Source organism: Geotrypetes seraphini, chromosome 1, assembly GCF_902459505.1.
Source record: "Geotrypetes seraphini chromosome 1, aGeoSer1.1, whole genome shotgun sequence".
Lineage (NCBI taxonomy): Eukaryota > Metazoa > Chordata > Amphibia > Gymnophiona > Dermophiidae > Geotrypetes > Geotrypetes seraphini.
In genome coordinates this window covers 373,638,164-373,926,521 of record NC_047084.1, presented here as the reverse complement: position 1 = coordinate 373,926,521, position 288,358 = coordinate 373,638,164, and the positions used below count along the sequence as shown (strand labels likewise).

General features: G+C 44.2%; 1 protein-coding gene across 2 annotated transcripts; it reads right to left on the bottom strand.

The window, feature by feature from the left end:
* Positions 1-47,149: 47,149 nt before the first annotated feature.
* KCMF1 (potassium channel modulatory factor 1) lies at positions 47,150-229,633 on the bottom strand. 2 transcript variants are annotated; one of them, XM_033915495.1, is made up of 7 exons: positions 229,132-229,633; positions 124,473-124,640; positions 100,625-100,764; positions 94,343-94,444; positions 80,424-80,601; positions 65,540-65,822; positions 47,150-49,708 (listed from the first exon to the last, which is right to left on the bottom strand). In XM_033915495.1, the coding sequence occupies exons 1-7, from the start codon at positions 229,145-229,147 to the stop codon at positions 49,447-49,449; spliced, it is 1,149 nt and encodes a 382-aa protein (XP_033771386.1). In that variant the 5' UTR covers positions 229,148-229,633; the 3' UTR covers positions 47,150-49,446. The 2 variants fall into 2 exon arrangements, with proteins under 2 accessions (XP_033771386.1, XP_033771394.1); XM_033915503.1 differs by having other exon boundaries at positions 80,424-80,598; positions 229,132-229,631.
* Positions 229,634-288,358: the final 58,725 nt, after the last annotated feature.

The window sequence follows — 288,358 nt, the reverse complement described above, 5'->3', positions numbered from 1 at the left end:
GTACAGAAGGTTTGTCAGGCACGACCTTCCCTTACAGAATCCATGCTGGCTTGTCCGCAGTAGGCCATTTTTCTCGATGTGCTCGCAAATGCTGTCCTTGATCATTGCTTCCACCATCTTCCCTATAACTGAAGTCAGGCTCACCGGCCTGTAGTTCCCGGGGTCACCTCTCGATCCCTTCTTAAAGATAGGTGTGACATTCGCCAGTTTCCAGTCCTCTGGTACCTCTCCAGTTTTCAAGGATAGGTTGCAAACATGCTGGATTGCGCCCGCTATTTCCTGACTTAGTTCCTTTAGAACCCTTGGGTGGATCCCGTCCGGTCCCGGTGATTTGCCGCTTTTCAGTCTGTCAATCTGCTTGAGGACATCCTCCCGACTTACCTCTATATGCACCAATCTTTTGGCCTGCTCCCCACTCATGAGCTCCTCTGAGTCCGGTATATTGGACGTGTCCTCGCTCGTGAAGACCGACGAGAAGAACGTGTTCAACCTCTCAGCTACCTCTTTATTCTCCTTAATCACTCCCTTCCTATCCCCATCGTCCAATGGCCCCACCTCCTCTCTCACTGGTTGCTTCCCCTTTACGTAACTGAAGAATGCCTTGAAGTTTTTCGCCTCCCTGGCCAGCCCCTCCTCGTATTTCCCTTTTGCTTTTCTAATCTCTCGGTGGCATTCCTTTTGGCATTTCCTGTGCTCCTGGTGATTTTCCTCCGTTGGATCCCTTTTCCATTTCCGGAAGGACACTTTCTTGTCACTGATTACCCTCTTTACTTCAGGTGTCATCCAAACCGGGTCTTTTGACCGCTTGTTCTTGCGGCCTTTCCTGAAACTGGGGATGTACAGTTTTTGCGCTTCCTGCAGTGTGTCCCTGAGAAGGGTCCAGGCGCTCCCTACAGTCTCCATCCTAAAGCCGTTCCTGAGCTTCCTCCCCACCATTTTCCTCATAGCAACATAGTTCCCTTTCCTGAAGTTGAGCGCAGTCGTTGCGGTCCTCCCCACTATGGGTGACCCCCTTTCTAATGTGAATCTGATCACGTTGTGATCACTGTTGCCTAGTGTTCCTCCCACTTCTACCCCTCTTGCAGGCCCCCCTAATCCGTTAAGGATGAGGTCAAGAGTAGCATCCCCTCGCGTCGGTTCCTTGACTAGTTGCTCCATGAAGCAGTCCCTCACAGCTTCTACGAATCCTGCTTCCCTCGTGGAGTTGGAGTGTCCCATACTCCAGTCTATCCCCGGGTAGTTGAAGTCCCCCATCACTGTTACACTTCCAGTCCTGCATTCCTGTCTCAGTTCTTCTTCCAAGTCTTGTCCTATTGTTTCTGACGCACCAGGCGGGCGATAATACAGCCCCAGCTTTATGTCTGCACTCTTCTTTCCCTGCAATTTGACCCATAGCGATTCTAGCTCCTCTGCCTTTGTTGCCGTATCGATCCCAATCGGGTAGATATAGTCCTTTATATACAGCGCTATGCCTCCCCCCTTCTTGTGGGTCCTGTCCCTCCTGTAGAGCTTGTACCCTGGCAACGCCACATCCCATTGATTTTCCTCTGTCCACCAGGTTTCTGTAATTCCTATTATATCCAGGTCCTCCCCCTTGGCCATGACTTCCAGTTCACCCATCTTAACCATGAGGCTTCTTGCATTTGCGTATAAGCACTGTAGGTCCCGGTGTTTGTCCTCCACCTCTGCCTTTACCTGGGCCACCTTCCCTTGGGTCTCGGGCCGTTTTCCCGCTCCCGGTGCCTCTGCTGTGCCCTCCGCCTTTACCCTCGCAACTCTCTTCCTCCCCATGTCCCCTCCACCCCACCTCCCCGCTTTTCCCCGGGGAGTACCAGCCCCCTCCTGTGCTATCGTCCCCTGGGCCTTGGTTTGTTCCCCCTTGCCCTGTGGCTCCACCTTATTGCCTTCTGTTTGCACCCTGGTGCCATCTTGTCCTCCTGAATCCCCTGTTTTCCCCTTCCCCTTAGACTTCTCCCAGCAAGTTGCTGTTACCTGGTGTTTCCCTCGCTGTCTGATCGCGAGTTCCATAGGACCCCCGTCCTCCTCCCTGCAGTCAGCCCATTCAGCATCTTTTCTTGATACTGCTGTCCGAAGCGTCATCAGGTCAGCTGTCGGCTTTCCCCCTCTCTGTAGTTTAAAGCCCTCTCGATCTCCTTCTTTACGTTGGCTGCTAGTATTCTTGTTCCCGCCGTGCTCAGGTGCAGGCCATCCCGCCTGTAGAGCTTGCTCTTTCCCCAGAAGGACGACCAGTTCCTCACAAAGTGGAAGCCCTCCTCCTTGCACCACCTCCTCAGCCACGCATTCACCTCCTGGAGCTCGGCCTGCCTACTTGCATCTGCCCTCGGGACCGGCAGGATCTCCGAGAATGCTATCCTCTGTGACCTCCGTTTCAGCTTCCTTCCCAGGACCCTGAACTGGTCTGTTAGCGCAGGCATGCTGAAATTCCTCCGGCTCACATCATTTGTTCCGACGTGGACAATTACTGCTGTCTCCTCCGTTTCGGCTCCATCCAAGATCCTCTCGATTCTGTCGGCAATGTCCAAAGCTCTATTTTTACCCCCGAAGAAGCCCGTTGGAGCGAAACGGATGGGACCTCCATCGGGTCACTAAGATAAGTGCTTGACATTTAAAAGAAATGTGTTTTTTCAAACATTGAATTTTACTTAGAGCTGCTGGTCCTTTAAGCTCAATCATAAATAAGAGAGATGTTTTGATAAAAAAAATTTTGGGTAATTCAAATACAAAAAAATATTATAAAAAAATATTGATAAGAATAAATTCAATATCACATAAAAAATATTGGGTAATTCAAATACAAAAAATATTATAAATATAATTATAATATAATATAATATATATATTATTATATATATTATATTATATTATATATATATATTATATTATATATATATTATATTATATATATATATTATAATATATATATTATATTATATATATATTATAATATATATAATATAATATAATATAATTATAATATAATTATAAATATAATATAAATATAATAATATTATAATTATAAAAATATAATTCAAATACAAAAAAATATTATAAAAAAATATTGATAAGAATAAATTCAATATCACATAAAAAATACAAAAACTACACAGGGGTTTTTTGACCAGTGATGAAAACCAACCCCAATTGGCTATGGTCTGTTTGATCGTATTCCAGGGGTTTTTTGAGGTCTTTTTTCCTCTGTTTTAAATTTACATTATATGTAGAAATTGGGTGATCCATTTTGTTTGTTGATCTACATATGCTAGGTATGCCACTGACTACCAGTAGTATGAATTATTGCACCATGCTATCGCTATATCCTCCATTTGTGTGTGGGGGTATTTTTTTTTGACAGGCCTTCCTGTCTTTTATTAATTTTTTTATATGGGGCAGATATTTTGCGTGTGCAACACACGCAAAATATCTGTGCCATGGAAAAATATGTGCCAAGGAAAAATATCTGTGCCATGGGAAAAAAAAAAATGAACAAAAAAGACAGGCAGGCCTGTCAAAAAACCTGCAGATCTGACGGTAACTCAGTTACTGAAAAACAATCCTAAATACTGCAACTAGCTAGCAGTGCACTTTAGTGTTAATAGCCCTGAAGGTTGAAGGGGCTATGGCCTCAGAATCGGAGCCTACGCATCGCAATAGCAGTCACAGGCTAAGAATAGTCTGCGTAGTATACTCGCTCCTGCTCCAATCATCGGCCAACACCAATGCAAATTTTTTAAAGAATTTTCAAAAGCATATAAATCTACCACCCCATATGTTTATATGAGATAAGTGCAAGCCATAATGTAAAGAAACAAAGACCAAAAAAGCAACTTTGCTTTATAGCTGATTTGTCTTTACAGGAAGTAACAGTCACTAGTGTTCGTATGCCGACGCGGCCAGCGTTTCGCGGAGTTTTATTGTTTTAAGTCATCCGCTGCGTCAGGGCCACTAGGACATTCAAAAAGTCAAGGCTCCACAGAAGGCAGTAAGATAGAGCTCCTAAACTTCAGTTCCCTGTTCTGTGAGGAACGTCCTTCCCTCCAGGTTCCCGATTGCTTGTGGGTGTTCTCAGCTGGCTTTGATTTATTTGATTTGAATAAATCAAAGCCAGCTGAGAACACCCACAAGCAATCGGGAACCTGGAGGGAAGGACGTTCCTCACAGAACAGGGAACTGAAGTTTAGGAGCTCTATCTTACTGCCTTCTGTGAAGCCTTGACTTTTTGAATGTCCTAGTGGCCCTGACGCAGCGGATGAATTAAAACAATAAAACTCCACGAAACGCTGGCCGCGTCAGCATACGAACACTAGTGACTGTTACTTCCTGTAAAGACAAATCAGCTATAAAGCTAAGTTGCTTTTTTGGTCTTTGTTTCTTTACATTATGGCTTGCACTTATCTCATATAAACATATGGGGTGGTAGATTTATATGCTTTTGAAAATTCTTTTAAAAATTTGCATTGGTGTTGGCCAATGATTGGAGCAGGAGCGAGTATACTACGCAGACTATTCTTAGCCTGTGACTGTTATTGCGATGCGTAGGCTCCGATTCTGAGGCCATAGCCCCTTCAACCTTCAGGGCTATTAACACTAAAGTGCACTGCTAGCTAGTTGCAGTATTTAGGATTGTTTTTCATTATATATTTATATACTGCTGGGTAATTAGTTTTAGGTAACTCAGTTACTGACAGGTCTGCAGCAATCGGGTTTGCTAATAGTAAAACCCGATTCAAAATAGCCACGCAATTGTTAGTGAATCAATCGCTTGGCTATTTTGCATGAGGGTTTTGCTAATTTGCATGGGAGGATTGCTACAGGCATTAGTGAATGGGGTTGAAGGGAAATTTGGTTGCAAAGGGCTCGCAAACCGATCGGTACATGATTGGTTTGCTTAGTGAATCTAGGCCTATGTGTTCCTGTGTAGCTCCAACTGGCAGAGTAGGAAGCATCAGGTGAGATGCACCGGTTGCCAATTGCTCCTGCCAAGTGCAGAATGCTCGACGGGAAGTGGGGAGGATAGACAAAGTGTTCAAAACACTCTATCCTTTCAAGCTCATTGAAGCTAAATGCTAATAAAGTTCTGAGTCAACATCACATGCTGAGGATTAGCCATGCAAGTCAGAGAGGGCAGAGCAGTTCATGTACAGAGAGCCTCTCCCAGAGACAAAATGCCGTAGCTCAACGGAATGCTAATGCATTCCCTCTTTTATCGCTCAGGGACAGGCCAGGCAGGTAGGCTGCTTCTGCTTAGCCTAGCACAAGGTCTAGTGACCAGTTGGCCCGGAATCATAGTTAATATTTATTTACCCAATGCTAAGCCAAAGTTCTGAGCTAGGAGATCATGCATTTTATGCAGACCCACACTGGAAGGGGAATTGCTTTAAAGCAGTAGAGGATGGGAATTTGGATGTACTATAAATCACGGCTTTTCAGTAGTTGCCGTTACATTTAGACACGGTACATATGAGGGGGTGCTGAAAAGTTCTCAGTCCAACCAACCAACTTCCTCAATTCTGTAGCTGAAAAGAGTGTTATTTCATTAAATGCCAATTTGCAGAAACAAACCCCCTCTTCTACAAAGCCACCCTAGCAGCTGCCGCTCGGCAACAGCCCCAAAGCCCTTTGTAGAAGAGGGGGAAAATGTTACGCTTTCACATCGTTACAGATCATTGTTTGAACCATACCCGTAGCATTCTTTTCTAGGTTGGACTGAGAAGATTTATAAATCTAGCCCCCTCAATATTCGGCCAGGTGGTCTTTATTTGATTTTTCTATATCTGGATATTAGTGACGGAATCTGGATACCCTCAAGCACTAAATATTGAGCCACTGACACGTATCCAGGTACCAGCGATCTTCACACTGGAACCCAAATAAAGTTAAGACAACCTTCTGTCCAGGCAGTTACCTGGTTGGTGGACTGAATATTGCAACATGGTAGGTGGAACTTCTATTCCCAAACTGCACTAGGGAAATAAAGTCGCTGAAAACTCGAGTGTGGACTCAGTGAGTGGGACTTATCTATGTAGGGGCTGCTTTTAAATAGATAAATCTAATTGAATATTGACCCCTAAGTTTGTACCTGAAACAATGGAGGGTTAAGGGCTTATTTTACTCAGGTGCGCCAGCATTTTTAGCGCATGCAGGATATTACCACGTGCTACGTGGCTAGAACTAACGCCAGCTCAACATCAGTGGGATTTTTATCCTCATTTCCCTGGTTCTCAGCCCACTGCTTTAACTATTAGGGCTAATCATCTGCCATTCAGTGAATTTTGCTTTGCTATTGAGCGACTGTCCCAGTCCAATCCATATCAACGCTTATGTCAATCGAAGTGATAACACTAATTTAATCTGATTTATTCACTTATATGTCATAAGCATAGCTGAAAAGAAAGTTTTGCTCAAAGTGGGTTGCAATTAATTCATGAGAGAGAGAAGCAAGTTCATACATTTTATAAAACAATAGTGAAAAGCTGTATTAAGGTAGAATTAATTTTCTTAGAAAAAAAAACCACACAATAAAATCAAGCATCCTAAACTCAAATAATAATTACTCAGAATGAAACAAGCAGAAGCATAAGTAATTTAAAAAAGAAAAACTCATCAGGTCAACAAATTTGAAGTTACGAGGGGCTGTTGAAAAGTTCTCAGCCCAACCAAGAAGAGAATGATGTGGAACCCGTGAAACTTACCCTATCGTTAAAATGAAAAGTGTCAAGAAAAGTGTGAAATAACTTGTTTGTTTCATGGCTCCACATCATTCTCTTCTTGATTAGGCTGAGAACTTTTCAGCAGACCCTCATGTCTCAAAATCAGCAACGTCACTGAGGGGAATCTTCACCGAAATTAATTCATGTTTCACGGATCACTGTTTTAAGGTAAGCTCTATGCAAAAAATGAAAACAAGAAGAATTGATATCTGAAATAATAAAATTCACCTTAGAGAAGACTCCTCTTCTAGTACAAACCTGTTATTTCAATTATCGTCATGCTTATAAGTGAAATTAGAAACCACATGAAGCAGTGAAAAGTCTAATGGACTCTCAGAGCGACTCACTCGGTCTACAGCACTAAATATTAAATCCAAAATATGATATAATATGTGAAGAAGAGGTCCTCAGTGTGAAGGATAAGCGAGGGGAGAAAATTCTCCAGTGCTTTATACACAGTGGTGAAGATATAATAACCTCTACCTGCACACCATCACTGGACCCCTCCGGCGTGCTCAAATTAATCACACAACAGTGAATGAACTAATTAAGTGATAAAATAATCACAACACTACAGTGCTAAAGTAAGGACAGAGTGAGACGCTCTGGGAGTCCCCCAGCCAATAAATTGCAGCTATATTCACTCGAAGAACGTAGAGAGAGAGGAGACATGATAGAGACGTTTAAATATATCACCGGCCGCATTGAGGTGGAGGATGATATCTTCTTTTTTAAAGGTCCCTCTGCCACAAGAGGCCATCCGCTGAAAATCAGGGGTGGGAAATTTCATGGTGACACCAGGAAGTTCTTCTTCACCGAAAGGGTGGTCGATCGTTGGAATGAAATTCCACCTCAGGTGATTCAGGCCAGCAGCGTGAAGGATTTTAAAAGGAAATGGGATACACATGTGGGATCTCTAGGGGGGTAAATTCAAGGGGGTAGGGTTGTTGGAGTGGGCAGACTTGATGGGCTGTGGCCCTTTTCTGCCGTCATCTTCTATGTTTCTATGTTTCTAGGTGAAAAACAGAAGACTTAGCTTGATGGCATGGTCCGGGAAGCTGGAATCAGCGGCGGGGCAAAAAGAAAGTGAAATTAAACATGATCGCAACATCTTTTAATTCATCACGATGTCACAGTCCTGTGATTGGCTGCAGCCAATCACATAATGGATCAGACGAGCATCATCTACTCCAGTGTTCTTCAACTGCTAGACCGTAGACTGGTGCCAGTCCGTAGAAATTTTCTGCCGGTCCACAGGGCCGGCACCTCCATCGGGCCCAAGACAGTGTTCTTCAGCCGCCGGTCCATGGTGCAATCAATGCGGCATCTTCAGGCCAGTTCCCTGAGTGCTGCAGTGCACAAAGCCATGGGAAAAGGCTCCTACATGCATCCTGTGCCTGAACCGCAAGCCTTCTCTCCGGCGTTGCAACATCAGAGGGAAGGCTTCCAGATGATGTGCAGGATGCGCGCGAGGAGCCGCTACCCACAGCTTTGTGCACTGCTGCACAAAGACACCGCGTTGATCGCACTATGGACCAACCCAAAGATAACACCGGGGGGCAGGCCAGAAGGCAAAGCACAGCATGGAGGGAGAAAGACAACGGTAGGGGGAATGCTTTTATTTTTTTATTTAGTAATTTATTTACATCTGCTGTCTGTTCAGGAAGAAATGCATTTGTTTCTTTTCCTCTGGGGTTGTACTGCTTGCAAAGTCTTGCATCTTAGGGTTTGTTTGTAAATATTAGTACTTGAAGCTGCTGAAGCAAAACGAATGAAAACAGAAGAGTCTGGAAGATTCAACGTGACCAATGATACTTTGTCTGCCATAGCGAAGCCTGTGTATTTTTGGCATCTGTGAAGAACAGTTAGTTGTGCTTTTTCTTTAGCAAGCGGTATGGATACTCACATGCAGGACAATCCTTAGTGGGTGGGATGACCACTGTGGGACTAATAGTCATGTTTATGTTTATTAAAATAATGGATATCCTGCCATTTCTGAAAGACAGGCCACAGCGGCTCACAATAAAATACCAACTAAAATTAATAAAATTTGAAGAGAATAGGTATGCCCCCTACAACCAGTCACAGACTCTGTGAAAAGACAGCATTGCAAATATTGTGCCAGTCCATAAACACGCTACTTGTTAAACAAAAGAAAATAAGCCAGAATACTACAGGAACTATTTGCTTGCAAAATACCTCCCTCTGCTCAAATTTACAGAACATGGATAGCATCCTTTGTCCTCTCCATGGTCACTCCAGCTCTTTTGTATGTACAGGAAATAAAAACCGAAATGTAGTAATTAGCATGTGCCCTGTGGAAATGTAGTGCTCTAGTGCCACCTTGAGTACACCAGCAGAACTGCAAAAACAACTAACCAACATTGGATTTAAATATCGTTCCTGAGCTTATTTGTAACATAGTAACATAGTAAATGACAGCATTTGTGTTGAATGATTAGATTACATTGCTAATTTACTATACGATCTTCTGAATCCAAACAACAAAAGTGGTAAACTGTGTATAAAGAAGAGAGGTGGCATCTTTAACAAAGAAAGCACCATGGTGAATAAAAAGCAGAGGAAGGATTACATCCAGCTGACAGATTCATTAAACTGAACCAAGAGTGGAGCAGAGAAGCTAAAGTCATAACAGAAGTTATAGACCTATCAGCCTCTTTTACGAAGCCACACTAGCGGCTGCCGCATGGCAACAGCCCCAAAGCCCTTTAAGGGCTCCTTTTACAAAGGTGTGCTAGCGTTTTTAGCGCATGCACCAGATTATCTTACACTACCTGAAAAACTACCACCTGCTCAAGAGGAGGTGGTAGCAGCTAGCGCGCCTTTGTAAAAGGAGCCCTAAATCTCTATGGGTGTCAGAGCCATTAGCACAGGGCATAATCAAAAGAAACATCTAAGTCCCATTTTGGCCTAAGTCCCTAGGCACAGAAAGTAGGCAGCAGGGAAATGCCCATTCTCCAAAAAAAAAAAAAAAAAACCCATCCAATTTAATCCCGACCAAAAATCACCCGTCCCAATTAAATCTTTCCCAGTGCCATGCAGTGCCGGATTAAGCTTGATATGCCCTGACACAGCTACAGTGAAACGCTGGCTGGCCATCATCTGTTTTGGCTTGATTGCTGAACAAACACGGCGCTGGAAGAATTAATTCAGAAGCATTGAGCATATTCGACGTAAAGATAAGTTTTCAGTCTGATATGAATGCAAGAAGTTAATAGACTATTTGAATAAAGCAGTACAGATGGAAAAGATTTAATAGATTGAAAAATCAAATCACTGAATAGTGTGCAACACACAAGACTTGTGAGGAGGAGGGATTTTTATGTCAATGAGGTATCTCTTGAGTTTATGCCTATTTGCAATAAAACAGTGGCTGCAGGAGGCTTGAGTCTGAGGCTTTTTGCTCCCTCTTGACAAATCTTGCAGTAGAACAGTAGCCATAATTTTTTGGTTTGCAATCTCTCCTAACTACCAATCAGCAGTTCTTCTGAAGGGAATTGGATGGATGTTGATTATTTTGTATGTTTTCACTTGGTTAAATAGTGGGGTTCCCCAGGGGTTTGTGCTGGAACCGCTGCTTTTTAACATATTTTTCAATGATCTAGAGATGGCAATAACTAGTGAGGCAATTATATTTGCTGATGACACAGTTATTCAAAGTTGTTAAATCGCAAGAGGATTGTGAAAAATTGCAATTGTGAAACTGGGAGAGAGGGCATCAAAATGGCAGATGACGTTTAATGTGAGCAAGTGCAAAGTGATGGATGTGGAAAAGAGGAACCCGAACTATAACTACAAGATTCTATGTTAGAAGTCACTGCCCAGGAAAAGGGTGTAGGTGTCATTGTTGAGTATATGTTAAAATCCTCAACTCAATGTGCGGCGGTGGCTAAGAAAGCAAATAGAATGCTAGTCTTAAAAGCATGCATTAATCTTTAGCGCCTTAATAAAAGGACCTCAAAGTGTATCCTGAATAGTCCATTGCTAAGTGATTGACATCTTTTCCCTCACAACTCTCCTATTTGGATAATTTCATAAAAGAGAAGTCCATATTCCATTATTGAGATGGTTTGGGGAAATCCACTGCTTATTCTTAGGATAAGCAGCATAAAATGTTTTAGTACTTGAGATCTTGTTACTGCTTGGGATCTTGCTAGGTACTTGGGACCTGGATTGACCACTGTTGGAAACAGGATGCTGGGTTTGATGGACCTTCAGTCTGTCCCAGTATGACAATTCTTATGTTCTTATGTTAATATAGTTAAACAAGGTACTGTATAAGGAACTGAATTAATTAGTGTGTGTGGCAGTGGTCTCAAACATGTGGCCCGCCAGGTACTATTTTGAGGCCCTGGGTATTATAAAGAATGATTCTTTATAGAAAACTTGTGCCTTAAGTGTCCGGCGGTCGATGTAACATCAAGCAAGCACTTTCCTGAGTCTGTACGCAATTGTGAGGTGGACTGGAGAGGACAATCGTGTTCAGATGCAGGAAAGTGCTTGCTTGAGGTTACAGCAGTGAGGCGGGCAATGTTCAAGAACGTAAAGTAACTATTGGAGGCAGTGCAACTTGTGTGTGTGTGTCCGATGCTGGAGGAGGAGAGAGCTGAAGACGGTTGTGGACGTGACCGCCGGACACTTAAGGCACAAGTTTTCCCATAAAGAATCATTCTTTACAACACCGAGGGCCTCAAAATAGTTAGTCCAAAATAGTTGGCTCCTGTAAGGAAGCCGCTCAGCGCCGAGAAGCAGCAACAAATCGCGCTGCTGCTCATGCCGCTGAGATGGACTAAGTGGATCCATGCAGCCGGTTAGCAGCAGGATAGGAGTTCAGAAAGCTTGCTCCTGCCCACTACACCTCCACCAATGATCAGCAGAGGTAGGAAGATAGGGCAGGGAGGAGGAGGGGGGCAGAGCCTGGCCGCTGCGGCCTTAAAAAATTCTGGGAAGGAGCATTGACCCGAATATAAACCGGGACCCCCATTTTTGGGCCAATTTTTTGACCCAAAAGTCCCGGTTTATAGAGTATATACGGTAATCCTGGTGCAGAATAAGTGTATAGTCAATCACACAATACATTAAAGACTTGGGTGAAGAGCCAGACTTTCACCTGCTTCCTGAAGTAGAGGTCTGGAGTTAGACGTAGCCCCTCTTGGAGTAAATTCCAGAATTTCACACATTATTCGAGATGTAGCCATACCATTAACTTGTCTTGAGTTTAGCTTTCCATCTTTTTATCTCAACACACTGTGTACCACCCATCTTGTCCCCATCTAATAACTATATTTGATCCCTCAGCTATAGGATAAGTTGTATTATAGAAAAGCATTAGCGTCATATGTAGTATGTTATTTGAATGTTCTGATTGGTGCTTAGATGCTGCCTAAGTATTATGTTTCCCTTTTGTGTGTATTATATCTCTCTCATTTGAATTTCAGTGCTGTTAAGTATATTTTGAAACTGTTCCATGGTAGTCCTGTTAAGAAGTTTCAATGTACTGATTTTAACTTTGCCTCATTCATTGTATCTATGTATATATTTGGCCTTTATACTACCATTATGCTGTTAACAAAAGTTTTATGTTGAATTATACCTGCTGTATACCACCTTGGATGAATCTCTTCATAAACACAGTTAATAAATCCCAATAAATAGATATTCATTCCATTGTGAAAAACACATTATTTATTTATTTATTGTTCTATTGTCCATTTATTATGGATTTTTGGAAATCAATTTGGGGCCAAATTAATAGTTTATTAGAAAATCATGTGGCATTATCGTATGATACAGTATTATTTGGCATGTCTATGAGGGCTAAGAACCAAATATCTTCCAAAAATAATAAACTCTTACTTATTTTAACAGGAGTTGCCATACAACAAATAACATGCAATTGGAAAAATTGGAATAGATTAAACTACAGTTTTTGGTGGAATTCAGTGTGTCATATTTATAAAATGGAAAGAACATTAGCTATTCAGAAAGGAAATTTTAATAACTTTCAAGATGAGTGGGGGCCATTAACAAATTATTGCAATGAATAAGTATTATTTCCCCTGATTTGTACAAATGTAAGAATGGGGTGGGGGGAGGGTTTTTTTATCATATGGTATAAGCGATATGAGATGTTGAAAGGATGGGAGGGAAAGGGATAATTCTATTTAATATGAAGAATTGTAGAATTTCAAGTGATATATTTAAGTTAAAATGGTTGATACCTTTTGATGCACTTAATGTAAGTTATAAAAATTAATAAAGAATTACAAAAAAAATGGAAAAACACATAGGTGTCCTTTTACTAAGGCGTGCTAGCCATATTAGCACGCACTAAACGCTGACGCGTCCATTATATTCTAAGGACCTGCTAGTATTTAGCATGCGCTAATATGGCTAGCGCGCCTTAGTAAAAGAGGGGGGATAGTTAATCAATACAAGATGTTGTAATCCATACTTGTACAAGTTTAGCACTTTAGCTAATTTGATTAAACCTTATGTTCCTTCTCGTACACTATGGGACCTTTTGCTACGCTGCGTTAGTGGTTTTAGCGCGTGCTTAGCATGCACTTCAATGCCATGCGCACTAGACGCTAATGCCGCCATTGAGCTGGCATGTTTTTCCGCATAGCGCAGGGGTTAGCATGAGCTAATCTTCAGCACACGCTAAAAACGCTACCGCAGCTTAGTAAGGCCTCTTTGCTTCAGGCCTCTATGCTCGTCAGGCCTCTTTGCTTCAGGTGCCAGTGGTGAAAGAGGCTCATCGGACTGGTCCTCGCAATTTGACCTTTTATTATTTAGCTCCAACTTTATGAAAGTCTTCCCCAGGAGTTAAGAGAAGAACTATCTGTAGTTCAGTTTAGAAAACATTTGAAAGCTTATTATTTTCGGTTGGCTTTTAGGGATGACGTGAGATAGATGGTTGGTGTGATGAATGGTGATATCCGTGCAAGCAAAGCATTTACATTTTGGAAAATTTTAGGGTATGTATCCATGAGGTGGCCTTGGGCTTTTATTTAGGTAGTTCCTTTCTGGGGTTTTGTTTGTAAACTATATCTGTCTTTGGTATCATATTTTATGTAATTTAACCTTTTCTTTCTCATGAAATGACTGCTGTATCTTAATATCTGCCATTGCAATCAGGCATTGCACACCCTTTTTTATAATTATTATTATTTCTTACCATGTTTTTTTATCTGATTTTATTTCATATAATATATAGATACAAAAGGGAAAATTTTACATACAATAGTGATTATCTAAATGCCTGCTACTAAGAACATTTGAATTAGATTTGCTTTGAGATAAGGAACAAGGCACGTTTCAAAGAGTATTTGATTTTAAAGTGCTGTATCTGGTATACAAAGCTCTATACAGAGACCATCCTATGTATCTTTCTAGAAAATTATTCACATATTCTCTGTGGGCATTACACTCCTCACAAAACAGACTTCTTCATTTGCCTGGCTTTGGCGTCATCAAGCTCTTGGCAGTTTTTTCAGATGTTGAACCTTTTCTTAAGGAATTCCTGGTTGGAAAGTTTCATGAAATGTCTTATTTTATTTTTCAAAAACTGTTTCAACATTATATTTAATGGAGGGCTTACATGATGGATATGTTACGTAATAGATTGCTGAAAGTTTGGTGGAACACATTATACATATGTAACAAGTGTGTAAACCACTTTTGACACTAAAAAGAGATTAGGCTCTTACCTTGCTAATATCTTTTCTAGTAGATAGGTGTGTCATTCTGGACAAGCCGGTTATATCCCAGTGCCCATGAGCCTAACAGTAGGAATTCACTCTTGTTTATGGAATCCTCCTACTTCAGAGGGCTCTGCTGCCCCCTACAGTTAGTTCCAAAGCAGGCAATAGCCAATTCTAGAAACAGATGGGAAGTAGGGGTACATGGTAATATAGTAAATGATGGCAGATAAAGACCTGAATGGTCCATCCCTGGGACCTCAAAGTCCCTCCTTGAAGGCCGCAATCCAGTCAGGTTTTCAGGATTTCCCCAATGAATATGCATTGAAAGCAGTGCATGCACATAGATCTCATGCATATTCATTGGGGAAATCCTGAAAACCCGACTGGATTGCAGACCTCATGGAGGGACTTTGAGGCCCCTGATCCTGTCTATTAGTTCTTCTCATTAAAAATACATGATTAAATTGTCTTGTTTTTAATTTTTCTGGGCCACAGACTATAGTCCACCTGGTATTGTCCTAGGTTCTAGCTACTGAAGTTGCCATCTATGCTTACTTATCGACCTTAGTTCTTTAATTTATATGATTTGTTTTCTTAGCGATCCTCTGTTTATTCCATGGTTTTTTGAATTCCATCACCATTTTCCTTTCCACCACCTTCCTTGGGAGGGCAATCCAGGCATTCACCACCCTCTCTGTGAAAAAAAAATTCCTAACATTACTTCTAAGTCTTCTCTGCAACCTCATGTTTTACCATTTTCCCTTCTCTGGAAAAGATTTGGCTCTATATTAATACCTTTAAAGTATTTAAATGTCTGTATCAAATCTCCCCTGTCCCTCATCTCCTCTGGAGTATACATATTTAGGTCTTCCAGTCTCTTCTCATACTTTGGTTCAAACCCCTTACCATTTTCGTTGCTCTCCTCTGGACCGCTTCAAGTCTTTTTATATCCTTTGCCAGATACGGCCTCCAAAACTGAACACAATACTCCAAGTGTGGCCTATACAGGGGCATCAACACCTCCCTTCTTCTGCTGGTTATTCCTCTTTCTATACAGCCTATTATCTTTCTGGCTATAGCCACCATCTTATCACTCCCAGAAGAACAAGTCTGTTCTGCTCTGAAATTATAACAAACATGTTAAACATTGAACAATCAAAACAGCAAAATACAGAGTTGTGTGGGGACAGAAATCAAACATGTCCCGCCCACCCCCATTGGAAATCAAATCCATCCCCACAAGTAATCTCTTCCATCCTTGCCCATCTCCATAAACTTCAGATGTTATTTCATTTAACTATGCTACTGATTTAAAGCCTCTGGTAGAGATCCTTTTACAAACATGCAAAGACAATTTATTAATTTGGAAATATTAATTGGGAAGAATACATACTTTGTAAATGGCATAGTGAGCAGTTTAACTACAGCCGAGCACAATCAATTGATCGGCAGGAGGAAAATAAGAACTTTTCCAAGCTATAAATAAGTGGTTTGTTGAATTTCAATCACTGAAATTATTTATGATACAAATGTTTTTTCACCATATATTTTTTTGATGTGACATAATTTGAAATATATATAAAATCAAAAAGAAAAACATTAAAAAATGAAAAGTGAAAATTTTTAATATAAATGTTTAAATAAAGTTTGCTTAAAGATTGCACAATTGAATTTTACTGAAGGTTTTTGGATCGATGAATGAAACCCCCATCCACATTGAAGCCTACAAGAGATTTCATGATCTTTTGGCATGGATTTCTGACATCCTTTTCCTTTATTGAAGCACTTTATCTATTTTTGATACACCTCCTTTGGATATCTAGTAGTTTTTAGTGGTTTTTCCAATTTTTGTTGTACTTGGCTTTTCAAAATCTCTTTTACCAAGCTTGGTAGGCAGCAGCAACATCCCTAAGCCACAGATGCTGGCACCTCAGTGGCTCATGTATGCTGCCAGTGACTGCTACGCTTTGTAGAAGGGAGTTCTGGCTACCTTTGGAGGAGGAAGTCAGCCAGCAGAGTTTGAAGATCCCCCCTCCAGCTACAGCAAAAGTCAGCAAAAACTTTTTTAGGTATATTAAAAGCAAGAAGCCAGGAAGAGGATCAGTTGGACCTCTAGACGACCGAGGGATAAAAGGGGCTCTCAGGGAAGACAAGGACATAGTGGAGGGATTAAATTAATTCTTTGCCTTGGTATTCACTGAGGAAGATGTGGGGAAGATACCGGGTGCCAGAAATTGTATTCAATTCTGATGAATCAGAGAAACTCGTACAAATCTCTGTAACACAAGATGATGTAATGGGTCAATTTGACAAAATGAACAGTAGCAAACCACCTGGACCAGATGGTATACATCCCAGAGTGTTGATATAATTGAAAAAAGAACTTGCAGAGTTATTGTTAGTAATCTGGAATTTTTCTTTAAAAACCAGCATAGTACTGGAAGACTGGAGGGTGGCCGTGATGCCAATTTTTAAAAAGGGTTCCAGAGGTGATCTGGCATATTACAGACTGGTGAGTCTGATGTGCCAGGCAAAATGGTGGAGACTATTATAAAGAATAAGATGACAACACATATACAGAAACATGGATTAATGAGAGAAAGCCAACATGGTTTTAGTCAAGGGAAATCTTGCCTTACCAATCTACATTTCTTTGAAGAAGTGAATAAACATGTGGATTGTGTATTTGGATTTTCAAAAGGCATTTGACAATGTACCTCACGAAAGACTTCTAAGGAAATTAGAAAGTCATGGGATGAGGTAATGTATTTTTATGGATTGAGAACTGGTTGAAAGACATAAAACGGAGAGCGGGTTTTATTTCTGTGATTAATATTCTCTATGGAGAAGGGTAAATAGTGGTAAATGATCTAGAGATGGGAGTAACTAGTGAGATAATTAAATTTGCTGATGACACAAAGTTGTTTAAAGTTATTAAATCGCAAGAGGATTGTGAAAAATTGCAAGAGGACCTTGTGAGACTGGCGTCAAAATGGCAGATTATATTTAATGTGAGCAAGTGCAAAAGTAGGAAAGAGGAGCCTGAACTATAGCTATGTGATGCTGGGTTCTGTGTTAGGAGCCATTGCCCATGTAAAGGATCTAGGTGTCATTGTTGAGGATATGTTAAAAAACCTCAGCTCAAAGTGTGGAAGCTGCTAAGAAAGGAAATAGAATGTTAGGAATTTTCAGGAAAGGAATGGGAAACAAAGATGAAAATGTTATAATGCCCTTGCATCACTCTATGGTACAGCCACAACTCGAATACTGTGTGCAGTTCTGGTCACCGTATCTCTAAAAAAGATATAGCGGAATTAGAAAAGGTACAGAGGGTGACAAAAATGATAAAAAGGATGGGATGACTTCCATATGAGAGGCTAAAGTGGCTAGGGCTTTTCAGCTTGGAGAAGAGACGGCTCAGGGGTGATATGATAAAGGTCTGTAAAATAATGAGTGGAATGGAAAGGGTAGATGTGAATCACTTGCTCACCCTTTCCAAAATACTAGGACTAGGGGGCATGCAATGAAGCTACTAAGTAGATTTAAAACAAACTGGAGAAAATATTTCTTCACACAATGTGTAAATTCTGGAATTCATTGCTGGAGAATGTGGTGAAATCAGTTAGCTTAGTGGGGTTTAACAAAGATTTGGATAATTTCCTAAAAGAGAAGTCCATAGGCCATTATTGAGATGTCTTGGGGCAATCCACTGCTTATTCCTAGGATAAGCAGCATAGAATTAGTTTTCCTACTTGGGATCTAACTAGTTACTTGGGACCTGGGTTGGCCACTGTTGAAAACACGATACTGGGATTGATGGACCTTCGGTCTGTCCCAATATGGTAATTCTTATGGTTCTTAAGTACTCCAACACTGGAGAAATAAAACCACAAATGCATTTCTTTTTCTATTGAACACAATACAAAGACATCTACTATATACATTTCTCAAAGCTAACATACTAGTATTTCAGTCAATAATTCCTTTTTTTTTTTTTTTTACCTTTGTCTGGGGATTTATTTTTCCATCAAGTTGGTTTATTTCCCTTTCTTCTGCTTTCCTGTCTTCTGCAAATTCTTCAAGCGGTTGCTGTCAATTTGTTCCTCCTACCATAGTCCAGCATTTCTCTCTTCCCTCTCTCCCATTGTACAGCTACCTCTCTCCCTTCTAGCCTAGATCATTCTCCCTTTTTCCCTTCACACTCCTGCACAGCATTTCTTCCTCTCTCCTCCACCCCCATATTCAACGTCTCCCTCTCACTTTCCATCACCTCTTTCTCTCATTCCCTCCCTTGCTGGAAAGGGAGTGGGGGGAAGAGGGATCCAGGATGCATCTCTCCCACCCTCTCTTCTACCAGATCCAATATTTCAACCTCTCTCATCCCCTGGACCATGTGCATCTTTTGCCCCTGCCCACCAGCCCCATACCCATTTCTTCTTCTATTACCCGTCTCCAGCACCATGCCCATCTCTCCCGCCATCACTATGTCCAACATTCCTCCCTCTTGCATCCCTTTCAATCTGTCCCACTGCTCCCTCTCCACATCCAATATTTCTCCCTCATCTTTCTTTTCCCCATGTATTTCTATCTCAATCGTCTTCCACCAGCATGCCCAATTCTCTCCCTCCCTATGCTCAATTCTCCCTTTCTATTCCCTCCCCCACTTCAGCATCTCTTTCACTCCCTCCATCCTATATCCCAAGTTCATGCCTCCTTCCTCCTTTGTGTCCGTTCATGCTCTCTCCCTCCTTCCAGCCTTTGTCCCAAGTTTGTGCCCCTCCCATGTCCCAATGCACTCCCTCCCATGTTCATGCCCCCTCTCCCTTCCTTGTCCCAACACACGCATGAGCGCTTGCTCCCGCTTTCCCTTTTGTGGCCCATATTTGTATCCCCCTCCCATGGGTGTGTACCAGAGCCATCCAAATAGACCTCCTTCCTGCTTTCCAGCGACACTTGTTTTTTTTCACAAAGTAATGGGCAGCGATTCCTACATGCTGCACATGGCTGACCCATAAGCCTTCCCTCCGACTTCAGTTTTGACATCTGAGGCAAGGCTTCCACGTCAGCTACAGGCAGCATATGCAGGAAACACTGCACATGGCTTTGTGAAGAAGCAAGTGTGTCTGGAACGCCGAAAGGAGGAGGCACTGCTTGAACAAGTGAGGTAATACATCAGCGGGAGCCCCTCAAGATGTGCCTCCATCCTGCGACCCTGAAGGGGTGTGGGATCTCCATGGACCCAGGGGAGAACCCCCATGGGATCTCCACAGATTCTGTGGGATTCCCATTGGCACCATTCACATGCAGCTCTCTACAGCAAAACAATCATGCTAAACAGAAACATTAATGGAGTCCAAATAATATCCCAAAGTGACCTAGTAATAGACTCTTCATACTCTTTAAGATCCGACTGGCCTCCCACTGACAGGTTTGGATATGAACATTCTGAGTGAGACAGTAGGTAGCTGTAGAAAACAAATGACAGGGTGGGGATCCAGAATGACATACCTTTCTAGTAGAAGATATTAGAAAGGTAAGAACCTAATCTTTTTTCTAGTGCATGAGGTGTGTCATTCTAGACAAGCAGGATGTACAAAAGCAGTCCCAGAAATCTAGGGTGGGACCACTGTGCTGGCTCATAACACTGAGGACCCAAAGGCGGAGTCCGCCCTTGCCGCCACATTCACTATATAAAATTTGGAAAAGTATGCAGAGTGGACCAAGTCACTGCCCTATAAATCTTGGGAGAGACCTCCACGATCAAGCCATGTTTCTAGTCAAATAAGCCTTTATGGAAACAGGGGACTGTTTACCACAAACAATATAAGCTGACAAAATATCTGAATATCAAATAATCTGAATATCATGGCCTTGGAAGCAGGTGCACCGCATCTAGCTGGAATTTTAAGCACGAAAAGATGGTCAGATAGCCTGACCTAATTGGAGAAGCACTCTTTAACATACAACTTCTTCAGAATCCAGTCCTTTTTCTTGGAACACGTGGACTGGGACACCAACAATCTGACTTCTTGACTAATATGGAAAACCAAAACAACCTTTGGCAAAAAAGGATGGAACAGTGCACAAAGAGACTCCAGCCTCAGTAAATTTGAAAAAAGGCTCTCTACAGGAAAGGGCCTGCAACTCTGAGACCCTTCTCGCTGAGGTAATATCCACCAGAAAAACCATTCTAAGCATCAGATCCATCAAGGATGCTTCCTTCAGTGGCTCAAATGGAGCCTGGCTGAGACCCTGCATAAATTGTGTTAAGATCCCAAGAAAGGAATGGAGGTCTTACCGGGGACCTGATATGTAGGGCTCCCTTTAGGAATCTGGCTATGTCTGGATAAGACATTAGATTAGTCCTTCGGTCTCAAGCACGAAAACAAGAGAGTCCCGCTACTTGGACACTAAGGGATGCCACCATGAGCCCTTTGTCAAAGCCAGCCTGGAGGAAGGCTAACACCACAGAGACCACAGCAGAGAAAGGCTCCTCCTTTTCCTTGATGCACCAGTGCTAGAAAGTTTTCCAAGCCTTAGCATAAGCAAAGACCGTGGTCAGCAATTTAGACTTGAGCAGAGTAGCAATGACTACCTCTTGAGTATCCCTTGCATGCTAATGCTTCTCGCTCAAGAGCCATGCTGTAAGAGCAAAGCGATCAGGATCTTCTATGACCCCTGATCCCTGAGAAAGGAGATCTGGTTGCACTTGTAGCCTGGACTGCATCTGTCTGAAGATGCACCAGATCTGCATACTTTGGTCTGTGTGGTCAATCTGTTGCCACAAAAATGACCTTTCCCTGATGGCTTGTGATCCTGTGGCGGATCCTATCATAGGCCATGGAGGGAACACATACAACAGCTTGCTCTGTGGACATGGCTGGACTATAACATATAGACCCGAGCTTCACGAGTTAGATCTTCAACTGAAGGATCGGACTGCCTTCTTTTATCATAAGAACATAAGAATTGCCGTTGCTGGGTCAGACCAGTGGTCCATCGTGCCCAGCAGTCCGCTCACACGGCAGCCCTCTGGTCAAAGACCAGTGCCCTGACATTAGCCCTACGTGCGTACATTCTGGTTCAGCAGGAACTTGTTGAGATTGGTCTTGAATCCCTGGAGGGTGTTTTCCCCTATGACAGACTCCGGAAGAGCATTTTTTTGTGTGATGTTGCTATGACATCGAATGTCAAGCAACCCCAGAGACCAACAATGGTGGTTTGGAAGGCCAACACAGACAACATCTACTTGCCCAGATCCAAGGTCTTCTGAGGTAACTAACTTGCACACTGTGCACTCCCGCTACGTGTGCCGCTGAGAGTGCCTGAAGATAAAGGTCCCCCGATTTGAACAGCTGGGAACTCTTGGTACCTCCCTAGAGACTGACATAGGCTACTGCAGTAGCACTATCTGAGAAGACTTATACTGCTTGTCCTTCCAGAGCCTTCTGCAGTTTCTGTAAGGCCAACCGAATGGCTCGAAGTTCCAGCCTGTTGATCGACCACTTTCTCTAGGTGTTCAGCCAATGTCCCTGAATCGGACAACAGGTGCAGTGAGCTCCCCAGCCGAAGAGGCTACATCTGTTGGCACTATCACCCAGGAAGCTATATGGAGGGGTATGCCCCTGGCTAGTGACTGAGAGCGGAGCCACCAGTTCATACTGGAATCCAAGGCAGCAGCATCTGCAGAGAGTCTGTTTGAGGGGACCAATGCAATAACAATACATTTTGGAGAGAACGCATGTGAGCTTTCGTTCAGGGAATCACATCTATTATGGCCGCCATGGAACCTAGCACTTGGAGATAGTGCCATGCTGATGGAGTTAGCTTGGTTAGCAAGCTCGTTATCTGAGTGCAGTGTTTCTTTTTGCAGGCCTCTGGAAGATAGACACAGCCATCTACCATGTTGAAGAAGACACCCAGATAGTCTATGGACTGTGCCAGAGTCAGATGGCTCTAAGCACATAAGCATTGCTTCTGCCGAGTCAGACCATAGGTCCATCATGCCCAGCAGTCCGCTCCCTCGGCGGCCCCCCAGGTCAATGACCTGTAGTGATCTATTACTCAAGAGCATTTTGTCTTGTATAGTAATCCTCTAATTGTACCCCTGGATTCCCTTACCCTTTAGGAACTCGTCCAATCCCTTTTTGAAACCCAAAACTGTACTCTGCTCAACTACCCCCTCTGGAAGCGCATTCCAGGTGTCCACCACCCTCTGGGTGAAGAAGAACTTCCTAGCATTTGTTCTGAACCTATCTCCCTTCAATTTTTTTTGAGTGTCCTCTAGTTTTTGTTGCCCCCGCCAGTCTGAATAATCTGTCTCTATCTACCTTCACTATACCCTTCATGATCTTATAAGTTTCTATCATATCCCCTCTAAGTTTCCGCTTTTCCAGGGAAAAGAGCCCCAACTTCTCCAGCCTCTCAGCATACAAGAGGTTTTCCATGCCTTTTATCATTTTTGTCGCTCTTCTCTGGACCCTCTCGAGTATTGCCATATCTTTCTTTAGGTACGGCGGCCAGTACTGGACGCAGTACTCCAGATGCGGTCGCACCATTGCCCTATACAGCGGGAGGATAACTTCCTTGGTTCTGGTAGTGATACCTTTTTTGATAATGCCCAACATTCTGTTCGCCTTTTTTGAGGCCGCTGCGCATTGTGCTGCCGGTTTCATTGTTTTATCCACCAAAACCCCCAAGTCCTTTTCTAGGTTGCCTTTTCCCAATGTCATCCCCCCCATCGTGTAGTTGTACATCGGGTTCCCTTTCCCTATATGCATAACTTTACATTTCTCCACATTAAAACTCATCTGCCATTTATCTGCCCACTCACTCAGTTTGTCCAGGTCCCTTTGGAGTTTTTTACATTCCTCTACAGATCTAACCTTACCGGAGAGTTTTGTGTCATCCGCAAATTTTATAACTTCACACTTTGTCCCTGTTTCCATGTCATTAATAAATATATTGAATAGCAGCGGTCCCAGCACTGACCCTTGTGGGACGCCACTTGTGACCCCTTTCCAGTCAGAATAGTGTCCCTTTACTCCTACCCTCTGTTTCCTGTTTGCCAGCCAGTTTTTGATCCATCTGTGTATGTCCCCTTCCACCCCGTGGTTCCACAGTTTCCTTAGAAGGCACTCATGAGGTACCTTGTCGAAGGCTTTCTGGAAGTCTAGGTATACTATATCTATGGGGTCACCTTTGTCCAAATGTCCGCTTATCCCCTCAAAGAAGTGCAGTAGGTTTGTTTGGCAAGATCTTCCAGTACAGAAACCATGCTGGCTTGTTCTCATCAGCTTATTTTTTTCTATGTGCTCACTGATACTGTTCTTGATCAATGATTCGGTCATCTTCCCCGGAACTGATGTCAAGCTGACCGGTCTATAATTCACTATCCAACCCAGGTTTTGCAGAACTTAGACCACCTGAGATACCATTTGCTCTCCTCTGGAGAACAACAGAGCTCTGAGCAACCAGTCATTTAGGTATGGATGAACTTGTAAGCCCATCTTGTGTATGTGGGCAGCCACTACTACCATCACCTTCCAAAGGGAAGAGCTGAGAACTGGTAATGATTTTACAGAACACAAAACCTTAGAAAGTTTCTGTGGTCTGGAAAAATGGGAATATACAAATAGGCCTCTTTCAAATCCAGTGAGACTAAGAAATCCCATGGAGCAACTGCCACTATAACAGAAGAACAAGTGGGGAGTGGGATAGACCACATCAACCTTGGGATAGACAATCTTTATTTGTATCAATAAATTCACAATGATAATACATATAAATTCACTTCAAAGATATGGTTTTACATTTTTATATATCTGTACTGTCATTCATAAGCTCTTGATTTGATCCTCTTTGAGTGTATTTTTCTTGTATGCATTCTTGTCCTTCTTCAACATATTCAATGTATCTTTCTAGACTACACCCCTAAGGCAGGCCTCCATTTGGAGGCTGAAACACAGACCGTGTCAGGTCACATCAGTCTATACCAGGACTTTAATACATTTGGACATTTTTATGTGAACTTTGAAATGGATTTATATGTATTATCATTGTGAATTTATTGATACACATAAAGATTGTCTATCCCAAGGTTGATGTGGTCTATCCCACTCCCCACTTGTTCTTCTGTTGTTTGATTTTACATGGGGTTTCTACGTGGGGTTTCTGTTCCTTTTTTTGTTCTGCAACTGCCACTATGACAGATCGAATTGGTTCCAGGCAAACGCGCAAGTTTGAATGGTGCATTGACGTAAAAGCCATAATTGGTATCCACTCATCTGAGCCTTTCTTTGGCATGATGAAATATATTATCTGCCCAAGCCTGAATCCTCAAACGGCACAGGCTTCATGGCCTGAATATCCAACAATCTCCCTACTGTGGCCTCCACCCTGACAGCTTTTTCTGGATTCTCCGCTGGGGAGTCTATGAACCAGTCTATTAAAGGTTGAGCGAATTCCAACTTGTAACCTCCTTACATGATTTACAGTACCCAGCGGTCTGACAATATCTGTGCCTAGGCTAGCCCAAAGTTGAGAGCTGCCCCCAATCTTGAGGGGAACCACTCCAGACCTGGCATTGTTGTGTCTTTTTGAAGGTGGAAGCATGACGGGAACTGGAGGCCTGGCTTTACTTGGGCCCTAAGAACCTTGTCTGGATCTTTGGATCTCTGAGAGGAGGTTCCTCCTGAGAACTGTTGAGAGCACCTAGAGCTACAAAAATTAGAGCATCATGAGCCCCTAGAGGTTCTGGGTCTGCTGTTAGGCAAAGATTTTGGATGATGATCTGCTACACTGGCCATGAGATCGTCCACTCCCGTTACTGACCAACATTTGTCCCTTGAAAGGAAGTCTGCTGAGAGTAACCTTGGAGGTGCAGTCACCAGCCCACTGCCTGATCCAGAGAATTCTGTGGACTGAGAACGAATAAGCCAAAACTTTGCTCATGAACCTGTTATACAGGGCATCTGCCACATAATCCACCCTGCTAATAAGAGCTGGGGGTAAAGACATCACTCACCCACTCAAGACTCTTCAACCTGGAATGACAAGCACAGGTCATAAAGGAGCCCATTGTGGCCGTTTTGATGCCTAAAGCCAAAGCCTCAAACTGTCTTTTGAGAACTACATCCACTCTGCAATCCTACATATCCTTTGGCACCATGCTTCCCACCGCTTGGTAGGGAGGTGCGCTTGGTAACCTGCACCACCAAGAAATCTACCTTGGGCTTAGCAAACAGCTGATGACACTCCTGTGCCATTGGATACAGTCAAGCCATAGTCCTGGCAATTTTAAGGGACCCTTCAGGAGCATCCTAATGCTCTGTGACCTGGTACATTCCCTGATACATTGATATCAGTGTACCAGGGAAATGTAGACGACTGGGCTCTCACTCCACTCATAATAGAGGAGGGAGCTGAGGGGACCTGCTGGGAGTCCAAGTTTAATTCCCATAGAGAATCAGAAAGTAGACCCAACAGAGCAGAGGGTTGGAATAGATGGTGGACCGTGGGATTATCCCCCTGATCGAGGGCCACCATGGGGTCTAACATATGCACCTATCTGTGACTCTGCTTCCCCTGACAGGGAGGATGTGCCCTGAGACAGCAAGAATATAGTAAGAGACCCTTCATCCTCTGAAACTCCCTTGGAAAGATCCCCAAGATCCTGGGTAGCTGCAGCCAGAGAGATAGATGCACCATGGGAGCCCTTGCACTCTCGTGTACAGTCGAAGTGCTGCCAGACTTTGCCTTGAAAGGTCAGCTGTCCGGAAAGGATCTCCACATCAAATTAACAAATTCTGGAGAAAATGTCTGACTGGGACCAGTAGAGAATTTCAGTCTCCGTCCCTTTGGCTCCGCAGCCTCCACCTAGGACAACTACTATTCTGGGGCTCCGAAAGGGATATAGCCCCAATGGACTTCCAGTCCATTCTTCAGCCCTAGAGATCAAAGGGGAGGCTAAGCCAACCACTCACACCCCTTCACATGCTGCGCAGCACATGGCGCAAGAGCGTTCTTTGGGCACTCATCCAGCACAAACCTGGCATGAATTAGGGTCAAAAGAGCCTGAGGACTCCTTCCCTGCCAGTTTTGAGGCATAATGAGGCAATCTGAAGCTTCTGGAGAACGATTAAAAAATCAGAAATCTAAGATGACTGCCACAGCAGCATTTTGGTGCCAAAAAATAGCTCAAAACACTAATAAAATGAACAAAAAATTAGCGATAGTTAAGATATTAGAGGTGGGAGAACATCAGGGAACAGGCAGAAACCTTAAAAACATTTACAGACCCACCTCCCCCCAATGTTCCTCACAGGCTCTAACAGCCTTACTGTGACCTGTGCTGGCAATGTGCTGCAGCCTGCCTCAGCTCCTAAAGTACCTTGATCTGGGAGAAGAATTCACTGCCTCACTAAGGAACATCCTTCCAGTGCTGAATTTTTGGGCTGCCAGTCTGATTGGTGTCTGAGCCTCCAACCCCCACAGATCCATGGATACATAAAATGTGGGAGGCGAAATGTAGCCTGCACCCTGCAAGACCCTAAGCCCCCTATGGATACCTAACAGCCTATGCTCAAGCCCCTGTACCACAAGGGATTTGCCTGTCAGCTACGGACCTCAGTCTGCTTCTTCTCCACGCAGGCAGAGCTGGACCCTCAACCAGTGGAGCTCTCAGTACCAAGAGGAAAAATACAGAAGGAAAATAAGCAGAGCAGATCAGAAACACTCCTTCTGACTCACATTCAGAAGGAAAAGAAAAACTGTAGAGGGCAGCACAACCCTCTGTGAAGTAGGAATCCAAAAACCAGAGTGGAAGGCTCGCAGGAATATAACCCGCTTGTCCAGAATGACTTACCGATTGCACTAGAATGTAAATAAAAGTATATCAATCCAATCCAAGGCCCAAACAGCAGCTGGTTTGCAAAGAGATAGACCACTAATAACCCATTAACTAAATTTAGGTACCCTAAACATTAAACAAAATAAGCTTTCACATTCCATTTGCCATACAGATTACATTTAGTCATCTTTACCCTCCTTTATACATATAGGTCCTGATTCTATAGTCCACCTACAGTTAGATGCCGATATCGGTGCCTAACTTGAGTAATCAAGTTAATCAGCGCTGTTAGCACCCAACACCTCACAATCAACTTTAATTAGATTTAATTGAAAGTTAGGTGCCTAGCTTGAAAATCTCAATTCTATAAAAAGTACAGGCCTAGCCCAAAGTGCCTGCACTAAAAATGGGGCAGATCATGGGTGTACTTATGAGTTAGGCATCTCTTTGTGTATTAGGTGCTAGCTCCAATATCAGTGCCTGACTTTAGGTGAAGAAAACCCTAGCATAGATGTTGGGGACACTAAACGGCTCATTTTCTAAAAAGATAGATATCTTTAACAGAGCATAAACCAGCACATGGATGTCTTACTAGTGAAAATGTCTAAGTGGGCATTTTCAAAACGGACTTTTCAGACATCTTTCTGGTTTTGTTCCAGTGCATCTAAATCTTAAGAGGTGTGTTTTGCGTGGGCTTAGGACTTAAACATTTTGCAGGGATAATCAAACCTTTAACAAATTGTCCAGGGCATTTTTTTAGATGTTTAGAGCTAGACCTCTTTTAAAAATGAATAAGGGTCAAAAAGGTGCCCAAACTGACCAGATGACCACTGTAGAGATGACTCTCCCTTACTCCCCAAGTGGTCGCTGACCCCCCCCCCCCCCACACACACACACACACCAGCCAAGGATGTGAAAAAAACGGTATATTCTAGCCTGTATTACAAGGGGGTGCTGAAAAGTTCTCAGCCCAACCAATCAACATCCTAAATACTGGCCATTATTTTGCCACTGTAGCTGAAGTGTTATCTTATTTCAGTAAGTGCCAATTTGCAGAAACAAAATTCTGTTTTTTGACATTGTTTCAGATTGATTGAACCATATAAACCTGGCCAGAGGGAAAGAAAAATGCCTTTACCTCTGTGTGGTATACAGGCCTCAGAGACAACAGGAAGACAAAGACAAAGAATTGATTGAGGACATAGAGAACATCACTTTGCGCGGTGACACAGTACTGTTAGGCGACTTCAACATGCCAGATGCAGACTGGAACACCCTCTCAGCAACTACGAGTGGTAGCAGAAGAGTATTAACCTCCATTAAGGGTGCACAACTCAAACAAATGGTATTAGAGCCCACCAGGGAAAAAGCAATACTAGACCTGGTACTCACAAATGGAGACAGTGTCTCGGAAGTATCAGTGGGAGACACGCTGGCCTCCAGTGACCACAACATGGTATGGCTTAACCTCAGGAAAGGCTTCTCTAAATCAAACACAGCAACGAGGGTCTTCAACTTTAAGGGTGCAGATTTCGACCACATGAGAGACTTTGTCCATCAGGAGCTGCAAAACCATGCAGAAACTGACAATCCGGAAACTATGTGGTCAAATCTAAAATCCATCCTGAACGAAGCATCTAGCCACTACATAAATAAGGTAAGCAAACGCCGGAGAAACAAAAAACCACAATGGTTCAACAAGGAAATTTCGGACCTCATTAAAAAGAAAAAAGAAGCATTTATCACCTACAAACATCTTGGGAAAAAGGAGGTAAAAGAAGAATATCTGGCCAGATCTAAGGCTGTCAAACAGGCAGTCAGGGAAGCCAAACTTCGAACAGAGGAAGATCTAGCACGGAACATTAAAAAAGGGGACAAATCCTTTTTCAGGTACATTAGCGACAGGAAGAGAAACAAAAATGGGATAGAACGCCTTAGGCTATCAGATGGAAACTACGCAGATTCTGATACTACCAAGGCAGAACTGCTAAACGAATACTTCTGCTCAGTATTCACCTGTGAAGCACCGGGAGCTGGTCCACAACTACAGATAAGAGACAGCCAAAATGACCTGTTTCATGATTACGAGTTTACACCCAGTAGCGTCTACCATGAACTTTCAAGACTCAAAGTGGACAAAGCCATGGGACCAGACAATCTACACCCCAGGGTACTCAGAGAGCTGAGTGAAGTTCTGGCTGAACCACTATCCGTGCTCTTCAATCTTTCCATGCGCACAGGAAAAGTACCACTAGACTGGAAAACAGCGAACGTAATTCCACTCCACAAAAAGGGCTGCAGAACAGAGACAGAAAATTACAGACCGGTGAGTCTTACATCCATAGTGTGCAAACTCATGGAAACACTGATCAAACAGAATCTTGACAAAATTCTAGACGAAGAAAATTTACGTGATCCACACCAACACGGATTTACCAGGGGAAGGTCCTGCCAAACTAATCTGATTGACTTCTTTGACTGGGTGACCAGTCATCTGGATGCCGGGGAGTCCCTGGACGTGATATATTTGGACTTCAGCAAAGCTTTTGATAGCGTCCCACACCGTAGGCTGTTGAATAAACTGAAATCAATGGGATTAGGGGATACTTTCACTAAATGGGTAAGGGATTGGCTAGATGGTAGGCTTCAGAGGGTGATGGTGAATGGTATCCCCTCCAAAACGTCAGCAATGACGAGTGGAGTACCTCAGGGCTCCGTCTTAGGGCCAATTCTATTCAATTTATTCATAGGAGATTTGACCCAAGGGCTTAGAGGAAAGGTATCACTGTTTGCCGACGCCGCCAAACTATGCAACATAGTAGACAAAAGCAGTGTGCCTGACTTTATGACGCAGGACCTACGGCAGCTAGAACAGTGGTCATCAACTTGGCAGTTAGGCTTCAATGCTAAAAAATGTAAAGTAATGCACCTAGGCAAAAAAAATCCACACAGAACATACACACTAAATGGTGAAACCTTGTCCAGGACCACGGTGGAACGAGATTTAGGAGTGATCATTAGCAATGATATGAAGGCTTCGTCCAAGGCAAGACAAATGATGGGCTGCATCCGTAGGGGTTTTGTCAGCAGAAAACCTGAAGTTATAATGCCACTGTACAGATCCATGGTGAGACCTCATCTCGAGTATTGTGTTCAATTCTGGAGACCACACTACCGGAAAGATGTGTTGAGAGTTGAGTCGGTTCAACGAATGGCTACCAGGATGGTCTTGGGGCTCAGGGATCTCACGTATGAAGAAAGGTTAAAAAAACTGCGGATGTACTCACTGGAGGAGCGAAGAGAGAGGGGGGACATGATTGAGACCTTTAAATATATCACGGGGCGTATAGAGGTGAAAGATGATATCTTCAGTCTTACAGGGCCCACGGTAACCAGAGGACACTCGCTGAAAATCAGGGGAGGGAAATTTCAAGGTGATGCTAGGAAGTACTTCTTCACCGAAAGGGTGGTTGATCATTGGAACGAGCTGCCTCAGCAGGTGATTGAGGCCAACAGCATGTCAGATTTTAAGAGAAAATGGGATATTCATGTGGGATCTATAGGAGAGTAAGAATCAGGGAGTGGGTCATTGGTATGGGCAGACTCGATGGGCTATGGCCGTTTTCTGCCGTCAATTTCTATGTTTCTATCCACGGACATAAACAGAAGAAAAAAGAAAACAACCTAATATCTATTCTGATTCATCAATCCGCATGTCAGTCCTTGTGGCTGAACTCCAAGATTCAAATTGGCAAGTCTAAGATCCTCTGGAGGCATTGGCTGCAGACAGGTAGGTATATGCACGTTAGATGATATGATATCAAATGGGAAAATGCTTGATTTTTCATGACTGCAACAATCATTCAGTATTTCAGTCTCAAGCATATAAGTGGTTGCAGTTGAAGCAGGCCATTCAGAAGGGGTTCCCAGATTGGCATAATTTAAAAAATCAGTATAGCTTGCCAGGCCTATGCTTCCAGACAGATTTGCTAGGGCATCAGGCAGCCAAGTGGTATAAATTAATCTGAACATTTGAACAAGAAACCAAAAACTAGTCTAAGAGACATTTGGAGCACTGAGACTAAGCAACAGATTTCTGCTACTGAATGGCCACGGATTAGGTCTTGGAGGATGAGATGTGTAATGTCAGCATCTATGAGACAGACTTGGTTTTTTCTGTTATATAGAATTTTTTGGACCCCTGTTCATTTACAGAAGTTAGATAGTTCTAAATCTAATAGATGCTGGCACTGTCATCTTGATATAGGGACACTGGACCATCTACTGTTCTATTGTCCCTTGATAGTTAAATTTTGGAGATCTATATGGGGTCAAATCACTATGACATTGGAAGTCCCATTATCTTTGTTGTATGATGTAGTGTTGTTTGGAACATTATTAATGTCCAACAGCCCAATAACTGCACATAATAGATTACTGCTCATCATGACAGAAGTTGCCATGCAGCTTATTATGAAAAACTGGAAAAATTGGGACAGGTTAAACTATACCTCTTGGTGGGAATCCTTATGCCAAACTTATGTTTGAACGTATAAATTCGTTACAATTGGGACACTATAAAAAATTCAAAGAAACTTGGGATCCATTAACAAAATTTTGTTTGACTTGATCATTAGTACAGTATTACCCTTTGTTCTCTGTAGGAGCATTTTTACAATCAAGGTGGGGAGGTGGACGGGAGGGTATGGGGGAGATATGTACTTATTATTATCATTTGATTGTTCAGAGTGCTGTTTACTGTGTTAATTGTTTGATAATCTGTTGCACTTTATATTGGCTTTTAAAATGAATAAAGAATTTTTTAAAAAAGAAGAAAACAGAAGAGATAAAAAGAAAAATATCCTCCGCAAAACACAAGAACACAGCGCAGGAGATGTCAGCCAGTCAAATAAAATGGAAACACTTTTTTAAATATCACAAGGTGACTCAATACGAGTCGTGTTTTGGCTGGAGGCCTGCATCAGGAGTCCAAAGCTTGCAAACACTGGAAGATGTTCCAAGTTGTTTTAATTCCACATGTCAACTGGTAAATAGTCTGACACGAGTTGTGTTTTGGTCAGAGGCCTGCATCAGGAGTCTAAAATCAAAGTGAAAAATATAAAATTATAATAACTGGATTTAACAAATTAAAATAATTGTCAAATAGAAATCAGGAAAATGATGTAATAAATGTTTGAACATATTCATTCATTAAAACAAGCAAACAAACTTTAATAATAATAACTTTTATTCTTCTATACCGCCCTACCATAAGTTCTAAGTGGTTTACATTCAAGAAGACTGTACATTCAGTGAAATATACATAAACATTTCAAAGGGAATACATCCATTCTCATTCTATCAATTTATCAAATAAGTAGGTTTTAAAAAACTTCCTAAAGGAATACTAGGATTGGGCTTGTGGTATAAGAGTACTTAACCAGGCATTCATTTTCCCAGCTTGAAATGAAAAAAGTTTTCTCAAAAAATCTCTTAAATCTCTTAAATCTTTGAAGGTTGACTACATAAACATATGAATATTTTAGGTTTTCTTATTGAATTTATGCAAGTGTAGCTGAGAAGATAAATATTCTGGAGCCAATCCAAACAACGCTTTAAAGCAAATACATCCAAATTTAAACATAACTCGACTCAAATGTTAACCAGTGAAAAGACGTTGATAATATGGGCTCACATGATCATACTTCTTGAGCCCAAATATCAAGCGGACTGCTGCATTTTGGATTATTTGAAATCTTCATAGTGTTCTTTTATGAGAACCCAAATAATTAATATAAAATGCAAATATACAAGAAAATACACAAAACAATGATAATAATAAAAGAAACATATATTGAAAATGTGAAAGAGTAATATTACCCCAAAACTTGTGCATACTGGAAGATGCTCCAAGTTATTTTAATTCCAGATGTCAACTGGTATATGCTAAATAAAAAATGCATCTCAAAGTATAAATCTGATGGGTTTTTATGAAGTAATATTGACAACAGAGGATCATATAACATAACAGAAAAAATAGAAAGGATAATAAATAGTAAACATGTTAACCAAAAATGATCCTCTGGTGTCATTATTTCATTAAAAACTGCATCCAATTTATACTGTGATACACATTTTTTATTTAGTATATACCAGTTGACATCTGCAATTAAAACAACTTGGAACATCTTTCAGTATTTCGCAAGCTCTGAGTAATGTTCCTCTTTCACATTTTAAATATATGTTCCTTTTATTAGTACGTATCATTGTTTTGTGTATTTTCTTATATATTTGCATTTTATATTAATCATTTAAGGTTTGTTTGCTTGTTTTTATCAATGTATATATTTGAAAAATATTTCATTATTTTCCAAATTTCTATTTGACAATTTATTTGTTAGGTCGTTATAATTTTATATTTTGCACTTTTAGACTCCTGATGCAGGCCTCCAGCCAAAACACAACTCATGTCAGACTATATATCAGTTGACATCTGGAATTAAAACAACTTGGAACATCTTCTAGTATTCACAAGATTTGGATTCCCGATGCAGGCCTCCGGCCAAAACAAGACTTGTGTCAAGTCACCTTGAGATATTTAATAGTGTTCCATTTCATTTGACTGGCTGACATCTTCTGCGCTGTTTTCTTGTGTGCTTGAACCATATCTACGTCATTCTCTTTAGTTAGACTGAGAACTTTTTCAGCACCCCCTCTAACAGCTTCAGATAGCCAGACAGCTGAGCCCAGCAGAAGAGCACTGGTACTGCAGTAGAATGTCACATTTAAAAGTCCCAGGTACACATATCACTATAACCTGCTTATAATGTATAGTGAGCCTTCTAAAACCCTTCCAGAACCCGCTGTACCTATATATGCCTGCAGGCATAAGGACTATTGTTTTGGTGTACAGGTGGGTACAGTAAGTTTTGGGTGGGTTTTGGAGGACTCACCATATAATGTAAGCAAGTTATAGAGATGTGTATATGGGACTTTTAAAATGCGATTCACTGGAGTATTCTCTAGAGCAGTGGTCCCCAAACCTGTCATGGAGGACTACTAGGCCAATCGGGTTTTCAGGCTAACCCTAATGAATATGCATGAGAGAGATTTGCATATAAAGGAAGTGAAAGGCATACAAATCTACTCCATGCATATTCATTAGGGTTAGCCTGAAAACCCGATTGGCCTAGTAGTCCTCCAGGACAGGGTTGGGGACCACTGCTCTAAAGTACCCCCTCTACTCTGTTCAGATGTCTGTATGGCCAGTTTGCTAAGAATGCTGGCAGCTTGAATGTCTGAAAAGCTTGCTTTTGTGAGATTTTCATGTGGATGTCTTTATATTCGAGAATGGCCAAAAAAGATAAAAGTACTAAGGACCAAAACGTCTACATAGGTCATTTTCAAAAAAAGATATTGAGAATGGACATTTTCTTTACTGGATTTCCAGATCTCTTTCCCAAACCATCCATGCATGATTGTATGATGGGTGCCTATGCTTTTTAGAAATCGGTGCCGATATCAGCGTCTAACTTTAGGCCAATTTTATAGAATCAGGGCCACAGTGCCTTATAAAAGTCTTTACCTCCTTGTAGGTTTTCCAGCTCTGGCTGACAAAAAAAAAGTTAAAATATGTTTCAATAATCTGCACAACAAAACTTTCAGCATGAAAAAAGAGAGTAATTATAGAAATATTTTTTAAAAAAATCTAATTTGAGAATGAAGAAATCAAAGCATTCTGATTACATATGTCTTCACGTTCTCACAGTTATGAGCAATTTAGAATGTATTTCTCAAGTGTATCTTATTTTAAAGTTATGCATGCTTTAGTTGCAATTTTTTTGTGAAAAAATTATCATCATAAGTCTGTTCCTCCTCCCCCAAATCTTCTCTTCCCAGCAATACCACTTTCCAAATTCCAACCTCTTCTGAACCTAGCCTGGACTCTTCTTTAGATCTCCCTTGCCTGCTCTAAGCTTAATCCCCCAGCTTTCTCTGGTGATCACTCTTTGTCCCCTATTTCTTTTTCCACCCCACCTCCAGTCTCTCTCTCTCTCTATACTCTCCAAGCTTAGTTTCTCCTTGCTCCCCACTAATCCCAAGGAAATCTTCAGCTCACTCCATCACACAGCTCCTCTGTGCCCTCTGCAGTATTCTTCCCATCCCAGTCTTATTTTTAAAAAATTTATTCCATTTTTAACCAAAGCGGATTACAATAAACCATACATATTAAAATGAAACAAATATACACACACACACAATTAGTGCCTGAGAATCAATTAAAACCTATTTCTACATATCTTCATTAAATGTCTGCTCAAACTCTTTTACTGATTAATAAAAAGATTTAAGAAAAAGATGAGTCAATTTCTTTAAATTCATCTTATTGCTACACAGCCATAAAATCCCTGGCAAAGAGTTCCACATCGGTAGTCCTGCTATTGAAATTGCGGATGCCCAGGTTTTCATATAACGCGCTCCACTTACTATTGCTGCTTCCAATTTCATTGCTCCCTGTGATCATAAAACACATTCTGGTCTATAATTCTCTAATTTCTGAGACAAATACCATGGTGCTTCCCCATAAATTACATGGTGAATAATCATCAAAATTTTATAATCAATACAGTACAGTGTAGTTGTTTTAGTACAGGAGAAATATGTTCATATTGTGCCACACCTGCTATTAACCTTGCTGCAGTATTCTGAATAGACTGTAACGCCCATATTCTTGTCTTACTCACCCCTAATATCAGAGAGGTAAAGAAGTCAATCTTAGTAATCAGCAGGTTTTGTACAATTGTCCGGAAATCCGGGCCAGATAATATTTTTTATATCCATGTCAATAGCTGTAGTTAGAAAAAGGTTCCCTTAATGACTTGAAGTACATGTTCTTATATTGTAAGGCATGCACCTAAATCAATCCTAAATCTCCAAATCCCAGAAAGAACTCTGCCCACAAATCTCATTGAGCTGTCCCCCCTCTCCCCCAGCTGCATATTGCGCTGCATCAGCTTCTGTTGCCCTGCTTCCACCTACTATGGTGTCTTATGCGAACCATTCTGGTTCAGGCCGCCAGTAAATGCAATGCACATCCACTTCCTTCTTCCACCTTTGTGATCAATAGACAGGGAAGGGCAAATTAGAGGAACTCATGTGAACTACTGTTAGTTCCTTCTGTCTCTTGGCTCCTGCCCAGAATTCTGTGGCAAATGTAGACTTCTGCACAAATTCTGCATGGCACAAAATTGCCTGGAATAGTAAGTGCCTACCAGCTTTGCATAACAGGGATACTACAGAACTTGCTCATATTTCCAGGCAGAATAGCTGTAAAGTTGACTAGAGCTCATCTGTGGACTGAAGTCTTTTAAGTGTTGGACTCAGGTTTAAGCTTTGACTTGGGCACCTGAGGACATTTACCAGTCAATTTTCAAAGTGATTTAAATTAGGCAGGCAAGTCCTGCCTAGCCATCAATATTCAGACAGTGCCACTGAATATCAGCATTAATTGCCCCTATATGATCTGGTTAGTGCTAGGGCAATCCTCGAGCAGAACTGGTACTTAACCAGTTAGCAATCATATTCAGACCACCAGCTGGTTAAGCAGCTACAATTAAGACAGTAAAAAGACTTAACTTCAGCCACAAAGTTGATTGGGCACTAGTATGAATATTGATATCTAGGTACCACCAGCAGGGTTTCTGGTGTTCATCCCTTGGTCCTGGATTCCCCTCCCCCCAAGTTCCATCCCAAGCCCCCATCATTATAGAACCAGCCCCCAGGCCTATCTCCATCATCCCTGGTTGTCTAGGAAGTCCTATAGGCAGAAGTGATGTTCACTTCCTCCTGCCTGTTGTATCTCCTTTCTCAAAATGGGCACCTTGACCTCTATTGGCAGATTCATACTATATAACAGTGGTCTCAAACTCAAACCCTTTGCAGGGCCACATTTTGGATTTGTAGGTACTTGGAGGGCCGCAGAAAAAATAGTTAATGTCTTATTAAAGAAATGACAATTTTGCATGAGGTAAAACTCTTTATAGCTTATAAAACTTTCCTTTAACAGTTAAAAGGAAAGATATATAAACTATAAAGTTTTACCTCATGCAAAATTGTCATTTCTTTAATAAGACATTAACTATTTTTTCTGCGGCCCTCCAAGTACTCTATTTTTTTCTGCAGCACTCACATTTAAAGTTCAATATCTTTTCTTTCTCAAAACTGGCACATTTCAATCACTAAATTGAAAATAAAATCATTTTCCTACCTTTGTTTGGTAATTTCGTCAGTCTCTGGTTGCACTTTATTCTTCTGACTGTGCATCCAATACTTTTTCCCTTCTTTCAGCCTCCTGTATGCTTCCTCTCCTCCAGACCTCATTCCCTCCCCCAACTTTTTCTTTCTTTCTCTTTGTCTGTCTTTCTCTGATTCCGTGCCCCATTTTTTGCTTTTTTTTTCTGGCTCCCTGTCCCCACCCCACCTTCTTTCTTTCTTTCTTCATGCCCTCCCTCATGCCACCACCACCACAGAATAGGCTGCTGCCGCTGTCGGGAACAGGCTGAGATCTCCCTGCTTCTCTTCTGCACGGGGCCAACCAACTCTCGCTTCCCGATGTCAATTCTAATGTCGGAAAGGACGTTCCGGGCAGCCAGGCAGCGATTGGCTAGCCAGAACGTCCTCTCGACGTCAGAATTGACGTCGGGCCGCGAGAGTTGGTCGGCCCCGGAGGGAGAGCAGGGAGATCAAAGAACACGATGCCGGCCTGATCCCCGATGGCAGCAGTGAGAAGGGAAGGAAAGCAGGTTGGCCACCACTTCTCTAGATGAGCCGCACTCTAGGGAGAACAGTGGCCCCCCCCCCCCCCCTTGGTACGCCACTGGAGCAGCAGCATGTCTGGCTGGCTCGTTCTTTCAAAGCTGCGGGTGGCGGCTCCTTGTGAGATCCGTGCCTGTGTCTGAAGCCTCTCTGATGTTGTGACATCAGAGAGGCTTCTGATGCAGGAGTGGATAGCGCAAGGAGCCGCCAACCCGCGGCTTTGAACGAACGAGCCGGCTGCTGCTCCAAAAGTAAGAGAATGATCGCCTCCAGACCGCGGGCCGCAAATAAAACCTGGAGAGCCACATGCGGCCCGCGGGCCGTGTGTTTGAGACCACTGCTATATAAGAACCTTGAGGCTGCCAATAGAAGCCAAAATGGCCATTTTTAAAAAAAAAAAAGGACCTGCAATGAGATGACCAAAGAAAGCCCCAGGTGGGGGCAGGGTCTTCAGGTTGAGGATTAGGTCCTGGACTCCCATTGCCTTCAGAACAGGAGAGAGGGACTCAGGACCAATGATCATTGTCTTCAGATGATGTTGGGGGTGTGAACTGGAGGGGCTGAGAGAACCTGATTACTTAAACTCTGGCAGCCAGCAAATGCTGAATTAGGCCTGGATACTCAGTACCAATGCCTGGCCATGGCCCAGCCTTGAAAATCTGGGACTAATTATATGCCTAGGTGGTCCACATTTTAAAAAACACCAACCACGGCAGGCTGAATATTCCCACAGTACATCATTAATGCTTTTGCCTAGGACCCTGTCCTTCTGAACCATGAATTATCTTCTCAGCTTCATTGCTGTGGCACATTGGACCTTCTTCCAAAATGCACCCATATTTTGTACTATTCTTCATTCCCTCAGTATTCATAAACAGTGCCTCTGTGGCTGAAAAGCATCCCCACAGTGTAATGCTGACAACATAATATTTTAGTGTAAAAATAATAGAAATATCCCCCAAATATTTAAGAATAAGGAAAATATGTTGTTTTTTATGGCACATATACTGCTTAGCACTGACACCAAAAAGTTCCACTTTGGTCTCATCAAAGCAAAAAACTTTGAGCTTGGGGACAGAGTCCCAGTTTGTCTGCAACTGCTATATAACACAGCACATGACTTTTCTCAAGCAGTTTATTTTTTTGCTAGCTCCCATATTGGTTATGTGAAGTAATCTTGAAATTGACCAGTCAACATTTTCCCTAGTCTCAGCCAGAGATGTCTAAGATTCATTTATTCTTAGGCCTCACAGTGACCATCCTCAGCTGTTTCCTTAACTCACAGGCTGTATCTGGGTGTGGTACCCAACTGTTTCCACTTTGCAATGATAAAACTGCTTGAACCCCAAGGCATATTAAAAAACAAATATTACCTTAGAGTATTCCACTATTCTGAACCTTTAAATAACTTAAATTTTATACAGGCAGTTAAAGTTTGTTGGACATTACCACCAAAGCAGTGATTCAGGTGAATATCAAACAAAATATAGCAACTAAAACATAGTTAGAATGGTACAGGACAAATTCACACTAATTTTTTTTTTTTACAAAACCAAAATTTTCAAAGGCCACTAAAAACCCCTGTAAGATGATAACCATCTCACATCTGATTAAAAAGTTTAGCTTTTGGAATTCTTTCCAATATTGGCTTATTCTCATTTCTCCTAACCAGAATGATTTTACTACTGGCAATTTTATCATGGAATTTTCACCCGTTCTCTATTTGGCATGCTTAGAGCTCTGTTTCAAATTCACTTCAAACAGAAATAGCTTCATTCTTCATCCAAAATGTTTGGCTCAGTTCATCTAGCTGAGCCAAACATTTTGAGACACAAGTGAGCTCTATATTTAAAATGTATTATGGATCCTACTCAGGCAATTTTTTGAACCTGTGCTAATTGTGGTTGCTCTAAAAAAGGATGTGAAGACGTCTGCAATCAGAACTTTCAGGGAGGGTTTTTGACTTAACATATCAAAGAATTATAGAAATGATTTAAAAAGTACAGAATTTATTATATAGATCAGTGAAAAAAATTCTTATATTAATGCATTTTGAATGTATTTATTTAGACAGCAAAATGAAAAACTCACAAGGATGTGAAGACTTTGTACGAGGCATGGTACATAAGGTTAGGGATCTGACAACTAATTTGTATCAAACCACTGCTCATATAAGTTTCTTCTGGATTCCTAACAGTTTAAAGGTAGAACTGTTATATATAGATATAAATTGTACATGTCAATCGGATAAAAAAACCTGATAAAACCTTTTTTCTAATTCTACAGGCACCTGGTATTTATAATAGTAAATCTATAGCTTATAAAAATCAAATCATTGAGCCAGAAGTAAATATCTCACTTGTTTTTAGTTTATAGCTAACAATATACTATGAAATCAACTATGTTGTCTTTTCACCACAAATTAGATCAGCAGTTTAGTCAAAGGAATCATACCTTTCAAAATGAGTTTTAATGGTAGCATTCAAGCAAAGGAATTCCTAACTCCTAAATTTATATGATTACCACTCCTGACAGAAAATACAATACTTAGTCCAACACTCACAAATCTTTCTGTGGCCTTGACCCCAATTTACATGGCCACAGAAGGAAAGATTAGGTTCTTCTCAGTAATCTTTCTAGTAGACAGACACATTATTCCTGAACCTTCGGGTAGTCAACCTAATTCTTGTGAGAATTTTTGTAGAGAGCCTCATTAGCATTCTTTTGCTCCGCCTCCCATCCCTCTGAGCTGTTCTCCAATTCCTCAGTTCATACCCAAGCAGATGGACAGCCCTAGAAAGGGAACAGAATAGGGAGTACAGGGACACTCCGAGAGAAAACATATACAGTGGAACCTTGGTTTACGAGCATAATTCGTTCCTGAAGCATGCTCGTAAACCAAGTTACTCGTATATCAAAGCGAGTTTCCCCATAGGAATGAATGGAAACCCGCCTTGATTCGTACTACCTCCTCTTCCCCCCCCCCCCCGAGGCTACCAGCGCTGCTCCATCACCTCCTCCCCCCCCCCACACTCTAACCGGCATCGCAACCCCCAAACCGGCATCGCAACCCCCCCTCCCCCCGCGAACGTTCCCCTGCGAGAACCACATCACACCCCCGTGCTGGAAGTGGCATCCGCCCGCCCTCCCAAACATGCTCCTTACCCCATCTGCTGCTTGTGCGAGTGAAAGAAAGCTCCCGCCTCTTGCCTGGGCTGGGCCTTGAGCATCTGCGCATGCTCAAGGCCTTCTGGCTTTCGTTCTCTCAGAGGCTCTGCAGGCTTCCAGGAGGAACACCTTGTTTTCCCCTTTGTGCTGAACCATTTTCCCAGATGCTCCCAAGATCTACGTCCGTTCCAGGTGGCTTATCCAAAAGTTGACCACCCAGCTCAGCTTCTGCAGCAGCTTGATCACTCTTTGCACAGCCATTCTGCCTTCGGATTCAGCCTGGGCTCTTATCAGCCAATCATCCAGATATGAATGTACTTGTATTCCCACTCTGCATAGGTGTGCTGCAACTACAACCTCACCTTGAAGATGCATGGCACTATGGCCAGCCCGAAGGGTAAGGCCGCAAACTGGAAGTGTTACTCCAGCACATGGAAATGCAAGAACTTCCGGTACTCCAGGAAAATGGGAATGTGCAGATAGGTCTCCATCAAATTCAATGAGACAAGAAATTCCCCAGGTGCCACCAAAGTAACTATCAACCTCACTATCCAGAAACGTGGTATCTCAAGGGCTGCTTTTACCGTCTTGAGGTCTAGAATTGTCCTTCAGCCTTCTGAGCCTCTCTTGGGCACTATGAAGTATACTGAATATCTGCTGGAGTGCAAATCTTCCTCTGGTATGGGCTCTATGGCTTCCAGATTCACAAGCCTTTATACCGTTGCTCAGACTCAGACTGCTTTTTCTGGCTTCCCATCCAGAGAGTCCAGAAAGAGATCCAGGAGGGGATGAAAGACCTCAAGTTTGTGCCCCTTCTGTATAATGTCTAGCACTGAGCGGTCTGTAGTAGTCTCTGTCCATGCTTCCCAAAAGGCTGATAACCTCCCTCCAATGTGTAGAGGCTCAGCCAACTGCTTGGTGTCATAATTGCTTCTTGGGAGCTGTTACAGAGCAGGATCCTTTACAATGACTCGAGCTTTGTAATGATCTCTGGCCTGAAGGCCCTCCTGAGAACTAGCAATATTGTCTTGAGGCCAGAAAATTACTGTGCCCTGACCCCCTAGGGATTTGAGGTCTGTGGTCCGGTAAGATCTTCAGCTTGCAATCCTGCACACTGGACATAAGATCATCCAGACCATTCCAAAAGAGTAAATGTACTGTAAATGGTAATTCACTCAGAGGTCACCTTGGAGGAGAAGTACTCCCCTTCCTCCCCACTGTCTGATCCATAGCATCCTGCAGGCAGAAACTGAATAAGCAGACATTTTGCTCACAACTCTGAAAAGATCATACAGAACATCAGCTACATAATCTACTCTCGACAATAGAAACTGGTGATCTCTCCCAGCCATTGCCTCTAGATCACGGCGCAACTTGAACAGGCAAGTATGGACGACAAGACACCACTGCAGCTGCTTTTAAACCTGAAGCCGTGAATTTGAAAAGTTTCTTATGAATAAAATCCAGTCTGCAGTCCTGGACATCCTTTATACCACACCGCCCTCACTGGGAAGGGAGGTAGTTTTGGTAACATGCTGTACCATCAGGGAATCTACTTTCAGTGGAAGAGCTGGTTAAATTCAGCATCCATTGGATAGAATTTTGCCATGGCTTTGGCCACCCAAAAGGGCCCCTCTGGGACCTCCTAATGGTCTGTTAGCATTTTTTTGTAATGTCTTGATGAGAGAATAAGCATATGGTCTGTGCTTTTGTGCTGCTCATAAGCTAGCTCTGTGTGGCAGAGAACTGTGAACATAAGAATTTGCTGCTGCTGGGTCAGACCAATGGTCCATCCTGCCCAGCATTCCACTCACGCGACGGCCCCAAGGTCAAGATCAGTGCTCCAAATGAGTCCAGTCTCACCAGTTTAGCATGAACTTGTCCAACTTTGTCTTGAAACCCTGGAGGGTGTTTTCCCCTATAACAGACTCCGGAAGAGTATTCCAGTTTTCTACCACTCTCTGGGTGAAGAAGAATTTCCTTACGTTTGTACGGAATCTATCCCCTTTCAACTTTAGAGAGTGTCCTCTCGTTCTCCCTACCTTGGAGAGGGTGAACAGTCTGTCTTTCTCTACTAAGTCTATTCCCTTCAGTATTTTGAATGTTTCGATCATGTCCCTTCGCAGTCTCCTCTTTTCAAGGGAGAAGAGGCCCAGTTTCTCTAATCTCTCGCTGTACGGCATTTCCTCTAGCCCCTTAACTATTTTAGTCACCCTTCTCTGGACCCTTTCGAGTAGTACCGTATCCTTCTTCAGTGCTGGACGCAGTACTCCAGGTGAGGGCACACCATGGCCCGATACAGCGGCATGATAACCTTCTCGGATCTGTTCATGATCCCCTTCTTGATCATTCCTAGCATTCTGTTTGCCCTTTTCACCGCCGTAGCACATTGTGCAGATGGCTTCATGGACTTGTCGATCAGAACTCCCAAGTGCCTTTCCTGGGAGGTTTCTCCAAGTACCGCCTCGGACATCCTGTATTTCGTGCATGAGATTTTTGTTCCTGACATGCATCACTTTGCACTTATCCACATTGAACCTCATTTGCCATGTCGATACCCATTTCTCGAGCTTGATTATGTCCCGTTGCAGATCTTCGTAATCCCCCTGTGTCTTCACTACTCTATATAACTTCATATTGTCCGCAAATTTAATCACCTCGCTCGTCGTACCAATGTCCAGATTGTTTATAAAGATGTTGAAGAGCACAGGTCCAAGCACTGAGCCCTGCGGCACCCCGCTGGTGATGCTCTTCCAGTCTGAGAATTGTCCATTTACCCCCCACTCTCTGTTTCCTATGCTAAAGCCAGTTTTTAATCCACGTGAGTATTTCACCCTCGATTCCATGGCATGCAATTTTCCGAAGTAGTCGTTCATGTGGAACCTGGACTTCAGTAAAGCTTTTGACAGTGTCCCACACCGCAGGCTGCTAAACAAGATGGAATCGATGGGGTTAGGAGAGACACTAACTGCATGGGTCAATGATTGGTTGAGTGGCAGACTTCAGAGGGTGGTGGTTAATGGTACCCTCTCTAAAACATCGGAGGTGACCAGTGGAGTGCCACAGGGCTCGGTCCTGGGTCCACTCCTTTTCAACATATTCATAGGGGATCTGACTCAAGGGCTTCAAGGTAAAATAACACTATTCGCTGATGACGCCAAACTATGTAATATAGTAAGTGAATGCAGTTTACAGAATTATATGGCACAGGACCTGCTTACATTGGAAAGTTGGTCCTCAACCTGGCAGCTAGGCTTCAATCTAAGAAATATAAGGTCATGCACCTCGGAAGCGGAAATCCATGCAGGACGTACTTCTTGAACTAAGAAACTTTAACTAGGACTTCAGCAGAACGAGATTTAGGAGTAATCATCAGTGCAGACATGAAAACTGCCAATCAAGTGGAGAAGGCTTCATCTAAGGCAAGGCAGATATTGGGTTGTATCAATAGAAGTTTCGTCAGCCGAAAGCCTGAAGTCATAATGCTGTTGTACAGGGCCATGGTGAGACCTCATCTGGAGTACTGTGTGCAATTCTGGAGGCCACATTACAGTAAAGATGTGCGCAGAATTGAATCGGTTCAGCGGACAGCCACCAGGATGATCTCGGGACTCAAGGGTCTCTCGTACGAAGAGAGAATGAACAAATTGCAGCTCTACACTCTCGAGGAACGTAGGGAGAGGGGAGACATGATCGAAACATTTAAGTACCTCATGGGACGTGTCGAAGTGGAAGATGATATTTTCTTTCTCAAGGGACCCTCGGCCACAAGAGGGCACCCGCTCAAACTTAGGGGCGGAAAATTTCATGGCGACACCAGAAAGTATTTCTTCACAGAGAGAGTGGTTGATCATTGGAACACGCTTCCAGTGCAGGTGATCGAGGCAGACAGCGTGCCAGACTTTAAGAATAAATGGGATACTCATGTGGGATCCCTACGAGGGTCAAGATAAGGATATTGTGTCATTAGGGCATAGACAGCGGGTGGGTAAGCAGAGTGGGCAGACTGGATGGGCTGTAGCCCTTTTCTGCCGTCATCTTCTATGTTTCTATTAACTTTGTCAAACGCCTTCTGAAAATCCAGATATACAATGTCAACTTGGTCACCCTTGTCTATCTGCCTATTTACTCCCTCGAAGAAGTGCAAGTTCGTCAGGAAAGATCTGCCTTTACTGAAACTGTGAAGTCACCATCTTTAATTCCTCCAAAAGCGCTGAAGGATTAAACAGCCTGTGCACAGTTGGGTCCTTTCTGAGATCAAAGGCCTCCACCAGATCCATCCCCCCTAGAGATGAAAACATACTACAAAGAACCTCAACTGGGATAGTAAAGGCATTGAATTAGATCCCATTCATCCCAGTCTTCCTCAGACTGGACCTCCCCATCTTACTGTTAGCGAATAACGCTTTTAGGGGAGAGCCCTCGGCACCAGCATAGCATGATCCCTGAGGGGTCAATATGGCCCTTGTTAATCATGTAAGCTTCAAACATCATATTGATGAATTCAGGGGGAAGCTTCTGTCCAGGACATTCAAACAGCCCCTGCTGATGCTCACAAGCTCCTTTCTGGGGTTTTGCAGCAGTAACATAGCTGTGCTTCGCTGGGGACAGACTTGCACTGCTCCGCAGCTCGAACCAGGACATCCTCCTCACTCTCACCCCATCTGGGCAATATCACTCCCTAACAGACTAGAGGAAGCTAAGCCATTGGCTCCCACCCCTATTACGCGCCGCATGGCACCTGGGACACAGATGATCCTTAGATGGTCATCCAGTGAAAATCAGGCATGATTCCAATGTATCTTGGCATGAGGTGCTATGAAGCAGATAGAGGCATTTAATGTCAAATTGGGAAATCCAAGATGGCTGCTGCAGCAGCATTTTGGCACCAGTAACGGCTTGGGGGAGTTACACTGGGATCCAAAATCTACCAATTTGGGGATTTTGGAGGTAAGGGACCCTAGCTCTAACCCCCAAACACAACTCCCTCCCCTAAACTTTTAAAGAGCCCCCTCCCCATGATTCTGTCATCCTGTTACTCACTGTGATATGCTATGTGCTGGGAGATGCTGGTCAGGAAGCTGCAGAGAGCTTACAGGGAGAACTTCTGCTTCACACAAGCCTGGTATCTTGACTATCTCTTCAGACTATCTCTCGGGCCCCAACGAACCGGTCGGAGACATCAACCACCACTGGAACCTTGCACTCACAGATGGAGGGAGGAAAGCAATAGGCCTTGATCCTGGAAAAACTGTCACGGAGCCACTCTGTGCTCAAGCCCATTGCAGACAAAACCTGGGGCAAGCCTTGCTCCCAAGGGATCGGTCTCTGAGCCCCCAATTGTTAATTGTTAGTGCAGACTGTCCAAGTGGGTGCACAGCAAAGCAGTCTGCCCCTTGGAAGCAGATCTCTGACCTTAGAGTCTGTGCTCTCCTGCAGCCAAAGATGCCCCAAGCTTGGGATCTTCTGCAGCACTGAAAAAGCCTTGCAAACGGTAAACACAAATTTAATGGAAAACTAAACAAGAGCAGAAAAGACAAGCTCCTACTATCTCGCTTGTAGAGAGACAACTGAGGAACTGGAGGACAGCCCAGAGGGATGGGAGGCAGATTTAAAAAACTGTTAATGAGGCACTCTACAAAAATTATTGTGGGAACAGGTTGACTATCCAAAAGTTCAGGAATAATGTGTCTGTCGCACTAGAAAGTGCATGACTCCTGGGTGATGCAGGATGTTGTCCTATGGAGCACCCAACTAGATCACAACCCCAATTTCAGATCGCTACCCACAGTTTGGTATCCTGACATAGTCTTATCAGTAACACACAATTTGAATGAACAGTGACTAAGGTGCACATTTCCTCATAGTCAACTTTTTCTTTAATAAATGAAAAACAAAACGGGGGTATGAGAGTAAAATTTCATTCATTTTGTCCATTCGCAGTCACCAAAAGTAACATATTTAATGCGTTCTCTATTTACGAGGAGAAAGATGGTCTTACAAAAATAAGGTTTGAAAAATGAAACTACCCCCAAGTGAGCATTTGAAATTGGAGATACATGATAATATACACCAATAAAGAGTTTGTTTTAATCAATACTTTGTGATAAAGTTTCCTCCATACCTGTGTAATACGCAGTTGCTTCTAAAAGGTGTCTAATGTAAGATACAACATAAATAGGTCAATCTTTTATGGCCTTTGCACAATCCATACTCTTAAAATACTGTTTTTTTAAATAATGCATTGTCATAAAGATTTAAAACTCCAAAACTGGCAGCCAATCCAGGGTTAAAACAAATATACTATGGAATATCTGGACAATTTACTGACACTAAAGAAATTCAACTGAACAACAGTCTTTAAAATGCTTTATTTAACTGTGTGTTGTACTGTAATGTGCAGATGTGTTTTGAAAAGGCTACAGCTTAAAAATCCTCAACAACCAAATTTAAATTTTAAAAAACTTACTGGGTAACTGCTAGGATAACCAGAAGACTGGCATAAAATTTCATTTAAAACATATTTGTTGCAGAGACTAAATAAAACAAAGCTAATTGTATATGGATATGTAGATCAGGGAAATGGGAATGAAACTAGAACACTGTAGTAGGCCAGATGGGTTTTTTTATGATTTTCTTTTTTTTTTTGGTTATAAGATTAGTTTACATTGTCACAGTTCTTTTGAGACACCACCATTTGATGCAGAAATTTGTAATTTAAATTCTAAGATGTTTATAACATCGTTGAAATGGAAGAAAAAAGAGCTATAAAGGGGAGTGAGGTGGAAAAAAATGAAAGACATGATTATGGCAAGCCTAGTTTTAAATTCATCAGAAGCTTGTGTGTATTTTTATTTATTGTATTTATATTCTAACTTTACATTCCAAAAAAATCCTGCTGTTCCTACCTTGGGGCTATTATGAAAGTCTTTGAACAAAATACCCCACTGTACATCTCATTTTTTATACACAGATTATAGTATAGGCATGTAGGTGGCATGATTCAATCAAAGGCTTTACTTTTTTAAGCCAAAATGAATAATCATTAAAACAAACAATTGTTGCTAGTGTTAGCATTAAGAATTCATTTGTAATAGACTGGCAAAATCTGGGAACTCAAAATCCTTAAGCTCTCCTAGTCTGGACAAGACTCTGCAAACTATGAAACAAAAACTTAAATAAGGACTCAAAAATATGATTGAGAATGGGAAGGCTTTTAAAACTAAGACAACATAATCCAGGTTTTTTGTTGCTTTTTTTTTAAACAATGAATAAATGAATCAATTTACACCCGAATAAAACACGCTTAACAGTCTGAAAAATTTTTAAACATCCTTAGGAAAGAAAAACCTTTAAACAAAGATGAACAGGATTGATTTCTGGGCACACCAACAGCCCATTTTTAGGAGTTTCTGACAGAGGCGTCACTGTTCTGTCATTATACAGTATTAAAAAAGCAAGTCTGAATACCACATGAAAGTGGATGAACTAACAGGACAATGCTATAGTCACAGACAGCAAAATGGTACCCCCCTGCAAATAATATGGTTATGCCACTGCAGAGCTTGCTATATGTGCTCTGAGCACATAAGTGTTTTAGTTAAACATTATTCAAAAGCTACTTAATGGTTGTGAGCTGACAGTAAAGATTGTTTCTGCTTTTGTGTAACCTTTGAATAATGTCTAGGAAAGCCTTGGGATTTATAGTACTATTCCTTGTATTTAATATTTTATTGTTTTTAATGACAAAGTCACTAAAACTCATGCACGCTGCAAAAAACCTCATGCAGTAGTTAAGGTAAACCATCCAAGCAGTTTTTATTCATTAATATTCATAAATACACACAGCAGCTTCATTAGGATTTTTCATTGCTTTTCCTCTTCAGTTTGAATGTGGAATATTAGGAGAGCCGTTTGTATGTCAAGAAACAGGAAGCAGAGGCTGCCTCTGGCACTGCTACCTACATTTACCTGCTAGAAGTAAAAATGAGTTAAGTGGAATTGATTATCATATTTCTCTCTCTCTTTTGAATGTACACAATGTAACAAGAGTGACAGACCTGAAATTACAATCACCAAAACAAACCCAAAGATAGTTGTTGTCCACTTTCATTGGCAGTTACAGCACAGAGGACATTGTCTGCAAAGTGGGACGTCATCAAAGAGGAGGTGGTGGAGGCTCATTTCCTTTATTACTCTCTTTTAAATTTAGGTTTTCTAATGCAACATCTAAAGGCATAATATCTACACAGCCCATAGCACCAAAATCTGCAATTTCCCCCCGGTCATCCTCATCAGAGGATGAGCTTTCTTCCCGCATCAACGTGGACAGTAGAAGCTCCTGGACAAACAGACTACGATCCGCCCGCTCACTTTCCATTGACTGACGCTCTGCCTCTGACATTTTAGGATCATTTAACCTATGCAAAAAGGGAAAAGAAAAATAAAAGTAAAAAGCAATTTGTGAAATCTCACAATGAGGATCAGGAAGGGCCTAGTTATATTCAAGCAAAGAGCCAGAAGCCAAAGGTTAACAGGCCAAAGCCAAAGAAGCACTATTAGAAGTAGCAAGCAAAATGTAAATAGAAACAGTGCATTGTCAGTTTACATGCAAGAACATCTGATCAGAAGAAAGCATTTTGCAAGATTCAGACAGAGTTGGGGATTTTAGCATCTTCTAAATACAAAAGAATTAAACAGTGAACTGTTCAATATGTGGAGGAAAACATTAAAAATCCAAGAAAGGAATATTATAACAAAGACATTTCAGACAGACACTGAATGATTAATTTATTTGCGAGTCCCAAACAAGCAGCCTCCTTCCTGCCTCCAAAGCTTACCTTTAAAGCCCTAGTGGTGTAGCAGTGAAGCAGGGCAGTAGCAATCTTCCTATGTTCCTGCCCCGTGCAGACCCAGTATCAAAAATGGCTGCCTCAAGTTCCCGCAGCCAACTAGGGGAGGTGGGCAGGTTGTAAGAATATATGCCAGCTGTCCTTGGAGCACACCTGCTATAGGTAGGTAAGTACCTTTGCTTTCTCTGAGGACAAGCAAGCATTATATTCTCACATGTGGGACTCCCAAACTGCTAGAATCATGTCTATGGACAAGGATAATGGATATGTCAATATGATCCCGGAGAAACCCAGTAGGGTTGATGGGAATGTTGGTGCTCAGGAATTAAAAAGATTTTGCCTTCTTGTTCAAATTGACTCTCCCTCCTGGAGTTTTGCTCTAAACAGTAGTAAGAGGTGAACGTATAGATCGAGGAACTTGTAGTTGCTTTGCAGATGTCCACAATAGAAGCGGAGCAAAAATGAGCTACAAAGCAGCCATAGCTTGGACATTGTGGGCTGTTACACAACCTTGTAACATGAGCCCAACCTGAGTATATGTGACGAAATACAGTCCGCAAGGCAAGTAGAAATGGCGCCCTTCGTAACAGGAACTCCAAGTCTGTTAGGATCAAAAGCCACAGAGAGTTGGGAGAATCCTCTATGAGGGTTAGTGTAGTTTAGGTAGTATGCCAGAGCACATTTATAGTCCAATGTGTGAAGAGCTACTTCTCCAGGATGGGAATGTGGTTTTGAAAAGAAAACAGGCAGTACTATGGAATGGTTGAGGTGAAACTCCCAAGACAACTTTAGGGAGGTATTTTAGATAATGGGTAAGAGGATGGGACATGATATACCACTTTTTCTGTGTGATTTACATAATCAAAGCTGTTTACATATTTTAGATAGGTACTTATTTTATATATAGTGACTTGCCCAGAGTCAAAAGGAGTTGCAGTGGGAATCAAAATCACAACCTTAGGGTGCTAAGGCAGCTGTTCTAACCATTTGGCCACTGAGTTTGAAACACTACTCTGTCATGGTAAATTCTTGTATAGGGAGAATCAGACACAAGTGCTTGAAGTTCATTCACTTGGTGTGCAGATATGAAGGCAATGAGGAAAACAACTTTCCAAGTGAGATGTATGAGCAAGTTCTGAGTGTCTCAAAGGGAAATGTCATAAGAGAAGACATAACTATGTTAAGACCCTAGTCAACAGGCAGAGGCTTCATAGGTGGCTTAGATAAAGTCCTTTCATGAATCTGGAAACTAAGGGATGAAAGATAGAGATTTCTTGTTCAAAGGAGAGTGGAATGCACTGATAGCACTAAGATGTACCCAAACCAAATTGGTTTGGAGACCAGAATCTGAGAGGCGAAGAAGGTACTTGAGAATAGTGAAAGTGAAACATGACTGGGTCAAAAAAAAGATTTATTTTAAAAAAAATTTATATTCCATCCTATCAACATTTCTAGGCAGATTTCAACAAACATAAAAAAGTTTGAGACAATTATCATCCAATCAGTTACTAATCTTATCCAAAGAAAAATAAAAAAATCTAATGTTTCAGCATGACTTGGCAAAATCTTAAATACAAACTGAATATCGTTAGCATAAAGACGATATTCAACTCCCAGAGATTTCAACATGTGCAAAGAGGTATAAGAAAAATATTTAATAATGTTGCAGAAAGAGATGAACCCTGAGGAACACCATGTTTCATTAACAAATACTCAGATTATGTTCTTACCTTGATAATACCTTTTTCAGTATATAGGGATGTTTTGCTGAACCACAGAGTTGTCCATCTATGTTCGCGAGCATACTGCAGAAGATGTCAATCACATCTTTTCAACTCCTCCTCCTTCTCCATCGTCTCTGCTGCCTCTTCAATTCATACCAAAGTTGGCGACAGCCATACAGAAGAAGAGAAGAGAAGGAGGGGTATGGGGAACTCCCTGAAACAAGGGTCTGATCTGCTCAGATGAATTTAAACAGTAACATGCCTCTGAGAGGAACAATGACTGTAAGAAAATTTAAGGAAAGCGAGAAACAACCAGCCCAAACATTTATGGAGCTTAACTAAACTAAACTAAACCTTAAGTTTATATACCGCATCATCTCCACGGATGTTGTGGAGCTCGGCACGGTTTACAAGAACTTAAAATATAGGAAGAGAAGGAAAAAAAAGGTTAACCATTCCCTCCCTTGTAATCCTATATACAAACTCTTCAGAAGCCAATAGTCTGACAGTAAAATCTTAGCTATGGAGCTGACCATTAAGCTTGAGTCAGAAAGCAGGCACATCAGATAAATTGCTGAGCGTGAGGTTCAGCATACCATCCCTAACTACTAGAAAAGATATTATCAAGATAAGAACCTAATTTTTTTTCCAGTGCAACAGGGATAATATGCTGAACCACAGGGACGTACCTAAGCAGTCCCCAAAGTCTAGGTTGGGAGAGATGAGCCTGAACGTAGTACTGAAGACTCAAAAATGGCATCCTACTGTGCTGCAACATCCATCCTGTAGAATTTGGTGAAAGTATGAAGGGAGGACCAGGTCACTGATCTACAACTCTTTTCACCCAAGAGGAGGCTACTCCTTGTCAAATGCACCTTCAACAAGATAGGCTGTTGTTTGCCACAATGTATGTATGCAGAGGATATCGCTTTACAAATCCATCTAGAGAAGGTGGCCTTGGAAGCGAGTCTGCCATGCCTGATTAACACAAAAAAATGATCTGAGAGTTGAAACTCATTGGTCATCTCCAAGTAGCACAATAGGATTCTCCTGATATCCAAAACCTTTAAGACCCTGTCTTTCTTCTTAGACCATGTGGGGTGAAATGCTGGCAACCTAAGCTCTTGGTTGACATGAAATGTCGAATCAACCTTCAGGGAACCATATGCAAGATCACTCTCACTACTGTGGTCCTGCGGAACAGCTCTTTGCATGACAGAGCCTGCAATTCTGAGACTCTCCTGGCAGAAGTAATTGTCACCAAGAAGACCACTTTGACCAAAAGATCCATGAAGGAGGCTTCCTGTAAGGGCTCATACTGAGCTCTGCTGAATCCCTCAAACTATAACGAGTCTCAAATTAGGAGTCATAATCTCAAGGCACCTTTCAAAAACCTATGTCCAGCAGGGCCGCTAGCGAAGCTCTCTTCTCTTGGCCCCGAAAGCATGAGAGCCCTGTTACTTGACCTTTAAGGGATGCCACTGCTAATCCCTTGTCAAGGCCCTCTGGGAGGAACGCCAGTACCGAAGAGATGGGGGCATTGCCCAGCTCTAACTTTTCTCCCATGCCTTAACATACGCTGAAACAATCATTGGCTTTTTGGCACCAAGAAGAATAGCAATAACTACTTCCAAATATCCTTTTTGGACTAGTATAGCACGCTCAAGAGCCATACTGTAAGACCAAAGCGTCCTGGATCTTTTAGGGCAATTGCCCCCTGTGAGAGCAAGTCTGGATGCACCTGGAGTCTGAGACTTTGCTCCTTTTGTAGTTGTACGAGATTTGCATACCACAGGTGTCTGGGCCAATCTGGTGCTACAAGGACTACTGTTCCTATGTGATGTGTTATTTGGCAGATCACCCAGCCTATCATGGATTGGGGGTGGTGGAGGAATACTTACAGTCTCTAGCCATGGTCAAACCAGGCCATCTAGCCCTGCACTTCTGGGCATCTTTGGCTGAAGAAGCAATTTGCCTTTTTACTCTTTGCAATCACCATGAGGTCAAACATCAGACAACCCATCTTCTCACAATGGCCTGGAATGCTTTCAGAGATAATGACCTATCTCTCGCATCTAATGTCTTTTTTCTGAGATAATCTGCTTGATTGTCCATTCTGGCCACATGTGCTGCAGAGATCATCTGCAGGCGAGTTTCTATCCAACAGAATAATGCTTTTGCCTCCTGCCGAAGTGGAGCACTCTTGGTGCCTTCCTGTTTGTTGACATAGGACACTGAAGTGGCATTTTTGGAGAAGACTCTGACTGCTTTGCCCCTCCAGCAACGACTACAAGTAGTGCAGCACCAGACAAATCGCTCGTAGCTCCAGGCTGTTGACAGACCACTTCCACTGTGATGGAGTCCATTAACCTTGACCTGGTGTTTATGCTTATTAAACTTTTTAACTGCACTTCATTTTAGCATCAGCACAGTTTATAAAAATTAAAAAGAAAGGAATGCCATTAAAAACAAAAAAAACAAAAGAAAATTAAATAAAAATAATCTAATAGTTGCCTCAGAAAAGATTCCACTGCAATGACTTCCCCAACTGAATGAGCTGACATCAGTCGTCAAAACAACCCATGAATCAACCCAAAACAGGATCCTCTTCACTAGAGACGGTGGGTGGAGCCATAAGCTCATGCTGCATTTGGCTGTCTCTCTCCAGGGGAGCAGAATTTGCAGGGAATCTCTCTGAGGTGACCAGCGAGACAATAAGGCAACCTGGAGGAGGCACATGTACACCTTTGACCAGGGCACCACTTCTATTGTGGACACCACTGACTTAAGGATTTGAAGGTAATGTCATGCAGTACTACTACTACTACTTATTTCTATAGCGCAGCTAGACATACACAGCGTTGTACATTTGGCTTGGCCAACAGGTCTGTGATCTGACCATGAAACTTCTGTTTGCATGCTTCTGGAAAAAAGACTCAGCCTTCTGTCATGCTGAATAAGACTTCCAGTTATTCCAGGGACTGTGTTAAAACCAGGTGGCTCTTTTGAAAGTTCACAATCCAACACAAGCTCTGCAACGCCTTCACAACTGCCGCTACTGTCTTTTCTCCTTCCACTCGGGATGGTGCTTTGATGGTGCTCTGTTATGCCTCTCACTCAGCGCTGAGTGAGAGGCATACAGCGATTGAGATAAGTAAAATAACTGTAAATTTTCTCTAAGTAAAGGAGAAGTGCATTTTAAATGTTTTTTGCTTGCTTGGGATAGTAATTTGAACAAGTTTTGGTAAAGAAATAAAGAAGCTTGTATATTAAGAAGATATTTAACAGATAAGATAAAAACTAAAAAATGTGAATAAAGCATTCAGGTTTTTGTGGCCGATGACTGGAGCTTGGAGCAGTATAAACTACGCGGATCATCTCGGTCTATGATAAGACTGTGCGTAGGCTCCTTTTCTGAGGCCTTTTCCTGAATTAGGGGAAGAAATTGTAGTAAGATGCACTGATCTGATTAAGTGAATCTACTATAAGGGGTGTTATATTGTATATTTTGATCACTTGGGTTGAGATTTTTCTTTAGTTGAATATCTAGCAACCTTTGCAAAGTTGCTTGGACTCTTTTTGCCTTCTCTGGCCAGCCTGCCGGCAAATTCATGAACCAGTTGGAAAGAGGACATGTAAACTCTATCTTGTAACCTTCTCTGATAATCTCCAGGACCCAGCTGTTGATTATCTGTCCCCAGGTCTCCAGATAGTCAGAGCCGACCTCCAATCTTCAGGGGGCAACGTGAGGGTTGGCGTCATTGTGGCTGGCACTGTGGAGTGGGAACCTGAACCTTGGATCCTCCTGTTCCTGGAGAATTTGTCTGGAACCTTGAAAGACTCTCTGGGCACAGGCTCCTGTGTAGTACTGGTGAGAGCGTCAAGACCCTTGAAAGGACCCCTAGCTCTGGCCTCTGGCTGCTTGGAATCTGCTGTCTGGTAAAGATCATGGTTGGCAATCTTGCACACTGGCCATAAGATCATCTAAGCCTTTCTAAACAGCATCTGTCCCCTGAACGGGAGCCTGCTCAGCATTGCTTTAGAGGTTGAATGACCCACCCATTGTTGGATCCAGAGCATATGATAGGCATAGATTGAAAATGCTGAGGCTTTCCCTATGACTCTATTACAGATTGCATCTGCTATTTAATCTATTCCCGCCAACACAAGCTAAGGCAGGGGCCCAGAGTCTGTCGGGCTCTGAGTTCGTAGTCTAGAATGACAGGCACGTGCCACGAAGGAGGCTGTGGCTGCAACCTTAATCCCTAAGGCTAGAGCCTCATACTGCTTCCTGAGGACCATATCCACTCTGTGATCCTGTGGATCCTATAAAACCACGCCACCATCACTTGGTAGGGAAGTGTATTTTATCACCCAGGCTACCAGGAAATCCATGTTTGACATAGCAAACATTTGTTGGAATTCCTGATTCATGAGATGGTTTTAGCCATCCTAGGAAGCCTTTAGGGGTCTCCCAGGGCTCTGAGACTAGGATCCTTATGTCTGGGTTCCACAGACCCCGCTCTGAAGAAAACACTGGGAAGACAGGGTTTGCAGAGGGTCTATCTTCAGTTCTCAAAGGGACTCAGTAATGATCTCCAGAAAAGCATAGGGCTTTAAAAGTCAGCAAACGGAGGGATCCTCTCCCTGGTCTATGGCCGATACCTCCTCCTGGTCCTCTAGATAGAAGGCTACTAATCCCACCAGGAAAGCCTCACTTTGGGATAGTAAAGGGATTAAATCAGGTCCCTCGTCCTCCAAGTCCCTGTCCAACGGACCATCAGAGTCCAGAACTGGCTCCACTCTCAGGGAAGAAACACTCTGAGTATCCAGAGAGGCCTGTGCGCTGGTGTGCTCGCCAGTGGGCCTAACTGGTGGCATTCTGCAGTGTGCATAAGCCTGACAGAGGAAATTAATGAATTTTGGGGTAAAGGCCTGATAGGGCAACTCTCCGTTCCCCCTAGGATGGAACAGTCACCTTTCCTTGGGCTGTGAAGCATCTACACCCTTACAGTGTGCTCAGGACCACTGTCCTGGGGCTCCAGAAGGTATTTCATTCTCACTGACAGGACCATCTGCCTTTCTCCAGCCCTAGAGGCCTGTGGAGGGGCTAAGCCTGAAGCTCCCACCCCTCCATCCTATGCCGAGCAACACAAGGGCGCTCTTCAGCTGCTCATCCAACATAAATAAGCCATGATATAGGGATATGAGGACTCCATCCCTATCAGTTTTGTATATTTGATACAGCAAGGCAACGTCAGTTTCAAAAATTCCCCCGAAGAAGACCCGTATTAAGGTTGAAACGCCTGTACAAAATAATGGCATCGGGAGTTTCTTAATCGTATCAATGTTGATGGTGGCAGGTCCCACCATATACCAAGCTAAGCATTGCCTCTTTCATCAAACGATAGTTATTCTACATACAGTGGTACCTTGGATTACAAGCATAATCCGTTCCAGGAGCATGCTCGTAATCCAAAATGCTCGTTTATCAAAGCGAGTTTCCCCATAGGAAATAATGGAAACTCGCTTTGATGCGTTCCCCCCCCCCCCCCCCCGAGAACCGGCATTGCTCCCCTTGAAGGCCCCCCCCTGCGATCAGGCACCCCCACCGTGATCAGGCACCCCCCCTGCGATCCGGCACCCCCCTGCCTCGAACCGGCACCCCCCCCCCCCGCCATGATCCGACCCCCACCCCCCGACACGATTGGGCACTCCCCGACACGATCCAACCCCCCCCCTGACACAATTGGGCACACCCCCCCATCCGACATCCCCCCCGACACAATTGGGCACCCCCCCGCCGCTTCTTACCCTCATCTGGGCACTCTTGAAAATCGGCTTCCTCCTCTGCTGGGCCTTGAGCATCTGAGCATGCTCAAGGCCTGCGAGTTCACGTTCAGAACGTGAACTCGCAGCAGAGGAGAAGGCCGATTTTCAAGAGTGCCCAGATGAGGGTAAGAAGCGGCGGGGGGGGTGACCAATTGTGTCGGGTGGGGTCGGATCGTGGCGGGGGGGTGCTCAATCGTGTCGGGGGGTCGGATCGTGGCGGGGGGGGTCGGATTGTGGCGGGGGGGGGGTGACGGTTTGAGGCACGGGGGGTGCCGGATTGCCGGGGGGGTGCTCGTAAATCGAGCCATGCTTGGTTTCCGAGGCACCGATTTTGCAAATGTTTTGCTCGTCTTGCAAAACACTCGCAAACCGGTGCACTCATAAACCGAGGTACCCCTGTATAAAGTTTTATAATTTATTTACATGGTCTAAGAGAACCTAAGTAATATGCAGTCCCTATGAACATGTTTCTCTAGCCTCTTTTGTTCTTTTCACCTATAACGATATTTTCATGAATTTTGATAAACTTTATATTCATATTTAAATTCACATTCCTTATATCAATTCTTTAGGTTTTATGTATACCAATTAATTAGGTTTTATACACACTAATTAATTAGGTTTCATGCACAAGCACTTTATACACTTAGGAATTTGTTATTTTCAAATATTTAAGGTTAGCTCTTGTAATAGTCAATAGACCTCATTCTTATTATAATTTGGATATTTATGATATCTTCAATAAACAATTTGTTATATTAAATGCCATTTTGGCCTTTATTCAAAGTTATGAATGACATTAGAATTGATTATATATGATTAACTATCTTCCCTTCATCTTATTTGTTTACATTTATAGGATTGATATATGATTAAGGCCTTTCTATATAATATCTTCCCTAGAAAGCTTAACAGGCATGTATTTATTATTGTAACTGATTAGTCAACCATAAATCTTACTACAGCCCTAACCTCTTTAGTCTTTCCTCATACGAGAGGAGTTCCATCCCATTTATCATCTTGGTGGCTCTTCTTTGAACCTTTTCTAGTGCCGCTATATCTTTCTTGAGATAAGGAGATCAGAATTGAAAGCAATACTCCAGGTGAGGTCGCACCATGGAGCAATACAGTCTTGTTAACTATCCATTTTTAAAATAATTCCTAGCATCTTGTTGCTTTTTTGTCCGCCGCACATATTGCGCGGAAGGTTTCATTGTATTATCTACAATGATACCCAGACCCCTTTCTTGGGTGCTAACCCCCAAGGTGGACCCTGGCATCCAGTAACTGTGATTTGGGTTATTCTTCTAATATGCATCACTTTGCATTTGTCCACATTCAATTTCATCTGCCATTTGGATGCCTAGTCTTCCAATTTCCTAAGGTCTGTCCCTGCAATGTTTCACAATCCGCATGCGTTTTAACAACTTTGAACAGTTTAGCGTCATCTGCATATTTAATCACTTTACCGTCATTCCAATTTCCAGATCATTTATAAATAAGTTAAATAGCACCGGTCCTAGTACAGATCCCTGCGGCACTCCACTGTTTACTTTCCTCCATTGAGAAAAATGACCATTTAACCCTACCCTCTTGTTTTCTATCTGATAACCAATTCCTAATCCACAACTGAACTTTGCCTCCTATCCCATGACTCTTTAATTTTCTCAGAAGCCTCTCATGAGGAACTTTGTCAAAAGCTTTCTGAAAATCTAGATACACTTCATGCTCGGGCTGGGCCAGTACTGAAAGAGTCGGTGCAGCAGTTGGTTTGTTAGGGCTTGAAGCATCGCTGCTAGCTCCTGTTGAAGCAGCTCTCACAGTTGATCCTAATTGTAGATTGCGGTACCATGGACGGTACCAATGGTACAGGGTGTCAAAGCATTGGTGACCCCAATGTCGATGACACTTCCTCTAATGACAGAGAGCAAGACTGCCATCGACGCCATTTGGCATGCATTGAATTACTCAATGTTATAGATGCAGGCGTCGTTTGGCGAGATGACACATGGGAATCCTTCTTAGTCTGTTTTCTTGATGGTGTCAGCATCGGTACCAAGGCAGCTGACACCAAATGTTGCGACAATTGTGCTGCTGACTTTGACGTGGTGTCGACATCGGGTGTTGAGGACATCACGACATCAGAGGGAAGGCTTCCAGATGAGGTGCGGGATGCATGCGAGGAGCTGCTGCCCACAGCTTTGTGCAATGCAGCACTCAGGGAGCCGGCCCGAAGATGCTGCATTGATCGCAAAGTGGACCGGCCCAAAGATAACACCGGGGGGGCAGGCCAGAAGGCAAGGCACATGGAGGGAGAGAGACAACAATGGTAGGGGAAATGCTTTTATTTTTTTTATTTAGTGATCGATTTGTCTGGTTTTTTTTAATTTAATTATTGATTTGTCTGTTCAGGAAGAAATGCATTTGTTTCTTTTCGTCTGGGGTTGTACTGCTTGCAGGTTGTTTTAGGAATGAATATTAAAAAGCATACGGTGTGCTTTGTGTATTTTAATTTTGTAGTTATGCATTATGTGTTGTTAATACAATTATATTATGTGTTTATATGAAAAATGAATGGAACAAATGGTGTTACAATTAGTACTATTATGGGGGCGGGGTTTGGGGCAGAGATTGAGTGGAGATGGCCATGACTTAGCCCAGTGTTCTTCAACTGCTGGTCCGTGGACTGGTGCCGGTCCACAAATAATTATTTTATTTCCACCGGTCCATAGGTGTCAAAAGGTTGAGGAACACTGCTCTAGAGATCCAGATCAATTGTAGATACATTTGATAACTCTTCAAAAGCATTCTAGAAATGGTCTAGTTCATCTTACCTGCATAATCCTGATACCCTGCACAGAATTTATAGCATTGGTGTGGAGGAAGAGGGAAAAAGATATTTGAAGGGAGAACGGCAGGCAGGGGGAGAGATTGGATGGGGGTCAGTTGGGAAGAGAAAGGGAGAGAAGTTGGATCTTGGGATGGGAAGGAGGAAGAAATGTTAGGTCTGTGGATGGAAGGCAGAGATGCAGCATCTCTCTTTTTTTCCCCTCCATTTCATTGTTCAGCATCAAAGAGGGAGGGAAGAAGAAAACAGAAAAGAGAGGGAGCAAAATGTTGGACCATGGAGATAGAGGAGGAGAGATGGATCCATGGGAGGGTAGGAGGGAAGAGAGCTGGGATAAGAAGATGCTAGGCAGGAGATGGAAAGAAAGGGTTAGGGAATTCCAGCCTGACCAGTGGAGAGAGGGAGGGGGATTCTGAAAGTGGTAAGCCATGTGGATGAGGTCAAAATGGAAATGACAAGATGAGTGAGAGAGCAGTGAGTACAGTGGTAGAAATGTGGTAATGGGGAGTAGATAGAAGGAAATAGGAGGCTGGGAAAGGAGTGAGATGGGAAATAGGAGAGCTAGGGACTGAGAGAAGATGGAGAATTGAGAGGTAGCTGAACATTTATAAAGAAGAAGGGTAAGAAAGAAGGCAAGATTTGAGTGGACAGAGGCAAAAAAGAGAAAAAGTTAAGAAGGCTTAAAGGGAAAAATCAATACGTTGGAGACAGGCATAAGGAAAGAATGGAACAGTATTGAGAAGAGGAGAAAAACTGGACAGCAAACATTGGAAAGAGAATTGGTAGAAGATCGACAAAAAGCAGAAAGAGAAACTGGGATCAAGATGATGAAAAAACAAAACATCTAGACAATAAGGTAGAAAAAATTGTTTTATTATGAATTTATTAACTGGAATATGTTAGCTTTAGGATATGTGCATCACAATTATTTTTGTATTCAGTGGCTTAGTCATATACAGCTGATTTGGGGGAGGGACTGGAGCCCAAAATTAGTGGAGGGGCACCAAAGTTTCTCCCTGCCTGAGTGCAATTTATAAATACTTGAGCTAGTGGAGATTCCCAAGCCCTGCCAACTGAAGACATCTTCCTCCAGTCTGGCAACTCAAAATCTCCAAGCTTTGCAGCCAAAGGCAATATCCTCAAGCTGCCCCTGCTTTCATGCATACATGAAAACCAAGGGGGGGGGCAGGGAGGAGGCCCAAAAAAGCAGTAATATTTACCCTGATTAAACGATCCTCCACATGCGCTGCTGACAGCTGATTCAGCATCCCCGTTCTGATGAGGCTCACCTCTGAAGAGGCTCACCATAGCTGTAATAGAAGTAAATGGGAGAACCAGGAACGCGTATCCCTGCTCATCAGAGTGGGGATGCGGAAGCCTGTGGCTGCTCCCACTGTCAGCGGTGTACGTGGAGGATCACTCAGTCAGGGTAAGAATTACTGCTTTTTTGGGTTCCTCTCCACATTGTCCCTTTAATGAAAGTTTATTATTAGATACGTACATCTTCTATATTAGTGATTGCAAATTTGGGACCTGCTCAGCCTTTTTTTTTTGCTCATCAGCTAGTGTTGGTGTTTGTGCGGCCCCAGAAAATTTTTTTGTCCAATGTGGCCCAGGGAAGCCAAAAAGTTGGACACCCCTACCCTACTCCTTCATCGTGAGCAGGGAGGGGTAACTTTCATAGCATTCCAGGTCGTGGGCCAACCCTCTTCCCCACTCCTACTCCTTCACTGTAAGCAGGGAGGGTTAATTTGCATAGCATCAAATTTGCACCAACATATTTCCCCGTCCCGTCCGGCTATTTTTTCGTGCCACCCGGCTAAAAAAAATTTCTGGGGAGAACACTGTGTATGCATATTTGATCTTGATTTGTCCTTGCCATTTTTAAGGCATAGATCATAGAAGTTTTCTCGGCTCTAGCCTTGTTTAACTACTGAAACTGTAATCAAAGCCCCACTCCAGTCCTTTCAAATTTCTCCAGCCACGACAGGGGCACAGACCATAGAAATCTGCCCAGCACTGGCCTTGTTCTCCAACTATTGAAGCTGAATCTGTCCAGTCATGATCAAAGCACAGACCATTGAAGTTTTCCCAGTACTATCTTTGCTTCTTAATGACTGGTATTGCCATCTAATTATCGCTAAGCTAGTTTGGTTCCATGCCTTCCATATAGGATTCCTTTGTGTTTATCCAACGCATCTTAGTTACTGTTTTCATCTACACATCTCCTGTGGGAGGGAATTCCAGGCATCTCATGCCTGTCTCTCCTTTCCTCCAGGGTGTACATGTTCAGGCCATTAAGGCTCTCCTCATACTTCTTGTGGTGCAAACCCCATACAATTTTCATTGCTTTTCTCTGAATTGCTTCAAGTCTTTTTATGTCCTTAGCAAGATATGGCCTCCAAAATTCAACACATTACTCCAAGTGTTCAATAGTCAAACTTGGGTGAGGGTGAAGGGTTGATGCCCTTGTACAACATCTCTTTTTTTCTGCTGGATATACCTCTCTCTATGCAGCCTAGCATCCTTCTGGCTTCAGTCACTATCTTCAATACCGCTCTTACTCAGTTCATTTCGAAGGTAATCTGCTTTCTGGCAATCTTCTTGTGGAGTTCCTCAGGGCTCCCCGCTCTCATCAATTTTATTTAATCTTTACATGACTACCCTTAATCTTTTCAAGTTGTCCACATATGAAACTTTGTTCACTTATGCAGATGACATTTTTATTCTGATAGAGATAGAGCCTGACACTACTGATTTAGTGCATAAAGTTAATCTTTGCATCTCTAAACTCCAAACGTGGGCCCAGTCTGTTCGGATGAAATTGAATGCATCCAAGACAAAATTATTGTGGCTTGGCCCGAAATTGGACTATCTCCCTAGTTCTGTAGTAATGGCTTCTGAAACTTCCTTACAAATCGAATTCTCTGCCAAAATTTTGGGTGTCCTTTTTGATTCTTCGCTCTTTTTTAAGGATCAGATTAGCTCTGTGATCAAGAAATGTTTTTTCAATCTGCGTATGCTGAGGAAAGTCAGACATCTTTTCCATCAACAACATTTTTCCATTCTGGTTCAGTCGATTATTTTATCCCATATCGACTACTGTAATGCCCTCTCTCTTGGTATTACAAAAAATTGTCTTTCTAGATTACAATTGATCCAGAACACTGCTGCCAGATTGATTTTCAGGAAATGTAAGTTTGACCATGTGACACCATTACTTTATAATCTGCAGTGGCTTCCCGTGTATTTTAGAGTCCAGTTCAAATGCGCCTGTATAATTTTCAAAATTCTCTTTGGCATCTTCTCTCCGTTAGTCCCTCTATCTTGGAATCTTTATAGATTCTCTTTTGCAAGGGGCGATCAACAATTTCAGCTATCTTGTCCATCTAGTAAAGGTATCAAAAGAACCAAAACTTTTGGTCAATCTCTGTCCTTCAAGTTCACCCAACTTTGGAATGATATTCCACTTTTTTTGCGAAGTTTTAGTTCTCTTTCATCCTTTCACAAGTCTCTGAAAACCACCCTGTTCACCAAACACTTTGGTAATTAATTTCTCTCCCACTCCGTCTCATTAAATCATGTTTGTCTACGTGTTCCACAATTTTATTTTTTATAATTGTTTCTACAATTTTGCCCGGCACTGAAGTGAGGTTTACCAGTCTGTAATTTCCCAGATCTCCCCTGGAGCCCTTTTTAAAAATCGGCGTAACATTGTCCACCCTCCAATCTTCAGGTACTATAGATGATTTTAGCAACAGGTTATGGATCACTAACAGCAGGTCAGCAATTTCATGTTTGAGTTTTTTAGTACCCTGAGATGTATACCATCCGGTCCAGGCGATTTATCACTTTTTAATTTGTCGATTTGATCATTATCAACTTATCTCCAAACCCAAAGAACCTCTCTCATCTCTAAAGATTTATTAAATAAATCCTTAAGAGATCATGCCAGGATTTTTTTGAGCTTCCTCTGTACCCTGGAATGTATCCCATCCAGCCCAAACGCATCAGAGGAAAGGCCTTGCCGGGGCTGGCTGCGAGTAGTCTGCTTTGAGGCTGCCTCCTGCTGACTGCTGCGCTTTGTGTAAGGAAGAGAGAGAGAGGAAGTTTGCAGCTCAGGACTGCTGCCACGCTGGTGCTTCAGGGTGGGGGGAGGTGGGGTTCGCGGCTCAGGACTGCCATCGCTTGTAGTTTTTCAGGGCTTGAGGGAGGGGGGGTTTGCGGCTCAGGACTTCTTCCGCTTCAGGGGACTTTTTTTTTCCACTGGCAATTTTTTTGCTGGTTGTGTGAGAGTTCCAGTTAACTTGAGATTCTACTATAGTAAGAACTATAACATAGGCTCTCTATGGGTAAATAACACAACAATGTAAAGAGATTCAGAATGGTCTCTGATCTGTACTAGTTACTGATTTTTTTCAGCTTTCCTTATTGTTAGCACCTAACAGTACGAAACATCAAGAGCTACACTACAATCACTACAATATACTTAACAAAGGTCTTTCTCTTCATCCCCACTTCTCTGGATGTTTTCTCTTTTATTTGTAGGATAAGGATACACCACTTCAAAGGAAGGACTACCACTTAACCCTTGAAAGACCTTCAGAATTTTTGGGACCATACATTGGGATCTAATGCAATAAACCCATAACTCACAACTTCTTTTGTAACCCAATATTTGAACAGGAAACTCTATATGCTGCATCCCCATCTCCATGAATCTTTCACATTGCTATTGCTTGTCCTGAAGTAGAAGCCCTTTTATGTGCTAGGATCCACTGTTCACTTTTCTTGAGGGCTCTTGCATATATGTACTTTCTCTATATTGATTTTTTTATCTCAACGGTGATGAACAAGATTTTATACACTGGTGCTTTTAATAAGGATATCTCAACTATGATTTATAGAAAATGAGAGAAAAGAATTAGTAATGTCATAAAACTGATTAAAAATTAAACAAACCAATAAGGGATGTAAAAAAAAAGCCCTACCTACCTCGTAAGGAGAAATTGGGAATTTTGGATCGTCTGCTGACTATTTTCCGTGTTAGATGTGTTAGTTGCTGTTGTAGATTGTGTGACTGTGGTGGTAACATTGCTTGCATTAGTGCGTCTGGTTGCATTGCGGGCTGTCTCCAGCTGCTGCCGTGCTGCTTGCGCCTGCTGTCGTTCTAACTGAAGTTGCATTTGCAGCTGCTGCAACTGGGAGGCAGAAGGGCCAGAGGAGTTTAGCTGTCCTCCTGCAGACCGTCTCACTCCCGATAACTGAGATAAAAGCTCTGCCAATGAAGAGACACAAAAAAAGAAACTAATATAAGCCAATCTTAAAACAAACACAGATGAAGACTAAGAGGGAGGAACAATCAATGTTCAAAAATTGATATCCAAAGTTAAATAACATCAATGTTTTAAAGACTATTATGTATATTAAATAAAGTATTTTTAAAGGCTACTTGACATAAAATGAACCTCTGTTAATGTCAGAACTGTAATAATTGTAACGTAGGCATTCACTAGGTGCCAGCTTTAATCAAATGTTTGAAAAATATGGACCTTGATAATTTTCTCCCGAGTCTTCAGATGTAATAAATCTAAAAAGCTAATCTTATACTAACCAGTCTACATATTCACCACGGATCTGTTATTCTGTAAATAAAAAAAGTTGCTAATGAAGCTCTAACTTATAGATTTAGGGGTAACATTTACCTTCTATCAGAGTGTAATTTTAACAGTGAAAAAATGGAGTCTGAATTCAGCAAAAAGATATGTTGGCCTACATGCTAAACATCCAGTTTGGTATCATGCTATCTAATCTTCACAGAGCAACAAAGTCAGATCTAGGTGCCCCCTCCCCCACTACAAGTATAAAAATGATTGTTACATAGTGCCCTTTAAATTATTATTCTACAGGTATTCCCATCTAAATGGATAGTGGTGCTGAGTTCCACTTAATTCATATGAACATAAGAAAAGCCATACTGGGTCAGACCATTTCTCCATCTAGCCCAGTATCCTGTTTCCACAGTGGCCAATCCAGGTCACAAGCTCCTGGCAGAAAACCAAATAGCAGCAACATTCCATGCTACCAATTCCAAGGTAAGCAGTGGCTTCCCCCATGTAGCACACTATGGACTTTTCCTCCAGAAACTTGTCCAAACCTTTTTTTAAAACCATCTACGTTAACTGCTCTTATCACTATTTCGGGCAATGCGTTCCAGAGTGAAAAAATATTTCCTCCTATTGGTTTTAAAAGTACCTTATATACTCGAATATAAACCAAGGTAACATTTTTCTCCCCAAAAGGGAGGTAAAAAGGTTGACTCGAATATAAACTGATGATTTATATTCATGTACCGGGGCAGAAGCGACACCTCTTCCCTTCCCCTGGTGTCCTTTCTGCCAGCTCTGCAGCCAGCCAAGCCAATGTGCCCCCCCAACCCGGACCCACAGTGGACCTCCAGTACTGCCCTGGTGGTCCAGTGGAGCAGCTAGACAGCCGGTCCCGGCCCCTCTTCTCGGGCCCCCTCCTCCCAGACCCACTGTGGGCCAACAGTACTGGCCTGGTGGTCCAGTAGTGTAGAGAGCCAGTCTGCCCCCCTCTCCCGGACCCACTTTGGCCCTCTAGTACTGCCAGTGCCAGTGGAGCAGCCAGACATCCAGTCCGACCCCCTTCTCATACCCACCCCCTCCCAGACCCACTGAGGGCCTCCAGTACTGCCCTAGAGGTCAAGTGGTGCAGGGAGCCGGAGCTACCGTCAATCCCTCCCTCCCAGCGACTTTGTGCAACTAGCTAACCAGCCTGCCCCTCCTCTTCTCTTCCCTCCCCAGAAGGCCTACTGTAGGTCCCCAGTAGTCCAGTGGTGAGACGGGGCGGAGTGATCCCTCTACTCTCCTGCCTGGCAGTCTCTTTAGTGAAAAACGGCTGCTGCAAGTTCCTGTGGCAACCTTCAAAAAGAGTCCTAACCTCTTTAGTCTTTCCTTATATGAGAGAAGTTCCATCCCCTTTATCATTTTGGTCGCTCTTCTTTGAACCTTTTATAATTTCGCTATATCTTTTTTGTGATATGGTAACCAGAACTGAACACAATACTCAAGGTGAAGTCGCATCATGGAGCAATACTGAGGCATTATAACATTCTTCGTCTTATTTACCAAATCTTTTCTAATAATTCCTAGCAACTTGTTTGCTTTTATGGCCGCTGCCACCGCACATTGGGTGGAAGGTGAGATCCATCAAGGACGCTTGCTCCAAAGACTCATAAGGCAGATAAGCCATAGACCGGAGCACAAGATTGAGATTCCAAGTCAGACAGGGAAGCTGCAGCATGGGTCAAAGTCTCAGAGCACCCCTCAGAAACTGGACAACATCTGGGTGAGTGGCCAAAGAGCCTCTAAAAACATAAGAATAGCCTTACTGGGTCAGACTAATGGTCCATCAAGCCCATTCTCACGGTGGCCAATCCAGGTCAAGAGTACCTGGCCAAAACCCAAGGAGTAGCAATATTCTATACTACCAATCCAGGGCAAGCAGTGGCTTCCCCCCTGTCTTTGTCAATAACAGACTATGGACTTTTACTCCAGGAATTTGTCTAAACCTTTCTTAAAACCAGCTACGCTATCTGCTCTTACCACAACCTCTGGCAATGCGTTCCAGAGCTTAACTATTCTCTGAGTGAAAAAAAGTTTCCTCCAATTGGTTTTAAAATTATTTCCCTGTAACTTCATTGAGGGTCCCCTAGTTTTTGTAATTTTTGACAGAGTGAAAAATCAATCCACTTGTATCCGCTCTACTCCACTCAGGATTTTGTAGACTTCAATCATATCTCCCCTCAGCCGTTTCTTTTCCAAGCTGAATCCAAACTACCACAACCAGACACAGGAGAACCCAGACATCATTCACATACCCTCCAATCAGAGACATCAAACAGAAAAAACTGTACGATGGCCTTCTAGCCACACAGGCAGCAAAACTAGACCACCAATTCTTCAATCTACTAATCACGACCCCAGACTGCAAAACTTTCAGAAAAAGCACAGTTACTTACCGTAACAGGTGTTATCCAGGGACAGAAGGCAGATATTCTTGACTGATGGGTGACGGCACCGACGGAGCCCCGGTACGGACAATTTTAGAGTGATTGCACTCTAAGAACTTGGAAAGTTCTAGCAGGCCGCACCGCGCACGCGCGAGTGCCTTCCCGCCCGATGGAGGCGCACGGTCCTCAGTTAGGATAAGCCAGCTAAGAAGCCAACCCGGGGAGGTGGGTGGGACGCAAGAATATCTGCCTGCTGTCCCTGGATAACACCTGTTACGGTAAGTAACTGTGCTTTATCCCAGGACAAGCAGGCAGCATATTCTTGACTGATGGGTGACCTCCAAGCTAACAAAAAAGAGGGATGGAGGGAAGGTTGGCCATTAGGAAAACAAATTTTCTAAAACAGATTGGCCGAAGTGTCCATCCTGTCTGGAGAATGCATCCAGACAATAGTGAGATGTAAAAATATGAACTGAGGACCAAGTAGCAGCCTTGCAGATTTCCTCAATAGGAGTGGAACGGAGGAAAGCTACAGATGCTGCCATAGCTCGAACTCTATGGGCCGTGACAGAACCTTCCAGTGTCAGTCCGGACTGAGTATAACAGAATGAAATGCACGCTGCAAGCCAATTGGACAACGTACGTTTAGAAATGGGGTGTCCCAATTTATTCAAATCAAAGGACAGAAAGAGTTGAGGAGATGATCTGTGGGGCTTAGTACGGTCTAAATAGTAAGCTAAAGCCCGCTTACAGTCCAAAGTATGCAGAGCTGTTCTCCAGAATGAGAGTGAGGTTTCGAAAAGAAGACAGGCAGAACAATGGATTGGTTGAGATGGAATTCAGAGACAACCTTAGGGAGAAACTTTGGATGTGTACGTAGAACCACCTTGTCATGATGAAAGACTGTAAAAGGTGGATCCGCAACTAGTGCATGGAGCTCACTGACCCTCCTGGCAGAGGTAAGAGCAATAAGGAAGACCACTTTCCAAGTGAGGAACTTGAAAGGAGCTGTAGCCAAAGGTTCAAACGGAGGCTTCATTAAGGTGGAGAGAACCACATTGAGATCCCAGACTACAGGAGGAGTCTTAAGAGGTGGTTTCACATTGAAAAGACCCCGCATGAATCGGGAAACCAAAGGATGAGCTGAGAGAAGTTTCCCATGAACTGGTTCATGAAAAGCAGCAATAGCACTGAGATGGACTCTGATGGAAGTAGACTTGAGACCAGAGTCAGACAAAGAAAGAAGATAGTCTAACAAGGTCTCCACTGTAAGGGAAGTGGGATCATGATGATGAAGAAGACACCAGGAAGAAAACCGTGTCCACTTCTGATGGTAACATTGCAGAGTGGTCGGTTTCCTGGAAGCATCAAGAATGGAACGAACGGGCTGAGACAGAAGAGGATCAGTTGAATTCAGCCCGAGAGATACCAAGCTGTCAGGTGCAGAGACTGGAGGTTGGGATGCAGAAGGGTCTCCTGATGCTGTGTAAGCAGAGAAGGAAACAGTGGAAGAAGAATAGGCTCCCTGGAACTGAGTTGAAGTAGAAGGGAGAACCAATGTTGCCTGGGCCACCGTGGAGTGATGAGAATCATGGTGGCTTGTTCCCTCTGGAGCTTGAACAAGGTTCGTAACATGAGAGGCAGAGGAGGGAAAGCATACAGGAACAGATTGGACCAATCCAGGAGAAATGCAACCGCTGCCAGACGGTGAGGAGTGTAGAGTCTGGAGCAGAAGAGGGGCAGCTGATGATTGTGAGGAGCTGCAAAGAGGTCTATCTGAGGAGTGCCCCATTGAGCGAAAATGGACTGTAGGGTCAAAGGATCGAGAGTCCACTCGTGAGGTTGGAGAATTCTGCTGAGATTGTCCGCTAAGGAATTCTGCTCTCCCTGAATGTAGATAGCTTTCAGGTATAATTGGTGATCCGTGGCCCAAGACCAAATCCTCTGGGCTTCCTGACACAAAAGGCGAGAACCTGTCCCACCCTATTTGTTGATGTAGTACATCGCAACTTGATTGTCTGTGCACAGTAGTAGAACTTGAGGAAAGAGAAGATGTTGGAAAGCCTTGAGGGCATAAAACATCGCTCGGAGTTCCAGGAAATTGATGTGATGCTTCTTTTCCTGGGCTGTCCAAAGGCCTTGAGTTTGGAACTCGTTCAAATGAGCTCCCCATGCATAAGGGGAGGCGTCGGTGGTGATGACTAGTTGATGAGGAGGTAGATGGAACAGAAGACCTCTGGAGAGATTGGAGGATATCAACCACCATTGCAGAGACTGACGAAGAGATGATGCCACAAATATGTGCCGTGAGCAAGGATCCATCGCCTGGGACCACTGGTTAGCTAAGGTCCATTGAGGAGTGCGCAGGTGAAGACGGGCAAAGGGGGTGGCATGAACTGTCGAGGCCATGTGACCCAAGAGTATCATCATTTGCTTGGCAGAGATGGAACGTTGTGGAGGCACCTGCTGACAGAGATATTGAAGAGCCTGAATGCAGTTGGACGGCAGGAACGCTCTCATGAGGACTGTGTCCAGAACCACTCCTATGAATTGAAGTCTCTGAGAGGGGATGAGATGGGATTTGGGTAGATTGATCTCGAACCCCAGGAGTTGTAGAAAAAGGATGGTCTGGTTGGTGGCCCGGAGCACTGTCTGAGAGGAAGTGGCCTTGATCAACCAATTGTCCAGGTAAGGAAAAACCTGCAGGTGGTGAGAGCGTAGAAAAGCAGCCACCACAATCAGACATTTGGTGAACACTCTTGGAGAGGAGGCAAGACCAAAGGGTAGCACCTTGTACTGGTAATGACAGTGATTGATCATGAAGCGGAGGTACTGTCTGGAGGCCAGATTGACCGGAATGTGAGTGTATGCCTCTTTGAGATCGAGGGAGCATAGCCAGTCGCCTTGATTGAGAAGAGGGTAAAGAGTGGCCAGATAAAGCATCCTGAATTTTTTTTTGACCAAGCATTTGTTGAGATCACGAAGATCGAGAATGGATCTGAGATCTCCTGTTTTTTTGGGGACTAGAAAGTAACGGGAGTAGAATCCCTGCCTCTTTTGATCTAGAGGAACTTCCTCTATGGCGTTCAGAAGGAGGAGGGATTGAACCTCCTGAAGAAGGAGGGAAGACTGAGGAGTGTTCAAAGCAGACTCTCTTGGTAGACTTTGGGCAGGAAGAGTCTGAAAATTGAGAGAGTAGCCGTGGCGGATGATGTTGAGGACCCACTGATCCGAGGTGATAATTTCCCAACGGCTGATGAAGAAAGTAAGACAACCTCCTATGGGTTGGGGAAGATGGGCAGATGGTAGAACACTGGCTATGCCCTGGAGAACGAAGTCAAAAGGGTTGGGTAGACTTCTGTGGTGGAGGAGGCTTCACCTGTTGCTGCTGTGTTGGCCTAGGAGTTTGCCGTTGCTGCTGGCGCTGACGCCTAGGCTGTTGAGGAGCCGATGGTAAAGGACGAGCCACGAAACGGCGTTGGTAGGCCGATTGCTGCCGAAAAGGCCAGGTAGGTGGAGTCTTCTTTTTGGTTTTTAGAAGAGTATCCCAGCGAGTTTCATGGGCAGATAATTTTTGCATGGTGGAGTCCATGGATTCGCCAAAAAGCTCATCGCCTAGGCATGGAGCATTAGCCAGGCGATCCTGATGGTTAACATCAAGCTCTGATACTCTGAGCCATGCCAGATGACGCATGGCAACAGACATGGCCGTGGCTCTGGAGGTCAATTCGAATGTATCTTGATCGAATGGACCAGGAACTTCCGAAGCTGGAGAAGAGAGGAAGAACATTGTCGAAAAGCAGATCTCTTGCGGTCAGGGAAGTACTTCTCAAAAGCAGAGAGATCCTGAATGAGGTGCTTTAGGTAAAAGGAAAAATGAAAAGCATAATTTCCTGATCTATTAGCCAACATAGCATTTTGATATAATCTTTTGCCGAATTTATCCATGGCCTTTCCTTCTCTGCCAGGAGGGACTGAAGCATATACACTAGCTCCTGCAGATTTCTTAAGTGTGGATTCCACAAAAAGAGACTCGTGTGGAAGTTGAGGCTTGTCGAAGCCAGGAATGGGGATGACTTTATACAAGGAGTCCAATTTGCGAGGAGCTCCTGGGATAGTCAGAGGCATCTCCAGATTTTTATAAAAAGTCTCTCTCAAGATATCGTGGAGAGGCAGCTTGAGAAATTCCCTTGGAGGCTGGTCAAAGTCCAGTGCATCAAGGAACGCTTTGGATTTTTTGGACTCAGCCTCCAAGGGAATAGAAAGAGATTCACACATCTCTTTTAAGAAAAAGGTGAAAGAAGAAGAATCCGGCTTAGAGGAGGGATCTGGGACAGATGGATCCTCTTCACCAGACGAACACTCACCCTCAGAGAGAAGAGGTTCTTCGGAGTCACCCCACAGATAAGGATCCCTAATTTGTGAACTGCGATCCCGAGACTCCGGTGTGGAGGGTTCAAGGTGTCAGGTTTTGTGAACCGACTTACCCGACCTCAAAGAAGCGGTACCGGGAGATGTTAAAGGCTGTATCGGAGCCGAAGTTTGGACAGCCTGATGTAGAGCTCTCGGTTCCGGTGCCAGAACTGGCATGGAGACCGAGGAAGCAGAATGTACCGGTACCGACAAAGTGGACGCGGACAATAGAGGCTGCTCCACTGTCGGTACCGGCAGCTCAGACCGGACCGGGACTGGAAGGTTCGGTGCCAATAGAGCAGGAAGGAGCTGTTGCAACTGCTCTTTAAGTTGCACCTGTAGGATGGCAGCAATTCGCTCGTCCAGCAAAGGCACCGGTACCGCTTTTTTCTTCTGCGGTACCTGCGGTGCCGCTCGACGCCTCGAGGATGAGGAGCCCGAAGTCGAGGGACTCACCTCAATAGGGGCGAAGTGCTTCCGCGGGCGCCTCGAGGTCGGCAGGACTGGGCTCGCTGCTACAGAGACCGGAGGACGCTCCAGCGGGGAAGGCTTCTTAGCCGGCTTACCTGATGGTTGCGACGCCGGCGCGGTGTCGAAGAGGTGGGTGCCGACTGAGACGGGGCCGATGTCGATGTTGGTGTCGATGCCGCAGGGTCAGACATATCGGCACCAAACAGCAATCGTTGTTGAATCTGACGGTTTTTCAAAGTCCGTTTTTTCAATGTGGCACAGCGGGTGCAGGTGGAAGCCCGATGATCTGGACCCAGGCACTGTAAGCACCAGTTGTGCGGGTCAGTCAGGGAAATGGGCCGTGCACACCGCTGGCACTTCTTAAACCCGGGTTGGGGGGGCATGAAAGTAAAAACGGCTTCTGCCAAATCGAAGGCCGAGGCCTCGATGGTGGCAACAGGCCCCGCCGGGGCGAACCGAAAAAATCAAAGTTTTTTTTTTTTTTTTTAAAAAGAAAGACTAAAAGAGAAAAAGGAAATAATATTTCCTCACAGGGTTTACGCGAGCGAGAAGGATACAAAAAAATCTTTTCAATGCGTCTTCTTAGCTCCGCGGAAACTAAGAAACTGGGGACCGCGCGCCTCCGTCGGGCGGGAAGGCACTCGCGCGTGGGCGGTGCAGCCTGCTAGAACTTTCCAAGTTTTTAGAGTGAAATCACTCTAAAATTGTCGGTGTCGTCACCCATCAGTCAAGAATATGCTGCCTGCTTGTCCTGGGATAATAAATAAAACCCCTGCTATTAAAGAAATCCATAAGGACTAACTAACATCGTATGAAATATTACAATCCTCTGAAGCAACCTGCTCTACTCTGTAACACCTCTGGACATGTCCAGAAATCCTCTTCTGTAATCTGCCTTGAACCGCAAGGTAATAGTGGAATAAAAATCACTAATGTAGTGTAATGAAGAGCCCTAACTGTTTTAGTCTTTCCTCACACGAGAGGAGTTCAATCCCCTTTATCATATTGGTTGCTCTTCTTTGAACCTTTACTAGTGCCACTATATCTTTCTTGAGATAAGGAGACCAGAATTGAACGCAATACTCCAGATGAGGTCGCACCATGGAGCAATACAGAGGCTTTATAATATTCTTAGCTTGTTAACAATCCCTTTTTTAATAATTCCTAGCATCCTGTTTGCTTTTTGGCTGCCGGTGCACATTGGGCGGAAGGTTTAATCATATTGTCTACGATGATACCCAGATCCTTTTCTTGGGCACTAACCTCCAAAGTGGACCCTAGCATCTGGTAACTGATTCAGGTTATTCTTCACAATGTGCATCATTTTGCATTTCTCCACATTAAATTTCATCTGCCATTTGGACGCCCAGTCTTCCAATTTCCTATAGTCCGCCTCCCATTTTTCACAATCTGCCTGCGTTTTACCAAATTTGAACAGTTTAGTGTCATCTGCAAATTTAATCAACTCACTTGTTCCAATTTCCAGATCATTTATAAATAAGTTAAATAGCACCGATTTCAGTACAGACCCCTGCGGCACTCCACTGTTTACTCTACTCCATTGAGAAAAATGACCTTTTAACTCTACCCTCTGTTTTCTATCCAATAACCAATTCCTAATCCACAGCTGAACTTTGCCACCTATCCCATGACACTTTAATTTTCTCAGGAACCTCGCATGAGGAACTTTATCAAAAGCTTTTTCAAAATCTAGATACACTATATAAATCGGCTCACCATTATCCACATGTTTATTCATACCTTCAAAATAGTCAAGCAAACTGGTGAGGCAAGATCTCCCTCAGCTGAACCCACTCTGACTCCGTCTCATTAAATCATGTCTGTCTACGTGTTCCACAATTTTATTTTTTATAATTGTTTCTACCATTTTGCCAGGCACTGAAGTGAAAAAACACTTAAGGGGCAATAAACTCAACTACTCTTGGCTGTTGAGTGACTAGAAATGACAAATGCAAATTTTGAAAGAAAGTCACTCTGTAAGGTCAAGATGAATTAACCAAAATTTAATTTATGTGAACACCTAATCGAACTCTGCTCAGAGACATGAAGGCAGATACCACCGCCTTACCACCCAATCATCGCAGTATTCAATACAAGAATAAAATAAAAGAAATAAAGTGGAAATAAAGAAGTAAATATATGGGGCGGAGCATGGTGGGTAGGTCCAGTGTACTTGTGTGCCTAGGGGCCCTCGACGAATTAATACTGGTCTGACTACATCCATTTCACAAACTCTATTGGTTTCAACCCTCGCAGTCCCTTTGCTACACTGAAATCTCTCTTCAAAGTGCCTCCACCTTCAAAGCCCCCTTCCCTTTATGTCTCGACTATGGTATTCCCATCAAAAGGTTCACTTGATTAACATTAAGTTCTCCACCAGGTCACCCCCCACTTCAACTTTTCCACTTTATTCTCATAACCTTCATTTTCTAAAATTACTGAAAAGGAAACTGTACACCTCTCCCCTCCTCCAAAGTCACTACCTGTTTCTGATCCCATTCTCACGCATCTATTCAGCTCTCTCTCTCTTACTGTCATCCCTTCTGTCTGTCAAATCTTCAATCTTTCACTTTCCACTGCAACTGTTCTTGATGTCTTCAAACACACACCTCAAAAACCCCTAAAACCCTTCACTGGAACATACCTGCCATTCCAAATATCATCCCATCTCCTTCCTCCCTTTCTTATCCAAGTTACTTGAACCTACAGGTGAGGAGTGGTCTAGTGGTTAGAACAACTGCCTCACTACTCTGAGGTTATGAGTTCAGTCCCAGTGCTGCTCCTTGTGACCATGGGCAAATCACTTAACCCTCCTTTGTCTCAAGTACCACAGTTAGATTGTGAACCCACCAGGATAGATAGGGAAAAAACTCTTAGAATAGAAGTGATATATAAATAACAAAATAAATAAAATAAATGTTGTTCTCCATCATTGTCTTGACTCTCTTTCAGCCATTGTTATTCTTAATCCACTACAATCCAGCTTTCACCCTCAATGTTAACAGAAACAGCCCTTGCCAAAATCTCCAGTGGCCTGTTCCTGGCCAGAGTCAAAAGTCTTTACTCCAGTGTCTCTCAAACTTTCTCAAGCTGGGGCACACTAAAGGTAGTGGCCAGGGCTCAAGGCACCCAGAAGTGCACGGACATCGTCGCCGAGATGACATCAAGCGCATGCGTGACATCATCACATCGACGTCCGTACATGCGCAAAGGCCCTACAGATGGGTCCTGAGATGCCAGTAGGGGGTGCCAGAAGGGAAGAGGGCTGGAGAAGTGCTGGCGCAGGCTGATTGCCCTCAGCAGTGTTTCTCAACTACAAGCTTAGTACCCCTTAAGTCTAACAAATATCAATTGAGTACCCTAATCACAGACTTCCCAAGCTCCACCCAAGCTCTGCCCCAGATCCCACCCCATTTAGTAATTGTAATGCAACTTTTTCCATTCATTTTCATATACACACAATATACACAGCAGATATAAATTCTCAAAAATAACACATTTCAATCACTATATTGAAAATAAAATCATTTTCCCCACCTTTCTTGTTTAGTGATTTTATTTTTCTCTGCTTTTAACTATGTTTCCAGTGCCTTCTTATCCAATAACTGTTTTTCTCTCCTTCTTCACTTTCTGCCTTGCATCCATCTTTAATAATGAATGAGAAACTGACTATAATGGTGATAATTACCAGTGAGGAGAGAGCAAATGACTCTTTAGAAAAATGCTCAGAGAAGTGAAACTCTGAAGAGGGGGTGAAAACCTCCTCTTGAGGTAAGAGTTTACCATCCAGTCATTGCATTAACTTGTGAAACATCACTCTCTGACCACTGGTAAAATATATCAATTGTTGAATTATTCTTGCAAAGTCGACATGAAATGTTCAAAAATTCTTATGCAAAAAATCTCTCTCGCCACAGTCATACACAAAGCCTATAAGAGGGGGCTGTACGCCAATCGTTCACTGTTGTTAGAGTCTCACCCTAAATCCGAGGAACAATCCTTAGTGTGTGTTTTACCATACTCACACTTAGCGTTTCACATTAAACGCACCATTAAGCAACACTGGCATATCATGCAGTACCACCCAGAGTTTCAAGAACTCCCTCGCTTTGCATTCTCTAAAAACCAAAATTTAAAACAAAGATTGGTTCATTCTCAGTTCATATACCCATCCCAGGAAGCCTCTACCACCGTGGGTGGACATAACCCGTGCGGCCATTGCAAAATGTGTCCGCACAGTGTTCCATTACAAGAGATGAGCCTCACCACCAAAAAGAAACTCATTTCCACGGCTTCAGATTGCAATACAAAACAAGTGGTGTACATAATACAATGCCCGTGCGGTTTACAATATGTGGGCTGCACGATTCGGAGTGTTAAAACTCGGATAGGCGAGCACATTAGCAGAATTAAATCTGGCACACAAGAAGCTCCCCTTGTTCAACACTGGCTCCAACATCAACACAATCCAGTTGATCTGAAATTTTCTGTATTGGATTCAGTAGCCACTACTAGAGGGGGTGACATACCCAAATTGCTTTGGCGTAAAGAACAAAAGTGGATATTTGAATTGAACACGCTACATCCTCATGGGTTAAATAATGAGATAGAATGGGTTGCTTTCCTGTAATTTTGCAATTTTTCATTTTTTACAATTTTTTTCATTTTTCATTTTTTCAACAGCCTTTATTTACAGTGACAGTTGTTCATTTGCTACAGTAACCTTTTGACATTATGACGTCATCACGTTTCGACGGAGGTTACCCTCCCCCTCTCTTTAGTATAAATTGGGTGAGGTGGGAAGCGGTCTCCGTCGTTTGGAACTTCCGAATTTAGTGAATGGTATGTGATTTCTTAGCGCTTCCTTCCTTCTCCTTTTTGCCAATAAGATGTTATGTTTCCCCACAGCGTAGTCTGTTTGAGCATTCTTCTGCGCTGTGTGTGGCATTGATAAAGATTTGTTGTATTTCAGATTATCTCTTGGAAAGGCATTACGATTGCACAGAGGGTTCAAAAAGTGTATCTGGGTCTCCTGAAGCAGAACTCGAAACGGGGCCGCATTGGGACCCCTAAGATCTCTAAGAGTATTTCACAGATAAGTGCATTGCATCATTTTTCCAGCGAGAGAGATTTTTTGCATAATAATTTTTGAATATTTGTCCTTAACGAAGTTGCATCCATCTTTGGCATTAAATTAAATTAACTTTTGCCATTTTTCTGCTTTCTTCTCAAAAACTACTTTTCCATTATCTTATCTTCCATCTTTGTTTCCATGGTCTGACATATCTCTTCTTCCTTTCCCCCCTTCCCAGTCTGGCATCTCTCTCCTCTCCATAATCTGGCATTATTATTACTACTACTATTACTATTACTACTACTACTGCTGCTGCTGCTGCTGCTACTACTACTACTACTACGCTACCAGACTCCCCACCTTCCCTTCTATTCCCTGGTCTGATATCTCTCCCTTCCTGTGCAACATTTCTCTTTCCCTTCCTCCTTTCTGCTGCCTGCAGACAATCTCCCTTCTCCTTTCTGGCTCCCCTCCCAGTCCAACATTTTTCCCTCCTTTCTACCAGTCCAACATTTCTTTCTCTCTTCCTCCTGCATGCTGCTTCTCCTCCGGTCCTCCTTCCTTCCCCCAACCAATTTCTCTCCATGAGTCCAACTTTTCACTCTCTGCCCTCTCCCCCTTCCCCCGAGTGTGACATTTCTCCTTCCCTCCTTTCTGTCCTCCCCACGAGTCCAACACTTCCTGCCTTCTGCATGTTTTCTCTCTCTCTCCTTGCTTCTTCCCTCAAGTGACATCCCTCCTTCCCAACCCAACATGCTCTCTCCCCATGCACCATTTCTCCCTCTCTCATCACTTTCACTCCTCCTGCAACAATTTTTTTTTCTTCTCTCCCCCAACCTCACTGACAACTAATATGATCTCTCCCCATGCACCATCTCGCCCTCCCCTTTTGCCAGGTCCAGTAGCACCTCTTTTCCCTTTCCTTTCCCTCCTCCCGTGTCCAGCAGTACCTCTCCTCTCTCTAGCGGCAGCTCACTGTGTTTTTAACTTCCCCCCATCTCTGATACCTTTTTCGGAGCCCCTCTCGCTGGACGGTGGACGGCACTAGCTCGCAACTCCAGAGGTGCAGAGCAGCTATGATCTCTTCGGCATCCTGCCTGCCCCCGTACCGCTCGCTGAATGGCCGTCAGCTCTTGCGGGACTCACAAGAACTGACCACTCAGCAAGCGGTACGGAGGCAGGCCGGATGCCGAAGAGATCACAGCTGCCCTGCACCGCTGGAGATGCGAGCTGTGCGCTGTCCACTGTCCAGCGAGGGGGCTCTGAAAAAGGTATTGGGGATGGGGGGATGATTTAAAATTGCTACATAGGCCACCCCATACACGGGTTTGTAAAACCCATGTATAGGCCTTGCCTATATATGGGAAAATACAGGATATACCGGTAATTCTTTTGCACAACATATTTAATCTTCACTAACTTTTTACCATGGTAAGACTACGCATCAGAAGAAGCAAGAAAGTCAAACAGTAAAATCACTGCCAATTCCAGACTTCATTCCTTTCGTCTAGCTGCCCCTTATGCCTGGAATAAATTACACAAGTTTGTCCGTCAAGTCTCTTCCCTTGTTTAAAAGCAGACTGAAAACTCACCTTTTTGATATAGCTTTCAATCCTTAACCCTACTCTTCTGCCCTCCAATCTAGCCCACTGATTAACCATTCCCCTTAACTGTATCTATGACATTCTGTTTGACTGTCTTGCCTGTTTAGATTGTAAGCTCTTTCAAGCAGGGACTGTTTTCTTATTCTTTGTGACTCTGTGCAGCGCTGCTTGCACCTGGAAGCGCTATAGAAATAATTAATACTAGTAGTAGTAAAATCAGCATTAGTGAACAAAATGAAATTATATAATTTGGTCTCTTACCAGCTATAGGATCCATGGCTTCCCTATTACTTGGAGAATATGAGCTCTGTGAAGATGAAAGCCCACCAGTGGAGCTGCTAGTAAAGTGCATGTTTGATCTGCGAGCACGAGGACCTCCCAAACCCCGGCCAGGATGAAACATCCTTCGTACATGCCGAACACCACTGGATTCATCGTGGTTCCATAGTTAAGTAAAAGACATATATGGTTGCTATAATTTTGTTCTGTTTCCTATAAACTATAAATAGATTTTTAAACCTTAATCCAACAATAAGCAAACAATTAATATATGATCTACATATGTTTTCTACAAGTGCAAAGCATATAAACAATTAACACATATTACATATATGTTTATAATCTGCAGTCTACAGAAGTACCACAAGGTCATCTGTTGGAGTGTAGCTTTCAAAAAAAAAAAAAAAAAATGATATCACAAATATAGCAAGGCACCTGCAATCAAACTAAAACATCAGCTCTTGATAGCTAGGCTATGTAACAGAAAGGAAGATTACAAAATAAATTAAATATTCCCGAGGCACATAAGCAGATCTGTAAGACTGCAAACCTAGTTTTAACTCACCCAGGGACAACCTAAGGCATGAACCAGTGAGGCACTGGCTCAGGGTAGCGAAGGCTCATCAGTGGCAAAAGTCTGTCTTGTTGGCAGATCCTTCACAGCAATGGAAGAGGATTCCTTCACTCTCTCCACTATGCTGTGCTACATTGTGCCAGCATGGTTGCTAGTACTCCTGCTGTTTGGTAAAGTGTGCCTCTTTGCAGATGATACCAAAATCTGCAATAGGGTAGACACCCCCCCCCCCCCCAATGATAGGATAACATTAGGAATAAACCAGAATTTAGCAGCTAAAATTTAATGCTAAAAAAAAAAAATGCAGGGTCATGCGCAGTGTTCTCCCCAGAAATTTTTTCCAGCCGGGTGGCATGAAAAAGTAGCCGGGTGGGGCAGGGTGGGGAAATTTGGTAGTGGGGAAAATTAAATGTATACTATTTTTATTAGTTAATTACCGTATTTGCCGGCGTATAAGACGACTGGGCGTATAAGACGACCCCCCAACTTTTACAGTTAAAATATAGAGTTTGTTATATACTCGCCATATAAGACTACCCCTTCTTCCGCACACCTTCTGCACAACAAATAAAACTTAAAAGAACATCAGAATTTATTTCAACAATTTTAATTAATTCACTAAAGCTGAATAGAACAATAAACCCATGGGAGCTGCCATGCTATTTGTTTTCTAAACTGTTAACCAAACTGAAACTGTCAATGATAGAAGGAAGATAACACATAGAGGGAGAGAGCAAGTGCCGGGCAAGTCCCTAGCAAGTTTGCTGGCATGACAGTTTCCCTTCAAAAGCCTCCTGTTCGCCCCCGCAACTTCCTTAAGGGCTAGACTCCACACACGGCCGCATGTGCGAGAGACGTAGTAAAGAGAAAAGGGGTGGGGCCAGAGCGCCGCTGCTTCCCGCTGCGCAGGATGAAGGAGATGGCACCCTTGTCACACTGATGTCCCGCCATGGCCCCGCTGATGTCCCGGCAGGTTTACTAGTACCGTAAGCACCGTAAGGAGGTAAGGAAGGAGATGTTAGGACATGTAAAGTAAGGGCATGTAAACAGTAGAGAGTTGCGCGGGGACAGAAATCCCACCTGTCCCCACCCGTCCCAGCCAAAGTCCCACCCGTCCCCGTGAGGAATCCCACCCGTCCCCACCCGTCCCCATGAGGATTCCCTCCGTCCCCACCCGTCCCCGCGAGGAATCCCCTCCGTCCCCACCCGTCCCCGCGAGGAATCCCCTCCGTCCCCGCCCGTCCCTATAAACTTCAGAAATAGTTATTTCATTTAATTATGCTACTGAATTAAAGGCTCTGGTAGAAACCCATTTACAAATAAGCAAAAAGACTTTATTAATTTGAAAATATTAATTGGGAAGAATACATACTTTGCAAATGGGTTTCTACCAGAGCCTCTAATGTTTATAAATTTTTATCAACACAACTAATATACTACTTTATCCTGAAGCAAAATTAAAAAAAAGAAATATAATTCTTTTCCTACCTTTGTTGCCTGGTTTCTGCTTTTCTCATGTTCTCATTCAATTCCTTCCATCCACTGTCTCTCTTCCTTCTGCATCTTCCATTTGCTCTGTTACTGTGCCTCTCCCTTTCTTCCCCCTTCCAAATTGGTCTGGCACCCATCTTCTTCTCTCCGCTCCCCCCATAGTCTGGCATCTGTCTTCTTCCCTGCCAGCGTCTTCTCCCTACTCTCTCTTCCCCATTTCCTTTCAGCGTCCTTCTCCCCCCATCTTCCCCATGTCCTGTCAGCGTCCTTCTCCCCCCTCTGTCTTCCACATGTGCTTTCAGTGTCCTTCTCCCCCCTCTGCTTCCCCATGTCCTTTCAGCGTCCTTCTCCCTCTCTGTCTTCCCCAAGGCCTTTCAGCGTCCTTCTCCACCCACCCCCCCGTCTTCCCCATGTCCTTTCAGCGTCCTTCTCCACCCTTTTGTCTTCCCCATGTGCTTTCAGCATCCTTCTCCCCCCTCTGTCTTCCACAAGTGCTTTCAGAGTCCTTCCCCCCCGCCCTTCCCATGGCCTTTCAGCGTCCTTCTCCCCCCTTAGTCTTCCACATGTGCTTTCAGTGTCCTTCTCCCCCCTCTGCTTCCCCATGTCCTTTCAGCGTCCTTCTCCCTCTCTGTCTTCCCCATGGCCTTTCAGCGTCCTTCTCCACCACCCCCCGTCTTCCCCATGTCCTTTCAGCGTCCTTCTCCACCCCTTTGTCTTCCCCATGTGCTTTCAGAGTCCCCCCCCCGCCCTTCCCATGGCCTTTCAGCGTGCTTCTCCACCCCTTTGTATTCCCCATGTGCTTTCAGCGTCCTTCTCCCTCCTCTGTCTTCAAGTGCTTTCAGAGTCCTTCCCCCCCCTCCCGTCTTCCCCATGGCCTTTCAGCGTCCTTCTCTCCACTCCTTCTCTACCGCCCCGGGTGCAGCACAGCCGGCCAGGTCCCCTTACTTTTGTGGCACTTCCCCGACCGACTGACAACAGCCCCGGTCCGACAAACCTCCCTGCCCTTAACTGCGAATCTAAATTACCTTATTACAGCTGCTGGAAGAAGATAATTTAGATTCGCGGCTACAGGGCAGGGAGGATTGTCGGACCGGGGCTGTTGTCGGTCGGTCGGGGAAGTGCCACAAAAGTAAGGGGACCTGGCCGGCTGTGCTGCAACCGGGGCGGGGTGTGGTGGGGCGGACCGCCCCCTCCCTTGGTAGCCACTCGAACCGCGAGGCTACTCTCCTCCTTACCTGCACTGCCTGCAGCACAGAGCCAGTCGGAAGGAGGGAGGGCTTTGTTTAAGCCCTCCCTCCCCTCCGACATCAGCGCTGACGTCGGGAAGACTTCCGTTCGGCTCTGTGCTGCAAGCAGAGAAGGTAGGGAGAAGAGCCGCGCGACTGAGTACATCCAGCCCCGCAGGAACCCCGCGACCCTCGGAGGCGTCCCCACGGGATCCCCGCGACCCTAGGGGGCGTCCCCACGGGATCCCCACGACCCTAGGGGCGTCCCCACGGGATCCCCGTGACCCAAATGGGGAGCCCGCGGGTCCCGCGGGATTCCCGTCGTCCCCGTTCCCGTGCAGCTCTCTAGTAAACAGTACCCGGCGTATAAGACGACCCCCGACTTTGGGGAGGATTTTAAGGTACTGAAAAGTCGTCTTATACGCCGGCAAATACGGTATTATTATTTTCCAATGCTCGATATGACTTCCTTTTTTAAGGTTTGCCACTTGTGCCAGAATTATTTTACTAAATTTAAGAAGTATCCAATTCTAGAAGTGAATAATTAGATATTCACCCTCTTTCAAATAGTATAGAGGTTTAAAAAAGGGAAATGTGTTAATGAAGTCATTAGGTTCAATCTAACCATTTATTTCTGCATGAATTTAAACAACTAAAAAAAAAGATAAATATAGCTCATCCAGTCATACAAGAAATGGCTGTACAACACCTCTAATAATGTTTTGATCACTAGGTTCCTTCCTGAGGTCTCACTGAGGATATGAAATAGATGCTATCCCCACTTCCAGACCTCTTCCACATAATTTATGGAGAGGTGTTACTGAGCCTTGAAGGGCACCTGTGTGATTGATCTTTATGTGCTTCTTTTTTATTTTGCTATAGTGCAAAGTAAGAGCTAGGGCAAAACAGTATAAGTAAAGATGCAGGTAATAATTAGCAATGTATTAAAAATATTTTATTTTTATTTGCTTATGTCATTTGAAAGCTACTTGATGATAATACAACTTTAATTTAATTCTTTATAATGTGTGTCTGTGTGTTGGGTGGGACAACACCTACGTCAACAGTAAAGTTAGAATAGAGTCATTAGATCCAGTAGTGTACCTAGTATATATGACAGCCAGTGCTAATCATTTTTTTAACAACCCCCTCCTCTATATAAAAAAATATATTTTTAGTAATAATCCATGAGTCACACAATAAGGGTGCATCTAGGAAAAGGCAGCATCTTAAACACTGCAGTGAGCACTAGAACACCAACACACGCATTGTAAAACTAAACAAACCAGATCCTACACAGTCAATTGATCCTGTAGTCGATGCTAACAGAAAGCCATGTCCTTTTCATACACACAGAACACAGATACACCCTCGCCCAATATGGAATAATCACAAACTAAAAATAGAAATATGTAGACAAAAGTTAAACTGAACCAAGAAACCAGACTCTGCATACAATGCAACACCACAGAAACAGTGACACATGTCCCCTAATACTGTGCAAAATATAAAGACAGTAGATGTAAATTTGAAAAAAACTTCTACATAACAGTCACCACTTTACAAATTAACAAATAGAAATAAAATAATGAGAAATATGAAAATACCATTTTATTGGACTAATCCATTTTTCAATTAACTTTCAGAGGCCAAATCTTTCTTCAAGACAGTACAGTATACAGCTGTTATGGTATCCTGTCCTGACCTGAGGAAAGGGGTTTATTCCCTCCCAAAACTGCCTTATTTCCATTTCCTATTGATAAATTTTAATAATACAGTTACAATACTACTTGATTCTACGTAAAGCAACAAAAATATTTTTTTTCTACCTTTTGTCGTTTCTGCTTTAGTCATCTTCTCTTCACTCTCTTCTTTCTATTCAGCATTTGTCCTCGCTCCCTTCCATGCAACATCTGTCCTCTCTCTTTGCCCCTTCCACCCAGCCTCTACCCTCTCTCTACCCCTTCCATCTACTGTCCACCCTATCTCTGCCCCTTGCATCCACTGTTCACCCTTTCTGCCTTTTCCATCCAGTGTCTGCCCTCTCTCTGTTCCATATGGTATCTTCCCTCTTTCTATGTCCCTTCAATAAACTCTATATCCTGTGCCCTTTCTCTCCTTTGTACATGATTTATTTCAGCTTCAACCCCTCTCCATTTTTTGTCTCCACCCCTATGCTCTGGCATCTCTCTCTTCTCCTTTCCTTCCTTCCTTCCTTCCCACTCCACCCCAGGGTCTGACATCTCTATCTCCTTCCCTTTTCTCCCCCCTCTCCAGTATCTGCCTCATGTCTTTCCCCTTTGGTCTAGGCCTCTCTCTTTCTCTCCAAATTTCTTCTGTGAGGAGATCATGTTGATCTTGAACACTGAATAATTCTTTCACATTCTCCATATCACTGTACTGTAGTCTGGTCCAGCAGATTGCTTTGGCACTATTACATGGGTAATAGTAAATTCATTATGCATCAGCTTTCTACACAGAATGCCACAAGTCTCTATTTCTTGTGCTGTGCTTACATCTGCCAGCGTCAGAAACTTGTGAGACAGATCCCTTGGCAATACTACACTTCGGAGCCCTTTGACCATCTGGTTCTGTATGGTTGCAGGCTTTAAAGCTCTGTTTACTGGAGGAGACTGTCCAGCATACATAGTTGCATCACTCTTAAGGATCTGATCAGAGATTACATTAGACAAGGTGGTATTTTTAGGCATGGAAAAACAGGACATGTTCTCCTCAATCTGCTCAGATGCCTTCAAATGCCCTTTAATATTCATTTGATCTCGGGCTAAATCTTGCCTCCTGAGCTGATCTTCAAAGGAGAGCGGAGTGAGAGCCATATCGGCAGTGAGATCCGTTTTGGGCCGCATGTTGTGCAGGGCTGGACTAAGGCAAGTTGTAAGCTTCCTTCCATCGCTGACCTATCTTCCATAAGTCAGCAACGGAAGGAAGCTTACAACTCGCTGCTCTTGCTTGCTTCGGGCCTTCCTCGTTGCCGCGTCCTGCCTACTTTTGGAAACAGAAAGTAGGCAGGATCCGGCAGCGAAGAAAGCCCGAAGCAAGCAAGAGCAAGTTGTAAGCTGACCTGTCTCCTATAGCGAATCCATGCTCTGGGGCGTGTGCATGCCGACTTCCCTTCTCTTCCTCCCTCAGGACGTGACTTCCGGTTTCGGAGAGAAGCGGCATGCACATGTTAGAGCCCCGGAGCATGGGTTCAAGTCGCTTGCTGGCGTTAAAAACTAAAAAAAAAAAAAGTCAGGCTCCTGTGATTCAGGCTGTGCCGAGTCAGCCCGGTAAATCTCCAAGCCGGTGAGAAGGTTTTTTTTTTTAAAATGTTGAGCAGAAGGCGGCAGCAGCAGCAGCAGGATTGTGATCGAGATTACAGCCGGGCGCTCATCTAAATTAGCTGGGCGGAGCGCCCGGCTGAAAGGCCCTGGGGAGAACACTGGTCATGCGTGCAAAAACCCAAAGCAGCATTACAGTATAAGGGATGAAGAAATTTAGTGTGCAAAAGAAGAGTGGGACTTGGGAGTAATTATATGTGATATTAAGGTTGCCAAACATGGAGAAAAGGCAACGGCAAAAGCCAGAATCTTTGGGTGCATGGATAAACGAATAGCCAGCAGGAAAAATTAGATAATGTCACTGTATAATTCTCTTTTGGGACCTCATTTATAGTGTACACAATTCTGGAGACCAATACAAAAAGATATAAATAGGAAGGAGTCAGTCCAGAAGGCAGCTACTCAGTGGTCTTTAAGTCTCCATATACTTTATGACAAAGATCAAATATGTTTATTTTGGAAGAAAATCAGGAACGAAAGATTAAGTTCTTGCCTTTGCTAATTTTCTTTCTTATAAATCCACAATTTATTCCGGGACCAGTGGGTTATTTCCCTCCACCCGCCAAGACTTTGTAGGAAGCCTCAAAATTTCAGAGACTTAAACCCCTCCCCTCATCACTGGGTCAATCCATACCAAGTGGTCTAAAATAAAAATAGCTCCCCACCATTATGTCTCAGATTTTGTTCAAAATTTGTATGCAGAATTAGTACAGCATTTTTTTTTAAAGTTTCCCAAAATATCAGATCCTTAGTTGCAATAGTCACCAAGCTAGACCCCCTTGTTTTACTGGGTGCTGGTAGCAATTGATGAAAAATACTAATTTTTGGCAGTCCTGTACAACTTTTTATGCTAGTTTAGCGATGCTAGTATGAGCATCATGGATGCATAATCCCGCTTAAAATATGTGCTCAAAGTGTGCCTTAAAACTTGCTGTAGTTTGTCATGACAGATTTCTCTTTCAGCAAGTAGATGCTTTTACACTATCTACCCAACGCAAAAAATGAAGAAAAGAATCAAGATCTCCATAAAACATATAAGAAAACCACAAAAAGTGGAGTCTTAACTATATGAACCGTGGTGGTCAAGAGTGATACTAAAAGAGCCAAATACTGTATTCTTTTAATATCACTCTTGATTACCACGGTTCATATAGTTAAGACTCCACTTTTTGTGGTTTTCTTTAACATTATCTATACCAGTGTCAGCCATCATGGAAGCTTCTAGGAAACCTTCTACACAGCGCTGCTATCGTTTTAAGTGGACTCGCTTCACAGTATGGTGTAATCTCAACTCTCTGGATCCAATCATTTGTCCTTTTCCATTGATTCTAGACTATCTTCTACACCTCTATAACTCTGGACTCCAAACTACTTCAGTTGGAGTTTATCTCAGTTCTATTAGTGCTTTTCATCCACCTCTGGATTAAAAAACCACGTTATCCATATATCATCTAGTTTCCAGATTCATGAAAGACCTTTATTATACCAAACTACCAATCAAGCTTCCTCTGGTTGCTTGGGATCTTAATGTTATACTTCCACTCTGATGAAATCTCCCCCTGAACCACTTTCGACTTCATCTCTCAAACATATCTCTTATTTTTACATGCAGAGTCAGTAAACTTCAAGCACTTGTGTCAGATCCTCCTTACACAGCATTCTATAACAATAGGGTGGCTCTTCACACTCATCCCAGTTCCTCTCGAAGGTCATCTCAGAATGTAGTCTGAATCAGTCTTTCCAAGACCAATCACTTACCCAGGTGAAGCTACACTCCACATGCACTGGCTTATTACTTGGATCAGACTAAACCTCAGAAAACTTCTACTCAACTGTTCCTGTCATCGACTTGGAGCTTCAGTCATCAAGAAAGCAATCTCCACATGGCTGGTAGACTGTATCTCCTTTTGCTATGCTCAGGCTGATGCTTGAAGGATGTGTCACTACACACAAAGTTTGAGCAATGACAACTTCAGTAGTTATATAGGTTCCACTCCCATTGAGGATATCTGTAAAGCAGCCACCTGCTCCTCAATTCATACATTCACATCCTGCTATTGTTTGGAGAATCATTCCAGTTGGTTTGGCCAAGCAGTTCTGTAAAATTTATTTTCTACTTAGATGCTAACTTCCCTCCAATCCTTTTGGTTTAGCCAGGCTCATGGTAGTTATCAATAACCCTGTTCTCAGAGACATGATCGTAGCAGCTAGGGAGTCCCACATGTGAGAATGTGCTGCCTGATTGTCCTCGTATAAAGCACAATTACTCACCTGTAGCAGGTGTTATCCGAAGACAGCAGGCAGATATTGTCACATCTCTCCCACCTCCCCTAGTAGGCTTCTTGCTTTTTTATTGAACTGATGGTCTCGCGAGCCAGTGTTAGACAGGAAGGCACCAACACATGCACAGTATGGGCAGTCTTAAAGATTTAAAGTGAAAGTACTGTATATTTTTTTGATGGTCTGTGTTGCATTCCTTGACTAACATCACCCACATGTGAGAATATTTGCCTGCTCTCCTCAGATAACACTTGCTACAGGTTAGTAACTATGCTTTTCTTCCTCTCCCTTAGAGATCCTATGTATTTATCTCAAGTAGTCTTGAATTCATATAAAGTCTTCATCTCCACCACCTCTACTGTTAGGCTATTCTATGAATTCACCATCCTTTTGTTAGATTACTCCTGAGCCTGTCTTCTTTCACCTTCATCCAATGCTCTCTCATTTCAGAGCTTCTTTTCAATTGAAAGAGATTTGCCTCCTGTGCATTTATGCCATGGAAGTACTTAAACACCTCAATCATAACTCCCCTTTATCCTTAGACAAGCAGGCAACATATTCTCACATGTGGGTGATGTCATCAATGGAGCCCTGGCATGGACAGTGGAAAGTGTAGTATCACTTTAAGCTTTAACAAGCTTTTAGACTGCCCGCACCGTGCATACGCGAGTGTCTTCCTGCCTGATGCCAGCTCGTGAGATTGTCAGTTTTTCATTTTCCATGGCATGAAGAAGACATCTTTTGTTTCTTCCATTCTTCCATTCTTCTTTCAAGTATTTCAAGTTTCTCTTCTACTTCTTTTCTTTTGAAAACAAACGACGAAGAAAAGTAGAAAAGATATTTTGGACTTTCCTCAAACTTCTTTTAATTAGTGGCCTTCACACAAATTTCCATCCTAACTTCCTCTGTGATCATCGATGGATTTTCAGCTTTGTTTCTACACCAACCAGGCTTGCCCTCTCCGACTGTATCTGGCTCTGGGGCTATAGACTGGAAGAAGGAAAACACTACTGATTAATGTCAAAGTTTTTCTTGTTTATTATTTCCACATACAGGTCTAGAGTCAGACTTACAGTGACTGGGACTGGCCAGTACCGGAGGACATCGATTCTTCCATCTGCTTTCACTGGTGGCATATTAGCATCTAATTTCCTTGATCGACAGATGCATCGCAGTGGACACAGCACAGATGCATCACAGTGGACAAAGCCCTGTCATTAAGCATCGAGTCCTTCTGGGTGATACAAGTTTGTCATTTCTGAAGAGCATCACCTTTTCAGGCACTCACGCTTCGACGCCTGTGGCACTTTTAATACCATTGACATTGCATGGTCATGGAGCTTCCTTATCGATGGACATCGGTGCTGATTAAGACTTGATGCTGTTCTACATCAGTACCGTTTCTATGCTAGAAAGGCATATCCAACAAAAGTACTTTCTCCAGGTGAACTCAACCCTGCGGTATCATTGATACCCGCCCAGTCAAGTATCTGTACATGATTTGAGATTGCAGGAGGTTGACTTTTTCTGTAGACTAATCTCTAATTCAGTGTCAGCAACTTCATCAGTGCCAGTCAGCCTGAGCATAGTTCTCATAAAGCGCAAGGTACTGCTTCAGAGTCTATCCTCAAACGTCGCTCTACTTAGTATCGAAGTTCAAGTCATCATCTATGTCATCTTTAGAGCACTAGTCTGTATCCAAGAGTACAGTACTGCAGCGTTTGTACTGTTGGTACCTGTCCTAGATCCAGGGATTTGGGTGTACATCATCGAGGAATAACTCCACATTGACGCTAGTGTCATCCTTCTGTGCAGGTTGTGTTGCTTACTGGGTGTGCATCCTCTTTGAGGTCTCCCACCCCTCGACACCCTAAGGCACCATTGATACCCGCTCAGTCTCAGGTATCGATGCAGGATATTTGTTCCAGGATTGATGACTTTATCCACTGCTTTGCATCGGTTACATCGACTATAACCTGCTTACTCTTGACAGAGCATCACATCAGCTGCAGTTTGAGGGAATATTCCTTTTCATCGGAGCAGTATCAAACACGTAAGGTATCAATGTCGTCAACAATTCTTTTCATTGAAACATCGATCACCAGTAAAACACCGATGTTCTTCACATCGAGGCTCTGCATCCAGGTATCAAAGGTATTCATCAGGATACCACAAGCTTTTAATCAAAAATTTGAACTTACCATTGGCCATGGCACAGCGTTCCAGCTCTAGTTTCTTAATTTCCAACAGTCTTTGGACTTTATTTTCCTATGGACTCCACTGCGCAGACTCGCATAAGAAGGGAATTTGATGGTTTTTCACAGATGGTGTCACTACTTATCTTGGAGTGTCATTCTGGGTCCAAAAGACATCAACGTTGTGTTCCCGTTGATGGTGATCTTCCCCATATGACTCTGATCATCTTCGAAGCATCAACACCCTTTTTCACATCGAGATTCTACATTGACATTGATGGATTGTCATCGGGATACTATGAAGCTTCATCTACATCTCAGAAATCAGCTCAGTCTTTTTGACCTGATTCTAGAGACTGCTTAGTTCGGTACCGATCCTACCTAAGCAAAGCATTTTGGGGCTACAAGGTACTGAATCCAGTTTTCTGTCAAGGCATCGATCCACATTGCAACCGCCTTTCTATACTACTTCAAGAATCCACCAGGGGTGTAGAGCCTGTAAGGTGATTTTTTTCCTGTTGTCTGGACATTTAAACATTAACAATCTAGTGAGGGAATCTAACATGAGTGTACAGCCTGTTATGTTAGATTCCCTTCAATGTTGTTTTTTTTAAATCTCTTTCTCCATATTAGCCAATCAAGTGGAAAGTTGGAAAATGCTATGAATTCTTTACTGCTTTATCTTCTAAGCAGGATCAACCAGGTGTTTTTTTGTTTTTTTTACTGAAGCATACCTCCCACTGTACCATCAAGTACATACAGTACTTTTCAGGAGGCTCATACAATTACCTTGAGTATCTTTCCCTACTCGTGTTTTTTCCTATCGTTTAATGGACATTATGCACAATACCCTTTTTGCCATCTCCTTTTTTTATTCTAAGGAACCTGGAGGTTTGGGAGTGGCTGTAGGGGAGGAGGAGGCAGCTACATCCTTTTTAGGATATTTTTTCTTTTATTCCATTACTTCAGTTTATATTGAATAGCGTTTCTGACCTGAAGTTTCATGATCTGAAGTCAGAGGGTTGCACGCTCGAACATCAGTGCACACTACCCAAATTCCAATAGATTATGATTATAATTCTGAACCTGTTCCTGCTATGCATTTTACATAGGTCACACGCCTATCTTTCATTTTCCATCTTTAAGTGGAGAAAATGAACATGCTCGGGCGCAATGAGCATATGTTTTATAGCATCACATAGTTCCACTACTGACACTAAACCATACCTTTGTCACAGGTCCTTAGGTTCTATATCGATCTTCTCTAAATTATGCTGGGATCTCGTCTTACTTTGGTTATATATTTTGACCTCTAAACTACTTCTAGGTGCCTAGGCCAATCTGGGCCTTAGGCCCCTCCTCCACATGCATCACGATGCACTGGGGCAGGGCCTAAGGTCCGCATTGTACTGGAGGAGGTCGGAGGAGCAGAAGAGACTGAGCACCCCTCCTACTCCCAACTTCAAGGTATGGGGAGGGAGGGGGTGTCCGGTGGCAGGAGGAGTAGGCATCCCTCCTGCCGTTTGTTTCCGGTGGGGGGGAGGGGAGGGAGGGAGGGAGGGAGCGAGTGGGAAGGCGCCTTCAGGGCAGGAGGGAGTTGGTATCCCTCCTGCCTTTTTCTTCGGGGAAGGGAAAGGGAGGGGGGAAGTCTTTCCGGGCAGGAGGGAGTGGGCATCCCTCCTGCCATTTTATTGGAGGGGGAGGGAGTGAGCGCCTTCGTGGCAGGAGGGAGTGAGCTACCCTCCTGTCGTTTGTTTTAGGGTCGCCGTGTTTGTCGTGGGGGGGCCCCAATTGTCAGAGGTCATTGTGGGAGGGCTGTTGGAAGCGGTGGGGGGGGGTTCATTTTTTTTTTTATGGGCAGATATTTTGCTTGTGTAATACACGCAAAATATCTGTGCCATTAAAAAATTTTTTTAAACCTGGCAGACCTGTCTATAACACAATTACCGACAGGTCTACAGCAGTCGGGTTGTAGGATCGTAAAACCCGATGCAAAATAGCCAAGCAAATGTTAGTGATCACTTGGCTATTTTGTATGAGGTTTTACAAATTTGCATGGCCGGATCAGAAAATGGGCAATCGAGGGGAAAAAACACACGATGAGCCGATTTATGAATTAGGTCGGTTAGCAGCAATCGTCGCTAAACCTGTGAAAACAGGTTTAGCAACGATCGCTGACTTTAGTGAATCGGGGCTTTAGTTCTCTTTGAAAGAGGCATGCTTGCTTTTCAAAGGGGATGTGTATACCTTTGACCTCTTGTTTATGATGTTCAAAACCACCTCTGCCAGTAATTTTAATGAAATTGGTGAGTGCACTTAATTTTTTTGAATTTACTGTTAGAGTTTAAAAAATACTTTTAAGTAGTTTGATAAAGGTAACACTTTTATAAGGTTATCAAATGGTCAATGCTGCCAATATTTGGAATTAGTAAGATTACCTGATATTCTTCAATTTCCTCAAGGAACAAATACATAGATTTTACTGTTACATAGTAACATAACATAGTAGATGACGGCAGATAAAGACCCGAATTGCTTGTTTTCTTATTCCAATGCTCTAGCTCCTGTGCATCCATTCCTATGTGGTAATATTATCAGCATGGGACAAGCTGGCTGGCCACATAAAGGGTGGGTGGTAGGCAACACTGGTTATGTGCCCACCACCCACCTGCTCTCCCTCCCATGGCTATTTAGGCCAGTGACACTCCAGTCTAGAGGACACTCATGACCATCTTGTTAATCCTAAAGAGGAAACTATTCTTTAAAACAAAACATAGCCCTTGTGAAAGGATATTAAATCTCTAGGAGCTCTGTGTTCAAGTGTAAGATGAGCTGCAAAGTCATCTGTGACATGATTTGGATCTCCTCCAGGTAATGCTGCACATATTGGACAAATCTGGAATGAAAAAGAAAGTCATACAGAGAAATTAAAAATATATTCCCATAAACCTAGATCAATTTTGACATTCACATCTAACTGACAATGGACACTATGCCAGATCACTAATATGCCCAAATCCTCCCTTTCAATGGCATTCATGCTGGTGTTACTATAACAAAAATATCTATTTAGCTATAAATAAGAAAATGGGAGAAGAAAATTAAATATGGTCAATGGATACCCAGTACCATTTATCCTCAGTATACCGTTTTCCAAAATATTTTAAGTGACAAAATGTCAGTTTGGTAATTCAATACATTTCATGGGTTTTATTGGGATTCTTATGTGACTTCACCTCCACACACTAAAGTGTAAAACTGAAGACCATATGTGTCCATGTTCAGCCCTCAAGGGCTGCAAACTAGAGAGCTGAATGGCAATAGAGTTAGCAAGAATCCCATGGTTACCACAGCCAGGCCTGTCATCTGCACCTTAAGGGTCACCACTGCTGATCCCTCGTCCAACCCCTCTTGAAGGAAGGCCAGTATCGACAATACTGGGGTCTTGTTGGACTCCAGATTCTCCTTATTGCACCAGCACTGAAAAGTATCCCATGCTTTGGCATATGCCGAAAGAGTGGATGGTTTCTTGGTCTTCTGAATATCCTTTCTTGGCTAGTGCTGTGCGCTCAAGTGCCATGCCATAAGACCAAAGCAACCTAGATATTCTAAAGCAGGGGTGCCAAACACGTCGTTCGTGATCGACCGGTAGCTCAGGAAGGCAACGTGAGTCGATCGCAGAGCCCATCCCGGCTCCGTGATAAACTCGTGCTGCCGTCCTGATCTACCGGGCCTATCAGCCTTCCTCTCCCCGACGTCAAAGACGCCGACGCCGGGCATTAGGCTGTTTTTGTCATTTCGGGGGGGGGGGGGGGGAGAGCGTAGCAGCGGCAGCAGCAGCTCCGGAGCTTCTACAGCCTTCCTATCTCCCTCTCCCTTCTACCTGCTTCCGGCCACACCCCCTGCTCCGCGGCTCTCTTCGGCAACTCAGCAGCAGCAATCGACACAAGCTTCTGACATCGGGGCCTACCCTCTGCGAGTCCCGCTTGTTTCAACTTCCTTTTTCCACAAAGGCGGGACTCGTAGAGGGAAGGCCTCGATGTCGGCAGCTTGTCTTGATCACCGCTGCTGACGAGTTGCTGAAGAGAGCTGCGGAGCAGGGGGGTGTTGCCAGGTGCAGGTAGATGGGAGAGGGCCAGATGCAGGACTCGTGGGTGAGGGAGGAGAAGAGAGAGAGAAATAGAGAGGGGAGGGAAACAAAAGGAAATATTTCATACTGGGCTGGGCCGGAGTGGAGGGAGGGTGGAAAGATTCTGGCTACAGGGTGCAGTAACAAAGGAAAAGGGGGGGAAAGCTGAAAATGGAGATAGTGACACAAAGAAGAGAAAGGGTAAGCAGGACCTACTGAATAAGGATAGAGATACAGAGGGGACATGAAGAGGAGGTGAAATAGAGACATATAAGTAATGCTGAAAAAGTGGGGGGAGGGGAGATAAAGACATTGAAAGGGCAAATGGTGAACATGGGGTAAAGACAAGAACAGAGACAAATGAAGATTCTGAAAAAGTGGTGAGATAGGGATATAGGTGAGATGGACACAAAGAAGGGTGATGCTGGAAAATAGATGGAATGGTAATTCTGACAGACACAGAAGGGAAATGCTGGATCAAGGAGAGATGGGGCTCAGGCTGGATGGAATGAGGAGAAATACCTTGTTTTCCCGGAACTTCCCTCTCCTACGTCAGAATTGACGTCAGGGAGCAGAATGCTGGTCAGCGTGACGCTTCTGCAGGGAAAGCTTGGGACAGCAGTGGCTTGGGGGCTGTTCCCCGATGGCGGTGGCAGCACACCGAGTGGCTTGGGGGAGGGCATAGAGAAAGAAAGAAAGGTGGCAGACAGGGAGACAGAAAGAAGGGGGAACAGGGAGACAGAAAGAAAAAGTTGGGGGAGAGAATGAGGTCTGGAGGAGAGGAAACATATAGGAGGCTGAAAGAAAGGAAGAAAGATTGGATGCACAGTCAGAAGAAGAAAGTGCAACCAGAGACTCATGAAATCACCAAACAGCAAAGGTAGGAAAAATGATTTTATTTTCAATTTAGTGATCAAAATGTGTCTGTTTTGAGAATTTATATCTGCTGTCTATATTTTGCACTATGGCTCCCTTTTACTAAACCGCAATAGCGTTTTTTAGCGCAGGGAGCCTATGAGCATTGAGAGCAGCGCGAGGCATTCAGCGTAACTCCCTGTGCTAAAACCTACTATTGTGGTTTAGTAAAAAGGGAGGGGGTGTATTTGTCTATTTTTGTATTTTGTTACTGAGGTGACATTGCATAGAGTCATCTGCCGTGATCTCTTTGAAAAAACCCGGAATATGAATAATTAACATTTTTTCTGCCTTTCAGTGTGCTTTGTGTTTTTTTTTTAATTTTATTGTTGGTAGATCATTTTGACTTAGTCATTATAAAAGTAGCTCGCAAGCCCATTAAGTGTGGGCACCTCTGTTCTAAAGCAATCGACTCCTGTGTAAGTACATCCATATACACCTGGAGCCAGAGACATTTGTCCACTTGTAGGCATACTAGATCTGCATATCAGGGACACTTGGGCCAATCCAGGGCCACAAGGATCACCCTCCCTAGGTGAGATGATAGGCGACTGACCACCCAGCCTATCTGGGACCATGGAGGAAACACACACAGTAGTCCAGACTTCTATATGGTTTCACCAGGAGGAAAACACATATAACAGTCCAGATTTCTATGGTTGCACCAAGGCACTGCACTTCCGATCCCATATCTTCAGCTAAAAAACTGAAGCACTTTCTTGTTGCAAGCCGTTGCCATCAGATCAAATGTCAGACGCCCCCAACGTCCCCCAATGTTTTGGAATGCCCTCAGATAGACCGTTTGCATTGTCCACTCCAGTTATGTGTGCCACCTTGATAGCCAACAAGGGTTTTTCTGCCCAAGTGAACAGTAGCTTCGCCTTGAGTTGGAGCAATGCGCTTCTGGTGCCTCCCAGCTGGCATTGTCTGAGAATATGCTTACATCCCTGCCTTCCAACACAGACTGTAGGTTTCACAGAGCCAGTCAGACCGCTCTTAGTTCTAGCCTGTTTAATGACCACTTCTTGCACCAGGCAACCACTGCAGTGTGCCCCCCAGCCAAACAGGCTGGCATCCATTGTCAGTGTGACCCAGGAATTGATCTGAAGTGGAATCCCTTTTGCTAGAGATTATGGGGGGAGCCACCAGCTCATCCTGCTGCGGGCTGCCTTCATCTAGGGTAGATGAGCTTGTAGAGAGTCTCTCTAGGGAGACCCAACGAAACAACAGTGCACTACTTCTATGGCAGCCACCATCGAGCCCAGAACCTGTAGGTAGTGCCACGCTCTAGGCACTGGCTGCGACAGGAGGTTTGTAATTTGCTCCCAAAGCTTCTGTCTGCGTGCTTCTGGTAGGAAGATTCGGCCTTCCACCATGTTGAAGAGAACTCCCAGGTATTCCAAAGACTGAGTTGGGACTAACTGGCTCTTTCAAAAATTTACAATTCAGCCCAGACTCTGCAAAGTTTTCGCTACTGTTACCACTGCTCTTTCTCCCTCTTCTCGAGAGGAGGCTCCGATGAGCCAGTCATCTAGATAAGGATGAACCAGCCAGCCCTGAGGAGATAAGCTGTTACGACCATCACCTTGGTGAACATCCGGGCTGCAGTTGCTGGCCCAAATGATAGTGCTCAGAATTGATAGCGATTCTTCAACAGTGAAATCTCAGAACTTTCTGTATGCTGGGAGATTTATGGGATAGGGAGGGGTTTCAGTGTGCATACCCTCCTTGAATGAAAGAGGTTATTCATACTGAGGAAGGGGAAAATTGGGAAGGTTAACAGGGGGAGAAGGGAACAGATGGTTTGAAGTTGTTGTCCATGGAAGATACACTAATGTATATTTATTTTACTACCTTAAGTGTGGAAAGTGTATACCATATAGGAAGGGGGATGGTTGGGGATGTGAAAGGCAACTATTGGAAGCTGCTACTGTTAAGAAAGAAAACTATTGGGTCAATGTATTGTTTCTTTGACTGTTTATTGATTTAAAAAAAAAGGAATTTGACTGTTTATTGATTTTAAAAAAAAGGGGGGATTTCACATAATTTTTGAACAGACTCCATAATTATCACCAAAGTGCTGAGGGCTTAAACAGCCTACGCACCATTGGGTCTTCACCGAGATCCAGAGCCTCCTCAGGATCCACTAACCCCTAGCCAAGGCTGTGGTTCGTCAGGGGCACACTATTGCTTTTTCCCTGCTCTAACTAGGCTTTTTGACCTGAAACTTGAGTCATCAGGGAACCAACATCCCCATGGGAACTAGAGGGTGAAGCCAGCAGTTCCAGCCACCTCCTCCCCCCCCCAAGCGCCACATGGCACACAAAACACCCTCGAGCTGCCATGCATCACAAATCTGGCATAAATCCAAAGCATCCTAGCCTGAGGAGTCCATCCCATCTGATTTTGAGCTAAATCAAAGGTTTTTTGAGGCAGATAAAGGCTTTTATTTCCAAATCAGGAAATCCAAGATGGCCACTGCAGCAGCAATTTTAGTGCCTAAAACGGCCCTTGAGAGCTACACTAAGGGTCAAATTTTAGCAATTTTTGGGGTAGGGGACCCTGTCTCTTGCCCAGAACTCCAAAAATATTTTTATAGACCGCACCGATTTCAGTTCTAAGGCCATCAGTCTTGTTCTTACTGTGCCATGCAGATACTCGGAGCTGTCTAAGCTGAAGTTGCTGTTAGCTTACTGGGAGAACCTCTGCCTCTAACAAGCCTGGAAACCGGACTGCCTCTCAGACCCCATGACTGGTCTGAGACCTCAGACCAGACTAGACCTCACGCATGGAGTCTGGGGGAGAAAACACAGTCAGCGTTGATCCTGGAGAAAACCACCACAGAGACACTCACCCTGCGCTCAAGCCCTCTGTGGACAGAACCTGGGGAGAGGAGTCTTGCTCCCAATGGAATGGTCCCTGAGCTTCCAAACTGTTAGTGCAGGTCGGCTAAGTAGGTGCCCTGACAAGTAGGCTATCCCTTGGCTACAGACTTCTGACCTCAGAGTCTGAGTTCTCCCACAGCCAGAGATGTGCCAGAACTGGGAGCCTTGCAGCAACGAAAAGCCTCATAATCAGATAGAAAAACCCTGAAAATAATGGAAAAATGAACATGAGCAGAACAGACAGGCTCCTACCATCTCACATGTGGAGAGACAAACTGAGGACTTGGAGTACAGCTCAGAGAAATGGGAGGTAGAGCAAAAAATTCTAATGAGAGTTTCTACACAGATTCTCACAGGAATCGATTGACTACCTGAAGGTTCAGGAATGATGTGCCTGCTGCACTGGCTAGGTTCTAGCAGTACATGTGGTGCCTCAAACCACAGAAAACGTACAGTGGATCCTACTGGGAAAATAAGGTCAGGTTCTTGCAGGGAACAGCACTTGAAGAATCTGTAAATTCAGTTTTCAGACACTTGGGGTCCATATTTGGAAGCAAAGACTGACTGAGGTGAAAGTGAGAAGAAAAAAGCTATTTATTTAAGCACCGGTACACGAATACATGAACACCGCAGCATAAATGGTGAATATTGGCTGCAATTGATGCAACCAAGGATAGGCGAAATTATGCATCGTGAACACACAAATTACAACAGACTGTAAACATATGTGATCATATGACCCACTTGAGAAATTCTATGGGCCTTATTCTCTTTAGAGAAGTGCCTACAAAAAATAAAAATGGCCTCATACCATGACTAAGACTTAAAGGAAACATAGTCTCCATTCTAACCAGAACCAATCTGGTATATTTTCAATGGGCTCTGGGAGGATCCAATACATACCTTGACGTAGAATATAGGCCTGATGGTACCTATAAAAATTTGGAAAATTTACCCCACCCTCCGCAATTGTTCTCATACCCCTGTTTTTAGTGGAAAAAAATTAAAGCTAAAGAAAAAAATCCTTTTGCTGTAAATACAAATGCTAATTCTCTTAAGGCAGGGGTGTCAAACTCTCTCCTAAAAGGTGACTTTGACCAATCTCAAACAATGCTCATGGTCAGAATGAAAGTTACTTCAAGCTTACCACTTCTGTGGATGTTTCTGCATGCTCTGAGGTTACATGTTCCTGTAGAGATGTTTCAGTATATCCCATTTTCCCACAGTAAGGACAAGTAAAAGACTGAGGCTGCTCTACAGAGAAAGCTTCTCCACCATAGTACAAATCTGGAAGGAGAAATCAGAAGTTGAACTGTTTTTCATTCAGCCAAACGTTACTTTACAACCTGTGTAACTTTAAAATTTTCTTAGCATTTCATGAAATAATTTAACAAAAACATATGATTGTAACAAATAATAATGGCTGATGGGGATGGGTTTCTTGATGATATTAAACTTCTTTCTCAGCCACACGAGAACTCGCGACAGCCATTCAGAAAGTGGCTGTGCATGGGGAAGAAGCTTAGGAAGATTGTTCCTGCTCAACGCTGGACCACCAGGGATTTGAAAGGTATACTTTTTACTAATCAGGGAGGCGGGAGGGAAGCGAGAGAGTCAGCCAGAACATGAAGTGGGAGGGATCCCTCCTGTCCCAGCCCACCACTGGACCACCAGGACTTACAGCAGGCCCGGTGAAGGCCTGCAAGGTATCAGGAGGGGAGGACAGGGTGCAGAGCCTGGCAGGGCAGGGCACTTAAATATAAACCCTGGTTTATATTCAAGTCAACTTTTTTTCCTCCTTTTATAGAGGGGGGGAAGGTTACCTCAGTTTATATACAAGTTGGTTTATATTCGAGTTTATATTCTCCCTCCCCATCTCCCAATCATTAGTGGACCACAAATACAAAAGTTACTGTGCTCCCAGAAAAGTCTGAATCACTTCTGTAGTGCTTACAAATCCTATAAAAATTATTTAATTAGCAAGGAAAGTACAAAAGATGCAAAAGTGAGGAGTTTGTTGGTTTTTGTTTTTTTTTATTGCATTGTTTAAAAGGATTGACCAACATTGGTCCTCAAGGGCTGCAATCCAGTCGGGTTTTCAGGATTTCCCCAATGAATATGCATGAGATCTATTTGCATGCACTGCTTCCACTGTATGCAAATAGATCTCATTCATATTCATTTAGGAAATCCTGAAAATTTGACCTGGCAAGGGCCGAGGTTGGATGCCCCTGGAAATCATCACAGCACATCTCAATTTTTCTGGTAACTCACTTACAAATTATCTAAAAGACTATAGCAGGATTCATGGGTACAACTGTTCTCTGGATGCTGCACAGTTGAACTATTCAAGTATCCTTCTGTTTCTCAAAACGACAGGCTGAAAAAAAACCCATTTATACCTGCATATTTCTGCTGTTTAGAGTCAACCCAGGCCACTAGGACTTTTCACTGGTGTGCAGGAACATGATACTGGAGGGAATGCGCCAATGAACGCACACAACAAAGGAGCTCCTTAGGGCTGACTTAGGGTAGAATTAGACATATAATATTTCTGAGCCAGAATGTGATGAAAGTTTCATATTAGAAAGCGAGATTAGGTTCTTACCTTCCTAATATATTTTCTAGTAGATAGGTGTGTCATTCTGGACAATAGGGTATTTTCCCCATGCTTGCGAGCAGTACAAAAGGAATCCATTCCAAGTTTTCAACTTTTCCTTCTCCGAGGGCTCTGCTGCCCCCTTCAATTTGTACCAAAGAGGGCGAAAGCCCTATATAGGAACACATAAGAAGGAGGGGCACAGAGAGATTCCACGAACTACACATCTGTTCTGCTCTGAAAGTATAACAAACATGTTAAACATTTTAATTGAAACAATCAGAACATCGAAATAACCAATCTGAAAAATGTATGTAGTTCAAACATTCCCCCAATGTGTTATAGCAATAGATCATTCTTCATATCCTTGAGGTCTGACCGACATCAAAATCTCAGTTTTGACTCGAACTTCCTGACTGAGACAGTAGGCAGGCGAAGTAAATAAATGACAGGGCATGGTTCCAGAATGGCACACCTATCTACTAGAAAAAAATATTTGCAAGGTAAGAACCCAATCTCTTCTAGTGCAATAATTGTGTCATTCTGGACAGTAGGGACGTACAAAAGCAGTCCCAGAAATCTAGGGTGTGATCTCTGCACCTGCTGGTTAACACTGGGACCCAAAGATGGTGTTCTCTCATGCTGCCACACTGGAGAATGTATGTAGAGTGGACCAGGTCACTGCCCTGTAAATCTCACCAGGCAAAATCACCCGAGCTTCGCCCACAAAGGCAGCAAACATTCTTGTTGAATGTGCTTTTAATGAGACTAGCGATTGCTTGCTACAAGCAATATATGCTGACGAGATGGCCATCTGTATCTATCTTGAAATGATAGCCTTAGATGCCGGTCTACTGTGTCTAGCCTGACTGCTGAGCACAAATAGATGGTCTGACAGTCAGAACTCATTGATGACTCCAGATAATGTATAAGAACTCTCCTCACATCCAACCTTTTCAGAATCATGGTAGCCATCATTAATGCAGCATTATTTCATCGTGGAACCCGCTATCAATGACAATGAAAACATCGCTAAAACAATTTGCAAGATAGGATCCTGTTAATGGTGATAATGAAAATATCATTGCATCATATAAGATAAGTGATGTTGCTCTTAACTTTATTTAAATAAATTGTTGATTGAGAATTTATCTTGTTTTGATAATTCATGGTATAAAGGGAATACAATGCTGCAATGATGGTTCCCTACATCATTGGTCCTGGTTGCTTGACCAGCGAACTGGAGCACTGAGCACATTATATACAGTACACAATTTATTTATTTAAGATTTTTGTTTTTGTAATCATAATATACAGTGCTATTTATAGAACACTGATTTGTGAGTGCTAATTTATTATTCTCCCAATTTTTGTATAAAACACTGATTGGTTTCCAATAAAATGTGGCATCAGGCAAGGATACATCTTGTCACCTTACCTGTTCAACCTTTACAGCGAAGCCATCCCAGAAAAGCAAATTTGGAAGAAGAGACCATTGGTTTCAAAGTTGGTGGCCAAAATATAAACAACCTGCATTATGCAGATGATACAATGCTCGTCACCAGCAGCAAAAAAGATATGCTGTATCTACTGAGCAAAGTAAAAGCTGAAAATCATAACATGAGATTAGAACTTAACATAAACAAGATGAAGATCGTGAACATGGAAAATGATGAAGATTGTAAGCTTGACGGTGCTAGAATAGAAGTCGTAAAAAATTTCATTCTTCTGGGCTCTTTCATAAACAAAGAAGTAACTAGCAGGGAAGAAATACTTTGCAGAATAGTACTTGGTCGCTCTTCAATGAAGACTCTTGACAAAGTATTCAAAGGCAAGGAAATAACACTCCAAACGAAGATCAGACTTGTCCACACATTCATTTTCTCAGTGGTCAATTACGGATGCGAAAGCTGGACACTATGGAAACAAGACAAAAAGAAGATTGACTCATTTGAGCTTTGGTGCTGGAAAAGGATTTTATGCGTGCCGAGGACCACCGGATGAATTAACAAATCGATTCTAGAAGAGATCAAACTGGTTGTCACTCGAAGCCCAAATGATGAAGTTATGACTGTCTTATTTTGGTCATACTGAAAGAAGAGAAAGATCAATGGAGAAGGACATCATGTTTGTGAAGATAGAAAGAACCAGGCGAAGAGAGCAACCTGCAATCAGATGGCTGGACACGTTGAAAACAACCATGGGGATGATGCTGGAGGACTTTAACGGACTAGCACAAAACCAATTTTTTTTTTATCTGTAATTTATCAAGTCACTGTGACTCGAACACGAGTCAATGGCACATAACTAACTAAGGTGCATGTGTTTCCAGATGTGGTTAGCTCTGCCCAAAAGAGGAGGGAAATAGTTTAATTTGATGTGAAATTCAGCAACTGGTGGGTAATCTAATCTAATCTTAGATTTATATACCAAGTCATCCTAAAAAAATAAGGCTTGACTCAGTTTACAACAATTTATCTAAAAGGGATAACATTACAGTCCTTTGTTTTGCAATACCCCTTTAAGTGCATTGCTGTATATCAGGGAGAACTGTCACATTTGCCAATGTTCCTCTCCTGCAAGCTAGTTATTTACTTTGTCTGATTTACCTGCCCAATGTTGGGTACCTGCAACCTTTAATTGATATGAAGCTGTTGCACTCACATTAATTTTTGCTTTTTACAATATCCCCCTCCTTAAACAACTATGGACAGTGGAAAGGATCATTGGTTTCTTTATTCAATTAGACCAGCTTACTTCCTATATACAGTAAAACCTTGGTTTGCAAGCATAATTCGTTTCAGAAGCATGCTTGTAATCCAAAGCACTTGTATATCAAAGCGAATGTCCCCATAATAAATAATGGAAACTCATGACGATTCGTTCCACAACCCAAAAAACACAGTTACTTACCGTAACAGGTGTTATCCAGGGACAGCAGGCATATATTCTCACATGTGGGTGACGCCATCTACGGAGCCCCAATGCGGACAGCATTTCAAGCAAACTTGATTGAAGATTCAAGCTTGCTGTGCTGCACCACGCATGGGTGCCTCCTGCTCCACTAGAGGGCACATCCCCTCCTCGTGGTCTCCAGTTCACATAACCAGCAAAGAAGCCAACCTCGGGGAGGCGGGCGGGTTGTGAGAATATATGCCTGCTGTCCCTGGAAAACACCTGTTACGGTAAGTAACTGTGCTTTATCCCAGGACAAGCAGGCATGATATTCTCACATGTGGGTCACATGCTAACTGCAAAGGGATGGAGGGAAGTTGGCAATTTAAGAAAACAGATTACGCAATACCGATTGGCCAAAACGGCCATCGCTCCTGGACAATGTATCCAGACAGTAGTGAGAGGTGAAAGTATGAACCGAAGACCATATGGCAGCCTTGCAAATTTCCTCGATAGGCGTGGACCTGAGGAAAGTGACCGAAGCTGCCATCGCTCGGACTTTATGCCCCGTTACTCGACCATGCAGCGCGAGACCAGTCTGAGCGTAGCAAAAGGAAATACAAGCAGCCAACCAGTTGGACAAGGTGCGCTTGGAAACTGGGCGTCCCAACCGATTAGGGTCAAAGGACAAAAACAATTGAGGAACCGTTCGATGAGACTGCGTGTGTTGGAGGTAAAAAGCCAACGCTCTCTTACAGTCAAGAGTGTGGAGCGCCACCTCTCCCAGATGAGAGTGGGGCTTGGGAAAAAACACTGGCAAAACAATGGACTGATTGAGATGAAAATCAGACACCACCTTAGGCAAAAACTTAGGATGAGTGCGGAGAACCACCTTGTCATGATGGAATACAGTGAAAGGCAGGTCCGCCACCAGAGCCTGCAGCTCACTAACCCGCCGAGCGGAAGTGAGGGCAAGCAGGAAAATCACCTTCCAAGTGAGAAACTTAAGATGACATTTATCCAGAGGCTCAAACGGAGGTTTCATAAGTTGAGCCAGGACCACATTAAGATCCCAAACCACCGGGGGAGGTTTGAGAGGAGGATGAACATTCAAAAGACCCCTCATGAAACGAGAAACCAAGGGATGGAGTGAAAGAGCCTTCCCATCCAGGTGCTGATGGAAGGCAGCGATCGCACTAAGATGTACACGAATGGAATTTGTCTTCAGGCCAGAATGAGATAAATGAAGCAAATACTCCAGAACCAAAGACACATGGACCGATACTGGGTCCTGGCGGTGAGAGGAACACCAGGACGAAAATCTAGTCCATTTCTGAGAATAGCAGAGTCTAGTCGAGACTTTCCGAGAAGCCTCTAATACCTCCCTGACCGACTGAGATACAGGGAGAGAGGTCAGGGGGAGAGAAACCAAGCAGTTAGATGAAGTGACTGAAGATTGGGATGTAACAGTGAACCCCGACTCTGAGACAGCAGAGAGGGAAATACAGGCAGAAGCAGAGGTTCCCGGACACTGAGTTGAAGTAGTAGGGAAAACCAAGGCTGACGAGGCCACCAAGGAGCAATCAAGATCAGAGTGGCCCGCACCGATTTGAGATGGACCAGCGTCCGCAGGATCAGGGGGAAAGGCGGAAACGCGTACAGGAACCTTCCCTCCCAATCCAGGAGGAAGGCGTCGGCCTCGAGAAGATCCGGGGAGTACATCCGGGAGCAAAAGAGAGGCAGTTTGTGATTGAGGGGGGAGGTGAACAGATCTATCTGAGGAGTCCCCCACCTGTCGAACACTTGTCACAAGACCTGAGAATGCAGGGACCACTCGTGCGGCTGGAGGAGGCAACTGAGCCTGTCCGCCAGACAATTTTTCTCTCCTTGTATGTAGACCGCTCGAAGGAAGATGTTGTGGGACACCGCATCTGTCAGGAGAGCTTCCTGACAGAGGGACCAGGTCCCTGTCCCACCTTGTTTGTTGACATAATACATCGCCACCTGGTTGTCCGTACGGACGAGAACCACCTGGTCATGCAGTAGATGATGAAAGGCCACCGTGGCGAGATAGATGGCCCGGAGCTCCAGCACGTTGATGTAACAGCGACGGTCCTCTATTGACCACATCCCCTGAGTGCGTCGACCATCCAGATGAGCCCCCCAAGCGTACTCCGACGAGTCCGTGGTGAGGACCTTGTGGTGTGGAGGGGCGAGAAAGAGTAAACCATTGGAAAGATTCGAAGAGTCGGCCCACCAACGGAGCGATTCTTGCAAGGAAGGAGTCACTGTCACGGGACGGTTGATCGGGTCTCGATCCTGACGCCATTGAGAGGCCAAGGTCCATTGCGGAATCCGCAGATGGAGGCGGGCGAAGGGAGTGACATGGACGGTAGAGGCCAAGTGGCCCAAAAATGTCATCATTTGTCGTGCTGAGACCGAGTCCAGCATCAAGATTTGTCGGCTCAGATTTACCAATGCCTCCAGACGCGGAGGGGGAAGGAAGGCACGGAGACGAACCGTGTCCAGCACGGCCTCGATGAACTGTAAGGACTGAGAGGGGCACAGTTAGGATTTCGGGAAGTTTACCTCGAACCCCAGACCTTGAAGGTAAATAATAGTCTGTCGGGTCGCTGAGATAACCCCCTCCCTGGACGGGGCCTTGATTAGCCAGTCGTCCAGGTAGGGGAATACCTGGAGACCCTGGGAACGCAAGGCAGCTGCGACCACCACGAGACACTTTGTGAATACCCGAGGAGACGAGGCCAGTCCAAAGGGGAGAACCCGATATTGTAGATGCAGGTTTCCCACCTGAAAGCGCACGAATCTGCGATAAGCGGGATGCACCGGAACACGTGTGTAGGCTTCCTTCAGATCGAGGGAGCAGAGCCAATCGCCCTCGTCGAGCAGATGGTAAAGAATTGGAAGGGAAAGCATTTGAAACTTTTCCCGTACCAGAAACTTGTTGAGGCGTCTCAGGTCCAGAATCGGGCGCAGATCTCCCGTCTTCTTCAGTACCAGGAAGTAACGGGAGTAAAACCCTTGCCCCCGTTGGTAGGGGGGTACCACTTCCACCGCCCGCAGGCGAAGAAGGTCTCGAGCCTCCGAGAGAAGGAGGGGCAACTGTGCCCGATTGGGTGGACAAGCGCTCGGAGGGCTGTCGGGAGGGATTTCCCGAAAGTTGAGAGAGTACCCGGATGAGATCACGCCAAGGACCCAAGCGACCGACGTGATGGACTCCCAATGAGGGTAAAAGGCTCGCAGGCGTCCCCCGATGGGAAGAAGGCCTGATGGAGGTGCGGAGAGGGCCAGCCCCCATCCGCGCATCCCGTCAAAAGGATGGAGACGGCTTGGCCGGGGCAGTCAGCTGGGATTTCGACAATGCCCTAGAATGAGCCTGCTGACGCCGAAGTGGAGGCCTAGAAAAAGCCGGGGTGGACTTTTGTGGGTAGCGGTGAGGCGTGCCCCGTAGGGGACGAGAAGCGGTCGGCTTGGGCTTCGGGCGCACGAGGGAGGCAAACGACCGCTCATGCTCCGACAAGCGTTTCGTAGCCGCTTCAATAGTGTCGTCAAAGAGTTCCTTACCGACACAGGGAAGGTTAGCCAACCGGTCCTGGAGGTTGGGGTCCATGTCGACCAGGCGCAGCCACGCCAGCCGGCGCATGGCCACAGCAAAGGCAGCGACCCTCGAGGAAAGCTCAAAACCGTCGTAAGCTGCATGAAACAGGTGGAGATGGAGGTTAGAAAAATCCTCCAGGAGGAGGCCAAAAGCCCCTTGGCGTGAGGCTGGCAAATCCATCGTGAAGGCGCTCAACAGCCCAAGCAGATGTTTAAGATAAGATGAAAAAGTGAAAGTGTAGTTCAGCACTCTAGAGGCCATCATAGAGTTCTGATACAGACAGCGACTGAATTTGTCCAGGGTCCTGCCCTCGTGACCCGGAGGGACCGCAGCGGAGACCCAGGAGGGGTGAGCCTTTTTCAATGAAGATTCCACCAACAGCGATTGGTGAGAGAGCTGTGGCTGCTCAAACCCCGGACAGGGTACCGTACGGTACTTCAACTCCATTTTAGATGGGACAGCCGTCACCATGTAAGGAGTCTCGAGGTTCCTAATAAAGGTTTGCCGGAGCACAGGGTTCAACAGCAGCCTGAGGGACTCTCGGGGCGGAGAGGGCATATCCAGCTCCGCCAGGTACTCCTTGGAATACCTTGAGTCCGATAGTAGGTCCAAGTCAAGGGAACGTCCCATGTCCTGGACGAACCTCGTAAAAGAAGGGCGGGATGTTCCCATAGCCCAGGGGTGTCCAATGTCGGTCCTCGAGGGCCGCAGTCCAGTCGGATTTTCAGGATTTCCCTAATGAATATGCATTGAAAGCAGTGCATGCACATAGATCTCATGCATATTCATTGGGGAAATCCTGAAAACCCGACTGGACTGCGGCCCTCGAGGACCGACATTGGACACCCCTGCCATAGCCCCTCGTGGGGATGGGGAACGAGACCTGCGTCTTGCCGAAAAGGAAGGAGAGGCTTTCCTCGAGTAGCGAGGCTCACGCTCAGACTCTCTATCCGAGACTGGGGAAATGCTGTGAAAGTGCTCCAAGGTCGAGGACCTGCGCCGCCTCGAGGAACCCCTCGGGGACGACGCTGGGGTAAGAGGCACCGACCGATGGCAGGCCGCAGACCTCTCCCCGAACTCCCTCGGCGAAAGCCTGGAGCCTCGGACCGGATCCCCGGACCGAGGGGGAGTCAACAAGAGCCGAGGGTTGGTGAGCGATAACTCCGCCACCTTCAGCCGCCCTCCGGAGCGAGGTGTCGGGGAGTGACCTCGCAGTGGAGGTGAGCTCCGGGGTTTCTTAGAACTCCGACGGCCCGAGGTCTCGACATGCTTCGAGCGACGTTTTGCCCCGCGGAGCCCCGTGGGGGAAGAACGGCTCGAAGACCTCGGCGAGGAATCCGAGGAGGACGAGAGGCATCGAGATCGGCGCATCTTGCCCCGAGGTACTTCGACACGAGGCTCAGGCTGATCCGGCGCACGAGAGGTCGAGGTCGGGGCTGGATTAAGGTGAGCGAGGGCCACGGACCGCTCCGACAATATCATCACCCGGAGCATGTCTTGAAAAACCGGCACGGACAGCATCGAAGGCATGTCCGAGGCCATAGTGCACTCCACCGGGGGCGACCTCGTATCAGAGTATTCCCGTGTGGTGGAGGCACGGCCCGAAGATTTGGAGGACTTCGCCGGGACCGAAGGCAAGGAGGTCCCACCATGCCCGGCCGGCGTCTCCGAGGCTGGCTTCTTCGCCGGTGTGGAACCTGAGGAAGGAAGAGGGGACTTATCCGGAGCCGAGGACTTCACGGAACCCGAGGTCTTCGGGGTCGAGTCTCGAGGCGGGGCCGAGGGAGCCGGGGCCGAAGCCTGGGCCGACCTCGAGGCCGAGGTTGAGGGTTGGTCGACCGCAAAAAGGTCCGCCATTCGGGCCTTACGCCGATGGAGTGCCCTGTTTTGGAACGTGGCACACCGGGGACAGGACTCAGTGGGATGATCAGCACCCAAACACCGGATGCACCAACAATGCGGGTCGGTAAGCGAAAGCAGACGCTCGCACCGGGTGCACTTTTTAAACCCGGACAAAGGCCGGGACATAAGATAAAAAATAGGCCGCGGCCAGGGAGGCCACACGGCCGCAACAACCCGGGAGCCCCCGGGCGGTCAAAAACGAACCGCGACTTCGCGATTCGGTAGCAGGAACAAAATGTAAAATAATAAACAGACGCACAGCGACTTCCAACGAATTTAAAATAAGAAATCGCGGTGTAAGAAGGCACATGGGGCAGAGCCAAAAAAATACAGGACTTCTTGGCTCCGCGGAAAAAAACGAACTGGAGACCACGAGGAGGGGATGCGCCCTCTAGTGGAGCAGGAGGCACGCATGCGTGGTGCAGCACAGCAAGCTTGAATCTTCAATCAAGTTTGCTTGAAATGCTGTCCGCATCGGGGCTCCGTAGATGACGTCACCCACATGTGAGAATATCATGCCTGCTTGTCCTGGGATAAACTTTAATACAAAATACTATACATACTTGTATTGCAAGACCTCGCTCATTTAGAACAGTCACTACACTCCTGCAGCATCAGAGAGAGAAGAACCATTGGCTCAGTTGTGATGATGTGACGTGTGCATACTGTATGTACTCGTATTGTAAGACCTCATTCGTTTAGAACAGTCACTACACTCTCGCAGCATCAGAGAGAGAAGAACCATCGGCTCAGTTGTGATGATGTGACGTATGCATACTGTATGTACTTGTATTGTAAGACCTCATTCGTTTAGAACAGTCACTACACTCCCGCAGCATCAGAGAGAGAAGAACCATCGGCTCAGTTGTGATGTGTGCATACTATATGTGCTTGTATTACAAGACGTTGCTTGTATATCAAGTTAAAATTTAATAAAATGTTTTGCTTCTCTTGCAAAACACTTGCAAACCAAGTTATTGCAATCCAAGGTTTTACTATATTTGATAATATACGATTCCTTGTTTTCATGATGTCATGCATTTCTTTTTTTAAGAAGTATAAAATTCACTCAAGTTCATAAAGATAAAAATTCTAATACCACAAAATCTAAGAGGATTTTTACAATAAGGAAATTTATAAACCATGATAATGGGGCCCAAGTTACTTAATAAAGCACATTATCTATTGCCCCTATAATCAGATACACTACCTAGAAGATAGCCAAAAAAGTGGACAAAAGAAGGGGATCCTAAAACATTTATTTCTCAGAATGAAAGTTCACTAGACATTTACAAGGAAACGTCAAATAAAAGGATGCCCCCAAATGAACACTAGTGCAGAGTAATAAAAAAAAGCTCTCCTCCTCGTCTGGGTCTCAATGAGATACTGGGGGGGGGGTTAAATTTCGACAGCAATTATCTCTGGTCTGAAAATAAAGACTTTGCAAGCGGGTGACTTTTGTCACAAACAAAATTATTATGTTCTTATCTTGCTAATAAGTTTGTCATTCTGGATAGATGGGTAGTTTCCCTTTAGTTGTGAGACTTTTATATAAGACAATTATATAAGAAGCTATTCCACTACCATACCAATATTATAATATGTTTTTGTATATTGTAAATTTTACTATACCATCATAACTTCAATGATCATTTTTACTTAAAATCACATAACTTTTTTTTTTTACTTGTTACCCAATAAAGGAGCCCTCCCCCTACTCATTCATCCCAAAGTCCAAGTACTCTTCATGAAATCCAATTCTCTATCAGCTTCAATATTAAAGTTACCGTCCTTGACAGAGATCCTAGATTACACAACCTCCACACTTTTTCCTTATTCACCTCCTTCACTCAATAGAGTCAATATCTTTTTGTGTGTTGAGAAAACAGTCCAGCCTGACATAGAACTGTGTTTTGCTATCAAACTTCTCATAACTAAGGGATCCTTTTACAAAGGGCCTTAACGCGTGGAATAGCGCACGCTAAAATGCTGCATGCGCTAGCCGCTACAGCCTCCTCTTGAGCAGGTGGTAGTTTTTCAGGTAGCGCGCGCTAATCCGGTGCATGCGCTAAAAACGCTAGCGCACCTTTGTAAAAGGAGCCCTAAATCTTTTCATAAAAATTCTATAACATTCAGCCAATTTAATATATTTTACCTTATTCACAAAATTCTTTTCTACCATTGCAACTTCAAGGAAGATCCACCCAAATCGGGTATTCAGTATTCTCAACTTCTCAGATCAGAAAATAAATGTGAAGTAGGGGAATGGGAACTCTCTGAATAACAAGACAGTTTCTGCTCTGAAATTATAACAAATATGGTAAATATTGAACAGATCAAACAGTGAAACAAGCATGCCAAACAGAAACAATAATGGAACTGATATAATACCCCAAAGTGTCCTAGCAACACACCACTTGTAAGGTCTGATTGACAACCTACCTGCAGGTTTGGATAAGAACAATCTGAGCGAAAGAGTAGGCAGCCACAGGACATGATTGACAAACCTATCTACTAGAAAAGATATATTAGCCAGGTAAGAACCTAATATCTTTTTCTAGTACAATAGGTGCATCATTCTGGATGGACAGGATGTACAAAAGCAGTCCCAGAAACCTAGGGTGGGATGACTGCGCCAGCTCATAATACTGAGCACCCAAAGGCAGAGTCTTCTCTTGCCACCACATACACTCTGTAAAACTTGGCCAGAGAATGTAAAGTGCAACAAGTCACTGCCCTACAAATCTCCACAGGGGAGACTTCCCTAGCTTCGGCCTATGACAAAGCCACACTTCTGGTCAAATGTGCCTTTACCGAAACAGGAGAATGTTTCTCCTACACAAGGTATGCTGACGAGACTGCCCTGTGGCTTCACCTGGAAATCATGGCCTTGGAAGCTGGTGAACCTCGCCTAGCTGGATTTGACAGCACAAAAAGGATCAGATAATCTAAACTCGGTGATGACCTTAGGATATCAGAGAAGCACTCTTCTCACATCCAATTTCTTCAGAATTTGATCCCGTTTCCTGGAATCTGTGGGATGAAACACTGTCAATCTGACTTCAGAGTCACATGGAATGTAGAAATCACCTTCAGTAGGAAAGAAGGAACTGTGGGCAAAGAGGCTCCAGTTTTGACAACAAACACCACTAAAAATAAAAAGATCCAGATGATTGATCGACCAACATTTCTGACAATCAGTCCCTTGCCCCTGGATGGATCGTTCCCTGCAGTGAGGTCCCCACCCCGATGTCAGCATAGTTATTGCTAGCATTCAGCATTTTCAATTGGCAGAACTAATGTCAGCAAAGGCCTATGGGAAATTATCTGACTCTGGAATGTTGATGCAGAATTCTGTGCTCCTGCACAGAATTCACATACATTAAGCATCCAGCCAGACTGGATTGTTTATCAAGAAGATAGGCTGCTTGAATGGGACAAAGAAGCCAGAGACTAATCCCATCTACCATGCCTGCAAGTGTCACACCCTCCTTATCAATTAAATTAACCATTGTTTCAAACAGTTTACAAATTCTAAACAGAAAGATACTGGGACATATACAATAGTTTCTATATTCAGAATAAGATTCCAAGCTATAAAAGCCTCCTCTCTGCAACACACATGAAGATCTCTCTTTCTCTGTCTATCTCTCTGTCTATCCTTCTCTTTATCTATGGAACCCGAAACTTAGACCATCACCCCATCCCCCTTTCTCTCTCTTTCTGGCTCTCCCTAGAACTTCAGACTCTCTGTCTCTGTGCCTCTGAACTCTGTAAAGCAGGGAAACTGCTTTGCTCTCTACTTAATTGTAATGCTTAATTGTAATGCTTCTGAATATTGCTTTTCTGCAAGACTATTTCTATAATATATTCTTTATGCAATCATTCTGGCTGTGTTTCTTATTTGAGTCTACTTCCTGGTGAATCTTCAGTGAGGGAACTGAACCTGGGACCTGGCGTTTGTAAGGGTGCCTCTCACGTAACCCCTACCACCTAATATTGTAGGGGCCACACTAACAATCCTTACATTTTGTGGGCTTGTCTCGGTCCTTCCTGATGATTTCATTTGGGTAAGTAGAATTCAATTTTTTTTTTCCTTGTATGCACTGTGCAATAGGATTATGTATAGACATAGTGAGATAGAAATCAAAAGACCTTGGAAAACCCTTAGATTGATTGTACTTTAGACTGGATGACACACTGGTGAAAAGTTCCAGTAATATTGTGGGGTTTTATACTTGGTGAGATTTTACTTATCAATGGACTTTGTATTTTTGATTGATAGACAGAGTGAGATAGAAATCAAAAGACCTTCTGGAACCCTTAAATTGTTTTAGACTGGATGACACATTTGTGAAAAGTTCCAGTAATATTTTGGATTTTATATTTGGTGAGATTTTACTATCAAAAGTCTTTGTGCCAGTTTGCATTTTATGCTTTGCTATTATAGGCTTGCTAGAATATTTGAGCTGCTCTGAAGAAAAGCATGATCCAAAATTAAAACAGTCACTCAATTAAGACATGCCACATCTGTACTAATAACTTTTACTGTTTTCCTTGTGTTTTTAATTCTATTTCTTGTCAGTCTCTGCCCTGGTGAAAGGCCCAGTGCACACTGGACTGGAACTGGCAGCTGGCATCTCTCCTCTTCTAACAGACTTCTTATATTTTTTTCCTGCTAAACTTCTGCCTGTAAATTTCAGGTAGTAACCTTTGCATTTAAAGTGTGGGCAAGTGTGGGCATAAGTGTATTATTTATGCCAATGACTCTTGCCTAAGACGCTTTACCTCATTTTTTCTACCTATTAACTAAAGTCTCTCTCCTTCATCAGTGGGAGCATTTCAATCTCAAAGGCTACACACAGACAGGGATGAGCAAGGCCCACGTACCAAGGCAGACTGCAGCCTCAAATATGAACCCTTTTGATTTTCAAGAACTCACAGATATTGTACACAAATATTTTGACAAGAAAGGGGGTCCATTTGAGGGTAATTTTCCAGAACACACATGGCACGATATTCAGAAACAAATGGTTTCTCATTCTCAGGAGTTTAGAAAGAAAACAAATAAACGAAAATGCCTTTTCATTCAGGGCTTATGTAGAGGACTTACTAGCATAAGACAAAAAAATACTGACTTGAACACTCAGTGCCATCAGCTGAACAAAGACTTAGATGAGGCACAAATTAATATATCCATGCTAAGAACCCAAATTGTTCAAGCTACAAATTCCTTTTTAGCTGTAAATGAGCAATTAGAAGAGGCCAAGGCAGAATTAAAGTATTTAAAGTCAAAATGTGCCTCACAGGGACAGGTTCATGCTGTCTCCTCACAGATTCTGCCGTCTGCACCAGTGCCACCTTCACCATATAATCCATGTAGTCAGTTTATAGAGAAACAGAACACAGTTTTTGTAGCAGGTCAGAGAAAAGGTAAACTAGCTACAGATGTAGAACAGGAAGAAGAACCGACAAATGAAGATGAGGAAAATTCATTACCAGGCCAGAGCAATACCAAAAGTACCCCTATAAGTGACACAGCTCCAGTAACAGTAGTACTGCAGGGACATATGAAAGATAGTGACATTGAAAGAATAGTGGAGAAAGTGGGCCCTATGCCTTTTAACATAAATGAATGGTGCAAATGGGCTACTGACATACTGATTCACTGGGGTCTAGGGAAATACAAAAGGAACAATGCAGATTTTGATAAGCTTATGCACCTAGCCCTTGGTCCACATTATTATAAATTTGGATCTCTTGTTCATCCATACCAATTTGTAAAGATGGGCATCGAACAACTATTTCGCTGTACCTCTTTACAAGTACTTAGAACTCTTTCACCCCTGCCAAGTGATACACTAGAGCAGTTTGCATATAGAGTGTGGGTAATACACGTTATACTTAAAGAGAATGAACACTGGCCCAATTCTTCTGATTATGGTCAGAGAGAACATAAAGAATTTCTATTAGAATTATTATCCCCCGAGATTACTAAACATCTTCTGTTGTTTTCGGAGGACCCTAAAACTACCCCTTTTGACACTTTACTGCTCAGGATTGGGTCTGTGTAGAAGACCCAGCCAGCTCTAATTATTTCAGTATCAGAAGCTAGAAGGTGGCGTGCTGAGGGAGCACCCCAATACAATAAAACACCATACACAGGAAATAGGGGGCATGTCAGAGATAGTTACAGAAATTCCTCCACTTACATTCCCTTCCATGAACTCAGAGACCAAAAGGAAAAATTAGAAAAAGAGAAAATGAAATGGGAACAGGATAAACACACAATGCAGATAGAATTGGAGAGAGTAAAAAGTGATTTGACAGCCAGGAAAAACAGTGTTAGTGCATAGGGATGTCCTGACTCTCTGTGTCCAAATACCAAGATGACTCAAGCCTTCACAGCCCAGCCGAACTCCTTTCACTTACCTGTGGACTCACTTTTGGAGACGCAGGATAAGGGAAAGAAGTCAGTCTCAGAATTCAGCTTGAGGTATGTGGCACCTTTGATATTGGGCACTTGCAGCTGCCCCAATGTTAATACTACCATAGAGGGTCAGGATAAATTAACTTTAATTGATACAGGGGCCAGAATAAGTTTTACAGATAGAGCGCCTCCTACTGGAGATCAGAAAAATATGGAAATTTGTGAGATTCAGGGTCTAAATGACAAAGCTTCAAAGTGTGTGTCTATCCCACAAAAGGAACAAATGAAAGACATTGTAGAAACTACTGCAAGCACGAGTGAGAATACAGGCAAAGAAATAGTTGAGGTGGCTGGTCTTGTATTGGGTACAGGAATTCTAAATGCTTCTAAACCTTTGGTTCACGAGGTTATTCCTGTGCAGTTAGCCTCACAGTGTAGCATGCCAGTGCAGAAGCATGATCATAGTTTACTCACTCAGAGGCTGCAGATCTTTCAGTTTGGGCACAAGATTGTGGGAAAAGGCACACAGAAATTTTGTTTGAGGGCAAAGATCCTGAACCACAAACACAGCATCCAGTACTTCCTCCAGCAACAGAACTGGTGCCTAATATGGAGGAGAGGGGTCTGAGCGGACCTATCTCTTTAGCATGTGACTCTCCAGCTTGGTCATTTGCTAAATCAGGGAGCTCCAGTAGGCTCATAGACTCTCGGGCCCTAACTAAGATTTCAAAGCTTGTAGTACCAGTGGCAGCCTCTTACTCTGACATTACTGTGAAATTTAACCCTAAATGTGCATTTTTCTCTGTCCTAGACATGACTAATAATTTTCGGAATTTGCCCCTTGCCTCTGAATGCCAGGACATGACACTGCAGACAAAAGAAGACACATCTAGCCTGTACCTGACTTCTGCATCGCAGTGCCCACTCCTCCAAATGCAGTGGGACCCAGGTGGCAGACATGTGGTCCAGGTCGGCTTGAATGGAACATGGATGAAGTTTGCTCTAAGTGACCTTGAGGATGCTGCCAATTTAAAATGTTTTTTCTTTTTCTTAGCAGCAGTTCGGATATATACATAGCCATCCCAGACCAGTTTTGGCACAAAGATATTTCTAGTGTTTTCCAAGGATCCTCTTTATCACTGCAGAGATAAGGACGCTCCAAAGAAGATATTAGCTTAATGCCTTTTCTGAATATGAGATGGTTATGATATGCATTATTTGTACTATTCATGTGTTCATCTTTGTTTTGGTTTTCTATAACAATGTGTTTATTTGCAGAGTTAAATTCAGCCCTGCACACTTAACAGATGGAAGAATAGCTTCACGCCTCAAACTTTGTGTTTTATGTTTTGTCTGTGCCATGTGGTCTGTGTTTTGTCTACTTGTTTTAGTTTAGGGGGTACCCCAGGATACATTACATTGGCCATTTCTAGAGCTCTTTACTCCATTTTTTTTTTTAACTAGCCCAATTGCACAATGTTCTTTTTACCTATTGTTTCATATCCTAAATGTAGCTTAGTTAGGGGTTATATTTTTAAGTAAAGGTTTTACTTTATAACGTGTTTATTCTATGATCCTCATTAGATTCAGTACACATTTCTGACATAATTTTTTTTATATATACATTCAGTACAGAATTATGGTCTCTCTGAAGTGCCATAATAGTTATATGCAGCATACAAAAACATATCTTTTTGGCATGTCTGATTAAGAACCTTAAGTACCTGAATATTGTCTCTCTTTTGCCATAACTATACCAGGTTAAATGTATTAATATTGTCACATGTTGCCACATTCAGTACAGGCAACCTGGTCTCTCTCTCTCTCTCTCTCTCTCTCTCTCTACATTCAGTACAGGCAACATGGTTTCTCTCTTGTTTTCTATCTCTTATTTGGATCACACTGGAGTACAGCTGCTGAATGATATCTGGACTCTTTTCAAGCCGGTGTATCCCTCCCTGTATGCACAGACATCATTTCATCCCAAGTGTGCATCCCACCAGTTTAAAGAGACTGTCGGTTCCTGCTGGACTAATTCAGCTTCCTGCACCCTGACTGCAAAGATCTACTCTTCTACTTCCTCACACATGCTGTACACAATGTTTCCTGCTCACTGTTTCCTGTTCATTGGATCCATGGATTCATGATAGCCACCTTCCTAAGAACACTTTGCTGTACAGTTCAACTTATTTACTGCTATGGACATTCCAGACTTTATTTCATATGCTGTGCATCCACTACCTCTTGGTATGGGGAACGAGATATTTCAAAAGCTGCTGAACTTTACTGAACTCCATGCATACATTTTACAACCTAAAGAAAACCTCCAAAGAAGTGAATCATGCTATCACTTTTGAAAATGGACAGATTGCACAAACTGTAGAAAATTTGCTACGAGACGCTCATGTCTGTTTGGGAACTTTTCTTTGTGTATTCGCCCACTGCAAACCACGTATTTAATGTTTTAATTCACCCTATCGTTACCTTAATTATTCTACAAATTTTGCTATGTATTGTTATGATTTTCCTTTGCTGTAAAGTGAAACACATGTACATTTCTTTACAACGCATCTCATACAAAGTTCCTTCTAGCTTTTAAGGCAGTTATACATATTTCCAGGATCTTCTCTGACACTTGCTAATTTGGCTAATTTGGTTTTAATCTGGCATATTGCATTGCATACCAGGGTCAAACATAATTACCTCATACTTGCATACTCTCTCATGACATCTTTGTACCTTTATGCCTGAGCCTCCTGAGAAAAGTTTCCTGCATCCCTTATGCACCGTTCATTCGCTCAATGACAGGTAAGATATAAGCATACTGGGATCCCCGCCCAGATGACGGACTATACAACCTAAGACAGAGGTTTGAACTCATAATGGGAACTGTTTATCTTCATAGCTTGGATTTTCTGCAGGACAGGGGACGTGCTGCTATAATGTTGGAAGTAAGCGAGGCATCTGCGAAATACAGACTGGCTGTTTATAGAAGGGTACCGCAAGCTTGCCTTCATTTCAAAGAATAAAAATAAAAAGTATGGGAGATGTCAGCATAGCTATTGCTAGCATTCAGCATTTTCAGTTGGCAGAACTAATGTCAGCAAAGGCCTATGGGAAATTATCTGACTCTGGAATGTTGATGCAGATTTCTGTGCTCCTGCACAGAATTCACATACATTAAGCATCCAGCCAGACTGGATTGTTTATCAAGAAGATAGGCTGCTTGAATGGGACAAAGAAGCCAGAGACTAATCCCATCTACCATGCCTGCAAGTATCACACCCTCCTTATCAATTAAATTAACCATTGTTTCAAACAGTTTACAAATTCTAAACAGAAAGATACTGGGACATACAATAGTTTCTATATTCAGAATAAGATTCCAAGCTATAAAAGCCTCCTCTCTGCAACACACATGAAGATCTCTCTTTCTCTGTCTATCTCTCTGTCTATCCTTCTCTTTATCTATGGAACCCGAAACTTAGACCATCACCCCATCCCCCTTTCTCTCTCTTTCTGGCTCTCCCTAGAACTTCAGACTCTCTGTCTCTGTGCCTCCGAACTCTGTAAAGCAGGGAAACTGCTTTGCTCTCTACTTAATTGTAATGTTTAATTGTAATGCTTCTGAATATTGCTTTTCTGTAAGACTATTTCTATAATATATTCTTTATGCAATATATATATTTCTATAATATATTCTTTATGCAATCATTCTGGCTGTGTTTCTTATTTGAGTCTACTTCCTGGTGAATCTTCAGTGAGAGAACTGAACCTGGGACCTGGCGTTTGTAAGGGCGCCTCTCACGTAACCCCTACCACCTAATATTGTGGGGGGCCACACTAACAATCCTTACACCCGACAGGCTGGCAACTGTCATGATAGTCATCCACTTTGATATCCGAAGAAGCCTGCCCTGACACCATCAGCTCAGGCTGCTGCGAGCTGGCTCCATCCAGGTGATCAGTTTCAGTTGTTCCCTCCTTTCAGTCCTCACATGCTTCAAAATCCTCCCTCAAAATAGCCTTTGAAAGTTGACCACCCTAAAGCAAGGGACGTGGAGAGAGTCAGTGGATAGGGGTGGGCGGGGCAGGATTTTTGGGGGGGAGGTGATGACAGCTGACTCTATGCACCCCTTCCACCAACGCATAAAACCCCTGTGGGAAGTGAACAGCCTAGCCCAGCTGGTGTCTCAGACAAGATTTGCTACCCCCCACTGCAGAACAGCTGTGCACACAAAGCCCTGGCCCCCTCTTTAAGCTGTACTCACCTCATTCTCCAGCTTGTTTCTGAAACACAGGTAGGCTGCCCGTTTCTTGAAGCCTTCCCGGTCGTAAGTCCAAGTTTGGTTCAGCTTAAACTTTATCATAGAAGTGCAACGCCCCCCTCCAAGACTTAGGCTACTGGTGCTGCCCGTGTCCGGCGCTGCGCCACGCCCCCCACTACCACCACCTCTTCTTCCTCCTCACGGACCAAGCGAGAAAGCCACAAGGGCTAGCACAGGCCCAGCATTGGCTGCAGAAGCCTCTCCCAATGGCCACCCATGCACCAGTACGAACGCCAAGTGGAGGCAGATGGAGGGAGGGGGGAGGGGGTTGCGAGTCACAAGTTTCAGCAAAGGCATCAGCCAGAGCCAAATTAAATTCAGTGGCAGGAGATAGAAGAAACATAAAATCTGCATGGTAACTACTGCAATCAAAATCTGGCATGGCCAGACAAGAGAGCTCCCAAAAGCAAGCTTCGCCACAGATGCCATAGACCAGGGATCTCAAAGTCCCTCCTTGAGGGCCACAATCCAGTTGGGTTTTCAGGATTTTCCCAATGAATATGCATTGAAAGCAGTGCATGCACATAGATCTCATGCATTTTCATTGGGGAAATCCTGAAAACCTGACTGGATTGCGGCCCTCAAGGAGGGACCTTGAGACACCTGCCATAGACCAAAAAAAACCAAGCCAGCTATGTCAAACAAGCGGGATCTGAGGATACACCGTTCAGAGGAGCCAAATAAAATCTGGTGATAAGGCCCATTCCAAAACCATGGCAGGGCACTATTGAGAGTCAAAAGAGTCCCCAGACTTGGAATGCAGGCAAACTGCGCCAGACTACAGAATGGTCCCTGGGCAAGATTTTCTTCGGAAGACCCAGGCCAGCTCCCCAGCCCAAGAGGACACTGAGGAGGTGAAGTCCGAAGCTCCTGACCCCTCCCCGGCGCGCTATGGCACACACTTCAAAAATCACTGATCGGGCGCAATCAATGTCCATATCCAATAGATTAGGGGCTGGGGAATCCATCCCGATCGATTCTGAATCAAATCAAGGGGTTTTTGAGGCAGAATTGAAAGTTAGAAAGAAAAAAAAAAAAGATCAATTTTAAAATCCAAGATGACAGCCGTCACAAATTTGCATCAAAAACAGCAAAAATAAAACAATTCTGAAAATAAAAAATAGCGATTTGGGGTCTGGAGAGGTGGGGGACCTGAACCCTGCCCTCAGAAAATGTGAAAAACAGAGTTTAAAGCAAGTTACTAGCCATCCCCGAAGTTCCCATAGGCAATAATGCAGGTACTCACAGTCTCTGTAGTGCCTTTGTCTATCAGCATTTTTATGTTTAAATGATTTTTATTATTCCAGCAGTAAGAAGCAAATACAAACAGTAGTACCATTCAGGAAATAACATTTTCAACAATATAATCAGTTCCCCTCCCATCCCCCCCCCTCCCCAAGAATCCATGGCCAGTCCAACAGCTGAGAGTGGGAATAAAATCTTAAAGATTCAAAAGTCTACTGCGAGCACGCGGTGTGAGGTCCTGCCAGAAGTGCTCCCACACCTGACAAAATTTGCAACCCGGGCCAAGAGTCAAGTCTCCCACCATGCGTCTCTCCAGTGTTGCGTGCACTATCATTAGGGATCTCCATTGTGCATTTTTAAAACAGCTCAGTGGAGAAAAAGGATTTTCTGCCTCAGAAACAGCTCCAAATTCACTGGAACTGAAGATCGTCGGACTGCCAGCTGGCCAGAGACCTCCGCCCTCACAGATCTTCTGCCACATGGTCGGGGGCGGGAAAGGCAGCCTGCACCCAGAAATCCAGGTGGGTTTCTGTCCAAACACACACAGCCTGCGCTAGAAACCTGTGACAGGGTCACTGGCCAGTAAACTCCACGGGAATGGACCCCAGGTACTGTAAGAAGATGGCACATAGCAGGCTGGTTTCACAAATCCACCAGAGCTTCTCTGTGAAGCTGCAGTCCAGCACCGCAGGACTACGTCCTTTTTTCCGATAGCAGACCACCAGGGAGGGGTCTCAAGGCACTGAAGCCACCGAGAAACAAAGTTTAAGCAACCTAAGCGAAAAAATAAGAAACAGAAGGGAAGGCAAGCTCATGTTAGGTTCCTAACTTTGCAAAGAAACTTAGTACAAGGAGTTATACTAATCTAAAAAAAAAAAAAAAAAAAAAAGTCAGTCCCCTGATAGATTTTGTTGGGTTGCCGCACCTGGACAAAGTTTCTGTTTTGTGTTATGTGGAGCAAAGCACTTTGAAGGTGACCTCCATTCAGTTGTAAGTCTCGAATCAATAGAGATCCTGCCCAAAAATTTTGCATCATTTAGTTTGAGACGCTAGTGAATGTCCACACAAAATTTTATTCAATTTGGAGGTTGAGCGTGAATGATTTTCAATATTGGTACACTTGACCCAAATACTGACAAGTTCCAGGCTGCATCACTCCTATATTGTTGATTTTACTGAAATACGTCAATCTGTACTGGTCTAGCAGGGTAAAAAGGAATACTACAGTATTTTTTTATATGTATCTTTTTAGACCTATGTCAACTAAGATGCACTACAGTAAACAAGTCCTGATGTCTATTATTACAGTAATGCACTAATCATTTTAAATATGTGCAATCCATAAATTGTAGGAAATAAATAAACCTACATGGAGAAGCACTCAGTTTTTCAGCTCAAGCTGCTATAGTTGCTCTAAAAAGAGAGAAAAAAAATCGAAGCAGTTATCTTAAGTTCAGACTGCAGCCTCTCCCTATCTATTTAAAATGGGGAGGGGGGAGACATAAAACACAAAAAGGGGCACTGTACATTTCAATACCTGGGCAGAAAATTATGATTCAATTCAAGGAATAAGCAAACAAGGCAGGTCAAAGGCAATGGCTTTTTTGCAAACACTAAATATTGAAGCCAAAGAAATTAACCAAGATAGGAAGACAAAAATGCAACTAAGAAGGGGTTTAACAAAAGCTCAACAAAGAGAGTGAATTACATTTTTCAGTTATCAGGTTTCTTATTTGCACAAAAATATCCTATTTAGTAATTTTACTTGATTCCCTTTGGTTCCAGTAAGTCAACTTGTTTTGTCGCCCCCTCTAATTTTTCTTTTTAATTCTTTATTATAATATTTGATAATTGTAAACTGTTTAGGCATGTCTTTCATAAACAGTATATCAAAGATTAAATAAACTTGGATTCTAGCATAAATTCCTGAAAACTACATCAAGTACACTGCTGCTAAGAGGAGTACATATCACTTACCAAAATCTACTCTGGTTAATATGCACTGCATTGGATGGTCTGTCGTGTGCCTTGTCGTCGTCGTACCACTCTCATAACACGATGCGCACAGATCGTAATCGTAGCAAATTAAACACTTGTATCTGCGACCTCGGAAATTTCCTTTTAAACATGCATCGCAGCTAACACCTGCAACAGAGAAAATGGTTTGATTGATGAATAAGAGATACTGTTTGCCTAACTGCTGTATCTCTAACCACAGACAGACATGTTTATAACAAGTACAGACAGATAAAATAAAATCAAGATCTACCTATTTAAAGAAAACAACTGGTATAAAGTCTAAATATTCCAAACATTTTGAGTTTTTTCATGGAATACTTGCAAGTGGAATATTAAACCATCAGTTGTATCACTAGTTTACTTGCTAATTTAAAAATGCAACAGTCACAAGAAAGCAAATCCTTGTTTTATATTTTGATAATAGCTTTTCTGATGCTTAAGAGAGAACAGAGGCTGGCTTAAATAAATATTTAATTTTCAAACCTTTCTGCAGGCATACTATTTTAAAATGATATGGGAAATAATATGCCAATCACAATGCTATTTACTGTAAGCAGAGAACATATCTGCACTGGAAACACAGCTTCTGTACTTCCATTAATTTAATGGAAGATTAGGTTTCCACCTTCGATAATCTTCTTTCTGTTAGTCCCTGGAGGATTTAATATGCTAGATGTTGCAATCTGGGAGTTGAAAAAATCCAAACACTTTTCTGACTACATGTTCCTCCCACCTTAGAGAGAGTTAGAGCCCTATGTTGTTCAGTCCCAAAGCCAAGCAACATACCTGAACAAATCCATGACAAGAAAGGGGGGTACCTGGAGGAACTCCTCAGCAACATAAACAATTTGTGAAGTATTCTGCTCTGCAAATCATGAAAAAAGTAATAAACAGGCACAATGGCAACACAGAAAAACATTGATGAAGAATATAGAACAAACCTGCTGTGTGCAAGGAGCACCCATATGAGACAGCCTTCAGCAATGCATACTCATAGAAGTTGAAAAACTTCCCATAGGATCCGTCAACTGTATGGAAGATCCTTAAGCCTGTAAGGAGAATAAGCGAGGCAGAAAGCAGGTGATTCAGAACAAGTGAGAGCTTGGGCAGTATTGAATCCTCCAGGAACTAACAAAAAGAAGATTATATCAAAGGTGAAAGCCTAATCTTCAATTCCGTTATGTTCCTTCCAGATTCAGTACCAAAGCAATGGTAGCAATGGGAGGGGCTGGAGAAGAGCCTGCCCACAACACCAAGATCCCAAAAGCAGCATCAGAGCGAGCCGCCACATTCACCCGGTAAAACCAAGTAAAAGGACCAAGTAGCCACCCTGCTACTGGACATGAAAGGTTCCAGAGAAGAGCGACTAAAATGGTTAAGGGGCTGGAGGAGTTGCCGTACAGTGAGAGTTTAGAGAAACTGGGCCTCTTCTCCCTTGAAAAGAGGACTCATAGGGGACATGATCGAAACATTCAAGATACTGAAGGGAATAGACTTAGTGAATAAAGACAGGTTGTTCACCCTCTCCAAGGTAGGGAGAACGAGAGGGCACTCTCTAAAATTGAAAGGGGATAGATTCCGTATAAACGAAAGGAAGTTCTTCTTCACCCAGAGAGTGGTGGAAAACTGGAACGCTCTTCCGGAGTCTGTTGTAGGGAAAACACCCTCCAGGGATTCAAGACAAAGTTAGACAAGTTCCTGCTGAACCAGAACGTACGCAGGTGAAGCTGGACTCATTTAGCGCACTGGTCTTTGACCTAAGGGTCACCGTGTGAGCGGACTGCTGGGCACGATGGACCACTGGTGTGACCCAGCAGCGGCAATTCTTATGCTCTTATGCAAATTTCAACTGGATGAATCAGGCGAGACTCTACCTATGAAGCAGCAACACTTCTAGTCGAACACGCCTTAAAGTAAACTGGTGGCTGCTTACCACAGGTTATATAAGTCGTGGAAATGGCCATATGAATCCATCGAGCGATCAAGGTCTTAGACACCAGCCAACCATGTCAAGGTAGAGTAGGCGGGACAAAGAAGAGATAAGATAGCCGAAAATCATTAATCCTCTTCAAACAGAGTAGTAAGACTCTCATGACATCCAACTTGCATAAGAACATAAGAACTGCCACTGCTGGGTCAGACCAGTGGTCCATCATGCCCAGCAGTCCGCTCACGCCGCGGCCCTTAGGTCAAAGACCAGTGCTCTAAATGAGTCCAGCCTCACCTGCGTACGTTCCAGTTTAGCAGGAACATGTCCAACTTTGTCTTGAATCCCTGGAGGGTGTTTTCCCCTATAACAGACTCCAGAAGAGAATTCCGGTTTCCCACAACTCTCTGAGTGAAGAAGAACTTCCTTACGTTTGTACGGAATCTATCCCCTTTTTATTTTAGAGAGTATCCTTTCGTTCTCTCTACCTTGGAGAGGGTGGACAACCTGTCTTTATCCACTAAGTCTATTCTCTTCAGTATCTTGAATGTTTCGATCATGTCCCCTCTCAGTCTCCTCTTTTCAAGGGAGAAGAGGCCCAGCTTCCCTAATCTCTCGCTGTACGGCAACTCCTTCAGCCCCTTAACCATTTTAGTCACTCTTCTCAGAACCCTTTCGAGTAGTACCGTGTCCTTCTTCATCTATGGTGACCAATGCTGGACGCAGTACTCCAGGTGAGGGCACACCATGGTCCAGAACAGCGGCATGATAACCTTCTCCGATCTGTTTGTGATCCCCTTCTTTATCATTCCTACCATTCTGTTCACCTTTTTCACCGCCGCTGTGCATTGAGTGGACGGCTTCATCGACTTGTCAATCAGAACTCACAAGTCTCTTTCCTGAGAGGTCTCTCCAAGTACCCCAGACATCCTGTATTCGTGCATGAGATTTTTGTTACTGACATGCATCACTTTACACTTATCCACGTTGAACCTCATTTGCCATGTTGATGTCCATTTCTCGAGCTTGATTATATCACATTGCAGATCTTCGCAATCCCCCTGTGTTTTCAATACTCTGAATAACTTTGTATCGTCCGCAAATTTAATCACCTCACTTGTCGTACCAATGTTCAGATAGTTTATAAAGATGTTGAAGAGCACGGGTCCAAGCACCGAGCCCTGCAGCACCCCACTGGTGACACTTTTCCAGTCTGAGTATTGTCCATTTACCCCCACTCTCTATTTCCTATGCTCCAGCCAGTTTTTAATCCACATGAGTATTTCACCCTCGATTCCATGGCTTGCAATTTTCCGAAGTAGTCGTTCATGTGGAACCTTGTCGAACGCCTTTTGAAAATCCAGATATACAATATCGACCGGGTCACCCTTGTCTATCTGCCTGTTTAGTCCCTCGAAGAAGTGCAGCAAGTTCGTCAAACAAGATCTGCCTTTGCTGAAACCGTGCTGGCTGGTCCTCATCAGACCATGTCCATCAAGGTGATCAATGATGCGGTCCTTTATCAGCGCCTCTACCATCTTTCCCGGTACCAAGGTCAGAATTACCGGTCTGTAGTTTCCCGGATCTCCCCTCAAACCTTTTTTGAAGATCGGCGTAACATTCGCTACCTTCGTCTTGCAGAATCTTTCCCGATTTGATCGACAGATTAGCTATTAGTTGAAGCAGTTCAGCTATAGTCCCTTTCAGTTCCTTGATGACCCTCAGATGGATGCCATCCGGTCCCGGAGATTTATTGCTTTTAAGCCTATCAATCTGCCTGCATTCCTCTTCTAGACTGACTGTTATCCCTGTCAGTTTCCTGTCTTCATTTTCAGCATATAGCCTGATGGGTTCCGGTATGCTGTGTAAATCCTCTTCGGTAAATACAAATGCAAAAAATATGTTCAGTTTGTCGGCGATTGCTTTGTCCTTTAGCACTCCCTTTATTCCATGGTCATCCAACAGCCCCACCGCTTCCTTCATGGGTCGTTTCCCCTTAATATATCGAAAGAACAGTTTGAAGTTTTTCGTCTCCTTGGCTATTTTTTCCTCATAGTCTCTTTTGGCCCCTTTTACCGCCTTATGGCACCTGCTTTGATGCTGTTTGTGGTTGTTCCAGTTTTCATCCCATTTTGACCTTTTCCATTCCTTAAACAAAGTTTTCTTGTCTCTGATCACTTCCTTCACCTCTACACCTCTTCGCCGGTTCTTTTTTCTTTTTCCTCTTGGATCCCTTGTTCATACATGGTATATATAGATTTTGCGCCTCGGTGATTGTGTCCTTAAAAAGGGACCAAGCTTGCTCTAGCGTTTTTATAGTGCTTATCCTCTTCTTAATCTTCTTCCCCACCATGTGTCTCATCACTTCGTAATTCCCTTTTCGGAAGTTCAGTGCAGTGGCCGTCATTCTGGACTGATGTTTCCTGCATCCAGGTAGAAGCGGATCATACTTCTGCCGGTCCCAGGGTCCCTTCTACTTCTGCCGGTCCTTGCAGTCCTTTTAGAATTAAGTCCAGAATTGCATTTCCTCTTGTATTTTCCTTGACAAGTTGTTCCAGGAAGCAATCGCCTACAGCATCCAGGAACTTGGTCTCCCTAGCGCAGCCGGAGATGCCTAGGTTCCTGTCTATCCTTTCGCTCCGAGCTTGTGGAAGGAACTACAGGCAAATGAATCTCCTAGTTTGACATGGGAAGCAGAAACTATTGTTGGTAGAAAGGAAGGTACAGTATGGAGAACAACTCCAGCATCTGTAATACGGAGAAAAGGATCTCCGCATGAAAAAGCCTGAAGTTCTGAAATACGGCATGCTGAGACAAAGGCGACCAGAAACACATGTAAGGAAGTTCTTTACCCACAGTAATAGAAAACTGGAATGCTCTTCTGAGTCAGTCATAGGGGAAAACACCCCCCAGGGATTCAAGACAAAGTTAAACAAGTTCCTACTTAACAGGAACATACACAGATAGGCCTAGTCTCAGTTAGGGCGCTGTTCTTTGACCAGAGGGCCACCGCGTGAGTGGACTGCTGGGCACGATGGACCACTGGTCTGACCCAGCAGCGGCAATTCTTATGTTCTTATGTGTCAGATCCAGAAGAGTAGCATCCTTTAGTGGCTCAAATGAGGCTTCCACAAAGCCCTGTAGAACGATATAAAGATTCCACAAATGGAAAGGATGACACAAGAGAGGCCATAAATGAAGCGCCCCCCTCAGAAACCTGGTCACATCTGGATGAGCAGGAAACGAACTAGAAACCCTGTGTGCCCTGAAGCATGAAAGTCTGATACCTGAATGTCAAGGGAGGCCACTGCTAAACCCTTAAACTAAGCCTGTCTGAAGAAAAGCCAGGATCACCAAAATGGAAGCTCACTCAGGCTCCACCCAGTCCTTAGCACACCACTGTTGGAAAGCCTTTCAGGCTTAGGCATAAGAAACCATAGTTGAGGGTTTTCTGGACTGCAAAAGCATTGAGAGGACCTCCTCTGAATAACCACACCTCATCAAGGCTGAGCACTCAAGAGCCATGTCATAAGACCAAAGCACTGTGGGACTCATAGGCACTGGATCCTAACTGAGAAGGTTGTAATGAAGAGGGAGTTTGAGCTTCCTGTGCTGCTGAAAATAGATGAGATCTACATATAACAGATGAAAAGGCCAGGCTGGAGCAACTAGAATCATGAAGCTGGGATGCGCCGCTACCAGGCAAAGGACTCGACTAACCTTGAGCTGGCCAGAGCTGAACCAAGGCATCCCGCTCTAAGCTTTCACACTCTGTTCTTTCACTAAAGAAGCACTTGACCTTTGAGGTCTCTGCTGAAGCCATCAAGTCCATCTGGGGCTGACCCCAGCACTGTACGACCAGACAGATCACTTTTCACGAGGGACCATTCTACTGGTCCAGGACTTGTTGACTGAGAAAGTCTGCCTGTACATTGTCGACTCCAGCCATGTGCGCCCCTGAGAGAGACCAAAGATGTAACTCCTCCCAGTGAAACAGCATGCAAGCCTCCTGGTCCAAGGGAGCACTTCTTGTGTCCCTTGATAATTTACATATGCCACTGGGCTGGAGAGAGAGAAATGCTAGGGAAATCACCTGATGCTCCAAACGATTGATCGAGCAACACCTCTTGATGAGGAGTCCACTACCCCTACATGGAACAGTATCTACAGTGATCACCCCAATCCAAATGGCTGGCATCTATCAAAAGAGTTATCCACTCTGAAATCCTAAGAAGCTTGCCCTGGTGGAGACCATCCCTCTGAAGCTACCAGTGCAGACTGCAGCACACTGGTTCCGTCTAGGGGAGCGGCATCTGAAGGGGATAACATTGCGAAGACCACCAACAGACTCCTACAGAAAGTGCATGTGCACACTGGCCCAGGAGACCATCTCCAAGGAAGCTGCCATGAACCCCAGCACCTGCAGATAATGCCAGGGTGTAGGAGCTGGATGATCAGGAGATCTATGATCTTCTGTTGAAGTTTCTGACTGTGTGGCTTGGGAAGAAATGCAAGATCCTGCCAGGTGTCGAAGAGAAGGCCAGATACTCTAAGATCAAGAAGAGCCAATTGATGCTGTTACTGAAGTCGACAATCCAACCCAAGCCACTGTCTCCCCACACATGCGCACTCCTATTGAGACGGAGCCCGAATCAATCAGATGTCCAAGTAAGGATGGACCTGGATGCCTTGTCAGTGGAGAAAAGCCACTACAACTACCATCACTTCAGTGAAAGTATGAGGAGCTGTCAAGAACCCAAAAGGAAGAGCCGCAAACTGGAAATGCTGTTGTAGAATATGGAGATGCAGAAACCTGCGATGCTCCAGGAAGGTTGAAATATGGAAGTAAGCCTCCGTGAGATCTAAGGACACTAGAAATTCCCCAGGAGAAACAGCAGCAATGACTGTTCACACGGTTTCCATCAGAAATGAGGAATCTGCAGGGAACGATTGACCAACTTGAGATCCAGAACTGGCCTCCAGTCCTCTGAGCCGTACTGTGGCATGATGAAATATAAGGAGTATCTGCCAAAGCCCAATTCGTTATGGAACAGGTTCTATTGCTCAGATGTTCAAGAGAAGCTGCAGAGTAGTGCAGACCTTTGATTTCTTTTCTGGCCGATCTGCCAGCAAGTTCAGAAAGAAATCCGGACAGAGGCAAAAGAAATCTATCTTGTGCCCCTCCCGAATGATGTCCAGCACCCATGGATCAAAGAATATGCAAGTCTACTCCTGGTAAAACTAAAAAAGTTGGTCCTCTGTGTCATTGGGGCTGTTTAAGAGTAGTAGCTGCCCAGGATCCGGATGCCTGAGAATGTCTGTAATTGGAATTGTCGTCACAGGGACAGTATCCCTGGAAATTCTGCAAGGAAGAGTCTGAGGATCCCTGATGAAAACGGTGGGAGGGATAAAAATGACTACAATCCCCTCCTGAAGTCCAGCGAGACTTGTTCACAGGGAGAGATTTAGGGAAGCAATCAGCAACATTGGCCATGAGACCATCTAGATCTTTCCCAAAAGACGCTGACCCTGGAAAGGAAGTCTGTTTAAAGTGGCCTTGGAGGCAGCATCCCAAGCCCAAGGACAGATCCAAAGAGACTAGAGCGCAGACACTGCATAAGCTGCAAGAACTCGAATGAGATCATAAAGGGTGTCCGCCACACAATCCACACCGTCCATCACTAGCTGGGGACACACATCCATTTCCGCAGAGGGCACACTGCATAATCGCGTGTGACAGGCACGCGCCATAAAGGAGGCTGTCGCCGCCTTGATTCCTGAAGTCACTTCAAAAAGCTTTTTAAAAAAAAAAAAAATTATAATATCCACTCTGTGATATTTGGAGTTCTTAAACACTGCTCCCCCATCACTAGAGAGGTTCTTGCGCCAGGTACCCTGCTGAAAATCAGAAGCCAGTGGATAAAGCTTAGACATTGCGAGAGAGAACCAGAAAGAGCTTTCTGGAGTATCCCATTTTTCCATAACCAGAACAAGAAGCTGTGGCTGGGATGGAAAAAAAAAAGCAGAACAACACATTAGAATGGTCCATGACCGAATACTGTGATGTGTTAGATGGAGATTCCAATTTTAGCTCTTTCAGAACCTCAGCAAGAAAATGGTAGTCGGAGCCATGCTTAAAAAGTCTGCAGACAGAGGGATCCTCACCCAAATCCAGACTCTCAGGGTATTGATGCATTGATCTGGGCAATTGATTTTATATTAGACTGAATATGTCTGTTTTATCTTCTTATTTTTGTATGGATTCTTATATATGTAACTTCTTGTAAACTGTTTTGAATAAAAACAGTATAAAAATTTTAAAAATAAATAAATAGTCCCAGCAATGGTATCAGCTGAATCCAAAATAGAAACAGTGTCAGGAGATAAGAAAGGCATAATATCCATATGGCGACCAATGCATCGAGCTCTGCCAGTGGCACAACCAACTTAGAAGAAACCGATATGCCCGCAGGCTGCAGCAAACGAGCTGGGTCTGAAGAATACACTTTCCAGAGGAGCCGAATAAAGCCTGGTGAAATTTCACACCCTTTGTCCACTGCAGGGCCCTGCTGAGGTGCCTGCACCGCACTAAAAGAGTCCCCAGACTCGGAACGCCAATGTATGGTGTCAGACTCCAGAACGGCCTCTGGGTGGGATTTTTTCCTGAAATCATGGACCCTAGTCGTCTCCCCAGTCCTAGAGGACCTGAAGGAGGTGAAGCCGTAAACTCCCATCCTCTCCTCCAGTGTGCTGCAGCAGGCGGTACACGGTCACTGATCTGGCACCAATCCAGCAAAATTAATGCACACATTTAACAGATTAGGGGCTGGGGAGTCCATCTCAAATGATTTTTAATCAAATTGAGGGGTTTTGAGGCAGAAATAAAATTTGAAAAAATAAAAAGATTGATAAAAATTTAAGATGGCCACCGCTAGTGAATTTGCTCCAAAAATGGCAAAAATAAAGAAAAGCTGAAAATAAAAAATAGCAATTTGGAGTTTGGGGAGGTAGGAGACCTGAACCATACCCTCAGAAACTCTGAAAAACACATTTTACAGAGTCTCACAGATCACCCCTGAACCTCCCATAGGAAATAATAGAGGTGTACTTATAGTCTGTGAAGTGCTTACTTGCCAGTTCTGTTACACTGCAGCTGAATGGAGGAAAAGGATTTTCTGCCTCAAAAACTGTTCCAAATGACCAAACCTAAACATAAGAACATAAGCAGTGCCTCCGCTGGGTCAGACCAGAGGTCCATCGTGCCCAGCAGTCCGCACATGTGGTGGCCCAACAGGTGCAGGACCTGAACTGTAATCCTCTATCTATATCCCTCTATCCCCTTTTCCAGCAGGAAATTGTCCAATCCTTTCTTGAACCCCAGTACCGTATGCTGCCCTATTACGTCCTCTGGAAGCGCATTCCAGGGTGAAGAAGAACTTCCTAGCATTGGTTTTGAATCTGTCCCTTTCAACTTTTCCAAATGCCCTCTTGTTCTTTTATTTTTCTAAAGTTTGAAGAATCTGTCCCTCTCCACTCTCTCTATGCCTTTCATGCCTAAAGATCTTCAGACTGCCAGTCTGCCCCCAGGTTACCCTGTCCACAGGACCAGTGACCTGAAACCCGGAGGAACTTTTACTTAGGATGCATATAGCCTGTGTTTAATCCCCTGACAAGATCAGAGTGCAAGTGAACTCCTAGGGGAATAGACCCAGTTTAAGAAGGGTAGTACAAGCAGGCTGGCTCCACCAAAGTTTCTCTGTGAAGCAGCAGTCCAGCTCCACAGGTCTGCATCCTTTCCTCCAGCAGAGGACACCGCACAGGGTCTCATGGCACTTAAGCCACTGAATTAAAAAAAAGAACTTAAAATGAAAAAACTAAGAAAAATATGCAGAGCATATCCAAAAGACTTATGTATGGATTACTTGCAAAAATTGAAACTACAGGAGGCTCTAACTCTCTCTCTAAGGTGGGAGGAGCATGTGCTCAGTGCTTGGATTTCTGAAACTCCCAGATTACAAGAGGGGATTGAACACCTAGTGTACTGAATCCGGAAGAGATGTAACAGAAACCCTGTACTGTTTAGTCTGTTGCAAAATTTTAAATTTAATCTAGGAAACAAGTCAAATCTATGAAAATTAAATGGATAGTTAATTTAAAGCAGAGATTCTCAAAATGTGAATAGCTCCCCCCACTCAGGAAATTCTGAGATATACAAGAGAAGACATGACAGATCAAGAACTGTGAGGAAAAACCATAAAAAAGGACAGAGAGCAATACAACCCAGAGTCACGCCTATGAAGACAGACCACTGAAAAACATAAAACAGAATGCAAATGGAGCCACAACAGTAGGGCAGAGTAGGAATATCTAGAATGAGTAACTTTATTAGTCTAATTCAGTGATTTTTTTAAATCTTTTTCATCTCATGTCATACTGGCAAAATTCTAAAACTCTCAAGGCACACTATCAGTTTTTGCAGTAGCACAGGTTTATACAGAACAAACACACCCAATCCGAACAACAGTTGACTGAAGAATGATACTGGTTCTGCCATAGAGAGCTGCACAGGGACAGAAACCAAATCTGTCTCCGCTAGAATCAAACCTATGCCTGCCCGTCCACGCTGAAATCAAATCCATCCCTGCTAGACTCAAACCTATGATCGCCCATCCTTGCTGAACTCAATCTATCCATCCCGCAAATAATCTTTTACATCTCCACCCATCCACATAAACTTCAGAAGTAATTATTTGATTTAATTGTGCTACTGAATTTGAGGCTCTGGTAGAGACCAATTTACAAATAAGCAAAGACACTTCATTAATTTGGAAATATTAATTGGGAAGAATACATACTTTGTAAATGAGTTTCTGTCAAAGTCTCTAATGTAAATACAGGGGTACCTCGGTTTACGAGTGCACCGGTTTGCAAGTGTTTTGCAAGACGAGGAAAACATTCGCAAAATCAGTGCCTCGGAGAGAACGTGAACTCGCAGGCCTTGAGCATGCGCAGATGTTCAAGGCCCAGTAGAAGAGTAGGCCGATCTTCGGGCACCGGCACCAACGCATAGGACATGCCGGTGCCCAGATGACGGTAAGAAGTGGCGGGGGGTGGGTGCCGGATCGCGGCGGCGGCGGAGGGGTACCGGATCGCGGGAGGGAGGATGCCGGATCGCAGGGGGGGCCTTCGGGGGGAGCAATGCTGGTTCTCGTGGGGGGAGGGAACTTATCAAAGCGAGTTTCCATTATTTCCTATGGGGAAACTCGCTTTGATAAACAAGCATTTTGGATTACGAGCATGCTCCTGGAACGGATTATGCTCATAATCCAAGGTACCACTGTATAAAATATAAATACTCCAGCTGATGAAGACCCTCAAGCTATGTCAGCTAAATACATCTTTTGAAGGTGGTCAAAAATCCCTTTTACCAAGCTTGGCAGGTAGCAGCAACATCCCTAAGTCACAGATGCTGGCACCTCAGTGGCACCTCAGGATGCTGCCAGCGAGTGCTACGCTTGGTAGAAGGGAGTTCTGGATACTTTGGAGAAGGAACTCAGCCGGCGGTGCTTGGGGATCCCTACCAGCTACAGCAAAAGTCAGCAAGTATTTCAACTCTGAAGAAATAAAACCAGAAATGCATTTCCTTTTCTATTTGAGCCTATATACAGTCATGTCAGCTGACATTTGCAATGGGCTGGTAAGTTTTACTGTATGTGTTTCGTAGCAGTAATAAATTATGAAATACCTCCTTTTCATACATTTCCCTATCACTGCTATTGAATAAAGAACGTTTCAAACCTCTTTAAAAAAAACAAAACAAAAAAACCATAATCCTTCACTTTTTATTCCATTATGTTTCAAGCACTATGGATGTACAGTATTTGTCTTCAAATTAAGCAGCTCACACTCTGGAAACAACTTACTAAATACTGTTAAGATGTCAGAACTCATTTTATTCTAGTTTATAAATTCCCTAGCAGAACTCCAAATTAGAATTGTGCTGCATGCTAATCAATGGTTGAAGAAAAAGCAGAAAGTAATTTACAGCAGGCAAAAGGGGGGGAAGCTAAAGAGTAAGATACAACAAATGTTTTCTGCCAAACAATAAAACACAAGGAATAGTATGTGGAACAGATGAGACCGCTGGTAGAAATATGACAGCTACAAATACAGCAAAATAACAAAATGATTGTGGAACAGAAGATCAGATGTACCAGTTTGTAGTTTAATAAGCATCCAAATAACTTAAAAACAATTATCATAAAAACAATCCACAAAGGTATTCCTGGACTCCGTGATAGACTCGTGTTGCCATCCCGATCTACCAGGCTGATCAGCCTTCCTCTCCCTGACGTCCTCCACCACTGCCCCAAGCTTTTCCTGCAGAAACATCGGACCGACCAGCATTCCTCTCCCCGACGTCAATTCTGATGTCGGAGAGGAAGTTCTGGGCCAGCCAATTGCTGCCTGGCTGGCCCGGAACTTCCTCTCCGACGTCAGAATTGACGTCGGGGAGCGGAATGCTGGTCAGTGCGACACTTCCACAGGGAGAGCTTGGGGCGGTGGCGGCTTGGGGGCCTGTTCTTCAATGGCAGCGGCAGCAAACCTAGTGGCTTGGCGGAGGGCAGGGAAAAAGAAAGAAAGGGGGGTAGGGAGAAGAAGGGAAACAGAAAGAAAGGGAGCATGGAAAGAGAAAGCAAGAAAGGGAGGCAGAGAGACAGAAAGAAAGAAGGGGGCAGGGAAAAAAAAAAGTTGGGGGAGAGAATAAGGTCTGGAGGAGAGGAACCATACAGGAGGCAGAAAGAAGGGAAGAAATATTAGATGCACAGTCAGAAGAAAGTGCAACTAGAGACTTAGGAAATCACCAGACAACAAAGGTAGGAAAAATGATTTTATTTTCAATTTAGTGATCAAAATGTGTCCGTTTTGAGAATTTATATCTGCTGTCTATATTTTGCACTAGGGCTCCCTTTTAGCGGTTTTTAGCGCAGGGACCCTATGAGCGTCGAGAGTAGCTCAGTTCCCTGTGCTAAAAACCACTATTGCGGTTTAGTAAAAAGGGAGGGGGTATATTTGTCTATTTTTGTATGGTTGTTACTGAGTTGACATTGCATAGAGTCATCTGCCTTGACCTCTTTGAAAACCCCCCCAGAATATGAATGATAATTTAACATTTTCTCTGCCTTTCAGTGTGCTTTGTGTTTTTCAAATTTATTTTATTGTTGGTAGATCATTTTGACTTGGTCATTTTAAAAGTAGCTCGCAAGCCCAAAAAGTGTGGGCACCCCTGGTCTAAGATCCCACCCAGTTATTTCCTCTTATCAGGAATGTGGAATGTCAGGTCACTGAATTAACATAAGGCTTCTTTCCTCTTTCATGTTAGTCAGCCTTGCCCATCTCCCCTTCACTAAGCTTTACTTGAACACAGGGATTCTGGCTTTAGATATGTTTGGAGAACTTTTTCTTACATACAATTTAGCTTTCCTAACCTTGGGGGGGCTGGGGAGTGTGACTGTTTTTGATAAACTACTTAAATAGTGCTACCAGTTTTTTTTGGAGTGCACCATTTTTTCCTATAGAAAAGTGGGATTTTAGTTGTGCTCTCTTTTTTTTCTGACAACACCAGTCAATTATAGTTTTCTGTGCTCCAGAAAAGCACAGTTCATTTGGGCAGTTTCCTGCTCTCTGTGCTTGTTGAGCCTTTGAGGCTGTTTTTCTATATTGTTATAAGTATGTGTCACACCCTCAGCAGGAAAGGAAAATAATAAAATACACAGTAGCTCTTTATACAATTGTTAGTTTGAAGTGTGTTCCCTCATTTTGAGTGGTCTGTATTTGTGCTGCTTGTTTGTAGCCTCTTTAACTACTTGGGTTTTTGTGACTTTTATGTTTTTATATTTAAGACAGCCAAGGACTCTATAAGACCCCTGAGGAAGGCATTTTTATTTTGCTGAAACACAGGCCATGTTGGGTCATTTTATTGTATACATTATTTTGCTTCTATCCTGTGGGTCACTTATGGATTGTATACACCAGTGGTCTCGCATTCAAACCCTTTGCAGGGCCACATTTTGGATTTGTAGGTACTTGGAGGGCCTCAGAAAAAATAGCTAATGTCTTATTAAAGAAATGGCAATTTTGCATGAGGTCAAATTCTTTATGGTTTATAAATCTTTCCTTTTGGCTAAGTCTTAATAATAATATTGTCATTTATAGCTAAAGAGAAATATGATCAAGAAACTGTTTTATTTTACTTTTGTGATTATGATAAACATACCGAGGGCCTCAAAATAGTACCTGGCAGGCTGCATGTGGCCCCCGGGCCATGAGTTAGAGACCACTGGTATACACATCGATATATTGGTCACCCCTGTCTTAGACCATCAACTCAAAGGGTGGTTCAGTTCCCAGCTCCAGAGTGTAGGACGGGTCAGTGGGAAATCTGTAATTCAGGGAGTCAGATGGGAAAAGCTTCCTGAACATCTCTGAAATGTTTATTAATATTTATTAAAAATCGTTATATACCACTTAACTAGCCAAAAAAGGATCAAAGTGATAAGCCTGTGTGGCCGCAACCAGAACTAGTGCAATTTGAACTGGACAATAAAGTCTGGAACTGCAAAATGTTGGTGGACAGTTTTTCCTGTTATCCTCTGTTGTCTTTTCATAGTAGTCCTCCACGGAGTGCTAGTCCTTGCACCTGGAGTTGAAGACAGATTGCTGGCACTAGGCATACCCCCAGGCCCATCACAATCCCTACATTACACTGGTCCTAGAAATAGCCCATAAACACCAAATCAAGATTCATTCCTTCGCTACATTCCTCCGATGACATTCAACTATATCTTCCACTAGGGAAAAACCGTGACTCCCAGACCACAGAACTTCATAACTATCTCTCAGAAATCAACACCTGGATGTCCACTCACAAACTGCAACTAAACATCTCCAAAACAGAACTCTTTTGGATCCACACGGAGCACTGCACCCACATCTGATCCTCTCTCCTCTGGAAACCGCAAAAGATCGAACGCACAGCTTAGGAATACTTCTCAACTTAAACTTGTTACTTTCTAACCAAATCACCCAAGTGGTGTCCTCTTCATTCTACTATCTCCAACAACTATAGAAAATAAGAAACTACTTCTCTAAATCTGACTTCACCCAACTTCTCTATGCCTTTGTCCTATCCCGCAAGGACTACTGCAACACACTATTCAATGGACTGACAGCTAAGAATCTACAGCATCTACAATGGGTATAAAATGCAGTAATCAGATTTCTAAAAAAATCTTCACACTCATGACCCAGTATCACATGCACTATTGGAAGCATGCTGGCTGTCCAAAAAAACATTGCATTTTTAAAGGTTTTGTACTAACATATAAGTCCCTATACAACAGGGATCTCAAAGTCCCTCCTTGAGGGCCGCATTCCAGTCGGTTTTTTAGGATTTCCCCAATGAATATGCATTGAAAGCAGTGCATGCACATAGATCTCATGCATATTCATTGGGGAAATCCTGAAAACCCGACTGGATTGCGACCCTCAAGGAGGGACTTTGAGACCCCTGCTATACAACATGGCATCCAACTACATAACAACCAAACTTCTACCTTATGTCCCGAACAGACCGCTCCGCTCCCAGGATTATCCCCTGGTCATAGCCTCCAACTCCAAAGTGCCAGATGCAGATCCTACTCCAATTTCTTACCAAGCTACTGGAATAAATTGCCTCAGCACTTCAGATCCATTGAAGAAGCTTCAGGAAAGCAATAAAAACGCATCTCTTCACCTAACTCCATAGCCTGCATCCTTATGATATGTATGTATGATACAAAAATGTCAGACACCCATAGACTAGTTTATTATGTAACTATAATGTTAATCTAGAATGAACAAAATATATTACCTGTGAATATTAACTTAGAATATGTAGGTTAATTTAGGATCTGTGAAAGTTAATTTAGGAAGTACAAATTGTATGCCACTGTAACCTGTCTGATTAATTATTACTATGTAACTCATTTGTCCAAGAAACCTATTCTGAGTTCTTTGGGAAGGATGGGATATAAACAAATGAAATAAATACTGCATATACTCGAATATAAGTTGATCTGAATATAAGTCGAGACCCCTCATTTGCCAACATGACAATCTAATCATACTCGGTGATATCAACCTACCCCTTGAATCTGCAGAAAATAAAGAAGTCACTAAACTCAAGACTACTTGAGGAATGCCAAATCACTATCATACCCTCAGGCCCCACCCATGAAAAAGGCCATACCCTAGATCTATTTGTATCTTCTCCCCCTAACACAGTCAATAGGGCTAAATGGTCTCTTGTCCCGTGGACAGATCACTTTCTCCTAAAATTCGACATAAACCTAACTGACCCAGACCTGAACTCCAAAGCCACCAAAGACGCTAGACTATTCCGCAGGAAAACAAGACCTGATCTCTTCTGGAACATAGTGTCAAAATCACACCCTTCCCCCTCGAACACCACCACCTCAGTGATAACCAACTAGAACAAAATCACAGCCAAAACCCTAGATACTGTATCCCACTCCACCCACGCAAACTAAAACCAAACCGAACTTTGCCCTGCTTTACGGAGTCCTTAAGACTAGACAAACAGCTATGCAGACGTCTAGAGAGAAAATGGAGGAAAAACATGACACTAGAACACAGAACACAATGGAGAGCAGCCATAAACAAATATAAGGACAACATATCTGAAACAAAGAAAAATTACTACGCCTAGTACGACAACTGACAGCCCCCCAAACCAAGAATCTGCAACCTTCTCCAACAAAATCTCAGCCCAAGAACTTGCAGATTTCTTCCTCAACAAAGTCAAATTGGTCCAATTGTAAGTTGCCAAGACAGTCTCATCAAACTCGTCCCAACACAACTATATGGAATACACTGAACCTATAAATGCAGACCAGATCTGGTCTTCATTCACTAACCTTTCCCTCCCCGATACCATATGCTAATATCAAAACTAGCCTTACGAAGCAGTCCCCTTGACAACTGTCCTCCTTACCTTCTTTCAGCAGCTCTGCATCACATCATTAACTGGCTCACTAACCTGCTAAATAGTTCCTTGAACCAAGGGCACCTACCCAAAGAAATGGGTAAAATAGCCTTAACCCCTATACCGAAAACAGCCCAAGCAGACCTCTCCATAGCATCCAACTACAGACCGATTGCTGGCAATCCAATCCTCACTAAAATCCTCGAATCCCACATCAGGAAGCAGCTAGCCTCATACATAGAGCAACACTCCTGCCTTCATATATCCCAATATGGCTTCCGAAAACAGCACAGCACTGAGCTTCTCCTCATCATTTTAATCACTAAAATCAAACAATTGCTAAGCTCGGGTCATCAGGCCATTTTACTCCAATCTGATATCTCCGCAGCCTTCGACTCAGTGGGCCACCAATTATTACTAACCAAACTCTCAGAAATCGGAATAACAGGAACTGTACTGAAATGGTTCGCAGACTTCCTACAAAATTGCAAATACATGGTCAAAAGGCAAGAATCATACTCCAACCCTTGGAAGGCATTCTGTGGCATCCCACCAGGCTCCCCATTATCCCCAATCCTATTCAATTTATTCATGAGCTCACTGGGCCACATCAAAATGGAAGATGAAACTATACTATCATATGCCGACGACATCCTCATCCCAATATTGCTGAAAAAATCTCAAACAATATAGATAGAATTCAAACCTGGGCAACGAACAACAAGTTGAAACTGAACGCCACTAAGACCAAAGCCATTGGTTTCCACACTGCACAACAGAATGTCATACCTAGCCTCACTCTTTCATCAGGCATCACTCTCATAATGGAAAAATCCACCAAGGTACTAGGCTGCATTTTAGACGATACTCTCACAATGGAACCACAAATATCTAACCTTCGGAAAAAGACCATCTACACTATGTGTCAACTACAACTCACAAGACCATACTTCCACCCACACCACTTTGCTCTGATCGTTCAGATGATTGTCCTACCCCAACTGGACTATTGCAACTCTGCCTACCTTGGCATCAATATCACCCTTATCCACAAACTACAATTCATCCAGAACACAGCCGTTAGACTAATCTACAAATTAAAGAAATTTGACTCAATTACAAGCTTCATCAGGCAACTACATTGGCTCTCAATATCATCCCAAATAATTTTCAAATTGTAATGTATCCTACATCAGATCCTATACGGAAGCTCAGCAGCCCCTCTCATCCAATTATTCTCTAATGTTTGGTCGACATCAAAAAGAATCCTTAACAGAGCCAACTAAACCTACCATCCACAAAATACCTCCACTACAAATGAATTTTCCACTCTATGATAACATATCTGGGTGTAAAAATCTGGAATGACCTACCAGAAGCTATCAGGAAAGAGACAAACTACACCAGATTCAGAAAAAAACCTGAAGACTCACCTTTTTGACAACTAACTATCTCAGTTTCTATATAGCATTCCCTACGTCTAAGTCCCTCCTCTTATCTCTCCACGTTCTCTTCCCCTCCTTTTCCCCTTCTTCTTTGATCTGTCGCCTTGAGCCTATATAGGTATGTTGCGACTCACAAATGGAAGATTAGATTTTTCCCCCAAAAAGAAGGAAAAATGGTTGACTCAAATATAAGATGGGGCTTAATATTCAAGTGCCCTGCATTGCCAGGATCTACACCCAGCGCCCCCTTCTTCATTCCCTCCCCTGCCAGACTCTGCACCCAGCCCCCTTCCCTCCCTGCCAGGCTCTGCACCTACCCCCTTCCCTCCCTGCCAGGCTCTGCACCCTGTCCCCCCTCCCTCCCTCTTGCACTATCTTGTACTATCTCCCTCCCTCCCAATGCCTTGCAAGCATTCACCGGGCCTACCACAGGACCCGGTGATCCAGGATATGAGGGATCCCCAAATTCCCATCCCAGCAAAATCCAACAGCCCCCCCCTCCCCAGTGCACCCCAACACACCCTCCTCGGTAGCCTCACAGTGGATGGGACAGGAGGAATCCCTTTTGCATCCTGTGCCTGCCAAAATTGGACATCCATACATCCCTCCCACCTCCTCCACGTATCTTTTAGGTCCCATGTGAGCAGCCAGTTCACGGAGCAGGAGCAATCTTCTTGCTAAATAAGTATAGACACCTTAAGTGCAGTGTCAAAGATTCCTGGAGAACCTAATCTTGAAAAGCCAAAGAGCCTACACTATGAGCTAAAACATACAGTAAGTGGCCAGACTGGCACAACATTCTTAAGAACACTCCATGGAAAAATGATTCAACAAGAACTTACATTTGCTTGAATTTAATAAGCTGCAAAGCATGGTAGTAAAATTAGCCAGTGACCACAGTTTCAGGATGGCAATATTAAGAAACAAAATCATCAACATACATTCTAACAAAAAGTAGGTTGATCAGGATTCTCCTCAGAACAAGAAGCCCTAAGAATGTTGACTGTAGCCAGCAGATGGCGACAAATGCTATTCTAAAATAGTTGTCATCTCAGCACTAGAGCCTTTCTGGTTTGTGACACAGCAGAAAATACTGAGCATGGCTTCAATTCCTGGCCAATCAAAGCTAACCCTTTGTTGCTTGAGTTACAAACTTTGATTGTAAACCCTCTGGAGACGAGAATACCTGAATGTAACTCAGCTTGAGCTATTACTGAGAAAGACATAAGCTAAATCTAAAAACACCTTCATACTGACATAAGTTTTAAATTTCATGCAAGTATTATTATATTAAAAACAATATTTTATATTATTTCTAGTTGATAATTCCCGCTTATAAACAGGGCTAAACATTAAAGCAGATCGGCTGAATTCTCAGAAATCTATTTTATTGTAATATAAACATTTTAAGTATGAAAACAAAAACCATTCCAAAATGTCCTTAGATTTGAAAACAGAAAAGCTGCTCTATACATCACCTAATACTCCAAAAGAAGAAATAACACATATGGTGCTGCAACAGACAAATATCAATATTATCAGTTCCAGGCTGCTGTACCAAAAGAGTGAGCACCCCAAACTGATTTTTTTTTTTTGGGGGGGGGGACTCACTACTCTGACCAAACCTACTGCATTAGGAGTAGATGTGTGCACAGAAACATAATCTGGTCCCAAGTCAATTCTATTCTGTCCCCACCCTATCCCTATCATATTGTCCCCTGTCCCCACCCTATCTCTATCATCCCCTCACCATCCCCAGTCATAAGAGTTGCCATACTGGGACAGACCAAAGGTACATCATGCCCAGCATCCTGTTTCCATTAGTGGCCAATCCAGGTCACAAGTACCTGGCAAGATCCCAAGACAGTAAAACAGATTTTATGCTGGTTATCCTAGAAAGTGGATTTTCCCAAGTCCATCTTAATAATGGCTTAAGGACTTTTCTTTAAAGAAAGTATTCAAACTTTTTAAAACCCTACCAACTGCTTTTACCACATTCTCTGGCAACAAATTCCAGACATTAAATGAAGAAATATTTTCTCCAGTTTGTTTCTAAAGTTTACTATTTAGAAGCTTCAATGCGTGCCCCCTAGTCCTAATATTTTTTGAAAGAGTAAACAAGCAATTCACATCCACCCATTCCACTCCACTCAGTATTTTAAAGACCTCTCTCATTCTCCACTGAGACATCTCTTCTCCTAGCTGCTTTAGTCCACCCTCATAGAGAAGCCATCCCATCCCCTTTATCATTTTCAGTCCCCTTCTCTGTACCTTTTCTAATTCCATTATATCTTTTTTGAGATGTGGTGACAATAGCTGCGCATATTATTTGAAGTGGGGTCACACCATGGAGCAATACAAAGGCATTATAACATTTGTCAATTTTGTTTTCCATTCCTTTCCAGATAATTCCTAACATTCTATTTGCATTCTTTGCCACTGCTGCACACTGAGCAGAGAATTTCAATGTATCATCAACGATGACACCTAATATGGAACTTTGCATCATGTAGTTATAGTTCAGGTCAGGGCAGGATTAATCAATAGGCCAAGTAGGCACGTGCCTAGGGCCTGAAATGGTTAGGGGGGCCCGATGAAGGAGGGCATCAACATTGTTTTTTCCAAAGAGCGATGGGCACCACCGGCAACGCGGGCCCCACCCCGACTGGCAACGCAGCCCCCTCCCCCCCCCCCCCATTGATGGAAAGTAAGACAAGCAAGCAACGTGGATAAGTAAGGCAACGGGAACTGTAATTGTGCAAGCGGTGCAGCTTGCCCAAAGCTTCCCTCTGACGCAGCTTCCTGTTTCCGCCTTGGCATATGGTGGGGTGGGCCCGGGGGCCCAGTGTACTTGTGTGCCTAGGGGCCCTCGATGAATTAATCCTGCCCTGGTTCAGGTTCCTTTTTACCACATGCACCACTTTGCAATCTCACAGTAAACGTCATCTGCCAGCAGGCAGATATAGAAATCACATAGCTGGGCTCTGTCTTATGTATAGGATGGTAAGCTCACTGGTAAGCCAGTATTCCTCGTAACAAAGCAGCAGGATCCATAGGAAAACAATCAGCAAAGAACTCCCACAATCGCTGAATCCAAATCCAGGCCGCCCATAGGACAATCCCTACATAGCCACAAAAGCTGAAAGGACATTAAGGACATAAAGGGTGGGACCCTGGATTCATCTGCTGTGACTAAAGAAAAGAAATTATCATGCAAGAACATAATTTATCCATCATTGTCATCAGCAGCAGATAAATCCAGAAATGAGTGGAATGTAGCAAAGCATTCCTCAGTAGGGCAAGACAGAGAGCAGAATGGAAAAAAAATGATACCCCATCCAAAGCTGACTCCCCCCCCCTTCCCCCCCAAGGAACTGAAAAATGGGCCACAGAATAACTACCACCTCCATAACACACAAAGACTGCCTAAAAAAGGGCCCATACACTGGACGGAAGAACCGTCCCACTGAAAAAAAAACTCCGTAAATAACACACCCAAAGAGCGAGATCTGCTCCACCCTGTGCAAACAACAAACCACAGCAGAGTTGACCACCTCAGAGAACCTGGAGTTGACCACTTCAGACCACCAGCAGAGTTGACCACCTCAGATCACCCGGAGAACCTGGAGAAGACATGGAGGCACACTCCATTGCATAAATTTCAAACAGCGCCCAGGCAAAAGAAGGGCAAGGACCCCCCATTTGACAGCAGTTAAGAGTCCTGGCTGGCAGATGGGCTTGAATGTTCAACAGCCTTTGCGCCATCACCAAGACCCTGGCCTCTTTTCTTAGTAGAAGGCTGGAGAGTCAATAAACAGATATGAGAACTACAGAACTCTATCTTGTGACCCTCTCGAATAAGATTTACATTGCATTACATTATATTATCATTTGTATACCGCATTACCTTCCAGTTCTAGGACCCAGTGGTCCAAAGAAATTTCCTCCCACTCCCTCCAGAATGCCGACAACCTCCTGCCTGCGGTGGTCGTGGAAGATGACCTGGTATCATTGTGACTTCTTGGAAGTTATGCTGACATAAGACCCCAAGGGTTGCTGGTGCCTGGAGTTGTCAAATCTATGTTTGGATCCCTGGTTAAGATTTCTGAGTGGCAGGAACCAACAAAAAACAGCAGAGGTCCAGAATATTCTTGGTGTGCAATTTTATTCAAAGAATATAACAATAAGCAAAAATGTGAGCTATTCACTCTCTAGTACTATCAAAGAAACCAACTCAATGAACAATGCATCCAAAGATTAAAAACTATGGAACCTTATGGCCTTAACAATATTTTAGTTTATCAGATGGTCCGTTTTCTCCTGATAGATTTCTTTTCCCCAAAAAAAAATTTTTCCCAACTTTTTGTCTATAATAAATGAAAATGATTTACTCCATGGTTTTTACATAGTAGATGACGGCAGATAAAGACCCAAATGGTCCATCCAGTCTGCCCAACCTGATTCAATTAAAAAATTTTTTTTTCTTTTTTTAATTTTTTTTCTTCTTAGCTATTTCTGGGCAAGAATCCAAAGCTTTACCCAGTACTGTGCTTGGGTTCCAACTGCCGAAATCTCTGTTAAGACTTAATCCAGCCCATCTACACCCTCCTAGCCATTGAAGCCCTCTCCTGCCCATCCTCCACCAAACGGCCATACACAGACACAGACCGTGCAAGTCTGCCCAGCAACTGGCCTAGTTATTTAAAGCACAGTTACTTACCGTAACAGGTGTTATCCAGGGACAGCAGGCAGATATTCTCACATGTGGGTGACGTCATCCACGGAGCCCCAGCGCGGACAGCTTTTCAAGCAAACTTGATTGAAGTTTCAAGTTTGCACACTGCACCACGCATGTGTGTGCCTTCCTGATCCACTAGAGGGCGCATACCCTCCTCATGGTCCTCAGTTCAGATAGCTAGCAAAGAAGCCAACCTCGGGGAGGCGGGCGGGTTGTGAGAATATCTGCCTGCTGTCCCTGGATAACACCTGTTACGGTAAGTAACTGTGCTTTATCCCAGGACAAGCAGGCAGCATATTCTCACATGTGGGTGACCTCCAAGCTAACCAAAAAAGGGATGGAGGGAAGTTGGCAATTCAAGAAAACAGATTACTCAAAACCGACTGGCCAAACCGGCCATCGCTCCTGGACAGAGTATCCAGGCAGTAGTGGGAGGTGAAAATATGAACCGAAGACCAAGGGGCAGCCTTGCAAATCTCCTCGATAGGCGTCGACCTGAGGAAAGCTACAGAAGCCGCCATCGCTCGGACATATGTCCCGCAACTTGACCATGCAGCTCGAGACCAGCCTGAGCGTAGCAAAAGGAAATACAAGCAGCCAACCAGTAGGACAAGTTGCGCTTGGAACTGGGCGTCCCAACCGATTAGGGTCGAGGGACAAAAACAATTGAGGAACCGTCTGAGGAGACTGAGCGCGTTGAAGATAAAAAGTCAACGCCCTCTTACAGTCAAGTGTGTAAAGCGCCACCTCGCCCGGAGGCGAGTGGGGCTACAGGAAAGAGACCAGAAGAACAATGAAATGAGGGAGCGGAAAGTCCGAAACCACCTTGGGCAAGAACTGGGGTTGAGTACACAGAACCACCGTGCATGAAAAAATACAGGAAAAGACGGGTCCGCAAGCAAAGCTTGTAGCTCACTGACTCGCGAGCAGACGTGAGAGCAACCAGGAATACCACCTGCCTGGTGAAATAATTCAAAGAGCTCTAGCAATGGAATCAATAGAGGTAGCACCCATTAAGTCAGGACACACAAAGATCCCAAACCACCGGAGCGGAGCGGAGGATGTACATTGAAGAGATCCTTCATAAAGCGGGGAACCGTCGGATGGACGGAGAGCAGCGTCCCATCAAGCGGCCGATGACCGGCAGCAAAAGCACAGAGGTGGGCTCGAATAGATGTCAATTCGAGACCAGACCGAGACAAGAGAAACAGATAAACCAGCACTGAAGGCAAGGAGACAGAGAGCGGATCCATGCGGTGCTCAGCACACCACGCAGCAAATCAGGACCATTTCTGGGAATAGCATTGCCGAGTGGAGATCTTTCGAGAGGCCTCGAAAACACCCCCACCGACTTGAAACAGAAGGAGGGAGGCACGTTGCGAGGAACGAAGCTGATAAGAGTAGAGACTGCAGAATGGAATGCAATAGAAACCTCAACTCTGAGACAGCAGAGAAGTGAGCAGAGGTAGGAACAGAGGCTCCCTGACATGCTGGAGGAGCCGGGAGAACCGCAGCTGCCAGGGCCACCGAGGAGCCATCAAGATCATGGTGGCGCAGACCGACAGGAGGAGTAACAAAGTAAGGGAAGGGAACCCATAGAGGAACCTGCCCATCCAATCGAGAAGGAAAGCATCCACCTCGATGCGAACCCTGGGAGAACATCCTCGAGCAAGATCGAGGCAACCAGTGAGTGAGGGGCAAAGCGAACAGAACTACCTGTGGGGTTCCCCACCAGGCAACCACATGCCGCAGAGTCTGAGAATGGAGCGACCATTCATGCGGCTAAAAAGGGGTGACGCAACGTGTCCACCAGACAATGCTGCACGCCCCGAAAACACACCGCCCAAAGAAAGAAGTAGCGGGGTGACGCCCCCTGCCAAAGACGAAGGGCTCGCCTGCAAAGTAACAGGGAACCTTGTCCACCCTGGCTTGGTCACAGGATACATTGCCCCCGGGATGACGGGACTCACCAGGACCCCGCAATCCATCGACCAATAACGAAAATCCTTCCCGGCATTGAAAATGGCCCGGAGCTGCAGCAGATTGATGCGGCTGCGACGGTCCGCACCCGACCAAAGAATCCGATCCAAGCGCTGGGAAGCGGGATCCCTATCCTGCCATCACTGAAATGCTCGGGTGCAGTGGGGAACACGAAGAGGAAACCAGGCGAACATCGGGACATGAACCGTGGAGACCCAAGATCCCAAAGCATCAGCTCAGCCGAGGTCGAAAACCGCTGAGTCACCAGCTGACTCAGGCGCAGACAGGCGGCCTGCCGAGGCAGCGGCCGAAAAGACCGGAGGCGGACCGAGGACAGAGGGACCATCGTCCGGTATAAACAGACAAGGCCCTCTCCATGAGGTCGAGACAAGAAGGAGCGCAGACAAACTGGGTCCAGGTCCGCCCAGACGGACTCCTGAGACCGGGGCGGACAGAGACTGAAACGCTCCCAGATCAGAAACTAGTGCAGGTCCCGAAGGGCCCGGACCAGACGTAGCCCGGAGGATGGGAAAGCCCAACCGACAGAGGCGAGGCTAAACTCCCAGTGCGGAGACACGGTGACACCCCTCCCGAAGGGAGGGGAGGAATCCCCAGAAGAGAGCAGCCCGGAGGCTATGCGAGAATAGTCCAAAAGACGGCCAGGAGTCGCCGAAGCCGGCTGGACCCCAACCCGAAGCCGCTGCAGCTATAGCGACTGCCTCGCAGGAGGCCGAGATAACCCAAGAAAGGTATCCGGAGGGCCCCTCCGGAGAAAGAGTCAAAACCACCAAGGAAGAAGGGATTCAGCTGAAGGCGTCCCGATAGGCGAAGGACCGGTCGCGGTCTGAAAGGTGGTTAGTGGCTTCGGCAAGAGAGGCCTCAAGGAACGCAGTACTCACGCAAGGAAGGGTGGTGAGACGAACCTGGAGGGTCCACAGCTCCACTCTGCCCCAAGCGAGATGACGCATGGCGGGAGCAATAGAGCGGGAGCAGGGAGAGAGTCTCCACCCGGAAACCAAACTCCGCACCACAACCAAATAGGAGCCGGAGACGCCGAGGGACAGAGCCACAGACGAAGTCGAGGCACGAAGCCCCTGTCGAAACCGGGGCGCAACCCCGCAGTCGACGCCGAGGCCCAAAACCCCAGTCGACTCCGAGGCACAAGGCCACAGTCAACCCAAGGCACAAAGCCCCAAGCGACGCCCAGTCACAAAGCTTCAGTTAACGGCGAGGCACGAAGCCTCGGTCGCCAGCCGACGATGAGGCCCCCCAGCCTCAGTCGACGCCGAAGCACAAGCATCAGGCGACGCGGAGCAATCGGCTCAGCCGACGTCGAAGGTACAAAGCATCCATCGATGCCGAGACACCAAGCCCCGGTTGACATCGAGGCAGCAAACCTCAGCCGCAGTCGACATCAAGGCACAAAGCCTCAGACGATGTCGAGGCACAAGTCTCAGGAGACGTCGCGCCGGCGCCCAAGCCTCCGACGCCGCCGAGATACAAAGCCTCAGACGATATCGAGGCCCCAAGCCTCAGACGACTTCGAGGCACCAAGCCTCAGTCGACGCCGAGGCACCAAGCCTCAGTCGACGCCGAGGCACCCAGCCTCAGACGACGTCGAGGCACCCAGCCTCACACGACTTCGAGGCACCAAGCCTCCGACGACGCCGAGGCACCCAGCCTCAGTCGACGTCGTCGACGTCGAGGCACCCAGCCTCAGTCGACGGTGAGGCACAAAGCCTCAGTCGACCTCGAGGCACAAGCCTCAGGCAACGTCGAGGCAGAAAGCCTCAGTCGACGGCGAGGCACAAAGCCTCAGTCGACCTCGAGGCACAAGCCTCAGGCGACGACGAGGCACAAAGCCTCAGTCGACCTCGAGGCACAAGCCTCAGGCGACGTCGAGGCAGAAAGCCTCAGTCGACGGCGAGGCACAAAGCCTCAGTCGACCTCGAGGCACAAGCCTCAGGCGACGACGAGGCACAAAGCCTCAGTCGACCTCGAGGCACAAGCCTCAGGCGACGTCGAGGCAGAAAGCCTCAGTCGACGGCGAGGCACAAAGCCTCAGTCGACCTCGAGGCACAAGCCTCAGGCGACGACGAGGCACAAAACCTCAGTCGACCTCGAGGCACAAGCCTCCGGCGACGTCAAGGCAGAAAGCCTCAGTCGACGTCGAGGCACAAAGCCTCAGACGACGTCGAGGCACAAAGCCTCAGTCGACGTCGAGGCAGAAGACTCAGTCGACGTCGAGGCAGAAAACTCAGCCGATGTCGAGGCACAAAGCCCCGGTCGACGTCGCGGCACAAAGCCTCCGTCGACGTCGAGGCACAAAGCCCCCGTCGACGTCCAGGCACAAAGCCGCCGTCGACGTCCAGGCACAAAGCCTCAGATGACGTCGAGGCACAAAGCCTCAGTCGACGTCGAGGCAGAAAGACTCAGTCGGCGTCGAGGCACAAAGCCCCAGTCGACGTCGAGGCAAAAAACCTCAGCCGACGCCGAGGCACGAAGCTTCAGCCGACGTCGAGGCACGAAGCCTCAGCCGACGTCGAGGCACGAAGCCTCCGTCGACGTCGAGGCACGAAGCCTCCGTCGACGTCGAGGCACGAAGCCTCCGTCGACGTCGAGGCACGAAGCCTCCGTCGACGTCGAGGCACGAAGCCTCCGTCGACGTCGAGGCACGAAGCCTCCGTCGACGTCGAGGCACGAAGCCTCCGTCGACGTCGAGGCACGAAGCCTCCGTCGACGTCGAGGCACGAAGCCTCCGTCGACGTCGAGGCACGAAGCCTCCGTCGACGTCGAGGCACCAAGCCTCCGTCGACGTCGAGGCACGAAGCCTCCGTCGACGTCGAGGCACCAAGCCTCCGTCGACGTCGAGGCACGAAGCCTCCGTCGACGTCGAGGCACCAAGCCTCCGTCGACGTCGAGGCACCAAGCCTCCGTCGACGTCGAGGCACCAAGCCTCCGTCGACGTCGAGGCACCAAGCCTCCGTCGACGTCGAGGCACAAAGCCTCCGTCGACGTCGAGGCACAAAGCCTCCGTCGACGTCGAGGCACAAAGCCTCCGTCGACGAACGCAGCCTCAGTCGACGTCGAGGCACGAAGCCCCAGTTGACGTCGAGGCACACCGAAGTCGAGGTTCAGAAGTCGGCACCGTACCAATGAAACTGGTAAGAAAGGTGCAGCAGTACGCTCCATAAGGGCAACCTCGTGAAGAGTATTCCCATGAAAGGAGGCACGCATCGGAGGTCTCGTCGAGGCGGGCACGATCGCACTCGATGCCTGGAATGCCTGAGACTCAGCCGGTGGCGTTACCAAGGTAACGCACCTAGAAGAAGGAAAGAAAGAAAAACTTACCGGGGATCGAAGCTGCACAGTCCGATTCCAATGAAGGAAGAGGGTCCCGGCCATTCTGCTCACACAAGGTGAGCCCAGAGAGAGGCCAGGGAAGAAGAAAATACAGCTGCAGGCAAATGAGGCCTAGCCGCATGGCTGAGGCCCCAGAAAGGCCTGCCGGAGGAAAAACACAATAAAAAGTCCTTTTTTTTTTTTTTTTTTTGAAACAAAGAAATACACGATCAATTAACAAACGCACAGCGACTCCTTAACAAAATAAAGAAGCCGCGGTGCCAGAAAGGCACTTAGAAGAACGCAGAGAAGAGAGACAGGGTCTTTCTGGCTCAGCGGAAAACTAAGAACTGAGGACCATGAGGAGGGTATGCGCCCTCTAGTGGATCAGGAAGGCACACACATGCGTGGTGCAGTGTGCAAACTTGAAACTTCAATCAAGTTTGCTTGAAAAGCTGTCCGCGCTGGGGCTCCGTGGATGACGTCACCCACATGTGAGAATATGCTGCCTGCTTGTCCTGGGATAATATTATTTTCTGATTCTAAATCTTCAGTGTTCGTCCCACGCTTCTTTGAACTCAGTCACAGTTTTACTCTCCACCACCTCTCTCGGGAGCGCATTCCAGGCATCCACTACCCTCTCCGTAAAGTAGAATTTCCTAACATTGCCCCTGAATCTACCACCCCTCAACCTCAAATTATGTCCTCTGGTTTTACCATTTTCCTTTCTCTGGAAAAGATTTTGTTCTACGTTAATACCCTTCAAGTATTTGAATGTCTGAATCATATCTCCCCTGTCTCTCCTTTCCTCTAGGGTATACATATTCAGGGCTTCCAGTCTCTCCTCATACGTCTTCTGGCGCAAGCCTCCTATCATTTTCGTCGCCCTCCTCTGGACCGCCTCAAGTCTTCTTACTTCTTTCGCCAGATACGGTCTCCAAAACTGAACACAATACTCCAAGTGGGGCCTCACCAATGACCTGTACAGGGGCATCAACACCTTTTTCCTTCTACTGACTACACCTCTCTTTATACAGCCCAGCATCCTTCTGGCAGCAGCCACTGCCTTGTCACACTGTTTTTTCACCTTTAGATCTTCGGACACTATAACCCCAAGGTCCCTCTCCCCGTCCGTGCATATCAGCTTCTCTCCTCCCAGCATATACGGTTCCTTCCTATTATTAATCTCCAAATGCATTACTCTGCATTTCTTTGCATTGAATTTTAGTTGCCAGGCATTAGACCATTCCTCTAACTTTTGCAGATCCTTTTTCATATTTTCCACTCCCTCTTTGGTGTCTATTCTGTTACAAATCTTGGTATCATCTGCAAAAAGGCACACTTTTCCTTCTAACCCTTCAGCAATGTCACTCACAAACATATTGAACAGGATTGGCCCCAGCACCGAACCCTGAGGGTCTCCACTAGTCACCTTTCCTTCCTTCGAGCGACTTCCATTAACCACCACCCTCTGGCGTCTGTCCGACAGCCAGTTTCTGACCCAGTTCACCACTTTGGGTCCTAACTTCAGCCCTTCAAGTTTGTTCAACAGCCTCCTATGAGGAACTGTATCAAAGCCTTTGCTGAAATCCAAGTAAATTACATCTAGCATATGTCCTCGATCCAGCTCTCTGGTCACCCAATCAAAAAATTCAATCAGGTTCGTTTGGCACGATTTACCTTTTGTAAAGCCATGTTGCCTCGGATCCTGTAACCCATTAGATTCAAGGAAGTACACTATCCTTTCTTTCAGCAACACTTCCATTATTTTTCCAACAACTGAAGTGAGGCTCACCGGCCTGTAGTTTCCTGCTTCATCCCTGTGACCACTTTTATGAATAGGGACCACATCCGCTCTCCTCCAATCCCAGGAATCACTCCCGTCTCCAGAGATTTGTTGAACAAGTCTTTAATAGGACTCGCCAGAACCTCTCTGAGCTCCCTTAGTATCCTGGGATGGATCCCGTCTGGTCCCATCGCTTTGTCCACCTTCAGTTTTTCAAGTTTCTCATAAACACCCTCCTCCGTGAACGGCGCAGAATCTACTCCATTTTCTTGTGGAACTTTGCCAGACAATCTCGGTCCTTCTCCAGGATTTTCTTCTGTGAACACAGAACAGAAGTATTTGTTTAGCACATTTGCTTTCTCCTCATCACTCTCCACATATTTGTTCCCAGCATCTTTTAGCCTAGCAATTCCATTTTTTATCTTCCTCCTTTCACTAATATATCTGAAAAAATTTTTATCTCCCTTTTTTACATTTTTAGCCATTTGTTCTTCCGCCTGTGCCTTCGCCAAATGTATCTCTCTCTTGGCTTCTTTCAGTTTCACCCTGTAGTCCTTTCTGCTCTCCTCTTCTTGGGTTTTTTTATATTTCATGAACGCCAACTCTTTCGCCTTTATTTTCTCAGCCACTAGATTGGAGAACCATATCGGCTTCCTTTTTCTCTTGTTTTTATTGATTTTCTTCACATAAAGGTCCGTAGCCATTTTTATCCTCCTTTCAGCTTAGACCACTGTCTTTCCACTTCTCTTACGTCCTCCCATCCTAACAGCTCTTTCTTCAGGTACTTTCCCATTGCATTAAAGTCCGTACGTATGAAATCTAGGACTTTAAGTATCGTGCGGCCGTTCTCCACTTTAGCCGTTATATCAAACCAAACTGTTTGATGATCGCTACTTCCCAGGTGAACACCCACTCGAACATTAGAGATACTCTCTCCATTTGTGACTGAGGTTGGATCCTTTTAGCCGCTGTGATTCATTTTCAGCATCTGCGCACACTCAGTTGCATTTTTTACTTGGGACAGTTTTTAAAGTGATATAAATATCACTATTAAAGACAGGCAATTTTAGTTACAAGTCCCTTCTGTTCAAGACAATATCACTAAAGTGAGCTTGTTATAGATTTTATACACATTGCCATGTAATTTTTAGTGTAGCGAATATAAGAATTCTTCTTGATCAATTTTGCTCTGCGTATGCACTGGCGCCATTTTTGAAGAATCTGTGTTGCCAGATTTTCTGTAAAAAAACACAATGGCTAACAAGTCTCCATGTTCAATTGGTTTTCGTCTCTTTAATATTTAATAACATTCTCAAGTTTATTGAGATTTTAACTTTATTTTTTGTTTGTATTTAGTTTACCTTGAACAAGCCTCTTTTGGTGAAATGGGTCCCGTCGGATCATTCATTCACACAGTGTCAGCAGCACCAATTTTTGGTGTGGCTTTACTCCTCCATAAAGTTCTATAAAGGAGCCTTAAATGTCTCATTGAAGTCTTGAGCTAAGTAGCTGTCTTTATTAGAATTTTGCTATTTTCTGCAATACAAATGTATGTAGACTAAACTCAGTGATACATTGTTTCATTCAAGCGGCATTCTACTACAGGGGGCTTGCTACTTTCAATGTTTGCCAATACAATGTTTGCCAAACGTCAATTGTATTTGAATCAGCACTTTGCTACATATGAATGAAGTGCTTTAACATAGTAACATAGTAGATGATGGTAGATAAAGACCCGAATGGTCCATCCACAGTCTGCCCAACCTGATTCGATTTTAAAAAATTTTTAATTTTTTTTTCTTCTTAGCTATTTATGGGCAAGAATCCAAAGATCTACTTGGTACTATGCTTGGGCTCCAACGGCTGAAGTCTCCGTCAAAGCTCACTCCAGCCCATCCACACCCTCCCAGCCATTGAAGCCCTCCCAAGCCCATCCTCAACCAAAAGGCCATATACAGACACATACAGTGCAAGTCTGCTAAGTACTGCCCTTATTTCTTCAATATTTTCTATTATTTTCTGATTCTAGATCCTCTGTGTTCATCCCACACTTCTTTGAACTCAGTCACTGTTTTCCTTTCCACCACCTCTCTCGGGAGCGCATTCCAGGCATCTACCATACTCTACGTAAAGTAGAATTTCCTAACATTGCTCTTGAATCTACCACCCCTCAACCTCAAATTATGTCCTCTGGTTTTACCATTTTCCTTTCTCTGGAAAAGATTTTGTTCTATGTTAATACCTTTCAAGTATTTGAACGTCTGAATCATATCTCCACTGTCCCTTCTTTCTTCTAGAATAGGGGTCCCCAAAGTCCCTCCTTGAGGGCCGAATCCAGTTGGGTTTTCAGGATTTCCCCAATGAATATGCATGAGATCTATGTGCATGCACTGCTTTCAATGCATATTCATTGGGGAATTCCTGAAAACCCAACTGGATTCGGCCCTCAAGGAGGCACTTTGGGGACCCCTGTTCTAGGATATGCATATTCAGGGCTTCCAGTCTCTCCTCATACGTCTTCTGGCACAAACCTCCTATCATTTTCGTCGCCCTCCTCTGGACCGCTTCAAGTCTTCTTACATCCTTCGCCAGATACGGTCTCCAAAACTGAACACAATACTCCAAGTGGGGCCTCACCAACGACCTGTACAGGGGCATCAACACTTTCTTCCTTCTACTGGCTACACCTCTCTTTATACAGCCCAGCATCCTTCTGGCAGCAGCCACCGCTTTGTCACACTGTTTTTTCACCTTTAGATCTTCAGACACTATCACCCCAAGGTCCCTCTCCCCGTCCGTGCATATCAGCCTCTCACCTTCCAGCATATATAGTTCCTTCCAATTATTAATTCCCAAATGCATTACTCTGCATTTCTTTGCATTGAATTTTAGTTGCCAGATATTAGACCATTCCTCTAACTTTTTCAGATCCTTTTTCATATTTTCAACTCCCTCTTTGGTGTCTACTCTTACAAATCTTGGTATCCACAAAAAAGCAAACTTTTCCTTCTAACCCTTCAGCAATGTCACTCACAAACATATTGATCAGGATCAGCCCCAGCACCAAAACCTGAGGGACTCCACTACTCACCTTTCCTTCCTCCGAGCGACTTCCATTAACCACCACCCTCTGGCGTCTGTCCAACAGCCAGTTTCTAATCCAGTTCACCACTTTGGGTCCTAACTTCAGCCCATCAAGTTTGTTCAAGAGCCTCCTATGATGAACCGTATCAAAGGCTTTGCTGAAATCCAAGTAAACTACATCTAGCATATGTCCTCGATCCAGTTCTCTGGTCACCCAATCAAAAAACTCAATCAGACAGAAGCTGCTCTCCCCACTTCTATCTAAGCTTCACTGGCTCCCAGTAATCCTTAGAGTTCACTACAAATGCGCCTGCCTAACCTTCAAGTCTCTACACGGCATCCTTCCTCCCCTTTTTCCACTATCTTGAAACTCTTCGAATCCCAACACCACCAGATCTACTCAAAAATTCAAACTATCCTTCCCCTCTTTAAAGGGCATATCCCATGCAGGAAAATTAGAGACATCCCTCTTCTTCAGGATCACCGAATTCTGGAACAGCTTTACTATCCCGCTTCGGAGTCTGACCTCCCTCCAACTCTTCCGAAAACATTTAAAACCATGGCTTTTCTCTAAAATTTAAAGACCTCTCCCTCTTCGATATACTAAGTCTCTCTGAACTTCTCTGTACCAAATTATTCTACTTTTCTTTGGAGTTCCTTTCTATATCAATTCCTGTAAACCATACCGAGCTCCACTTCTGTGGAGATGATGCGGTATACAAACTTAAGGTTTAGTTTAGTTTAGTTCGTTTGGTACCCATTAGATTCTAGGAAGTTCACTATTCTTTCTTTCAGCAACACTTTCTGGCCTGTAGTTTCCCACTTCATCTCTGTGACCACTTTTGTGAATAGGGACCACATCCGCTCTCCTCCAGTCCCCAGGAACCACTCCCGTCTCCAGAGATTTGTTGAATAAGTCTTTAATAGGACTTGCCAGAACCTCTCTGAGCTTCCTCTGTATCCTGGGATGGATCCATTAAGGCAGAAAGAACCACATTAAGATCCCAGACCACAGGAGGGGGCTTAAGAGATGGTTTCACATTAAAAAGACCCCGCATGAATCTGGAAACCAAAGGATGAGCAGTAGGAGGTTTTCTGTGCACTGGCTCATGAAAAGCAGTAATGGCACTGAGGTGGACTCTGATAGAAGTAGATTTGAGACCAGAGTTAGACAAAGAAAGGAGATAATCCAACACTAGTTTTACTGCTAGTGAAGTTGGATTATGATGATGTAGAAAGCACCAGGAAGAAAACCTAGTCCACTTCTGCTGATAGCATTGAAGAGTGGCCGGCTTCCTGGAAGCATCAAGAATAGAGCGGACAGGCTGAGAGAGAAGTGAATGAGCCGAGGTCAGCCCGAGAGATACCAAGCTGTCAGGTGCAGAGATTGTAGATTGGGATGAAGCAGGGACTGCTGATGCTGAGTAAGCAGAGAAGGAAACAGTGGTAGAAGTATGGGCTCCCTGGAACTGAGTTGAAGTAGAAGGGAGAACCAATGTTGCCTGGGCCACCGTGGAGCGATGAGAATCATGGTGGCTTATTCTCTCTTGAGCTTGAACAAGGTCCGCAACATGAGAGGTAGAGGAGGAAATGCATAAAGGACTAGATTGGTCCAATCCAGGAGAAACGCATCTGGCGCCAGACGGTGAGGGGAGTAGAGTCTGGAGCAAAAGTGGGGCAGCTGATAATTGTGAGGAGCTGCAAAAAGGTCTACTTGAGGAGTGCCCCATTGAGCGAAAATGGACTGAAGAGTCATGGGATCGAGAGTCCATTCATGGGGTTGGAGAATTCTGCTGAGATTGTCTGCTAAGGAATTCTGCTCTCCCTGAATGTAGACAGCCTTCAAGAATAAACGGTGAGCTGTCGCCCAAGACCAAATCTTTTGGGCCTCCTGACACAACAGGTGAGAGCCCGTCCCACCCTGTTTGTTGATGTAGTACATTGCAACTTGATTGTCTGTGCACAGCAGAAGAACTTGAGGGAAGAGGAGATGCTGAAAAGTCTTGAGGGCATAAAACATCGCTCGGAGTTCCAGGAAATTGATGTGATGTTTCTTTTCCTGGGCAGTCCAAAGACCCTGAGTTTGGAATTCGTTCAAGTGTGCTCCCCAGGCATAGGGGGAGGCATATGTGGTGATGACCAGATGATGAGGAGGCAGATGGAACAGGAGGCCTCTGGAGAGATTGTAAAAGTTCAACCACCATTGTAAAGATTGACGAAGAGATGATGTCACAGATATGTGTCGTGAGCAAGGATCCGTCGCCTGGGACCACTGAGTAGCTAGGGTCCATTGAGGAGTGCGCAGGTGAAGACATGCGAAGGGGGTGACATGAACTGTCGAGGCCATGTGACCCAAGAGTATCATCATTTGTTTGGCAGAGATGGAGAGCTGTGGAAGAACCTGCTGACAGAGATGAAGAAGAGTCTGAATGCGATTGAATGGAAGAAACGCCCTCATGAGGATCGTGTCCAGGATCGTTCCTATGAATTGAAGTCGCTGAGTGGGTATGAGATGTGATTTGGGCAGATTGATCTCGAAACCCAGAAGTTGGTGGCATGAAGCACTGCCTGAGCTTTGATTAACCAGTCGTCTAGGTAAGGGAAGACCTGAAGATGGTGGGAGCGGAGAAAAGCGGCCACCACAATGAGACATTTGGTGAACACCCTTGGAGAGGAGGCAAGACCGAAGGGTAATACCTTGTATTGGTAATGACGGCGATTGATCATGAAGCGAAGATATTGTCTGGAGGCGAGATTGACCGGGACGTGAGTGTAGGCCTCCTTGAGATTGAGGGAGCATAGCCAGTCGCCCTGAGTGAGAAGAGGATAAAGAGTGGCCAGAGAAAGCATTTTGAACTTTTCTTTGACCAAGCATTTGTTTTGATCTCAGAGATCTAGAATGAGTCTGAGGTCTCCGGTTTTTTGGGGAACCAGAAAATAGCGGGAGTAGAAACCCTGCCCCTTCTGATCTAGAGGAACTTCCTCTATGGCGTTCAGAAGAAGAAGGGATTGGATCTCCTGAAGGAGAAGGGAGGACTGAGGAGTGTTCAAAGCAGACTCTTTTGGAGGACTTTGGGCAGGGAGAGTCTGAAAGTTGAGAGAATAGCCGTGGCGAATGATGTTGAGAACCCACTGGTCTGAAGTAATGATCTCCCAATGTCTGATGAAAAGAGTAAGACGGGTAGCCAGTGCTGTTTAGCACTCTGTTACATCGGGACAGGCAGTCCCGCAGCAGCCCGACCCAGCCAGCTGAGAGGGTCCTCCGGGGAGCCTTTTAAAACCGGAGCAGCCGCGAGGGAGCCTGTAGCCAGTGCTGTTTAGCACTCTGTTACATCGGGACAGGCAGTCCCGCAGCAGCCCGACCCAGCCAGCTGAGAGGGTCCTCCGGGGAGCCTTTTAAAACCGGAGCAGCCGCGAGGGAGCCTGTAGCCAGTGCTGTTTAGCACTCTGTTACATCGGGACAGGCAGTCCCGCAGCAGCCCGACCCAGCCAGCTGAGAGGGTCCTCCGGGGAGCCTTTTATAACCGGAGCAGCCGCGGTACGCGGCCCGCGGTCGTGAGCCTCGGGTCGCGAGCGGAAGGGGCGTGGCTAAAGGGGTTTGCCCCTTTTGAGCCCCTTCGGAGCCCAAGAGGAGCAGGGAGCAGAGTTATCGAATCTTCAATATGGGCAAGAGGAAGGTTAAAGCAACACCATCTGCTGGGACAACAGGCCCGATGGATCGTCATCTTGTGGTTCCTATCTTGCCACATGTTGAGGAACAGGTAACTTTTAACATTCAAGCTGTTTCCTTATCCTCTGGGGAACCAACACCACCTCCTCAACCATCATATTCCTTACGGTTAGAAGAATCTCCTTCCCCTTTCAAGGAAGGAATAATTTCTTCTTCCCCTCAATCATCCTTACTATCTGGTCTGGAGGTTTCAGGACAATCTCTGGGGCAAACTAAAGAACTAACCCCAGTACAAATGATTACTGGGCAAAGCTCGGATGTTCTCCCCAGGGATAAAGTGATCACTCTAAATGATGTTTGGCTTAGTATTAACAGAATAGAGTCATCTTTACAAAAAACCGTTTTGAACTTATGTCAATTTTCATCTGATGTAACTGTGAAAATTAAAGAACAAAATGATAAAATTGGAGAAACAGCTGTGAAGGTTGAAAAGTTAGATCAGGTAGTAGATAATTTACAAGCTAGTGCTGTTTCTAATATAAAGGATAGTATGATGACACATGTTAAATTAGAAAAAATGGAAAATGCTATCAGAGTTAAAAATCTTCGCCTATTAAATTTTCCAATCACACATTACCTTTCTCCGATGGAGCTCTTGAGAATGTATTTGAGGGAGATATTGCATTATACTAAAGTGGAGACCTTTGAGGTTGATAATCTATATTACATCTCAAGAGATACCAAGGAAAAGGTAGATGAAGGTGGAATGGATAGAATAGTGTTACCTGATAGTTTGAATGTATCACAGTTTTTGGAGTCATCTAAAGACATAATTGATAAACGAGCAACTCTTCTCGTGACCTTTAAGACAGAGCTTGAAAAACAAGATATTTTGAAATTATATTTCCTGAAAAAACAAGAAATGTTTTGTGGTCAACGGGTGATAATTTTTCCAGATGTCTCTAGACAAACCCAGTTCAAGAGGAAACAGTTCCTTCAGCTAAAACCTAAGGTTTTGGCAGTCGGAGCTACTTTTTTTTTTAAATTTCCATGTAAATGCTTGATTTCATATGGAAGTGATAAATATGTGTTTTTTGATCCAGCCCAGGTGGAAGATTTTATTAAAGATAAACCTTTGTTGAAAGTTTAATTTTTAATATTGAGTTTACTTTTGGAGGATGATGTATAATATATATAAAAGCCATTTTGCCTGTTCCTAGATAGTACATATAAAGATTTGATGTTTTAATTTAAAATACTGGCTACCAGAAATAATGTGGACTAGGATATGGTTGATTAGTTTCCTCATATATTTTTGTTGTTCCTTGAATGGAATTTACATTTGCAATTTTTGTGTTCATTCTTGAATGTTTGTTACTAAGATATTGTAATGAATAATCCAATAAATAAAGAATTTAAAAAAAAAAAAGAGTAAGACGTCCTCCTATGGGTTGAGGCAGAAGAGTTGATGGCAGAAGACTGGCTAGGCCCTGGAGAATGGAGTCAAAGGGGTCGAATAGATTTTGGTTGCACAGGAGGCTTTACTGGTTGTTGCTGCTGTGCACGAGGTTGTTGGCGCTGTGGTTGACGTGGGCGCCTCGGCTGCTGTTGAGCAGAAGGCAAGGGTCTAGCCGAATAGCGGCGCTGGTAGGCAGATTGTTGGCAAAATGGCTGGGCAGGTGAAGGCTTGTTCTTGTTTTTAAGAAGAGTGTCCCAGCGAGTCTCATGTGCTGACAATTTTTGTGTGGTGGAATCAAGAGAATCCCCAAATAATTCATCTCCAAGGCACGGAGCATTGGCGAGGCGGTACTGATGGTTAATATCAAGCTCAGAGACCCTCAGCCAAACCAGACGGCGCATGGCAACCGCCATCGCCTTAGCTCTCGAGGTGAGTTCAAAAGTGTCATATATTGAACGAACCATGAATTTTCTGAGCAGCAAGAGACTGGAAGAACAATGGCGAAAAGCAGAACGTTTTCGGTCAGGCAAGTATTTTTCGAAGGAAGCCATTTGCTGAATGAGGTGTTTCAAATAAAATGAAAAATGAAAGGAAGAATTACAGGATCTATTAGCAAGCATGGCGTTTTGGTATAATCGCTTGCCAAATTTATCCATGGCCTTCCCCTCTCTGCCAGGAGGGACTGAGGCATGGACACTAGCGCCCGCAGACTTTTTGAGAGTAGACTCAACCAATAAAGATTCATGCAGGAGTTGGGGTTTGTCAAATCCTGGAATTGGAATAACTTTGTATAAAGAATCCAATTTGCGAGGGGTTTCAGGGATAGTCAAGGGAGTTTCGAGATTTTTATAGAAGGTCTCCCTCAAAATATCATGGAGGGGCAATTCCTTTGGAGGCTGATCGAAGTCCAAAGCTTCCAGGAATGCTTTAGATTTCTTGGATTCAGCCTCCAAAGGAATGGACAGAGAGTCGCACATCTTCTTTAGAAAGGATGTAAAGGAAGAATGGTCCGGTTTAGAGGAAGGATCGTGAAGAGAGGGATCCTCCTCCCCCGAAGAAACCTCCTCCTCAGAAAGTAAGGGCTCTTCAGAGTCATCCCAGAGATCAGGATCTCTTACCTGGGAACCTCAACCCCGAGAGTCCGGTGTCAATGGGTCAATATGTCGGGTCTTACGTGTCGATTTCCCGTGTGAATTTGGTGCTTTTTTCCCTGATCCATAAGAGTTCTGTTTTAGAGGCGTTTAGTTGAAGTTTGTTGTTTGACATCCAAGTTTTCATATCAGAGAGGCAATGTTGGAGGTTAGTAATTTGGGACGATCGGTTCTCGCCTAGGGGTTCCAAAGGTAGGAAGAAAATCCTTTCTGGAGACCACAAACAGCAAAGGCATGAAATGCAAGTGCATGAATGCTGTGGAGCCCAAGAGAAGCCAGTTTGAGGTTCTTCAGTGGTCTATGGGGGCCACCTGTTAAAGGATTTATGCCAGAGTTTGTGAATCTCCTGTAGAAAGCTTATTTAATGGGTCTGGGATGCTCTGTGCTGCCTGGCTTCTCTTGGGCTCCACAGCATTCATGCACTTGCATTTCATGCCTTTGCTGTTTGTGGTCTCCAGAAAGGATTTTCTTCCTACCTTTGGAACCCCATGCGGTTCATCAGCTCTGGAAGACCCAGACAAGGCTAAGCCCGAGGCTCCCACCTCTCCCTCACATGCCTCAGAGCACATGGTACACGAACAGTCCTCAGCCGACCATCCAGTGCAAAACTGGCATGATATAGGAACAGAACAGCCTGAGGAGTGCATCCCAGTCAATTTAGAGCCAAATGGGCTATACTCACTGTGTTGTGCTGGTGCATGCCAGTGTCAGCTTTGCTTCAGCCTGACTGAATGGAGAATATTTTATACCTCAAATCCTTTTGAAATCAATCCACAACTGGAGATCTTCAAGCTGCCAGTCGGACAGACACGGACTAAAGAACTCCATCTCCACAGATACTTGCAGCATGACGGGGGAGCTTCAAACACAACCTGCTCCCTGAAACCCAAAGGGATTCACACAGGGGCCCTAAAGCCTGTGCTCAAGCCTCTAATAGGCAAGCTGGCTCCCAGGGAACAGACCTTGAGCCTCAAAGAAGCTCAAAGCATGCTGACTCATCAGGTACACCTGGAGTGTTGCCCTGTGAGCTACAGCCCACCCTTACAGAGTCTGAATCCTCTCCCAGGCATATGGGGTCCTCTTGGCACCAAAGCCTCATGAAATGGAAGAAAAATAATCAAAAATTTTAAAAAAACAAAACAAAACCAGAGATGATAAGAACACACCACCTTCTCAAATCTGACGAGGGCACAAAACTCCACTTGTGAAGGAGAAGCTGAAACATGCTATTGACATCCTTCTGCAACAGTTTGCAAACATGGATTGATCACCTAATATACAGACTCTTGTGTTTATGTAATAGAATGCAGGATAAAGTGTATGAGAGAGAAATAGAGCAACATGCAACAGATCTAGAGGATTAAATTGCTAACCTAAGTCTTGGTGGGTGGAGTAATGTCTACAATGATTCTGCTGTATGTGCTTGTATAAAGAAGAGAATGTCTTTCCTGCAGAAACAATTGATAGCTCAGGAAATGCATATACAAAGGAATACTTATACTTCTCCCTTGATATTCGCGGGGGATAGGGCCAGAGCCGGACTGCTAATGGAGAAAAACCGCAAATATCTTCTTGTCTGGCTCTGACCCACCCCGCCTCTCTCCAGCCTTCCTCCCGGCATCCCGGCCTTACCTAGTGGTCTAGCACACAGTTCTTCAATTGCCAGTCCGCGAAGGATTCGGTCCCCGCCGCAACGAAAGGCCGGCGTCAGCTGACTTGCAACTTCCTGTTGCAGTCGCTGTGCCGGGACTCCTGCCTTCCACCGCGTTTGCCTCCTGCCTTGTCTCCGCACCTCCAGACCAGCAGCGGCAGCTCTGTGTACTTTTAACTTCGGCACAGAGCTGCCCCTAAGCAGTAGTTTAGCGCGGTTTCATGAGGCAGCCTCGGGGCCTTTGCTAGGCCGGCCCACATCACATCATCGAAGCGGGCCGGTCTAGCAAAGGCCCCGGGGCTGCCTCATGAAACCGCGCTAAACTACTGCTTAGGGGCAGCTCTGTGCCGAAGTTAAAAGTACACAGAGCTGCCGCTGTTGGTCTGGACTCTTGGGCCGCTGAAGGAGGGCAAAGAGCAGCTGTCCTGAAGGTTTCCCTTCCTCTCGCCTTTGCAGGTCCCTTTTTTCCACCTTTTTTTTTCCTTCAAAGGAAAAGGGGCCCCAGCATCGACATCAATCAAGTAAGTTCATCTGTTCCTTGCAAGCGGTTCTGCTCGGCCAAAGCTTCCCTTCTGACATGAGCCACCCTCAGGGGAAAGAAAGTGACCCGCAAAAGTGAGGGGAAAGGGGGCAGATGATGGAAGTTGGGGGGGAGAGAGAGAAGGGGCAGATGATGGAATGGAGGAGATGAGAGAGAGAAGGGGATAGATGATGGAAGTGAGAAGAAGGGAGAGAGAGAGAGAGCAGAAGGCAGATGGATGTCAGTTGAAAGGGGAGAGCAGATGCTGAATGGAAGTGGGAAAGAACACATACTGGATGGAAGGAGGAGATAAAGGGGGAAGAAAATAGTAAGATAATGGAGGGGTGAGGGAAAGGGGTGACAAGCTGTGGGTAGACACAGTGAAAAGAGGGAAACGGGACCAAATAGTAAGAAATAATTTAATTTAGATGGAGGAAGAAAATAGAGAAGGAAGACCAGAGAAGAAAAGGGAAGAGAGAGCAGAGAATGATATCAGATCTGAGTGGAGGAAATGAGAAGAGAGAGATGCTAAAAACCACAGGGGGGAGGGAAGGACAGAGATGCCAGACCATGAGGGGAACAGAAGGAAGATGATGGATGCCAGACCAAATTGGGGGGGGGGGGGGGGGGCAGGAGGAGAGATGGCAGGGAAAGACAGACAGTGAATGGAAGGGGCAGATGCTGGACTGAAGAGACAGAGAAGGTTATCATGCCGCTATACTGGGCCATGGCACGCCCTCACCTGGAGTACTGCGTCCAGCACTGGTCACCGTACATGAATAAGGACACGGTACTACTCGAAAAGGTCCAGAGAAGAGCGACTAAAATGGTTAAGGAGCTGGAGGAGTTGCCGTACAGCGAAAGATTAGAGAAACTGGGCCTCTTCTCCCTTGAGCAAAGGAGATTGAGAGGGGACATGATAGAAACATTCAAGGTACTGAAGGGAATAGACTTAGTAGCTAAGGACAGGTTGTTCATCCTCTGCAAGGCAGGGAGAACGAGAGGGCACTCTCTAAAGTTGAAAGGGGATAGATTCCGTACAAACGTAAGGAAGTTCTGTGGTGGAAAGCTGGAACGCTCTTCCAGAGGCTGCTATAGGGGAAAACACCCTCCAAGGATTCAAGACAAAGTTAGACAAGTTCCTGCTGAACAAGAATGTGCGCTGGTAAGGCTAGTCTCAGTTAGGGTGCTGGTCTTAGACCAGAGTGCCGCCGCGTGAGCGGACTGCTGGTCATGATGGACCTCTGGTCTGACCCAGCAGTGGCAATTCTTATGTTCTTAGGGCAGACATTGGCTGGAAGAGAGTGAAAAGGCAATGAAAGCAGAAACCAGAGACGACAAAAGGTAGAAAAAAAATAATTTTATTTCTATCTTGTGATTCAAATATATCAGATTTGAAATATGTATCTTGCTAGACATAACTGGGGAGTGCAAAGCCCAGGCAGTGCTTCTTTAGCTTCCAGCTGGCTTAGGGCTCTCTCTGACCAGGGGGCAGTTGCCCTAGTTCCACTCCCCTAACACCATTCCTGTCATGTGTGACTGTGGTATTCTGTTACATGATATTTGTGTATCATTCTGTAATAATTTGGCTTATTCAGTTTTCTTGATAGTAGAGGGGATATATGTGAAGGGGAGGGGAGACAGGGGTTTTGTTGATCTTTGCCCTGTATTATTTGTATTTATAAAATGACAATTGTATAGAATATTGTTTCTTTTTATACTTTAATAAAATATGTTCAATATAAAATCATAACTATTTGAGGCTTGTGCGGATGGGATCAGATGGTTTGTGGGACCGAGCTCGCGGGGATGGGGCGACGATGGTTTTTTTAAAAAAATTTCAGTCTTAGTAGTTTGCCGGTCCACAAAATAATTATTTTATTTCCGCCGGTTCATAGGTGTAAAAAGGTTGAAGAACACTGGTCTACCACACTGTTCTTCAAACGCCAGTCCATGGACCGGTGCCAGTCCGCAGAAAATTCCTGCCAGTCTGCACAGGACCTGCGAGATCGACATCTGCAATTTCCTGCCAGTCCGCAATTCAGAAAGGCAGCCTTGGGGCTTTTGCTGAATCGCAACCGCCTCTGATGATGCAACTTCCTCTTTCCTCAGAGGCAGTGCGATCCATCAAAGGACCTGAGGCTGCCTTCCTGAATCACTGCGCTGGCAAGTAAGGAAAGCTGCTGGAAGGGGAGAAAGTCACTGTTAGAGGCTGGGAAGCTGCTGGGCATGGTTATATAAAAAAAAAAAAAAAAAAGACAGCTGCTACTGGACCTGGAGGGAAGGAGAAGGAGAGATGCTGCTGGGTGGGGAGGAGGGAAAGGAGTCTGGGTAGCTGCTGGGCAAGGGGAAAAAAGAGACAGCTGCTACTGGACCTGGAGGGAAGGAGGAGGAGAGATGCTGCTGAGAGGGGAGGAGGGAAAGGGAAGAGAGTTACTGCTGGACAGGAGGAGGAAGGAAGGGAGAAGGAAACAGCTGGCAGGGAGATTAGAGGAGGGGAAGGGGAGAGACAGGAATGAGATGGGAAGGGGGGTCAGCAGAGAAATAGAGAGGGACAAAGATGCTAGATCTGGTGTAGGAGAGATAAAAATGAAGAGAGCAGTGAAGCTGGAATGAATCATGTAAAAAGGAGAGAGGGGGCACAGGCTGGATGGAAAGGGGAGAGGGGCACAGAAAGAAGACAGATAACATAAGGAAGGGGGAGAGGTCAGACAGTAGATGGAAGGGGCAGATGCTGGATTGAAGAGACCGAGAGGGCAGACACTGGAAGGAAGAGAGTGAAAAGAAGATGAAATCAAAAACCAGAGACAACAAAAGGTAGAAACAAATAATTTTATTTCTATTTTGTGATTAGAATATATCAGATTTGAAATATATATCCTGCTAGAGCTGGTGTTAAGACATAACTGGGGACTGCAAAGTCCAGGCAGTGGCTTAGGGCTCTCTCTGATCAGGGGGGCAGTTGCCCTAGTTGCACTCCCCTAACCCTATTCCTGCTATGTGTGACTGCGGTATTCTGTTAGCAGGATATTTCTGTGTAGCATTCTGTAATAATTTGGCTTATTCAGTTTTCTTGATAGTAGAGGGGATATACAGTGGTGCCTCGCACAGCGAACGCCTCGCACAGCGAACGCTGCGCACAACGAACTTTATGTCGTGATCCGTATAACGTACTTCGTTTCACACAACGAAGTCGCCCGAGCTGCATACTTCCGGGGTTCCTGCGGGGTTGGATCGCAGCGGGGTTGGTCGAGCCGCGAGGGTAGTCTCCTTCTCCTTACCTGCCCTGTCGCAGCCGCACACAGCCGAACGGAAATCTTCCCGATGTCAGCGCTGACGTCGGAGGGAGGGCTTAAGCAAAGCCCTCCCTTCCTCCGACGTCAGCGCTGACATCAGGAAGACTTCCGGTCGGCTGTGTGCGGCTGCGGCAGGGCAGGTAGGAAGAAGGCAATGGTGAACAAAAGAGGGGGGAGGGGGCGGTCCGCCCCGAAGAATGTGCACAGATGGTCAGGTCCCCCGATCGACCGACAACAGGCCCGGCCGACAAACCTCCCTGCCCTGTAGCCGCGAATCTAAATTACCTCTTACAGCAGCTTCAATAATCCAGCTGCTGTAAGAAGGTAATTTAGATTCGCGGCTACAGGACAGGGAGATTTGTCCGACCGGGCCTGTTCTGTTGTCGGTCGGGTGCAAAAGCGCCACAAAGGTGGAGGCAGGGAGGGAGGAAAGGTGGAGTGGAGAAAGCACATGTTGGAGCAGGGGATGAGAGGGAGGGAGAGAAGGGGAAATATTGGACAAGGGCAGAAGGGATGCTAAATCATAGGGTGACAGGCAGAGAGAACAACAGGAAAAAGAGTGGAAGCAATCTTGAACCCTGAGGGTGAGGGCAGAGAGAGGTGGTGAGATGATTGATCATGGGGAGAGGGACAAAAGGGAATAGAGATGGGATAGGAAGATAGTGGAAGTAAAAGGACAGGGAGATGTATGTTTTTAGATGTATCTAAATAAAAATAATAACAAAAAATTTATCTTTTTTATGTCATCTTAGCATATTTTATGCTGCAGAACGAATTATTTTTTTTTACATGTATTCCTATGGGAAAACGCGTTTCACATAACGAACGTTTCACATAACAAACTTGCTCCTGGAACCAATTAAGTTCGTTGTGTGAGGCACCACTGTATGTGAAGGGGAGGAGAGACAGTGGTTTTGGTGATCCTTGCTCTGTATTATTTGTATTTATAAAATGACAATTGTACAGAATATTGTTTCTTTTTATACTTTAATAAAATACATTCAATATAAAATCATAACTGAGGCTTGTACAGATGAGATGAGATGGTTTGCGAGGACCGAGCTTGCGGAGACGGGGCAGAAACGGGGTTTTTAATTTCAGTTCTAGTAGTTTGCCGGTCCACAAAATAATTTTTTTTTTCTGCCGGTCCGTAGGTGTTAAAAGGTTGAAGAACACTGGTCTAGCAGGCTTTCAGGGCAGGAGCGATCTTCCTATGCTCCTGCCCTGTGCAGATCGCCAATAGGAAATGGCTGCCATGAGCTCCCACTGTAGTCTCGAGAGACTAGGAAGATCGCTTGGTATTAGCTTGGTATATGATTGCAGTGCTCATTTGCTGCACCTCCTAGCCAATCACTTAAGTTTCCCAGAAATAAAAAACAATGTAGTTGAAACAGCTAATAAATAGTAGCAGTAATGTCCTCTGTCTGACTGTCCAAATTAGATTGCAAGCTCTTCTGAGCAAGGACCGTCCTAATGAATGTTAAATGTACAGCACTGAGTGGCCTTTCAGCGCTATAGAAATGATAAATAGTAAGTAATGATTTCACTTTTAAACAGCAGTAGCTTCTGCTGCTGACATAGAAAGAACATTCCAAATTGAGAAATTATTTGGGACTCGATAAACAGGAAAGCTTGTTTTTCTTTTTCAGATTATAAACAAAGAAGATCCAAGTTTATTAAAAATTTACTACCCCGCACCTAGGGAAAGCCTTCAGGGTAGCTTACAATCTAAAACAATTAATAGTAACAAATACAAGAAAACAGATGCTATAATGTTATTGTTTTAATTAAATAAAACTATTTAAATTGTTATTAAGGTAATGATTATTTTTCTCCTTTCAATAAAGTACAACAGAAAAGTTGTCCAAATATGAATGATTAACCTATTAAACTGGAGAATTCACCATGCAATAATTTTATAATTATTTATGAATTTCTAATAGTATAACCAAATCAGTAATTTTTTTATATAACTGTACAACTAATCTGAAAAAATAATTTTTCAAAAAATGAAATCTTTATCTGGTTGTAAATGTTAAGATTATACCACCAAGAATGAGTCTAGTCTAACTCACCCTGCTGGCTCCCCATTGTATTTGCATCTAACATAAAATACCAACTTTGATTTGCTAAAGTATTATATTCAGGCACCCCCGTCCTACATTTCCTCTCTTATTACCCACTAGGTACCATCTCGCATTCTCCACTCTGCATCTGCTAGTCATCTGGCCATGCCACCTATTTACTTTTTCTGCATAGAATTAACAACGCCACTCAGCTTTCATTTGCTATGCCCCATTTCTCTGGAACTCCCTGCTCCTTCCAATGCAGACAGAACAATCTTACCAAAATTCAGATCTGCCTCAAAGAATCTCTCTTTATACAGTTCTTTCCTCCAGGACTAATAGAGCAGTCTAGATTTTTGTCATGCGGGAACATACTTGCATTCCTGACCCTATCTTTATGAGTTATCTTATTTTTCTCTGCTATTCACTGATGTAAGTTCCTTTCTTATTTGTATGTGGGGTATTTTTTGAGTTGTTAACCACTTTTAACCCTTTAATTGGAAGATGATGAAACCCTTTATTTGGCATTGTTGCTCAGAAGAAACATGTTTCTATGGCTCTTATGGGAGATCCACAACACACAAAACAAGGAATGGAAATGTCCTATATAGACTGGTGGACTCAATCTATTTCATAAATGTCCTTTAATTCATCCAAAAAACTCAATGACTCGACATGGCGTCCTTTGCCACACAGAACGTCACGAATACCTTTTGGCTCCTATTTATGCTGTCAGAAGATCTGTCATTGCATCAGCGCTTTGGATATTGGCACACTTATGGATATTATTTACAGTGCCTAGAAGACTCACGAGATACCTGAACCAGGCCATTTTGGCCGAAACATGTACATGTCGAGTCATTGAGTTTTTGGATGAATTAAAGGACATTTATGAGTCCACCATCTATATAGGACATTTCCACTCCTTGTTTTCTGTGTTTGAGTTTGTGGATTTGGTTCTCCTGTTTTATGCTTTCTTATGGGAGATCTACATCTCCAAGGAAAAATTACGTTTTTACCTGTTAATTTCCTTTCCTTTAGAAGCAGCAGATGAATCCAGAGACCAATGGGATAGCACACATCTACCAGCAGGTGGAGATAGAGAAACTGATTAACAGGTGGTCCTATTGGCTGGCACACCTCCTGCATCTTCAGTATTGCTCCTTGCCCAAGCATCCGTAACCATCAATAATAATAATAATAATAACAGCTTATATACCGCAATACCGTGACGTTCTATGCGGTTTACAAAGATTAAGCAAAGGTACAAATTGATTGACTTTAAGAGGGGAGGAAGAAAGAGGGTTAATAGGACAGGAAATCCATTTTTGAGGAGAGAGTGATCAATAGAACAAGTTAATATGCTTAGCATGTAAAAAAACTTCTTTCCCATAACAAATTTCAAAAGGTAATAATACAGACTACAACTATCAATAATAACAGACTTCAAAAATTGCAAAAGAAAAAAACAACAGTCAATATCCAGAAAGGGAGGGGCTCTGGATTCATCTGCTGCGTCTAAAGGAAAGAAATTATCAGGTAAGAACATAATTTTTCCTTCCTTAGCAACAGCAGCAGATGAATCCAGAGACCAATGGGATGTAGCAAAGCCATCCTCAATCTGGGTGGGAAGCAAATGCTGCCTCCGTAACAACCGTAGCACTAAACGAAGCCTCTGCATGCGCCCCCACATCCAACTGGTAATGCTGAGATAAAGTATTCTTGGAAGACCAAGTAGCCGCATGACAAAACTCCTACAAGGAAAAAACACCTGTGGACTGAGTCCAAGTAGCCACCATTGCTCTGGCTGAATGGTCATGAAGTTCTTCCGCCAAGTAAGCATAAAGAATGTCCTCCTGGACCCTTCGAGCGATGGAGGCTTTGGACGCTGCCATACGTTTGTCGCATCCCTTGAAAAAGAGGTGATCTAAATTACTACAAGTCATTAGAAACCTACATAGCTTTTTGGATCCCAGTTCGTTTACAAAAGTTAGATAGCTCTAAGTCTAATAGATGCTGGCACTAAAACTTGGAAGCGGGGACGTTGGATCAATTAATATTTTATTGTCCTTGCATTATGAACTTTTGGAAATCTATTTGGTCTCAAATAAATTGTCTTCTAGAAAATCACGTAGCTTTATCTTATGATACTATTCTGTTTGGCATGTCAATGAGAACTAAAAGTCAAATTTCTTCAAGTAATAACAAACTTTTATTGATAATGATAAGTGTTGCCATCCAACGTATTACCAATAACTGGAAAAATTATACCAATCTTAATTATTCATTTTGGTGGAAAGTGTTATTGCTTTGCAAAAAGGAAATTATAATAATTTTATAAAGATTTAGATTTGGGGACCATTGGCAAATTATTGTAATGAGTAGACATCATTTTCTCAATGATAATATTTTTTCTTTTTAGGGGGTGAGATTGAGTATGAATCAGTATTGTATAATTAAATATATGAATGTTATATGATGTGTTCCTTTTAATTAATTAAGAAGGGGTGGGTGGGAAGGAATTTAAATTTTTTTTTTATCTATGTATAATGATAAGGGAAAGTATTTTCAAGTGTTTCTGTAAATGTTTGTTAAGGAAGTAATCTTGTACACTTGTGTAAGTTTCAAAAATGAATAAAGAAGTTTTTAAAAAAAAAAAACCTACAGATTGCGGAGAATTCTACACACTTTTAAAAAAATGCAGTGATGAAAAGCTCGCCTACTCATTCCTCCTCCCAGGAAGAAGGACAGAAAAGTGAGAGGGGCATAAAAGAAAGGATGACACCACCTTAGAAAGAAATTGTGGTACTGTCCGAACTGACACCCCAGAATTTGTAAATCAGAAATAAGAATCCCCGCCGTACAAGGCCTGCAACTCAGAAAACCGCCGAGCTGAAGCCATGGCCACAAGAAATACTGTGTAAAACGTCACAGCCTTTAGTCTCAAAAGACAAGGTAGAAACGAAGCCTTCTGTAAACTGCGAAGAAGTACCTTAAGACTGTACTCCGGACAGGGCTTCTTAAGAGGTGTACGAATATACTGTACCGTATTTTCACGTAGATAACGCGCACCCGTGTAAAACGCACACACGGGTATAGCGCGCGAAAAACACAAATTTATGTACAGAAATTTTTATATACCGTGCACACCCGTATACCGCGCATGCTGCCCAACTCTCCTTTCGCCCGCCCCGACTCTCCTCTCCCCCTTGAAGTCCTGTCCCCACCCTGAAAGCCTGATGCCCCCCCGATGTCCGATTCACCCCCCCCCCCGCAGGACCGATCGCACCCCCACCCCGAAGGACCGCTCGCACGCACCCGCACCCCCACCCCGAAGGACCGCACCCCCACCCCACACTACATTACGGGCAGGAGGGATCCCAGGCCCTCCTGCCCTCGACGCAAACCCCCCTCCCCCCAACGACCGCCCCCCCAAGAACCTCCGACCGCTCCCCCAGCCGACCCGCGACCCCCCTGGCCGACCCCCATGACACCCCCACCCCCTTCCCCGTACCTTTGTGTAGTTGGCCGGACAGACGGGAGCCAAACCCGCCTGTCAGGCAGGCAGCCAACGACGGAATGAGGCCGGATTGGCCCATCCGTCCCAAAGCTCCGCCTACTGGTGGGGCCTAAGGCACTTAGACCAATCAGAATAGGCCAGGGAGCCTTAGGTCCCTCCTGGGGGCGGGGCCTTGGGCACATGGTCGGGTTGGGCCCATGTGCCTCAGGCCCCGCCCCCAGGTGGGACCTAAGGCTCCCGGGCCTATTCTGATTGGCCCAGGCGCCTTAGGCCCCACCAGTAGGCGGAGCTTTGGGACGGATGCGCCAATCCGGCCTCATTCCGTCGTTGGCTGCCTGCCGGACAGGCGAGTTTGACTCCCGTCTGTCCGGCCAACTACACAAAGATACGGGGAAGGGGGTGGGGGTGTCATGGGGGTCGGCCAGGGGGGTCGCGGGTCGGCTGGGGGAGCGGTCGGAGGTTCTTGGGGGGGCGGTCGTTGGGGGGAGGGGGGTTTGCGTCGAGGGCAGGAGGGCCTGGGATCCCTCCTGCCCGTAATGTAGTGTGGGGTGGGGGTAGGGGGTCGCCGTGGCCAGGAGGGTTTGGGCTCCCTCCTGGCCCGAACAACTAGCGGGGGGATCGCCAGGGCCAGGTCCTTCAGGGTGGGGGTGCGGGTGCGAGTGCATGCGAGCAATCCTTTGGGGTGGGGGTGCGGGTGCGTGCGAGCGGTCCTTCAGGGTGGGGGTGTGAGCGGTCCTGCGGGGAGGGTGAATCGGACATCGGGGGGGGAACTATGTAAAAAAAATTTTGTACAACGCGCTCACACGTATACCGCGCAAGGTTATGCACGGTTTGTAAAAACACGTATAACGCGCGCGTTATATGCGTGAAAATACGGTACTCCTTTTAGGAGCTGAACTACATGAAGCTGAGAAGTAAGCAAAGAGCGAGATACCTAGCCCTTGTAACAAGCTAAGATTGCTGCTTGAAGCTGAAGGAAATTGAATGCCAAGCCTTTGGCAATACGCTTTTGCCAAAAAAGAAAGAATATAAATCAGAACTATGGAAGGGTGTCAATGTTGAGAAGTACCCAAGAAAGGAAAATCCTCCAAACAGAAGCATAAGTCACAGGTGAAGACATCTGTATCGCTTGGAGAAGAGAAGAAATAACCTGCTTCCCATAAACCTTACACGTCAGCCATGACTTTTTAAAATCTAGGTCGTAATACCAAAATAGGATGAATATTCATGTTGATCTGACCCTAGGTGAGTAAATACAGAGATACCAGGAATCTCAACAGTTCAGTCATCGAAAGACTCATCAGATCCACATAGCAAGAGTGACGCAGCCAATCCGAAGATTCTCTAATTACTGTGCCCTGAAAGCGAGCTTGAGATGGCAAATCCATCCAATCATCAGCCAGGGGAAAACACTTAAAAAGAGAAACCAGAGGCGAGAAAGAAGTAATGCTGCTACCCCATCTGACTGCCACTCCCTGCATCTGCTGAAGAAGCTAGGAAGCTTTGAATTTCGAGACAAGGCCATAAGGTCTAGTTCTAGGAGATCTCACCTTTATACAAAGAGCTGGAACGCCTGAGCAAATAGTTCCCAATTTCCAGAATGTAGAAGATTTTACTACTACTACTATTTATTATTTCTAAAGCACTGAAAGGCATACACAGCGCTGTACACTTTAACATACAATAGACGGTCCATGCTCAGATTTTGTGGTGAGAAAGTCTATCTAAACCCTTTTCCTGTCCTCTAAAATAATGCACTGATAGAAGAGGAAGATGAGATTCCACCAACTTTAATTCACTCCCGGCACGAGAACCGGCATCGCTCCCCCCGATCGCAAAGGCCCCCCCCCCCCCGTGAGAACATGCCCCCCCCCCCCCGCCCAACCAACTTTAACTCACCCCCCCTCCCCGTCAGGCACCGGCATTCAGCCCACAGGACGTGCCAGTGCCGCTTGAAGATCTTCTTCCTGCCTCTGCCGGCTATGAGCATGAATCTGCGCATGCTCAAGCCCTTCTAATTCTCCCTCTCGCAGATGCATGCTCAAAGCCGGCACAGGCAGGAAGATCTTCAAGCGGTACCGGAATGTCCTGTGGGCTGCGTGCCGGTGCCAGACGGGGGGTGAGTTAAAGTTGGTCGGGCGGGGGGTGCCTGTTCTCACGGGGGGTTGCCGATTTGAGTGGGGGGAGAGTGATGCCGGTTCTCGTGCCGGTGCCGGATGGGGAGGGGTGAGTTCAAGTTGGTCAGGGGGGTGGTGAGTTCAAGTTGATCAGGCGGGGGAGCCTTTGCAAGCGCAGGGGGGAACAGCGCCGCTGGCCTCGGAAGGGTGGGAACGTATCCAAAGCGAGTTTCATTATTTCCTATGGGGAAACTCGCATTGATATACAAGTATTTTGGTTTACGAGCATGCTTCTGGAACAAATTATGCTCATAAACCAAGGTTCCACTGTATAGCATTTGATAAAAAAACATATTCCTTCTGTAGACTCACACCGAACCCGCAGCTCCACCACAACCAGAAACCAGAAAAGAAGTTCAAACAAAACATATACTCACAACTTTGTTGATAGTGCCAGGAGATGCCAGTTGCTTAGCACTAAGAGGGCAGAATTGTTTAACAGTCACTATGGTCTTTTTTTTTTTTTCTTTTTTTTTTTTTTTACAGTGAAGGGAAAGAAGAAAAATCAAGACCCGGTCAGACCCTCTATCATTGGAGGGAGGGTGAGGCAGGGACCTGGGAGAGGGGCCAGGTGTAACCCCTAAAGCCGGCACCTTTCAGCCGGACACCCCTGCTGACTGAAGAGAAACCTCAACAGGAGAAAATAATTTTCCAGTCACAGCCAGAATTCAGGAGCTAGTTGAATAGCGACTATCACCTGCTGGGAGATAGAGCATACTGAAGATGCAGGAGGTGTGCCAGCCAATAGGACCACCTGTTAATCAGTTTCTCTATCTCCACCTGCTGGTAGATGTGTGCTATCCCATTGGTCTCTGGATTCATCTGCTGCTGTTGCTAAGGAAATGTCTATTTGGCACTGTTGCTCTCATTCAACATCAAGGTACATAAAGAAGCCGTTTTCACCATCTGCTAATAAGAACATAAGAACATAAGCAATGCCTCTGCTGGGTCAGACCTGAGGTCCATCATGCCCAGCAGTCCGCTCACGCGGCGGCCCAACAGGTCCAGGACCTGTGCAGTAATCCTCTATTTATACCCCTCTATCCCCTTTTCCAGCAGGAAATTGTCCAATCCTTTCTTAAACCCCTGTACTGTACTCTGCCCTATTACTCCCTCTGGAAGCGCATTCCAGGTGTCCACCACTCGTTGGGTAAAGAAGAACTTCCTAGCATTCGTTTTAAATCTGTCCCCTTTCAACTTTTCCAAGTGTCCTATTGTTCTTTTATTTTTCGAAAGTTTGAAGAATCTGTCCTTCTCTACTCTCTCTATGCCCTTCATGATCTTATAAGTCTCTATCATATCCCCTCTAAGTCTCCTCTTCTCCAGGGAAAAGAGACCCAGTTTCTCCAATCTCTCAGCGTATGAGAGGTTTTCCATCCCTTTTATCAAGCGTGTCGCTCTCCTCTGAACCCTCTCGAGTAACGCCATATCCTTCCTAAGGTACGGAGACCAATATTGGACGCAGTATTCCAGATGCGGGCGCACCATCGCCCGATACAATGGCAGGATAACTTCTTTTGTCCTTGTTGTAATACCCTTCTTGATTATGCCTAGCATTCTATTTGCTTTCTTAGCGGCTGTTGCGCACTGTGCCGTCGGCTTCATTGTCATGTCCACCATTACCCCCAAGTCCCTTTCTTGGTTGCTCTCATTCAATAATATCCCTCCCATCGTATAGTTGTACCTCGGGTTTCTGTTTCCAACATGCAATACTTTACATTTCTCAACGTTGAACTTCATCTGCCATCTCGCCGCCCATTCCCCCAATTTGTTCAAGTCCCTTTGCAATTCTTCGCATTCCTCTTTAGTCCCAGCTCCACTAAATAGTTTTGTATCGTCCGCAAATTTTATTATCTCACACTTCGTGCCTGTTTCTAGATCATTTATGAATATATTAAATAGCAGCGGCCCTAGCACTGAGCCCTGCGGAACACCACTCGTGACCCCCATCCAGTCCGAGTAGTGGCCCTTCACCCCTACCCTCTGTTTCCTACCCGCCAACCAGTTTCTGATCCATCTATGTACGTCTCCGTCCACTCCATGGTTCTTCAGTTTCCGGAGTAGACGTTCGTGAGGCACCTTGTCAAAGGCTTTTTGGAAATCAAGGTATATGATGTCTATGGGGTCTCCTCTGTCCATCCGTTTGTTAATTCCTTCGAAGAAGTGCAATAAGTTCGTTAGGCACGATCTCCCCCTGCAGAAACCATGTTGGGTTGTTTTCAAAAGTTCGTTTCTTTCCAGATGTTCATCGATGTGTTCTTTAATCAGTGCTTCCGTCAGTTTCCCCGGAACCGAGGTCAAACTCACTGGTCTGTAGTTTCCCGGGTCACCTCTTGATCCCTTTTTAAAGATGGGCGTGACATTGGCTATCTTCCAATCCTCCGGGATCATGCCTGTTTTCAAGGATAGGTTGCAAATTTGCTGCAGTAGTTCCGCTATCTCCTCCTTTAATTCCTTCAGAACCCTGGGATGGATTCCGTCCGGACCCGGGGATTTGTCAGTTTTAAGTTTTTCTATCTGCCTGTGTACATCATCAAGGCTCACTTCCATGGATGTTAATTTTTCTGCTTGATTTCCATTGAAGATTTGTTCAGGTTCCGGTATGTTGGTTGTGTCTTCGTTTGTAAATACAGACGAGAAGAACATGTTGAGTCTTTCTGCGACTTCTTTCTCCTCCTTCACCGCTCCCTTCCTGTCTCCTTCGTCCAGCGGTCCTACCTCCTCCCTAGCTGGCTGTTTCCCTTTAACATATCTGAAGAACGGTTTGAAATTTCGTGCCTCCCTGGCTAGCCTCTCTTCATACTCTCTTTTGGCTTTTCGAACCACACGGTGACATTCTTTTTGATACTTCCTGTGCTCCTTCTGGTTCCCTTCAGTTTTGTCCTTTTTCCATTCCCTGAATGAATTTTTCTTATTGCCTATCGCTTCCTTCACTATTTTAGTCATCCATACTGGGTCTTTTGTTCGACCCTTTTTGCACCCCTTTCTGAATCTGGAGATGTGCAGATTTTGTGCCTCGCTCACTGTGTCTTTGAAAAAAGACCAGGCATGTTCTACTGTTTGCCATTTTTTGGAAGTGTTCCTAAGCTTCTTCCTTACCATTTCCCTCATTGCTTCATAGTTTCCTTTCCTGAAGTTGAAAGATGTCGCTATGGTTCTCTTTCCGTTCGGTATGCCTACTTCAACCTTGAACTTGATCATATTATGATCACTGTTTCCCAACGGTCCCACTACTTCCACTTCCTTTGCAGGTCCCCTTAGTCCATTTAGGATTAAATCCAGAGTGGCATTTCCTCTCGTCGGTTCTCTAACAAGCTGCTCCATGAAGCAATCTTGTATAGCCTCCAGGAATTCTGTCTCCCTAGCGCATCTTGAGCTTCCAAGACTCCAGTCTATCCCAGGATAGTTGAAGTCTCCCATAACAACTGTGTAACCACTTTTGCATTCTCGCTTCATCTCGGCATCCATTTCTTTATCGCTATCTCCGGTTTGCCCGGGTGGACGATAGTATAGGCCCATCTTTATTTCATGCCCTTTCCTACCCGGTATTTTAACCCATAGCGATTCCAGTTTGTTGATCATCTCTGCTGTGTCCATTCTTGTCGATTGTATGCTTTCTTTTACGTATAGGGCTATTCCTCCTCCTTTCTGACCTGACCTATCCCGGCGATAGAGCTTGTACCCCGGCAGTGCTGTATCCCATTTGTTTTCCTCATTCCACCACGTTTCAGAGATTCCAATGATGTCTATGTCCTCTGCATTGGCCATGGCTTCTAGCTCCCCCATTTTGTTTCTTAAACTCCTTGCATTAGTATATATGCAGTTTAGATCCTGGCATTTTGTCGTCTTCATTTCTTTTCCCTGTGCTTCAGTCTTTGGTGTCTTCTCTTTTGCTACAATCTTTCTAACCTCCTCTTCTGGGTTAGTTGACTCCTGTAATTTGTCTCTTGTTTCTTCCCTGCCTTTTTTCCCCTCAGTATCTTCATGGGATACCTTCTTCCGAATCATCGACGCTAGGTCGACTGTCGGCTTTCCCCTTTCTCTTAGTTTAAAGCCTGTTCTATTCCTCTCTTGACGTTGTTTGCTAGAAGTCTTGTTCCCGCCACGCTCAGGTGCAGTCCATCTCTCCTGTAGAGCTTGCTCTTGCCCCAGAACGTTGTCCAGTTCCTCACGAAGTGGAACCCTTCTTCCTCACACCATCTCCTCATCCATGCATTTATTGATTGTAGTTCTTCTTGCCTTTTCACATCTGCCCTTGGTACCGGTAGGATCTCTGAGAATGCTATCTTCTGGGTCCTCATCTTCAGTTTCCTTCCTAGAATCTTGAACTGTTCTATCAGCGTGCCTCTTCTGTAGTCTCTCCTGCTGACATCATTCGTCCCGATGTGGATCATTACTGCGGTCTCTTCCGTCTCCGCTCCTTCCAGGACCTTCCCAATTTTGTCCACGATGTCCTTGGTTCTCGCTCCTGGGAGGCAGGTCACCAGTCGATCCTCTCTTCCTCCTGCTATGTGGCTGTCCACATGCCTCAATATCGAGTCTCCCACCAGGATCGCTGACTTTCCCTTCTTCAATTTTCTTATCGGTCTCAGGTCAATGTCCTCGGTGTGCTTAGCTCTCTCTTCTTCTGGGCATCGACTAGCCAATTCTTCCCCCTCATGTGGTATTCTTCTGTGGGTGTCTTCTTTGAGGTCATCTGCTTCTTGCTCCCCCTTCCAAGTTGGTGTTGCATCATCTCTCATCTGGAGTTCGTTCTCTTCCACCCTCCTCCTGTATGCTTCCTCAATGAATTCCTCGAGTTCCCTGACTTCCTTCTCGATGTGTTTCTCACTCCTGAAGTCTTCAAATGCCCTGGTAGGGTCCTCCGTGGTGTAAAGTCCTTCTAGCTCCTGTATCTTGTCCTCAAGTCGCTTGACTTCTTTCTTCAAGCTTTTCAGCTCCTGACACCGACTGCATACGTATGACTGTCTCCCCGAGGGGAGGTAGTCATACATATGACAGTCCGCGCAGAACACTGGAAAGCTCATCTTCTGGTTACCTTCTGCTTCCATCGGGGTTACTACTTTAAGAAAACAGATAAGTTTACGTGTTCCTTTGGTGCCTGCTTCCTTCTGCACCTGCTTCTTGCTTTACTGCCTTCTGCCTTTGTATGGACTGCCTACGCTCTACCTTTCCTTACTTTTGTTTGTGTGATTGTTCTTTCTGTGCCTGGTGCCTTTGCACAACCTTGCCTAACTTTTGCTTGTGTGTGGTTGTTCCTTCTGTATCTGCTTCTTGCCTTGCTGCTTTCTTGTGTGTGCTGTCTTTTCTCTTCCTTACCTTACTGCTGCTTGTGTGTTCGTCTCTTCTGCGCTGCTTGCCACTTCCTTACCTTTCAGTCCTTCCCTGTGCTCTTGGGTGTAGTGACTTGGCCCTTCTTGAGGCCCTTCGCAAAGGCGCTCTCGCTAAGGCCGCGCGCCTAACGGCTGTGCGCCGTTGGCTCCGCCCCCTTTTATGGGGGGTTCGGGTGCTGACTCCTCTGACGCGGTGGGGGTGGGCGGAGCTAACTCTCGCCCAGCCCCTAGCCTCCTGCTCTCCTCTGTCTCCCTCCTCTGCTCGTTTTTGCTTCTAAAACTGCTTTTCTCCCTTGCTGCTTCTACTCCTCTTGCCTGATGCTGTGCACCACGTTCGTCGTTGGCTCCGCCCCCTTTTATGGGGGGTTCGGGTGCTGACTCCTCTGACGCGGTGGGGGTGGGCGGAGCTAACTCTCGCCCAGCCCCTAGCCTCCTGCTCTCCTCTGTCTCCCTCCTCTGCTCGTTTTTGCTTCTAAAACTGCTTTTCTCCCTTGCTGCTTCTACTCCTCTTGCCTGATGCTGTGTAATCATGTAAAAGGTAGGAACACTAGAATACATAAATTTTTTGCACACAGATGTTCCTAGAGCTGTGGTTTGAGCAAAGCTGTGATGAATGCAAAGGTACTTTCAAAACAGATATAAATGTGTACCCTACTAATGTTCGTTCTGAGTTAGAGAGCTGCACGTGAATGGTGCCGACAGATATCCTGCCAGGATTCCCCTGAGGTCGTAGAGGTATCCCGTGGAGATGGAGGCACTTCTTGAGAATCTCCCACAAGTGTGTTACTTCATTCATTAAAGCAGCACCTCCTCTTTCCTGCCTTCCAGCCACACTCACCCCTCCACAAAACCACATGCAGTTGCTCCCAGCACACACACATAGCCAACCCAGAAGCCTTCCCTCCAATGGTGGGGAAAAAAATGGTCACCATGGATGAATGGCCTTCTCTCCGCAATTAAGGCCGGGAACACGCTCGGTCACCGATCGCACGCTCCAGCAGCCCCCTCCCTCCCGCCAGCCGGACGTCCATCTCCCTCCCTTCCCCTTAACTTCAGGCGTTTTTAAATTTTCATTCTACAAGCAGCCGGAGCCTTGAAGTCGCGTGTAGCTGCTGGAAAGTCCTCCTCCTGATGCAACTTCCGGTTGGGTCAGAGTAGCACTTTCCAGCAGCCACTGCTTGTAGAAAGAAAATTAAAAATCTCCTAAAGTTAAGAAGGAAGAGAGAGAGAGAAAGAGAGAGAGAGGGGAGGAGAAGGCGCTGATGGGAAATGGGGAAGAGAGAGAGAGGGGAGAAGGCGCTGAAGGGAAATAGTGAAAAAAGAGAGAGAGAGAGAGGAAGAGAAGGTGCTGAAGGGAAATGGGGAAGAGAGAGAGGGGAAGAGAAGGTGCTAAAGAGAAATGGGGAAGAGAGGAGGGGAGGAGAAGGCGCTGAAGGGAAATAGTGAAAAGAGAGAGAGAGGGGAAGAGAAGATGCTGAAGGGAAACGGGGAAGAGAGAGAAGGGAGAAGGCTCTAAAGGGAAATGGGGAAGAGAGAGAGAGAAAGAGGAGAAGGCGCTGAAGGGAAATGGGGAAGAGAGAGAGGGGAAGAGAAGATGCTGAAGGGAAACAAGGAAGAGAGAGAAGGGAGAAGGCTCTGAAGGGAAATGGTGAAAAGAGAGAGAGAGGGGAAGAGAAGATGCTGAAGGGAAATGGGGAAGGGAGAAGGCTCTGAAGGGAAATGGTGAAAAGAGAGAGAGAGGGGAAGAGAAGGCGCTGAAGGGAAATGGGGAAGGGAGAGAAGGGAGAAGGCTCTGAAGGGAAATGGGGAAGAGAGAGAGAAAGAGGAGAAGGCGCTGAAGGGAAATGGGGAAGGGAGAGAGAGAGGGGGGAGAAGGCGCTGAAGGGAAATGGGGAAAAGAGAGAGAGGGGGGGAGAAGGCGCTGAAGGGAAATGGGGAAAAGAGAGAGAGGGGGGAGAAGGCGCTGAAGGGAAATGGGGAAAAGAGAGAGGGGGGGAGAAGGCGCTGAAGGGAAATGGGGAAGAGAGAGGGGGAGAAGGCGCTGAAGGGAAATGAGGAAGAGAGAGGGGAGAAGGCGCTGAAGGGGAAGAGAGAGAAAGGGGGGAGAAGGCGCTGAAGGGGAAGAGAGAGAAAGGGGGGAGAAGGCGCTGAAGGGGAAGAGAGAGAAAGGGGGGAGAAGGCGCTGAAGGGGAAGAGAGAGAAAGGGGGGAGAAGGCGCTGAAGGGAAATGAGGAAGAGAGAGAGAGGGGAGAAGGCGCTGAAGGGAAATGAGGAAGAGAGAGAGGGAAATGAGGAATAGAAAGAGGGGAGAAGGCGCCGAGGGAAACGGGGAAGAATGGAGGGCGAAGGTGGGTGCCAGACCAAAGGGGGAGCTGGAGGGAGAGGCACAGTAACAGGGCATATGGAAGAGGCAGAGAGAGGCAGACAGTGGATGGAAGGAATTGAATGAGGAAAGCAGAAACCAGACTACAAAGATAGAAAAAAAATTATATTATAATTTATTTATTTTTTTGCTCTAAGATAAAGTTTCCCTATCCAAAGGCCAACACCCATACAGAGACTGATAGTATTAGCAAATTACAAGGCTGGAGTATTTATATTTTATATTTACATTAGAGGTGCTGGCAGAAACCCATTTACAAAGTATGCATCATTTATAAATTGGTCTCTACCAGAGCCTTTAATTCAGAAGCATAATTATGTGAAATAAGTACTTCTGGGATAGTACTTTATCAGGATAGGTGGGAATGGATTTGATTTCCAATGGGAACAAGTGGAGACGGATTTGAATTCTGTCCCTGCGCAACTCTGAGTCACTATTTTTAAGCACATGGGCAGATAATATGAAATATCCTCACAGAATATTTGTACTTAGAATTTCAGGAAGTATTATCAATTCTTCAAAATTTCCCCAATACATTTTAGGCAAGAATTTCTTCTCACTCAGTATAGTTTGCTTGAGTTTAGAAAGGGGTAGACCTCAGTGGCTACACCTGAACCATATCATTTTGTTTAAGGTTACAGGTTTCAACGTAGCTAGCCTCCTCAGTCTTCCTCCAACCTCCACTACATGGTTACTATTCCTCTAGATTTTATTTATTTATTCATTAAATTCAAATTTAAATATTATTCAAGCGAATAACTTATCTTTTATGCATAGCTGAACGGGGCTCTGACATAGATCCATGTTTCGCTAGGTGCTATTTCAAGGAGCAACCCCTGTATAAAAAATTAAAAAGGTAGTATGAGAGAATTGAATGCTATAAATAGCAGTTTTTTATATATAAAATTATCCTTATTTAATAATGCATTAAAGAGTAATATCTTTAGAAAAACAACTCTCACCATACTATCTGCCAGCCTTGTTCCATTCTTAACATGACGGCAGCGTCTGATCACTCATTTAAATAACAATATATTATGCGACTCTTAAGGTCCAATCAGTAGAAAGCACCCAGCCAGTCGCGGGAAAATCAAACTAAAGACATCCATTCTACATCGGCATCTAAACCATTAGGACTAACTGTATCAAGCTCAAAAATCCATCTCTGCTCTCACTTCTGACATTGATAGCTTTTTGAATTATTGAGAACAGAGTTAGATTTTTGAGCTTGATACAGTTAGTCCTAATGGTTTAGATGCCGATGTAGAATGGATGTCTTTAGTTTGATTTTCCCAAGACTGGCTGGGTGCTCTCTACTGATTGGACCTCAAGAGTCACATGATATATTGTTATTTAGATGAGTGATCAGACGCTGACGCCATGTTAAGAATGGAACAATGCTCGCAGTGGGTCTGATAGTATAGTGAGACTTGTTTTCCTAAAGATATTACTCTTTAATGCATTATTAAATAAGGAGACTTCTATATGTAAAAAACTGCTGTTTATAGCAGTGTACTTCAACCTTTTTACACCTAGGGACCAGTGGAAATAAAAAAATTATTTTGTGGACCGGCAAACTACTAAGACTGAAATTTAAAAAACTGTTTCCGCCCCGTCTCCGCAAATTCGGTCCCCGTAAGCCATCTGATACCATCTGCACAAGCCTCAGTTATGATTTTATATTGAACATATTTTATTAAAGTATAAAAAGAAACAATATTCTTTACAATTGTCATTTTATAAATACAAATAATACAGAGCAAGGATCAACAAAACCCGTCTCCCCTCCCCTTCACATATATCCCCTCTACTATCAAGAAAACTAAATAAGCCAAATTATTACAGAATGCTACAAAGAAATATCCTGCTAGCAGAATACCGCAGTCACACATGTCAGGAATAGTGTTAGGGAGTGCCGCCTGGTCAGAGAGCACTAAGCCAGCTGGAAGCTAAAGAAGCACTGCCTGGGCTTTGCAGTCCCCAGTTATGTCTAACACCAGCTCTAGCAGGATATATATTTCAAATCTGATATGTTCTAATCACATAATAGAAATAAAATTATTTTTTTCTACCTTTTGTCATCTCTGATTTTTGCTTTCATCTTTTCACTCTCTTTCTTCCAGCGTCTGCCCTGTCTCTTCAATCTAACATCTGCCCCTTCATCCACTGTCTGCCCTCTTCCCCTTCCATATGGTATCTGCCTTCTTTCTATGCCCCTCTCCCCTTTTTACATGATTCATTCCAGCTTTACTGCTCTGTTCATTTTTATCTCTCCTACACTAGATCTAGCATCTTTGTCCCTCTCATTTCTCTGCTGACCCCCTTTCCAGCATCAATCTCTCTCTACTTTCTCATTCTTCTGTCTCTCCCCTTTCCCTCATCTGATCTCTCCATTCCACCCTGACCCCTATCCCCTCCTCTAATCTCCCTGCCAGCTGTTTCCTTCCTTTTTTTTCCTTCTCCCTTCCCTCCTCTCCCTATCCAACAATAACTCTCTTCCCTTCCCTTTCTCTCCTCCCCTCCCAGCAGCATTTCTCCTTCTCCCTCCCTCCAGGTCCAGTAGCAGCTCTCCCTTTGTCCAGCAGCTTCCCAGCCTCCAACACTGGCTTCCTCCCTTTCCCTCCCTCTGCTCCCTTCCCAGCAGCTCACAGTACTTACCTGTAGTAGCGATTCACTTCGGCAGCTTTGGGTCCTTTGATGGGTCATGCCGCCTCTAAGGGAAAAGGAAGTTGCATCATCAGATGCGGGCCACAACTCAGCAAAAACCTCAAGGCTGCCGAAGTGAATCACTGCGCAGGCAAGTACCAAGAGCTGCTGGGGGGGGAGAAAGCAACTGTCGGAGGCTCCCTATGATCTCGACAGCTCTGTGTGGACCGGCAGGAATTTTCTGCAGACCGGTGGTTAAAGAACACTGATTTATAGCATTCTATTCTCTGATACTACCTTTTTTTTTATACAGGGGTTGATCTATGTCATAGCCCCGTTCAGCTATGCTTAAAAGATAAGTTACTCGCTTGAATAATATTTAAATTTTAATTTAATGAATAAATAAATAAATAAATTCTAGAGGAATAGTAACCATATAGTGGAGGTTGGAAGAAGACCAATGAGGAGGCTAGCTACGTTGAAACCTGTACCTTAAACAAAATAATATGGTTCAGGTGTAGCCGCTGAGGTCTACCCCCTTTCCAAACTCATGTAACACTATACTGAGTGAGAAGAAATCCTTGCCTAAAATATTGTATTGGGGAAATTTTGAAGAATTGATAATACTTCCTAAAATTCTAAGTACAAATATTCTGTGAGGATATTTCATATTATATCTTGATTTATAATAAACTTCACAATAAGATAAATTTGAAATGGAGCCGAATTTTGCTGCCTTTACAAAATAAGCACATTTTTTAAACTTTGACATGTGTGTCATGTATTAAAATTACAGTACCACTAGAACATAAGAACTGCCATCTCCGGATCAGACCTTCGGTCCATCAAGTCCGGCGATCCGCACACGTGGAGGCCCAGCCAGGTGTACACCTGGCGTAATTTTAGTCACCCATATCCCTCTATGCTTCTCGTAAGGAGTTGTGCATCTAGCTTGCTTTTAAATCCTAGAATGGTGGATTCCACAATAACCTCCTCTGGGAGAGCATTCCAGGTGTCCACCACTCGTTACTTGAAGCAGAACTTCCTGATATTTGTCCTGGACTTGTCCCTCCTTAGCTTCAGTCCATGTCCTCTTGTCCATGTCACATTGGACATTATAAATAATTTTTTTTTCCTGCTCTATTTTGTCGATTCCTTTCAGTATTTTGAAAGTCTCGATCATATCCACTTGCAGTCTCCTTTTCTCAAGGGAGAACAATCCCAGTCTCTTAAGTCGTTCCTCTATTCCAAGTTCTCCATACCTTTTATTAGCTTCATTGCTCGTCTCTGCACCCTCTCCAGCAGTTTTATATCCTTCTTTAGGTTGGGAGACCAATGTTGGACACAGTATGCCAAGTGTCGTCTGACCATTTCCCTATAAAGTGGCATTATAATTTTCTCTGATCTACTCGCGATTCCTTTCTTTATCATGCCTACCATTCTATTTGCTTTCTTTGCCACTGCCGCACATTGTGCCGACGGTTTCAGGATCCTGTCTATCAGTACACCCAGGTCCTTTCCTTGTTCGCTCTCACCCAGAGTTGCACCTGACTTTCTATACTCGTGTTCCTTGTTCTTTCTGCCTAAATGCATTACTTTGCACTTTTCCACATTAAACTTCATCTGCCATTTCTCCGCCCATTTCTCTAACTGACAAGTCACTCTGGAGTTCCTCGCTATCCTTCTGCGATCTGATTGCCCAGCATAGCTTTGTGTCGTCTGCAAACTTGATGATCTCACTGGATGTTCCTTCTTCTAGGTCATTGATGAAAATATTAAATAAGATGGGCCCAAGTACTGAGCCCTGGGGCACACCGCTAGTCATTTGCTTCCAGTCTGAGAACTTCCCATTTATGCCCACTCTCTGCTTTCTGTTCTCCAGCCATTTGCCTATCCATCTTAGTATATCTCCCTCTATTCCATGGCTTTGTAATTTCCTGAGAAGTCTTTCATGTGGAACCTTGTCGAATGCTTTCTGGAAGTCCAAGTATATTATGTCCACCGGTTCTCCACTATAAGTTTGTTTGTTCACGGTCTCAAAAAATTGAAGTAAATTCGTCAAACATGATTTCCCTTTCCTGAAGCCATGTTGACTTGCTCTCATCAGGTCGTGTGTATCCAAGTGCCAGACTATGCTATCTTTAATCAGTGCTTCAACTATCTTTCCAGGGACAAACGTAAGATTCACAGGTCTGTAGTTGCCTGGTTCTCCTCTCGATCCTTTTTTGAAAATTGGCGTGACGTTCGCTATCTTCCAGTCATCCGGTATCTGTCCAGTTCTAATTGACAGGTTGGCAAGTTTTTGCAAAAGTTCTCAGATTTCAACCTTCAGTTCTTTTAAGACTCTCGGGTGAATTCCATCAGGTCCAGGGGATTTGTCGCTTTTAAGATTATCGATCTGGTAGTATATCTGGTCCAAGTCCACTTCTACTGTGGTGAGGCTGTCCTCTATTACTCCTTTGAACACTTTCACTGCTTCTGGTATTGTTGTGGCATCCTCCTTCATAAAGACAGACACAAAAAAGGAATTTAGTCTGTCTGCAATTTATTTGTCTTCCTTGATGTACCCTTTTCTTCCCTGGTCATCCAGTTTTCCTTTCTTTGGAAATCCACGGAATGTAGAGATTTTGTGCTTCCATGATAGTATTTTTCAGTAGGGACCATGCCTGACTTTGTCCATCTTTTTCTTGGCTCTCATTCTATCATATCTTCCCTTTTTAAAGTTTAAGGTTGTGGTTAAGGTTTTGGTACGTTTCCCTTTTCCGATGTCAAGTTTAAAAGTTGATCATGTTGTGATAGCTCGTCCCCAGCAGGACTGTGACTTCTACTTCTTTTGTCAGTCCCATAATGCCATTTAGGACCAAGTCCAAAGTGGCGTTTCCTCTCGTCGGCTCTCCCACCATTTGTTCCAGGAAGCAGTCCCCTAGCGCTTTCAGGAACTTGGCCTCCTTGCCACAGTTTGAGGTTCCCAGGCTCCAGTCTATCCCTGGGAAATTGAAGTCTCCCATGATTTTTACATTACCTGTCTTACATTCCTGTTTAATTTCCTCTATCATTTCTGAGTCTGTCTCCTCCGTCTGTCCTGGGGGTCGATAGTAAAGGCCAATTTTTGTATCTGCACCATTGTGTCTAGGAATCTTGATCCAGAGGGACTCCAGCTTTTCTGTCCTTTCCATCGTAGCCTCTCTAACAGTTTCTACTCCATCCTGAACATATAGGGCAATACCTCCACCTTTCTGCCCTACTCTATCTCTTCTGTATAGTTTGTATCCCTGTAGTACTGTGTCCCATTTGTTTTCATCATTCCACCATGTTTCTGTTATGCCAATGATTTCCAGTTCATCGTGTCTTGCTATTGTCTCTAATTCTCCCATTTGTTTCTCAGACTTCTAGCATTCGTATACATACATTTAAGTCCCCTTTGTGTTACTTTCTTGGACTTTCTAAGCTTAGCACTATTTCAAAACCATATGCTAGTCAAATTCTTATTCTAATAAAATAACAATTTCAACCATGATGTTATTACCCTAAACTGCCATGACATGGAAAATAATCACCATTGCCTGATGTTCAAGTACAGACAAGCATATCGGTTCTGCTCTCAGAACCTCAGAGTAGTAACAGATACCAGTAGCAGCTCTCTAACTATTTCCCAAGCTCATGTACCTTCATATATCTCTCCCAGTCCCAGTGTGCCAAATTAACAGGCATTAAGTCATGCCTTGCTTTGCACAGCATAAACCATTTTATCTTTTCTTATGGACCTCTCTGATAAGTACTTCCAATATCTATTTCCTTGGCTTTTCCTTTACTCCAGGGGTTTTCAACCCAATCCTCAGAACACATCCAACCAGTCAGGTTTTAATGATATGCACAATAAATATGCATGAGAAAGATTTGTACAGAACGTACGTAGTCCGTGGAAATCTCTCTCGCATATATTCACTGTGGATATCCCAAAAACCTGGTTGGTTAGGTATGTCCTGAGGACTAGGTTGAGAACCCCTGCTTTAGTCATGTGAATCTTCTCCTATGTCCCTGCTTGAAATATGGAGGCTGTTTAATGCAGTTTTGGAGACCACACTACCTAAAGGACGTGCTGAGGATCGAGTCGGTTCAGCGAACGGCCACCAGGATGGTCATGGGGCTCAAGGATCTCCCGTATGAAGAAAGACTAAAGAGGTTGCGACTGTACTCACTCGAGGAAAGAAGAGAACGGGGAGATATGATTGAAAAGTATAAATACATCACGGGACGCATCGAGTCAGAAGATGATATCTTCTGGCTCATGGGACCCTCGACCACCAGAGGGCATCCGCTGAAAATCAGGGGAGGGAAGTTTCATGGCGACTCCAGGAAGTACTTCTTCACCGAAAGAGTGGTGGATCATTGGAACAGACTCCCACTCCAGGTGATAAAGGCCAGCAGCGTGACAGATTTTAAGAAAAAATGGGATACTCTTGTGGGATCTTTAAGGGAGTAAATTCAGGGGGGGGGATACTTGGAATGGGCAGACTTGGTGGGCTATAGCCCTTTTCTGCCGCTTTTTCTATGTTTCTATGTTTCTACAGTAAAACCTTGGTTTATAAACATAATTCAGTCCAGAAGCATGCTTGTAATCCAAAACACTTGTATATCAAAGCGAATTTCCCCATAGGAAATAATGAAACTCGAACGATTCGTTCCACAACCCCAAACTTTAATACAAAATACTATATGTATGTGTAGTGCAAGACCTAGCTCATTGCAGCATCAGAGAGATAAGAACCATCAGCTCAGTTGAGATGTGTGTAAACTGTATGTACTTGTATTGCAAGACCTTGCTTGTTTATCAAGTTAAAATTTAAGAAAATGTTTTGCTTACCTTGCAAAACACTTGCAAACCAAGTTACTTGTAATTTAAGGTTTTACTGTGTATTTGAAAATGTAGGTATCCTTTGAACATGAAAAGATTGGGAAACACTACACAAAACAATACATTGAACAGCCCAAGTATATTCAACAATAATGGAAAAAATGTTGGCATTTGCCGCAGGCCCAAAAAAAGCTGACATTTGCCACTGTAGTATTCTAGGACAACCTCCTGTACCAAGCCACACAGATGCTGGAGAATACAAGGTTGAAAGGAAAGAGAAGAGGAAAGGAGGAGGAGAGAAAAATACTGAATGAAGGGAGATCAGGCAAAGAGCTACAGGTCTAAGAAAAAAAAAATAATCTAGAAGTAGGAAAGGAAAACATGAAAAATAAGCAAAATGAAAACAGTCCAAAAGGAGAAAAACAAGCAAAACAGAAAAAATTTCCCAGACACCTAAAAATTTTGGCCTTTGCTTACGTTTTCAAAATATTCTCTCTGCATCTACAAAAGCTTTGTCTCACCCAATGGACGCAGGTCAATATATATATATATATACAGTATATATTTTGTATAGCGATTTCCATGCAGATATTTTACACCTGCCTGTCAATCATTCTAGGGTGCCGGTTACAGAATCGCAGCTTTGGGGAGTCCCTGCAATGATCAGCTAAGCGGCCGCAGCAGGGAACCCTCAAACCCCACACCGGAAGTCAGCCAGCAGGAGATGCCCACTCCCTTCTGCTGACACTCCCCACGCCTACTCCACTAACATCCCCGGCAGGAGGGATGCCCAATCCCTCCTGCTGGCACACCCCAAAACATCCCTCCTGCAGCCACAATCCCCCCCCCAAAACCAAAAGCTATCTGCTTTTACCACAACCTCTGGCAATATGTACCAGAGCTTAACTATTCTCCGAGTGAAAAAAAATTCCTCCTATTGGTTTTAAAAGTATTTCCCTGCAATTTCATCGAGTGTCCCCTAGTCTTTGTAAATCTTGATGCAGTAAAAAAAAATCCACTTGTACCCTTCTACACCACTCAGGATTTTGTAGACTTCAATCATATGTCCCCCTCGGTCATCTCTTCTCCAAGCTGAAGAGCTCTTAGCTCTTTAGTCTTTGTTCAAATGAGAGGCGTTCCATCCCCTTTATCATCTTGGTCGCTCTTCTTTGAACCTTTTCTAATGCTGCCATATCTTTTTTGAGATAAGGAGGCCAGAACTGAACACAATACTCAATGTGAGGTCGTACCATTGAGCAATACAGAGGCATTATAACATTAGACTTGTTTATTATCCCTTTTCTAATAATTCCTAGCATCTTGTTTGCTTTCATGGCCACCGCCGCACATTATTTTAGCGTATTGTCCACGATGACACCCATATCTTTTTCTTGAGTGCTGACCCCCAAGGAAGACCCTAGCATCCGGTAATTATGATTTGGATTATTCTTCCCAATGTGCATCACTTTGCATTTGTCCACATTATATTTCATCTGCCAATTGGACGCCCAGTCTTCCTGCAGTTTTTCACAGTCCGAATGTCTACTACCGAAGTAAACTTTCTTCCTAATGTAACAGACGCTCTATTCCTGAACCTGTGGGATGTATCAAAGCAGTTGCCCGAATTTAGGATAGGACAGATGAGTCTGCTGTCAGAACTGAAGATTCGAATGCGGAGTCACCATACTGACCTTGTAAAACTTTGTGAGCATATGGAGAGAAGACCAAATGGCTGCTCAACAAATTTTTTCCAGGTATACCACTGAAGATCCCACCCATGAGAGAGCTATGCTTCTAGTGGAGTGCGCCTTCATGGATATAGGCAGATGTTTCCCATTTATGATGTAGGCTGAAAGAATGGCCATACAAATCATAAGGAAATGGTCATTTTCGAGGTTAGTTGGCCTTTATGAGCAGCCCCCGCCCAAATGGATAATCCAACAATCAAAATTTATTCATAACCTCTGGATACTGCAGTAAGAATCTGCACACATCCAACAGTTTCAACACCTTATCACTCCTTCTTGAACCCGAGGGCATGAACGTAAGCAAGCATACTTCTTGGTTGATGCGGAAGCTGGAAACCACTTTCAGTAAGAAAGATGGGACTATGTGTAAGACCTGAATCTGAAATTCTGAGGAAGGGATTTCTGCATCACAAAGCTTGCAGCTCTGACACTCATTGGGCTGAGGTAATCAACCACCAAAAACACCGTCTTCATGGTGAGGCCCATCAAAAAAGCTTGTTCCAAAGGTTCATAGGGTGCTCTAGCCAGTGCCCGGAGGAGCAGATTAAGATTCCATACCAGAAAAGGCTGCTGCACCAGAAGATGTTTGGCTATGGTGCTCTTATTAGTCCTAGACCCAAAACAGGAGAGCTCCATCTAGCCTGAGGAGTCCATCACACCTATTTTTAAGTAAAATTGGGATGCTTTGAGGCAAATAGAGGCTTTTATTTTAAAACTGGGAAATCCATGATGGCTGCTGTGGCAGCGATTTTAGCACAAAAACAAAAGGCTTGGGGGAGATAAACTGGGGACTAGCGATTTGCGGATTACAGAGGTAGGGAAACCCAACTCTAACTCCAGAACACCCCCCCAAAAAAATTGATTTTAAAGACAACCCCCTCCCCCCACCCCCCATTTTGGTTTCCAGGTTGTCACCTGTGCCATGCTATGTGCTGGGAGCTGCAAGTGTGGAAGCTACAAACAGCTTAGAGGAAGAGCCTCTGCTTCAACAAGCCTGGAATCCAGACTGCTTTTGTCTTCAGACTGCCTCTCAGGCCCCATGAACCGGACAGAGACCTTAACCCCACCGAGCCTCATGCACGCAAATGGAGGGAAGAAAGCAGTGGGTTTCAATCCTGAACAAACCATCACAAAGTACTTGGCCTGAGCTCAAGCCCACTGTGGATGAACCTGGAGCGAGTCTTGCTCCCAAGGGAACACTCCCTGAGCCCCTGAACTGTTAGTGCAGGCTGTCCAAGTGGGTGCACTGCAAAGAAGTCTGCCCCTTGGAAGCAGACTCTCAACCTAAGAGTCTGCACTCTTCCACAGCCAAAGCTGTCCCAAGAGTGGGATCCTCTGCAGCACTGAAAAGCTCCAAAACAGCAAAAAATCCCAAATTTAATTGAAAATAAAACATGAGCAGAAAAGACAGGCTCCTACCATCTTGCTTGTACAGAGTCAACTAAGGAATTGGAGGACAGCCCAGAGGGATGGGAGGCGGAGCAAAAGAATGCTAATGAGCTTTCTACAAGAATTCTTGCAACAAGGGATCAACTACCCACAGGTTCAGGTAAAGAGTGTCTGTCGAACTAGAAGAGGACTATAACAGCATCTTTTGAAGTATAGGAAGTGTGTGTAAATAATTGGACTATGTCCACCAAGAAACTGTTTACTGTTAAAGAAATGTACCTCTGTTAATTTCACTAAGGAGAAGTAAATTTGGACTCTGTTTTGGACTTACTGGTGTGGTCTACATTATTCAAAGAGAGGAAGAGAGGAAGTCTGGTGCATGCTTGTTGTGGGACTCCAGCTGATAAGTTGGTCCCAGCTCTGGCCTAACAAAATCAACTGTGTGGGCCCCTCCCAGCATCCAGGTAATAAAACGGTTATGTTAAGAACAGGCAGGATTACAAATTATTACACAGGGCCCTAGAACACCACTGCTAACTTCTACTGGTAAAACAGAATGAATGAGATGACTACAAAGTTACACAGAAATTACATGCAAACAGAATCCAACAACTTGGTCATTTGCAAAATATAAATATGAAGACAAAAACTGAACTGCGATATTCCAGAAATCAGTGTTTGTGTACCATAACATAAAAAAATAAACAGAAAGGCATTTACTCTTGTACAGAACATACAGACAGACACATTGGTAATGCGCATTTCCCAAAGCCAACATATTCTACTTTTCAAATTAGAAATAACAGTTTTTCTACCCTTGCTGTCTGAGCATTTTGTTTTTCCAAGTATGTTGGCACCAGTTTTTCTTTTCTGTTTGTTCTGTGTTCTACTCTTTCCAGTAGGTACTATGTTTACTCCACATTCCTCCTAAACTTCTTCCATTTCTTCAGTATACCTTCTCCGACCTATTTCCTCTTTTCTATCTGCATACTCAAATTTCATCCTCTCACTCTTCAGTCTTCCATCTGTATTTCAATTACTTATCAACTTTCATCAATCACTTTTACTCCTAAATCTCCCATTTCTCCCATCTGACTCCTCCACCGGTCTCCTACTCCCTTCTCTTTCATTCATTATCCCTTACTACAATTCTACTCTCTGTACTCACCAACTTCCTCTGATCTCCCTGCCCCTCCCCTCTCTCCTAGTCCGGCATGTCCCTGCCTTTCCCCTTGCTCCTAGCCCAGCATCTCCCTGCCACTCTCTTCACTCATAGGATGAGAACAAAAGAGGGCAAATCAGAAGAAAGTCCTTTAAAGATATTTACCCCAAACAATTAAATAGACAACAGCCTGACAAGGCCATGTTTCACTCCTTCAGGGGGCTGTGTCAGGGGCTACTGAGACCACTGGGTGTAAATGTCAGATGTCACCTATGTGATAATTACTACTACCGTGTTTCCCTGAAAATAAGACCTACCCTGAAAATAAGCCCTAGCATGATTTTCAGGGTAGGTCTTAATATAAGCCCTAGTTATATCTACCCCGGAAGCCTAACCCAAATGCCCCAGGATTCGCTGGCAGCAGCGCTTCCCCCTGCCCCTGCTGCGCAGCCAAACCCCCGCTGACCCTCCCATCTTTCCATCTCTCCCTCCTATCCGAACCCCGTCGACTCTCCAACCACAGAGACACATACCTCCTTCCTAACAGCAGTGTCAGCAGCACTCTAAACAGGCTGTTTCACAGTCTTTTCCTGCCAGTGATTCCCTCTGCCACATCACTGATGATGTCATCAGCAACACAGCACAGGAAAGGCCCTAGCGGAGAAGGCTGCAAAGCAGCCTGTTTAGAGTGCTGTCAACATTGCTGTTAGGAGGGAGGTATGTCGATCTCTGCGGTGGGAGGGTTGGCGGGGTTCGGATGGGAGAGATGGAAAGATGGAAGGGAGGGATATAAAGATACTGTGCAAGGGTTCTGCTGCACAGGGGGATGGGAGGGAGGGATAGAAAGATGCTGCAGAGGGAAGGCACAAGGGGATGGGTGAGAGGGGGAGGAAAGATGCTGCACATGTGGGGGAGAGAAAAGAAAGAGGAAGAATTGGGGTGAAGGAGAGGAAGGGAAAGCTGGTCAATGTACATTAAAAAAAAATAAGACCTACCCCGAAAATAAGCCCTAGTGTGTTTTTTGGACCCAAAATTAATAAGACATTGTCTTATTTTTGTGGCAACATGGTACATATAAAATCAATCCTCTACGCAACAGATAGTATGAAGTCCCTTGTTATACTGAGTCTAGGAGAAAGAGCAGAGCACCAAGGTTCATGTAGATGTATCTTTACTTTATCAGTTCAATGTGGATCACAGCAATAAGAATACTAGGATATTTCTAAGAAAATCACTCACTCAAAAAATAATAATAAAGTAATAAAAACAATAGTCACATTACATCAACTTATACTTTCTATTTCTGAAAAGAAAAATAATTGTTCTGTAATCTTATTACAAATGGAATAGCCTGCCAGAGCTGCGTCCCTTGATAAGAAAAGGAAGATGACAGATGACTATGGGATTTTATTCGAACAACAGAAGGAAACTGTAAATACATTGAATTTCGAAGGTGAATCCCACTAGTGGGACATAACAGTTACTGTATTTTTCGCTCCATAAGACGCACTTTATTTCCCCAAAAAAGTGGATGGAAATAAGAATGCATCTTATGAAGCGAATATACCACACACACACACAGGCAGTACCTTTAAATTGTGGAGGTAAGTGGACGGCTACCTGCTGATTGTCATGGCCTGCGGCGCACAAGTGTGCTAATGCCTGGGCCTGCGACACTTCCTAATTGTGCCAGTCGCTGGTGCTTTGCTGGACAGCTGCCTGCTGTTTACCACCATGTTGGGGCCAGCGCACACAAGCGTGCTGCTGTATGGATGCGCACCACTTCTAAATGGCTGTTTCAGTTCTCACAAGAACTGAGGCAGCCATTCAAAAGTGGTGTGTGCCCATGCAGCAGCATGCTTGTGCACCGCTGGCCCCGACATGCTGGTAATCAGGCAGCTGTCCAGTGAAGCACCAGTGACTGGCACAATTAGGAAGTGTTGCAGGCCCAGGAATTAGCGCGCATTTGCGTAGCGGGCCCCGACAATCAGCAGGCAGCCGTCCACCGACAACAATTTAAAGGTACTGCCGGGGTGCTGGGACAGAATTTAAAGGTGCTGGGGGTATATAAAAGTGATGATTGATTGCGGGGGGGGGGGGGGGACAGGGACGGAATTTAAAGGTGCTGGGGGTATGTAAAAGTAATGACTGATTGATTGGGGGGGGCTGGGACAGAATTTAAAGGTGCCAGGGGGATGGAACAGCAATTTAAAGGTGTCGGGTATATATTAGTATACAATTTGGTTCAGAATGGGGTTTTTTCTTGTTTTCCCTCTCTAAATCTGGGATGCGTCTTATGGTGAGGTGCGTCTTATGAAGTGAAAGCACAGTTACTTACCGTAACAGGTGTTATCCAGGGACAGCAGGCAGATATTCTCACATGTGGGTGACGTCATCCACGGAGCCCCGATGCGGACAGCTTTTCAAGCAAACTTGATTGAAGATTTCAAGTTTGCTAGTGCTGCACCACGCATGTGTGTGCCTTCCTGATCCACTAGAGGGCGCATCCCCTCCTCATGGTCTTCAGTTTAGATAGCTAGCAAAGAAGCCAACCTTGGGGAGGCGGGCGGGTTGTGAGAATATCTGCCTGCTGTCCCTGGATAACACCTGTTACGGTAAGTAACTGTGCTTTATCCCAGGACAAGCAGGCAGCATATTCTCACATGTGGGTGACCTCCAAGCTAACCAAAAAGGGACGGAGGGAAGTTGGCAATTCAAGAAAACAGATTATGCAAAACCGACTGGCCAAACCAGCCGTCGCTCCTGGACAGAGTATCCAGACAGTAGTGGGAGGTGAAAGAATGAACCGAAGACCAAGTGGCAGCCTTGCAAATCTCCTCGATAGGCGTTGACCTGAGGAAAGCTACAGAAGCCGCCATCGCTCGGACTCTATGTCCCGGGACTCGACCATGCAGCGCGAGACCAGCCTGAGCGTAGCAAACCAGCAGCCAACCAGTTGGACGAGGTGCGCTGGGAAACAGGGCGTCCCACCCGAGTAGGGTCGAAGGACAAAAACAATTGAGGAACCGTCCGATGAGACTGAGTGCGTTGAAGATAAAAAGCCAACACCCTCTTACAGTCAATCGTATGAAGCGCCACCACGCCAGGATGAGAGTGGGGCTTCGGAAAAACGACCGGAAGAACAATGGAACGATTGAGATGAAAGTCCGAAACCTTCTTGGGCAAGAACTTGTAATGAGTACGCAGGACCACTGCGTCCTGATAAAATACAGCAGAAGACGGGTCCGCAACCAGAGGATGCAGCTCACGGACTCTACGAACAGACGTGAGACCAACCAGGAATACCACCCGCCAGGTGAAACAGATCAAAAGAGCGTTATCAATGGGTTCAAACGGAGCCAGGACCACCACCAGGTGACCATTGAGCCAGGACCACCCTAAGATCCCAAACCACCGGAGGGGGCTTGAGCGGAGGATGAACATTGAAGAGACCCTTCAGAAAGCGGGAAACCTTCGGATGGACGGAGAGCAGCTTCCCATCCAGCGGCCAAGGAAAGGCAGCAATCGCACAGAGGTGGACTCGGATAGATGTCGATTTGAGACCAGACCGAGACAAGTGGAACAGAAAATCCAGCACTGAAGGGAAGGAGGCAGAGAGTGGATCCATGCAGTGCTCAGCACACCACGCAGCAAATCAGGAGCATTTCTGGGAAAAGCATTGCCGAGTGGAGCCCATACGAGAAGCCTCAAGAATATCCCCACCGACTGAGAGAAACAGAAGGAGGGAGGCACGTTGCGAGGAACCAAGCTGATAAGTGTAGAGACTGCAGATTGGGAGGCAACAGAAACCTCAACACTGAGACAGCAGAGAAGGGAACATAGGTAGAAGCAGAGGCTCCCTGACACGCTGAAGGAGCAGGGAGAACCACAGCTGTCAGGGCCACAGAGGAGCCAGCAAGATCATGGTGGCGCAGCCCGACAGGAGGTGCATCAAAGATCTGAGAATCAGAGTAAAGGGAGGGAACGCATAGAGGAACCTGCCCATCCAATCGAGAAAGAAAGCATCCACCTCGATGCGAACCCGGGAGAACATCCTCGAGCAATATCGAGGCAACCAGTGAGTGAGGGGCGAAGCGAACAGAACTACCTGTGGGGTTCCCCACCGAACAACCACATGCCGCAGAGTCTGAGAATGGAGCGACCATTCATGCGGCCGAGAAGGGCGACTCAACGTGTCCACCAGATAATGCTGCTCGCTCCGGAAATACACCGCCCGAAGAAATAAGTAGTGGTGTAACGCCCCCTGCCAATGACGAAGGGCTCCCCTGCAAAGTAACAGGGAACCTGTACACCCTGGCTTGGTCACAGAATACATCGCCACCGGGATGTCGGGACGCACCAGGACCCCGCAATCTTGCAACCGATAATAAAAATCCACCCCGGCATTATAAATGGCCCGGAGCTCCAGCAGATTGATGCGGCTGCGACGGCCCGCACCCGACCAAAGACCCTGAGTCCGAAGGCCGTCGAGGTGCACCCCTAAGCCTATGCCGAGGAGTCCATCGGCAGAACCTTCTGATTCGGGGATACGAAGAGGTGGCCCACCAACGAAACAAGCGTGTCAAGGAGGGAGGCACCACAATGTGCTTGGAAGCGGGATCCCGATCCTGCCACCACAGAGATGCTCGGGTCCAGCGGGGAACATGAAGATGAAACCAGGCGAACATCGGGACATGAACCGTGGAGACCCATGATCCCAAAAGGATCAGCATCAGCTCGGCCGAGGCCGAAGACTGCGGAGACACCAGCTGACTCAAGCGCAGACAGGCGGCCTGCCGAGGCAGAAAAGACCGGAGGCGGACCGAGGACAGAGGGGCCATCTTCCGGCATAAACAAACAAGGGCCACCCCCTGAGGCCGAGACAAGAAGGAGCGCAGACAAACTGGGTCCAGGTCCGCCCCGACGGACTTCGGAGACTGGGGCGGGCAGAGTCTGAACCACTCCCGGACTAGAACTAGTGCAGGTCACGAAGGGCCTGGACCAGACGCAGATGGGAGGATGGGAATGCCCAACCGACAGAAGCGAGGCTATACTCCCGGTGTGTAGACACGGAGACACCCCTCCCGAAGGGAGGGGAGGAATCCCAGAAGGAGAGCAGCCCGGAGGCTATGCGAGAATAGTCAAAAAGACGGCCAGGAGTCGCCGAAGCCGGCGACTGGACCATAACCCGGCGCTGCTGCAGCTATTGCGGCTGCTGCGAAGGAGGCCGAGAACACAAGAAAGGTATCCGGAGGGCCCCTCTGGAGAAGGAGTCCAAACCACCAAGGCAGACGGGATTCAGCTGAAGGCGTCCCGATAGGTGAAGGACCGGTTGCGTTCTGAGAGGCGGTTAGTGGCCACCGCAAGAGAGGCTTCAAGAAGCGCAGAACTCATGCAAGTAAAAGTGGCGAGACGATCCTGGAGGTTCGGATCCTAAGCCAACTCTGCGCCAAGCGAGATAACGCATGGCAGGAGCAATAGAGCCGGAGCAGGGAGAGAGTCTCCTCCAGGCAACCAAACTCCATACTACAAGATTCCGTCACGGCTGCCCGGAATGAACCGAAGAGAAAGCGGGGAACCCTTTCGAACAGGAGCCGGAGACGCCGAGGCACAGAGCCCCAGATGACGTTGAGACACTAAGCTCCCGTCGATAACGGGGCGCAAACCCGCAGTTGACGCCGAGGCCCAAAGCCTCAGCCGCTGCCAAGATATAAAGCCGCCAGCGACGTTGCGGCACCAAGCCACAGTCGACATCGAGACACAAGGCCACCGTCAAGTCACAAAGCTCCAGTCGATGGCGAGACACGAAGCCCCGGCAACGACGAGGCACAGATCTCCAGCCAACAATGAGGCCCCCAGCCTCAGTCGACGTCGAAGCACAAGCGTCAAGTGACGCGGAGCACACGGCCGCAGCCGACGTCGAAGGTACAAAGCATCCGTCGATGTCGAGACACCCAGCCTCAGTCAACATCGAGACACCAAGCCCCAGTCGACATCGAGGCAGAAAGTCGAAGCACAAAGCCTTAGACGACGTCAAGGCACCAAGCCGCCTCCTACGTCGAGGCAAGGGCCTCAGGCGGCGGTGAGGCACCAAGCCACAGTCGACGTCGAGGCACCAAGCCGCAGTCGACGCCGAGGCCCAAAGCCGCAGTCGACGCCGAGGCACAAAGCCGGAGTCGACGTCGAGGCAGAAAACCCCAGTCGAGGTCGAGGCACAAAGCCTCAATCGAGGTCGAGGCACAAAGCCCCAGTCGACGAGGCACCAAGCCCCAGTCGACGTCGAGGCACGAAGCCCCAGTCGACGTCGAGGCACGAAGCCCCAGTCGACGTCGAGGCACGAAGCCCCAGTCGACGTCGAGGCACGAAGCCCCAGTCGACGTCGAGGCACGAAGCCCCAGTCGACGTCGAGGCACGAAGCCCCAGTCGACGTCGAGGCACGAAGCCCCAGTCGACGTCGAGGCACGAAGCCCCAGTCGACGTCGAGGCACGAAGCCCCAGTCGACGTCGAGGCACGAAGCCCCAGTCGACGTCGAGGTACGAAGCTCCAGTCGACGTCGAGGCACATCGAGGTTCAGAAGTCGGCACCGTATCAATGAAACTGGTAATAAAGGTGCAGCAGTGCGCTCCATAAAGGGCAACCTCGAGATGAGTATTCCCATGAAAGGAGGCACGCTTCGAAGGTCTTGTAGAGGCGGGCACGACTGCACTCGATGCCTGGAATGCCTGAGACTCAGCCGGTGGCATTACCGAGGTAACGCAGCTAGAAGAACAGAAAGAAAGAAAGAAGACTTACCGGGGATCGAAGCTACTCAGTCCGATTCCAATGAAGGAAAAATGGTCCTGGCCATCCTGCTCACACGAGGTGAGCCCAGAGAGAGGCCAGGGAAGAAGAAAATACAGCTGCAGCCAAATGAGGCCTAGCCGCATGGCTGAGGCCCAAGAAGGGCCTGCCGGTGGAACCAGCAGAAACACAATAAAAAGTCCTTTTTTTTTTTTCTTTTTTTTTTAAACAAAGAAATACACGATCAATCAACAAACGCACAGCGACTCCCTAACAAAATAAAGAAGCCGCGGTGCTAGAAAGGCACTTATAAGAACGCAGAGAAGAGAGACAGGGCTTTCTGGCTCCGCGGAAAACTAAGAACTGAAGATCATGAGGAGGGGATGCGCCCTCTAGTGGATCAGGAAGGCACACACATGCGTGGTGCAGCACTAGCAAACTTGAAATCTTCAATCAAGTTTGCTTGAAAAGCTGTCCGCATCGGGGCTCCGTGGATGACGTCACCCACATGTGAGAATATGCTGCCTGCTTGTCCTGGGATAAAAATACGGTATGTGAAACACAACATGCCACGTAAAATTGTAAAAATCAAAACCCACGCTGCTCCATGTGACCCTGGGCAAGTCACTTAATCTTCCATTGCCCCACATACGTTAGATAGATTGTGAGCCCACTAGGACAGGGAAAAATGCTCAAATACCTGAATAAATTCATGTAAACCGTTCTGAGCTCCCCTGGTAGAACGGTATAGAAAATTGAATAAATAAATTTAAATTAGACCCCCAGCCTCTACAGGTGCCAATACAGCTGGGCTTGGTTTCCTGCTGCTGCTCTCGTCTCCATACCACTGCTGTGTTCACACCGATCTGCAACACACCAATTGAAAACTACTTCTCTGATCAATCCCACACTTTATATTTTCCACTATAAAAATTTAGTACTGTATCTGTTATACAAAGCGAACTCTGCAGATGTCCAGATGTCACACAAATTAGAACTAATGCTTTAGTTCTATTAATCCATAGTTATGCTCTTCATTTTTCTGAACACGATTCACCTTTAGAATCCACAGGCTAAAGATCAAGAACCAATAGCAGAGAACAGTCAGCCCCATGAAATCCCATGTGTCACATTATAAAGAACAGTTGTAATCTTTGTCAGGTCTTCATCTCCTAGTGATAACCCATTGCGCACTATCATCATCAATGTGGTTTAACAGTGATAAAACATCTTTGATGCCCCACCCTCCCCAAAAAAATAATTAAAAAAAAAAAACTTTGGTGTTCACTGATAAAATGCAGAAACACATATTTCTTCTAGTAGTCAAATACTTCTCCCAGATTATCTCATATCCTCTGCTCAATTGTGTGCTTTATGCATCCAACTTCTCCCAAGTGACACAAATATACATATTTAATTCCACTGGGAAAGGTACCTACCAAAGCATCAGTGAGGCAAACACACTGATCACCACAATTTTATTTTTTTTTTGCATCTAAATTTACAATTTAAGAATAGAAGTCCTAATTATAAATTAGATAGGGGACAATGTAGATGACTAAAAAGAAAATGGAGAAAAACTAACCTAGAGCATACAAAAACCGCCTGGAAAAAACTAAACAAACAATACAAACTACAACTAAAGGATAATAGAAAAGCATACTACACCAACTTAATAGGCACAGAAACTCAAGACACCAAAAAACTATTTCAAATACTACAAGATCTAACTGACACCAAACCCTACCTGACCACTAACAATAACCCCTCCCACAGCCACCCACTTAGCAGAACACTTCAAGAACAAAATCACAAATGCCAGCGCTACCCTCAACGATACCCCACCCCACCCAAAAGAAATCACAATACCTGCCATAGGAAAAGAATCAATAGCTGCTGACAGAACCTGGTCTCACTTCCACACTATACAGTGGTCTGACCTTAACAAATTCTACAAAAAATACAGCCACGCTTCATGTGACCTCAACCACTGCCCATCATATCTCTTAAAAACCTCCAGCACTAAATTCCATGCCCTATTCCTACAATGGATACAAACCATGCTCACAAATGGCCTCTTCCCAACTGACCTCAGCGAAATAGTCATCACACTGATCCTAAAAGACCCCAAAAGAGCAACGGATCAACCATCCAATTACAGACCCATTGCCTCAATGCCTCTCTAAGTCAAACTAACAGAAGGACTAGTAGCCAAACTCCTCATCAACTATCTGGAAGACCACAGCATACTCCACCCCAAGCAATCCGGCTTCAGAACCAACTTCAACACAGAGACACTACTAGGCTCCATTGTTGACATGACTAGACAATACCTCAACACAGGCTCATACAACTGGATCCGACTGCAGCATTTGACCTGGTAGACCATTACATCCTACTGCAAATTTTGGACACAATATGTATCACCGATAAGGTATACTCATGGTTTGAAGGATTCCTCAAATCCAGAACCTACAGAGTTAAGTCAGACAAAGAAAAATCAGAACCTTGGTCCAACCCCTGCGGCGTAACCCAAGGATCCCCACTATCCCCCATTCTCTTCAGTCTCTATAATGCCTCCCTCGGCACCTGCCTGGACAAACTAGGCCTAACCTCATATAGCTATGCTGATGACATCACCATTCTCATACCTTTTGATCAATCAAAGCTCTCTCTGACAGACACACTACACCAAACACTAGAAACAGTAGTAACATGGATGAGAGATCATAAACTGAAGCTGAACCCAGATAAAACAGAATTCATCCTCCTCGAAAATAACAAAGTCCTAACCTTAACCAATATAGAAATTAACTCACTCAACTACCCCATTCAACCCACCCTAAAACTATTAGGAATGATGATAGATAGATGCTGGACCATGAAACTACAAATAAATAAAAACAAATCATTCACAGTTATGAGAAATTTAAGGCAAGTTCGAAAATTCTTCGATAGAACACAATTCTGGTTCTTAGTACAATCCCTAGTCCTAGGTCTTCTAGATTATTGCAATATTCTCTACCTCCCCTGCCCAGCAACAATGATAAAACAATTACAAACAATCCAAAACACAGCACTGAGACTTATCTATTCATTGAAGAAACATGACCATATCACAAAGGCATACCTCAACTCACACTAGCTTCCAATCCCGGCAAGAATACTATTCAAATTCTACTGTCTACTATTTAAAACCATAAACGGCGACAGCCCAACCTACCTAAACAACTATCTCATCCAATATACATCAACCAGACATAGGAAAATCCACACTCCATTCACGTACCCTCCAATCAAAGAAGTCAAACGGAAAAAACCATATGATGGCCTCCTAGCCACACAAGCAGCAAAACTCGACAACCAAATCTCCAATCTAATTATGACCCCCAGACTACAAAACATTCAGAAAAGAAATAAAGACTCTACTCTTCAAGAAATTCCTACAAACGACTTAATACCGCTAGCTCCTTATCGATTTCCAATACCACTCCCCAAAACCTTCCCAATTCCCCAAAGCAACCTCAATCAACTCTTCATCTCCTCTAGAAATTACCAGATATCTTCTTCATGTAATACCTTTTTTGTAATTCTTTTGTAATCCGCCTTCAACCGCAAGGCATTGGCGGAATAGAAATCTCTAATGTAATGTAATGTAACCAAATATGGGTGGACTGGATTAGAGGCAGATAGCAGAATGTGGTAATAAATGAGCTCTCTTTTCATTCTGATAGACCAATCCAGATAGAAACCTTAAGGTTGATGATTTCAGTTATTAGGCCAAAACAGTGGCCTGTCATCATGTCCCTCAGCTTTTTGAATTCTGGTGGACCAATCTTATGGCATCACACCGAAACACAAAGCGCCCACACTTCTTCAGTAATAGGAAGGAGCAGTGACTAAGCAAAAGTCAATATCCTTCTGCAATCATTACAAGGACCCCTGTATGTGTTTCCTCCATGGCCTCTGATCGGTCAGCTTCTCTAGAAGATGAGAAACACACCCCTTGTAATTCTGGTGGTTTCAAGATTGGCTCTGGCATCTATGTGGTTCTGAAATTCAATCTAGATCCCAACGACTTAGATAGCTGAGCTTCATCCCACACAGACACTAGGTTTTGGATTCTCCCAAATCCTTGACCATCTTCTCCAATTCCTCTCCAAACAAGAACAGCTCCTGAAGGGAAGCTTGCTGAGATGAGACAGACACCATATCTACTGACCAATTCTGCAGCACCAACCTGTCGTAAATGGCCTGAAATCCTGATAAGATCATAGAGAATGTCTGCTGAAAAGGCCACACCAGACACGAACCTCACAACTTCAGAAGAAGGTGACAGCTGCTGACCCTAGTGCAGAAGGATTCTCTTCACATAACCTCCACAAACCATCGCCTGGGCATCTAACACACAGAACCACCAAAAGCCTGCTTAAGGAGCTACTCCACATTTTTGGCATGGGACTCCTTTAATACTGCCCCACCTACCTTTATGGAATGGTGGTCAGGTTCCCATTGACATTAAGGTGTCCACTTCAGAAAAATTCTAAGATCTTGTCCAAGTCTTCCTGCGGAAACCCTATCCAAAATATTAGTACCAAATCATGGGCTTCCCACAATGCTAGAACCATGTGCTAGAAATGAGCTCCAAGTTATAACCGAAGAAGCAGAATATCCCAAGATCCTGGGGAACTAGCGAGTTTCCAAAGACAATCAAAAAGAAGCTTCCACCTTTTCTCTAAAACAGTATACCCCTGCAAGTACAGTATACCCCTGCAAGTTTGCGATTCAGAGTTTGGGCCTCAGTTGTTCGTGGTTTTTCACTGTTCAAAAGTTAGCACCAAAATCCCTGACTAGAGGCAACATTGCTGAGATTTTTGTTTTTTTACAGCAACCGGCAGCCTCTTTAACCAGGTGGTCGCTAGGACCGCAAAGACTTCTCTTCATGGACAGGATGGCCTCTTCAACAGCGCTTCACGCATCTGGTGCCAGGAAATCACCAACTATGAACACCAACTATGAACACCAACTATGAACCAGCTTTTTTTTTTTTGCCACATCCAATATTTGCGGTTTTTTTAAATTCACAGATACTCTAAGAACATAACCCCCGCAAATTTCGGGGGTTGACTGTATCACAAACTGTGTGCCTCCAGAGATTTCAGATGTACCGCGGTACACTGGGGAAGAGGAGAGGTGCAGGCACTGGATGACTTTCTATAGGACGTGCCTCTCGCGAAGAGAGGCACGTCCTGTAAGCAATCACCTGACGCCGGCACCTCTTCTCTCTACTGGCCTTCTCTCCAGCGCAGGTCCTTCTCTCGGCTCAAGGCCCATTTGAAGGGCCTTTGCGCATGTGCTGACACTTGTGTGCAGATGTCACACATGTGTGTGACATCATCATGCTTACACCAGCGCACTTCCGGGTGTCTCGAACTGGGGACACTAGGTTTAGTGTGCCCCAGCTCAAAAAACTTTATGAGACACTGCTCTAAAGAAACAGCAAGCTGTTTTCTTAACAACAGAAAAGAAGTATGATCTGTGTATTGTAACAAATCCAAAAAGAGCAGAGAAGGCCAGGTCTGTATATTGTAAGGCATTCTGTCAGGTGCTTGACAGTTACACAGTACATAACAGTTCTCTTTTTTACTTATTTTTTATTGAAATTTGATGCAATTAAAAACATCCAATTTATATGTACATAATAGTTCTCAGCTAACAATCTTTATAAATAAAAACTCATTTTGGAAAAATAAATTACCTCTACACACACTGCTCTAAATTTCTGAATTATCTCTCTCCCCTTACACAGCCTCCCCTCCTTTTCAATATTTCACCCAGCTGTTTCAATTCCTTTATTTCTTCATTGTATCATGGGGAGAAATTTTATTCCAAATCTTTAGAGCAGTGGTTCTTAAATCTGTCCTGACCCCCAACCAGTCAGGTTTTCAAGATATCTCTAATGAATATGCATGAGTGAAATTTGCATGCTTACTACCTACTTTATAGGCAAATCTCACTCATGCATATTCATTAGAGCTATCTTGAAAACCTGACTGGCTGGGGATTCCCCCAGGACAGGTTTAGGAACCACTGCTTTAGACTTTTAGTTGGAGCTAGTTCAAATCGGCAGTACTGGTTGGGTCAAGCTTCCATTTCCTGTATCTTATTTAGAAATCTCACAGAATCCATGTGAGCATTCAGACATACTGAATTAATCCGATACAATGACACATTTCTCTTGGGTGGGAAGGGGGGTAATGAACCTCACTCCTAAATATAGGTATGTGAAATATGATCTCCATCTTTCAAATATACTGCTAACATTCGCCATGGTTCTATGTACCCAAGTACCTGAACAAATTCATGTAAACAAATTCATGTAAGCCACTCAAGCCGCAAAACTAGATAACCAAATCTCCAACCTACTGTTAACCACCCCAGACTACAAGTTTTTCAGAAAAGAAATAAAAACTATACTCTTCAAGAAATTCCTGAAATAGTCCTAACTTCACTTACTCTTTATAACTCTAGAAATGACAATTGTTCTTCCATTGTAACCCCCATTTATATATCTTTTGTAATCCGCCTGGAACCGCAAGGTAATGGCGGAATAGAAATCTCTAATGTAATGTAATGTTACCGTTCTGAGCTTCCCTTGGAGAACGGTATAGAAAATGTAATAAATAAATATGGATACAATATAACCTTGATCAATAATCTACCAACTGCAAAGGCCGTACTGTCAGAAATGGGCAAAAAGCCATATCCTGCGAACATCAAATAAATTAGTATATTATAGCTGTGCAAAAAGCTGACACATACAACTAAACATTAATGCTACCTTTTTAAGGACTTTACAAGCCTTCCAAAAAGTAATTTCAAAATAAGATTTACAAAAGGAATGTCCAAGAGTTTAAAGCACAAAAAACAAAAACTGCATACCTAAATCAGGCTGTTTTTGGAAGAAAGTGGGAGATCAGATCATTCTATACAGGTATATCAGATAATGGTTATCAGGAGCCTTTTGACACTAAAAACTGTGGTAAAACAAAAGGTTCACCTGTTAATATGAGAGGTAAAAAGATTTAAAATTATTGTGGGATGCAAACTCTTTACATTAGTGCTGCCCATTTTGGGGAGAAATTTTTCAATTTGATTTGTTCCATTAAATTGATTTTTCAATTCAATTCACTCTCTCGCCCAATTGGACATTTTTTTCAAATGGCCTGGCGGGTTTATTTTGTAGCATCTTCACCCACCCCACCCCCATGCAGGTACTGTGGTATAAACAAAACCAAAAAAAAAGACTTTTCCTCTCTCTGTTAGGTCCTAGCTCACACTTGCCATCTAACACCAGCTTTGGCAGGATACACATTTCAAATCTGACATGTTGAATCACAAAATGGAAAATAAAATTATTTTTTCAACCTTTTGTTGTCTGGTCATTTTATTATTCAAATCATCTTGGTCCTAGGCTCTGGTTTCTTTTTGTCTCCTGTTAACTTGCTCACCAGGGTCTCCTGCCCATTTGACGTTTTCTTATTTTTCCGTGCTCACCATTCATCTTCCATCTCTGTACCTTCCCTTCCACTGACATATCCAACATTTCTGTATTCATGAGTTTACTACTCGCGACTTCGATTATTTGCAGGTTTTGTCTTGATGGCTTTTCCACACCCCAGTCCCACACCCACAGCAATAAACGTACTTTTCCCTGGCCTGGCTGTCGGACGGCACACTGTTACTCTTGCCTTTGGCATACATGTTTGCAGAAAGCTCCAATTGTCAAACACCTGTCATGCGAATACAGCCTCCCTGGGAACAACCCTGTCACCTCTTCTGATTGGCCAGGTTTCTCCTGGAACAGGGCTGAGGCGCGCGCAACAAACAGCGAAGCTTCCTACCTGAGCAGAGGAGCAAGCTGCAAGACTTGCTCTGCTCCCTGATGTTCTCTGAGCACAGCACAGAATATAATGTCTCCCACAGTCCTTTTGCAGAAATAGATTTAAAAGAGTCTGGGCAAGTACACAGAAAAAGTTATTTGCGATTTTTCCGTATTCGCGGGTTGGCTCTGCCCCTAGCCCCCGCGAATACAGAGGGAGAAGTGTACTATGTCTACCATCTCTCTCTCTCTGACTTGTGCCTTGGGTCAAACATCTCTATTCCCTTCCATTATCATGTGTTCATTGTGTAAAATGATTTCACACAGTTCAGTGCATCAGGGTGAGAAAATTTGCAACCAGCTCCCCAATACCCAGAGGGTTATTACACAAAAGCTCCACAGCCTGCACTCAAATCTCTGAAAAATCAGCAGGTGAGCAAACTCCCAGGGGAATGGACCCCTAACCCTCGATGGGCCACAAAGCAGGCTGGCTCCACAGGTACTCCAAGAGGCTGGCATACGAGCAGCAGCCCATCCTCATGGGTCTGCATCCTTTCCCTTGCAGAGTAACCCAAGAAGGGGATCTCCAAGCACTGAAGCCACGCAAGGGGGAAAAAAAAAAAAACAATGGTCCAAAATACCCGAAAATAATAAAAATAAAGCAGAGCAATCAGAACACACCTCAGTTCACTTGCAGAAGTAAAAACTGAAGAGGGAGCTATTCTCCACTGGTGAAATGGAAGAGTTGAGAGATTTGAGTGACACCCTTCTGCAAAGTTCATGACTATGGGAGGACAACAGCTTCAGTACAGAATCCTATATCTTTGCAATAGAATGGTTTCAATATCATTCAGGTGAAATGGATATGCCAGACCTGACTGTCGCACATTCTGAATATTTTTTAAATACCTTAAAACAGTGATATCATCTGTGAAATATACTTGAAAGCAGAAATTAATAGGCAGTGGCACCGAGGCAAAAAAAAACAAAAAACCCCAATAGTGAAACTATTTATTTATTCATTCAGTCATTCAATACCGTTCTCCCAAGGGAACCTAGAACGGTTTAAATTAATTTATTCAGGTACTCAAGAATTTTTCCCTGTCTGTCCCAATAGGCTCACAATCTAATGTACCTGGGGCAATGGGGGGGAATTAAGTGACTTGCCTAGGGTCACAAGGAGCAGCGTGGGTTTGAACCCACAACCCCAGGGTGCTGAGGCTGTAGCTTTAACCACTGTGCCAAACACGCACAACAAATCTTCAAAACTTCAACTAAGGATTTCTGAAAAATCTATTGATTGAATCACTCAAACTTTAAAACAGAAAAGAATTTGTTCAACAGAATAATCAACTGATGAGGTAAAGGTTTTAATTGATAAATGTTCTTCTAGTTATCAAGCTAAATCCATCCATGTCTTTTTATAGGAAAAAAATACTAAAAAATCCAGACAGCTGGAGAAGTAAAAATGTGGTGCTTGAATTGAATGCATTTTATTAAGTGTGATTAATCAATGGAATCCGACAATCAGTTTCCCACAAATTTATAGCTGACAAAAGTACAGATATGTCTTTTCCCAAAGTGCTGATTTTGTACTTTAAATTTAGGAAATGTGATGATCCTACACATGCTACTATTTTGCAGGAATTAAATTAGTAGCTTGTGACAGTGGTGCACTAGTTCTAAAAAATAGTTTCATTGTGAAAATGATTCTGATATGAAGAGAATGGTGATGTTTACATCAAGTGGTGCATCAGTGGTTCTTGAAAGACAACTGTATGGAAGCAATTTTGTATCAATCCCTTCCTCAAGGTGTGGCACGCCGAGTATTTAGGTACTGATGATGTCTGGAAACAGATTCCACTTATAAGGGATTTAATCATTTCTATATCCCATCTACACAAATTTTTGCAGATCTAGTGCGAGAAAGGTGAAGTAGAATAAAATAGCTAAGACGGCAGAATGTGAAGCTATTTAAACCTCAAAATGAAATCGGGCAGTTATCTAGGCATTTTCCTGTTAGTCCTTTAAATCAAGGACTATGACATACTGATGGAATATTGCAGATAAGTTGATGAAGACAATGACCCAGTGTATAAATACTGCCTTGAAAAATTACATAAAGCACTGGTTATCCTTAATGATGTTTTAAGTAATTTAGCAAACAAATAACTTGTGGAGAGTCGATATGTCTACTCTAGGGCCTGAACCTCTGAAAACATATGGACCCAACACGGTCCGTGCTTCAACACTATAGTCTTCTTCAGCGGTCCCTATTTGGTTCTAAATGCAGGCATGTGGATTAAATAATGAACGTAAAACCTCTGCGCTATGGAGATACACTTTCGCTATTGAGTGTATCTCCACAGCGCAGAGGTTTTACATTCATTATTTAATCCACATGCCTGCATTTAGGACCAAATAGGGACCCCTGAAGACGACTATGGTGTCGAAACATGGACCGTGTTGGATCCAAATGTTCTCATAGCTTCAAGCCCTAGACATTTTTATGTGGATTATTTGTTTTAATAAAGCCTTCACCTTGGACGACTCTCCACAATTTCTTTGTTTTCTGGATGTTACTCTTTATGGAGGGACCAGGGTCAATTTTCTTGTTGTTTTAAGTAATTTAGCAAAACTCTTCAAAGTTCCTTGACAACAGTAGAATCTATTTTGGTTTGTAAAAGTAAAAATTAGGAAACTAAAGTCACAGTATTTTGGAGAGAAGGTTCATTTCAATGAAACTGTACTAGAATTACCAGTGCACCTGTTACCATTGCTTAATAAACTGAAGAATGGAAGCTGACATGCAATACTTGCAGACCATGAATTGCAAGAATAGTCTGTGGTGGATAAATGTCTACTTCACTACTTCATCCAATACAGATAACTTTACCTTTGGACATCAAAGTACAGTATCAGCTAGCCAAAGATGAAATCTTTAGGAAAGAAGCTCTGGCCTTAATTCTCTTAACAGTGCCCTTTGGGTTTTTTTTAGGCACCCACGCTCAATGAAAAATGCCATTTAAATGCCGTTTTAAAATGGATTTTCAAGGCGCCAGTAACCTGAATTGCGCCCAATGGCACTGTATGCATGGCTAACACTGGGAGTAGTGTTAGATTCCGTAAAGCGCTTATGGAGGCACACTTCACATCAAAGGTAGGTGCCGAAAATGTAAACCTAGAAAACCCTGGCCTATATTTCCAGCACCTACCTTTGCAGAAGGCGAGATTCTCTAACCAGCGCTGTCATGTAACTGACATCCAGTTGGCGGCTGCTTTTAAGGTGGCTGCCCACAACGGCGCTGGTTAGAGACTCTGAGTTTCTGTCAATAGTATTCAGAATTTAAGTGAGTTATATCTCAGAAAATGAAAAGTGGACTAGTAAAAATGTTTGAGGACATACTAAACTTCATCTAACAGCAGGAATAGTTTACTAAGCTGCATCCTGTATACTACAGGATGTTTGTAAAATTGTCAAGCTTCAGATTTTGCCTGCAAGAAAATGAGTTTGAGGAATGTCACCGGAATAAAGATGAGAAATCAGCTAGAAGTTGAACACCTTGTCAATGTTTAGTAATCTTTGGGAAGCCAGTGCAAAAAGGGAAACAATTTTCATTCTAATTTATGGGCTAGCATACCCCAGGGTTCTGCCTTAGGACCTCTTCTTTTCTCTCGCTCCACTTCCTCCCTCAGTGCCCTAATCTCCTTCCATGGCTTCCAGTATCACCTATATGCTGATGACTCCCAGATCTACCTCTCTATACCTGAAATTTCACCTAAAGTCCAAGAAAAAGTAACAGCCTGTTTGGCTGACATTGCTGCCTGATGTCCTGTCATCATCTGAAACAAAACATGTCCAAGACTAAGCTGTTCCTCTTTCCTACTAAACCCTCTGCTCCTTTCCCTCCATTCTGCATCTCTGTAAATAATACTGTCATCAATCCAGTCTCCTCTTGGAGTTGTCTTCGATTTCGACCTATCATTTTCTATGTAAGGCCTGTTGCTTCTATCTCTATTTCTACAACATCACCAAAATTTACCCTTTTACCCTCTGAGCACACTACCCAGACCCTTGTCCACACTCTCATAACCTCACGCTTAGATTATTGCAATTTATTTCTAATTAGTCTCCTGCTGTGCTGCCTCTCCCCCCCTACAATCTGTGCAAAACTGCTGCATGACTATCTTCTACCAACCTCGCTACACTCATGTTACCCCTTACCTTAAATCACTTCTCTGGCTCCCTATCCACCTTCGCATACAGTTCAAACTCCTATTGCTAACCTACAAGTGTGTTCATTAGGCAAGTCACTTAATCTTCCAGTGCCCACCACTTTGAATGCCAAAGCCACAAACAGGCGTTACATAAGTCCCCGTTCTCTTCATTCTGCTGCCCCTCAATATTTCTCCTCTCTTCTCTCTCCTTTTACACCTCCCAGAGAACTCCAATCCTCAGATCAGCTGCTCTTAACTGTACCCTTCTCTTCCACTGTCAATTCCAGACTTTGTTTCTTTCATCCAACTGTCCCATATGCCTGAGTTTGTCCAGCATGCCCCTTCCCTTCTTTAAAAGCAAACTAAAAACTCACCTTTTTGATATAGCCTTCAATCCATAACCATACTCCTCACTGCCCTAGCCAGCAAATTACCTAAAAAGTTCTTAAATAAATGTTTTTAATAATCTCCTAAATGTTATGTAGTTACCTTCAGTTCTTATAATAAAGGAACTTTTATTCCAAAATGAAGGAACCTGATAAAAAAAAGATCTAGTCCAATGACTAAACCGTTTTATCTATTTAGGATTTGGAAAATTAATATTAAACAAATTTTGAGACTGATGACATGTTTTCTCTGATTGTAAAGAGATTAACGGCTCCTTTTACAAAGGTGCGCTAGCGTTTTTAATGCACGCACCAGATTAGCACACGCTACCCAAAAAACTATCGCCAGCTCAAGAGGAGACGGTAGCGGCTAGCGCGCGGCATTTTAGTGCGCGCTATTCTGAGCGATAAGGTCCTAGCGCACCTTTGTAAAAGGAGCCCTAAATCCAGTAAATACAAAGGAGACAATCCAAATAGAATTTTTAAAAAACATTTTACTGGTTTTAAAGTGAATTTGGACAGTAACAGGAAGCCAATGTAATAATTTCATATAAGGGGTAATCCTGTCAAATTTAGATAAAGAAAATATCAACCTTATTTCGACATTCTGAATAGTCTGAAGTCTTTTAAAGAGATATTTAGGACAACCTAATCTATAATAATAAAACGCTAAGCGCGCATGCGCACTCATAAGCCGTGTTCCCTGATCCCTGATCTGTCGGGATGTGGCTGGCAGAGTGCGCATGCGCGTCAAGACAAGCATCGAGCTTACCACCATCTCTCTCTCCCAGCGGGCTACCAGGCATCTCTCTCTCCCAGCGGGCTACCAGGCCCGGGCTGCTCAGTCCACGCGTCCGGCTTACTCTCTCACCAAAGCCCCCCACGGTGGTGGCTCCTCCCACATCCGGCTACCCTTCCGTTCAAAGCCGCCGCGGCAAGCACCCCCCCCCCCCCCAAGAGCCGCACCAGCGTCGGAAATTCCTCTGACATCACAACGTCAGAGACAAGGCTTCCGATACCGGTGCACCTCTGGAGAGAAGCCGCCGCCACAGCGCCGAACAGCAAGGCAACATTTTTATGGGAGCCAGCCCTCAGAGAAGCCCAAGAGGAGCTGCCACTGCGAAAAGCTCCAGTAAGTGGGGATCGGGTGAGGAGCCGCCGCTGCTTGCCACTTTCAAATTTGGCAAAGGAGCTGGCCAGAAAATAAAATAAATGCTGCTGCCCTGGAGACTTCAAAGATAAGGGAAGGGTTCAGCTGTCACCCTCAACTGCATTGAGTGGGACCAGAGTTAAAAAATAAATAAAGTCAAGGTGAATAGGGCAAAGGCCGGGGTTGGATTTAATCCTGGTAGGCTGGGGAGGTATTCCACTATGACCATTCAGTCTCTCAATCAATTCAGTTCCAAGAATTTCTCTCCCACATCAGGCTTTATAAAACCAGCCCAACTTTACTAATAAAGCAGCACCATCTACTCACACAGGATCACACAGTAGGGAAGTTTATTATTCTGATGTCTACGGGGTCCACCCCCTCCTGCACCCTGGTATTCCTTCCTTCTCTTCCTATCTATCTTCTGCAGCTAAACCCATGGTTAAACTATTGATAATAGGAAGTGATGAGAGAGTTTCCCTCAGTGATTCTTATTCACTCGTTGGTAATCGCGAAATTGGACTACTGCAATGCACTCTTTAAAGAGATAGCATTAAATGAGATCAAACGTCTCCAAATTATTCAAAACGTCTCTATTAAACTTATAACTAATTCTAGAAAGTTTGATTATGTTACTCCTCTTTTAATAAAAGCACATTGGCTCCCAGTTACTCATCGAATAACTTATAAACTCTGTCTACTCACCTTCAAGGCTTTACTCAATAAAACTCCAGCTTTTATCTATAAATTATTAATCCCATACAATCCGACTAGAATATTAAGGTCCAATGAGCAAAATTTACTAACCATTCCTTCACTCAAGATCATTAATACAAGACGGCAATTCATTTTTTCAGTAACTGCGCCACAGATTTGAAACGTCCTCCCAATCTATCTACGAAATGAGCATGATCTGGGAAAATTTAAAAGTAATTTAAAAACATTTCTTTTTAAAGATGCATTTGGCATTTGATTTATTAATTTTTAAACTGTTGTTTTAAATCTTAAATTTTACTGTTACATACCTTCCCAATGTTTTTTCCCTTTGTTTGTTCTACTTTTCTATCATGAATTGTATTTTACTTCCCCTTTTTACCTTTTGTTACGAATATGTTGAACTATTTCTAATATTATGTTATTATTCAAGTTTGATTTGTATTATATGTTTAATCTTTTTTAAGGTTTGTATTGTATTGTTTCCCTCTGAATGTATTTTAAATTGTACATCGCTTTGAATTATGATTAAGCGATTAATCAAAAATCATTAAACTTGAAACTTGAAACTTGATTAAGGGAATAACAGAGCAGGCCAGACCGCGGGAAGAGAAGGAGGGGTGGGGGGAAATGCTGCTGCTGCTGCACAGGGGGCAGGGAAAGAGACAGAAACACAGACAAAGAAAGGGGGCCAGGGAGAGAGAAAGAAAGAAAGACAGACATATATTCTAGCACCTGTTAATGTAACGAGCTAAAAGACTAGTTACAGTATATTACAGTAATCAATCTGGGACAGAATAACAGCTTGCACCACAAGAGTAAATTTAGATTCCTCAAAATACGGATATTTAATATTTATGGATAACCCTCAATCTTCTTAACATAACATGATCTTTTCTACCCCTCCCACCCCCCTCTTTTACAAAACCATAGCACAGTTTTTAGCGCTGCCGCAGCGGTAACAACTCCAACACTCAGAAATTCTATAAGTGTTGGAGCCGTTACCGCCGTACCCGGCACTAAACACCACACTACGGTTTTGTAAAAGGGGGGAGGGAGGTTAGTGACTAATTTATCTTGATGTTCCATGAAAAGATTCTCCAACTACACTCCCAAGACTATTGCCTGCATATCAAAATTATAATTTCTATGATCAGAATTTGATAGCAGATTGATTATTCCTAACATTCTCTTGTGGTTCCAACCAAAAAAATTTGTTCTTTTCTGTATTGATCCTTTATTTATGTTGAACTACTCAAGCCTCAACACTATCAAGAGCTGACTTTAAAATACCCAAATCTTTGAAATCATTGTTCACCAAGGGCACAAGTAGGCTGATGTCATCTGTATATATATCTTTCTTTTACTAAGCCACGGTAGAGGTTTCTATTGCTTCCCGGAGTGCTAAATGCTCCGACACTGCTCCAATGTTCAAAGAATTGTATGGGCGTCAGCACCCCGGGCCACTGTAGAAACCTCTACTGCAAATTAGTAAAAGAGGGCCCATATTACTCGTGCAACACTCTCCCCAATGATTGCATCGTTACATTAAATAACAAAGGTGACCTTTGAGGTATACCACAATTCCAGCTTTTAGAGAATAAGCCTTTCATTTTAACTTTATAGGAATGGTGTGTCAAAAAACATCAAAACAATTCAGGACATGGCCCCCAATTCCCCTTCCATCAAAAATTTGTTTACGCAACTGATGATCCACAAGTTCAAAAGCGCTTGACAGGTCAAACAGAATTAAAACAGCACTTTGGCATTAACTAAGTACATTTTCTTGTACCTAGAGGGAAGTCCAAAGTAGAGTTTCTGTGCTAAAACCAGACCGAAAGTCAGATTGCATCAGGTGAAACAAATCAATCAACAAAATCAGCCATTTTTGTGGTATCCTATACTTCAGCTGCAGATCCAGTTTCTTCGGCTGAGCAGAACGAACAGAAGCGCAATTTGGTGCTGCTGCTCAGCACTGAACAGCTTCCTTATTTGCTCCGCGGGAGCCAGTAAGAAAGCCACTCAGTGCTGAGCAGCAGTGCCAAAATCATGCTCCTGCTCGTTCTGCTCAGCGGCCGAAGAAATTCAATCTGTGGCAGCCAGTTAGCGGCAGGGCAGGAGTTCGGAAAGCTTACTCCTGCCCACTGCACCTCCACCAGGGATCAGCAGAGGTATGAGAATAGGGCAGGGAGGGGGGCAGAGCCTGGCGGCAATGGCCTGCAAAATTCTGGGAGGGGGCGTTGGCTCGAATATATACCAGGACCCCCATTTTTGGGCCAATTTTTTGGCCCAAAAATCCCAGTTTATATTCGAGTATATACGGTAATCTCATTATTGCTCACTCAGAGATTCTTTTACTAAACTGTGGTAACATTTGCTTACCACGAACTATGAGGTATGCTAAGACATCCCATGGTAAGTTTAAAATGTGCATGCGCGGTGGATCTAAGATGGCCACGGTGCAGACGCTCTGAGAGCGACGCTTCTGACCGCTCCACTCGTTTCTCTTTTTCTTGCTAATCAGCTCGCTGTTTACTCACTTCGGATGCCGAAGAGAAGGAGCAGGAGCGCAGCTGGCGCCTCGCAGCACTCCGAGGTGCCCTCCTTCGGCAGAATCGACGAGATGTTGTGACGGTTGCAGGAGGCAGTCCCTCCTGAGTCGGGAGCAAGCCCCTTGAGAGCACCGGAAGGGGGCGAGACCAGGGTTGTCTCTCCAGGGCTAGAGACTACCTTAAGCCCCGACTCGAGAGCTCCACCTCCGTGTCCCCGGTCAGCCAGTTCTCCAGGGGTGGAGGAAACCCCGGAGATGGGGGAAGTACTTCCCCATGAGGCAGCAGGGTCATCATGGGAGACTGAGGAGGCAGTACTCTCTGACCAGGGAGTAGCTGCAGAAGAAGCCGGGGTAGGACAAGCAACCGGAGGTGAAGGATTCCAGCCAGAACCTAACCAGGGGAACTTTTCTTCTTCTGACGGTGAGCATTTTTACACCCAGCAAAGTTTTCCAATTTTGGAAAAACCAGCGCAAGTGACTTTAGATTCACTATGGGATTTGATTGCAAATTTCACTAGGACTATTAGTCCCAATTTCCAATACATTGAGGGGAAATTGATCCAACACTCCAGAGAGCTGAAAGATTTGTCTGCGGATGTGACTGTTTCAAAGGCTACGATTCAAAAGCTTGATCAAGAAATTTCTATGACCAAACAAGTATAGGAGTCCCTAATTAAAGGCAATATTAACTTAAGGAAGAAATTGGAGACACTTGAAAATAACTCCCGGAATAATAATTTGAGATTAATTAATTTCCCTAGATTGACTTCGGTTACTCCTAGGGAAATGCTTAGGAGATACTTGATGGAAACTTTGCAAGTTTCAGAAGAAACCTTACCACCATTTGTTCAAGTGTATTACTTGCCAAATAAAGAAGGGGCCAAAGAAACAGTTGTACCTTCTACAATGATTTTGACCGTAGCTCTCACCATAGATAAAACATGGTTATTGAGACTTTTCTTTAAAAATAGACAGAAAGAGTTCCTTGGTTGCAAAATACAAATGTTTCCTGACCTCTCCAGAGAAACTCAAAAGCGATGTAGAGAATTTTTGTTGTTGAAATCTGGAGTCACTTCACTGGGAGCAACGTTTTACTTGAGACATCCTTGCAAGTGTATTATTTGCTACCGTTCACTCAAATATGTTTTCTTTGAACCACAACAGTTAACAGCTTTTCTGGCTATGTCTCGACTGGATAAAGAGAAATCAACAGCTCCATAATCATATATCTGCCCATTTCTCAGTTTTGTCTGTATTTTATCTTCTAATAATAATTTCTTTTGCTCGCTTTAATGTAATCTTGGATCCACATTTTGAGGACTTGAGTTGAGTTGGTTGGAAGAATTTTCCTGTATTTAGTTTTTTATTTGGATTGAATATGATTTATATTGGATATAGGTCATATCTTTACTAACTTACTTTCTGTACAAGTGATTACTTGGTACGTCATTTGAAAAATTAATAAAATAATTAAGAAGAGAAAATGTGCATGCGCTATCCGCATGCTAAGAAATATTTTTTTTATTTTTTGGCCAAGGGAGTGTCTGGAGGCAGAGACTGAGAGTTCCTGTGCTAATCAGCACTTTAGCATTGCCACACCCCAAGTAGCACACAAGCCCTTACTTACCACCTACAAAATAAGTGGCAAAAAGGGCTCATGTACTAATTTTTGTTAATGGCAACATTACTACATAACCATTGTGAAAATGGAAAAAAAAATAATCAACCATTTTCTGTCTGCAGTAGAAATGACCTTATTGCAACAAAAGAGACCCGTGTAAAGGGCACATTAAGGCCACTGTGTACTGCAGCTTTGTAAAAGGACCCCTTAGGAGGGCGGCAATCATTTACTAACAAACAGTGTGAACTAATGCATTACCTTGAAGCCCACTACATAAATTGAGTCCTGTGGCAAATAATGAGTTAACATCATTAGTATGTGCCATTAGTCAAAGACCTCCAAATTCATCTTTGTATTTTAACAGAAACCCAACACCACAACTATCATTATCAGATGGAAAATATAAGCAAAATGCGAAAAATTTAAAAGAGTACAAACTCCTCAGTACAGAAACAAACAAAATAAAGTCAAAAACCATTAATATTTTACAAAAGCATATTCAAAATACAGCAGCCAAGCTGATCTTTGCAAAACGTAAATCTAACCACGTCTCCCCACTCCTGGCCAATCTTCACTGGCTCCCAGTGATTTCCAGAATCCAATTCAAATGCTCTTGCCTGGCTTTTAAGATTATTCACGGCATCCTTCCTTCTCTAATCCCACTTTCCTTCAACTCCTCGTGCCCTGACTCCACCAGGACCGCCCATAAATTAAAACTATCCTTCCCCTCCCTATATGGTATTCTCCACCCAGGTAAACTGGGAAAATCACTTCTATTCAAAATCACAGGTCTCTGGAATGACCTTACCATCCCGCTGCGGAACCTGAGCTCCCTCTATTTATTCCGCAAGCAACTAAAAACCTGGCTTTTCTCTAACATATAATTTCTTTTTTCCCTTACTTTTCCACTCAACTTATAAACTTATGTAAACCTTTTCCTACCCTTTCTCATTTTTAAGTTCTTGTAAACCGTGCCGAGCTCTACTTCCGTGGGGATGATGCGGTATATAAACTTAAGGTTTAGTTTAGTTTAGTTTAAATATACCAGATCACCTTAAAAATATATATTTTTGCAACAAAAATCTCTTTTCATTATATTTAAAAGATCAAAAATATATAAGCTACAAAAAATTGCTATACAAAAGAACTAAGGTAATACGGGTTAACGTGGTACCACTGTTTTGTAAATCCAGCCCTTAAATCTCAGCTTTCCAGCTACCACTGAAAGGTATAAAGTAAATACAAATAAATATGAAAGAAAGAAGAGAAAAGGAGAGCAAAAAAAAATCCTTTAGAGAATGGAAAAAGGATCCAAATTAAGAAAATAAGAAGAGACATAAGCAATGGCAAGTTAATGCAAAGCATTGATAAAGAAAGCCAAGAAATATGAAGAGAAACTTACAACAGAAGCAAACACTCATAGTAACAATTTTTTTAGGTACTTCAGAAGCAGAAAACCTGTGAGGAAATCCATGGTACCGCTGGATGATCAAGGAGCAAAAGAGGCGCTCAGGGAGGATAGGGCAATAGCGGAGAAACTAATTAATTTTTTGCTTTGGTTTTTACGGAAGAAGATTAAGAGATTTACCTGAACTGCTAATGGTTTTCAAGAGTGATGATGCGGAGGAACTGAAAGAAATCTCAGTGAATCTGGAAGATGTACTAAACCAAACTGATAAGTTAAAATATGATAAATCACCTAGACCAGATGGTATACATCCCAGGGTACTGAAAGAACTCAAAATGAAATTGCTTACCTGCCGTTAGTGATCGATAACCTGTTCCTAAAATTGTCTGTAGTAACTGAAGAATGGAGAGTAGCCAATGTTACACTAATTTTTTAAAAGGGTTCCAGGGGAGATCCCGGAAATTATAGACTGGTAAGCCTGACTTCAGTGCCAGGCAAAATAGTGGAAACAATTATAACATGTAGACAAACATAATTTAATGAGACAGAGTCAGCAGGGGTTCAGTCAAGGGACATCTTGCCTCACCAATTTGCTTGACTTCTTTGAAAATGTGAATAAACATGTGGATAAAGGTAAGCCAGTTGATGTAGATTTTCAGAAATCTTATAAGAAAGTTCCTCATGAGAGGCTCCTGAGAAAATTAAAGAGTCATGTTGTGAATTAGGAATTGGTTATCAGATAGAAAACAAAAGGTATGGTTAAATGGCCAATTTTATCAATGGAGGAGGATATATAATGGTGTGCTGCAGGGATCAGTACTGGGACTGGTGCTATTTAACATAGTTATAAATGATCTGGAAATTTGAATGACGAGTGAGGCGATTAAATTAGGATATAACATTAAACTGTTCAAAGTTGTTAAAATGCATGCAGATTGTGAAAAATTGCAGGCAGACATTAGGAAATTGGAAGACTGGGCATTCAAATGGCAGATGAAATTTAATATGGACAAATGCAAAGTGATGCACATTATGAAGAATAACCCAAAGCATAGTTACCAGATGCTAGTGTCCATCTTGGGGGTCAGCACCCAAGAAAAAGATCTGGGTGTCATTACAGACAATACGCTGAAACCTTCCGCCCAATGTGCAACAATGGCCAAAAAAGCAAATGGGATGCTAGGAATAATTTAAAAAGGGATTGTTAACAAGACTAAGAATGTTATAATGCCTCTGTATCACTCCATGATGCTACCTCACTGAGTAATGCATTCAATTCTGGTCAAAAATATATATAGCTGAACTAGAAAAGATTAAAAAAAGAGCAACCAAGATGATAAAGGGGATGGAGCTTCTCTCATAGGAGAAAATACTAAAGAGGTTAGGGCTCTTCAGTTTGGAAAAGAGACAGCTAAGGGGAGATATGATTGGAGTCTACAAAATCCTAAGTGGTGTAGAATGGGTACAAATGTATCAATTTATTTACTCTATTAAAAATTACAAAGACTAGGCCACTCGAAGTTACAGGGAAATATTTTTAAAAACAATAGGGGAAATATTTTTTTCACTCAGAGAATAGTTAAGCTTTGGAACATGCTGCCAGAGATTGTGGTAAGAGCGGTTAACAGAGCTAGTTTTAAGAAAGGTTTGGACAATTTCCTGGAGGAAAAGCCCATATACTGTGGTCCAGTGGTCTCAAACTCAAACCCTTTGCGGGGCCACATTTTGGATTTGTAGGTACTTGGAGGGCCGCAGAAAAAATAGTTAATGTCTTTAAAGAAATGACAATTTTGCATGAGGTAAAACTCTTTATAGTTTATAAAACTTTCCTTTAACAGTTAAAAGGAAAGATATATAAACTATAAAGAGTTTTACCTCATGCAAAATTGTCATTTCTTTAATAAGACTAACTATTTTTTCTGCAGCCCTCACATTTAAAGTTTAATATCTTTTCTTTCTCAAAACTGGCACATTTCAATCACTATATTGAAAATAAAATCATTTTCCCTACCTTTGTTGTCTGGTGACTTTATTTTTCTATGCTTTCAACTATGTTTCCAGGGCCTTCTTGTCCTTTGACTGTTTTTCTTTCCGTCTTCACTTTCTGCCTTGCATCCATCTTTGGCATTAGCTTAATGTTCAATTTTTCTACTTTCTTTTCAAAATCTACATTTCCATGTCTTCTCTTCCTATCTCTCTCTTCTTCCATCCTATTTCCATGGTCTGGCATCTCTTTCCTTCCTTTCTCTCCCTCCCTCCTTCCTTACTTTCCCCTGGTTTGGCATCTGTCTCCTTCCCTTCCCCCATGCCCTGGCATCTCTCCCTCCCCCTCTATGGTCTATCTCCTTTCCTTCCCTCCCTCCCAAGAACTTGGCTTCTTCTCTTGTTCCTCTCCTCTCCCTTCTCCTTCCTTCCCTCTCTTTCCCCAATTGGGTGCAGCAGTAACAGAAGCAGCATTTCCCTTCCCCCTTTCCTGTTCAGGAGAGGCATTTCTCTTCCCCTTTCCCTCCCTCTCCCTGTACAGCAGCAGCAGCATTTCCCTAGGGTCCCCCTTTCCTATGTAGCAGAAGCATTTCTCTTTCCCCTTCCCTTTCGTTTTCTTCCTTGTGGACCAGCAGCGTGTCTGGCCGGCTCGTTCTGTTCAAAGCCGCGGGTGGCGGCTCCTTGCGAGATCCGCGCCTGCGTCTGAAGCCTCTCTGATGTTGTGACGTCAGAGAGGCTTCCGATGCAGGAGTGGATAGCGCGAGGAGCTGCCAACCCGCGGCTTTGAACGGAACGAGCCGGCCAGACACGCTGCTGCTCCAAAAGGAAGGGGAAGAGAAATGCTGTTGATCGCATCCAGACCCCGGGCCGCAAATAAAACCTGGAGAGCCACATGCGGCCCGTGGGCCGCTTGTTTGAGACCGCTGTTGTAGTCTATTATTGAAACAGACATGGGGGAAGCCATTGCTTGCCCTGTATCGGTAATATGGAATGTTGCTACTATTTGGGTTTTTGCCAGGTACTAGTGACCTGGATTGGCCACCATGAAGATGGGCTACTGGGCTAGATAGACATTTGGTCCGACCCAGTAAGGCTATTCTTATGTTCTTAAAGTATGAAAACATGCTTCATTTTAGCATCAGCTATTTTAACTTTGTAGATCAGAAACAGAAAGATATTCAGCCAGTGGTGCTCAGCATTTTGCTGACCGCCATTGGCATTATCCTTGGAAATTCAATGCTATGTCATGTCTGGGCTTCAGCATTAAGGGCTCCTTTTATTAAACTACTAAACTGCGTTTTTAGCGTGCGCAGAATCTTAGTGCGCGCTAAATCTGCGCTACGCAGCTAGAACTAACGCCAGCTCAATATGCTGGCGTTAGCATCTAGCACGTGCTAAAATCACTATCGCAGTTTAGTAAAAGGAGCCCTAAATTTCCAGGCATACACAAGTGGCATAAACATAGCTGGTTAAGTGTGTTATTCAGCACTTCCATGGCTATTGTGATCCACATAACGATACAGTTATCCTAACTTCTTAAGTGCTGAATATCAGCACTTAACTGACTAAGTGCCAACTCCATCCCAAGTATGCCCTCAAAATAGCCAACTCTAGTTTATTCACTAACCAGGCATTTTCCGCAGAATTATCCAGTTAAATGCTGTTGAATATGCCGTTAGCCCCACACAAACAATTCAAATGTCAGAGGTCGCTTCTGGCTATTTAAATTGCTTTGAACATCTATCCCATAATATTTAGCATGGAGTGTCAGAGTAATTTTTATAAGTGGGAGTGAAGAAAAATGACCCCTGTATGCAATAACATTAGTCCTCTATGTCAAGTGAGTGTTTGTGTTGCAACCTATGGATTTGATTCAATCTCTATGGATTATTTTTTTATTGTTTAGAAACAAAAACACTAACAGCCTAGTTTTAAAATATATTGTTTATTCACCATAGGTCATATTTATGCAGTTGGACCTTTTTATCAGTAATATTAATGTTAACAGCCTTTTAACATGCTTTCCCAAATAGAGTGCCAAGTCTGTGGCAGAGGCAATGGAAAGTAAGTGATTTACAGAAAGTTATGATATATCAGAAGGATTTTAATCCTGTTTTTTTATTATTATTATTAAAACACAACTTCACTAACTACTAGGCCACTCACTCCATATGATTGCGTTGACAGTGAAACAGCAGTAACTCTTGCTTAAAACAGAATTCAGTAGCAAATTATATTCAAAAATATATTTGAAAAACCTTTTTAGATAGCATTGCAGGTCTTAAATGTTTCCAGTTAGTAGCCATGCATCACCTAGGTATGTCATCATCAAAGAGGAAGGTCAGAAACCCAAGTAGGTTACATATACAAGAAGAAACAAAAATGGCCAGGATAACGTGGAAAAAGAATATTCATAGGAGAAAAAAAAAATCTAAACTTCTTCCAGAACCGAGTTTAAAAAGTGACAACTTTTTTTTCTACTAGGTTTCTAGAAGACTATACCACTTCAAACGTCATTATTTGTAACCAAAAAAACAACAAAATCTGAACACAAACCGCAAAGCTATAAAAGGTACAGCATATGCATTCTCCCATGGAACAGTCAAAAACTTTTATAATAGAAAAAAAAAAAAAAAAATTGAACACCACCCTTAAAATTAAGCAATACGGTTGTGATATTTAGCATGGAAATAAACTTGTGAAAAACTGACAACAAAACCAAAAACCCACAAATTCGGTAATCACTGCCTAAAGAACTTGGATAATATATTAAAATGCAACCCTTAAGATCAAACTAGATAAATCCTAATTCCGAAATAAAGAAATAACTCGGACCCCCTGGGCAGGGTCTCTCCCAGAACAAGGTGAAGTTAGAAAAAAAAGTCGGCGACCCAGCCTGACAGGAGGCGCTCACCCCCCCCCTCCCCTCCCCTCCCTCCGGACCCCTTTTCCTGCAATGTACACACCCCGGGCAAACCGGGGAAAGTGATGCAAGATAAGGAGTTAAAGTGACGGAACGAAATGTAGGCCAGGCGCCGGTCAGGAGCCGAGAGAGAAAGCGCCAGGAGTGACCAGCGACGCTCCCGATGACCGCAGGGGGGGGGTTCAACGAGAGGCGAAGGGCTGCAAAGACCGCTCAGGCGCCTTCCTGGTGCCGGCAAACAGGGAGGACGGGCGGCAATGACTCAGGCGCCCAGGCTGTGACAGCCAGACTAGGCCGCGGTCAGTCCGCAGGGAGGAGAGCGCCGGCCGGAACGGATTAAAAAAAAAGACTAGACCTCCCCGTCCCGCAACTCCCATGACACGGCAAACTCCGGTCCGGCCCGCCAACACCCCGACACTGACCCTCCCTCCTGGGATCCGGCTACACATATCCAGGGTGGAGGGGGGGGTAAAGAGTGGGCCGCACAGGCAGTAAGACTGGAGAACAACCATGGCTCCCCCATGGCCATGCAGGACAAGAGCGCCCGGGGAAACAGGGGAAAGATGTGTCGGGGGGGTGGGGGAGGGAGGGCCTGAAGTTCCTGCGGCGACAGCAGCTTCGCTCACCTTCATGTCGGGACATCCTAATCGGTCAGGCCTTGGCCCTGGCGGCGGCTCCTCCTCCTCCTCCTCAGGCGGACACAGCCCGAAAGCTCCGTGAAGGCCGCTGTTCCCCAGTCCCAGAGACAGGGGGGGGCGGCGGCTGCAGCAGCGGGAAGCGGCTCGGGCTCAACGCCGGCCTCCGTGCTCATCCAGAAGGCGGTGGCTGTGGCGGCGGCGGCCCCTCCTCTTCTTCTTTTTCTCTCTCTCTCTCTCTCGTGACACCGAGGGAAGGCGAGGCAAGCGGAGGCCTCAAGACGCTGTCGGGGCCGAGCCCGCGCCTCTCCGCTTTCAATCCCCTGCCTCCAGACCTCCGTCAGGCCCCGGCGGCGCCGCTGCTGCTCCGTGTGCTTCACCAGCAGGGCCCTGCCCCCTGCCGTCCCCCCGCCTCCCTCCGCCGTGTCAGAGGCGCGCACGCAGCGCCCCGAGCCGCCGCCGCCGCTCCCAGCAGCCGCCGCGCAGGAAGAGGAAGCGCAGTGAGCCCTGCCCGCCCCACACGCACGGCAACCGAGTAGAGCCGCTCCCACAGCCCACATAGTACGCGGCTAGACGGCCGCCCTCGAAAGCGACCCTGACCACTTGTACATCCCCCTGAATTATTTTTTTTATTAACTTTATGTAAAGCATAATAAGTTTGCGTGCAGATTACATATGTGGTATATATTGTCTTCATTCCTATTCATAGAACAAGAGGGGCTGTCTCTCTTTTGAAAGATTTGGCTCTTTCTTCCAAATTCAGAACGCTGTACGTGATAACACTGAGCAGCCATCTCTTTAACTTTGAAATGGATCTTTTTTTTACACACAACTTAAAAATATTTATAGTACCAGCGAACGTATAAACTTTAAGCTGTATAAAGCAATGGATAGGTGACACGGGAGGTGAGCTTCACTTTTCCAGGCCACCGCCACGTGTCTTTAGGCGTGAGGGCAGCTCTGCCAAACCCAGTTCTGCTTAGTAATGGTGCGAAACGGGAAGACTCACAGTCAGCAATATGTTAATTGTGCTTACGTTTTATGATAAAACACCATTTCTGTTAATACAAAATAATGACATAAATGCAAAGCCCCCTACTTTTCCCTATGATGGAACTGTCCAACTGTCGTTCACCGCACACTGACTTGGTACTTGCTTCCTAGTTACGTGCGTGCAAACCAGTAGAGGAATCTGATTGGACAAAGCATCCTCCCTCCCAGTTGTATAAGTTAGCAGGTGTTGCAACAATGTTTGCTACTTTGAGGGTTCTGGATCGCATTAAAAAAAGCCAAACTAACAAGCAGGCATATAGCCTATATTATGTACTATTAAATAAATTACCTATATATTTTTTATTGCTCTGTTTTTGTACATAAAATGTTGCCCCATGGTTTAGGCCAACTGCCATTCAAGTAGATAAGGAATCTTGAGAATGGTGGGAGGGCATGACTTAGGTATTCTACATGGCCAGCAGAATATAAGTCCTCAAAACATAGGTGACATCACTGGAGGAGTCTGACACAGGAAAGCTTCTTCAATTTTGATTCATAGAGCTTTTGAAAAGCCTACTATACATGCACATGCCTTCCCACCTGCTGCTGTCCAGTGGGAACTTCTTCAATCTATATTAAACCTCAAAGTAGAATTCCTTGGGAAGGAAAATGGTATGTGAGGACTTGTATCCTGCTGTACATGGAGAATATCACCTACAGGTAAGTCACTTGGATAGCAAGTCCTCATAATATGGGACTCCTAGCTGCCTTCAACAGAAAATAAACATGAAAGATGCTGCAACTGGTAGACACCAAGATATTTTGGTGGCATCAAGCCTTTTTAGAAATGTTTAATTAATTTGATTGATTGAAAGACAGCCTGGAAATGAAAGGGCCTAATGGGGATGGACTGACCAAATCTTCTAGCAGCAGACAGAAAGGGCAAAGGATTGACCCCCAAAGTGTATCATAAAAGCAGATCCACTACAAAGGATCATCCAGATTGATATTATACAAACTTTCTAAATTATAAATACCTATATAACCACATTATGAAAATACTTCATCAGGAGTGTAACTAGCACCGCTCAGAAGGGCACTCAATATAACATTTTCCAATCAGTGAACTGTACTGCAAAAATGAAAAACAATTCCACCTGGGATCTGTCTGGCAGCAGTTGATGCTGATTTTTGCAGTACAATTCATTGAATAGCAAGTTACATATTTGTAGTATCCTGAGTGGTGCTACTTACAACCATGGTGAAGAATTTTCAAAATATGACTATGTTGGATGTTTGAATTTATATTGCTGCCTCTCAAAAAAGATATTGTGGAACTGAAAAGAGCACAGAGAAAGGTGACTAAAATGATTAAAGGGATGGAACCATTCTCTTATGAGGAAAAACTAAAGAGGTTAGGACTCTTCAGCTTGGAGAAGAGACAGCTGAGAGGAGATATGAAAGAGGTCTATAAAATCCTGAATGGAGTGGAACAAGTAAACAGAAATAAATTGTTTACTGTTTCAAAAGTACAATAAATAGTTAAGCTCTGGATTAGAACTTGTTCTGGAGAAACTGGTAAAAGCAGTTGTAACTAGGTTTAGAAAAGGTTTGGACAAATTCATAGCACTTTCGCCTTTGTAGACATGGACTGACACATCCTTAGGAAGGAACTTTGAATAAGAACACAGAGCTGCTATTATTGTAAAACTTTGTATAAAGCATATAAATCACTAAAGCCTAAAGCTCAATTCATACATGCTGATATACATTTGGAATCCTCCTCCAGATCATACACACTGGCTCCCCAATCTCTACTCCCATGGTCAGGTTTCTCTCTCCCCCTTTCCTTCTCCCCAAGCAAACTTTGCTACTGTGGATGGCAGTGCCAAAACACAATGCCTCCGGCTGGTGCAGCTTCCTTCTGTGACAGTCATCTCTGACACAATGGACAGGATGCGGAAGAGGGAAGATCTTGCACCAGCTGAAGCAACATGCTTTAGCACTGCTGCCTAAAAAACAAGATACAATGAGAAAATGTTGGAAGAGGGGAGGGAGTGAGAGAAGCTGGAATATGGTGGCAAGGAGCTGGGAGCCAGTGTGCCTGTGGAAGACTTGTAGGGGACAGGAAAGAGAGAGAGATATGTCAAGCTCACAGGATGGAGGGAAAGGGAGAGGAAGAGATTCTGAACTTACAGGATAAGAAGACAGAAGGAGTGATGCTGGGACTTGTAGGGAAAGGAAACAGAGGGAGCAATGCTGAACCCATGGGGTGGGGTGGGGAACAGGCGAGAAGGAAGAGAGAGGGACACTTGGGCAGAAGATTTCATCATATTATCTACAATGACACCCAGATCCCTTTCTTGAGTACTGACCCCCAAAGTGGACTCTAGCATCCGATAACTATGATTTAGATCAGGGTGCCCACACTTTTTGGGCTTGCAAGCTATTTTTAAAATGACCAAGTCAAAAATGATCTACCAACAATAAAATTTAAAAAAAAACACAAAGCACACTGTACGCAGAAAAAATGTTAATTATCATTTGTATTCGGGGTTTTTATCAGAGGTCAAGGCAGATGACTTTAAAATATGCAATGTCACCTCAGTAACAACTATACAAAAATAGACAAATATAGCCCCTCCCCTTTTACTAAACCGCGATAGCGGTTTTTAGCGCAGGAAGCTATGCTGAATGCCCTGCGCTGCTCTCTATGCTCATAGGCTCCCTACGCTAATAATCACTATTGCGGTTTAGTAAAAGGGGGTCATAGTGTAAAATATAGAAAGCAGATATAAATTCTCAAAATGGACACATTTTGATCACTAAATTTAAAAAATAATTTTTCCTACCTTTTTGTCTGATGATTTCATGAGTCTCTGGTTCCACTTCCTTCTTCTATAAAGCCAATATTTCTTTCTTTCTGCCTTTTATCTCTCTCCCCCTGCCCCCCAAGCCATCGTGCCGATTTCTCCACTTCCCCAATTCTTTCCCTACCCCCACCCCTAAGCCACCAACGCTTCACCAAACCTGGTTTCACCGGCACAGGATTTGTGCAGTAGTAAAAGGACTCTGCCTTTCAGATTCAGGAGGATCGTGAGTACAGCTGTTTTGTTTGGAGTCATGGTGGCGGAAGTGGTTAAGTGCTGTTCACGGTGTGGTAAGCGCTGCACGCTGTTGGGAGTGTGTTCTGCCGCTTGCTCAGGGGACGCGGGGGTGGCTGCTTTGCCTCTGGAGTGCACGCTGGCTCCCTGCGTGAAAGACACGCTTGGGGATAAGAAGGCGGTGCTCTCGTAGGTGGTAGAGGTGCATCCTTCTAGTTCAGCAGGGGCTGTTGGTGAGTTAAAGATGCAGGGAGAGGCAGATGTGGAGAATATGCTGGCAGGCATGTTGCCTTTCTCTCCGGAGTTTGTCCTTTTGCTGCTGCTTCCCCGAACCAGGCCTGGCGCGTACAAGCACCGGGCCCACAAGACTTCACTTCCGACATTAATTCTAACATTGGGGAAGAAGTTCCAGGCCAGCCAGGCAGCCATTGGCTGGTTCAGAACTTCCTCTCTGACGTCAGAATTGACGTCGGAGGTGAAGTTTTTAAGTCCAGCGCTTGTACGCGCCAGGCCTGGCTTGGGAAAGCAGCAGGGAGAAAAAGATCACAAAGGCAACGTGATCGACTCATGTTGCCTTGGCAATCTACCGGTCGATCGCGATCAACCTATTGGGCACCCCTGATTTAGATGATTATTCTCATGTGCATCACTTTGCATTTGTCCACATTAGATTTCATCTGCCATTTGGACATCCAGTCTTCCAATTTCCTAAGGTCTTCCTACACTTTTTCACAGTCCACATGCATTTTAACAACTTTGAACAGTTTAGTGTCATCTCGTAATTCCAATTTCCAGATCATTTTGGAATAAGTTAAATAGCATTGGTCCCAGTACAGATCCCTGTAGCACACCACTATTTACCCTCCTCCATTGGGAAACTTGGTCATTTAATCCTACCCTTTGGTTTCTGTCCAATAACCAATTCTTAATCCACAACTCAACATTGCCTCCTATCCCATTACTCTTTCATTTTCTCAGGAGCCTCTCATAAGGAAATTTGTCAAAAGCTTTCTGGAAATTTAGATACATTACATCAATCTTTATCCACATGTTTATTCACACCTTCAAAGAAGTCAAGCAAATTGATGAGGCAAGACCTCCCTCAGCTGAACCCATGCTGACTCTGTCTCATTAAATCATGTTTGTCTACATGTTCCACAATTTTATTTTTTATAATTGTTTCTACTATTTTGCCCAACACTAAGGTCAGACTTACTGGTCTGTAATTCCCTTGATCTCCCTTTTAAAAAATCAGCACTCTTCAGGTACTACAGATGATTTTAGTGACAGGTTACAGATCACTAACAACAGATCAGCAATTTCATGTTTGAGTTCTTTCAGTACCCTGGGATGTATACCAGCCAGTCCAGGTGATTTATCACTCTTTACCTTGTTGATTTAGCTTAGTACGTCTTCCAGGTTCACTGAGATTTCGTTTAATTCTTCTGCATCATCACCCTTGAAAACCATTTCTGGTTCAGGAAGATTTCTTACATCTTCTGTAAAGACTGAAGCAAAAAATTCATTTACCTCCTCCTCTATTAAACTGCGCTAGCAGTTTTTAGCGCAGAGATCCACACTGAATGGCTTGTGCTGCTCACGATGCTCATAGAGTTCCTATGAGCATCAGGAGCAGCGCAAGCCATTCAGGGCAGCTCTCTGCGCTAAAAACTGCTAGCACAGTTTAATAGAAGAGGCCCTTAGGGGTAAATTCTCTATTAGTACATCTAACATAGGCGTGCTTTAGACGTCCGGGAAACACAAGTGCCAATCAAGCGGTACTTAGGCGTGTGGTAGATGTCCCTACAACCTCTTCGCGCAAAATAGACGCAGGTTTCTGAAACGTCATTAAGACGTCTCCAATGGACCCGTGATAGACGTGGGTACGGGTTTTTTGTTTTTTTTAAATTATACCTTATTTATACTCTTTATTTATCACTCATTCAGCATTGTAAGTATAGGATGATGAAAAAGATAACTAAAACACAGTATACCATTTTGTAAACTATATATTAGTTGATCTAGCAATATCAGTGAGGTAGGGAATGGCAGACAGAGAACACTGCTGTGTTGTATCTTTTTCCTCTAGGATATCAGAATTGTACAGTTTACCATTAATACAAGGAAAAAAAATATGTTATGTTTCAAAGGAGAACTAGAAGATGAAACGTACCGAGTGGGTGTTGAACTTACATTATCAGTATGGAAGGTGGGAACCGGTAGATGTATGCTACACAGAAAGCTGTACAGAAATGTCATACTCACCTCCTATTAGAAGTGGAAAGGATAGGACTTTGAACACCATATAAACTTCGTTTAAGTTCCACAAAGACTGGCAGGAAAGGCACCCTAAGTCATCCAATAAGCTTTCTCTCGATTTCCCAGAGACATTATTTCAGAGAGGATAGTTTAGAAGTGATATCTTGCTCGAAAGAACACTCTCCTGGTCTTAAAACATTGCAACAATCAGCTCATTCTTCAGAACAAAGGTAAATCCCATAACTTACACTGGCCCAACTTAGAAACAGAATCAAAACACAGATTAGACTTGAATGTGGCTTCTAGTTCACAGGAAGAGGAAGTAGCAAGCAGCACAATGCTGATCTCATTGTGACATCATCAAGGTGCACCTGGAAGGTAGATATGCCACAAGTAAAAGACAAGCCAGGAGTTGAACTCACAACCTACAGATGATCGATATAGTGCTTTTACTCACTGACCTACACCTGTGTCTCTGGTTCCCCTGTCATAGCATACCTTAGTGATGTGCTAAAGTATACTCTACTTAGCTATCATATCACAGTCAGTTGAGGCAAAAGACTGGTAGCTCAATGGTGTAAAGCACCGTTGTCACGGCTGCAACACCCATATTCTTAAGTATGGTTCAATAAATGTAATACAGAGTCAAAATTATGCTGTTTATTTTATCAAACCCAAGCTCAACTTTGTAATGTATTGTGTATAGTCTCGCTAATGTGTTTGTGATGAAAATGAGATGCGATAGGTGTATATCCTATATAATAAAACCCTAGCCGCGCATGCGCACATACCTGCGTGCTTCTGTGATCTCTGCTCTGTGATCAGTAGGTCTGTGGCCAGCAGGAGTGCAGATGCAGCAGCCAGGTGACTCCCCCCTCCCGCCCTCACTCACCACCAAAACCACCACCGCCAAAGCCTCCTCTTTCTGCCCAGCCGGGAGGAGGGCTCCGAGTCGCTGAAGACTGTCCCAGATCAGCTTACACGGTCCCTAAAAAATGAACCTTTTCATCTGAGGCGCGAGGCTGCGGTGACCTCCCTCCCCCGGCTCACTAAGGTTTCGTCTTAAGAAATTCAAATGCGTTGTTGAAAATGCAAGTGACTGTTCTCTGTCATCCTAGACACCCCTGCAACACCCCAACAACACACTCCTGCAGCATAAACCCCTCATGTTATAATCAAGTAAAAGACAAGCTGGGAGTTGAACTCACAACCTATGGATGATTGGTACAGTGCGTTTTACTCACTGAGCTACTGAGCTACTTAACTCTAGCCCTAACCCTAACCATAAAGTAGCGTCTGACGTCATAGAAATCGTTAGAATTTTGAAATCGTTTTGGACGTTCATTGGGTGTTCTCAGATCAAATACACCTGTAGATACTTGCAATGATTACCCCTTGTCAAAGCTTGTACGTAAAGCCATTTCTGGAGACTCACATTCCCAAATCCCCAACATAGCTCAGTGCTTAAAATCACTGCATGTATCTTCCAAAGGTCAGGGGTTCAAGTCCTGATTAAGGTTACTAAAGACATAATATTATTTTTTTTTCCACCCACCCAAACATGCATAGCTAAGCTAAACTATGTGAACCTCACTTCCCAATCTTCATTTATTTAATTTATAACTTGTCATTGTGTTTGTTCAAATGTAGATAGTGTGAACCTAAATACATGGGGGGAGGTGAAATTTCATTAGGTTTACATGGTAAGCTTCTAAGCTTGTACCTAAAGTCATTTCTGGAGACTCCCATTCCCAAATCCCCAACATAGCTCAGTGCTTAAAAGCACTGCATGTATCGTCCAAAGGTCAGGGGTTCAAGTCCTGACTAAGGTTACCAAAGACATAATATTCTTTTTTTTTCCATCCACCCAAACATGCATAGCTAAGCTAAAATATGTGAACCTCACTTCCCAATCTTCATTTATTTAATTTATAACTTGTCATTGTGTTTGGGGGAGGTGAAGTTTCATTAGGTTTACATGGTAAGCTTCTAAGCGTTCTGCTATTTTTTTTGTATAACAGCGATATCGGCGTGGTTTAGGATGTAATCAACAGTGTTGATGTAGCGCGGATCGGCCGCTGCAAGCACGCCCAAGCGGCACAAAAACGTCATCGCGTTGTTTTGCGTTGTGACGTCATAGAATCACCCGTTCTTCATACGCAGTTATTTCTCCTAAAATGGCTGCCAGGAGACAGCCAAACTTTTCCACAGCTGACACCAGACTCTTGGCCAGGCTGTTTCTCCCCCGGGAGCATCACTACTTCGTGGTTCCTGGCCACCGCAGGTCATACCTGCAGTATAGAGAGTCCTGGACCCGCCTGACCCGGCGGTACAATCGAAGAGCCTCATGTGCCAGGGAAGTAAGTATTCCAAGTCAGGCCCTCACAAATAATCATGTCAAATGTAATGATGATGGAAACCTGTCTCAATCAAATTGTCATGTTTTTGTGGGTAAATCTTGATTCCTTTTAAAAACTACAATTGTGCATAATAAATCTTTTACATTGAATACTGAAATTAAAGCACATCCCAAAGGAGCAGTAGTAGGATTTCAAATGACAAATTCAGCTCCTAGAAGGCATCTATTCCATTCACAACATGCACACAACTAATTTTTGGGTCACAAGCTTCGCATTTGTAATAGAAACATCTTGAAATCAACTTTGCCAAAGGAAAACAAATATATTAAAGTGCTGCTATGTCATTTCAAATACCTTCACCTTTCCTGTATCAATCTGCTGGTCTAGGGAGATAGTGGCATGACGTTTAAAGTGACGGCGTCAGTACCCTGACGTCAGGGGTTTCAAGCCATGCTGCTCCTTCTGACCAAACTATTTTATTGCCCCTGCTGCATGATTGTAAGCTCACCAGGACATGCTGTAATGTGGGGCAGTGCTGATAGGCTACAGCCTCAGCACCCTGGGGTTGTGAGTTCAATCCCACACGCCTCCTTGTGATGCTGCCCATGTCACCTCAAACCCCTCCCCCCCCCCCCCCCCCCCCCCACTGTCCCAGGTACAGTAGAGAGATAGCGATGCCTCCAGCACAGAAAGGGGAAAATGCTGGAGTACATGAATACATTCATGTAAAACATGTGGCAGAAGGGGGTGGAGGCAGGCAGCAAAGCGGATAGGGGCCCCTGGAGGGCAGCATACTCCATTTTTGTGTGCTTATAGAGGTCAATACTTAAGTAAACATGTTATGCCACAGTGCTAGATGGCACTCATCATATCCCTCCCTCTCTCTCTCTATTATCCAGGTTGAGGATCTCAGGAAAAGGGGGCGGCTGCTGAGGCGCCAGGAGCGGGCCTTCCTTGAGGGGGTGATGGAGGAATTGCACGCTGAAGCCGGTGAGTAATGAGTCCAGCGTGTGTTTCTTTGTGATCAGCCTACCAGAATAAATAGATGAAAATGCTTGAGTAGCTGTAAAACATTCTTAATCATAAAATCTGCAGTAAAGCTGCTATTGTGATATCATGTCACAATGGCTTTATGGGGTTCTACTTGCCTTACTTACTTACGCTACATTTTGATGTTTACAGTGGAGTAGGTGCTTTGCATCCTGTTATTAGCATTTGAAGAAAATAACATAGTAAAGAATGTCATGTTCAAAAGTGTTGTGGACATATCTGACTGTATCCTGTTTCCCTCTTGTCAAGCAGCAGCGCAGGCACCCCCTCAGGAGGCACCGCAGCTGATGGAGGGAGTCCCACCCTGGTCCTCGGCGGAGGAGGAGGAGAGGGAAGAAGAAGAAGAAGAAGGGGAGGAGGAGGAGGGGGATTATTCTCCCTGGGAGCCCTCAGGACCACCCACACCGCCTGCCCCACCACTGCCCCCTGGACCTCCACCGCCTGCACCACCACTGCCCTCTGGACCTCCACCGCCTGCACCACCACTGCCCCCTGGACCGCCTGCCCCACCACTGCCCCCTGGACCCCCACCGCCTGCACCACCACTACCTCCAGGACCCCCACCACCTTCCCCTGTTGGACCTTCCCCTTCCCCCACCCATAGCCCTTCCCCTCACTCTCCTGCCCTTCCTGTTCCCATCCCACCCCCTTTCCTTGCTGTTCCCCCCCAGGAGCATCCCGACCAGCCTCAGGAGGGGGAGGTCAGGGAGATAGAGCCCTACTCTGCCCTCTTGGAAGAGGTGCAGGTATTGAGAGGGTGTTTTGAGAGGATGGAACATGCCCTCTTGCGGCTGGTAGCCGAAAGAGGGCATGGTGCCAGCAGCCATACACCCTCTCAATAACTGCACCTCTTCCGCCCCCCTCGCCTGAGGTAGCTCAAGCTGCTCTTGGGGGGCACCCACCCACTTTCCCTGCATTATGTGTTATATGTAAATAGTTATATTTTTCAAAAGTTTAAATTTTTAAAAGTTTTATATTTGAATTAAAAAAATTTTTATAGTTTAAACTTTTCTGTGTGGTTTTAACCTTGTAGCATCAGCAGTTTAGTGGACAGAGTCCAAGGTAGATAGGGGTTCAGGAGGGACTGCTGAATGGGCCCTTTTCAATATAACAACAAGGTGACATAGAAAGTTTAACAATCTTTATTGGGGTCTGTCATTCATTCTATTACCTGCTAGCCACTCTGATGTCAAATCATTGCAGAATCTAGGAAAGAAGCAAGTGAATGCAAGGGTATATGCAACTGTAGGTAGATGACGACATCTCAGCTATGATGTGCAAAGTAAGCCAGTCCCTGTTCCAAAGTAAATGGCTACATAAGGAAGAGAATATAAGTCACTGTGGTAGATTTGTTGTTGAGGAATAGGGTTACTGCTAGTAAGAGTTGGCTCCACACCAGGAGAATCCAAATGAGACATGTGGGTTTTTCTTCCTTTCACGGAAGGTGATGGAAGTAAAGGCCACATACCTCAATCTATCCTCCTGGTTCTTGAGCTGCACTATTTTGGTTAAGTAGGTGTGGAAACCACAAAGATGCTCACAGCTGCACTGCTCTCAGTAATCAAAACTCCATCTGACAATACTGCAGTTGCCTGTCTTAGACACCTGAAAACAGAAAAGAGGAGAAGCTGGTTTACACAAGGTTCACAAACAGGGGGTTCAACCCCCAAAGTCCATATATGTCCTCCCTTCCCTGAAGCAATGTGTTACCCTCATTTATGTTGAGCTGCTTAGATGTCACCGTGGTATAGTTGTTAAAGCAATAGCCTTAACTCGCTGATGGTGTGGGTTAATATCACCTGTAATCCTCCACTGCTACTGTTTAGAACTCATGTGAGGGAATAGACTAACTGAAAACAAAAAGTTTGTGTGCATATAACAGCAGGAATGCGTGCCATGGTGTTCTATGAGGCCAACATTATCAATTTACTATTGTTCCTGAAAGTCATCAAGGATACCTGTGTGAAGAGAACAATAGAAGTGTGAAACATTTATTTCACTCATCAGAAGAGTGACTCAAGTGAAGAATAGTAGAGTAAGCAAATAAAGGTTACCATATATCATTCTCACCTACAACTGTTTGGCTAGGTGCAAGCTGGTGTGCTGAGCTGCTCATCTGGTCTCTCTCTGGCAAACACATAGGTGATGAGCAGAGTTAACCTGAAATGAAGAATAGAGAGAAACTGTTAACAAAGACCTATGTCTCCAAAATTAAACACTGAAGTTGTGGCAGAACACACACCTAGAAGTAACAGAGGTGCTAACATACCTTTAGACTCCTTATTAAAAATGGCAGCCATTAGGCACTCATTAGGAGTTTTCCATCTGAACCATGTACACTGATTGGATGTCCACTGAATGGCAGTGTTTCCCCCCCCCCCCCAACACACCCAACCTATTCTTATCAATGAGTTAGTACACAGAACCATTCCTCACCTGATTTAACTTGCCTGTAATTTGATTCTACAAAGAATTAACTTTAGCTCTATGAGTAAACCCTCTCAGATGTATGAACACATCCATTTTACTTACATATCCATATTTCTACCAGCAAAATTTCTACCAGCATGGTCTTTATCAGTCTTCTCAGTCATTTTTGTCAGCCCTGTGGAATGAAGAGTAAGAGATATCAGAAATAAAATAAACTATTATAAACAATATCAGAAATAAAATAACTATTATAAACAATAGCACACAATGAAAGCCCATAAAGAGAAGTCAGTTTTTGCTGGTTGGTTTCTTTAGTTCTATCATAAGGACACCTAAGTAGCTTACAAAATATCATTCTCACCTGGACTTACTATCTGAGCTGCTTCTAGAAAAGATAAAACAACATATTAGAATGACATGTAGCTTGTTAATGGCTCTGTGGAATAGAGAGAAATGGGAGGCAGAGATAGGGAAAAAAATGTAAAAGACTAAGACAGAGTAAAGTCTCAAACATCTGCATAAGCAATAGGACAGAATAGAAAGGAAACACTGCTCACCTGGACCTTCTTATACCCATGCACGCCTATGTAGCGTCTGACGTCAGTAGGGTGGGAAAACTTTCTCAATGCCTATTGGGCGCCGTTCGGGTGCGGTTCCTTGGCCCGCTTCCTAACCACGCCCATCACACCTCATTGGCTGTCCTATGGGGGGGTGTTTGAACGTGTTCTACAAGTAGCCTGAAAAGATTTCTTCACCTTACAACATGGCTCCAAAACGGAAATCGAATTTCTTGCATGGAGAGTTGCAGATATGGAAAATGGAGGTGGGGCAGACCATGACATTATGAAAGCAGGGAGAGTGGTGGGTGTGGGCATCTGTGTGTAACCTGACCTGGCCCCTTCTTTTCCCTAACAATTGATTCCCCTCCACACTTAACACAAAACCTAAGTCCTCAGCAATCCCTCACACCAACACCCAGAAAAATCCATAAACTAAAGAAATACAGATAATGTGGGTGGGGAGGAGTGTCAAAGGCAGAAGGGAGTATAAAGGAGAACAGCCAAGTCATAGCACAAAGTTTCATCATTGAGGAAACGGAACACCACAAACACCAACTCACATGAGGGGGTCCTACATAGGAAAAATGGCTGTGCCAAAGCTTTCTATATACTATGCACGCCTAATTAGTGGCTGACGTCATAGGAACCGTTAGGATTCAAATCTAATTGGATGTGCATTGGATGTCATTTTGCCATATACAGCTGTAGTGACGTTGTAGTCATTTCCTTCACATCTCTAAGCTTTGATACGAAGCTCTAGGTTCTAAACAAAGTTACCTCTATAGCTCTATGCCTTAAGGCATTGCTTTTTTTTTTCATCTTCCATACATCAGGGGGTTCAAGTCTTGAGTAAGGTTAGCAAATAGTTTATATTCATTTCTCAGCCAGGACACCTGGTAACTCTTTAGCCTTGCCTTTACATATCAATATTTTGCTTCAGCTTTTATTATGTGCAGCCCATTGTCTAATATTCAATGCAACCTGTTCTCTCTCATGCTGAACACCCTCCCCCAATAAACAATAATATACAACTGCAGTGTTTTGTCTCACCAAACTGCTATACGCACAAGAAAGCATTTGTAGCTCAACACGGTAATGCTCCTGTTCTGAGCTTTGACCTCTGAAACTCCCCGGTTTGACTCCCACCTTTGCTCATTTTAATAAGGTCCTAGTTTTTTCCTATTAGCTCTTATAACAGGGTCTACATGGTGGACTTTGCCATTTGTAAGGTGCACACATTTCCCTTTCCAGGCAAACCTATTTTCAACTTACCATGGCTCGGACATCCTAAGCAGTGATGAGAGGAAACCTTTCCTCTGACAGCAAGATGACATTTGTGGATCGCCTGGTTAATGTGCTCTCATCACTGCTTAGGATGTCCGAGCCATGGTAAGTTGAAAATAGGTTTGCCTGGAAAGGGAAATGTGCACCTTACAAATGGCAAAGTCCACCATGTAGACCCTGTTATAAGAGCTAATAGGAAAAAACTAGGACCTTATTAAAATGAGCAAAGGTGGGAGTCAAACCAGGGAGTTTCAGAGGTCAAAGCTTGGAACAGAAGCATTACCGTGCTTGTGCTTATAGCAGTTTGGTGAGACAAAACACTGCAGTTGTATATTATTGTTTCTTCACCATTTCAGAAATGTATCCTTTACCATGATATAAACTAACAAAGTATGCCATGTTTAAAAGGAGAAATATAAGATGAGTTGAACTCAAATTCTTAGCATGGAAGGGGGAAAAGTTTATTTTTCTGCTACACAGCAAAGTTGTACAGTAATGTTATATTCAACTCCTATAAGAAGTGGAAAGCATCATCAAAGTGCACCTGGAAGGTAGATATGCCACAAGTAAAATACAGGCTGGGATTTAAACCCTCAAAGCCTGGTAGAGAGTGCTTTTCCTCACTGAGCTACAGCTCCAATGCCTCTGGCTCCCTTGTCATATCATATCTTAGTGAAGTGCTAAGGGAAAAGGAGTTTAGCTATAATGTCATAGTAGGCTGAGACAAAAGAGTGGTAGCTCAATGGTTAAAAGTGCTGCTTTCACTGAGCCCCAAACCCATATTCCCAAGTGTGCTTGAATGCATGTGAGGTGGAGCTCCGTTTTTCTCACACGCTAATCTTCATTCTAAGCACTGTACTAATGCATATATGACTGTAAGTAATCTGTTCTGCTTAGGCGTCATACCGGAAAAGTGGTGTTTTTTTTTGCCCTTACCGATCAGCGTCATTTGTGCTGCAATTCTTTAATACATAGTTGATATTTGTTTTCTACTTGAAAACCTTCCAAATCTTTAGGCATTCCTTTGCTTAAACTTATTTGAGTTCATCCTGATATGATCGCTAATGAGCATAGACAGCTCAGTCAAGTATGATATGGAAGGGTGGTGAGATGGACCTAAGTAGAAGCAGCTGTAGCTCTATGTGTTAGGCGCCAGCCTGTGCTCCTAACATCCAGAGGTTGTGAGTTCTACACCCAGCACATCTTTTAATTGTGGCATACTACTTTGAAGGTGCAGATTGATGAGGTCACAATGAGGTCAGTTTTGTGCAACTGAAGACCTCCATTTTGCAATGAGGGAAGCTTGAATGTTAAGGTGTGTATCTGTTTATTCTCTTTTTAAGTGCTGATAATGTGTGCTGTTTTTTCTTTGCTTTCAAAAGAGAGCCGATTGCAGTGCTGTTTGTTGAGAAAAAAAAGGGGGTTGTAAAAGCCATGTGTAAATTATATTATTGTTTGGGCAGAAATGTGGTTTGTTATCCATGCAATATAATGTGTTCCATTGTTATGGTGTCATTATATTTATTAGGACAGAGAAAAGATGAAAATTACCTATTCAAACTCACTATTGGAATTATTGATGAAAAAACACAGCGGACGTCTGCCTCGCGTCTAACAAAGAGCCGCAATTACGATAGTTGAAACGGCATTGAAATCCAAGTTAGACCAGGGTTTCTTACGTCTACATAATACACGATATTTAGACGCGGTTGCTTGCTCAGGTAGCGCTCATCTAGCGTCCCCATTTGGCACGCCCACGGAACGCCCACGTCCAGAGCTGGAGACGGGACTATGCTTTCTATAGACGTCAGTCCGTCAACTACCTCATAGGGACGTCTATATGTCGTTAATTTCCCAATTAACATTAATTAAGACTCTTAACTCCGTAATTATTCACTTACATCGGACATCCAAAGCACGCCTAAGTTAAACGCAGTAATAGAGAATTTACCCCTTAGTCTCTCCACTATGGCCTTATCCTCCGTGAGTGCACCTTTTACTCCTTGATCATCCAATGATCCCATGAATTCCCTCACAGGTTTTCTGCTTTTGATGTACCTAAAAAATTGTTACTATGAGGTTTTGCCTCTTTGGCAAGTTTCTCTTCATATTCTTGTTTAGCTTTCTTTATCAATGCTTTGCATCTAACTTGGCCATGCTTATACAAGCATAAAAAGGGGCATCAATACCTCCTTTTTCTTACTGGCCATACCTCTCTCTATGCATCCTAACATCCTTCTAACTTTTGCTGTCACCTTTTCAACCATTACATCATCACATACTATCACACCCAAGTCCCACTCCTCTTTCATGCACAAAAGTTCTTCATCCCCTATAAAGTACTGTTCCCTCAGGTTTTTGCAACCCAAATGTATGACATTGCATTTCTTAGCATTAAATATTAGCTACCAAATTTCAGACCATTCTTCAAGCTTTTCTAGGTCCTTCCTCGTTATTTACACCACAGTTCTTCAACCGCCGGTCCGCGGACCAGTGCCAGTCCGCAGAAAATTCCTGTCAGTCCACACAGGACCGGCAAGATGGATGCTGTTAAATTTCCTGCCCCGGTGGTGTTCGCAGAAATCTTCTGTTCCTCCCAGCCTCGGGCGATCAAGACAGGCTGCCGACGTCGGCCATTCCCTCTGTGAGTCTCGCCTATGCGGAAACAGGAAGTTGAAACAAAATAGGCGGGACTCAGAGAGGGAAGGTCCCGACGTCGGCAGCCTGTCTTGATCACTGCCCCTGCTGAGTCGCCAAAGAGGGCCGCGGGTAAAGTGCAGGCAGAGAGGAGATGGTCAGCGTGCGCGGGGAGGTCAGCGTGTCGATTGGGGCCATCAGCAGCGTTTGTGCTGAGAGTCTGCCCACGTGCAGGATGCGGCGGGTAGGGGCCTCTGGCTCGTCTTGGGCGGCAGGGCCTGTGGTGCAAAGCTGTTTTTGCCGGCTTGTGGGGGGTCGCGAATGTGCAGGGCACAGCAAGAGTAAGATCTTGGGGAGCCTTCAACAGTGGCTGTCTCTTCTCCTAGCAGCTCTGTATTTACCAGGGCAGTGATTCACTTTGGCAACTTCCCCTTTCCTCAGAGGCGACAACGGACCCAAGGCTGCCTAAGGAAATCACTGCTGCAGGCAAGTACTGAGAGCTGCTGGAAGGAGAGGAAGTCACTGTTGGAGGCTGGGAAGCTGATGGATAAAGGGAGAGCTGCTACTGCACCTGGAGAGAGGTAGAAAGAGAGATGCTGCTGGGAGGGGAAGAGGGAAAGGGATGGGAAGAGAGCTACTGTTGGACAGGGGGGAGGAGGGAAGGGAGAAGGTAAAAAGGAAGGAAACAGCTGGCAGGGAGATTAGAGGAGGGAAAGGGGAGAGACAGGAATGAGAAAGTAGAGAGAGATTGATGCTGGAAAGGGGGTCAGCAGAGAAATGAGAGAGGGATAAAGATGCTAGATCTGGTGTAGGAGAGATAAAAATGAAGAAAGCAGTGAAGCTGGAATGAATGATGTAAAAAGGAGAGAGGAGGCACAGGCTGGATGGAAAGGGGAGAGGGGCATAGAAAGAAGTCAGATACATATGGAAGGGGGAGAGGCCAGACAGTGGATGGAATGGGCAGATGCTGGAAGGAAGAGTGGAAAGAAGATGAAAGCAGAGACCACAAAAGGTAGAAAAAAATCATTTTATTTCTATTTTGTCATTACAATATATCAGATTTGAAATATATATCCTGCTAGAGACATAACTGGGGACTGCAAAGCCTAACACTATTCCTATCATGTGTGACTGCAGTATTCTGTTAGCATGATATTTCTGTGTAGCATTCTGTAATAATTTGGCTTGTTCAGTTTTCTTGATAGTAGAGGGGATATATGTGAAGGGGAGGGGAGACAGGGGTTTTGTTGGTCCTTGCTCTGAATATTTATATTTATAAAATGACAATTGTACAGAATATTGTTTCTTTTTATACTTTAATAAAATACGTTCAATATAAAATCATAACTGAGGCTTGTGCAGATGGGATCAGATGGTTTGTGGGGACCGAGCTTGCGGAGACGGGGCGAAAATGTGTTTTTTATTTCGGTCTTAGTAGTTTGCCGGTCCACAAAAGAATTCTTTTATTTCTGCCGGTCCACGAGTGTAAAAAGGTTGAAGAACACTGATTTACACCATCATGGATGTCTATTGCAGATTTTGGTATCATCCACAAAGAGGCTAATCATACCTAACAATCCTTCAGCAATATTGCTTACAAAAATGTTAAAAAGAATAGGGCAAGAACTGAACCTTGAGGCATACCACTGGTAACATCCCTTTCTTCAGAGAGATCTCCATTGACCTCTGTTGCCTTCCACTCAATCAGTTTCTGACCCAGTCTGAGGTCCCTCTTGAGGGCATTCAGTTTATTTATTTGATGCCTGTGTGAAACACTGTCAAAGGCTTTGCTAAAATCTAAATACGCCATATCTAGCGTACTCCCAATTTTCTGGTTACCCAATCAAAGAAATTGATTAGATATGTCTGACAAGACCCACCTCTTGCCTTGGGTCCTGTAATCCACTGGATTCCAAAAACATCACTATTCTCTGTTTTAAAAGCGTTTCTATTAATTTACTTACCATAGAAGTCAGACTTACCAGCCTGTAGTTCACTACTTCTTCCTTACTTCCACTTTTGTAGAGAGGGACCACATCTGCCCTTCTCCAGTCCTCCTATACCAGTCCTGATTCTAGAGAACCATTGAAAAGGTCAGCCAGTGGAGCTGCCAGAACTTCCTTATGTTCCTTCAGTACCCTAAGATATACACCATTCGGCCCCATTGCTTTGTCCACCTTTAGCTAGTTCCTCGTGAACACAATCCTCTAAAAATCAATCAGGGTCTACCATACCTTCATCCCTCTTTGCATTTGTCTTCTGCAGTCCTGTTCCCGGCGCTTCAGCTGTGAACACAGAACAGAAATATTTGTTAAGCAAAATTATCAGTTTCTACATATTTCTCCCCTTTCCCTTTGAGTCTCACAATGCCAATTGTGAATTCAGAAACAATGTCATCAGATTGATAACCTGATTAAAACAATATTTGTGTCTTCTCCATATTCAGTTTCAAATGATTGCTCACCTATACACACACACACACACACACACACACACGTCCATTGTTAGCACATAAACAAAGATGCATCATATTAAAGAAGTACTCAAAAGATTTGTCATTGGAAGCAAAAACTGAATATCATCTGCATATAATCTGTACCATGAATTTAAACAATTTGAAAGATGGCACAGAGAAAGTAAAAAGATGCTAAACAATATTGCTGACAATGAGGATCTTTGCAGATCACTGGTGGAAATATTAAATTCTGACATTTTAACACTGACATTGAAAATTGTCTCTCAGATAAAAATGAGCTAATACCAAAGGAACATAATATGTTGATTAAATGTCATAGTCAATTGTGTTGAAGGCTGCATAAATGTCCAGGGTAACTAATAAGAATCAGTGGCCTGAAACAAAACCCATTCTTACAACATCCAGTAAGGATATCAATAATGTTTCCATGTCATGCACTGACCTGAATCCAAACTTATTCATATCAAGTATATTATTATCTACAAACTTTAATAGTTGTTCATAGACCACCTTCTCAATCACCTGTGGTTAAAAAAAAAAAAAAGTAGTGAAGAAACTGATCTATAATTATCAACCAGATCAGGATCCAATGACTGATTTTTAAGTAGTGGCTGAACTGAAGCTTTTTTTCAACAAATCTGGCAAACTTCCCTCAGACAATGATTTGTTAACAACACATGTAAACATGTTGATGGTAACTTCTTTCATTGCTTTCACAACTAAAGAATGGCACGGGTCCAAAAGACAGTATGAGGTTTTAATCCTATGAGTGGCCACTGAAAAGTTCTCAGCCCAATCAAGAACAGAATGATGTGGAGCCATAAAACTTACCGTACAAGTTATTCCACACTTTTCTTGACACTTTTAATTTCAGTGAGGCAAATGCATTTAAATGGGCACAAGTATAGAGAAGCCAAGCCATTGTGGCATCACCAATGAGGCTGGCTCTTAGGCATTGGTGGAATGAGACATTATGAAATCACAATACAAGGGGCTGCTGAAAAGTTCTCAGCTCAACCAAGAGAATGATGTGGAGCCATGAAACTTGCAAGTTATTCCAAACTTCCACATTTTTCTTGACACCTTTTAAGTGTAAGACTTTTGTAACCTGCTGCAGTATTACTAGCTGAAATTCTTTCTAAATCTTATCTGTGGGAAGAGATCAGCATAATTCAACTGGATCGTTTCCTCCTACAAATTGTTTTGCAATTCCACTCACTTTGGGCTCTTTTTACAAAATGGCAGTAGAGGTTTCTACTAGAGAATAACATGGAGACAAATTTGCTCCCATCCCTGCAGGAAATAAATTACTATTGGATCTGGGGAGGAGGGGTTGGGAGTGTTTTTGAGGGGGGTCTGTAGGGGGAAGGGGGAGCCTTTGTGACCCAGGAGGACATCAGAGTCCTCTTGGGGGGGTTACCTTTCTTGTAACACTCAAAATTGTATTAACTGTCATTTTGCTTTTGTTTATTTGTGGTTCTGGCTGAATATTAACACCTGAGTATTATACATTTTTCCTATTCTATACTTCTGAGTATAATCTTTATTAAATAATGCCACCAAGTAATTGAGAGGATACAGTATGGAACAGTTCACTGTGAATCTGGTGCCACAGATACTTTCAGTCTCAAGTTCATTCTCATCATTACCCTTCCAGCAGCAGATTAGTAGAATTTAAAAGTAAAGGTGCATGCTCAATAAATGTCTATTTTCATAACAAATTTATGATTGTACAGCTGATCTTATGGTTGTTAAATGCCATGGGGCTCATAATTGAAAGAGAAAAACGTCTAAAAACTGGCCTAAGTCGTCACATGGACGAACATTGTCAAAATACATCCAAGTGCCGATAATGAAAATGGGTTTTGGACGTATTTCTAAACGACCTAGGCCTTCAGAGTGCCGCTGAATGACCAAAGCTAAATGGGGCATTTCAGGAGGATTGTCGAAGGTGGGAGTTGGGTGGGATGTGGGCCGGCTTAGACTTAGTCGTACAGCATGTACAACCAAAAGCTATACAGCCCAGCATAGACGAAACTTGGACGTTGTGACTTAGACCATTTAAAACATGGTCTAAGTCACAAAACCCACCTAAAGTCACCAGATAAGCACTGCAAACACATAAAACAGACCCCCCACACACTACCCCAGTGATCACCCCCCCCCCCCAATCCCATAAAAATCATAATCATACCTTTAAAATTCAGCCTCCAGACCATCATCACCTGGCAGCCTGGCATAGGAAAGCTTAGTCGTCCAGCACAGAGGTAGCTTAAGCCATCTTGGGGGTGGGTTAGGGACTCATGGAGAGGAGGACCCATGCCCATATGCCCCTCTAATCACTGCATTGATACTTAAACATGTGCACTCCCCTATACACCCCCAAAACCCTTTTTTACTGGCATATAAGTGGCTCCTGCAGTCATAAGGGCTATTAGGGTGGTAGATAAGTGGGTCTAGGGGATTCTGGAGGTGGTTTGGGGGGCTCACCATGACCTATAAGGGAGTAAGGAGAAGACGCACCCTTTTTGTGAAGTTCACAGCAATGCCCTGTAAGGTACCCCACTATTTAGGTGCCATGTCTGGGTGTTCAGTTCATCACTTTGCAGACCCCTCCCACGTCCAACAGGGCTTGTTCTAGGTGTTTTTGACTTGGACGAAAAGTTGGATAAAAATATGGTATAAAGATGGACGATTTAGTGATTTGGACGATCAGATCAGCAGGACATATAATTAGATGATTTTTGAAAGAAAAAAAATTTTGGACGTATTTTATGAAAATGTGTCCTAGGCTTTTTTTTACTTTGGACGACTTGCGACTTAGACGAAAAAGGATTTAGACGTTCCTTTCGATTATTCCCCTTCACGTCTTCCAGTCTTATTCAATATTGTATTTCTACCTTCTGAGTCAGTCTATAATGTCTAAATGTATATTTATACCGTAATATAATGACTTTTTTGTATATCACTCCATTTTTATAAATTTTATTACTGTAAGCCACTTATAAATCTGATAAGCAGGATAACAAATTATAATAAAACTTGGAAACTTGGTTAATAAAAACAGATTTAAACATAAAAAGAGACAATATTCTGTACAATTGTCATTTTATAAACACAAATAAAATAATACAGAGCAAGGATCAACAAAACCCCCGTTTCCCCTCCCTTTCACAAATATCTCCTCCAATATTGTGAAAACTGAGCAAATCAAATTACTACAGAATACTACATAGAAAAATCAAGCTAACAGAATACTTTAGTCACATATGGCATGAATAATGTTAGGGGAGTGCAACTAGGGCAACTGCCCCCTCCGTGGTCAGAGAGAGCCCTAAGCCAGCTAGCAGCTAAAGAACAGCCTGGGCTTTGCGGTCCCCAGTTATGTCTAATACCAGCTCTATCAGGAGTTCAGGAGATGGATGGAGACACTGACTCCTGGCAGTTAGTGACCTCCTCCACAGGTAAACGTAGGAGACCCCCCCCCCCCCATTTACAATCTCTTCACCTTCTTACTCCTTCTCTCACCAGGGCAGCGTCACATCAACTCCACATCTGAACCTGAAGAACAGATTCCTGGTTTTGCAGGAAGAGACTACCGACGTAGAGCAGAAAGAGACCACCGACGTAGAGCAGGACCAGGATCAATACACATCCCCATCTCCAGAGACAACGGATCGGCACCCCCAAAAGAAGCGCAGAGTGATAGCCATCGGGGACTCCATGTTGAGAGGCACCGAGGGACCAATATGCAGACCGGATATGCAGTCGAGGGAGGTCTGCTGTCTACCCGGAGCCAGAATACGAGATGTGACCACCTATCTTGATCGACTTCTCAGGCCCCAGGATCACTTCCCAATGCTGCTCATCCACGTCAGAACGAATGACACTGCCAAGAACACCCTGGAGGATATAGCTAGAGATTTCGGAGCTCTGGGAAGGAGACTGAAGCAAACAGAAGCACAGGTAGTATTCTCTTCAATTCTTCCTATTAGGGGCAGAGGAAGGGACAGGGACGAACGTATCCTGAAGACGAATGAGTGGCTACAACGATGGTGCCGGGAAATGAACTTCGGATTCCTGAATCACGGTGAGGCACTACAGGGACTACAGGGACCAGACGGACTCCACCTGACCAACAGAGGTAAGAAAGTCTTCGGACACCGACTAGCCCGCCTACTTCGAAGGGCTTTAAACTAGGTAAGTCGGGGGTGGGTACCCACTTTTACACCAGAACAGTAAGTAACAATCCTGAGGTAGTGAACCAAAACTCCGCTTCCAAGTCCGAGGTAAGTACCCTTACTACAAAAGATTCGCTAGGAGACACTTTAACTCATCAGGAGCTCAGTAAACACCAAGAGTGGAGAGCTATGTATGTTAACGCACACAGCCTAGGGAACAAACTTCTAGAACTGGAAACAGAAATGGTTAATGCAGACTTAGACGTGGTGGCTGTGTCCGAAACATGGTTCATGGACTCTCATGGGTGGGATATGACTATACAGGGATACAACCTGCTTCGCCAAGACAGAGAGGGTAAGCTAGGAGGAGGGGTAGCACTTTACATCAAAGAGCACATCAAGACAACCAGGATCACGGATGTTAAGTATACTGGGGAATCCATCTGGGTAAACCTGGCCAGGGGCGGAGAAAAATGCCTGTACCTTGGTGTGGTATACAGACCTCCTAGACAATCAGAGGACAAAGACGCAGAATTAATTGAAGATATTGAGAATATCACCTTGCGGGGGGATGTTGTTCTATTAGGTGACTTCAATATGCCTGATGTAGACTGGAACACACTCTCAGTGACAAATTGTGACAGCAGGAGGATATTAGCGTCCATGAAGGGAGTACAGCTCAAACAAATGGTGCTAGAACCTACTAGGGCCCAGGCCATCCTGGACTTGGTACTTACGAACGGGGAAAGTGTCTCGGAGGTCTCGGTGGGAGAAACGCTAGCCACCAGTGACCATAACATGGTATGGTTTAACCTTAGGAAAGGCTTCCCTAGATCTCAAACAAGAACAAGGGTACTCAATTTCCGGGGCGCTGACTTCGAACGCATGGGAGATTTCGTTCATCAGACACTACAGGTTCAAGAAGTGACCGATAATGTGGAAGCTATGTGGTCAACCTTGAAATCGACCATTCAGGAGGCAACTGTCCGCTACATTAAATCGGTAAATAAACAACAAAGAAACAAGAGACACAAATGGTTCACTGATGAGGTCTCGTACCGCGTCAAGGAGAAGAAAAGAGCATTTCTCTCATACAAACGCACCGGGGAGAAAGAAGCGAACATTGAATACAAGACAAAGTCCGCAGCGGTCAAAACAGCAGTCAGGGAGGCCAAACTTCGAATGGAAGAAACTCTAGCGAAGAATATTACGAAAGGGGACAAATCCTTCTTCAGGTACATTAGCGAGAGGAAGAAGAACACAAATGGTATAGTACGCCTTAGAACGCCAGACGGGAGTTATGTAGAAACAGATTCAGATAAAGCTAAACTGCTGAATGATTACTTCTGCTCTGTCTTTACCTGTGAGGCACCAGGGCACGGGCCACGGTTGGAAACAAAGAAAAGCATGGAAGATCCATTTCAGAATTTTGAGTTCACAACTGCTGATGTTTACAGAGAACTGTCAAAACTCAAGGTGAACAAAGCCATGGGGCCGGACAATTTACACCCACGAGTACTCAGAGAGCTATGCGATGTTCTAGCGAAACCATTAGCCATGCTCTTCAATCTCTCCCTAAGTACGGGGAGAGTCCCCCTGGACTGGAAAACAGCTAACTTCGTTCCTCTGCACAAAAAGGGATGCAGAGCAGAGACTGCAAATTACCGACCGGTGAGTCTCACATCAATTGTGTGTAAACTCATGGAAACTCTACTCAAAGGTAAATTAGACACGATTTTGGATGAGGGAGACCTAAGGGATCCCCGTCAACATGGATTCACTAGGGGTAGGTCATGCCAATCCAATCTTATTAGCTTCTTCGATTGGGTGACGGGAAAGCTAGACCTGGGAGAGTCTCTGGACATAGTGTACTTGGATTTCAGCAAGGCGTTTGACAGTGTTCCGCACCGCAGACTATTAAACAAGATGAAGTCGATGGGTCTAGGCGGGAAGCTAACTGCATGGGTGAATGATTGGCTGAGTGGAAGACTTCAGAGGGTGGTGGTCAACGGCACCCTCTCTGAGACATCGGAGGTGACTAGCGGAGTGCCGCAGGGCTCGGTCCTGGGACCATCCCTTTTCAACATATTCATAAGAGACTTGACCCAAGCGCTTCAGGGTAAAGTAACACTGTTCGCCGATGACGCCAAACTGTGTAATATAGTAAGTGAAAACAATCTTAAGGATAGTATGATGCAAGATCTGATCACGTTGGAAAACTGGTCCTCGACATGGCAGCTGGGCTTCAACGCAAAGAAATGTAAGGTCATGCATCTCGGCTGCGGAAACCCATGCAAAACTTACACCTTGAACGGAGAAACACTAGCTAGGACTTCAGAAGAACGGGACTTGGGAGTAATCGTCAGCGCAGACATGAAGGCTACCAAACAAGTGGAGCAGGCCTCATCCAAGGCAAGACAAATGTTGGGATGTATCAATAGAGGCTTCATCAGCCGCAAACCTGAAGTCATAATGCCGCTCTACAGAACCATGGTGAGACCTCACCTGGAATACTGTGTGCAATTTTGGAGACCACACTACCGAAAAGATGTGCTTCGAGCTGAATCGGTCCAGCGAATGGCCACTAGAATGGTCTCCGGACTCAAGAGTCTCCCATACGAGGAAAGACTGGATAAACTGCAGCTCTACACTCTTGAGGAGCGTAGAGAAAGGGGAGACATGATTGAGACGTTTAAGTACATCACAGGTTGTGTCGAGGCGGAAAGCGATATATTCTTCCCTAAGGGTCCCTCGGTCACAAGGGGGCACCTGTTCAAACTCAGAGGAGGGAAATTTAATGGTGACACCAGGAAGTATTTCTTTACAGAAAGGGTGGTGGATCAGTGGAACAAACTTCCGGTGCAAGTGGTCAAGGCCACCAGTGTACTCGACTTTAAAAACAAATGGGACATCCACGTGGGATCCTTACGGGGGTCGAGCTAGGGAACTGGGTCATTAGCACTCAGACTTGATGGGGTGGGTCAGAAGAGTGGGCAGACTTGATGGGCTGTAGCCCTTTTCTGCCGTCATGTTTCTATGTTTCTATCAGGATACATATTTCAAATCTGAATTATTCTAATCACAAAATATAAAATAATTTTTTTTTTCTACCTTTTGTTGTCTGGTAATTTTATTCTTCAAATCATATTAGTCTCAGCCGTTGGTTTTGGGTTCCATCTGTCTTCATCGTGGCATGGCTGGCTCCTGAAGGTAAAATAGGCACAAGAAGAGCTGAGAGGAGATGCCTAGTCTGACATAGGCACAATTTTTTTACCACAGGAACAAGACTTTTCACCACTCCCATGGGGTGGTAAAAGGTCTTGTCCCCATTCCTGTGGTAAACCAGTTGCAAATGTCTCCATTCCTGCAGATTTACTGTGGTGACTATGGTTTACTGTGGTAAATAGACCCTGTGTCATTCTCTGCTTGTGCAGATGAGGATGGAGCTTGCAGGAATAGGGCAGGGACAGGAAAAGAACTCACAGGGACAGGATGGGAAAATGAGTTCCTTGGGGGATGGGGAAAATTGTCCCCGTGTCATTCTCTAGTTTTTACTGTGGGCTGGCAAAGTTAAATTATTCGATGCTCACAGGAATTCTATGAGTGCCTAAGCACTTATCTTGCCAGCCCACGGTAGAAACCTCTACTGCCATTTAATAAAAGAGTGGGCAAAAAGATGGCAGTTGAAGTTTAATGTAGAGAAATGTAAAGTCTTGCATGTAGGAAACAGAAACCAGATGTACAGCTATACAGTGGGAGGGCTGGTAATGGGTGAAAGTAGCCTAGAAAAGGACTTGGGGGTACTGGTGTGTAGGGATGGAGATCTGATAAGTTCTGATCCAGGGCATCAGAACACAGGCAAGGTCAGCACACAGGCAGTTCTGAACCAGGCCAGGTCGGCACACTGATCTAGGCCTTAAGTACGGATCTAGGCCCTGTGAGGCCCTGTGTAGAAGTATGAATCCTTTCTCTTTCCCTCTTGACAAAGCAAGGAAAAAGGTTTGCACCTTGAGACAGAATGCTGAGGCAGACCTTTTGTCACAAGATTCTTGCCACATATTAACCTGACACAGGTTTATCCTTATCTTATCTGCTACATGTAATTTACTTGGATTGCAGCAAAGCCTTTGATACAGTTCCTCATAGGAGGCTGTTGAACAAACTTGAAGGGCTGAAGTTAGGACCCAAAGTGGTGAACTGGGTTAGAAACTGGCTGTCGGACAGACGCCAGAGGGTGGTGGTTAATGGAAGTCGCTCGAAGGAAGGAAAGGTGACTAGTGGAGTCCCTCAGGGTTCGGTGCTGGGGCCAATCCTGTTCAATATGTTTGTGAGTGACATTGCTGAAGGGTTAGAAGGAAAAGTGTGCCTTTTTACAGATGATACCAAGATTTGTAACAGAGTAGACACCAAAGAGGGAGTGGAAAATATGAAAAAGGATCTGCAAAAGTTAGAGGAATGGTCTAATGCTGGCAACTAAAATTCAGTGCAAAGAAATGCAGAGTAATGCATTTGGGGATTAATAATAGGAAGGAACCATATATGCTGGGAGAAGAGAAGCTGATATGCACGGACGGGGAGAGGGACCTTGGGGTTATAGTGTCCATAGATCTAAAGGTGAAAAAACAGTGTGACAAGGCAGTGGCTGCTGCCAGAAGGATGCTGGGCTGTATAAAGAAAGGCGTAGTCAGTAGAAGGAAGAAGGTGTTGATGCCCCTGTACAGGTCATTGGTAAGGCCCCACTTGGAGTATTGTGTTCAGTTTTGGAGACCGTATCTGGCGAAAGACGTAAGAAGACTTGAGACGGTCCAGAGGAGGGCGACGAAAATGATAGGAGGCTTGTGCCAGAAGACTTATGAGGAGAGACTGGAAGCCCTGAATATGTATACCCTAGAGGAAAGAAGAGACAGGAGAGATATGATTCAGACGTTCAAATACTTGAAGGGTATTAACGTAGAACAAAATCTTTTCCAGAGAAAGGAAAATGGTAAAACCAGAGGACATAATTTGAGGTTGAGGGGTGGTAGATTCAGGGGCAATGTTAGGAAATTCTACTTTACGGAGAGGGTAGTGGATGCCTGGAATGCGCTCCCGAGAGAGGTGGTGGAGAGTAAAACTGTGACTGAGTTCAAAGAAGCGTGGGATGAACACAGAAGATTTAGAATCAGAAAATAATATTAAATATTGAACTAGGCCAGTACTGGGCAGACTTGCACGGTCTGTGTCTGTGTATGGCCGTTTGGTGGAGGATGGGCTGGGGAGGGCTTCAATGGCTGGGAGGGTGTAGATGAGCTGGAGTAAGTCTTAACAGAGATTTCGGCAGTTGGAACCCAAGCACAGTACAGGGTACAGCTTTGGATTCTTGCCCAGAAATAGCTAAGAAGAAAAAAAAATTTAAATTGAATCAGGTTAGGCAGACTGGATGGACCATTCGGGTCTTTATCTGCCGTCATCTACTATGTTACTATGTTATATCTAAGCATCCCTTATATGGGCAACAATCAGACTTTGCCTGAGCAGGCCCTGAGTTAAGGCTAATCAAGAGAGCTTAAGGAGCATGCATTATAACCTTTGGACTGTCACATGCTATAGTAAGGTTTGAGACATATCAGAAATGTACACTTTGGGAATCACTTTATTGTTCAAGTTTCAAGTTTTATTATTTTTAATATACCGACCATTAACAAGTATCTAGCCAGTTTACAATGCTAGGATAAAATAAAGAATTAAAATAATACTTATAAAAGGTGGAAAAGTGCACATAAAAAACGTTTTACAAATACAAACATAAAAGTGGGGGTTGAAGGAGAAAAGGGGGGGGTAGAGTTACATTGTTAGAAGTGGAGAAAAAAAATTTAGGTTAAAAATAAAAGAGAAGGAAAGGGATAAAACATTAGGAATTGGGTCGCTTCTTAAAAGCGGTTGGTGGACTTAATGATGGGAAATTTAGGAGCTGTGGAAAGCATCTAGAAATAAGAACGTTTTTAGTTTAGTCTTGAATTTATCAAGGAGATTTTCATGGCAGAGTTGGGATGGCAAAGCATTCCATAAAGTTGGGGCGACTATGGAGAAGTTGATTTTCCTGGTGAAATAAAATTCTTTAATAGAGGGAACATATAATAGGTTCTGATCTGTTGATCTAAGAGTCTGAGACGGACAGAAAGGGATGAGGAGTTTGTCCAGAAAGGGTGGAAGACACGAGAGTTTGATTTGAAGACTAGCATAAGTGTTTTATAGGTAATACGGTGTGTGATAGGTAGCCAGTGGACTTCTTTAATAAGGGAGGTAACATGATCATATTTCCCTAATTTATGTATGAGTTTTATTGCCGTGTTTTGGATGAGCTGTAGACGTCATAATTCTTTTGGGGGGATTCTGTTATAAAAAGAGTTGCAGTAATCAAGATGAGAGAGAACTAATGAATGATCAAGGGTTGTAATAGCTTTAGTTTCGAGGATAGAAGTTAAAGAGCAAATAAGCTGAAGTTTATAAAAGCAGATTTTTACCACAGAATTAATCTGATCATGAAAAGTGAAATCTTTGTCTATGATTATGCCAAGTAGTTTTATGTTTGTTTCCATTTTTACAGGGTAAGATTTAATGAGGATCTTTCCTTTTATTATTCGTTGTTCTTGGTTGGAAAAAGTAAACCACTGGATTTATTGATGTTGAGAGATAGTTTGTATGCATGAAGCCAATCACTGATTTTGGCCAATTTAGTGTTAATTTCTTGTATTTCGGATATGTTTGAAGAATCAACAGGGTGAAGTGGTTGAATGTTGTCTGCATATGCAAAAATCGTGAAACCGATAGATTGAGCTAAAGTAAGGAGAGGAGCAATAAAGATATTAAATAGTAACTGTTATTATGTATTCATATGTCACGTGAGATAGTAGCTTTGAGAAGCACATGAAATATGTAAACAATGAGTTACCTTGGTCTAATCCTCACTGTAAATGCATTATGAAATTATAACCTTGTAAAGCATTAGCTAAGTAATTAATGGAGCTAAGATTCTCAATAAAAGAGTGAGATGGCATTCCTACACTGGTGGACAAGACAATGAAGCCATAGGCATAGTGCACAGTGGCCTCTAAGAAGGCAAACAGAATGCTAGGTATTTTCAAGAAAGGTATTACAACCAGAACAAAAGAAGTTATCCTGCCATTGTATCGGGCGATGGTGTGCCCGCATCTGGAGTACTGCGTCCAATATTGGTCACCGTACCTTAAGAAGGATATGGCGATACTCAAGAGGGTTCAGAAAAGAGCAGAGACTTAGAGGGGACATGATAGAGACTTACAAGATCATGAAAAGCATAGAGAAAGTGGAGAGGGACAGATTCTTCAAACTTTCGAAAACTACAAGAACGAGAGGGCATTCAGAAAAATTAAAAGGGGACAGGTTCAGAACCAATGCTAGGAAGTTCTTCTTCACCCAAAGGGTGGAATGCGCTTTCAGAGGATGTACTAGGACAGAATACGGTATTGGGGTTCAAGAAGGGATTAGATAATTTCCTGAAGGAAAAGGGGATTGAAGGGTATAGATAGAGGATCACCATATAGGTCCTGGACCTGATGGGCCACCGCATGAGCGGACTGCTGGGCATGATGGACCTCTGGTGTGACCCAACAAAGGCACTGCTTATGTTCATATGTAATACCCTCCATGGATTCAAGACAAAGTTAGACAAGTTCCTGCTGAACCAGAACGTATGCAGATAAGGCTAGTCTCAGTTAGGGCACTGGTCTTTGACCTAAGGGCTGCCGCTTGAGCAGATTGCTGGGCACGATGGACCACTTACCTGACCCAGCAGTGACAATTTTTATGTTCTTATGTCGAAGGATGCCTTCTTCAATTTCTTTCTATCTGTCTGCCATGGGATGCTATGAATTTGAGCAGTATCATATCAAGGACAGTATCTCTCTAGCCACTCACTGAATTTCCTCATGAGCTGTTCTTTGAAGGATGCTGATGTCAAAGGTGCAGGGAGTATAGTTGGAATGTGTATATCCTCCTGAGGCACTTGGAAGTATTGGAGGCTTACAGGCTTTCACTTCCCTTCCAGTACCAAGGAGGATGAGCAGCCCTCTCAGTGGGGGTGCTTAGAAGACAAGCTTTCTTGTTCAAAGATGCATTTGATCTTTAACCACATTTACATACTCTCACTATTTGATTAAATTATTTCCTCTCAAATTTTATTACCCCTCCATTTGTGTTTCCCATTTAATGTAATACTTTCCTATCAATTAATGTATTCCACCCCCCCTCCTCTTATCTCATAAGTATATCTTGATGATTGTTACATTACATTACATTAGGGACTTCTATTCCGCCTATACCTTGCAATTCAAGTCGGATTACAAAAGAGCTAACTGGACATTTCCAGTGAAGTTACAACAGTTTTGGTTTTTTGGGGGTTTTTTTGGTTACAAGGGAGGAGAGGTAGCTGGATTAATTCCGGAAGAACTTGTCTACATGTCTATTATGTATCCCTATTTATATTAACTTTTTAACTATGTATACCACTTAGATATTTGATAAGCGGTACAGTATATCAGTTTTTAAATAAACTTGAAGACAATGGCAAACTTCATACCTCATTCCTGTAATGTTGATGCAAAAAATAAATTAGTGCTGCTTCTTTCAACCAAGAAGACCTCTCTTTAGATCTGTGAAGCAAATTACAAGAGGGTTCACGGTTAGGCCCTGGCACTGCAAGTACCAATTATTAGTATCTGTTCTGTAACAGATAGGTCTTGCTGTACCAAGTGTACCTTTCAAAGCCACAGAGGGCTTTTCTCTGGGATATATCATTAAAAACATCAACTTCAGCAAAATCAAATCTGGATTTGTAACATATATCTGACCAGGCCACCCTAATCACTTTAGATAGGTTATCAGACAGTTTTAATTTAATTTAAATTTGTTTTGGTTTTGTTTTTGCATTTTCCCTGAAAAAATATAACTCTAGACTGGCTGGTAAGCTATCTAAAGCACTGCTAAGACACTGCAGCTCATTCAGTTCCTACGGGCTGTGTCACATTTGCCACACCATGACTTGCTACTGTGGCTTTGTAGAAAGGGCCCTAAGCCTTGATAAAGAGCACTAGGTGACTTGACCACAGAAAGTTCCATAGAAAGACAAAGACTGGAGTCTTCATGACAGTGGCAGGTGGGAAGTGTCATGCAGGCGTGATAGGCCTTTTCATAAGCTTCTTGATGAACCAAAGCTGAAAGAGCTTTCCCATGCCAGCTTCCATCAGCGATGTCACCCATGTTGTGAGGACTTACTGTCCTGTTTATCCTCAGAGAAACCAACTATAGACTACCAGTTATAGGGCAGGTGTGCACCTTGAGCTTCTCCTCTCACAGCACTGTTATTACCAGGATCTATCAGAACACTTGACAAACACTGCTCTCTCATGGTGTAGTCCTGAAGAAGCCATTACCTCTCAGTCTTTGTGGACTGTGACAAGGACCACAAATTCTCTGGAGATTAGAGATTAGTGTAGGAAGAAAATAAATTTAGAAGATATCAAATGAAGTGCTGCCAGAGCTCCGATGGGGTGTGTGAGGGGGGAACCAGGGGGGAACCCCCCCCCAGTTTACTTAATAGTGTTCGCGCTGCCATTGGGGGGTGGTTTGGGGGGTTGGAACCCCCGATTATAGAGGAAACAACTTTTTCCTGATTTTTTAGGAAAAAGTTAAGTTTTCTCTATAATCGGGGGGTTGCACCCCCCACCCCCCCAACAGCAGCATGAACAGTATTAAGTAAAGTGGGAGCGTTTCCCCCCCACAACCCCCCCCATCAGAGCTCTTTAAAATTAACTTTTACGGCGGCATGCTGGAGTCTTGCACGCAATTGGCTGGGCCGAAATGTCGGTGTGGCTTTGTCTAGCGTGCTTTTGTCCCGTCACAATTATAACAGTGACCTTACAAAGCAAACTATTTTCTTTTCTTTACCTACTAATACCTATGTAAACTATATTTCATATTCTGTGCAACCTACTTCCATGTATATAATTTGTCATTGATATTTAGTCAATTGTTGTTGATACTGTTATTGTTAAATGAATCATAAGCCTTTATGTGATGCTGCTAAGTGACACTTCAAAAGAAAAGGAATCAGAATTGTTAAAATATGTGAAACCAATATCGTCTTTCGGATTTGTGTCTTTCTTGGTGGATTGTGGCCAGGGCCCCCAGCTAGCAATAGATCAGGCAAGAGACAAATTGGATTTGGAGGAGGAAGGGAAATTAATACTAGAGGTTATAGCAGGAATTGCTGATAATTTTAGACAGCAATTACTAATTAAATGTATAACGGCTAGTAAGCTAGATCCTTGATGTCATACACATATTTGTTTAACTTGAAAACATGACTTGATGGATAGTACTAGAGTACTCATTCTATTTTCCAGGGAAGGGGTAAAACATGGACCTGACGGACCTCGCGGATCTAAACCCACACGGCCTTAAAAATCTGAGTTCCGTGTCCGTGCCACTTGTAGTTTCTGTCTCTGACAGACCTCGATGAGATTTTAGTGCTGACGGATCCGTCTCAGCATAGGGAGGGAAAAGTATTAGGATCTGTCAGCGCTAAAATTTCATCGAGGTCTTGAGGCCTGCGTTTTACCCCTTCTCCAAGAAAGGCAGAGCAGAGGGGGTACATCGAGCAATTCAGAGGAAGGAAAGCAGCCGAGGCTCTGCCTCATGCCTACGATCCTCAGACTGAACCCCAGAAGCACCCAGCAATGTTTGGAGACTTATTTTCCATAATGCACATCCAAAACCTATGTCCCCGCTCTCTTGGCTTCTGCTCTGCCACTCCAGCACTAGTCTCTGTCTCTGACAGACCTCGATGAAATTTTAGCGCTGACAGATCCTAATACTTTTCCCTCCCTATGCTGAGATGGATTCGTCAGCGCTAAAATCTCATCGAGGTCTGTCAGAGACAGAAACTACAATGGACCTCAGATTTTTAAGGCTGTGCGGGTTTAGATCCATCAGGTCCGCGTTTTACCCCTTCCCTATTTTCCAGTGCTCAAGTTTCTCTTCACAGAATGTTACGGTCTTCTTAAACTAGCAATTTTGGTTGTTGTGTGCTGTTAAGAGTCCTCTTCAACAGGCACTGTTTTCTCTACAGAAAGAAATATCTGGATGTATGTGTTCAGTCTATCTTTGCGGTATCTCCAAACACAGGTGAGGATCTTCAGAAGGATCTAAATCAGCTGGAAAAATGGGCGATAAAGTGGCAAATGAATTCCAATATAGACAAATGCAAGGTGATGCATCTGGGAAAGAAGAACAAAGAACATGAATATAGATTATTGGGAGTGACATTAGCCGAATGCGAACAGGAAAGGGACTTGGGGGTCCTGATAGACAGAACCCTAAAATCATCGGCTCAATGCACGGCGGCAGCAAAGAAAGCAAACAGGATGTTGGGCATAATTAAAAAGGGGATCACGAGTAGGTTGGAGGACGTCATAATGCCACTTTACAGAGCAATGGTCAGACCACACTTAGAATACTGTGTCCAGTACTGGTCTCCAAACCTCAAGAAAGATATAACTCTGCTGGAGGGAGGTCACGTGATGTCATGAACGAGTGAAGACGTCTCCTCGTTCACTCCGGGGTAACCCTGCCGAAATTTATATATTTGAGACGCTTTCCCGATCTCACACACGCGGGTGGTGCCTGGTCCGATCTCTTAATATATGGACCGCTACTTAACCAGGTCGCAAGAATCGAGGAAGCCAAAAGCAGCGAGAAAAGAACGAGAACGTGCACGGCCTGTTGATCCAAAGATGGCGGCGAGTCCCGCGCCGGCGGTCTCCAACCTAACAGAATCGGCACTGAGTGACATTAAAACAGCCCTGGCACAAGTATTGGGGCCCCAAATGGAAACGCTTACTGCCCAAATCACGAACATCGAAACGCTGCTAGCCGCAGCCGCGGCTCGCACATCGGAGCTTGAAAAGAGAGTGTCTGATCTGGAGGACTCCTCTGTGGCGCGGGACACGGACTTCAGCAAGCTGCAGGCGCGGGTTAGAGCTCAAGCTGAAAAACTCGACAATCTGGAGAACAGATCTCGGCGCTCTAACCTGCGTCTGATGGGCATCCCTGAAACGCTGCCTGAGCGACTACTTTTGGAGAGGTTGGAGAAATGGCTGCGGGACGAGTTTCCTCTATAGCCCTCGATGGGGCCTTTGCAGCTGGAACGGGCGCATCGTTTGGGCCCCCGATCGGGCTTGGACACACCCCGCGAGTTGTGACCCTGAAGCTATTAACTATCAACATAAAGTGGAATTGCTACAACAGTACCGAGCCAAGAAAGAGGGATTGAAATATGATGGAAACCCAGTCCGCCTTAGTCAAGATTTCTCGGTGGCCCTACAGGAACGGAGGAGACCCTACTACCCTCTATGTGCGCGTCTTGCTGAACTGAAACAACGTTTTCAATTTAATTATCCAGCCATACTGAGGATTCAATGCAACGGAGTCTGGAAATCTTTCCAGACACCGGAGGCGGCAGATGACTACATAAAACACCTGGCGATCCCAAGTACTGGAGCGGATTGAATGCTTTATTTGAGACATACCTAGAAGGGTTCGTGACTGCTTAAGACACTTGTGGCTACCTACACTTGAGGGGAGAATGTCTTATTGGTTCCTCTTTTGAGGATAGATATTTGAGGGTCAGGGTGGCTCTGGAGGAGACATTTTCTGTGACCACTAGTTCTCCCAAAATGGGGGATCATGGGTTGGTTAAGGGGGATATAGGGGTAGGGGATTACTTGGGGGCAGCAGCGGTATGGTACGGTGAAGTTCAACTGTATAATGCTTTTAGTTTTTTGTTGATTTATATACAGCTGAGTGATTGGTCTGACTGGGATGTGAATGTGTGGACTTGGGGCGAGGCTGGGCGCCCTGGGACACTTAATACCGGATGGCGTAGTGGCTTTCACAGGAGGGGTGTGGATTCTTATGGGTGATAGAAAGATACGTATACTTTCCTGGAATGTATCAGGAATTACATCCCCTGCAAAACGCACAAAAATACTATCACAATTGAAACATCATTCTGCAGATATAGCTTGCTTACAGGAGACGAGGCTTACTGATCTTGAACATCAAAAACTCCAGAGAAGTTGGGTTGGAGATTTATATTATGCATCCTCACCTGGGAAGAAGGCAGGGGTGGCCATACTAATCCGAAAGGGCCTAACATGTAAGGTACAGGTCTTAAGACGCGACCCCCAGGGTCGTTATCTTCTGGTGAAAGTGGTGGGACCAGGTGGGACCTTTAGACTTTTAGTGGGATATGGCCCTAACGGCTATCAACACTCTTTTTTTCAAAATTTGGTTAATATTTGTTTACAAGACCCTGATGGGCCCTTAGTATTGGTGGGTGACCTGAACCAGGTGATTGACCCAAATATGGACCGTTCCGGGTCATCTGGAGTGGTGACAATGAAGTGGACTAAGGGTATTCCTTACCTTTGTCAAGCTTTGGGATTGGTGGACCCCTGGAGATTGCTACATCCTACCGAATGAGATTATACCCACCAGTCCAGAGCGCATGGTTCCTTTTCCAGGCTTGATTACACTTTAATCTCTGCAGCATTGTTTGCTCGGGTATCAGAAGCCACTATAGGCCCCCTTGAAATCTCAGACCATAACATGATTTGGGTGGATGTAGCACTAGGTGGCCCAGTAGGCCCAGGATCTGGTTGGAGATTTCCCTCCTACCTGCATAAAGATACCCATTTTCAGAAATACTTGACTGAGAAGTGGGAGGCTTATTGCTCTAACAATGCCCAACATGTAGACCAACCAACTCTGTTTTGGGGCACAGCCAAAGTAGTACTGCGTGGAGATATCATAGCCTATGTCGCAACTAGAACTAGACGAATAGCACTTAAAATAATACAGCTTGAACGACAGTTAGGGTCGATGAAACGGGAACTATTGTGAGACCCTTCAGAGAGTAATAAGGAAGCCTATAAGGCAGTTTTGGTAGCATTAAACTCCCTCATTCATGAACGTACTAAGAAATTGTTGTTTTATCATAAATTCCAATTCTATAAGTATGGTAATAAAGCGGGGAAATTATTAGCGTCAATAACAAAAAGTTGGAAGGGATCTAGATATATATCTATGATACAGGAGAACTCGGGGAGGGCTTTAACATCCTCGGTGGATATCTCGGCTGGCTTTCGGAAATATTTTGAGGCCTTTTACGCGTCCCCAGGTCCTTACACGGGTCCGGATGTATGTGATTACCTGGAGGATGCGGGAATGCCCCGCCTGACGGCGACCCAGATATCCCTGCTAGATAGGCCCTTACAGTTACAAGAGGTATTACAAGCGATACAGAAATTGAGGCCTTGTACGGCACCGGGACCGGACGGTTGCTCCCCGGAGTTTTATAAAATCTTAGCCCCCTCCATAAGTAGTTCCCTTTTAGACTACTATTTAACTATTCAGGAACAAGGGGTATTCCCACGTTATTCTAATGAAGCCCTGATTACATTGATTCCGAAACCTTCTAAACCTCCATCAGACATGGAATCTTATCGACCGATATCGTTACTGAATGTGGATATTAAAATGTGGCCGATCGGTTAGCACCTATTTTGCCCTCTCTGATTGTACCGGAGCAGGTGGGTTTTGTTCGGAATCGACAATCAGTATTTAATGTTAGACGGACTCTCTTAGCTTTCTCTCATGCACAGATAGAGCAGAGCCCGGGTCTACTTGTTGGGCTGGATGCAGCAAAGGCCTTTGATAAGGTCCAATGGCATTACTTGTTCCAGGTTTTACAGTATGTGGGAATTCCCGCCAGTTATTTGACATCGGTCCAGGCGTTATACATGGGACCAACGGCCTCGGTGTTGGTGAATGGGGTGAGATCTTCTCCTTTTCCCATTCATAAAGGGACGAGACAGGGCTGCCCACTATCCCCTCTGCTCTTTCTTTTATATTTAGACCCCCTGTTATGTACCTTACAAAGAGACGATGAGATCCTGGGCCTATCTGAGGGAGGTTCGCAGTTAAGGGTCCTAGCTTTTGCTGATGACCTTCTGCTTACTTTGGGAAATCCTCATAGATCGTTGCAGCGGGCATTGGAAATCCTGGATGAATTTCACATTTATTCAGGACTAGTACTCAACAGGCAGAAGTCTTTGGCACTCCCTACCTCATTGGAGGTGCGACGGAATTGGCCTGGAGAGTTTCCTTTACAATGGGCCACCTCTCAATTGACATACTTAGGAGTTATCATCCCCCAAAATCTAAATAGGCTCTATACTACTAATATATTGCCTCTGCTTCGCCGAACTTCCAATATGTTACAGGGCTGGCGGAAGTTTCCCATATCTCTTACTGGCCGTATAGCTCTTTATAACATGATGATATTGCCCCAATGGTTATATATACTACAAATGCTGCCTATTATGATAACTCCGTCCCATCTATCATTACATAGATCTCATTTGTCAACATACCTATGGCAGGGTAAACGAGCTAGGATTTCTTTAGCTAAGTTGATGCTGCCCATAAAACAGGGGGGGTTAGGACTTTTGTGTATATCTAGGTTTAACCTTGCCTGTCAACTATGCCATATTCATGATTGGTTTTGTAACACTGCTGACTTTTCACTGCCTGAACTTGAATGCTATCATTTCCACCCATACCATTTCAGTTATCTTTTGCATACTCACCAGTTGCCGGACTTGCTTCATTTACAATCTCACCCACTTTTACCGGCTATGCGCAAAGCCTGGAAGATGTTATGTAAGTTATTACAGATTCCTTCACGCAACTCACCTTGTCTTCCCATAGTTGGCAATGGGGACTTTTTACCTGGAATGGAGTCTACAGTGTTCCGGCGTTGGTCGGCTGTGGGCCTACAATATGTGTCACAGGCTGTACATCCCACGGGTTCTCCGGTCTCTTTTGCTGATCTACAAACGCAGTTTCGATTACTGCCTATGGACTGGTTTGCATATTGACAACTTCAACACTATCTACATACCTTGACTCCATTGACGCTGCGAGAAGAGGTGCAAGAAAGGCTGCGGGAAGCGATTTCCCTCACGGCCCAGGAACCCATACCGCTCAGCTTTTACCATAAGTGGCTACTAACACAGGCCGGTGACTTGGACTTTTCTGCATTAGCTCAGAAGTGGTCCACAGATCTCCAGTTGCCAATTTCAGCAGAAATGATCCGTAAAGGTATTCGTCTGGGAAACGCCTCTACCGTGTCCTCGGTGGAGAGAGAGAGAAATTACAAGTTTTTGTTACGTGCATTTTATACGCCCAGGAGAGCACACGTGATGGGAATCAGCGCGGGACATTGTTGTGGGAAGTGTGCCGGTCCGAGAGCATCCTTTGGACATATGTTTTGGACTTGCCCGCTGGTATCTTCCTTTTGGATTCAATTGGTGTCGTGGGTGGCGCGGCTTTGGAAGTGCTCTTGGAGATTGCACCCCAGTTTTCTTTTCACTTTGCAGATTCGTTTTCACCCACCGAGACCTGGCTGCGCAGCTTTCATTCGAAAAACTGTGTTATTGGGACGGAAATGTATCTTGCTGCAGTGGCTTTCACCACAGCCTCCGACCATTTCTCAATGGCGAGCCTTAATGCTCCATCAAATGCTCTTGGAACGTCGAGATATTGTGGATATGTCGACCAAAGCGGGACGCTTATTTCATCACTGCTGGTACCCATTTAGTTTGACTTTCACTCCGTATGTTCATCAAAGAATTTGGAACTCTTAATTCCTTTGTACCACATATTGCTTTCACTTGAGTTAATTTTGATACCGCTGCTGTCAGGGAGGGGGGGAGGGTGGGAGGGTGGATGGTTGGGAGGATAGGGATTGGAGTTATGTTTTGTGCTGAAAATGCGATGTGTTGAATACTGTTTTACCTTTGTGGCTGTTATGCCAGTTATACCCTAGCATATTATTGATAATTTTGTTTATGTATTCTCAAGTCTGCTAACCCAGCATATTACTGATAATTTTGTTTACTAATATGTATTCTCAAATCTGCTTACCTGAACTCCTGACCTCCAAAGAACAGTAAGACCAAATGGTCTCTGCAATAAACTTGCTTATTTGAGATCCTGACTTCCTTTGTCTAAGTGTCAACTGGATAGCATCAAAGAGACTATAAACTGCAACACCTCCTTGCGTCCTGACCTCTTTGATCTCAACAGGACAGTAAGACCAGATGGTCTCTGCAATAACCTTGCTTATTTGAGATCCTGATCTCCACAGGAGCTAACATCCTGACCTCATTGATCTTCAAAGGACTGTAAAACCAGATGATCATCAGTAAAGACAGATGGGAAACTACGTCAAAAAGAAAAAGACAGTGACAAGTATCTACTATCTTGACCTCTTTTGACCTGGGTGTTGTCAAAACAGCTTCAAAGGGACCGACCTGGGGTGTGCCTGAATCAAAGGACGCTGTTACTGCAGGACCAGCTGTTTAACTCAGCAGCTTATAAGGACGGAATTCTGCTCCTAGAATCTAGAATCCTAGCCGGCTATCCAAGACGTCAGGTCTAACGGGGCAGACTCCTGTGTCCTACTCGCCTATCCATTGAGGGATTCCGAATGGTGAAGGGAGGGTTTACGTGAGATACGGTGATGATAATTTATTCTTATATATATATTAAAGTGTTATTGTTTATGCTTTATATTGTCTGTGTGTTTTTCTGAGTATCTCTGATCATCCCACTTGACAGAAATTAGTGGCGGAACAAATTGGTACCAGAAGCGGGGTTGATCTAATAATGTCAGAAAAACTAACTAGGCAACAAGGGGTTGAGGAGCAGGCTCCCAATCCCTCCATTCCAAATGGGAATGAAATTATGGAAACATTAATGGCCACTGAGTGGTCTGTAGAAGCAGGATTGTGTGAATCCTGTACTTTTGGAAGTGGGGATCCACATGAATTATGTGCCTCCTTACAAAAGGTGAAAATCTCAAAAGGAGAAGAGCAAGAAGTAATTCCTAGACAAGGAAGGATGATTTTGTCAGACTGGAGGAATTTGCATGAAGCTAAACAGGAATTACAATTGAAATTAGAAGAGCTGGAAAAGAAAAGGAATAAACAACAGCATGCCATTACAATGCTACAATGTCAGAATGAGTTGTTAATGGATAAGGTAGAAACCTATCAAAATGTAATAGAACAGTCAGCTATGCGATATGCACGATATAAATACAAGAAACGCAGGTGGAAAGTGAGTTACAGAAAAGTTAAAATCTTAATTTATCATCTGCCGAATGATTGGAATCCAAACAAATGGGATGGGAATATTTGGGATTCAAATAATAATAACAGTGAGGAGGATATATGTGTTAAAGGAGAACAGGCAGAAAGTTTAGAAGCAGAGCCTGTGAGGAGAAAAAGATTACAGGGAAATCTGCAAACAGGAGAACATCTAACTAGAGATAATGTTAGGGAGGATGTTACTCCAAATGAAATCATGGATATGATGGCACGCTTTACACAGCAGCCTGGGGAACCACTAATACAGTGGGTAGTTCGGGTGCAGGAGCTGGGTGCAGCAGGGATTATGTTAGATGCCACAGATGCCCCTAAATTTGTTCAAATTTGTCAAGAAATAGCAGTGCAACATGCGTTGCGGAAGGATCCTTATCCTGCAAAAAATGCCCAATGGTCTTTATTAGAGATAATTAGTAGGGGTGTCACGAGGCGATATCCACTTGAATCTGATTGGCCTTCCAATGATAAAGTTTGGTATACATTGAAAGATGCACAAATGAGAATTAAGGAAGAGGCTATGAAGGTAGCTTTAGTAATAGGTCACGCTGACACATATATGTCATTACCTTTTACTGTATCCATGAGAAATAAAATTATCAGGTATGCTGCACCGGCATACAAACAGGTAATTATGACTCTGTTGATCAATCAAACAGACAGGTCTATTTTGGAAGTCTTGGAAGCGGTCCGACAGTTAGGAGATCTGGGAGACTGGGGACCTCAAACTACTTTTGATAAAAAGAGGGAAGGACAATCCAATTCAAACAGGGCTAATCGAGTATCCCGAAGGGATATGTTTTTGGCATTAATAAAAGATGGGGTAAAGAGGGAAGAAATAGATGGGAAAGATACCGGGACTTTATGGAAAATGTACAAAAGTAGAGGATTAGGAAAGAAATCTATGTCTCAAGCCCAAGTAAGCAAGAGTGAGGATGTGCCAGTGCCAACTGCTCCTCCTGAGGAAACTGCTTCCACTCTTTATCCTGATTTAAAAGGGTGGAAGTGGTGGGAGGATCAATGATGTGAATACCAAGCCTCAGTGTTAGCTTGGACCAAATTAGAACAGTGTCTGCAGGTAGAGATAAATATTTAGTAGAAACCTGGCCGTAGTTGACGCTGGGGTGTAGGAATATAAATATCAGGATTGGGGGGAAAATTATACAAGCAGGAAGAAAAAATTTTACAAATTTTAAAATTGGACAATTACCAATTTGGGATTAATCTATGGGATTCCTTGCCAGATATCCAAAAAGGGTTAACATGACAGCTTGCATTTTTTTTTTACTATCCCTATAGTGGAGCAATGTCCATGCATTCACTTGGCAAGGGAGGCAATATACATATACCAGACTACCACAAAAAATACTTACAGATGCCTAGAGGTGATAGAGAAAGCTAAACTGTAGAAATATTGCTAAGTGACCTTTATAATGTATAAAGTTTTGTTAGATAGTATAAGGAAGTTGCACTCCAAGTAATTTTGCAAATGTGTCTTTTACCTAAAACACTAATATTGTGAACCACTGTACATGCACGTAAACCTCTCTTGTATATTTTATAGATTAAAAATTCCCTGCGTGCATTCTCTTACGATTGTGTGACAGAACTTTGAAATGGAAGAAAATAGAAAAGAAGACCAGTAAAACTATATAGAGCAATTAACTTAAGTTTCTATCTCTCTCTTTCTTTTAGAAGCTTATTATCTAAGACATGGTCCGGAGAACCAATTTCACTGTGCCACATTTAAAATACTTCCAGCAATGTGACCTGATAGTGGGAATCCAATGGATACCACATTTGTTTGTGACTCTTTTGATTAATAGTGTGCTTATTTACAGATTAAAATCAACCCTGAATCATTACCGCTGGAAGAAAGCATGCCGGAGCTCTGTGTTTGTCTGTTTCTGTTATGTGTTGTCTGTTTTAGCTTATGGGGTACCCCAACATTGCACATTGGCCATTTCCAGAGTTTATTCCACCCCTTCTATTAGTCCAAATGGTACCATATCCCTTTCCAAAAAAGATTCCCCCACATACCAGAAAGTATCTTATGAAAACCATGCTCACAATGATTTTATGCTATGGCTCACAGGTAATAGAGGCCAGCAGCATGCCAGATTTTAGGAATAAAGGGGACGCCCATGTGGGATCCCTACATGGGTCAGGGCAAAGGGTCTATAGAGTGGGCAGACTTGATGGGCCTTGGCCCTTTTCTGCCGTCATCTTACTATGTTTCTATGTTTTTATACAGCCCAATGATAATTTAGTTAGGGGTTATATAATAAAAGGATATCTGAAGAGAAATAATTAGAAAGCTTTATACCTGGTAAAATGGTGTTCATTGGTATTTGATATTTGCTAAATAAAATAAAAAAAAAATAATCTCTCTTTATTTAACTTACCAGGTATAAACAGTGCAGTGCACATCTCTGACATAAGTTATTTTGTTATCACATTCTGTACGTGTGTATGGTCTCTCTTAAATGACATAATAATTATGTCCAGAATATAAAAAGGTATATTTTCTGAATGTCCTACAGAATACCTTTAAGTACATTAGTGTTGTTTCTCTTATCTCACACAAAGACTACCTTACACACAAGTATTGTGTCAAATGTTATCACATTCTGTACGTGTGTATGGTCTCTCTTAAATGACATCATAATTATGTCCAGAACATAAAAAGGTGTATTTTCTGAATGTCCTACAGAATACCTTTAAGTGCATTAGTGTTGTTTCTCTTATCTCACACAAATACTACCTTACACACAAGTATTGTGTCACATGTTATCACCTTCTGTACATAAAGTGGTTTTTCTCCTTTTTCTCTTATACTCTCTTTTACCACTAGGGGGGTTTAATGTAATTAAAGCATTGAAGATAAACAATCATGAGGAAATATTTTCCTTGAAAAATCACGTACTGGGAAATGTTATTACATATAGACTTTCATCCTTTTGTGATAAAATTGGTCAGCTCTGCTCTCTCATTCTGATGATTTGGCTAACATGCTGGGTTAAGAGAAAATTTCACCAGACCGAGAAGATGAAGACGCAACCAGACATACAGTGCCGTGCCATGAGGCTGTTATGTGGCACCGACTTGGGAATAGAAGTGAGCCTATATCCTGCCACTTCACATTAGAGCTGGTCTGTGGAGGTGGTGCCTGAAACTTACATGAGTGAAGGCATGTGAGTGGCATAGCAAGCCTATTGAAACCAGAGCATAGCCAGACCCTAACCAAAGATGCTAAGAAAAACGGGATACCAGATAACTGCGGTGATCGATGGTGAATATGAAGCTACCCTAACTGTATGTAAGCCATGAGTAAGAGCACAAATATAATATTAATAAGATTATTAATTTCCATGATTCCCTATACGTGATACTTTCAAGTAAAATGCCTAATTAGCTTGAAATATTAGGGAATGCAAGGATACCAGGTTTAGCCCATAAGGAAATAAATTATGAAGGGAAAATTAATTTTCCCATTTTACCTTTGCTTAAAAGTAGAATAGATACTATTGTTTCTGAAATACTGGCTGGCAAAGAAGCATATTTTGGCTCCAGAGTAGCAGTTGTATTTAGAAGGGAAGGTGAATGGGTGCCACATACTGTACATAATTATGAACTAATGCTACGATATGATCAGTTAATGTTACATGTCGTTAATGATATCACAAAGAATTACCTTTATCGCATTGATTTAAAAACCACATCACATTCTGTATCCTTAGATAGAAAATGGTGTAAATTTTAAAATGAAACAATGTGTCCTTAGTACTGTTGAACTTGTGATTCCTGCTAATCAAGCTCCCTTTTCAGTATGTTTACAGAATGTTAGTATGTTGCAGTGTGGGATGCTATTACTAGAGGCTGTGATATGGCACGGAACAGACTTAAGAATCCAAGGGTGGAATGTTATGCCAGTTATACCCTAGCATATTATTGATAATTTTGTTTATGTATTCTCAAGTCTGCTAACCCAGCATATTACTGATAATTTTGTTTACTAATATGTATTCTCAAATCTGCTTACCTGAACTCCTGACCTCCAAAGAACAGTAAGACCAAATGGTCTCTGCAATAAACTTGCTTATTTGAGATCCTGACTTCCTTTGTCTAAGTGTCAACTGGATAGCATCAAAGAGACTATAAACTGCAACACCTCCTTGCGTCCTGACCTCTTTGATCTCAACAGGACAGTAAGACCAGATGGTCTCTGCAATAACCTTGCTTATTTGAGATCCTGATCTCCACAGGAGCTAACATCCTGACCTCATTGATCTTCAAAGGACTGTAAAACCAGATGATCATCAGTAAAGACAGATGGGAAACTACGTCAAAAAGAAAAAGACAGTGACAAGTATCTACTATCTTGACCTCTTTTGACCTGGGTGTTGTCAAAACAGCTTCAAAGGGACCGACCTGGGGTGTGCCTGAATCAAAGGACGCTGTTACTGCAGGACCAGCTGTTTAACTCAGCAGCTTATAAGGACGGAATTCTGCTCCTAGAATCTAGAATCCTAGCCGGCTATCCAAGACGTCAGGTCTAACGGGGCAGACTCCTGTGTCCTACTCGCCTATCCATTGAGGGATTCCGAATGGTGAAGGGAGGGTTTACGTGAGATACGGTGATGATAATTTATTCTTATATATATATTAAAGTGTTATTGTTTATGCTTTATATTGTCTGTGTGTTTTTCTGAGTATCTCTGATCATCCCACTTGACAGAAATTAGTGGCGGAACAGTGGCATTCAATAAAAATGATTGAAACATAACTCTGCTGGAGAGGGTGCAGAGGCGAGCCACGAAACTAGTCAAAGGTATGGAGAATTTGAGCTACCAGGAACGCCTCAGAGAACTGGGACTGTTCACCCTCGAAAAGAGAAGATTGAGAGGGGATTTGATAGAGACTTTTAAAATATTAAAAGGATTTGACATAATAGACCAGGAAGAAGCATTACTGACATTTTCAGACGTGACACGGACAAGAGGTCATAGTCTGAAACTGTGTGGCAGCAGGTTCAGGACAAAAGTCAGAAAGTTCTTTTTCACACAGCGAGTGGTGAGCGCTTGGAATGCTCTCCCGGAGGAGCTTATGGCGGAGACTAGTGTTCAGGGTTTCAAGCGCAAGTTGGATGCACACCTTCTTGCAAATCATATCTTGGGATAAGGGTAACCCGGGTCTCCAACAAGGAGCACCTAACTGGGCCTCCGCGTGTGCAAATTGCCGGACAAGATGGACCTAGGTCTGATCCGGTGAAGGCGTTTCTTATGTTCTTATGTTTGGAAGGGCCCAAAAGCTCCACCCCCATAATAATACTAATTGTAATACAATTTTTTTTCCATTCATTTTTCATATATACACACAATATATATAATTGTGTTTTTCTCTTTTGCAACCAACAGACATAAGATAAACTCACATCTGAATTTTATTTTTACGCCTGTTAGAGGATATAAACTTTAAAAAAACATCATCAAAATCTTTTTTTCATATCCAGCAGTGTTATGGGGTAAGGATTTAGAACAATTGTTTTTGCTTACTGACACTTATGGGGAATTTAGGAGACATCTAAAAATATACGTTTTCAAAGTATTTAGGCAGCTAATTCGTAAAAATTTTATTATGCACTATTTTCATCATTTTAGTGTCTCTAATTATTGGCTTTTAACATTTTTAGTTCTATTCAGCTTCTTTTATTGTTTTGTTTTGTTTTTTTAACTATTGTAAACCGCATAGAACTTTACGGCCTTGCGGTATATAAACTTATTATTATTATTATTAACAAAACATAATGGTTAACCACAAAATTAAACTACACAAAGCACACTGTATGTGTTTCAACGTTCATTCCTACCACAACACCTGGCCTTGGTCACACATGAAGATCACAGATAACCCCTATGCAAATACAGGGCCACACACTAAAAGTACTAATATATACAAATGAAACCCTAAGATGCAAGACTCTGACTTCAGTGCACCCCCCAGTGAAATAGAAACAAATGCATTTCTTCCTGAACAGTGCAAAATATACATCAAAAACAACAAATAGGAGCACTATAAACTTAAAACCACTTTATAAACTGCCTGAAGGAGCTCAGAACTATGAGATGGTATAATGAACACTACCAGGGTAAAACCCTGATTCGTGTTTCAAATGTCTATCATTGCTCCCTTTTGGAGTTGTTTATAAAGTTGTTTCATATTGTGTAAAAAAAGCTTTTGCACTTCTATTCAACTTTTTTTTACACAATATGAAACAACTTTATAAACAACTCCAAAAGGGAGCAATGACCTATTTGTTGCTTTTGATGAATGTTTCACCATTTTGGGATACTAGTTTGTAAATTTCTTACCCAATAGTGACTTAAAGGGGATCAGTCCAAATATAGACAGCATTTGTAAATTCTCAAAACTGAATACAATAGAAGAGAACCTGGTCTTCTAAACCCACTTTAATGGCAGTACTTATATAAAACAACTGATCAATCATAAAAACATCTGGCATGTCCTGGACTCAACACGCAATGTGTTTTAGCTAAACTGCCTGCATCAGGAGTCCTAGAACATATTAGTGGCTTTATCGCATGCGACTTTTTATCATGTGCTAACCCCTGCGCCAGCTGAAAAACTACCGCCTGCTCAAGAGGAGGCAGTAGCGGCTAGTGCGGCCGTCAAATTAGCGCGTGCTGTTATGCACATTAAACCGCTAACACAGCTTCATAAAAGGAGCCCTAAATATGCAAGCCAATTTGTAAGGACACTATAAAGAGACAAAAATATATTTTATGACACATGCATACCATATGCAATCAACAGATGTAAATTTAGATAAATATGACCCCACAGTTTTATGTCATAGATAAACCAAGCAATCTATCAAATATAATGAACAGATACAAATAGCATGATTACACAATTATTACAGTTTAGGTAAAAGAAGTAGGCCTAATGCTATAAACAAGATGATATATTGTTACTAGAAACATAGAAAGATGACAGCAGAAAAGGGCTACAGCCCATCAAGTCTGCCCACTCTTCTGACCCACCCCATCAAGTCTGAGTGCTAATGACCCAGTTCCTTAGCTCGACCCCCATAGGGATCCCACGTGGATGTCCCATTTATTTTTAAAGTCGAGCACGCTGGTGGCCTTGACCACCTGCACCGGAAGTTTGTTCCAGTGATCTACTACCCTTTCTGTGAAGAAATACTTCCTGGTGTCACCATTAAATTTCCCTCCTCTGAGTTTGAGCGGGTGCCCCCTTGTGACCGAGGGTCCCTTAGGGAAGAATATATCGCTTTCCGCCTCGACACGACCTGTGATGTACTTAAACGTCTCAATCATGTCTCCCCTTTCTCTACGCTCCTCAAGAGTGTAGAGCTGCAGTTTATCCAGTCTTTCCTCGTATGGGAGACTCTTGAGTCCGGAGACCATTCTAGTGGCCATTCGCTGGACCGATTCAGCTCGAAGCACATCTTTTTGGTAGTGCGGTCTCCAAAATTGCACACAGTATTCCAGGTGAGGTCTCACCATGGTTCTGTAGAGCGGCATTATGACTTCAGGTTTGCGGCTGATGAAGCCTCTATTGATGCATCCCAACATTTGCCTTGCCTTGGATGAGGCCTGCTCCACTTGTTTTGCAGCCTTCATGTCTGCACTGACGATTACTCCCAAGTCCCGTTCTTCTGAAGTCCTAGCTAGTGTTTCTCCATTCAAGGTGTAAGTTTTGCATGGATTTCTGCCGCCGAGATGCATGACCTTACATTTCTTAGCGTTGAAGCCCAGCTGCCATGTCGAGGACCAGTTTTCCAACGTGATCAGATCCTGCATCATACTATCCTTAAGATTGTTTTCACTTACTATATTACACAGTTTGGCGAAGTCGGCGAACAGTGTCACTTTACCCTGAAGCCCTCGGGTCAAGTCTCTTATGAATATGTTGAAAAGGGATGGTCCCAGGACTGAGCCCTGCGGTACTCCGCTAGTCACCTCCGATGTCTCAGAGAGGGTGCCGTTGACCACCACCCTCTGAAGTCTTCCACTCAGCCAATCACTGACCCATGCAGTTAGCTTCTCGCCTAAACCCATCGATTTCATCTTGTTTAGTAGTCTACGGTGTGGGACACTGTCAAACGCTTTGCTGAAATCCAAGTATACTATGTCCAGAGACTCTCCCTGGTCTAGCTTTCCCGTCACCCAATCAAAGAAGCTGATAAGATTGGATTGGCATGACCTACCCCTAGTGAATCCATGTTGACGGGATCCCTTAGGTCTCCCTCATCCAAAATCGTGTCTAATTTACCTTTAAGTAGAGTTTCCATGAGTTTACACACAATTGATGTGAGTCTCACTGGTCGGTAATTCGCAGTCTCTGCTCTGCATCCCTTTTTGTGCAGAGGAACGACGTTAGCTGTTTTCCAGTCCAGGGGGACTCTCCCCGTACTTAGGGAGAGATTGAAGAGCATAGCTAGTTTATACAAAATCATAACTGAAACAATGTTGCAAGCAAAAGACAAAAAAAAAACAACAACCCTAGCAAAACAACTGCAATTGAAACAATGTATCTAGCAAAAGACTTCCTAATACAATGTTGTGCGCAATAAACAACAAATGTGTAACAAAATAATTGCATTTAAAACAGTGTATCAAGCAAAAGACTTGCATAGCAAAGAAAATTATGCAACACAGATTCATATGTGTTTTAAGCAATCCCAAATATCATAAATAGTGCAAGCATGGTTTAGGTCCAAAAACCCTCCCATAATGAGAAAAAAAAAAAAAAGAAAGCCCATGGATTAGCTTTATAACCTCTCAAAACTGCATGCAGGGAGATGACTCGCAGCAAACTCTAGATGGCAAAACTTGTATTTAGAACAGGGTTTCTCAACCTGCGGTACTATACATACCCTAGGGCAGTATTCTTCAACCACAGGGCCGTGGACCGATGACGGTCCGCAGAAATTTCCTGCCGGTCCACAGGGCCGGTACGTGCGTCGGGCCTGAGACAGTGTTCTTCAATTGCCGGTGCAATCGATGCGGCATAATCTTTGGGCTGGCTCCCTCTTCCTCAGTGCTTCAGTGCACAAAGCCGCGGGCAGCGGCTCCTACACACGTCCTGTGCCTGAACCGGAAGCCTTCTTTCTGACGTTGCAAAGTCAGGGGGAAGGCTTCCAGATGAGGTGCGGGACGTGCGCTAGGAGCCGCTGCCCGCGGCTTTGTGCACTGCATCAGTGAGGAGGAGGGAGCCAGCCCAAAGATAACATCAGGGGCGGCATAAAACGGTCAGACAGGAGCAAGCCAGAAGGTAAGGCAGAGCATGGAAGGAGGGAGACAACAAAGGTAGGGGGAATTATTTTGCTTTTAAATTTAGTGATTGAATTGTGTCAATTTTGAGAATTTACATCTGCTGTCTGTATTTTGCACTGTTCAGGAAGAAATGCATTTGTTTCTTTTTCTCTGGGGTTGTACTGCATGCAGAGTCTTGCATCTTAGAGTTTGTATATATTAGTACTTTTAGTTTTTGGTCCCATATTTGCATAGGGGTTATCTGTGTTCTGGTAGGAATGAATGTTGAGAAGCATACAGTGTGCTTTGTGTAGTTTAATTATGTGGTTAACCATTATGTGTTGTTAATAAGATTATATTGTGTGTGTGTGTATGTGTTTGTATATGAAAAATAAATAGAAAAAAATGATATTACAATTAGAACTATTATGGGGACGGGGTCTGGGGTGGAGATTGGGTGCAGATGGGTGGAGTCTGACCCATGACTTAGCCCAGTGTTCTTCAACTGCCGGTCCACAAAATAATTCTTTTATTTCTTCCGGTCCATAAGTGTCAAAATGTTGAAGAACACTGCCCTAGGGGGTACATGGACCGCCTGTTAGAGGTACGCAGGATGACCACCACCCACCCCCACCCACCCCACTGCTGCTCCCTGTGCCCTGCTTGCCGCTGCTGCTCGCTGCCCGCCCGCTCACCACTACTCCAGGAAGGGAAGGGCCAAGTGTGTGTAGTGATTGCACACTGCTGACCCACAAGCCTTCCCCCAATCGCTGCTTGGCTGGCCTGGATCTTCTCTCCAATGTCAGAATTGATGTCGGGGGAAGGTTTGTTGGCCGATGGTGTGCAATCGCTGCACGCATCTGGCTCTTCCCTTCCTGGAGTTGTGGTAGCAGTGGACAAATGGCGAGCAGTGGCGGCAGGCCAGGGGTAGGAGGAACCGGTGCCGGGTAGGCAGGCTTCAGCGAGGGAGGGAGGCAGGCTTTGGCATGGCAGGGAGAGAGGGAGGAAGAACAAAAGCTGAAAGGCAGTGAGGGGGAGGGGGCACTAACTTGGGACCTAGGAAGGAGGGAGGGAGGAAATAGAAAGGGACAAATGTTGGGCCTGAGTGTGTGAGTGAGAGGGAAAGAGACGGTGCACATGGGGGAAAAGGAAGAGTAAAATTGGGCATAGAGAGGAGTGAGGTAGAGATGCATGGATGAGAGGGAGAAATGTTGGATATGGGGTGCACAGGAAACAGAATGATAGATTGAAGGGGAAGAATGTTGGACATAGAGATGGAGGGAGAGATATGGCGTGGTTTTGGAGAGGGGTGATAGAAGGAGAAATGGGCAATGGTGAAAATTGATTTGGGGGATGAGAAAGCACTCATGGAGGGACAGAGAGAGATGTTGGTTGGGGAATAGAATGAGGTCTGAAGGAGAGAAGAGAGACAGAGAGACAGAAAGAAAGAAAGAAAGAAATGCAACTAGAGACTCATGAAATCACCAGACAACAAAGATAGGAAAAGTTATGTTATTTTAAGTTTAGTGATCAAAATGTGTCAGTTGTGAGAATTTATGTCTGCTGTCTATATTTTGCACTATATTTGTCTATTTTTCTTTAAAAAAAATTTTTTTTTTTTTAATGTATGGGCTTCCTGTACAGTGAACTGCAAATAGTTCTCCTCATTCATGTTATATTTGTCTATTTTTCTATAGTTTTTACTGAGATGACATTGCATATTTTAAAGTCATCTGCCTTGACATCTTTGAAACCCCCCAAATATAAATGATAATTAATATTTTCTCTGTGTACAGTGTGCTTTGTGTTGTTTTTTTTTAATTTTGTAGTTTCCATTATGTATTAATAAAATTATATTGTGTGTATATGAAAAATGGATGGAAGAAATTGCATTACAATTAGTATTATTATTATTATTATGGGGGTGGAGTCAGATAAGCCAATCAACCTCACACATGCACACATTCATACATGTTGGATGAGCCACATGTTCCAAAACTACAGCCTAGGCCTAGCCAGGTGTTCGAACTACAGTACTTTCAGAACCACAGTACTGTACCATGGCATCACGTGGACAAAAATCATTGTCTATGGCTGAATGTGTCGATGTGTTAAAGAGACTTGACCAAAGGGAGAGTTAGGTCTCGATTGGAAATCATTACAGTGTTCATCCTAGCCAGATTTCTCAAATTTACAAAAAAAAGGAAGTGATATTGGAAGACTAGCAGAACAACAGCAATTCTACCAGAAAACGAAAAAGAATTGGGAAGGCTGGAGATGTTGAACAGGTGTTGCTGCGATGGTTTGCGGAAGCTAGAAGTCAACAACTGCCAATTAGTGGACCTCTGCTGATGAAGAAAGCAGCACAGTTATTTGAAGAACTGGGCGTGCAAGACTTCAAAGCGACAAACAGATGGTTAGAGAGGTGGAAAGTTCATAATGGCATAAAATTTAAGAAGAAGCATGGCGAAAAAACAAGACGCAAATGAATATAGTGCTGAAAGATGAGTCATGGAAGTGTTGCCATCAGTCATTGGTGGATATGAACCATGTGACATGTTCAACACCAATGAGCCGGGCCTCTACTGGTGTGTCATCCCTGATGGTACATTGGCTTTCAGACACAGTGAAGCTGTTGGTTTCAAAATGCCAAAGGAACGATTGACATTGCTGCTCAATTGCAATATGGATAGTAGTGAAAAGATTGAGCCACTGGTGATTGGGAAGAATCAAAATCCTCAGTGCTTCAAAAACATTAAATGCCTGCCTGTTGAATATTAAAGCAACAAAAACGCATGGATGACAGCGACATTGTGGATTGAATGGTTACAGAAGCTTGACAATCTGATGAGAAGACGTAGGAGGCACATTGTAATGTTGTGTGATAACTGTGCAGCACACAGCAATGATGTAAGACTAACCAACATCAAACTCGTGTTTCTGCTGCCAAACACAACCTCTTTGATCCAGCCGATGGACCAAGGGATAATCACAAACTTCAAATGTCATTACTTGTCTTACGATATGTAAAGGCAGTGATTCATGCAAGCATGGAATCCAGCCTCTGAGTTGGCGAGAAAAATGATGGTGCTTGACTCTCTTCATAGGCTACAGGAGGCATGGAGTCGAGTCTCATCATCAACGATTTCAAATTGCTATCGACGGATGGGCTTTGTTCACACATCTGATGAGACAACTGAAGCAGACACTTTGTCCACTGAGCTTCCAATTGGACTCTCATAGAAACATGATGGCAGATAAAGGCCAAATGGCCCATCTAGTCTGCCCATCCACAGTAACCATTATCTTTTTCTCTCTCTGAGAGATCTCACGTGCCTATCCCAGGCCCTCTTGAATTCAGACACAGTCTTTGTTTCCATCATCTCTTCTCATGAGACTCGACTCAAGCACATTTATATATTATGTAGATCAGGGGTGCCCAATAGGTCGATCGCGATCAACCGGTAGCTCGCCAAGGCAAAGTGAGTCGATCATCCAGGACTCACTTTGCCTTGGCGATCTATCGGGCCGATTAGTCTTCCTCTCCCCGACGTCAATTCTGCCATCGGAGAGGAAGTTCGGGCCAGCCAATCGCTGCCTGGCTGGGCGGAACTTCCTCTCCGACGGCAGAATTGATGTCGGGGAGAGGAATGCTGGTCGGCCCGAAGCAGGGAGAGCATAGGGCGGCGGCAGCAGCAGCTTTGGGGCCTGTTATCCATTGGTGGCGTTTGGGTCCTGTTCCCCGATGGCAGTGGCAGTGGCTTGGGGAAGGGCAGGGAGAAAGAAAGAAAGAAAGAAAGGGGGCAGGCAGGGAAACAGAAGGAAAGAAGAGAAACAGAAAAAAAGAAAGGGGGCATGAAGAGAGAAAGAAAGGTCAGGGAGAGAGGAAGAAAAAGTTGGGGGAGGGAATGAGGTGTGGAGGAGAGGAAGCATACATGCTGAAAGAAAGATTGGATGCACAGTCAGAAGAAGAAAGTGCAACCAGAGACTCATGAAATCACCAGATAAGGTAGGAAAAATGATTTTATTTTAAATTTAGTGATCAAAATGTGTCCGAATTTATATCTGCTGTCTATATTTTACAATATGGTCCCCTTTTACTAAACTGCAATAGTGGTTTTTAGCGCAGGGAGCCTATGAGCGTCGAGAGCAGCGCTGGGCATTCAGCGCAGCTCCCTGCGCTAAAAACTGCTAATGTGGTTTAGTAAAAAGGGAGGGGGTGGGTATTTGTCCATTTTTGTTTGGTTGTTACTGAGGTGACAGTGCATAGAGTCATCTGCTTTGACTTCTTTGAAAAAACCCCGGAATAGGAATGATAATTAACAATTCTATGCGTACAGTGTGTGTTGTGTTTTTTTAAAATTTTATTGTTGGTAGATCATTTTGACTTGGTCATTTTAAAAGTAGCTCACGAGTCAAAAAAGTGTGGGCACCCCTGATGTAGATATTTAAATGACTCTCTCATATCTCCCCTCTCTCGCTTTTCCTCCAAAGTATACATATTGAGATCTTTAAGTCTGTCCCTATACGCCTTATCATGGAGACCACACCATTTTAGTAGCCTTCCTCTGGATCGACTCCATCCTTTTTTTATCTTTTTGAAGGTGGGGCCTCTTGTCCCAAGAGTTTGCACTGTATGTTGCCATTGACAGTGATCTGCCCACTTCATCTGACAGCTCTAATGCCAATATCTGTGCAGTCATTAAGGACACTGCAGACAACCAACACTCTGATGATGATGAAGATACTGCTGCTGTCATCATGACTAATGAACTACCTGCAGAGATTGTTTTCTTCTCGGATGCACTGAAATCCCTACTCACGCTGTAATATTATCTGGAGATAAATGGGAGCCCGAGGCCTCGTGCCGAAGGGCAAAATATAATACGGGGCTGGTGGGCCTCCGTGTTGCTCATCGGCCGGGGCGGTCGAGGGGGGCGGTGGAATTCGCCCGACGGCTGATTGGCCTGTTAAAAGGCGACAGCCAACTTTAAAGTTGATTGGGTGCGTGTCGGAGGATGTGCGGAGGCGAGGGGATTTAAGGAGGGGGCAGTGGAGGACTCAACCGTTTGGGTCCTCCAGGGCGTTTTTTCCCCTCTCTGGCGTGTCTGTTGCAGCGGCGGCATGGCGGCGAGGTCGGCGGTTGCGGGAGGTCTGGTGTCGGATGAAGCGGAAATATCTTTTCAGGCGGGCGATTCCCTTATCGAGGACCCGGATGAGCAGGTGGGTTCGGCGGGCATGGCTGTGCAGGGTAGGCTGGATCGCAGGTCGAAGCGTGAGGCGCTTTCGGCTATTGCGATCGCTGGTTCTGCAGGTCGTTTGGGTGGGAGGTCTCCCGCAGCGGGCGTCGGCTCACCTGGGGTTGCCTTGACGCGGGGTCCCGGGACGAGTAAATCTGGTGGGGGGGTAAGTCGGGCAAGTCGAGCGGGCGGCAGCCTGCTAGGCCGGAGGGTCGTAGCTCTGAGGCTCCTGAATTAGGGGTTCGGGCTTCTCCACAGGATTCCGGTGTGGTTTCTGAGCCTGTAGTTGCTCACCAGACACCATCCTTGCCTAGTGTTGCCGAGGTTCGTGCAGTGCCGGTGTCGGGGGTGGAGGGGTCGGTTACATTAGAGGGGAGGCCTTTTCAACCGTCGCCTATGCCTTCCACGAGCTGGGGGGCTGGAGCGTGGGGTCCTGGTTCTGCGGGACATTTGGGGGTTCTTATGGTTCCTTCCCATGGGGTCCGGGGCAGCAGGGTTGGAGTCCTGCCTTGTTTCCCCCATTCTGGGCTGGGGGGGTTGCTCCCGGGTGGTCTGGGGGTATGTTACCAAGTGGGTCTGGCGGTGCTGGTTGGGGGGCGCCTGGGGGCGGTTTTCCGGGCTCTGTTCCTGGTTTTGGTTTCTCTCCACAGAATCCGCTTGTTCTGCCGGAGCCCCAGTGGAATGCAGGCGGGGGCGCTCCAGGACGCTCGACAGGCAGCCTTGGTTCTGTTTCGGAGTGGCAACACAGTGAGAGATCATCAGTGGCTTCTGCGATGGAGTCGGTGGCTGCTGGCGGAGGCGCTGCTGGTCCCTCGTCTGATGTGGTGGTTGCTGGCCGTGGCGTCACTGTTGTGGAGCGACCATCAAGAGCGTCGACAGAAGTTATTTCCAGTGGCACCTCTGTTGCTGTGGATGGACCTTCCACTTCGGGTAAGGTGGCGCCTGCTGTGGTTGCTGGGGGGAGTGCATGTCGAAAGAGGGGTAGGGGGAAGCGACGGCGCAGGCGTGATTCTTCTTCGTCTAGTCAGTCTTCATCTTCGTCCTTTTCGTCGTCTGCCTCCTCTTCCCCGGCTTCCGGGCCGGTGGGGGAGGTGGGTCAGGCCGGGAGTAGTGGCATGGCTCCGCAGAGTGAGGGTCGTGGTGTGCCAGCTTTGGTGGCCCTGACGGAACTTTGGGAGCGTGTGCCGCGGGCTTTACGGTGTAAAATCAGACGACATTCTTGTATAGATATTTTTCGGCTTATGGAGGGCAGAGTGCATCGGCGGAGTCGTAAGAAGTCAAAGCGGGAGTCTGGCGCTTCCAAGATCTTTCCAGTTGCGCAATCCATTCTTAATTGGATTCGTTCTTTCATGCGGCTGGCTAGTGTCTGGGGGCGCGCTCATCCTAGTGATTACGGTTTATTGTTATCCTATGCTGACTCGGTGCTCAACGCGTACCAGCGCTTTGGGGGCTGGACGTGGTTGAACTATGATGAGGCATTTAGGGATAAGATGGAGGAGAACTCGCATATGTCGTGGGGTACACAAGATGTTAATCTGTGGCTTACACATATGTCCTCCAAGGGTGGGGCAGCCTCTGTGAGTGGGGGCCGTATACCTGTGGGCGTTTCGGGCGGCGGGTGGCCCTTTCGGTCCGGGGCGGGGGTTGGGACCGGTGGGGGAGCGGTTAATGACGTCTGTTGGAGATTCAACAAGTCGAGCTGCTCCTTCACTGACTGCAGGTTTCGTCATGCGTGCTCCCAATGTGGGCAGCCGCATTCCCTGCTTAAGTGCCCCAAGAAGCAGGTTGGGGGTGCTTCAGGGGTCGGCAAATAGGGATAGGTTGTGTTCGGTGCCTACGCCAGTTTTGGTGGGTGTTTTAGGTCCGTGGCTGCGTCATTACCGGCCTTTGAGGGTAGCTACTCTGTTGGAGCGTGGTTTTTCAGTTGGTTTCGAGATACCATTTCGTGGCGAGTTGTCGGGGGCTTGGTCGCGGAATGCGTCGTCCGTGCATCATTTACGTTCTGTAGTTCGTAGCAAATTGGAGGAGGAATTGCGTTTAGGGCGGATTGCCGGTCCTTTCCGTGAGCGGCCGTTTCCGGTCATGATGGTGTCTCCGCTGGTGGTTGTTCCTAAGAAGGAACCAGGTAAGTTCCGCCTTATCCACAATTTATCCCGGCCTGTTGGGTTTTCTGTGAACGATGGCATCCCGCGGGATTTGTGTACCGTGCGGTATTCCTCGGTTGATTGTGCTTTGCGGCTTATTCTCAGGGCTGGCCGCGGTGCACTGTTGGCGAAGGTCGATATTCAATCGGCTTTCCGGTTATTGCCAGTCCATCCTCAGTCTTACCCTTTGTTGGGATTTCGTTTCGAGGGTGCTTACTTTTATGATCGCTGTTTACCGATGGGTTGTTCCATCTCATGTGCTTATTTTGAGATGTTCAGCACGTTCCTGCATTGGGTGGTGGTTCAGCGTTCTGGGCTGGATGCCGTGGTTCACTATTTTGACGATTTTTTGTTCATAGGCTCTGGTGATTCGGATGATTGTGGGCGCCTTAAGGGGGTTTTTGAAGCAATGGCCGTGGAATTTGGGATTCCGTTGGCGCAGGACAAGTCTGAGGGTCCAGTTTCGTCTCTGGTTTTTCTGGGGATCGAGTTGGATTCCGAGGCATTGGTGACTCGTTTGCCGTCGGTTAAGGTCCGGCAATTGCTTGATCTTATTGAGTGTGTGTTATCTGCTCCAAAATCTACTTTGCACATGGTTCAGTCTTTGATTGGCTCTCTTAATTTTGCTTGTCGGGTTTTGCCCATGGGTCGTGCCTTTTCGCGTCGGTTGGCGGCTTCCACGGCCGGTGTCCGGGATAGGCGTCATTTTTTGCGTCTGTCGGCTGGGGTGCGGGCGGATCTGCGCATGTGGTCTTGTTTTTTGCGCGACTTTAATGGCTGCTTGCCTATGCAGGCTCCGGAGGTGTCTAATGGGGACTTGGAGCTGTTTTCTGACGCGGCTGGAGGTGTGGGCTTTGGCCTTTACTGTCAGGGCGCCTGGTGTGCCGAGC

Bases quoted from the DNA above. Each gene is read 5' to 3' on its own strand.
- KCMF1 (XM_033915495.1), bottom strand. The intron at 100,765-124,472 runs GTAAGTGATATG...TTCTCCTTCCAG, and splicing joins ATTAACCAGAGTAGATTTTG to ATTTGTACTATGGTGGAGAA. The intron at 80,602-94,342 runs ATATCCTTTCAC...TAACTATGGAAC, and splicing joins ACAGAGCTCCTAGAGATTTA to CACGATGAATCCAGTGGTGT.